We start from the raw sequence: 270,007 nt of genomic DNA on the forward strand, positions 1-270,007 counted from the left end.
GGGAGCGCCGCCCGCGAACTTCCGCAAGAAGGGAGCCTGCGGCAGCGCGACCCAAGGGGCATCGGCTGGCCCCACAGCCGAAGAGGAAACCTGAGCAGCCCTGAGGGGAGGGCGTGGCAAAGAAAGGGCGTGGCTTCAGTCCTGTCCTGAGAGGCGCAGGCCTACAGGCAAACTGTGTTCACCACGCCCCGGGACTACATTTCCCGGTAAGCTCCGCGGGCCGCAGTTGACCCACTTCCCGGCCCGTCGCGGGCTCGTTCTGCCCCCGCGCTCGGGCGGCTGCTCCCTGCTGACTGTGGTGTGGGCGGGGAGCAGCGGAGGGAGGAGGCAGAGCTGGTCGCCGCAGTTTGCCGCCGCCGCTGGGCGCCTAGGCAGAGCTCTCCCGGGTTCGTGCGGCCGCCATGGACGAGCAGGCGGGGCCCGGCGTCTTCTTCAGCAACAACCACCCGGGAGCTGGCGGTGCTAAGGGGCTCGGGCCTCTGGCGGAGGCTGCAGCAGCGGGAGACGGGGCGGCTGCGGCGGGGGCAGCCCGAGCTCAGTACAGCCTCCCCGGGATCTTGCACTTCCTGCAGCACGAATGGGCCCGCTTCGAGGTGGAGAGAGCCCAGTGGGAGGTGGAGCGGGCGGAGCTGCAGGTAAAGACCCTCCTGGCCTGGCGGTCTTCATCCCGCCTCTTCTCTCTCTTCTGCCCCGCCCCGGACCTTTCGCCCCCTCCCCCAGCCCGTTCTCGTCCCCTCCCCCTTGCCTTGCGCCCATCACTTCCAGAATCTCATCCCCCTTCCTTCAGGCACCTTTGACTTTTGCTGATCCCACTTCCTTGAGCCTGTTTTCCCACTCCTGGTCCATTTACCCTCCCGGCGCCTTTTAGTTGGCTGTTTCCCACTCAACTCCCGTGCTTATTTCCACTGTTTGCCATGCCACATCTTGGGTTGTCTGTCTCTTTCCGTTTACTGATTGGGTTGACAGTAGTTTTGAGAGAATCCTAGCAAATCATCCTGGCACGACGTGACAAACCCTAGGTCTAGAGACATTCCCCGCAAAAGGTTTTGGCAGTTGACTACTCACTCAAGGAAGGTGACCAGAGAACGCAACACAAGTTGTATCAGGGAGGCCTTGGCTTTCAGCGAGAAACTGACGTAGGGCTAGAGTGTCACTAGCAGTATCAGCTCCAGTTTTTGTCTGAAAATGTTTCCCTTTCTGCCCTTTCACCCCATCCGGCATTGGTGCCAATGAAGGACCTGCTCGATGGGAGTCAGAAAATGGACAGAGGTGGACAGACCTTTTCAGAGAATCTAAAACTTCAGAAGAGTTGATTTTCATGCTCAGTGCTTTGCAGACTTGACATGTAATTTAAAAGGAACTAAAGGGGCTTCAGTGCTACTTTGGTCCCTTGCATAACTTGCAAGATAAAGCATGTCTGTCTGAGAGGAGCTGTTGTGGTCCAGAGAAGAGTGAAAGGTTGATACTTACCTGGCCTTTCTGAGTCGGTAAGTAGGTTTTCTGTGACTGTTTATAAAACTTCCAGCACACACACTTATTTCCAGAGGAACTCAAAGAGCTGAGAATTGTTGTGCCTCTCTGTTTTATGGGCTAAGCCTATGTGCTTATGAAATTCGAGTACAGTTTTAGTTTGTTTGTGAAACACTTGAATCGTTCCTTCTTTGCCACCCCCCCCCCCCTTTGGCACAAAAAAAAAATGAAGAGAAAGAAACATACTGAAGAGACGTCTTTGCAGAAACCTACAGCTCTGGTAAGACTCATGTGGCCGCAAAAGGATCATACAGGCAAGAATCGGTCTGTGATGAAGGTCATGAGTGCATCGAGCTCTGTGACCTTGAGGAAAGCCTGTGACCTCTCTGGGCTTCAGTTTCATCTTTTACTTATTCATCACATGCTCTGGGCTCATTGAATGCCTGCCTTGTGTATCCAGACTCCGATGAACAAAACTGAAAAGGCCCTTCAAGGCGGTCAGTGGATATAGCTGTGTCAAGTAGTCTATAATTACCTCTCTGCGGAAAAATAAGAATACAGGAGTGTAGTCAACTCTTGGAGGTGGGTGTGGGAAATTGAATGAAGTAAGGTAGTATATGGTTTCTTCTGTTTCTACAGTTTCATGGTTTGTATTCTTGGTTGACTTCTTCATACCTACTGTTAGGTATAAGTCTATTTGATGTAGGTCTTCTAGTGATGACTGAGAGAGTATACAGAAAGTCTGATGCTTAGACACTTACCTTTGCTGGCACTGCATCCTGCAAATGAGCTTATGGAGTTCAGGTCCAAGGGACTATTGATTGAGGGCTAACTCTAATGCATGGTTGCTGGAAATGAGTTTTGTTTGTTTCTGCTTAAAGTTTAGCATATTTTATAGTTTAGGAGATGTAAAACAAAATGACACTAATCTGGTAAAACAAGCAATAAAACAATGCCTGCCTTCCTATGTGTCAGCGTGTGGGGATTTTCAGAGGAGCCTATGTTTGTTATTCTGTTCTCTGAGGCTTAAATTTTACAATTTATGTGTTTTACACACACACACATCCAAATTAACTTCAGGTAGGTTTCCTCTTCTTTATAGTAAGGATATTACTTAAATTTTTTATAGCATCTTTTGATTTATGTTCCAGAGAAAGTTAAAAAAATGTAGACTATGTTGTAAATATAATAAATATTATCTTTACTGCAGGATTTGTAATAATATATGGTTTCTGTGTCATTAACAGAATTAACATTCTTAAAAATCATGTACTTTAGATAAACATTAAATTTGATTATCTCTTTCTATGCCATTGGGCTTTTTGTAGAAAAAAAAATGAAGTAAAAGAGTTAAATGAGTTGTGACACATGCCTGTGCCCTTGTAATTTTTAAATCTCTTCAAAGCCTTTAGCAACAAAATCAACAGAAGTGCCTTTAAGGTTCAGTGTAGTTTGTCCCTGAAGGAACCTGTCAGTCCTGCTCCTTCAAGTTGTCAGGGCTGAGTTGTGAAAGGCAACCCAAGTTCTCATCTGTCTGGACAGCCCGAGTCACTTCCTCCCATCATATCAAAACATTTATTTCTTTTTTCCTCCTTTCCCAAGTTAGTTAATAGAGAATTGGTGGTTCACGAGGGAATAAAGAATATCAGGGTATTACTGAGTTTTATGTGCACCATGAGACATGGTGCCAGGGAGACACCAAAGAAGCTTGCATTCTAACCAGTAGGAAACCCAGACTCACTTGAGCGGGGAGATTGACATAGAACAGCCTGAGAAGATTCAACAGCAAATGTGAAAAGTTATGAAGTAATAAGAACTCAAGACTTAGTCATCCGAAAGTTACTTACAGGAAAGCAAACATGTAAATAAAATAAAGTAACCCTAAATTTTGATGATGATGGTGTATGTGTGTGTGTGTGTGTGTGTGTGTATTTGTGTGTGTGTTTGTGTGTGTGTGTATTTGTGTGTGTATTTGTGTGTGTGTGTAAGTGGAGGAGACTTTGGTTCTGTCTACGTGGGAGCGGTAGAATTGTTTAGATCAACTAGTAAAGGACATGTGGTAGAGAGACTCTGGGCTGGAGTGTTTATGAATCTAGATTTTGGCACCAATGATTTGTATCTCATTTAACAAATATTTTTCAAGTATATACTTCATGCCAGGTCCTGTTTTAGGCACAGAGAAGATACAAGATCTTATCTCATGAAATTTAAAGGATAGGGTCAGATAAACAGTGATAAATACCTGCTACATTGCAAAGTATTACATGCTCTACTAAAGTAAAGGGATAGGAAGTAAGTCATCACAGATGGAGAGTTATTGAGTAGTAACCTTCTAGAACCATACCTGAAGTCCAGAAAGAGTTAAAACAAGGCAGGAGAGGGGAGGGTGTTTAGAACATCACAGCAGTGGGGCAAGTGTGGCTTTAGTGGAGGAGTGGACTACATGATACAGGAGAAAGATACTGATCCTGCTTCCTGTAAAGACTTTGGATTTTGGCTGCATCTGGTGACACAGACCTAACCTCTGCTACTTAACAGACATGGGGAGAGAGACATCACAAGTTCAAGGCTGGTCTAGGTTACAGAGGGAATTCAAGGATAACATGGGCTATTAGTGGGTCTAACTTTAAATACAAAGTGAAAAGGGGACCGAGACCACAGCTCAGTGGTAGAAGGTTTGCCCAGAGTATGCAGGGCTCTAGGTTCAACCTCCAGTACCAAAAAAACAACCACCACTGGGCTTTACCTGGGAGGATTGTGCAACCATTGGAATGTATTGAAAAAAGCATCTATAAAATGAACCCTTGGCAGAAATTAAGAATATGCCCCAGGAGGTAGGTAGAAGAAGCAGGCAGACTGTATATGAGTCTGTTTTAATTAATTGACGCCTGAGTTGAGAATGAGAGGTAGTGGTGAGGTTTTCTACATATACATTTTGTTGACATCAAAATATAGTAGATTCTGAACACAGAAAGACAAGTAACTAGCCAGTGTGCCATATATGACTAGGATGTGAAGTGTGAAGAAAAGGGGACTAAAAGCAATTCACCTCGTTGCTCCTGAACACCTTTGGAGGATGCTGAGATCTACCAAGTATATACATGAAAAAATGTAAGCGCTTTTAAAAGTGATTGCTTTTTGTTAATTCCAGTCATTATTTCACATATCACAAAATGCAGCAATGACACAGACCTGATAATAAATCTGTACACTAAACTTACTATTATATTTCATGCCTATAGAACAAATTTGCCAAAAGTATGACCTCTCAGAGCCTTAAATTACCTTTTGAGAATTAAGTGAGATGATTTTCAAGTCTCTACTAGGTGCCTGGTATGTAAATTTAGTGCTAATGAATGGTAGCAAATACAGGATGTTACTCTTTCTCCTGTTTATTGCCTCTGAGAAAATGCTAATCTTCAATCATAAACTCATCTTAGAGCAGACCATGATGGTGCCTTCCTGAGACCATGCAGACATTCAGGGGCTGGTGCTGGCACTAAAGCTATTTATCAGGTAATTAAAAACAGGTTGTAGCAGGTAAACTTTAGTGAACACAATCACTTCCCTTTGCATTATATCCTGGATTGTGGACATTTGTAACCATTTTATAAAACTTAACTGATTTATCTTTTTCTTTAAACTACTTTTAAATTAGGAACAAATGAACCCTCATTACACCATGAGTTCTATTCATATCCTTGATAATTTCATAATCTTTAATTATATTTTTGGAAAGATTACAAGAGTTTTTACTCTTTTAAAACATATGCTTTTGTCATTTCAGTTCAGTGTTTCTTCACCTTAATGGCAATCTTAGAATAATCTGTTCCCTGGGCCTCATCCAGACCAGTTGAATCAGAATCATAGAAATTTTGGCCTTAGCATTAGCATTTTTTGAGCAATTTTTAAGCAGTTTTATTGGTTGTTCTAATATGTAACAAAGATTGAAGATAAATGCTTAGTTTTTTCTCCCCGCTTCCCTCTGTCTCTCTCTCTCTCTCTCTCTCTCTCTCTCTCTCTCTCTCTCTCTCTCTCTCTCTCTCTCTCTCACACACACACACACACACACACAAAGTTTGGCAGTTTTCATAATGTGTTGGCATTCAGTATATGGATGGCTTTTTATAGAACATGAGATATAACTCCTGCTAATTTCCATTGCTCTTTCTGATGATAGCTAGCACTTTATTTTAGGCTGTAGCCTATTATCATTTGAATCACCTCCTACTGACTGAAATCTATGACAGTAATCTTTGAAGTGGAATGAACCTTGGAAGTAACTCCAAACTTTTTAAGTAACAAGAGAGGTTAAATGACCAAGAATGAAGTAGTTTTGTATAAGCCCTGTCACTTCTGTCTCCAGATATTTTGACAGGCTTTTCTTTTTTTAAGTCTTTTCAGATTCTTTACCTCCTCTGCTACCTCTCCCTCCTCCTCTTTTGTCCTCTTCCTTCACATTCAACCCAAGGCTTGGTACATGCTAAGCACCTCTCTACCACTGAGCTGAACTCAGCCTCAGCCTTGGTGTCTCCATTAAGAATGTTATTGTCTTTTTTTTTTTTTTTTTTTTTTTTGAGCTGAGGAATGGACCCAGGGCTTGGTGCTACCTGAGCTAAATCCCCAACCCCAGAACCTGTTGAAGTAATCAGTCATATTGATACTTACTGTTTTTCTTTTGATCTAAAATATTTTTGAGACTTTAATGTATTTTTGTTGCTTTCTGGTTTGTTGGATACATTTACATTTTCTCTTTGTCATTGGTATTCATTTATTTTTAGGAGTATGGGTTTCTGTTTGCTTTGAATTTTGTTATGCTCTAAATCTCATTAGCTTACAGAATGTCTGGCTATAATTTCTTTAGATAGACCCTCGGCAGGACTTTTTTGCCCTTTTGGGTTTCTGAGTATGCGTGCATCTCAGGCCTTCCTTCTCTTCTCTTGCTTTTCAGTCTTTATATTTTCACCATTTTATTCTGGCTAATGGATTCTGATTTGTCTTTTAATCCATCATTTTCCTCTTCAGTTCAATTTAGCATGTTGTAGTTACACAGTGAGTTTTAGCTTGGGTCATTTGGCATTCATTTTGGTTCCTTTTGTAGACTAGTTCTTGTTTGTTCTTTGATGGTGTCTTGTTCTTTGCATATATTTCCAGGGTGACCTTTTTAACCCTGCTGTGTGTCACTTTTAACTTGGTGTCTGCAATTCTTTGGTTTGAGTAGGCTGGTCTGGTTGTTCGTTCCTTGCTCACAATGACTTATTCCTTTGCATTTTGCCTTATCTCAGTGTATGCTCACAGTCCTTGGAAGAATACAGATTATTCTCAGTTTACAAAGGTTCTGCGTTTATTTTTTATAGATTGGAGGCATTATTAATTAGTTCAGCACTCATTTAAACGAAAGTCATTGCTTGAGGCATTGGGACCACTCTTCTGATGAGAACTGGGTTGCAAATATATTTGAGAACAAATACACTCATTATCTTTGCCTGGTGATTATAATCCTGTTAATGTCTTATCTAAATGTGAAATATGTCACCTGTCATTTGTCCAGTCTGGATGTGTTGGGTTTTTGGTTTTTTGCCATTTGCTTTCTGTCAGCCTATTCAAGCTGACGTACAGATCTGTTTTACTGGGTCTGTACATGTAAACTCTTATTTCCTGACCTCACTGGGTTATGACTGTCTCTTTAATTTGGGCCAGATAATTTTTTTGCTACCTTGTCAATTTGATGTTACTTTAAAGAAAATTGCAATATTTCATTCAGAATTTTTAGCTGTTTTCAAGAAGAAAAATTTGCTGAATTCTCTGGTTTTAGTTTCAAAATCTAATAAGAATGTCCTTAGTATGTATCTTGGGGGAAAAAGTCACACTCAAAGCACTCCCTTACATCAAGAGATATGCTAGTTTAATCCTAAACTTTCTTGGTTTGTTGGTTTTTCTTTGCTACAAGGTCTTGCTCTGTGGCCCAGTCTGCTCCAGAGTGCCGCCTCTATTTCCTGAGCACTATGCCCCACCATACTTACGTTTTTCTCCTCACATAATCTTTGAATTCTAGTGGCAGGAAAGACCCACAGTTTTCTTCTAACGTAGTTGCCCTTTAGGCAGATTTTAAAACAAGAAACTCTTCACTTTGTGATCTTTGAGAAGTGTCTCAGAGACCAAATAACCTGGATAGATTTTCCTTTTCTACTTGATGCAGCTATGCTGTTTGGTTTATGAAATCTGCTAAACGAGTCCAAGTTTCGGTTTGGGGCAATTAAAAAGAAAACAAGCCTTGCCCTTGGAATCCTTGGAGATTCTTACCTGGGTTGCCTCTCAAATGATGACACAGTCTTTAACTATTATAACTTGGGAGTGCAAGATGTGGGTCTTAGAGCCAAACAGCCTCTCTCATTTAAGTTTAAACTCTGAGATTTTTAGGCTTCTCATTTACTTATAAATTGTTGCTGATGATACACAAATCATGCTGGGTAGTTAAAGGTTTAAGAAATAGGAAGTATGGGCCAGTGAGGTTGCTTACCTGTAAAGTTTGCTTCCAAGCCTGCCAACCAGAGTGTGATTTCTGGAACCATGTGGTGTAAAGGGAGAACCAACTGCTGTCTTCTAACTTCCACATTGGAGCATACTTCTGTGCATTTTCTCATGATAAAAATGAAGTATGTAATATTGTAGGTGTATACAGATTGTCAAGTTTGTTATTGCTACTTGACAGAGGTATCTCTGGACAGAATGCATTAGTTTATATTGTCTATTTAGCATGATTCAGAAGCCAGCAGCTTGAATGATTTGGTTTTCGTAGTAGCTCCTGTGCAATCTTTGCTCTGTTTGGTTTGAGAACTAGAAATGAGGTGCTGATGCTGATGGGCAGGCTAGAGATAACAGTAGTTGGTGGTGCTAAGCTTGTATGCACTGGGCATAGAGGAAAACAGGGCAACTGAGGAAGAACATGGAAAGGGGAAAGAGAAACCTGGTGCCCTGGCAGACAGGAGGAAAACTACACAGCTTTGTAGCTCTTCATAGAGGATGTTAGGATACTATTCTGAATGTTTTATTGAAGCATTTGTAATTGTAGAGTTCTAGAGCATCTTTCCCAACCCAGTCTTTCTACTTATTTTCTGCTCTGTTCTTTAAGAATATCTTGTCCTTTAAGGAAATTTAGAATGTAAGTAGTCTCATTTGGTATAGACTTAGTTTGAACTGAGTCTTAGTCCCTAATCCAGGGCCTGTTTGCTGTGCCAAAACCTCCTATTTTATTGATTTCTCTGTGTAGTTGCTTCTGGTTTCAACAAACCTGGTAAATCATAGGATTTACGATTATACATATTCTGAATGGCTATTGAAGTATAAAGTCTTATCACTTGAAAAAGTTTTTTCCTTCAAGTTGGAGAGTTAATGATATTTAGAATAAATTATATTGTTAGGGTCTCAAAATAAATATTAAACAATTTGTGTTCCTCAGAGGTATTTAAGTATGTTATTCAGTGCCCACTCTACCCAGTGTAGCTCAGGCTGATCTTACAGTGCAGAATGACCTTAAACTTTGATCCTCCTGCTTCCTCTCCTGTGTGCTGGGATTATAGCATACCTGGTTATATATGCAATGTTGGAGATGAAACTAGCAGTTTTACTTATTCATTTGTGTGTGTGTGTGTGTATGTGTGTAAAATCCTGAAATTAAACTTTTCAAATTTGGAGCCTTTGAATTTGTTCCAAGGCTAGTTTACTTAGGTGCATTAATTAGATTACATAACTACATATAGTATAGTATAGTTTGTATGTATCAATCAGACATTGAATTTTGTATAATGTTTTGCTTATTAGGTTTTTTCTTTGCCAGTTTTATGTGTGCTGCTTGAGGACAAAATGACAAATATGTCAACTGTGTATGTGCTCCTCTGTAGAAAGTTAAGGTTTAACTTTGACTATATAATGTTATTCGAACCAGATTATTGATAGTAGAAAATATTGATGTGCCTAGAAGGACATTTTATTTTATAGTAAGCTGAAGGCCGTATAAAAAGGAACACTTTGTTCAGGAGATGAAATGGGAAGGAAAGCAAGGGACTAGGTAGGAGCCAAGGAAGGTGATGCTTGGGAAATGTTGGGTGAGTTTAATGGAGTAGGTATTTGGGGTGTGGCAAATACGTTTTTGGCATAAACACACTGGCGAGATCACTTCCAAGGAAAGCCGGAGGAAATGTCTCACCACTGATCACACAGGCCCATTAGCACTTATCCATATATGATGGAAATTGGACCCAGTGCAGTGGATCTGCTTTGGAGAAGCAGGCCTGACGTCAGATTGCACGAGGTGATACCAGTTTCTCTTGATGGAAAAGTACTGCACTGGATGAATTGTTCTTTTTTTTTTTTTTTTTTTTTTTTTTTTTTTACTTGTTTTGCTTATGCTTCCTAAATGAGAAGGTTGTGCAGTGAGCAAAGGAGCTTAAATTATAGGCACAACCCAAACCTGCTCCTAAGGAATGTGGATTCTTATAAGGCTAAGGGGAGGAGCCTGGAGATCTGGGTCAGCACAGGTAATGAAGGAAGGCACTGTCCTCTCTTCGTCACCCTCTATAAGCAGTAAAGGTTTTGTCTATTGAGTACCATGTGTCAGATAATTCGCTCAGTACTTTACACTTTCCACTTATTTTAATCTTATAAAACTATGTGAAAGGTATTAATCATTCCCCAATAAGCAGGTAAAAAAAAGTTGAAAAAGGGTAAATGTTATGCCATAGAAAAATGATAATGTACTTCTTGGCACAGGAAGAAGGGGGAAATATTTTGATAATTTTCGTTTCTTTCATACTTCTTGGTTAGTGTATAGAAATGTTCTGCCTTCTAGATTCTGATCATCTTACTTACTTACTTTCTCTGGAAAACCTGTTTGGCTTCTACACACAGAGAGTAATGTGCACTTTGAAAATGTGCACACACCAGAAACATTTAATATGGCCCAGACTGGTGGATGATCATTTACTAGAAAAAGATGTTCAACACCTTAAAGTTTTAAGTTAAAATATGTTTGTATTGTTATTTGTCAGTGTAAGACCAGGTCTACTTATCCTTCACTAAATAATACCTAAAAATACCTAAAGGGGCGAGAAAGGCAGCTCAGTGGTTAAGAGCACTGGCTGTTCTTCTAGAGGACTATGGGTTCATTCCTAGCACCCACATAGTGGCTTACAGCCATCTGTAACTCTAGTCTCAGGAAGTCTTCTGGCTTCCAAGGGCACTGCATGCATGCATATAGACATATATGCAGGCAAAATATCATACATAAAAATAATAAATAAAATGTTAAAACATACCATTTACAGTTCTGTGTTGTCATTCCTGAATAAGCCACAAGTTATACTGTTTATGAATTTTGATTTTGGTTTTCCTTCAGTAAAGCTTGCTGAATGAAAACATCTTGGGGTTTTTGTGGCCCTTTCCCTGATGTTAACACAGATGCTTCTCCCACATCTGTTGCGATACCATTATTTTTGTGGCTCTTCCTTGCCTGCCTTCCCAGAATCCTCCTATCCATCCATCCACCCCTGCTTTCTTCCTGCCTTCCCTCCCCCTTCCTAAGTCATCCCGTTAAACACAGTTAAACCATAGCACATAAATATTTTTGACAGGAAAACCCGTTGACTTTTTTCTGTTGACCAGTCTGGCCTTGAACTCAAAGAGATCTGCCTGCCTCTGTCTCTGGTGTGCAAGGGTTAAAGGTGTACACCATCAGGCCCAGCCCAGTTGATTCTTGATAAGGGTGTGCAATTCTATCAAAGTATACGGAAGAACTATAAAGAATGTTCTTTATAAAGAAAGGCTCTTACTCTGGAGCACTGGTTTATCTAGAACCTTGGTTAACAGAGATTTGTGGTGAAACACCTACCATACTGTTTGTCTCATACTCTGCATAGTTGTTCCTTCACTAGACTTTGAGTTGCAGGGGTTTTTATTTTATCAAGGTCTGGCAGAGTGACTGACACATAATAGTTCCTCAATAAATTTTCCTCCTCTCTCTTCCTCCTCCTTCTTCTTTCTTCTCCTCCTCTTCTTTTCTGAAAGGCTTTTTAGTGGAAGTCACAAGGTAGAACTACTTAGGAATAAAAGGAACAGATAAGTATTTGCCCAATACAGTCACAGAAAACATAAATATCACAGATGTCTGAGGCACATGACCTGCTTTTAAGGATAAAAATTTGATGGGATCCAGAATAAACATATATGCACATGTTTGTGTTGATACATAGTCAATACTCCTGTAACCTAATATGAGATTCATCCTTAAAAATAATTTATTAGGGCTGGATGGTGGTGGCTCACACATTTAGTCTGCACTTGGGAGGCAGAAGCAGATGGATCTCTTGAGTTCAAGGTCAGCGTGGTCTACAGAGTGGGTTCTAGGATGGTTAGGACCACACACAGACACTGAACTAATGTACAGCATACACACTGTTATTAGGCAGATACTTCATCTGTGCCTTTTGCTCCTACGTAGTTCTACCTTGTGACTTCCACTAGAAAGAGCCATTTGAAGCAAGGCCTAGCTACATTCTTGTCATGCAGAGCCAGGGGCCCTGCCCTGCCAGATCATCTTGACAGGGTTCATTTCAGGAATTCCATTGGCTTCATAATTTCTTTGGATGCTACTGCAGTAAATGGCTGCACGTGGGTGGTTTTGTCAGTGGTAGTTGTGAATAAAGATTGTTTCTCACAGCTCTCTCTTACATATTGAACTCTGACCACCAGGAAATGCCTTTGGCATCACGTCCTAAAACATCCTTACGATCCACAGAGTCCTGTAACATTTTTCTATTCTCTTTTTTTAAAAGTTTACATCCTCAAATTTCCCATGCTTCTTACTCTTTCTAAATAGTTAGCTGCATTTTGTTTCTCGGTGGTCTGATTTTAAATAAAAGTATCTAAGGCTAGTGAGGAAGTTCATGCCTCGTAGGATTGAGGACGTTGATATAAGGAAGGTTCACTGTGCAAAGGAAAAACCAAAAGCCAGATTGCTCCTACACTCTCTAGAAAACAAACATCTAGGTATCTCTACTTTATACATACTTTTCTAATTTTTTAAATTTATTTCTTACTAATTTATTGCAATATTTAATCTTTTTTTGTACTCTGAGCCCTAACATTGGAATGAAACTTTTAGGTCTGAGCCTGCCATTTTTTATTAGACAAGTGCAGGCCAGCCAAGTCAATAAGAGTAATAAAGCACGGAGGACTAAGGAAAAGCCCAAGGTGCTGAAGCCTCTCAGAGTATGTGCCATCAGTCAGTCATGTAGTCTAGTTACAGGGGATGCTGAGGCATGAGGCTCTCTTGACTTCAGCATAACATAGTAAGACCCCACTTTCAAAAAGGAAATGTGGCACTGTAGAATTTTTAAAGTTCAAAAACATTTTGTAGCTTTATTTTTCTGCCTTTTAGGTTAAAATACCTTAACTTTCCCCCCTTAAAAACCTGCCAACCCGTAACAAAAGTGGAAACCCCTTTCTCAGCCCTAAAGCTGGTTGTTAGTGCCACCTTTGCCCCTGTTGTTTAAATTTCTCCCCAACAGACCACTTTTACTACTTTCAGGTATTTTTCTACTATTCTCTTGGTTTTTTCTCACTTCCTTTGGCATCTCTTTCAGGTTACTGTTTCTCAGTCCCTTGTGATTTTGTTTACATTTCTCTATGAAACTTGCTGAACACAGTATTATACACACTCCCCCAATCCCCCAATACACTAGTTTAAGAGTCGCTACTGTAAGGGATTCCTTTTCTTAGACTATCTCTATACCATTGCATCTGTAGCTTTGCTGATACTTTTCTTTAGTTAAAACTGATTTGCCCAGCTTTTGCAAATGTGGGGGATGACCTGTTAACTTGAATTTTGATCATCTATTTTAAAAATCATTTTTCCAAAGCTGGCTGACTCTCATTTTCTTACCCAGCTCCTTAACCTTGGTTCAGTTCATTCAATCTTTGGGTTTCTTGTAGTCTTTAAGTCATGCATTGGCATGTGAATGCTTTGTAGTTCTTAGAACATCTTCAATCATTTTATTTCCAGTATTCTTGCCCTTAGCAACTCACATCCTGTGGTTGAAGCAAGGGTCTTCCTAAGTTTTTGTTTTTAGCTTCCGTGATGCTTTGTATATGCTTGGCCCAGGAAGTGGCACTATTGGAAGGTGAGCTTGTTGGAGTAGATACGTCACTGTGGCTGTGGGCTTTAAGACCCTCACCCTAGCTGCCTGGAAGTCAGTATTCTGCTAGCAGCCTTCAGGTGAAGATGTAGAACTCCCAGCTCCTCCTGCACCGTACCTGCCTAGATGCTCCCATGTGCCTTGATGATACTGGACTGAACCTCTGAACCTGTAAGCCAGCCCCAATCAAATGTTGTGCTTTCTAAGAATTACCTTGGTCATGATGTCTGTTCACAGCAGTAAAACTCTTAACTAAGACGTGTTCTCTAGTGGACATGGTCTGTGCTCTCCTGCCTCCTAAGCAATAAAATACTAATTAAAAATTGATTTGCTTCAAATAATTCTTTCTCTTTTTTTTGTCTAGTACACATTTCAAATCTCTGTATAGTAAGTCTGTTACACTTCCTATTATTAGAGTACTATATTTACACTGGAGTAATGGGATCCTTTTCTTACATATATATAAGTCATATCTACTTGAAGTACTCATTTTGTCATTTGGCACTTAGTGTGCTACCTACCCTGTTTAATTGTTCTTCTAAAGCTGCTCAACCAATGTAGGTATCTGCTAAGCATCTGCTAATAATGCATGCAGGATGTACGACTTGGAATAGAGCAGTTGAGAGCAGGGTAATTCTCATCTCTTTAGGCTGTAGCAATTTCCTTTGTGCCTCAAAAAATTATCTCCAGTACTTACCATAGTATATGTAATGATGTTACTATACAGTGTATATAGCAAAATAGTCCATAAATATGTACAGTTTAAAAAGTGGGAATTAGCCAGGTGTAGTGGTGCACACCAGTCCAGCACAGGCAGGCAGAGGCAGGCAGATCTCGTCAAAGCCTAGGTTACATAGTGAATTCTAGGCCATCGAGGAAGGACTACAGAATGGGATCCTATTTTTAAAAAGCGGGGGTTCGAGGTGAGGGCAGAGATTACATAATAATATAAAAATAGTGGTATTGAAACAAAAGGGGGAGATTAGAAAGGCAGTTCTGTTTCTGACTAAAATACACTAGCTTGGAGAATGCAATCACTGTTTTAGAGGATGAAGAAATCTTTGGGCAATTGGCTGTTTTTGTCATCTTTGATGCAATAAAAATTACAATATTAGGCAAACTAATACTATATAAGTTTACTTGTATTTCACTAATCTTGTAAAGGACAGGAGCAGAATACAAAGAAATAGAATTAGTAAGAAAATGTACTCACTGTCCTGTAGTCAGTTCTTATCCAGCTGTTTCTTCCAGCTGTCTTTCAGCTCCATGGGACTAAGCCTTACTGTTTCTAGTGGAGATCAGGAAAGTTGAGCACTCTGTTGAGGCTGCATGGAAACCATAGTCATAATCTCAGACTCCTGCAGAACTGTTCTGTTTGTATCAGACAGTTCCAAAGTCATTTTCAACACCAAGTTTTCAAAAAAAAAAAAAAAAAAAAATGAGTTGAATTCTTCACAGGTTGTCTTGGAACTGAGTTAGGAATTTGTAGATTTTAAACATTAATATTCTTAGTGTTAAATTTGTCTCATACTTACATAGTGGTCTGGCTTCTTTTGTTTTGCTTTTGCTTTGTGGTCTCTTTTGTTGACTGAGTAACATTGATTGATAACATTTTACTTTGTGTCAGGCCTTAGAAGAGAATGAGTCTTGTGATCATTGAACTCAGGTAGTTATGGGTATGTTTGTTTTAACTATTCTGTAGTTTTAAAAGTCTTTATAAGTATGTTTTAATATTATAGAGAACATTGGAACATAAAGAACTTATTAAAAAGTCAATATTCTACAAAATAAAACCATTTTTAATTTACAATTCAAAGTTAAATTTAAATTTTTTTGAAAACTAAGATTTACATTTATAAGAAATTAAATAGTTAAAATAGGTATATTTATACACATATATTACATAATGTATACACACATATATCAATCAAGATGATAAAAATACAGAGATGTATAAAAATATATTAAAAACTTTAAATATTTCTCTCTAAACCATCTACAGATTTTTACAGGTAAATTTCACTTATAACTTTTTGAAAGCATTTCTAGATTTTAAGTATGCATTCCCATGAACACTCTTGATGTTTATCATGTTGACAGTTACCTTAGCGATAGCTGTTTTTGTTATGTTTCAAGTCTTCACAATTAATATTATCTTTCTTTAAGTAACTATCTTTTACTTAAAATATCTAGAAATTTACCTTAGTATTTGTAAGTTTTATTTCTGGTATGACTGGGGTCTTTTTCATTACATTCTGCCTTTTTTGGAGAAACTTTTTAATCCTTGCCATGTTTCATCCCTGTTGGGCTTCTGTTGTGGTAATATTAAAAAAAAAAAAAAAAAAAATGGTTGATGGTTACCAGTTCCCACTTCCACTGAGCTGGATCCGCACCTTGCTGCTTCTCTGTCACACTGCTTGAGCCACTCCGTCCACAAGCCACCCTCTCCCGGCTGTCTCTCTGTCCGCCAGGAATTTTGCTTACATTCTCCACAGCCGGTGAAATCATGACTCAGTAATCAATAATTTATCAGTCAGATTTATTTGCTGAATTCTCAATCCACAATCCATCCACACAATAAGCTCACAGTTGACAAATATATAAATCACCCACCTAGATAAGACAAATTGACCTATAGAAACCCTTAAAAATATTCATATCTACCTATTGCCAATTAAGACCACTTGGATCTAGATCCTCTTTCTCTCCATCTTGATTTCCTTCTTCCTCCTCTCTCCTGCCTTACAAAAACTTTGACCCCACCCCACCCTCTACAGTCCAATCATGTATTGCCTTGACATCAACCTATGGGTTTCTTTCTGTCTTCCTTGTTAAATTATATCCTGCTTAGGGGTTTGTCAATCTAATTCAAACTAGAGTCATTTGAGAATCAAGGACCTCAGCTGTGACAGTACCTGCAGCAGATCAGCCCATGGGCAAGGCTTTTCTTGGTTAAAGGTTGATGTGGAAGGGCCCAACTGATTGTGCCTGGTACCATCTCTGGGTAGCCATGCAGTGTGTCCTAACTACTGAGCTACAACACTTATAGCTTATGTTTTAGAATTTTCTACAAGTTTATAGTTTCTGTCCTTCATAAATTAATTTCATATGCCCACTTGTTATTTGTCACTATTATAAATAAAATACTGTGTCTACTGCTAAGAAATGATATACATGAAAAAGTTATAGAGGAATGTGGACAGGCCACATATGAGAAGAAGAATTACTTGGTGTGTATTTGATGAGGGTTCAGTGATTTTATTATTTTATCTTACATGCTTGGATTCTGGAGAATTATGCTTTATTAATCAGGCTTACAAGAAATTTTGTACTGATTTTAAAACTTATAAGAGTTTCATCATTCCAGTTACCAGAATCTTTGTAACTTCTATCCAAATACTTTTGGTAGAGAACCTGGGAAATTGATAAGCAAAAGTTGCTTTGGAGAACTTGGACTGCAGGCAAGTGAGCAAAAGCTTGAGTTGATCTTAGAAAGCTCAGCTAGATAACCCGCAGAGCTGCTCTGTAGAGCATAGCTCTCTGGTGATCCCAAATCATGGCTCTGAGAACATTCTTACAGTGACTTGTCATCTTTACACTCTCTCCTCAGAGTTCTATTGTTGCTTTGAAAGATTGGGTGGGCTAGTGGAGTGGCTTAGATATTTACTGGCCCAACACATGAGGATCTGAGTTGGATAGGACTTCATAAAAGCTGGGTGTGTTGATACAGATTTATAATCTCAGGGCTGGGGAAGCAGAGACAAGAGTATTTCTAAGACTTGCTGTGCAGCCAGTCTTCCGGAATCAGCAAGCTACAAGTTCAATAAGAGACCCTGACTCACAAAATGTAGTGTAAAAGTTATTGACCGAGCATAAACCTCTCCTCTTCCCACTTGTGTGCATGAAAATCAGATTGTAAAGTGAATTGGTTACATCATTGGCCTCAAGATTCAGAGCCACCTTACCTGAACTTACGTTTCCCAAGTTTTTCTAATTGACCTGCTTTTAGAATATATTTAGAATACAGAAGCACTAACAAAATACAAAGTAGTTTATGCTGATTTTTTGTTATTGCTCTTATTTTTGGAGGGTGATCTTTCTCCTCTGTAGAAAAAAAAGAAATAGTGTTTGCTTAATCTGTGGATGATTATCAGAATTTCCCTGTTTCTTTGGGTATGAAACATGTAATCATTCAATGTATAAGACATTTTTACGCTTTTTCTCTTGAATTATACATGTATATGGCTGTATAAATGTTTTTCTTTCTATATTAATGAAAGTGACAACAGTCATTTGGACCATCTTCAAGTATCTTCCCCAAGTGTTATCTGTTGTTTTAAAGGGGCGGCACCAGTCCATATCTGAAAGGCATAATCCTGACTGCTAGACATCCGAGATTGGAATGTGGAAAGATCAAAATCTCTAAACTTTAAAAACCCGAAAAGTGACAATCCCAAGAGGTGAAGGTTCTTAACATTGTAATTGTGGAAGTTGAAATCATAGAAACCACAATTCCTAAAGGAGATGAAGAGGTCATATAAGAAGGGTAGAGAGCAGGAACGTAGCTCAGAGGTAGAAAACTTGCCTATCACCTGTGAGACCCTACATTTGATCTAACACTGCTTTAAAAATGAGCTGTAACTATGGCTCAGGAGGTAAAGGGCTGCCACACAGGCTAAGGACCTGAGCTCCCTGGAGCCCACATGGTAAAGGAGAAAACTGGTTCTCACAGGTTGTCTTCTGGCCTCTACAAGCACACCTGCACACACCCACATTTGCTTAGATACCTGAATCCTTCAGGTGAATCAACTACTTAGAAACCAGGGGTAATATTATTGTTTTTTGAGTTTTCTCCATTGAAGGTTAGTGTGTGAGTTTGAGTGGACAATGTTCTTGTCAGTGTGTAATGAACCAGACTTTAAAAAGGAGCAGTACTACTTAGAAAACTAATGTGAATGGAACATGATGCCCATTTTCTAAAAAAAAAAGATGAATTATTGCACTGTGAAACTTCAAAATGTGGCTGATTGTTGTGGCGCTAGCTGAAGGATTACTACCTCCTGAAGTCGCCCATCATCCATACACTTTCTCATATGTCAAAGTCCGTCTTCCCTTTATGTTTTGGACATGAAGATATTGCTGCTTATCTAGACTGGCCTGGAACTTGAAATTTTATTGCTTCAACCTTAGGAGTGCTGGGATAACAGGCACAAGCCACCACATCCAGCTTTCAGAATTCTTTCCTTTGTGTGTTTGTGCACAGATGTGTCTACAAATACATGTATGTTTCCTCAGGTGCTGCTACTCTCCCCACCCCACACCAGTGTTTCTCACTAGCCTTGCCTCAAGCCCTTGTGCTTTGTCAGCTTAGGCTGGCTTGCTGACTGGTGAGCTCCAAGAATTTTCCACTCTCCTTATACTTTGTTCTTTTTTAATTACACACACACACACACACACACACCGTTTTTTTCTTTATATATTTTATTGACATCATATCTATAAACTAGTGGCATAAATTGTGCTAAATCTCAGTTCTAGTTCATTGTGTAGATTTGCCACAGACTCCAAAGCAGTTACATTATCAGCAGTTGACTGTGTAAACCTTGTGTATGTTTTTAAAATGTGAAACTTCGCTAGATATGGTGATGTCCCCTGTAATCCCAGCACTTTGGAGGCTGAGGCAAGAGGATCATGAATTTAAAAGTCCAGTCAGGCCTACCCACAAAGTAAGCGAAGAGATGTCTGCTTTGTGTATTTGCATTTCTGCACATAAGCTTAACAAGATCTCTAGTCTGAGTAGTGTTCTCTCATTTTTCACTTCAGAGATTTTAGTGTGTATTCATTGTACAGAATGATATTTCATTATGACATATGTGCATGTCATTCTGCCTTTGCTTTATATAACTTTTTCTCTCCTTTCTGTCTCCCATTATATAGTACTACTTGCATATATATCTCTTGTATATTTATATATGTAAATATAGATTTCTCATTTGAGAGAAATCATTTAATATTTGCCTTTATACCTGGCTTACTTTACTTAACATGATATTTTCACTCTTCACCTATATTCCTACAAATGACATTGCACACATACACACACACACACACACACACACACACACACACACTTTATCCATTCATCTGTAGACATCTAAACTGATTCTTTAATCTGACTACTGTGAATAGTATTGTAATAAATGTAGATATGCAGGGATTCTATTGTATGCTGATCTTGGTTGTGTGTGGTACAGTTGGGTCTTTTTATGGCTTTGATTTCCACAGTAGCTACATTGACTTCTGTTCTTGCCTGCAGCAGTATGAATGTTTCTCCTGTTTCTCCATAGCATTTTTCTCTTTTCTTGATGATGGCTATTCAGCTTGCGGTGGAATAAAACCTCAGTAGAGTCTTGGTTTCCTGATCCCTAAGGGTGGTGAAAATTTGTTTGTTTGTTGGCCATTTGTGCTTTTTTAGAGAAGTGTCTGTCTGACTCATCATTAATTATCTATTTATTCATCAGACTTTTATCACTTTTGGTGTTTGAGTTTCTTGAGTTTTCTATCTATCCTAGATATCAGTGATATCTGTCAGACCCCAGCTATCACAAATTCTTACTCCTGTGTCTTTTGTTCTGCAGCCTTTTAATTCCACACAGCCCATTAGTCAGTTCTGGATACTCTTTTCTTTCCTAAGTGTTTCCAGAATCTCCTCTGCTTGTTTGCTGAGTGTTTCCTCCTGAGCTTCAGATTTTACATAGGCCCTTTAATCCATTCTGAATTGAGTTTGCACAGGAGGGAAGGGATCTAGTTCCACTTGCTTACCTATGTTTTTGCAGCATGATTTGTTGAATGAACAGGTTTGATTTTTGGACATGACTTTTTTCTGGATGTTAACAGTGGGAATGTTTTCCTTTCTTCTTTCACAATGTGATCATCATTACTATGATAAAAACACCTACTCATGTCCGTGCTTTGTTTTACATCCAGCTACATAGCTGAAGGTATTGTCTCAGCACTGTTGGTAACATCGTTAGGCCCTTGCAGGATTTTTTTTTATTAAATCAAAACACTTAGAATGTCCAGTATGATATTGCAGATGATTGTAAAGCATCGGAGTGTATGTACCTACTTAATTACTTTCTTGGCTATTAGGCTGTTTCTGTGTGAATAGTTAATCTACTCATAACTCTTATGCCTTCCTGTCCACCTTATATTTACAAAAAAATGTACTGTTAAATTTATTAAGTAACATGTGAAACATTCTGATATGTTTTATGTATTTCTCAAACCCCCATATAAAAAGATAAGCATTTTTATAAGTAATTTAAGCTTTTCTCAAGAATCATATTTTTGGGCTGAACATTATGGCAAATGCCTTAATCCTAGGATTCAGGAGCCAGATCAGGAAGATATGTGTGAGTTTGATGCTAGCCTGATCTACACAGCCAGTTCCAGGCAAGCCAGATACATGATGAGACCTTGTCTCCAAAAAAAAAAAAAAAAAAAAAAAAAATTATAATTTTGAAATTTGGACCATCTGGGAATTTTTAAGATTTGGAATTATGGCATCTAGATTGTGTCTATTCAAGATTATGGGCCAAATTTTAGGACGTGAACAGATGAGCTAACACCGAGATGTTCTAGAATCATCAGTATACATTGTGTAGGGTTAGGTTTAGGTTTTAATAATAGTATTGTGAGTTTGGGGACATTAGCTCTGTTTTACTAATAAAAGTGAAAGTTTAACAAACAAATAATTTGGCACCACTAAGTAGCAGGACTAGATTTCAGAGGATGTGCTGGTGTGGTTGAATGTTTAGCATCTGTCTGGGTGGGCAGCCTTATATCAGTATGAAAATTAAGAAGATTATAAGGCAGTTACTTATATGACAAATACTTTGGAAAAGTCACTATGGAAAATATGGAAGTAAATTCTGTGATAATGGTTTTTCTTTTATTTAGGAAAATACAATGTTTTCAGATGTCTGTTGTAAGAGCAAATACAGTTCCAATCTGCCAGTTCTCCAGCAGTACCCTGTGAATCAGCTCTGGGCTGAGGAGAAAACTCAGCAGGCAGGTTCTTGACTTCAAGCCAAATGAAACCCAACTTCTCCATGCTGTCTTTAATGTCCACGGATTAAACAGAGGAGCACACATGCTTAGATGCATGCACACATACAAATGAAAAAAAATGTAATAAGTATTAAAATAGAGTCTCCAGAGATTGATAGTGTAATTAAATTGCTAAAACAGAAAAAAAGGAGGCACATAACTTGGTGCATGCTTGTAACTCTAGCACTTCAGAAGTGAAGGCAAAGAGATCAAGAATTTCAAGATAATCCTTACCTACATAAGTGAGTTTGAGGGCAGTTAGGGCTTCAGAAGACATTGGATTTTACATCAGAGGAAAACAGACTGGAGGCTGATATTATCTATGAAAGTAAATGCAAATGGAAAACATCGGATATACAGTAAGGTTCAGGCTAGGCCCGGCAGACTATACCGGAATGTTTTTAAGAAAGTTTCTTACAGTCTGCATTTCTCAATTACTGTTTTTATTAGTGTATATCCTTAATCTTCTAACGTTTATTACAGTAATATGTTTTTCTTCCTTTAGAAAAGTAGAAATCTTTTTTAAAATTTATCTTTTTAAAGATTTACTTTTGTTACTTTTAATTATGTGTAGGTGTCTGTGTGTGTGTGTGTGTGTGTGTGTGTGTGTGTGTGTGTGTGTCTGCGTGTTTCTGCGTGTGAGTTTGTCGTGGAAGGGGAGCAGGAGCCTGCACATGCCAGAGTCATCAGTGCTGGGTTTGTGGTCCGATATTGTGTGAATTTAGTTTTGTCTTGGAATATCTTGGTCTCTCCATATATGGTGATTGAGAATTTTGCTGGGTATAGCAGCTTGGGCTGATACTTGTGTTCTCTTAGGGTCTGTATGATGTCTGTCCAGGCTCTTTTAGCTTTCATAGTCTCTGTTGAGAAATCAGGTGTGATTCTGATTGGTCTGCCTTTATATGTTATATCACCTTTTTCCCTTACTGCTTTTAGTATTCTTTCTTTGCTTTGGGCACTTGGTGTTTTGACTATTATGTGTCGGGAGGAATTCTTTTCTGGTCCACTCTATTTGGAGTTCTGTAGGCTTCTTTTATGCTCATAGTCATTTCATTCTTAAGGGTAGGGAAATTTCCTTCTTCTATTTTGTTAAAGATATTTACTGTGCCTCTTAGTTGATATTCTTCGCCCTCTTCTATTCCGATTATCCTTAGGTTTGGTCTTCTCATTGTGTTCTGGATCTCCTGGTGGAAAACACAATACAAGGAGGGAAACTACATCCTAGTAAAAATAAGAAACACCTAAGCAAGAAAACCAAAAGAAGAAAGACACACAGGCACAATTCTACCTCCATAAGCAAAAATAGCAGGAAACAGCAACCACTATTCCGTAATATCTGTTAACATAAATGGACTCAATTTCCCAATAAAAAAGCATAGGCTATCAGACTAAATACATAAACAAAACCCAGTATTTTGTTGCATATAGGAAACTCATCTCAGAGACAAAGACACACACTATCTCAGAGTAAAAGGTTGGGAAAAGACCTTCCAAGCAAAGGGAGCCAAGAAGCAAGCAGGAGTGGCCATTCTAATATCAAGTAAAGTAGATTTTCAACCAAAACTTATCAAAAAAGATAAGGAAGGACACTTTTTACTCATTACAGGGGAAATTTGTCAGGAGGAATTCTCAATCCTTAACATATATGCTCCAAATACAAGAGAACCCATATTCATAAAAGAAACCCTACTAAAGCTCAAAAAATACATTGCACTTCACAATAATAGTGGGAGACCTTAACACCCCACTCTCACCAATGGACAGATCATGGAAACAAACTGAACAAGGACACAGTAAAACTAGCAGAGATTATGAACCAACTGGAATTAATAAATATCTATAGAATATATCATCCTAAAACAAAAGAATATACCTTCTTCTCAGCACCTCACAGCACCTTCTCCAAAATTGACCACATAATTGGTCACAAAACAAGCCTCAATAGATATAAGAAGATTGAAACGCTCCCATGCATCCTTTCAGATCACCATGATCTAAGGCAGGTATTTAATAACAACAAAGATAACATGAAGCCCAGATAAACATGGAAACTAAACAATGCTCTATTAAATGATAGCAGGGTCAAAGAAGAAATTAAGGATTTTCTAGAATTTAATGAAAATGAAAACACAACATACCCAAACCTATTGGCTGCACTGAAAGCAGTACTGAGAGGGAAACTCGTAGCTCTGATTGCTTCCAAAAAGAAACTGGAGTGAGCATACACTAGCAACCTGACAGCTCAGTTGAAACCTCTAGAACAAAAGAAAACAGATACACCCAAGAGGAGTAGAGGGTAAGAAATAATCAAACATAGGGTAGAAATAGACCAAATAGAAACAAAAAGAACCATTCAAAGAATCAACAAAACCAAGAGCTGGTTCTTTGAGAAAATTAACAAGATTGATAAACCCTTAGCCAGAATAACTAGAAGGCAAAGAGAGAGTATACAAATTAACAAAATCAGAAAGGATAGTGGAGACATAATAACTGAAACTGTGGAAATTCAAGAAATCATTAGATCCTACTACAAAAGCCTATACTCAACAAAGCTGGAAAATCTGGAGGAAATGAATGAATTCTTAGACAGATACAAGATACTAAAGTTAAACCAGGACCAGGTATACCATCTAAACAATACCATAACACCTAAAGAAATAGAAGCAGTTATCAAAAGCCTCCCAACCAAAAAGAGCCCAGGTCCAGATGGGTTCAGTGCAAAATTTTATCAGACATTTCTTGATGACCTAATACCAATACTCTCCAAACTATTCCACAAAATAGAATCTGATGGAATACTACCTAACTCACTTTTTGAGGCCACAATAACCCTCTTTCCTAAACCACACAAAGACGCTACAAGGAAAGAGAACTTCAGACCAATCTCACTTATGAACATTGATACAAAAATACTAAACAAAATTCTTGCAAACTGAATCCAAGAACACATCAAAACGATCATTCATCATGATCAAGTAGGCTTCATCCCTGGGATGCAGGGATGATTTAATATAAGGAAATCCATCAATGTAATCCACCATATAAACAAACTCAAAGAAAAAAACCACATGGTCATCTCACTAGATGCTGAGAAAGCATTTGACAAAATTCAACACCCCTTCATGTTAAAAGTCTTGGAAAGAACAGGAATCCAAGGCCATACCTAAACAAAATAAAAGTAATATACAGCAAACCAACAGCCAACATCAAACTTAACAGTGAGAAACTTGAAGCAGTCCCACTAAAATCAGGCTGCCCACTCTCCCCCTACCTATTCAACATAGTGCTAGAAGTCCTGGCCGGAGCAATTAGACAGCAACAGGAAATCAAAGGTATACAAATTGGAAAGGAAGAAGTAAAAGCATCACTGTTTGCAGATGACATGATAGTGTACTTAAGTGACCCCAAAAATTCCACCTGAGTACTCCTACAGCTGATAAACCTCACACCAGTCAGATTGGCTAAGATCAAAAATTCAGGTGACAGCAGATTCTGGCGAGGATGTGGAGAAAGGGTCACTTCTCCACTGTTGGCGGTGTTGTAAACTGATACAACCACTCTGGAAATCAGTCTGGCGATTCCTCAGAAAATTGGACATAGTACTACATGAAGACCCAGTTATTCCACTTCTGGGCATATACCCCAGAGAAGCTCCAACATACAACAAAGACACATGCACCACAATGTTCATAGCAGTCCTATTTATAATAGCTAGAAGCTGGAATGAGCCCAGACATCCTTCAGTCGATAAATGGATACAAAAATTGTGGTATATTTATACAATGGAGTACTACTCAGTTATCAGATACAATGACTTAACGAAATTCTTAAGAAAATGGATGTATCTAGAGAATATCATCCTGAGTGAGATAACCCAGTCACAAAAGAACAGACATAATATGCAGTCACTGATAATGGGATACTAAACCCAGAAAGCTCTGAATACCCCAGAAACAACTCAGACTATATGAAGTTCAAGAAAAGAAAAAAGAAAAAAAAATGAAAAATCATTATGCTTAATCTTTACACACCAAGAAAAATTTTACTAATTCCAGGTTACATCTTGTTTTATAGGTACTTTATGCTCATTGTAACTAGTAAGATCTTAATGCACACTATCAAACCTTTAAAAAACCAAGTACTGACAAAAATGTATTCATATACTTTTATGCAAAAATGCTCAAAATCTGTACATTTATCTTTGTTTTTTAAAATAAAGTTGTTCAATTAAAAAAAAACATAATGAATGTTCACAAATTACTTTGTAGGCTTGTTAAAATAACTTTATTTGCATACCAACCTGTTTACTAATTATTGGCCTAGCTTTCTTCTTTAACTGCCCACCCTGTCCTTCCCTCCTCCACTCTTTCCTCCACCTTTACTTCCTCCTTTTTTCCTTATGCCACTGATTTTCTGTGTTGAAACATTTGCTGGCAATGAAATTATTTTTTGAATAATTTATTTATTTTATGGTCAGAAGCACGCTGTAGTTGTCTTCCGACAGAGGTCGTCAGATCCCATTACAGATGGTTGTGAGCCATCATATGGTTGCTGGGGACTTGAACTCAGGACCTCTGGAAGAGCTGCTAGGGCTCTTAACCGCTGAGCCATCTCTCCGGCCCATAAAATTATATTCAAAAGTGTGTTTTGTATTCCTCTTGCTGACTGTTAGGGGATATCTTCTGACTAACCTGCTTGTCTGTTTTTTTTTTTTTTCAACTATCTCTCTAGGATGTATTCTTATTAACTTTTTAATTAAATATTGCGGTTTCTATTTAGCAAAACCTGCCTCCTTTTTCTTCTTTTTTGTTGTTTTGTTTTTAAAGCAGGTCTTACTGTCAAGCATTGATTGACCTTGTACTGTTGTGTCAGCCAGTTGGGCTTGAACTCATGGTAACTCTGCTGCCTCAGCCTCCTCATGCTGGAATTACAAGCATATACCACAGTTCCTGTCTCTCTCTTTTTTTTTAACTGACTTTTTTTAGTCTCCCCAATTTGTTCTGAATCTTACTGTCTTGATGTTTTGGTATATTGACCTGGAAAATTCTGCTATCTTAAATTGTGTTCTAAATCTACTTAAAAACTTAAATAATTTGTGATGGAGAATTATTAAATGTTGCCTAAAATATTGCTTGAAAAGTAAAAGGTATTATGTTTCATAAAGTACTAGGTGTATATTTATGTTTCGTTTTCAGGTAGGAAATAGTGTGTTTTGTGTTTCAAAGGAGATAGTAGTGTAAGCTGGGTCATTTCAGAGTGGAACGCTGGACTACTTTGAAAATCAAAGGAGGTTATGGAGCGGGAGACAGTGTGTAAAGGGAAGACACAGACTTGGGGAGTCTCTGAAGACAGAGCTTCAGCCTGGTCTACAATTAGAAAGGGGCAGGAACATTGTAGCCACCGAGGGTGAATGCTTTCAATCTTAAGCTCAGGCTCTGGAGAATGTTGCCTGAGATATAGTCCAAGGCAAGTAATTTTATTGGTTTAAAACATTTCTAACTCTTGGAGCTTTCTAATGATAAGTAACACCAACTGTTGCTGAGGCTTTGTTAGTAAGCAAACTTCATAAAATGTACAAGTTCTCCAGCAATGGAGGTGTGTTCCTCTTTCCCCACATTCTGGCCACATGCTGTCACACCTTTTTTTTTTTTTTTTTTTTTTTTTTTTTTTTTTTTTTGATCTTGGTCTTTCTGATTGGTGTAAGATGGAATCTCAGGGCTAGCTTTTGATTTGCATTTCCTTGATTTGCATTTTCCTGATGATTTAGGACTTTGAACATTTAAGTTCTTCTTGGCCATTCGAGATTCCTGATGTAAATTCTCTTTAGGTATGTATAAAACTGGCCCAGAAGTATTTCTGTGAGGAAAATTTTTACAGGCTCATTAGTTTCTCAAAAGAAAAAGCTCATTGTAGAATAAATACTGCATTAAAAATTCAATTTTTAGTGGAATATCAACTGTATACGTGTCTTCAAGGTAAACAGGCATCCTGCTGTATTTATTTGTGTTTACTTTTATAATCACTGCTTCTGTGAGTGTGTGTTTCTGGTTCTCTGCATGAATTATGTGCTACTTTTATGTATTTATATATAAAATACATACATGCCTATATATTTTACACAAATTTGCTTCTTCTGTGACTAAGTTACCTGGCTCACCCTGACCTCATTTCTCTCCTTCTTTTACTGATGAATTGCAGGCAGTTCTGCTGCATTATGCAGTACCATTAATTGTGTTGGACATCAAGTAAGGCTCAGTTAATATTGCTAAATGAGTAGCCAAGACTCTAACCCCATTAAAAGTGTGTTGTGAATGGGCTTTTTTTTTTTTTTTTTTTTTTTTTTTTTTGAGACAGACCCTTGATGTGTGGGCCAGATGTAGTCCAGGATGGTCTCAAATCCAGGATCCCCTTGCCTCAGCCTCCTGAGTGGTGGGACTAGAGGTATGTGCTACCATGCTAGCAGGAACATTCTAGTTTTTCTTTTCTATATTCTCCTTTACAACAGTTTAAACTGGTGGCCAGTAGATAATTTCTAAACATGCGATAGAACATGTCACTAGTTTTGATCTTTTTATCAGGAGGCTGCTATTGTTAGTCATAAGTAAGACATTTGGAGAAGATTTATTCAGAAATCTGGTCTTTGTAGGCCTGTTTGCAAATTTTTGGGGGAGAGAAGAGCTGGGCTCTGAGACAGACCTACCCCTTGCTCCATAGTATCCTGCTTATTTGATGTCTAACTGTCAGAACTACTCCAAATTCAGCCTCAGGTCTGCTCTACCATGGCCTTGTGGTATGTGGTAGAAGTACAGGTTCCCAGGCCCTACTCTAAGGTCAGAAACTTTAACTTCTTTAAACTTTAAAGGTCTCTCACTTTAACTTCAGACAGCAGTAGATTGTGACTGCCTTTGAGGATGAGCTGGTAGCCATGATGTGCTCAAGAGAACTACTTAGTGACCTAGATCAGAGAGCATAGGTATGCCCAGACCTCTCCAGGAAGTGTAGTTATAGGAAAGTCTTCTGTTGAGCATACACAACTTGAGACCAAACTTCATTATGTTTACTTCTCAGCATAAATAAACCATAGTGCTGACTTTAAGTTCTTCTCCTGTTGCTTGCATTTAGATTAGAAGTTGAGAGCCTTCAATTAGTCATGCTTTCTAGTGCATTTTTTAAGATTTTTATGAAGATGAACGGCCTTTATGTCTCACAAAAACTGACCAAACAAACAAACAGTTGGAAAGCCCTTTTCAAGACAGGGTTTAGGTTTCTCTGTGTAGCCATGGCTGTCATGGAAATCACTCTATAGACCAGGCTGACCTTGAACTCAGAGATCCTTCTACCTCTGCCTTCCAAGTGCTGGAATTAAAGGTGTGCAACACTATACTTTGCTTCATTTTTTAATTCTAGCCCTTTGAAGTTTAGAATGTTGAATGGTTTATTATAGTCTTAAAGTATGGGGCATATTTTCTATGTTTTAATTGTTTACTAATACTACAGTTAGAGATAAACCTGTTTAGGTATAGAAGATTTGTATCCCATGTCCAACCTTACCTAAAATACTTGGCCCATTTATGTTTATAGATATTTCAATTTTGGAAGATTTACATAGACCTTACTGGCTAAACATCCCTACTCTAAAAGACTGAAATCAGATGTATTTTGATGCTCATAAAGTTTCAGGCATAGGAGCAGTTTGGACTTCAGGTTTTCAGATACAGATGATATTCAACCTATATACATTCTTTATAACTAATTAAGCATGAAAATAATTTACAAATAAGCTTGGGCTGGGGATATAGCTCAGTGTATAGTACACAGTATGCAAATAGGAAGCTGGCCTAGCTTACCCAAGCCCTTAGGTTGGAGACATAACACCACCACAACAAACAGACTTAATCAACTTCTGGTTTGCCTTTTAGACTGTGGTCTAGTATTCATCCAGTATTGTTTTTATCTGTTTTGTTTACTTCTATAGATGAGAAAATGAAAGTTCTGCTTAGATATAATATGTCAAAAACAAAAACCTTAATATTAACATCATGGAATTTTACCTTTCTTAAATAATTTTTTTAGAATTTTACTATTTTTTAAATATTTTTAAGAATGTACATGTGCTTGATCAGAAAATGATTATAGGCTGAATTTTGAGGAGTTTTTTTTTAGCTATTTATAATATTTAAAGAATAGCTTTGTACCTTACCTTTTATCAAATTTAATTTCTCCAATTTTCACAAATTTTTTAAGAATTATTGCTTTCATTTTCCTAATTCTGGGAAGTCAGAAGACTAAGAATTCCAATGCTTTTAGTGCAGCAGATTTTTCTTTAAAATGTTGTTCACATGAAATTATGATAGTGGTGAAGTTTTTTTTATAGACATAAAACAGCTGAGCGCATCACCTCAGACCACTGGAGGTGAGTTCCTTTGCTCTCTGAGAGCTTCTGCCTTTTCTTTCCGACGAGCTCAAGTGCCAGGGCACATAGGCAGGGTTTTAAGACATCTCTGGATCTGCAGAAAACATCTCTGCAGTGTTTGTGCACGTGCACCCTGAGTGTTGTAGGTGGAGATTCGTTCACCTTAGTGATGCTGCTCCTTGGAATGCACACCACTTAATGTCATAGTGCACCTTTTTATTTTTCTCTTAAATGAATTCTGACATTCAAAAACACTCTACAAATAGGTGGCTTGGAATAGATTTGGTAGATGAGTGTGCTTGGCTGTATTAGCTTTTAATTGAAGTATTGTAAAAGCATATTGGCATGCTTAGGGGACAGCCTTTACGAGGTATAGAAAGAATTTAAGGTTAATTTAAATTCTTGGTCTTCTGTCTCCCAATCATGTTATACCTGGAGAAGCATTTATAGTTATTACATACTTGAATTATTCTAGAGAGGCATAGCTATGACTTTACATTTTTTTTTAAAAAAAGCCAAATGTCTGCAATTCACTCTTACCCCCCTCCTTCCCCCTTTCCTTTTGCTCTGTCTTGTATATAGTTCTCTGCCAATGTATTTAGAACTGTCCTTGCCAATAGCCACTTAGTATTCCTTGATAGATGTTTTCACTTTTCCCCACTTGCCCCTTCTTTTCTTATTAGTCCTTTCTTCCTTCTATGTCCACTCTGTCCCTTTTCAGTTAAATAATCCAATTCGGACAATAGTGTGGAATGTTGACAGTCTTTCCCTGTAAGTTACATTTAAAAAATTCACTTGTAATTTTATATTTTAGAAACAATAATAGATGTATACCAGTTGTGCTTTAGGCTTGTGCTTTTTATAAAAGGGAGTGGTTTCCATGAGTAGCAGCATATGTTTTAGAACTGTTTTCCCGATGAAGTTAACAAGATTGACATTACTCTGACAGGACCATCTCTGTTCTCAGACGCCTTGTGTGAGACACTTAATCTCTAGGCCTTGTAATTCTTTGTACCTTGTACATATAATCTTGCCTGGTTTTTAATTTGCCATTTTACAGCGTGCCAATATATTTGAAAGATACCACTCTAAAATGACTGGTTTAAAGAACATGTGTATTTGCATACTAATAGATGTCACCTACTAGAGGGGGAAGCTGATTCATATCGCTGCATTATGTAAGTAAATGCCTATTTCCAGTCGTTTATTATTACTGATGTTGTTTTTGTTAGTTTGAGTCCAGACTTTGTTATTTCCCCAGGCTGATCTTGAATTTGTATACTCTAGGCTACTAGAGAATTAGGGACTAAGTCACAATTAAAGAAAAGTGCAATGGGATTTTGCATTAAAAAACTAATTGATGTGTATCTACTTGAGATAGTGTCTTATTATTTAGCTCAGGCTAGTCTCCAGTTCTGAATCCTCCTTCCTTAGCCTCCTTCATGCTGGGATGACAGGCATGTACCACTGTGACTAGATTATATTATGTAGTGGTTTGAATATGCTTGGCCCATGGGAAGTGCACTATTAGGAGGTATGGCCTTGTTGGAGGAAGTGTGTCACTGTGGGTGGGCTTTGAGGTTCCATGCTCATGCTCTGCCTAGTGTGGAAGGGACACTTCTCCTGGCTACCTGCAGAAGACAGTTTCCTCCTGGCTGCCTTTGGATCAAGATACAAAACTCTGAGCTCCTTCTCCAGTAATATGTCTGACTGCACACTGCCATGCTTCCCATCATGATGGTAGTGGACTGAACTTCTAAAACTGTGAGCCAGCTCCAGTTAACGCTGTCCTTTCTGAGAGTTGCCTGATCATGGAGCCTTCTCAGCAGTGAGACCCTAAACACAGTACCTTGACTTTTTTCATACTTGTTTCTTTGGAACATCATTTTCGAATTTTTGAGTCTTTTAGATTTCCTTCTGTCTGCATATTCTTTGTTTTTCTGTTTAGTTCTTAATATTCTACTGATTTGTAGGTATTCTGTGTATTAAAGAAAAAATTTTTTTTGTGATTTGTACTAACCATAGTTTTGTTTTGATGTCTTTAAGGAAGTATCTTTTTTTCCAAAATAGTTCTTCAGCAACTTTTTAAATACTGTTTAACACATTTAGGGGACATTCCTTAGTCATTTATGGCCTCAGGATGTGCCTTAGGAACAACAGCCAATGTTATCCACTGGTCTGTACAGTCATGTGCAAGTGCTCACCAGCACACGTGCATATACATGAATATAAATGCGGAGAGCAGTGCTTTAGCCCAAGGACTGTACCTTGCATGTGCTTAGCCTGTGCTCTACCTTTGCTGTTGACCTTTAGACACTTCTCAGTTTTAAATAATCTATATTTGAGTTTGGTTAGGTTGTGTGTGACTTTTGAAGTGACTGTAGAACTGTAATGTGTTTTAAATATTTAGAGCTTTTGGGAAGGAGGGTGGCTCAGCAGTTAAGAACACTTACTGTTTTCCGCAGAGGACTTGGGCTTGATTTCCAGCACTCACAGTAACTCAGTTGTCTGTAACTCCAGTAGCAGGGGATCCATTGTCTTCTGGCTTCCACAGGCACCAGCCATGCATGTCATGCACATATATGCACACATGCAAACACTCATACACTTTAAAAATTAAACAGCCATAAAAATTTAAAACATTTTAGTGCTTTTAAGTAATTTTGCTTCCTTGCTTTTATTTCTTTGTAAACTTTAGAATTCCTATGTGTGACATTTTAAATATTTCATTAGATTTTCTGGTGGCTTACAAATTACTTAAATATTAACTTAGAAAGAAATAAAGTCTTATAATATTGATTTTATTTAAGAACATGAAAGTTTCTTATAAGTTCATATCATTTTTTGCTACCGCCTAAGAGTATTTATAATGTAAAAAAAAAAAACAACACAAATGTTTTTAATGTCTGTTTTCTTTGAGTTTTATAGTGATTTGCAAATATTTTCTCTATTTTTATATTTTTCTCAGTATCTAAGCACATTGATGATAATGTTGAAATGGATATTTTTGTTTTGCTTTTTAGTTTCAGTACTCTTAGATTTCTCTGTATGTGTTATTGGCTTTTGGATTGAGATGGAATCTTTTATTTTCAAGGTTTGTATCTTATATCAAATTTTCATTAAAAAGCCAACAAGAGAAATCGTAAGCTGAAAGAAAAGTTGAGAGAACCATTTAAAGAATTTGTTTTTTCCCTGAACTGGTAAGGGCTAGTTGCCAGCTAACCTGATAGTCTGTTGGCTCCTACTGAACACTTGGGTGTTGTTTCCTATGAACAGTGCAATCCTATGAGATATTCAATATCAACATCAGGAAGCTAAGACTCATCTATTCTTTTCAGGTTTCATTCTTGTTTTATCGTCGGTCTTACTAATGTCTCTGCATAATTCATTACAGTTCAAAATCATGCCTTGTATTTGGTTTCTGGTCTCTTTAGTTCTTCAACCTGAAACAGTTTTTCTGTGGTTTTATGAATTAACACATTTGAAGATCACAAGAAAATTGATGTGAGAGGACTCACATGTTGAGTTTCCTCAATGTCTCCTTCATCCTTTATAAAAATGTCTCATACTGTGAGTTGTAAAAGTAACTTTTATTCACCCGGTGTAATTGTCATCTTGAAGACTTACTGCTGAATAAGCTCCCTGTTCTAGTTCTTTCTGGACTTTGGCTGGCAGGTTCAACTCAGCTGTTCTGTCATAAATTCCTCTCCAAGCTGACTGGTTCAATCTGGCCTCTCTTGACTTCTCACTGAATATCTCTGATTGGCCTCAAACTAACCCTGGCAGTTGGTTCTAATCATCTGGCTTCTCGTTCTCTGGCTGCAACTGCACAGACTGAGTGGAGCTGACTGACTGTGCTCAGCTCCACAGCAGCACTGACTGCACGGACCCACACTGACTCTCTCTGCTGCTCTGTCCTGTTTCTGACTCATTGTGTCAAATCTTTCTCAAATTCGTCACTTTATCTGCCTCAACTAAATCTTCCTTCTACAGGACTGCTTCCTTCTACAAACTAATTTTACCTTAAAGGTAAGGGTGTGTTTGTATTACAGCTAGAGGGATTAAGGGTAGGTATATGGTGTGTCTGCATTCCAGCTAGATCGCACAGACCTAGGTCTTTGAATGTGAAACTTTGCCAGAGCAGCTATGTTGATGGGTTAAAATTTCTCTCTGTTTTCCCTCTTTCTGTTTAAACTAATACACAGTTTCAGCATAACAGAAAGAATCATCAGTTCCATCGATGTAACAGTTCAAATGCCTTAGGAAGATCTGTTAATGAGATGACCCTTGTCTTATAAGTACAGTCCTGATCATCTGTCCTTCTGCAAGTGTCCAGTTCAGCATCAAGGTTTTCAGTCTGCCAGTCTGAATGACCTGTCCTTCCTTGGCTAGTTTGTTAAACTACCTATCAGCTTTCTACATCTTCTGAGTTGCTGTCTGTCTGCTTCTCTTCTGAGTTGTGCCTTTCATGTGGAAGCTTCTCTTACTTGGATGGATCTTTATCAATTTTGATGGAACCTATAGTCTTTCATCACCTGTGGAAATGTTGACAAAACCTTCCCCAATTTAACACATTCCTGACTTCCTTTCTGATAAATGTTAAAACATCTTTACACAAATTGATATCATTTAGTAGTTTTTGTCTACAACCCAGTGTCTTTCAGCAGCTCTTGTTCTTGCCTCAGTTGAATTAAGACTTTAATGTTAATAAGGCACTATTCAGTCTATTTCTGAATTGATAGAGCAGGGAAACAAGCTGTAGAGAGGCAGGCAAGTTAGCAGTGGGTTGGGGACTCGGTTGCAGTATAGACCATGTTATAGGTTAAACTGTAGGATCATCCAAGATCAATGACAGAAATAGCCAAAGAGGGCTGGAGAAATGTCTCAGTGGTTAGAGCACTGATTGCTATTCCAGAGTTCCTGAGTTCAAATCCCAACAACCACATGGTGGCTCACAACCATCTGTAATAGATTCTGATGCCCTCTTCTGGTGTGTCTAAAGGTAGCTACAGTGTACTCATATAAATAAATCTTCAGAGAGAGAGAGGTGGGGGGAGGGGAGAGGAAGGGAGGGGAGGAGAGGAGTGTATATAATTTTCTGTCAGTGCAGTTGGTTTCTTCGACTGACACTTTCTTGCGATGAGCTTTCACTTTTATCTCTTTTTTTAATTTTGTTACTTATATAACTTTTAATATATGTAACATAATATTGCTAATATCTAGTATATTCTCTATATATTATATATTTCATTGTTATTATTATAAAACAATGTAGGTTCATTATTAAACAGTACTGTAATTTAGTTATAACAGTAGAAACATAACCAAGTTACTTTTTTTATTATATATGATATATATTTTCTTTTATACAATGTAATCTGATAACAGCTTTCTTTTTTTTAAACGACTTTATTTTACAAAACAAAGATAAATGTACAAATTTTAAACATTTTTTGCTTAAAATTATACATTTTTGTCAGTACTGTTTTTTCAGACATTAAAATAAATTTTACATAAAACCATGTGAATATATTTTTTTAGTCAGTACTTGATTTTTTTCAAGGGCTTGACAGTATGCATTGAAAACCTAATAGTTACAATAATCGTAGAGTACATGCAGAACAAAACGCAACATGGAAATAGTCAAAGTCTTCTTGTTTTGTAAATATATGTATATTTTTTTGTTTTCTTTATTTCTTGGACTTCATACAGTCTGTGAGTTGTTTCTGGGGGAGTGTAAGCCTCTGGGGTTAGCATCCCACTATCAGTGACTGCATATTATGTCTGTTCTTTTGTGACTGGGTTATCTCACTCAGGATGATATTCTCTAGATGCTGCCATTTTCTTAAGAATTTGGTTAAGTCATTGTTTCTGGTGGCTGAGTAGTATTCCATTGTGTATATGTACCACAATTTTTGTATCCATTCATCTTCTGAAGGACATCTGGGTTCCTTCCAGCTTCTGGCTATTATAAATAGAGCCGCTATGAACATTGTGGTGCATATATCTTTGTTGTGTGTTAAAGTGTCTCTGGGGTATATGCCCAGAAGTGGAATAGCTGGGTCTTCAGGTAGTACTATATCCAATTTTCTGAGGTATCGCCAGACAGATTTCCAGAGTGGTTGTATTAACTTGCAACCCCACCAACAGTGGAAAAGTGTTCCTCTTTCTCCACAGCCTCGCCAGCATCTGCTGTCATCTGAGTTTTGGATCTTATAACCAAGTTAAATAGTGCTTGAAATTTTCTAGAACATATAAATCACTTAGGTTCAGGGATAACACGTTAGCATTATAGATAATTTCAGAGTTTTCAGACTTATGATTTAAATATACTTTTAATAGTATATTTATTATACTATTATACACTCATGATATTCATAGATAAGCATCTTGCTTAAAGAGTAAAATACATGGAATTAGCAACAGTGTCAGGGTTTGGTGCCTGCACTTGGGATGGATCCCAAGTTGGGGAAGTGTTTAGATGGTCTTTTCTTCAGTCTCTTCTCAATTTTTTGTCCCTGTACATCCTTTACACAGAAACAAATCTGGCTCAAAGATTATAAGACAGGTGGGTGGCCCCATCCCTCAACCGTGGGCCATGTTTACCTCCTAGCGTCTCTTCAGGTTCCATCTCTCCACTATTGGATATTTTAGTTAAGATATTTAGTTAAGCCAACAGGTCCTGAGAGCCTGTTACATCTATGTTGTCTGAGACTTCCTAGAGGTTCCCCTCCCCCTCCCAGACCCAAATACACACTGCTGCCTATTTCTATTCCTAATCTTGGCCCTCTGGGCTTCTTTCTTATCTTGCTCCATACCTGATTCTACCTTCATTTCCCTTTTCCCTCCCCTCTCCTACCCAGGTCCCTCCCTTCTTCTGCCTCTCACAATTATTTTGTTCACCCTTCAAATCTAATGGAATCGAAGCATACACACTTGGACCTTTCTTCTTGTTAAGTGCCATGAGTTGAAGCATGGGTTTTCTCAACGTTTTGGCTAATATCCCCTTATCAGTGAGTACATGCTATATATATCTTTTGGGTCTGGGTTTCTTCACTCAGGATGATATTTTCTAGTTCTATCCATTTGCCTGCAAAATTCATGATGTTCTCATTTTAGTAGTTAAGTAGTATTTTGTTATGTAAAGAAACAATATTGTCTGTATTCTATTGAGAGACATTTGGGTTGTTTCCAATTTCTGGCTATTATAAACAAGGCTGTTATGAACATAGTGGAGCAGGTGTCCTTATGGTTTGGTGGAGTATCTTTGGGGTATATGCCCAAAAGTGGTAGAGCTGGGTCTTCAGGTAGAACTGTTTCCAGTTTTTGAGAAACCTCCCAGCTGATTTCCAGAGTGGTTGGTTGTACCAGTCTGCAATCCCACTAGCAATGGAGGAGTGTTCTGCTCTCTTACATCTTCCTTGTCTCTTGAGTTGGGTTGTTATGTCAGTTGTGTCAGTCTAGTCACTGGTAGGCCGTTCCTTCATTCTCTGCTCCATTTTTGTCTGGGTCTAGCTGGTCCTTGGGAAGCTCCATGTTGCTCATTTTTATCTCTTGAAGTGCATGTATCATCATTCTAGTTATGTCATTTTAGAATATATATCACATATATGCACATATGTATGTCTACACATATGTATGCATTCACTTAAAGCATTTGAGGACCTTTGAGAAGTGAACAGAGTCTATGGACATTCAGTACCTTTTCCTCTGTCTATCTAAATGTGAAGGCTTGTTTATATACAGTTGAATTGTTGTCAGCCTTCTAATTATTTAATAAGGAAAGTGCCTTTAAATTGAAGTACAAATTTAAGAGATTTTTGAAATAAAAATAAACACATCATATTACCTATTTATAATTTGAAGGTTACAAGAAGACTGGCAAATTGGATTTTATATTAATTATGGTACTAAATAAGTAGAATTGAGTCTTTAAATTAAATAGAACTAAGTTTATTTGCTAAACCATAGTTGAACAATCCTCAGAGTTCTTTAGGGATATTTAAAGTCATTTTTTTAATAGAAAGTGGTGCACATATGCAAATAACATTGCCCTCTATCTCTGTCGGTTGGCGTGGTAGAAATGGTGAGAGGAACGAGGGCAAAGAGTAAATCAGTGGTTATCTTAGACACATCTTGGCTAGAGCTCCTTCCTGCCTTACAGAGATTTCAGATTGCTTGGATAAGCTGACATCCCGACACATGTAGTTCTTTGAGTACAGGTAATATTTCTACCCTCAGTGTCTTAGCTCCTGAAAAGATGCTCTTTCTGGTCCCTTTTCTACTGAAGCTGAAGTTGCTTGTTGCTTGTAGCATGAAGAAATTTACATTCAATGTGCTGAGGATCTGGCATCTCATTTTCTTTTTTCATTTTCTCTCACATACTGCATTTCCTTAAAGGAGATGAGAAAAGAGAGCTATTTATTGTTTGTAAGATTTGTAGGATTAAGTTAAGGACTCTCTTGTAACACCCTTCCTTCAGCTTCCCCATCACCCTAGTCTTCCTCAATATGTCTCCTATCCTCCTCTTGACTTCATGTCTTTTTAAAAATAACATACAGAATCCAATTAGTGCTGCCATAGGCTGACATCTATTCATCCAACGAAGCCCAGGTCATCTGCCAGTGTTCTCTGCACTCCCCAAGATGGGCACAGTCGTCCTCCTCACCACCCATCAGATGCTTTTGTCTTCTCCTTGAAGGGTGGGCATGGAGCCCTCCTCCCTTCCATGCTAAGTGTTCAGCTCTCTTGATCTTGATAACGAAACTCTTAATTTGGAAGAATGCGTAAGAATTTTTTAATCATTTTACTTTCCTGTTTTTATTCTTTATAAAAACTAAAGTTCTTCCAAGGTATAAAATACCTGATACCTTACACAAACTGCTTGTCTGCTTTGAGCCCTGTTAGTGTTTTCTGGGTTCTTAGGGAAGATGGGTACCACATGCTGTCATGCCCCCTCATCTGAAGAAGACTGCACATAAGTCTCCTGTGAACAGTTTTTCAAATCAAGATTTTCCCCGTTAGTTTGAATTGTGACACATTTGAAAAGGAATTCTATTGATTGCCTGATACTCTAAAAGCTCTTTTAAAATGTAGTTGTTCTGAACTGAGTTTTGCCTTTCTCTCCTTCTCAGGCTCAGATTGCTTTCCTTCAGGGGGAGAGGAAAGGCCAAGAAAATTTGAAGAAAGATCTTGTGAGGAGGATCAAGATGTTGGAATATGCGCTGAAGCAGGAAAGGTAATTCACTGAAATCTCATGTTTGCTGTTGTTACTCTTAAGTTCCTAAACTAGAACCATACTATAATACCATGTACTCTTGAACCTAGAGTGTCCAGTGGGCATCCTTATCTAATTTTGATGTTAATCTTATATGAAGAATAGTAACTTCACTCAGTAAGGCGGGTTACATGGTGTGGAATATTTTACACACAGTTCTTCACACTCAACTTCTCATATGAAGCTGTGCTTTTCCTCGATTTAGACTGATGCCCATTCCTCTCTGTTCCACTTTCTACTATTTATTCATTTAGGTTTGTTTGTTTGTTTGTTTGTTTGTTTGCTTGTTTTGAGCACGGGTTTCATGCAGCCTAGGCTCTAACCCAGCTTCAGTCTTCCTAACCTCTGCTCAAACTCTCATGTGCCTCTTGATTCTCAAGTAACCAGTCTTAATGGGTGACTCAGCTCATCTGTTCTTTGTTTTGTTTGGTTGTTTTCTTTGAATATAGTTTTTGTTGGTTCGTTTATTTTTCTTTTCATTGCTTTTAGGATTGAACCCAGGGTCATGTGCATGCTGTGCAAGTTTTCTGCAATTGAGCTATGTACCTAGGACTCAACCATTTATTTATAGAGTAATACTCTATTTTAATTTGTAAAGAAAATTCTATAATGTCTGCCTTTTTTATAATGCAATAGTTTATTTAAAATTGTTCTGATAGTATCTTTTCATAAACTGTTGTTTTGTATTTTATTTTTGTGTCCCTCTGTGAGATGTCTTTATCTCTACAGGATGAAAGCCTTCCTATTTTGGTAGCATTACATTTGGGTCATAAGTAAAGGAAAATAGGTCAGGTGTGAGAGTTTTGAAAATTGTCACGTGAATTAAGTTTCTTCAGTGGCTAGTTTTAGGGTTTTTCTTTGTCAGTAGTCTGAAGTGGTTCATTATTTTCAGTAATCTGAACATTTGATAACCTGAAATCAGAATGCCCTGCTTTGGTAACTTTTTGTCTTATTTTTTAATAGTTACTTGCTTTTCTTTTGTTTTTTGAAGTTGGCATATGGACTGCTTGTAAAACCACCATAAAATAATATAACATAAAATAATTTTAAATGTTGAGAAATTGATACACAAGAGAAATTGATACACGTTGATTTTCCCACGCTTTAAGAAGTTGAGTAAAAGCTACATTAGGAAGATGGAAAGAATAAAAAGCTTAAAAATAGGTAATAGGCCACTTGCTTAAGACCACAGACTGTCTTCACTACAGGCTTTCCCAGACATGAGGAGATATGGACGGTGACAGACGTCCTTTTGCAAGAAGCTACCACGTGTGTCCTACCTTACCTTCTGTTGCTGTAACAACCAACCAAAGCTAACTTGTGAGAGTAGGTTTTATTTCATGTTAGAACTCTCAGGTCACAACCCATCACTGAAGTACATCAGGGCAAGACATCATGGTAGGGACTGAAGCAGAGACCACTGGGGAATTCTGCTTACTGGCTTGTTCCATTTGCTTGCATTTTCTTCTTTTTTTTAAATAATTTACTTATTTTATGTACATGGTTATTTTTCATGCATGAGTGTTTGTATATTACAGGTGTATGTAGAGGCCAGTAGAGGGTTTTGGGTCCCCAGGATCTGGAGTTACATACAGTTGGAGTTTTCATGTGGGTGCTGGGAATTGAACCCAGAGCCTCGAAGAGCAGCAAGCACTCTTAACTGAGCCATCTTTCTATTCTCATCATTTACTTTACGATACAACTCTGCTCAGGGGTAGCAGTGTCCACAGTGGGCTGAGCCTTCCAACATTAATCTTCAACCAAAAAAATGTCCTCAGACATACCCATAGGCCATTCTGATGGAGGCAATACCTTAGTTTTGGTTTCCTCTTCCCAAGATAACTGGAGTTGTGTCAACAAAAACAAACTAGCACAGTGTCCAGACCTAGAGTCTTAGAACTAATGACAGTGTCTTTTGCCTTATAGAAGTTTTGCAATTTTATGAGATCCCATTTGTTGATTCTTGATCTTAGAGCATAAGCCATTGGTGTTCTGTTCGAGAAATTTTCCCCAGTGCCCGTGTGTTTGAGGCACTTACCCACTTTCTCTTCTATTGTTTTGATTTATCTGGTCCTTGATCCACTTGGACTTGAGCTTTGTATAAGAAGATAAGAATGGACCAATTTGCATTCTTCTACATGCTGATTGCCAGTTGGACCAGCACCATTTGTTGAAGATGCTGTTTTTTTCCCACTGGCTGGTTTTAGCTCCTTTGTCAAAGATCAAGTGAACAGAGGTGTGTGGGTTCATTTCTGGGTCTTCAATTCTAGTCCATTGATTTACCTTCCTGTCTCTGAACCAATATCATACATTTTTTAAAAATCACTATTGATCTGTAATACAGCTTGAGGTGAGAAATGGTGATTCCCCCAGAAGTTCTTTTATTGTTGAAAATAGTTTTTGATATCCTGGGCTTTCTGTTATTCCAAATTAATTTGCAAATTGCTCTTTCTAACTCTATGAAGAATTGAGTTGGAATTTTGATGGGAATTGCATTGAATTTGTAGATTGCTTTGCCAATCCATGAGCATGGGAGATCTTTACATCTTCTGAGTTTTTTATTACTTTCCTTCTTGGGGAACTTGAGGCTCTTATCATACAGATCTTTCACTTGCTTGTTTAGAGTCACACCAAAGTATTTTATATTATTTGTGACTCTGGTGAAGGGTGACATTTCCCTAATTTCTTTCTCAGCCTGTTTATCCTTTGAGTAGAGGAAGATTACTGATTTGAGTTAATATTAGAACCAGCCACTTTGTTGAAGTTGTTTATCAGCTGTAGGAGTTCTCTGGTGGAATTTTTGGGGTCACTTAAGTATACTATCATGTCATTTGCAAATAGTGATATCTTGACTTCTTCCTTTCTAATTTGTATTTCTTTGACCTCCTTTTGTTGTCTAATTGCTCTGGATAGGACTTCTATTACTGTATTGAATAGTTAGGGAGAGAGTGGGCATTCTTGTCTAGTTCCTGATTTTAGTGGGATTGCTTCAAGTTTCTCACCATTTAGTTTGATGTTGGCTACTGGTTTGCTCTATATTGCTGTGTTTATGTTTGGGCCTTGAATTTCTGATTTTTCCAAGACTTTTAGCATGAAGGAGTATTGAATTTTTCAAATACTGTCTCTGCATCTAATGAGAGATCACATGTTTTTCTTTTCTTTAAGTGCGTTTATATAGTGGATTAATTGATGAGTTTCCTTATATTGAACCATCCCTCATCCCTGAAGCCTATCTGATCATGATGGATGATTGTTTTGATATGTTTTTAGATTTGGTTTGTGAGAATTTTATTGAGTATTTTTGCATCAATGTTTATGAGAAACTTTGGTCTGAAGTTCTCTTACTTTGTGTGATTTAGGGATAAGTGTAATTGTGGCTTTGAAGAATGAACTGGGTACTGTTCCTTCTGTTCCTATTTTGTGGGATAGTTTGGAGAGTATTGGTATTGGGTCTTCTATGAAGATCTGATAGAATTTTGCACTAAATCTATCTGGTCTTGGGCTCTATTTGGTTGAGAGACTTTTAATGACTGCTGCTATTTTTCTAGGGGTGATAGGATTGTTTAGATGGTTTATCTGATCCTGATTTAACTTTGATATCTGTACCTGCTTAGAAAATGCTCCATTTCAACAAGATTTTCCAGTTTTGTTGAGTATAGGCTTTTGTAGTAGGATCTGATCATTTTTTGAATTTTATTAGTTTCTGTTGTTATGACTCCCTTTTCATTTCTGATTTTGTTAATTTGAATATCGTCTCTGTGCCTTATAGTTAGTCTGACTAAGGGTTTATCTATCTTGTTGGTTTTTGTCAAAGAACCAGCTCCTGGTTTTGTTGATTCTTTGTATATAGTTTTTTGTTTGTTTGTTTGTTTCTACTTGGTTGATTTCAGCCCTGAGTTTGATTATTTTCTGCCATCTACTCATCTTGGGTGCATTTGCTTCTTTTTGTTCTAGAGCTTTTAGGTGAACAGTCAAGCTACTCGTGTATGCTCTCTCCATTATCTTCTTGGAGACCCTCAGCGATATAAGTTTTCCTTTTAGCACTGCTTTCATTGTGTCCCATAAGTTTGGGTATGTTGTGCCTTCATTTTCATTAAATTCTAAAAAGTCTTTTCTTCCTTTCTTTCTTCCTGCCTTTCTTTCTCTTTCTTTTTTCCTTGACCAAGGTATCTCTTAGTAGAGCATTGTTCAGCTTCCATATTTATGTGGGCTTTTTGTTGTTATTGAAGATCAGCCTTAGTCTATGATGATATGATAGGATGCATGGGATTATTTTGATCTTATTGTATATGTTGAGGCCTGTTTTGTGATCGAATATATGGTCAGTTTTGAAGAAGGTATCGTGAGATGCTGAGAAGAAGGCATATTCCTTTTTTTAGGATGAACTGTTCTATAGATGTCTGTTAAATCCATTCGGTTCATAACTTCTGTTAGTTTCACTGTGTCTCTGTTCAGTTTCTGTTCCCATGATCTGTCTATTGATGAGAGTAGGGTGTTGAAGTCTCCCATTATTATTGTGTGTGGTGGAATATATTCTTTGAGCTATAGTAGAGTTTCTTTTATGAATGTGGGTGCCCTTGCATTTGGAGCATAGGTGTTCAGGATTGAGAGTTCATCTTGATAGATTTTTTTTCTTTGATGTGTATAAAGTGTCCTTCCCTTATCTTTTTTTTTTTTTTTTTTTTTTTTTTTTTGATAACTATTGGTGAAAATCAATTTTATTTGATATTAGAATGGCTACTCAAGCTTGTTTCTTAGGATCATTTGCTTTGAAATTCTCTTTTCCGAGCCTTTTACTCTGAAATATTGTCTGTCTTTGTCACTGAGATGAGTTTCCTATATGCAGCAAAATGCTGGGTCCTGTTTACGTATCTAGTTTGTTAGTCTATGTTTTTTTATTAGGGAATTGAGTCCATTGATGTTAAGAGATATTAAGGAATAGTGATTGTTGTTTTTTGTTATTTTTGTTCTTAGAGGTAGAATTATGTTTTTGTAGGTATCTTCTTTTGTGTTTTTAGCAAGAAGAATACTTTCTTGCTTTTCCTAGTGTGTAGTTTCTCTCCTTATGTTGAAGTTTTTCATCTATTATCCTTTGTAGGGCTGGATTTGTGGAAAGATACTTTGTAAATTTGGTTTTGTTATAAAAATATCTTGGTTTCTTCATATATGTTAATTGAGAGTTTTGCTGGATATAGTAGGCTGGGGTGGCATTTGTGTTCTCATAGGGTTTGTATAACATCTGTCCAGGATTTTCTAGCTTTCATAGTCTCTGCTGAGAAGTCTGGTGTTATTCTTATAGTTCTGCCTTTATATGTTATTTGACCTTTTTCCCTTACTTCTTTTAAAATTCTTTCTTTGTTTTGTGCATTTGGTGTTTTGACTATTATGTGACTGGAGGAATTTCATTTCTGGTTTAATCTATTTGAAGTTCTGTGGGCTTGTATGTTCATGGAAATTTCTTTCTTTAGGTTAGGGAAATTTTCTTCTGTAATTTTGTTGAAGATATTTACTGGGGTTTTAAGTTGAAAATCTTAGCTCTCTTCTACACCTGTTATTCTTAGGTTTGGTCTTCTCATTGTGTTCTGGATTTCTTGGACATTTTGGGTTAGTAGCTTTTTGTGTTTTGCATTTTCTTTTGACTATTGTGTCAATGTTTTCTATGGTATCTTCTTCCCCAGAGATTCGCTCTTTCATCTCTTATATTCTGTTGTTGATGCTTGCATCTAGGACTCCTGATTTCTTTCTTAGGTTTTCTATCTCCAGGGTTGTCTTCTTTTGTGACTTCTTTATTGTTTCTATTTCCATTTTTTAGATCCTGGATGGATAAGTCAATTTCTTCACCTGTTTGGTTATGTTTTTCTGTAGCTCTTTAAGAGATTTTTGTGTTTTTCTCTTTAAGGGCTTCTACTTGTTTACCTATGTTCTCCTGTATTTCTTTAAGAGAATTATTCATGTCTGTCCTAAAACCCTTTATCATCATCAGGTATGATTTTTAATCTAAATCTTGTTTTTCTGTTGTGTTTGAATATTCATTACTTGCTGTGGTGGGAGAACTGAGTTCTGATGTTGCCAGGTTGTTTTGGTTTTTGTTGTTTAGGCTCTTTTGCTTGCCTCTTACCATTTTGTTATCTGTGATGTTAGTTGGTCTTGCTGTCCCTGACTGGAGCTTGTCTTTTCTGTGGGCCAGTGAATCTGTGGGCCTTAGGCGTGAGGGTGCTCCTGGGTGCTCAGCTCTCTCTGGGCAGACTGTGGGTCCAGTTGGCAATGGACGGACGGCCCTAGTTCTGGGCACAGATGGAGACCGGAAGTGTCTAATCTCAGGCAGCCCAGCAATTTCTGTGCCCTCCTTAATTAATTTTAAATTTTTTTCTTCCTGTTTTTTTTTTAACCATTTGCCTAGATCTGAGATAGTTAAAGTATATGACTAGTACAGTTTACTGAAAATAATAATAGTTTGCTAACTTTAAAAAAAAAATTAGACCTAGTCACGTTTTTCTGATTAAAGACAAAGTATATTTTGATTAAGGTAAATATTTAATCATTACTGCTAGAATATCTCAGCAACATAGATGATTTTCTCTGGGCTTTTGTTGTTCTTTCATAATACAATATAAGAATATTTGAATTATGATTACCAGTTAGGACCTATAGCATTATAGGTAATGTTTCCTCTTAGGATAAGTTCAAATATTGAAAAGTTTAATGTAACAAAATAAATTGTTAGACCTCTTTTATTCATTGATTGTAAACTTCAGCTGATAGTCATCAAAATAATTTGAACACAACAGAAATTAGAATTTATATGGTTTCTTATAGGTACAAAATGGAGATTTGTAATTTCTAGTGTTCTTTAATTTCACTATAATGATAGTTGGTGATTCAACAATAAACAAGGCAAGTATTTGACACCATGGAAATCTTGGGGCCTTTAAAAATTCTGGCCATGCTCAGTCAGGACTGCTGCACATTCATTTCTTCTTAAAGCTTATGTAAATGTGTTTTAACATGACTTGTATTTTCTCATTTCTTTGTTAGAGCCAAATACCACAAGTTGAAATATGGGACAGAACTGAATCAGGGAGACATGAAGCCTCCAAGCTATGATTCTGGTAAGCTAGTGGTAAAGCAAGTTTTAAGTAAATGTCTGGTATTTTGTAGAAACACTGAAACTATAAGTTACTATCTGTTTGCAGCTATTTTTGCTGTCTTGTTTTGGGATTCTAATCATTTAGTGTCATGAGACCATTTTGTACCACTTTTTTTGTTTTTGTTTTCTTCATCTGCATCCCTTTTTAGTTCACATTTTTCTGCCTGCCTTCTACAATCAATAGAAGGTTCAGGTATAGTGGGGTAGCATGGACTAGCCTCACTTCCTGTGTTCTACAATCAGGAGAAGGTCCTTAAAATTTTCTGAAATCCTTGGATATCTGTTGTAATCTCTCTGTTGACCTCTAGTGTTATTAATTTGGGTTTCCAATGTCTTTTAATTCAGTTCAGACTTTAATTCTACTTAACTTTTAAAATATTAACTCATTCATTCTTTTAATTTTTCCACTTCATTTATTTCTGCTCTAGTTTTGATAATTTTCTTTCTTTTTATTTCTCATTTTTTTATTAGATACACTGTATTTACATTTGAAATGTTATCCCTTACCCCTGCCCTACTCCTACGCCCCTGATAATTTCTTTCTACCTATTGCCTTTGGGTTTGATTTGTTCTTGTTTTTTCACACCATGGAAGTACATCTTAAAGTTATTTTTCTGAGATCTTACTCTTTTTTACCTTTTCATTTTTAAGTTGTCTGCATATATCTATGTAGATGCTCATGTGCACATGAGACAGGTTTCTGGGGCTCAGAAGAGGGCAATTGTTAAGTCCCTGGAGCTCGAGGGACAGACTCAGGATCCTCTGCAAAAACAATCCACACTCTCCACTGCTGAGCCACCACTCCATCCCCTTTCTGCTTCCTTGTTTTTGTGTGTGTTTACTTAGAGTTGTAAGTTCCCATTCTAGGTTTACTTTCATTTATTCCATAGGTTTTTGTATGTGTGCTTTTATTTCAGTTAATTCCATGAATGTCTTTCTTACTTTGTTGATTCCTTCAGTGATCTATTTATTACCCAGCACTGTCTTATCCTATCTTGTTTTGTACAGTCTTGTTCAGTCAGTCGCAGTTTGTAGCCTAACAGGCCTGAAATGTTTTCTGTAGACCAGACAGGTCTCATGCACAAACATCTAACTGCTTCTGGGACTTGAGGCCTCTGCCAGTACACCAATCTCAATACTTCCTGTGCTTTCAATCTCTATTACTTTGTGTGTTTTTTCTATACTGTCCTTTGTTGTTAATCTCGAGCTTTATTCCATTGTGGTCAGAAAGAATACTAGTGGTATTTCAATTTTTCTGTTTGTTGAGATTTGTTTTGAGTCCCTGTACATGTCTATTTTAGAGGGATTTCTATGGCCTATTAAGAACATTTATTCTATAGTGTTTGGGTAGAATATTCTGTGGATAACTGTTAAGTCCATTGGTACTTGGTGACATTTTTAATGTTTCTCTTAATTTCTTTTTTGTTTGTTTTTTGGTCTGGATGACCTATCTGTAAAACTAGACAATTGAAGTACCCTACTGTTACTTTATTAGGGTTAATCTGTGGAGCTTCTTTCCATCTATTCACTCAAAGTTGTATCTACCCTTGAGAGTGACTTGTGCTTCTCGTAGACCACAGAAAGATGGGTCCGGTTTCCTAGTTCAATTGGTTTTAATACAGTTGTATCCTTTGACTGAGGATTTGAGGCCATTAACATGTGGATGTATTCGTGGAAGATGGGTACTAATTGCTGACATTTTATTGATTTTTTTTTTTTTTTTTTTTTTTTTTTTTTTTTGGTGTATGTTGTGTCTGGTAATCTTACTTTGCATACCTGTCAACCTATCATTCCTTATAGCCTTGGCTGTACTTATTCTTCTGTTTATCCTAGAGTAGTCCCTTAAATTCTCAGTAGGGCCGGTTGATATCACAAAGTTCCCACCAAGTAAGCTTTATTCTCATGGGCCTGCTCTTTATGTATAACTTGAGCCATATCTTTCATCATTAAATACTCCCTCTTGTCTTAGTTAGGGTTTCATTGCTGTGAAGAAACACCATTCAATTGGGGTTGGATTACAGTTTCAGAGGTTTGGTCCATGATCATCATGGTAAAAAGCATGGAAATATGCAGGTAGATTTGATGCTGGAGAAGGAGCTGAGAGTTCTACATCTTAATCCTTAGGCAACGGAAGGAGACTGTGTCACCCTGGGTGTAGATTGAACAAATAAGACCTCAAAACTTGCCCTACAGTGACATATTTCCTTTAACAAGGGCACACACACTCCACAAGGCCACAGCTCCTAATAGCACAGCTCCCTATGGCCAAGCATTCAAACACATGAGTCTGTAGGAGCCATATTTATTCAAACTCCCACACTCTTTCTTCCCCCTGACCCCTTGTATACTTAGTGTTTTATCTGTGACTTGTGTAGGGAATTCTTCTCTCTACCTGTTTTTGCTCTTTGTACTCCTTGTACCAGAATGGGCATCTCTTTGCTGGGATTTTACGGAAGATGTATTACATGCATCTTGAGTTCGTTTTTTTTTTTTTTTTTTTTTTTTTTTTTTTTTGTTTTTTTTGTTTTCTGTCCACAATTCATAGATTTGGACTTATTCTGGTGTTCAGCATATTCATTTATTCATTCGTTCTTCTTCTTTTTTTAATACCATTGTCCTTGATTGGAAGAGTCTAAGAGGGCAGAGCCCAGGTGAGCTAGTCTCAGAGCTAGTGTGAGCAGGAAGGACCTGAAAACAGATGGTGGTCTGAGGGGCTTGGAAGTTGTAGGCATGCACAGTATCTGGTTATAGGTGTACCCACCATGCCTGGTTTCCCGCAGTGCTGGTTTTTAGCGTGCCAGACAAGCAGTCTGCCAACTGCATCATGTCTCCAGCTGAGATAATTTCTTTACATATATGTATCAGATTGCTTGGGGTTTCTGGGGTTTTGTTTGTTTGTTTTGTTTTGTATTTTAACTACCATTTCTAGGTTTTATAATATTTCCATGTGGATCTCACTCTGGAGCTTGATTTGATCAGTTTTTTAGGAAAGTTCTCAGACTAGTGAAAATGGAAGGAAAGCTGTAATCTTAGTGCTGTACTCTAAAGAGAGACTTAATCATACAGAGTTTTGTCATCAACATTGTCAAAAAACAGTTCATACTGCCCTGAAACATTCCTTTTAAAAGTTGCATTTTTCTGTTCTTAGCATTATAAGTGTTTATTGAACACATTGTTTATGAACTGGGTTGTCCAAACATGTAAAATTAGTCAATTTCATTGTGATTTAATATTCACCAGATGAAGGTAATGAAACAGAGGTGCAACCACAGCAAAATAGCCAGTTAATGTGGAAACAAGGCCGGCAGCTACTCCGACAGTAAGTACCCGGATTACATGTTACCTGTTGAAAGTAAGAACAGTTTTTTTCGTGCTTCTCTCTTGTGTTTTTAACTCGTGTTTCTCTTGTATTACTACTGTGAGTAGCAGATAAGTATAGTAAGGTAGCTAAACAAACCAAAAACCTTAATTGATTTACTATTCATTTTTCATACTAAGCATTTCTTCCCTCTTTTGGAGATTAGTAAAGAGTGCTGTGTCTGCCCCACTATGCTCATAGCAGCCTTATTTATAATAGCCAGAAGCTGGAAAAAATAGATAGATGTCCTTTAACAAAGGGATGGATACAGAAAATGTGGTACATTTACACAATGGAGTACTACTTGGCTATTAAAAACATTGAGTTCATGAGTGAAGTAACCCAATCACCAAAAAAAAAAAAAAAAAAACCACATAGTATGCACTCACTGATAAGTGGATGTTAGCCCCAAAGCTCAGAATACCCAAGATATGATTCACAGACCACATGAAGCTCAAGAAGAAGGAAGATCAAAGAGCAGATGCTTCAGTGTGTCTTAGAAGGAGAAACAACAGTTCCACAGGAGGAAATATGGAGACAAAGTTTGAAGCAGATACTGAAGCAAAGGCCATCCAGAGACTGCCCCACGTAGACTGGAACCCAGGCAGATCAGGAAGCAGGAGCTGATGCAGAGGCCATGGAGGGGTATTGCTTTCTGGCTTGCTTAAGATTCAGTCCTGACTTCCTTTGGTGATCAACTGCGATGTGGAAGTGTGAGCTGAATAAACCCTTTTCTTCCCAACTTGCTTCTTGGTCATGATGTTTGTGCAGGAACAGAAACCCTGACTGAGTCAGCATGTCATTACAGTATCATAATATCGATGTGATTTCCTTTGTTCTTCTCCTATTGCTACCACTCTTGGTGTATTCAGTCATTATCAGCGTTTAACACTGGGGATCATGGGTATAGAGTGCGTTCTTTATATCATGGATGATATTAGGTCTCCTTCATGAGAATAAAAACAAGTTTAAGAGAAACTTGCATATCAAGTAAGTGGCAGGTTTGGGCTTGAGCTGTGGATATAACTAAATGTGTGCTCTGTGCTCTTTTTCTGTACCTCTGACTCTTGAATTACACAAAACATGAGTTTGTGTACCTCATGTCCCACAATTTGTTTATTTTTGTTTTGGAATTTCTCAGGACAGGAACGTCTCTTCTTAAAGTGACTTATGAAAAAAAAAGTTAACTTTTTCTGTGTCATGGAAAGAAACCATTTACACTACAACCTTTCTCTGTAGATTTTACTTAATGAAACTTCACATAAGAAATGTTAAAGCAACTGGAGTCATTATTCTAAAATAGCAGTGGTGGAGTTTGGGAGGAGAGTGTGCCATTCTTCCTAAAGCAAACGTGTGCTCTGAAATACATTGAAGAACTGTTTCTTCTTAGGATAAATGAATAGTGTTATTGTATAGTGCTTTGGTTTTTCTCTGTGACTGTAGAGGCTGGTACTGCGGGAGACAACTCCATCTGCAGCTGGAATATTATTAACAAGTCTTATGACAGGGTACTGTTCTGTTAAACCTTATATAGTCAGTGATTTGAAGAAATACTTTTATTTATATTTCAAATTTTACAATGCTAAATTCTATGTGACTGAATTGTAAGGATCCTCTTTGTGCAGGTACCTCCAGGAGGTCGGCTACACAGATACCATTTTAGATGTGAAATCCAAGCGTGTGCGGGCATTGTTGGGCTTTTCAAGTGATGTCACTGACAGGGAGGATGACAAAAACCAGGACTCGGTGATAAATGGGACAGAAGCTGAAGTTAAAGAGACAGCAATGATTGGGTAAGTACTTTGTCTGAAAATTGTTTTAGCTGTAACTTCAGTTCTTACTGAATATTTTTGGTATAGAGGATATTGAGCTTTTAAGTGATGACTTGGTAATTTAATTTTAGTTAAGTGTTACAACTTAAAAGTTTTATTTAGTTAGAAGGTCTTAAGATTGTTTTAATTCAAGAATATAATTTTTATTTAAGGTATTTTTATTTGCTTTAAATTTAAGGATTCAACATAGATTTTTAATGTCTTGAAGTTCTATCAAGCACTGTTAGAATCTCATAAAACATGTTGTTGAAATTAAATACAAATCTATAAAAATGATATATCATTGATGAACCAGACATTATCTTTTTTAATCATATTAAGAAAATTAATATTAAATAATAAATAAAATAATAATTTTAAAAAGTAAATCTTTCCTTAATCATATCTTTTATATTATAATGTTGTTCCTCATTTTTTCTTTGATATAAAATATCTATAAGTATATATACACACAGACATACTGAATTATTAGACTAAGTATGACAACTTAGAAGTTATTTGAACTACTCGAGTTTTGTTTCCAACTACATATCATGTTTACTTTTTTAAACTCACATTTAGGCTAAAAGAATCGTTTCAGTTTCTTTGAGAAAACAGTTTCAGTTATTTAAATATAAATATATAGAATTAGATAAAGGATCTTTTTAAAAGGTAATATAATTCTCATTATTATAGTGTGTGCATGCTGTGAATAGTTGTATTTTTCCCTTGTAAGTCAGGACATTAGATCTGTTACAGAGTTGTGGAGGCTTACATGAGAGAGCCAAGGAGGAGCTGTAGAGAAGAAACAATAGAGAAATGAGATAGAGCTACTTAAAATAATATTTTATCAAAGGAACACAGGTCAGTCTGTGTAAAGAATCAGAAGGGGACTCTTTCTGTCCATTAGAGATAGAGGGCTTAAGCCTTTTTCAGTTAATGCGCAGAACTGTAGTAGATGGAATCAAGTGTAGGTCACGGGGTAGTTTAGGAGATCATATAATATGATCATGTTGTAATACAAACATAAGGTGCTGAAACCTCAATAGTTTATTTTATTTTTTGATGATCTTTTAAAAGATTACAAGTATTATTGTATATATTTTAAACCAGAAAATCTGAGTTAACGGATTCTGCCTCCGTGCTGGACAATTTCAAATTCCTTGAAAATGCAGCTGCAGATTTCAGTGATGAAGACGAGGACGAGGACGTTGACGGAAGAGAGAAAAGTGTCATCGATACTTCCACAGTGAGTTGGAGAACTCATTTCAGTGTTTTTAGATGCCATATGCATGTGTTAGAAGTCTGTGTCCTTAACATCTTGAGCCCTTAAATCTCTTTCATTTTTATTACTGATTTTAATCTCAGTCATATTTACGTTTAGCGTTTTCTCCACAGTCCGTGGAACTGCAGAACCTGCTGAGCACTGCATGTTCTAACAGTGTCCTGGCGTGGTCTGTGGTGACTGCACAACTGTCAGGCGCAGGATGGTGCCTGCTGGTGGCTAGCATCAGCTCTGAGACGGCTGTTGTCTCTCCCGGAAGAGCTGCAGTGCATGCGCTCTAAAGTTCCAGACCTCTCCATCACCTTCACTTGTTTAGAAGTTAAACCATTTAGTCAGCCTGTAAGTGTACTGACTTTCCCATACATTTCCTACAAGTTAGTATTTCTTCTTTCTCTAGTCTTTCCCCCTCCTTTCTTCTTTCCTTAATTTCCTTTTCTCCTTTTCCTGCTTCCTTTTTCTTCTTTTAGAAATAAGAGATGAGGACATGCTTTACTTTTGTTCAGCAAAGTCTGTGCATTTTGTCTTTTATTTAAGAATAGAAAGAAAATGTGAAGAAGGATCCAGCATCAGAGGCCATAGTTAAGGCTTATATCTTCATCATATTCTTTTCTTTTTCTTTTCTACAGGGATGGGGGTTGAGAAAAGGTCTCATCATGTAGCTCTGACGCTCTGGCCTGGAACTCACAAAGATCCACCTGCCTCTGCCTCCTCCCGAGTGCTGGGATGGAACTTGCCTGGCTTTAGTTTTCTTTTTCTCAATATGTCTGGCAGAATTTTATTAATTTGTAAAATAAAGATTATAATAAGTACCTCATTTAATCCACAGAAGACTCTATGATAAATAAGAAACAGTATATGAAAATAATGTTTTGCTATAATGTGCTTTCTTAATATAACCTGTTTTTTATGCTTTGTCCTTTCTGGGCTTAATCAGAGACTCTCATTTCTGCCACATTATTGTTTGTATAATCACTAATCATTTATACTGCTGATCTTAACCCTATCAGAGATAGTTTTGAATATCAAGTAGTCATCCAAATTATTCTTAGCAACATAAGTTATAATAGTATGTTCTGACCTAAAAATATCTGGTTCTTTGCTTTTCCCTAATCATCTAAAGATATATAGTTCCTTATGGACTTCTGTGTGACAGTGCTTTGAGGTACTATTTTCCTAACAGGATACTTTATTCATAACCCAGTGACAGATAACTCTTATTCATTTTTGGTGGTAATTATTTCAGTTTAAATATTTTAAAATCAATAAATTGATTATTAAAACTATGTTAAATGATAAGGTTGGAAAATCTTAACCATTTGGTTTTTTAGTGTTTAACCATTTAATTTCTTTTTTGTAATTAAATTCATAGTATTGATAGCATTCCAGAGGATGGAGTATGCTTGAAGGCCTATCCACTGTAAACACACTCACCTGTTACCTACATTTAAATACTGGGGTCTGCAAGCTTTTCTACTCTTTTCTTTACCACATGCTAGGTATTGAATCTAAGTCTTTTGTTTAATAGACAAATGCAACACCCCAGCCTGAGAAAAAAATTGCATTTAAATGAATGGGATTTTTTTTCTTAATGGTTTTCTTAAGTTTTACCTTGTATCACATTAATCTTCACACACAGCTGTAGCCTGATCAGATTTTTAAAAGTTTTAAGTGAACAGAATGGTAAGCGTGACTTGTAAAATGTATTACAATCTACACAGAGAAAATGATTAAAATTTGTCTTGTTAAAGATGCTTCATAGAGCAAATAGGTTGTTTAAAACATTGTTTTAAGACTGGGGTTGCTGGTATATACCTTTAATCTCAGCACTTGGGAGACATAGGCTGGAGGATATCGGTGGGATTGGGGCCATCATGGTTTGCACAGTGAGCTCTAGAACAGCCAAGACTACACAGAAAGACTTTGTCTCAAAAAAAAAAAAAAAAAAGGTATTTTTGTTGGTGTTGTTTTTAAATAAAAAAGTTAATAGATCCAAACTAAGAGAACATGGCTACTGTTGTTTACATTTAGGCTGTTACATGCATGGTTTCTCGGTAGGCACACCCTGTCTTTTCTTCTGACCTCAAGGTTTGCTTGTTCCTTCTTTTGCTATTTAGAGCAGTGGTTCTCAAGCTGTGGATGGTGACCCTTTCACAGAGGTTACACAAATTCTGTATATCAAACATTCACATCGCAATTTGTAAATGTTGCAAACTACAGTTATGAAGTATCAGCGAAATATTTTTATGGTTGGGAGTCAGCACAGCATGAGGAACTGTATCATAAGGTTGCAGCATTCAGATGGTTGCCCTCCACTGTGGTCTAGAGCATCTCTGCCTTTTGTTCATCCTCTTCCCTTACTGTTACCGTCAACAGATCGTCCTCATACCTCATGTAGTTAAGATCTGAAATTATAAATGCATAAAATATTATCTAATTCCTGCAGAATCATTTGCCTTATTCAAGAACTTATGAGGAAAAAATGGAATTAAGAGCTTTTAGGTTAGGTATGTTTTTAGTAACAAAGTACCCTAAGTCCTTTGAACTAGCTTTTTTTTTTTTTTTTTTTTTTTTTGAGTAATTTTCAAAGTTGTTTTTTTCTAACCCACTTGAAACTCCCTTGCCTATAACTCATACTTCTTTTTAAAATCCTTTTAAATGTTTTTAGTTGAGAAATGAATATATCCCTTTTCCCTTCCCTTTCCTCCCTCCAGCCCTTTCTAGCTACCCACCCTCAAAACCCTCCCATGTTCTCGCCGCACTCTTTAGATGATTGCCTCCTTTTAAAAATTGTTACATGCATGTATGTTTGTGTGTATGTGTGTGCGTGTATACACATACATATAATCACAACCCACTGAATCTCTTTCACTTGTGTGTATATGGTTTCAGGGCTGACTACTCTTGCACTGAGCAGCCAGTAAGAGGCTCACCTCCCCCAGTAGGAACTAGTCGCCGCAGCTCTTTATCTGGGAGTGGAACTCTGCAGAATTGCTCCCTCCATGTTAACATGTTTATTGGCATTGCTATTGTTCCAGTCTTGATTGCAGCCATTTCTAGGATAGACTGGCTCACGTGCTTTACAGTGGGCTTTCTGAGTCACTAGGATCCTACTTGCATATACTTCCCTACAATCCCACTCCTGCGGCCATATTCCCTGAGCCGTAGATGCAGGAACTATGATACAGGTGGATCAGTTGGGGCTGGGCTGCCCTCCATCTCTTGATCTCTGTTGTGTCTAGTTGGAGTTTTCTGTGATGATCTCCATTTGCTGTTCTTTTCTCCTTAACTTCTTAAGTAGAAAATCTCCTGTATGGGGAAGGAAATTTTACCCCTTTCTACTTACTGATAGTATATTTCTTTTTCAACCATAGCACTTTTCTCTTTGGTGCCTAAGCATAAGAAAATACAGGGGTTTGGTTTTTGACAGGCATGGCTATAATGATGGCAGTGGGCCCAATGGCTGGCTCAGTTTGTTTAAGGTTACCTAGACATGTGTCTGCTCATGGAGTTACTTTTGTTACTTAATACCATGTTTAGTAATAACTAAAGCCCAAAATACTCTGAGACATTTAATTTGAGGTTCCTTGTACTGTTTCTGGATTTCCCCTGTCCTTTTTGTCTGGCAGTGAGGACACACTTTCCATCTTGATGACTAGTGGTGGCCCCTCTGACGTCAGCTAGATCCCGATCTTAGGAGTATGTGGTACATTTACCTGTGGAACTGTGAGGATAGGGCGGCCTGTGGAGGCTTTGCCTGTTTGTGCACCAGGTGTTTGCCTAGTGTCGATGAGGCCAGAAGAGAGCATTAGGTCCCCTGCGTCTGGAGGTACAGACAGCTGTGAGCTGTGATGTGGGCTCTGGGAATAGAACTCAGGTCCTCTGGAAAAGCAGCTCAAGCTATTCACCACTGAGCCATCATCTCTCTGGCCCTGGTGCCAATCTTCGGAGACATTGTTTTATACCTGAGTTTTGTTGCTCAGTCAAAACTAGAACAGGTTATCAGGAAATGGCTTGTGAGTAGAGAAAAGAAACCATTTACTATGGGTGTTCTGCTCAGAACTGTCCATGGTTGTCTTATGAATTTGCTAGATGTAAGCTAAGAAGTACTGTAAGCATAACAGTGTTTCTTATTTTAGGGTAATACTCTAAGTAAACAGAATTATAGCATCATTAAATAACCATATTTTCTGTTTAGTTTTTACTTGCATAATAAAAACAGCCTAGGCATGTTGGGCTCAGTACTCACTATCTCAAGAATTGTTTCCAGCGGTATTTTTAAATATATAGGTGAGTCATAACAACATTTATTAGTTAACTCACTCTACAGTATCAACATTTTAGGGAGGGAAACTGAGTCTGTAGGAGCTATTGACCTAGATACATGGTGCATGTCTGTCATCCCAGCATTCTGGAGTCAGGAACAGCTCAGCCTCAAAACTGGCAAGGGCTACATAGTAAGACAGGACATAAAAATGGAGTTGTTAAGGCAAGTGGAGATAATATAGGAGCCCTACAGTCTCTCTTGATTCTTGAAGCATTCATTTCTGAGTTGGTAGTTGTGGCTGGCTTTGAGGATGCAACATGGTTATATCAAGGTAAGATGCCTCTACTCGTGAAACACTTCACTGTTTACAGAATGTATTCTGTTTGAATTAGATCAGAGTCTGCAGACACTGCATCTAGGGAATGTAAGATTTAATTGTTCTTGTAACCAGTGCAACCTGTCTATAATTTAAGTACAAACCTTCCTTATTCAGCAATATATAGCTTTCTTTTAGTTTAAGAAATTGTACCTTTGAACAAAGTTTCGATTACGACTTTAAGTTGTACACTGCTTGTTTTTATGAACACAATGTGTCTGGCTGAGTTAGGTGTTGCAGTTCTTTAATGCAGCCAGTACACACAAATGGTTTCTTTGCTTACTCAATTACAAAGGATCCAGTTTCTCTATTTAAATTACATGCATAGTATTTGCTTTTATTTTAGTTTGATGTTTTCCCTTCCCCATTAGATTGTTAGGAAAAAAGCACTGCCTGATAACAGTGAAGATCGAGACACAAAAGAAGCTCTGAAGGAGTTTGACTTCCTTGTCACGTCAGAGGAAGGAGATGACGAGTCTAGAAGTGCAGGCGATGGAACAGACTGGGGTAAGGGAGCACACTGTATCCAGTCAGAGGTCTGAATTGGTATAGGAGGGCAGTGCCTGGGAAACGTGTGAAACTTGTCTGCTCTTACCTCCTGTCTAGGCTGTGTAAGTGCCAGTCAGGAAGCTTGTGCGGCTGTTTATTCCTCTTTTAGTGTGTGAGGAGTGCAGTGTGAAACAAAACTGAATTAACTTGTATGACCGATTATCCTAGTACTTAAAGAATTATAAATCATGAAAGGTGATCAGTTTTGTTAGGTGTGTGCATATGTATGTAAAAGAGAAAGAAACAGAGAAGGGACTAACATTTGCTCACTCAGTTATTTCCTGAGAGACTAATGCTGTTGTTGCTGTACTATTACTTAAAGTGTACCTCTGTAAAGCTTCTTCTTAGTGTTCTTAAAGGATGAGCCAATGATTTCATGCTTGAAATGCCAAGTATTTTGTTCATAAAGATCAAGGTTGCAATACATGGCACAAATATTATTTTATAGAATTGTTCCCTGTCATTTAGATGTAGGTGAACTTTTCACTGGCTTTTGTTCAGGCAGCTACTTGAAGGATTGATCTAGCAGATTCGAGAGCTGGAACCAAGACTACAGTTCTACAATATGGGACTACTTACATTCAGCCAAATCTTATTTTAAACTTTTAGCTACAGACATTAGACCAGTAGCACAGGTCTGCCAGAGGCAGGTGCTCTGGCATTCTTCCTATTCAGGGCAAACGCCCATCCCTCACCTACTCAAACTATCATGTTGGAGGTGCTCGTGGATGCTCATGACAAGTCACTAGTCACTACTATTTATTTGTTCATCTGAGCTCTGCTGTCTGTATACCTCTGGATTCAGGGGGAAATGCTTTTGAATGCTCGCCAGCAGGGCGTTGCCCTGCAGTAAATAGTAATATCGTAATGTAGTAATAATTTATTAGTTTTTTTTCTTAATTTCATTAAATCACAACTTTTCTACTTTTAAGACCTTACCTTCAGGGACTGTTGCTGTTTCCTGCCCCCCTCCTTTTTAAAAGCAAGACCTAGAACTGTGTCAGATAACTGCAATAAGAAACACAACAGGGATCTAAAGAGTTTGGTTTTCTGAGTGAGCTTGTTTCTCCAGTTACTTAGGTATTTTAGATAACAGTTTCCCAGGGGCAGTAGTTGGTTAGTATTGCACTGTGCCATGGTGAGCTCTTTCGCTGAGAGATTCCATGCTGCTGAAGATGAGACTGTCTTTCATGGCTAATCTCATTGTAGGCATAGTTAGCCATTAGCTTTTCTGCAAAGGCAGCTAGATTCTGCCTGCCTTGTGTAACTTTGTTCTCTAAACAAAGCCACAGCTCAGTGCCACATGGTGTATACCAGTGTATGTGGGTTCAGTGTTCCACGGAATAGATGGTGGGTGTACGCCAGATCTGTCAATGACTATGAATGCATGGAAGCTCTCGGGAGGTGTTCGCCAGGACCTTGGCCTTGAATTTTATTTAGACTTTTATCTTTAGATTTATTTTATTTTACCAGTAGGAGTGTCTTGCCTGCATGCATGTCTGTGTACCATATGCATGCCTGGTGCTTGAGGAGGTGAGAGGAGGGGTCAGGTCCTGGGGACTGGAGCTATGGATTGTTATGATGTGCCCATGTGACGCTTATAGTTAAACTCAGGTCCTCCTCAAGAGCATTGTGTTCTTAACCCCTCTGAGCTATCATGCCAGCCCCTGCTCTTCTTTTATTTATTTTGTTTTTAAATGATTTTATAATTGCCAGGTGTGGTGTTGCACAACTTTAATCCTAGAGTTTGGTAGGCAGAAGCCGGTGGATTTCTTTTAGTTTGAGGCCAGACTGCTATGTAGTGAGTTCTAGGACAGCTTAGACTATATAGTAAGACCCTGTCTCAAAAATAAACTTTTAAAAATTTTATAATTAAAATTCAAAGCACAGAATTCTGAGTAAGTTTTTGTGAGAGAAAGATCGGTTGATGGTTGTCTGGTTGGTTGTACTTAAGTCAAGAGCCTACGAGCTTTGGGGAGGTGCGTTTATATTGTCTGTGACCTACCATTGCTGTTGCTGGTACCAGTGCCTAGAGACTGGAATTACAAGTCTTTAAGGCTACCAGGATAGCTCAGCAGGGAAGAGTTTTGGAACCTACATAATAAAAGATGAGAACCTACTCCAGCAAATGTCTGACCACATGAATGCTGTGGCTGTGTGCATGTATGCTCTTTCATTCTCTTCCTCCCTCTCCCTCCCTCTCTCTGAATAAATAAAATTAAAAAAAAAATTTAAAGCACTTGGTAAAAATTAACATAAAATGAGCACCACATGCCGAAAGCATAAGCCTCCCCCTTTTTTTTTCTTTTGATAATTACCTTTTTTTTAAAAAGGTCTTTTTAAATAATAAAATATAATAATGTTAAACAGAAACTAACGCAGCTGAATTGGACAAGACAAATAAACAAAAGGAAAAGAGCTCAAGAGAAGGCAGAATAATCAGACCCTCTCATTTGCACACTCAGGAATCTCATAGGAATATGGAAATCATTGTATGTACTGTGGACCTGGTGCAGACCCCATACAGGCCCTGTGCTCGCTGCCTGAGTCTGTTCTGTGTGTTGTTCACTTGAGCTTTGACCATGTTGATCTAAAGGAGTTTTGTTCTCTTGCCATCCTCCATCTCCTCTGGCTTTTGAACACTTTCTGTCTCCTCTGGTGGGTTCCTTGAGCCCTAAGGGGAGGGATTGGATGGAGGCCTCACTTTTAAGGCTGAATGTTCCAAGGTCTCTAGCTCTGTAAGTTGTCTGGCTGTGAGTCTTTGTTTAGTCCCCGTTTGCTGCAGAAGGACACTTCTCTGATGATGACCGAACTGAACTAGGCACTGAACTGCCTGGCTAGAGGGGCCTGTCTTAAAACTCGGAAAGGCCATTTAAGATGATTTTGTGTCTTTTAATAATAATCTTCTATCACTGTATATGTAGGATATGAAATACACTGGCAATGATGTAACATGCTTGGAGTTAATGAAATATCTAGATTTATTTTTCTGTCTTTTTCAATTGAAATGCTTCGTTAATTAGGAAGTTGAATTGATCTTTGTTAAGTGTACTTTTGTATGTCATATATATGACTGTAGGAATGGCTTGTTTTGGTGAGTGATATCATGAAGAAAATCATTATGTCTTTCAGACATTGGCTTAGTGTTTGATACTTTATTGAAGAAAGACTGTTTGTCTCACTCTGTTTAGAAAAGGAAGATCAGTGTCTGACGCCTGAAGCCTGGAATGTGGACCAGGGAGTAATTACCAAACTGAAGGAGCAGTACAAAAAGGAGAGAAAAGGGAAGAAGGGGGTGAAGAGTAAGTGGAAGCATTGTACCTATAAACGTAACCTCTGCTTCTCCCCGTGTCCTGTCTGTTAGCCATTGCTGTCCTAAGACTACTTTCTCTGCTTCATTTCTGCTCCTGACCTCTTTCCTTTGCACCATCTCTCAGGGGTTGAAATTAAAGGACAGTTGTTTGACTGTGAACTTAAACAAAAATCATATATGAATATTAAATTTTAACAAACATGTAAAGGTTTGAGAATGTTCTGTGCATCTGAACAGTAATGAGCTGGCTTTCAGAGACCTATGTGCTCACTCACAAGGATGTTTATTTCTAGTGGCAATTCATAAATCTTATTTAACTCAGGTTGCTAGCAGTCCACCAAGGTGATTACTTATACTTTCAGATCTTAAGACAAAAAGAAGTTAATTTCTACCCCTGAATAGTCTTGTGTGTTTACAACATGCAGTTCATTTGCTTTTGTCTGTATATGCTATACAGGGCACACAGTCAAACATATAATTTAAAAGAGTCTGTTTTCTAATGTAAATGCTTTGGCTAGTTTAATTTATAGCAGTATTACCAAGTACCCTTTTCCTCATTCCAGTAAAATGTATGCCACATCAGAAACAGAAGCCAAAATGAAATTATAGCCCTGTGGATCATATAATTCATTATGCAAATGAAAAGTTTGTCAGTAGATCTAGTATATATGCAAGGAAATGCAAATCCTATTAAAACCTTGATGAAAATAGTATTAAACAGCTTCGTAGGGACTGGGAATGTAGATCAGATGGTAAAGGGTTTTCCTAGTATGCATGCCCTGGGCTCATCCTGGAGCTGCGGGGAGTGGGTATGGTGGCTCATGTCTATAATCTGTGCACTCTGGAGGGAGAGGCCGAAGGACCAGAACGTCAGGGTCATAGTTAGCTATATGAGGAATTAAAGACCGTCCCAGGATATATGAGACCTTGTCTTAAAAAACAAAGCCCATCGTTTTGGGAGAGTCAGATTAAATCACCTTCTGTGCTTCTACTCATTGACATAGTAAATAATGAGTCTTCTTTTTCATGGCAATAGGAATTTTGTTTTTTGAGATACAAAACTAGTACAAAATGAGATTAAAATCTAAACTTAGTGTGAAATGTACTTATAAATTGCAAGACAGGAAGGATATGCTTTATTCCCTCCTTGCTTTTTAATTATGGTGAAAAGCAGAAATTCCTGCAGACATTGTGTTACAATCTGGTAGTTATTTTTAAGCACTTAAATATTAAAATCTTAGAATTTATAAATTCTGAGTTCAATGAAGTTCATGCCCATCAGTGATAGCACAGGTTTAAGAATCACTGAAGATAAGATCGTTACTGTCACCTCAGACTAGATCAAATCAGTGAAAAGGTGACATTGCCACAGACCTGTTTCATTCCTGTACTCAGATACGCTAAACGTAAGAACTAGATTGAGACATGGACTGCTATGGCTTTTTAGAAGTCTGAGCCAGCTAAACTAAAATGTTGAGGAAAACTTGTGTATTGCACTTTAGAAACATTTCCAGACTATATTTATTTGGGTCTTACATGAGTATCTTGGAACATAAAGATCTTTTCATTAAAGGTAGTCAAGACTTGTGTGACTCATCTACTCTACATTGTAGTTGGAATTTAGCCCATGAGATCTAAGACTGCACCATTTGACTGGAACAATATTCCTGTTAATAAAAGCAATTGGAGGCCCTGCCCTGGGCATTAAGATGCATATTAAATCTATAGCACATGGGCTTTATGTGAAGCAGTGTCCAGCTCTGGGGAGAGTGTGAGCGCTTTGCACTGAGGATCAGGAGTGAAGACAGGGCAGCACAGCTTGGCTGTCGTTCTCACTTGCTCCTGTGGAAAGCAGCGTGAGGACAAGCGCAGATCTACAATGAGGGGAAATGAACTGAAGCTTTGAATTGGTCACAAAACTAATTTATAAGCCACGAAAGGACACCTTTCAATTGAGCTGTTACCCACTGCAAACTTTTTGATGTCCTTAATTGGTCTAGTGTAAGTATATCCAGTCAAATTGTGTACTCCAGTCATACATACTAGCTTAAATTTTTCTAGGTATTAGTTAAAATTGTATAGAAGTAGTTGTATTCTTTGATGGTATAGGAAGTACCATAACAGACTATGGGTAAGATTTTCCCATTCTTAATTAAACTTGTAACAGGAAAAACTACCGAAGATCTGTTTCAGCCTCTATCCTATATAAAACAGTCAAAACAGGGATGTGGGAGAATGAAGAATCAAAGCCCAGGTAAGTAATCAACAGGGCATGAGACTTCACTCTGGGTTCCATAGCTTCAGGATGTAGGCAATGAATGTAACTTAATTTAAATAAGCAGGGGTGTTACTGTTCATCTGAGTTCACATTTGGTTCATGATGTTTGATTGTCTTCATTTAGTCATTGGCTTCATTGTAGATCAGTGTGACTTTTAATGATACATATTGGACATGACATTCTTTCCCATGTACTGATTCCAGTAACTTAATTTATAAAATATATATTTAAATGTAAAATTTGAAAACTTGAAAAATAATTACTCCTTATTGATCAATCTAGTAGGATTTTTTAAAAAGGTAACTGTTTACAGATGTGAAAATATTTATTGTGCAGTATTTATGAAATGAGTGATTCTGTTTTCTCTTTTTCCTCCTCTATCCCCACCCCCTACCTTATTTTGACTAGGGCCCAATAGGTCAAAACTACAAGACATGCTTGCTAATTTGAGAGACGTTGATGAACTTCCCTCCTTGCAGCCATCTGTTGGCTCCCCTTCCAGACCTAGCAGCTCCAGGCTTCCTGAACAGGAGATCAACAGGGCAGATGAAGGTGAGCACATGGATCTAGAGCTGAACTGAGCCACCCCAGAGAACACACAGTCTGTACACATCCACTTTCTTAAGGCAATGGGAATTGAGTTTACATTGGTCTGTAAATTGGAGGGAAGGGCATAAATTTAAGAATCAACTCTTAGTTTCTGGTTTTGAATATTCCCTAGCTCCTCTGGCAACTCAGTGTTAACAGACATACTCCATGCCAGTATTGAGGAAATTGAGTTCAGAAGTTGGTACTAAGTGTTCAATTTGTAAGACGGCATCAATACATTTTTTTAAAATGCAGAGACACTGAACGTGATAACATATGCTTTAATCTTAGCACTCAGAGGCAGAGGAAACTGGTTCTCTGTGAGTTTGAGGCCAGCCTGCTCTACATAACAAGTTCCAGACCAGCCAAGGGAACATAGGAGACCTGTCTCACAGTGACAACAAACAGAAGGAAAGCCACCTGTTGTCATATCTTCTGCTTCCCATGTTTCCTTGGTCCTTTTTAAAAGTTCTTATCCATTGGCATATACTTTTTAAAAACATAGTTACAGCCATCACATAGTTCTGTTTTGTTTTACGTTTAGCATATAATCACATTGGTGATTTCCAAGCTCAGCATTATTATATATATATATATATTATACTTTGGATTTGAAATAAAAATTTTTAAACTATTTTGGTTGCTTCTAGTTTTCACAGTGCAGTTCTGTATAATAGCAATGCAAAAAGTTTAGGGTTGGAAGTGTATGTCTAAACTGGTGATGTGACGTTTGCCTCACTCAGAGCTCAGTTCATCCTCAACATTGGGTAAAGGACTAAGTGGAGAAGAAATGAAGACAGACATGAGAGAGGTGGGGTGGAGGAAAGGAAAGGAAGACTGTGACTTTACATTTAATCACCTACTACAGAGTCTTCACCCAGCATTCAGCAAAAGCTTCCAGAGTCTCCATGTAGTGTTTGAGCCCCTATTAGTTTTCTATAAGCTAATTAAGGGCAGCAGTGTTTAGCTACCCAAAGCACTGTAACCTGTTTCTTTACTTCTGAGGATTCAGAACAAGATCCCACCCACAAAGAGGTGTGATGTCTCTATTGCTTTTTCTTCTGACTGCTGGCTAGATCTTCCTAGAGCATTAGCTACTACTAAGCCATGCTGTACCCAGTTCCAGAATTATTTGCAAGACAAGGCCATTTTTATTTCACGTATAAAAATATTAGAAATAAAAAATAGGACAAACAAAAGTCACCTGCTGAACACCTGGTCTTCTAGGTGCACTTTAGTTTTTATTTGAAATTTTGGCCTGAAAATTCCATTTGAAACTTCCGCTCTACAGACTCTCGGGTTATTTGACCCCTTCTCAGGACAGGGAGCGTTCCAGGGAAAGCTCACTTTTATCGGTGCTACTCTCATGTGCATGTGACTTGACAGTGGTTTAATATGAATTTCTATTCTATTTTATTCTGATCGATATTCTGTTTTCAGACAGATTGTGAGTTTCTGTCACTAGTACTGGTTTTTGTCACTATCTTTGGCTGGTCTGAGTTCATTATGTAGACCAGGCTGGCCTTGAGGTCCATCTCCCTGGGCCTCCTGAGTGCTGGGATTAAAGTTGTGGACACCCAGATGCCACTACTGGTTTTAAAGGAAATAACCATTATTTAATGTGCTCGTCAAGTACCTGTTATTAAACACAACTTCAGCACTGCAAATAGCCTTTGGATCTGCAGTGCACTCAGGTCACTTGTTTCTTTTTTCTTTTTCTTTTTTAAGATAAATTCTCTTTAGCAAATTCTTTGAACTGTTAAATTTGTCTGAAATGTTTCTAACCAGTGGAGTATCTTCTTCTGGAAAGGCAAGCCCTGGTGCCTGGTGGAATAGTTTTCTTTCATAAGGTCTTAGTTGCGTTTTGCTCTTCACTGGTTCTTCAGTGGTACTTGTTGAATGGTTGAACTGCTGTGTTCAGAGGTACCAAGTAAGAATATTCAACTTGATTACACAGTAATGCTCCTTCTTGAAGCACAGTTGACAGCTATTAAAGTTCTAAAAAGGACTTTAAAGCATATGTAAAGGAAATAAATCATGTACAAATGGGCACAGCTTGTAGAATCGTCACAGGTCAGAAGTAGCCACTGACTGTCACTAAGGTAGAAATGCTCTACATTACTAATGTAGCGCCCTCTGTGGCCCTTTAACCACCAGTCACTTGTCTCACTTTCAAGAGATAATTCTGGCTTCTAGCACTGTTTATTAATAGGCACATTGTACAGTTTTCACTTTGAAATGTCTACAATATTCCGGGTTATAGAATTGATTGGTTTTATTTTAAATAAGATCAACAGTGTCCAATGTACAGCAAGAACCAACTGTTTTTTAACTAATGAGAAAGATGTGTTAGTTTATTTTTACATAAATAATTAACTATTCACTGCGGATCATACAGAATTTTCATTGTTTCCAGAGTTATCAATATGTTGACTTTATAACAACATTACACATAAATACACAGTACAAAATGGAATAAGTATATTTTTTAAACTTTTTTTAAAAAACAAAGATAAATATACAAATTTTTAAGCATTTTTTTGAATAAAAGTATACGAATACATTTTTTAAGGTGGTAATTAAGTATTTGTGGGTACATATACATACACATATGTATATATGTAACAATAATATAGGAAAAGAGGTTATTAATTTGAGGGGATAAGAGAGAAACTGTGAGGGGCTGTAGAAAGGAAAGGGGGATGTGATACAGTTCTATTTTAATTAAAATATATTCTTTTTTTTTTCTTTTTTTCTTGAACTTCACACAGTCTGTGAGTTGTTTCTGGGGTGTTCAGAGCTTTCTGGGGTTAGTATCCCATTATCAGTGACTGCATATTATGTCTGTTCTTTTGTGACTGGGTTATCTCACTCAGGATGATATTCTCTAGATTTTCTTAAGAATTTCATAAAGTCATTGTTTCTGATAGCTGAGTAGTATTCCATTGTGTATGTACCAACTGTTAATATACTTAGTGGTAGATGTTATTTGAGTAATTATGAAATATCAAATAGAGAGAAAACTTACTTTTAGACTTAATATTTTTATAATGATTAAGGAAAGGACAGTATATTACTCAGTCTGTTTCTCTTTTACTATTCTGCTATTAGCTGGATAATATATGAAAAGGCAGTCTTTAAGTTTTTTTTTTTTTTTTTTTTTTTTTTTTTTTTTGGCTTGTGGCATTTCACTGTTTACAGAATTTCTTAACAGTAATATATAATCTCTCAGGCCTATAATTCCAGCACTTAGGAGGTTAAGGCAAGAGAATTGCCTTTGTTCTGAGCCAGCCTAGGCTCAAAAAGCAAATAGACAAACAAACCAAAAAATAGTTGAAATGTACACATTCGCTGAGCAGAAGTGTGATACAGTCGAGACTTGCTGTGAACTGTTTAGATGTGACTCGGACTTTGTCTCCCTCAGTGGAAGCCCTGACGTTTCCTCCTTCGTCTGGGAAGTCATTTATCATGGGAGCAGATGAAGCTCTTGAAAGTGAGCTGGGGCTTGGAGAATTAGCAGGCCTTACAGTGGCCAATGAAGCAGACTCACTAGCTTATGATGTAAGTAGCAGTGTTGTTTTTTACACCATTAATCTGTTTGAAAATTTAGTAGTTGAGTTTATAGAAGAAGATGGCAGAGGTAAAATTTTTCACAAGCATGGATCTTGGTTTAGTTTTAATCTCAAACTTTGCAAAGATGATATAAAAATAAGCTAACATTTTCTAAATAACCTGGCAATTGCTGCCTTTATCTGTGGTCACTTTAAAAGGTACATTGCTTTTAGGGCAGGCTCCTGTGATGAGCTGATGTTTCTCTTGCCTGCAGCCCCTGTCCTCCCCCTCAGTACCTGTCCAGTGTGTGCTTCCTGCTCGGCCCGGCACCTCTTCCTTGCTCCATGCTCACTGCTTGCGGTCCTCCTAATTACCGTGTCCATAATGGCTAGAGGCTGCGTTTCCCACTGCCCACTCCTCCTGTGTTCCCACCTAAACCATGAAGACTTTACCCAGTAGCTAATGGAACTTCTCTCTAATGCAAGCTCATACTTTTCCTTCTCAGGAACAATTGATATTATGTGTTTACCCTATTTGTTTTATTAAATATGCCAATAATCTATTGCTAATCTAATCATTTTTAAAAGTACAAAATGAACTCTAGCATTTTTGGAAGTTCTTTGTCTCATATTCCTTTGTCATATTTCTTTTTTAACCTTGTAATTTCTTTGGATATATATTACAGTTTCCAGTTCTTCTGTGTGTGATCTGTATGTCTCTTGTGTTCGTGTGTGTTTCTTGTACATTTTCTTTGGTTCTTTTTTCTTTTCTTGTCCCATTTCAATTGTTTTTTTTTTTATGTTATTATTCTTCAGGTGTGTATTTTCTTATGAGAAACAGAAAGGGAGAGGATGGGGATCAGATAAGAGGAGCAAGTGGGGAGGCCTTGGAGGAATTGGTAAAGTGAAACTGTAGTCAGACTGTATTATGAAAAAAATCACTTTTTAATAAAAGAGTTTTAAAGGCATCGTCTTCTAATCTCTCTGCACCCAGAGTCTGGGTGCAGTTCTGGCTGCAGGTCTTACGTAGCTGTAGTCAGGATGTTGCCATTCTGTGTTCTCTCTTAAAGACTGAACTTGGAGAAGACCAGGCTCTGTCCCAGTGTTTTACCACAGTGCCCTGCATGCTGGCTTCACATGACATCTCGTGTCCACACTTGAGTGCATGTGAAAAGCTGAAATGCAACATGTCTGCAGCTTAGTGATGACCCTGGGTTCTAAAGCTTCCTCCTCAGCTGTGGGAGCTGAAGTTGCAGGAGTGTGACTTCATTCTAAGCCATTCTAATATTTTCTATGTCCAGTTTATAAATTTTGTTTCCATCTTGGTGAAGAAAGTATTGAGTCTCAAAAGCTTTGATTTTAGCTGAAATTAACAAGCTATCTTAGCTTGGCTGCATTGCTGATATGGAACACCACAACCAAAAGCAACTTGGGTAGGAAAGGGTTTATTCTACTTAGAGCTGCACATCACAGTCCGATACTGAAGGCAGTCAGTGTAGGAACCAGCAGAGGCTGTGGAGCACTGGCTTGCTCACCTGCTTTCTTAAAGCACGCAGCACCACCAGTCTAGAATGGCACTTCCCACGGTGAGCTGTCATCGATCAAGAACATGCCTTACACTTGCCACAGGCCAAGCTGGTGGGAGCATTTCTCTACTGAGGTTTCCTCTTCTAAAACAACTCTAATTATTGATACAGCTGACATAAAACTAGCCAGGACTCAGGCATAAAGAGAAAAAAACCTGGTTTTTCCTATCCCAGTTATACTTTCTATTTTATGGTTTGAATTGAGTTAATTCTACTAATTATTCAGTACTTGTTAGGAAGTCTTACTTGAGTTTCAGTTCATGTTTGGTTGGAACTGTAGTAAGGCTGTCAGAAGAAGCTACTTGCTTTATGTTAGGGGAGCAGAGAAAGGAGGTGGAGGGTTCTCTCCTACTGTCTTGTCTAGGCTCCATTTACTAAAGCCTCTCCCCTCTGGGAAGGCCAGAGGCTACTGACCAAGCCTTCATCACCTGGGCCTTGGAAGACATTCAGGATCCAAATTCCCAATAGTAGAGAACTGTTTGGAATTATTATTTACCTGCATTTTAGATTGAATTACGAAACTGCTTCACACATTGCTAATTTTTCTAATTGGTTTGGTTGTTTACTTGAAAAGTGTATTATTTTGAGAATTGTACCATGTAGTAGTTTAGTAGCAAATCAGCAATCTCAGCCTGATCTTCTGTTTCCTTAATAGATAGGAAATAACAAAGATGCCTTGAGAAAGACGTGGAACCCTAAGTTTACATTAAGGAGTCACTTTGATGGCATCCGAGCCCTTGCTTTTCATCCCATTGAGCCTGTGTTAATAACAGCGTCAGAGGACCATACGCTGAAAATGTGGAATCTGCAGAAGACAGCCCCAGCCAAAAAGTGAGAATATTCTACTCGCACTTGTTATTTCCCAAATATCTCTTCTTGTTCTTTATACTTTACCATTTATAGGTAAATCCTTCAGACAGCCTAATGTTAGGTCTGATATTTAGGAAGAGTTTTTACCTGACGGCTCCCAAGGGTTTGAAACTGCTGATTACAGGCCTTAAGACCATCAGTGTTTTGTGTGTCCTGATTTGTCTGTAACCAAGATTACTGTTAACGTAAAGAGACATAAGTAGGAACACTTAGAGTTCTCAAACCTTTGACCTCAGTCTGGCCCATTATTTTTAAAGTTTGGATTTACAAAATGAAGAAGTGCTTAGGTACTTTTCTATGCTGATGATTTTTCTACACTAACCATTTTATATGATCCAAAGGACATTGCTCTGTAGCTTAGGTTTTTGTTCTTGGCTTGGTGCTGTCTGAATAACAGGCATGACTTCCTTTAAAGTGTTTCATTAGCCCCTAAGCTAGACCAGATCTACTTGGCTAGGTCCTTCTGAAGCTCACCCTTCATTGGTCCATCATCAAGAACCAGCATCTGCCAGCAGGGGTCCTTTTTCTAAGATAGGCACAAGAGTACAATACATGGTAACACATGACATCACAGAAGTTCTACTGCATTAGAAGAAATCTGCTGCTCACTTTAAAAGGCACCGGTAGCATTGGTGCTGTACGTCATGCAGGACAGTGATGGATGCAGCCTGAGCAGAGTGTGGGTGAGGTCAACAGAGGACTCCTTCCCTTCCTGTGCTGTGCCTTTGTCTTTCTGATTCTCTGTCCACTGTAAGCCAGTTCTGCTGCAGCCCAGCCACACAAAGCTAAATGTAAATGTCTGATTTAGGAAAAGAACAAAACAAATTAGCAAAAATATCTGCATATGAAAGTAACAGTAACCTAGTTACCTTTACATTTCTGAGTGACTGAGGAGAGATAAGGCATACCTACATATCCCTGTAACATGATGTAGTGAGTTCTTGCCTGTAACCAGTGTCTGTGATGAGTCCTTGATTGTTAAGTTATATAATATACTCAGAGTCCAGTTCTTAGTAATGAATGAACATTGGATCTTTGACTTGGGCATTGTCTACAGAATCAGGTATAGGTATATCAACCTTCATGAAAACACAGGGAAGGTAAAAGTACCATTTGCCATGTGCATAGTTCTGGTCAACTATTATTTATATTTAGATTCTCATTTTTCAATGTTGAATCGCTGATACTATCTAGACTTCCTGCTTTACTTTAAATGTAGTATAATCGGTAGTTTTGAGATAATAAAAACTCCCCTGAGTTACTTAATTAATGATATAACTGGAAATCACATTTTGAAATGACCTTAACAGCCCATGTTCTCTTGTGGGAGTGATGCTGTTCCACTACTGGGTGAGTTGTAACAATGTGAGAGGCTGTGCTCTGAGATGTTGTACTAAGATGCTCGTTCGTTGATGCCACTAAGGTGTAATTGGCATTAGGTGAGTCTGTATCCTGAGGCTGAGATCTTACTACCATAGAATCAGTTTCTGGCCATGGTATTGTGACATAGTCATGTCATGTTATTCACTTCTGAAATGTGAAGCACTTAAACCTGTCTTCTTTCTTCAATTTAGGAGTACTTCTTTAGATGTGGAACCTATCTATACATTCAGGGCTCACAAGTAAGTTTGTGGGGTTTTGGTTTTGGTTTATTTTTGTCCTAAGCCAACATCTTCATGACACACTTTTAATTAGAATATCATACATTCTTTCACTTATGTAATTTAATATGTTTTTCTATTAGTTTTGGGCTTTTTTGCAAATGTCAAAGAACCTGGCAGATAAGATAAATACCAGTAGGGATCCTGGTATATATGTACATTATAAACTGAGATCAAAGTGATTAGGTGTGTTAGAAATGCTAGCATTGGGTCTAAGCAGTGTTTCAGTGGGTAAGGGTGCTTGCTGCTGCTCAGAATACTTAAGTTTGGTTCCTAGTACCCATGTAAAGGGTTCATAATAGCTTGTAATTCCAGTTCCTGGTGATCTTCAGGCTTCTGGGCATCCATGCAGAGATCACACTTACATATACACACAGACACACACACACACACACACACACACACACAATTAAAAAGAAAGATAATTTTTAAAAAGAGTTCTCACATTTTTTTTCTCTTAACATAGTGTACATAGAAATTACTGAAGTCTGGGGATGTATCAGGCTGGCCCATTGGGCATAAGACCTAGGTATCCTCCTGAGGAATACATACACACATGCTGCTTAGGTTTTTGACCAAGAGTTTTTCTATAGCATGTCTTCACTTGATGTGTCATGCAAATAGATATCTTTTTATAGAAAGGGTGGGAAAGTAAGTATATTTCAGGTTTAGCAAGCTGTATACTGTCTGTTGAACTTTCTTTTGGCTTTTGCTTTGGTTTGTTTTTTACTGCGGATTGAACCAAGGGCATATTCTTAGTTTTGTTGTGTATGCTGTTATTTTAAATTTAAAAGAATAAAAGCATTCTTAGCTTAAGGACTATACTAGGCCTCGTAGGTGATTTTAGACTCAAGGCCATAGTTTACTAACCTCCAGTATAGCAAAGAAAGAAAAATGAATAGTGTGTCAGTAGTATTTTTATTCATTGTTACAAGTTGGAGAGTAGAGAGGCATTTTCTTAAGTAAGCCTTCTAAGTGTTTGTAGGCTATAGTGTGGTTTTCATGTTGGCGAATGCTTTGTGACCTCGCACGGGTGTGTTTGGTGTCACAGAGGTCCGGTGCTGTGTGTGGTGATGAGCAGCAATGGCGAGCAGTGCTACAGTGGCGGAACTGATGGCCTGATCCAGAGCTGGAGGACCGCCAACCCCAACGTCGACCCCTACGATTCTTACGGTACATGACTCACCGGAGTTCCCAGATGAAGCTTCTATATTAAAGCTAAAATTATAAATCTCAAAATTAGTAAAGAGAAGCATGTCTTTAATTTATCCCAAAGAACTCCTGTAAATGCAGGAATCAGTTAGGTAAAGAATGATAAAAGTAAAAACATGCTGTTCTTGAGAAAATTTACCTCTGCAGCCTTACTATTTTGGTTGACGCTTGCTTTCTTCATGGTAGATATCTGTCTTGTACTTAAAACACTGTAATTTATCTGTAATCTTATTACATTACTGTTTTTGACAAACAGCGCTGAATACTGGCATTATTTTCTTGGTGGTTGTTAGAGGAAAATAAAAGAAGCTAATTAGTTTTAAAGTCCACACCTCCAAAAATATTTATTGTAAAGGATTTAAAAGGTTAAGGAATGACCTTTTGGCTAAGTTTGGAGGTGTAGGCCTGAAATTCCTTCAAGATGGGGTGAAGCAGAAGTGCCATGAATTTAGACTAACCTGGTCTATTGAGTTCTAGGCCAGGCTGCGTTCTGTCTTTCCTTCCTCTCCTCTCAACCACATACTTGTGCAGATGCATGGATGCATGGGTTTGCATGGACCCTTTGCTTTTAAGAGCAGTGTTATTATGCCATGAATCCATGTGATACTGACTCTAGATATTATCATAAATTCTCTTGCAAAATTCTCTAGAAGTTGGCTGCTTTAGTTTTAATAACAGATTTTAACGTGTCATGTTTGTAATTAAAAATATTATAATTTCACTACCAAAGAGAAGTAAACATAAAATCAGCAAACAAAATTCTCTTCTTACATTTATTTAAGAGGCATTAAAACAGAGCTTTTATTTCAAGCAGAGTATGCTTCTTAATTCTAATTTGGATTTTCAAACTCTATATTTGTATACTTCCAAAATTGTAATTATGACAGCATTTTAGAAGAATAATGTTAAGAAGGAAGATGGTATTATACTGTTTTCTGGTGCTCTGTTTTATGTTTTACATTGTAGCCTAAATGCCTTTACAGTCTTTCTTTCTTCCTGGTTTTGCACTTTCTTGTTTTACATAGATCCTTCAGTTCTAAGAGGCCCTCTGCTGGGCCACACGGACGCCGTGTGGGGACTTGCCTACAGTGCAGCGCACCAGCGCTTGCTGTCCTGTTCAGCAGATGGCACTCTCCGCTTATGGAATACAACTGAGGTTGCTCCAGCACTAAGTGTATTTAATGATAACCAAGGTATGCACCTTCAAGATGAAAACTTCCAGATCTTGAACATCCTACTCTAAAAAAGCAAGCAAATAACTCCTGATTGTATAAGTTTCTAAGGTTTTGTTTGTTTGATTTTTGTTTGAAATTTCAATGTATATATATTTCTTAAGAACATACCATTTGATGAGAAAATGAGGTTAAAAAATTTAATATTGAACTATAACTTATTTTCAGTGAAAATATGTAAAGCATTTGTTCTGATGCTGAACACATATAGCTGACACAAGTCTGGAGCTGGACCATTTCTTCCCTTGGTAGATTGTTCCAGTAAGGGTTTCTTAGGAATTATTTATTATGAACATTCATAACTTTTCACTGTGGGTAGTAGAGACCTTTAGAATTGCTAGGTTTGAGGTAGGAGTTTGATATTGACTGATGTGCAATAACTAATGTTTTCCCAAGTGCTTGTGGTGCGTGGCAGCCTGGGCTGCAGCGTATGTGAGGTCATTTGCTCTGATGTTTTCCTGCCTCCTGTTAGTCTGCTGACGGCATGTAGTAAAGTTTCACCTGTGTTTTAGTGTTGGGTTCTGGGACAGCTCCTTTATCAGTACTGTTTGCTGCTTTTTACTATCGTCTAGTTTCTAGATCCTCTGCTACAGATTTTGAATTATTACCTTGCTTTAGTTAGGTGTTGAAACAGATTTGTTTATTATGCTTATTCTATTTATCTGTTTTCTTGCTGTATAGCCAGGTTCACCTTGAATTTATTGTGTAGTCCAGGCTGACCTCGGTTCAGTATCCTTAGCCTCAGCATTCCAAGTGCTTGGATTTAAAGCATATGTTACCATACTGGCTTTATTACTATGTTTTTGCTATACTTGAGTTTCGGGTTTGGTCCTTGATAATACTTTTTTATATTTGTGTGGTGATTTGCATGCTAGGCAAATATTCTAGCACTGTCTTTCACTCCTAGCCACAGAGTACCTTTATTCTTCAGTACATGATATATACATATCTTGAGCTGTTGTAACTTAGATTTAGTCTTTGAAGACTTAACTACATGCTAGGCAAGTGTGGTTCTCTTGAGCTGCACCTCAGCCCAAGATGCATTTGTTGTTTTCTTTCCTTCAAGATGGATTTTTAAAGTACAAAGTTCCTACTGTGCTATTCTATGCCTTCCTGAAGTAGAAATGGAAGCTCTAGAACTTATGGTCTATATGTTTTTATTTTCATTATAAGTAAGTTTGCATTCCATGAGTATATTCACACAATAATGTGTAGAAAACATTCAGCAGATAAGGATAATGACATAGACTAAAGCCACAAGGTAGAAAGAAATACTCTTTACTGAAAGGTTATAAAATAATGTTTGTTACGCTTTATTTACTTAAATAGGTCATACTTTGGTTTGTTTTGCTGCATTTTGAGTACTTTGTCAAGTAGACCTTTAAATTGCCATTCTCTTTGAATATTTCTGACTCTTAGAACTGGGAATCCCTGCTTCTGTGGATCTGGTGAGCAGTGACCCAAGCCATATGGTGGCATCATTCAGCAAGGGATATACAAGCATCTTTAACATGGAAACACAACAGCGAATTCTCACGTTAGAATCCAATGTCGATTCAAGTATGTATACCAGTTTTTAAAAGTCTCTGTATTAGGTTTTAAACTTAATCTAAAGTATAACCACCATAGTCACTATAAAGAATGCTTGAATTAGAAAGTGGTGTAGTGCCCAAGCCTCAAAACACTTTAAAACAGTTGCTGTTGTTTTTGTATATGGAAATAACAAACAGGGTATAGTAATTAATCTCTTCGAAAACTCTTAAAAGGTACACAACAATTGTCAGTATACTACTTAAAAATTCAAAATCTGATGGGTTTGCAAGATGATGGATTTTTTTCTGTTAAGAAGGAATGATGGTATCTTTATTTTGATCACAACCATATGAGCTCTGTGTGTAGAGGGAACTGAGGTTTAACAAGATTACTTGTGTTCAAATGATGATAGAACTTTTTGGTTGATATGTTTGCTTTTGTTTTGAAACAAGGCCCCACTTTGAATTACTGACTAGCCCGGAACTCTCTGTGTAGATGAGTCAGGCTTCTCTTGCACTTGGAGAGATCCTCCTGCCTCTGTGTCACCATGCCTAGATATTAGAACTTTATTAAGGTAGCAAATGTTATCCATGTCTCTAGTCCAAGTGTAAGATGGTGTCAGTGTGCAGCAGGGTGGAAAAGGAACGTCTGCCTTCTTTACCTGTGGCTGTGGAGTGTGATTTAGCTCAGGTGACTCATTCTACAACACTGAGTGGAGACAGAATTGGAGGGTTATTGACCCCAGCCAGACTAGAACTGTTTATTGTTTTTTCTGCCTTTGTATGAAAAAAAATCATTTTGACTAATTTGTGTTGATTTTCAATTTTTTCTTTTTAGCAGCTAGTTCTTCCTGCCAGATAAACAGAGTCATCAGTCACCCTACCCTCCCGATCAGCATCACTGCACACGAAGACAGGCACATCAAATTCTATGATAACAATACAGGTGAGAACTTACTGAGACTGAGTCATGCTGAAATAAAACCCACAATAGCAGCAATAAGCACCTACTAAAAGTGAGCTACTTGTGGGTGTCTAAGGGTAGCTTTATAGTCAAGGAGTAGCCACGGAAACGCTCTGCAGCCATCTCTGTTCATTTCATCCATACTTCCTAAGACTGTATTAAACACTATGGATTGGCTTTTAGTTTGTTTAATAGTAAGCAGAGAGCGTATCCTAAAGTCAGAAATAGTCTGTGACAGTTCACAGAGACATGTGGAAGCAGAGGCTGGTGATTGCATTAAGTTAAGTTGTTCAGTTATTGAACAGCCGTGTTCAGTGTTAAATAGCTTGATTTAGTGCTGTATATGAAAACCCTCCAGTCATTTGTTCTGTGTGTGTTTCCACGAGCTGATCTTTTCTGTGTTGTACTAAATGTGAGTTCTAACTGAGCTGGGGCACAGGCTTTCCCAGTTTTCAGTGGACTGCGTTTCAGCAGTCTACAGAAATGCACGAAGAACTAGAGTGGAAGTACCTTGTGTGCACAGCCGTGTTTCTTTGGTGGTCTGCCTTTTTAATATAGCCAATTGTGGTTACGTTTAGTTGCTAGTAATTTAATCTCCATATTCTTTTCTGTGTTATTCCACCAAAACTGTGGCTGTGTCTTCTTTCTTCTCTTTAGTCCCTTAGAACTTGAACTCTGTCCTCATGTGCTCATGGAGTTTGTAACTGAAGAGTGCACAAGATTAGTAATGACTGGTGAACATGCAAAACCCAATGGATTTATTGTGGCTTAAAGACAGAGTCTCTGAAATTTAACCTGTTTTTATTTCTTGTTATCAGCATGAGCCAAGGCAAGACGGGAAGATGTCTTGCTGTTTGAACTGGGAAAAGGGTTGATCCAAGAAGTACACAGACAGGGATGACTGGGAAACCAGGGTAGTATGGAAGTCGGCATATGGTTAAACCGAAGAAAGTTATCAATACAGAGTAACAATTTCTTTTTCTAAAGGCAAACTGATCCACTCCATGGTGGCCCACCTGGAAGCTGTTACAAGTTTGGCAGTTGATCCAAATGGCCTGTACTTGATGTCTGGCAGTAAGTGCATTAGCTCTGGATTATGAATTTGTCCTTACCATCTTCATGATTGAGTAATTGTTCCTTTTACCCTCCTTTCTATTTTTGCAATAGGTCATGACTGTTCAATACGCTTGTGGAATTTAGAAAGTAAGACGTGTATCCAAGAGTTCACAGCTCATCGGAAAAAATTTGAAGAATCAATCCATGATGTAGCATTCCACCCTTCTAAATGCTATATAGCCAGCGCTGGAGCTGACGCCCTGGCTAAGGTTTTTGTATGATGTGGTGCATCAGCTTCACCTTGTAGCTCTTTACAAAAGTCAGCTGCACAACAGAGATACGGAAGACCAGGGCAAGCATCAGCTGGCCCTGCCCTTCTGTTCTGCTGAGGGAGCACAGAGAACTCTGTTAAAGTATAGTTTTGCAATTCGTATACTGTTTTCTAAAATTAAGGTTTGTTCAGGTTGCTGCAAGCTCAGCCGAACCTGTGAGCCTGAAACTTTCAGATTTCCCCCAGAGAGGCACTTTTATTTCTGAAGTTGTTCTCGTTCGCTAGGCAGGCCTGAGCGGAACAGGTGTAGCCTCTCCTTTTGAGTAACCAGGGCATGCTGTAAAGGATACTTAGAGTTGAATGCTGGGAATGAGTAGAGCGGGACACATCTGCTAACCACACTAGGTAGGAAGCTCCACAGCGCTGTCTGCTCTACTAACCCCATTGTATAGTGACCAGTCAGTGTTCAGATGAGTTTCTCCACAGCTGTCCTTTCAGCTGTTCTCAGAAAGCACATGACAGAGCATTTCACCTGTTAGGAAGAAAAGATGCAATAATATGTTAATTATATAATTATTCAGAAATGCTAAACAAATGCTTCATTTGCAAGCAGATTTCTTTATTGTATTACAATTTTGAAAGTATATGTGGAACCATCCTAAAGTTTAGCCAAGAAGCACTCGCAGTCAAAAATGGTTAATAGAGTCTGCTTTTACTAAAGGTTCTAACGAAACCAGGTTTGAGATCCTGTTTATTTTTAAGGGCAAACAGGGCATATTTCTATAATTTGTCTAAAAATTGACCTCATTAATGTGGCATTTATAGTACTAAAGTGATTGTTTCATATTGATAAATTTACTTCTAGTGACTCTCTAAAGAAGGGAACTATTAGCATCCATTTCCCAACACCCGTGTAACTGGTTCAAGTGATCCTCACTGTCCCTGTCTTTCATCTTCATGCTGTCCAATGCTTACCATCAACCATTTATAATTATTATGTCAATCATGTGGTCACCTCAGGCAACAGCTTTTGCAACCGTGCTTAATAAAGCACTGCACCCCAGCAAGTCCTCAGTACTGTCTCAAAAAAGAACTCTGTACAGATCTAGATGGAGACATTAGTGCCTGTGATGTTTACAAGGGTCTTTCTCCCCCCACCATTGTTTAATTGGAACACACATTTTAATGAACAGTTGATCAATACTGTATCTAGAGAAAACTATGTCCTAAAATGCCAGCTCTCACATTTATCTGTGAGCCATGTGTGGTCAGCTTCTGGGAGTCTCAGAATCTGCTGACTCACATAAGGGCAGCCTCAGACCCTTCACACACTCTCTGCTTTTGTCCTAAATGATAGAGACCACTATAAATAGTAAATTCAAATTAATCTCCACCTTTTTACTAAAATGTATGCACCATAGGTCCTCTGTCTGAGAAATATACCCATAAATATTATGACCCGATACAATAAAGCCATTGCCTTACTCTGGCTTTTCTGGTGACCTGTTCTTAAGTATTTTTATGGTAATGTGACTAATAATTGACTTCTTAAAAATTTCTGCTCATCTGTTTTTAGAATTCTCCATTGCAGGCAAACTTTTATTGTAACATTTTAAGACTCCTGTTGCATTTCCCTGATTATTATGTAGACATGCTGTAGTGTTTAACTCAACTGCAGTTTATCTTTGTGCTTGGTTAACAAGCAGGCTTGAGAGATTGATTGGTATATGCAAGTGAATTGAGTTACACATAACTACCAGGTAATGCTCACATTTTTATGTAGATAGAGTTTTACATTGTGACAGGTAAATTCTTCCATCCTTTGTAAAATGGACAAAAGGATTTGTTAACATTTGTAGAATATTAGAAGATTCCAGTCAGAAGTGGCATATTTATGATGGCCGACCACAGTTACTTTCCACAGTCTTCAGTGTGTCTTACTCTTGTCACCAACCCTCCAGAACCCAGGAGAATCTGCTCTGTTTGTTCTGTGCCTCGTGATTGAAGTTTTCCTGTCAATGGGTGGGATCTTCCTAAGATAGGCAAAGTGAAGTACAGAGGGCAGAACCATTGGAAGTGTTTTAAGAAGTGTGCTCTGTGCCATTAAAGACTGCACATAGGAAGAGATTCTTCTAAACTAGCCCTGATTGCTGTCATCCTAGAAATGAGCCAAAGCTGTCTTCCAACTGGATGGTAGCCTGCACATATGTTTGACTTTCCCCATCCTACTGAAAATTCACAAGATGAACAATTTCAAATCCTTGAAATACTTTCATGAATATTTACCAGGTTCTAAATGTTTTGGGTGAGCTGTTTTGGAATAAAATGAAACTCAGCAGGTAGGTTAGGTCCCTGCCTTATTTTCATGTGCTATGGATGTGTCTCCAGGAGCTTTCAGTACTTCTCAAAATGCAGCTGACATTTGGAGCTCATTTGCTACTCAAACCATAGACAAATATGTGATGTAATGACCTTCAGTATTTTTCTATTGAACAAAGTTATCAATTTTTGCCATTAAACAGATAATTAGTTATACAAAGTATTTAGCTTTTGTAATCATTTAGTTGTAACTAAAAGGGGGAAATTGAACTGTGTCACTGATAATGAACTTTGTGAGAAATTATTTGTTTATCTGACATCATTCCTTCAGTATTGCTATAAATTTCTTTTGGAGATAATAATTCTTTATTTGAAAGATGTCTAAAATGTATGTATATTTTATAAATATATATTATATATATTACAGGGATATATATAATATATGGACTATATATATCTATCTAAACCATGGGTGCATTTTACTGTTGGTGTCTTCACTTTGGGAGGTAGTAAGCTCATAAGTTGATGAGTCTGCTGAATGTTGTGCTGTTTGCTTTTACAGTATAATATATAGTTCCAAGTGTTTAAATACTGTATATACTATATTCATTATAGGTGAGCATGCTTGTTTTAAAGACTGTCATTCTAGTTTATTAAAATCTGAATGTAAGAAAACTTGGCTATTCAAATGTGAATTGAAAAAAATTCCATTCTCAGAACTGAACTATTTCCATTGAACATTCAAGCTTTTTGGCAAAATGTGTCATCGAGAAGGCAATAGCTAGAAAGTGAGAGGTGCCTTTAAAAACCTACAAATGCAGCCTTACAGGGGTGGGAGGGGGAAGAGAGCTCGAGAGATTGTGTGTGTGTGTGTGTGTGTGTGTGTGTGTGTGTGTGTGTGTGTGTGTATGTGTGTGTGTGTGTGTATGTGTGTGTGTGTGTTGGCCAATCTGTAAAGATCCTGATTCGTGATTGTCAGTGTTGTTTAGTGTATCTATTCAACTTCCAGGACTTGAGGGGCATCTCTGCATAGTCGCTGTGCTCCTCAGAGCACTTTCTATGCTTTCCAAAAGTTTTGAATGTGAACTCCTAGAAAATTCAGTAAAGAATAAGTAGCTATTTTTTTTTAATTAAAATCAATTTCAGATAATAAATCATTGGTTTCCCAGAATTATGGGACTCTTGTTGATATTGTATGTTTGTAAAGCTTGACTTTTTAGTGCTTCATGTGTTTCTCCTGTTCTCAAGAGTGTGGCATAAAATTGTTAGATGATGAGGATTGAACTAGTAAAACCTGCTTTTAGATGAAACACTTGAACCAACTCAACTCCACCTAACAGTTGTCTTGACGAACTGAGACGGCCTCTCATATCTACCTCACGGTCATTGCTGCCATTCTAAGTAGAACAGCCGTCTGTGTTAAAGATGGCGGTTGATGCGACTTAAACATCTGTCGGTGCTTTTCTCAGGCTTTGTCATCTCACCTGTGTGTCACAAAGCAGCCTGTAACATTTAGGGTGAGTCTTAGGTTTTTACTTATTTACTTCTTTGCTCTGTTTCCTGAAGATGTCTTTAAAATACCATCAGTGTTCTTTGTTGGAGGGAGTTGGTTCCTGGTTGTTATGTTTTTAACCAAGAACGAAATTGTTACTGATTTTACCTGAAACTCCAGCCATGACACACTCTATGTAATCCTACCACTTGAGAGGTGAAGGCAAGAAAATCACAAGTTCAAGATCATCCTGAACAGTATAAGGAGTTCGAGGACAGCCTGGGCTCCCCAATCCCTTGTTTTAATACAACAAAAAGTTCACCTGGAAAGAAAAGTATAATTTTATTTGGATTACTTTATTGTTTGAAAGGTATTTCAACACTCTTAGATATATAATTATTCACTTTATTGACTTAGCAATCATCTCTGTAAGCATGCTGCTGCTTTGTTTATATTGCAGTACTTAGAATGTTTGACACTGGGATTCTGGTTACACAAAAGTAGTATCTAATGAAGTGTGTGTGTCTTTGTGTGTGTGTGTGTGTGTGTGTGAGAGAGAGAGAGAGAGAGAGAGAGAGAGAGAGAGAGAGAGAGAGAGAGAAGAGTGTGTGTGAAAGAGAGAGATTGAGAGTGAGAGAAGTGTGTGTGTGTAAGGGGGGGGAGACAGAAAGAGAAGAGTGTGTGTGAGAGAGGGGGAGTGTATGTGTGTGTGAGAGAGAGAAGTGTGTGTGTGTGTGTGAGAGAGAGAGGGTAGAGGGTGTGTGTGTGAGAGAGAGAGAGTGAGAGAAGTGTGTGTGAGAGAGAAAGGGAGGGAAGACAGAGAAAGAAGAGTTGTGTGTGTGAGAGAGAGAGGTTTGTGTGTGTGAGAGAGAGAAAGGGGAGTGTGTGTGTGTGTGTGTGTGTGTGTGTAATGTATTATTTCTTAAAGTCTATTTTAGTGGAAGGTCAGAAAATGAGTGTATCTCTGAGGCTGGTAAACTTTGAATCAGTTTTGCATTTGTCTCTGAGAGCTTTGTCATTGTCCATATCAGGCATGTCAGATCTCTGTGTCCATGGAAGGGATTCCACATTGACCGAGTGTTTAACAGAACTTTTCATCAGTTTTATTGTTATATGTTTAATTTTGAAAAGGGTATGTTAGACTAGATCCCACTTTTCATTCTAACAATTTCTGAAGTGGTGCTGAGGACTCCACACCCACCAGATCTTGGCTAGTCAAGCTTTAAATTTTATTTAACTGGGACCACATGCTCATCATCCCTCTGGTGCAAATTAGAAAGTTGATGTTAATTTAGATTAACTTTAATGTCTGCCTGGGTTTTTAACCAGGCTGTGAACCGTGAGTGCCTTGTTAGTGTAAAATGGTTTCACCCATTGTCTGTTAGTCAGGTCTCTCTGAGAGTTTCAGAGACTGAGCTGTGAGTTGGCTGTAGTGAGCTGCTCAGAGTTGTAGTACAGTTAGGAAGTCTTTGGTCTGCTGTGTCCACTCTCCCCTGCTTTCTCATCATTGTTTGGCTGGTGTTGGCCCCTTGTGAGAAAACGGATAGAACCCCCTTCACACTTTTTTTTATTCCCAAATAAGGAGTGTCCCCCAGTCCCACCCCAGCTCTCTGATCAAATGCCTGTTTTAGGAAGAACCACTTCTTTGTAATAGTAAAACCTACCACTTATTTTATGTCTTCTCAATATCAGTTTACGGGAGCGGATCTCAGGGTATCATCAGTTCAGATTCCTAAATAACCCTTTCTCTTCAACCTAGACCCCAGCTGGTGAGCCCTGAGCCAGAATGTTTGATATTCAGGTATCTTAAACTTTAGTTATAATATCAATTAATGTAAATCCAAATGCGAAATTGTGTGGTGCAAGAAGTTTCTTTTGTAAATTCAGGGTATGGATAAGCTAATAATGATATCCAGTTTTGGTGGCTCTAAGTGTGTTATTTGTTTTTAAATAAAGTGTACAAATATAGTCCATGTGCTCATAGGTGTGTCATGAATTGGACGGTGCGAACTTGGGGATCCAGCACAACTTTGCAGTGAGTCCGTTGAATACATTAACATCTGAGGCTTTTGTCAGAGGGCCTATAGAAGGACACAGACTGAAGAGAATTGGACAAAGTAGGCACGTGTGCAAAGCAAAGAGACGGTCATCACTATGAACATTCCGGACCTGCCTCCTGAGATTAATTCACATGAGTGAATTAATGTTAATTCACGCAGTGGCATGTGTGCTTACCTAGTGCTTCATATTTTCAAGTGTTCAGATAATTATTTAAATTGCAGACACGTGTAAATTTAATGTTCTTTCCCATTTGTTGGGCCGCTCATCAACCAAGAATCATTTTTACTCTCTGATCCACCAGGCAACATTAGTTTTCAAGGGCTCTGCCTGTCCAGAACTCGAGTTGTCTTCCATACAATCTAAATTCACAATACAATATGGAATTGAAAAGAGGCCTCTTCCAGCACCAATGAGTCTGTTTTCTTATATATCAGTATAGTGATGAGAAATATATCTCTGCTGTGTACATATCAATCCCATTTGTCTTTTTAAATAGGAACATGATTTGCTGGAATCATTTTGGAATAATCTACATTGGAAGGTCAAGAGAGTGAACTCAAGAATTATGGGGGAATTGCTGGACACTCTGGGGTCAGTCTGGGGTCAGAGTAATAGTATGACCTGTACTGAGTTTCCAAGAAAAAAAAAAAAAAAATACACCCAGGAGAGTCTGGTGTCCCTTGAGTGCCAATGCTATAATCATGGAGCATTCTCTGCTTATAAACATGCAGTTTATGTGCTAGGACACTCAGTTTGGTAAAGCAATGCTGCATGAGGCTCTGAAAATTTTGAAGCCTTATTTTTCTGGGACAGCTTTTTTTTTTTTTTTTTTTTTTTTTTTTTGAGTATGGTGGTGGTGGTGTTATATATATTCAGTTCTAGGCTTTAAACCCAAACCAGTGTTTCATGTGTACTAGTTCAGCACTGTCAACTAACTGTATCTTTAAGACTTCGAAGCCTTAATACAACTCCACTAAACGAGAACAATTTAGAAGCCCACAAAGTCCTAAGGCTGCTGTTGTCTTCCATTGATTCTAGATTAATTGAAGGTCAGGGTGCCTGTAGTTAGGCCTGAATAAAGATCTGGTGGTGTTAGTGAGGACAGCCTGTAGTTTCCTCATAGGAAAGACCTGTTTCTTTCCTCCTCACAGTTTGCTTTTCCTCAGTTGGCTTTAGTCATGCAGCTTCCATAGAAAGCGGTCCAGATGCTCACTCGACCTTCTCCTATCCAGAAAGCTAGTCAGTCCAGTGATGGAAAGAGCTCACAGCAAGATGTCTGCTGCACAGTTCTTAGAATGCTCTCCGTGCGCCATAGCGTTTGTTTCAGGTTCCCAATCTCAGGTCAGATACATAAGACAAGAGGCTGTCAGATATGTACATAACAGCATTATCAGGTTTTCTCATATATAAACAAATGTGAATTAGAGGTAAAGCACTTTCAGTACCAGTTTGCTTGCAGAGTAACTTGGATGATAACAGGAAGAAAAAACCTGCCACACCAGGAAAGAAAAAAAATCTCAAAAAAAATCAAGGCTCTGATTGGTTCTATTTAGTTGTTTTTTTTTTTTTTAAAAATTACACCAACTAAGACCTTCTGGCTGGTAAAGTATAAAAGATATGTATTAAAATGAACATGAAGCTTCATGTATAATAGGAGTACTCTCATTAGCAGGGTACTCTTAGGAGACTAACAGAACTAAAGTTATGTCTGCCAGCGCTATTTACAAAGAACACATGTTCAACTGACAGAAGAGAGCATTAGATCTCTGGAACTAGAGTTACAGGCAGTTGTAAGCTGCCGTGTGGGTGCTGGGAATCAAACCTGGGTGCTGTGGAAGAGCAGCAAGTCCTCTTAACATTGAGTGGTCTTCCAAGCTCCCTCCTTTCCAATTTAATTTGTACCTATTTATGAAGCTCAATGTGGTGTTTTGATTCATGTATACTTCCAGTAGTTCACAACTCAGGGTAATTACATACATAAGGTAATTGTACACCTTAAACTTAATTCTATATGTTGAATACATCTGAAGTCTCCTTTGAAATACATTGTGGTTAGTTCTCCCTGCTGTTCTTTAGAATACAGTAATTTCTTACTACTCCTATCAGTGTCTGATAACAACACTGAGGTCTTCAATTGAGGTACTTCCATTGCTTTTTCTGCATAGGTAAGATACTGCAGTGTCTGGGTTTATACCATTTCTTCAGACATGGCCTTTGTCCATGCTGTTGCAGATGGCAGGATTTCATGCCTTTTAGTGATTGGATGCAGTCCTGTTGTGCTGGCAAGTATGTGGAGAAAGAAGTGAATGAGATTTAGTACTATTGGTGGGATTATTGTACAGTCCTGGAGCATTAATTAAAACAGAACAAAAGGCAAAACCAACTTCCACCAATCCTAGTACTGGGTAAACAGCCAAAGGAAATGGAATCTATGTGTTGAAGAGACACCCACACTCCAGTGGTAAGCATTTTAAACACAGCTGTGCACTCTCCTATTTCTGAATACTGTTTAGGAATTTACACCTGATTACAGGTGTTTAGTTTTATATTTGGGTTTGATTATGGTGCCAAGAAGTGTTGTGCTCTGAGCATGTAGTTTATATACACTTTGTCTCTGCTGATGACCACATTACAATTTTTATTTTTATTCTGTGTATTTTAAAATTTACTTTGAAAGTACAAAGATTAACAAGGAATTGGTGATGAAATTTATTCATTGTCTTCAGGAAGCATTCAGAACTTTCAGCAGCACTGTAAGTAAGTACTTGTTATGAAAGTTGTTTAGTACAATGTCTTGGTTCTCCTTTGTCCTCAGCTCACGTCTTGGGTGTCACCAGCTGCTCATTTGTAACCTAACAAGACAAAACAAGGACTTGCTTCTATCTCTGTAAACTCCTTAAAGCGTGGGCCATATTTGTTTCCCCTGTATTTCCCCTTCCCACTTTGCTTAGTGACATATTATCTAGAAAGGATTCAGGTACTTGTTGGCTAGATAAGTAAAGAACCTGTTTAAAAATTCCAGATCTGTGTTAATCATCAAAACCCTGAGAAAGCTCAGAAGAACACTCAGCACTCCTGCAGAGAACACCAGTGTGGTTCTCAGCACCCATGTTACCCACTCAAAACCACCTGTCCAGCTCAAGGACAGTCTGATGCCTCTGGCCACATAAAGACCCACACACTTAATTTCAAAACAAGGGGTGGGAGATGGGGTAGCTGGGAAAATGGCTAATCCTATACGGTGCTTACCTAGCAAACCTGGAGACCTGAATTCCATCCCCAAACCCACATACTAAATTTCAGGATTCAATTCTGGGGAGGAAAAGACTGATTGATGGAGGGCTGGAGTGGGGGACATGCTGGTAGCCATTTTTTAAAAGTTGACAAGCTCTACCTCAATGAGAAACCCTGTTTCATCATAGCTCCTCCGGAGCAGCAGCTGGGTTGGCCTCCACACATATATGGGCATAGACTCATACCCTTCCAGTCATGTGATAATGCACAAATGTATGTGTGTGGGTGTGACCTTGAGATTGAGGTCTGTGCCCTGACTTGGGGAAAGAATGTGGATCTTAACTCTCAAGTAACAACAGACAACTCAAGGCAGCTCCCTTTCTATACCTTTTTTCTCATCCTGTCCATCTTCGGCTGAACCATATGGGAGAGGAGTTTAAGCCTGTCAAGGACATTCCTTCATTCCATACTTCCCTGTACTTGAGTGCCTAAGGTGTGCCATTCTGGGAACCTGACACCATGCATTCCTTTCAGAGACACAAATGATCAGTAAAATACATGGAATGTGGAGCTGGAGAGGCGGCTCAGGTTGAGAGCATTGACTGTTCTTCCAGAGGTCCTCGGTTCAACTCCCAGCAGCCACATAGTGGCTCACAACCATCTATAATGAGATCTGACGCCCTTGTATGGCATGCAGGCATATATGCAGGCAGAACACTACATAATAAATCTTTTTTAAAAAATACATGGAATATTACAGGTAAGTGCTGGAGGAAAGAAAGTCACGTTTCATATATCTCTGATTAAATGTGACACAAATAATCCATATAATTAACACAAGCTTTTAAATGGATGTTTGTTTAAATATGTGCAGTCAAAATTAGTCCTCTCTCTGCTGCTATGCTCCTTCACTCCTGCCTTCCTGATCCTGACAGGGCTCCAGCAGTTCATCCAGATGTGTGCGCATCAGTGCACGCATTGACTTAACCTGTATGTTTCTCTGCACTTAGCTTTTTGTAACTTCGTGTTCATAATAATTACCTTAAAGTCTGTACATACATGGATTACTTCTAAATTTTTGTTATTTGCTTAATTAATTTTTTTGCTTCTTTTAAAGACAGGTTCTCAATAGTAGTAATGTCTGTCCTGGAACTCACTGTGTAAACCAGGCTAATGCCAAATTCACGGGGCTGCTCCTGCCTCTGTTTCCCAAATGCTGGGATTAAAGGTGTGTGCTATTTTGCCCACCCCTAAATCTCTTCACGTGCATGTGTAGCCTTTTATAAGTAAAAATGAAAAGATCTTTTGGTAAGTCAGTATGTTTTCAGTAAATGAAATCAAGTATTTTATGCATCTCACTTTTCTTTAAGTCCAATAACAGGTGGGAATCCTTTTACACCCCACAGTTTTTCATCTTTTTAATGAGCGCCTTGTTCTATGGTGTTGACATCTTTTATTAACCTTGTTCCTGTACTGGTGAATAATCACCTTGTTATATTTACTGCTATAATAAACATTCCTATGTGTGTATTTGTGATCTTGATGGCTTTATTTTTATAAATAGGTTCCCAGAAGTGCATTGATGTACAGAAGGATGTATGTACTTAATTGATTTATTCATGTTGACAGATTGTTCCTAAAAGAGGCTGGAATAACTTACATTTCTATCAGTAAATGTGTAGAAACACTTTCTTCTTTATGCCCACTGGCAAGAGAGGCCGGGAGGGGGGAGGGAAGCATGCGAATCACTATTCATATGAGGCAGATCAAATCATCAGCCAAATCAAGGAATGATGTCTAGAGATATAGATGTCAGTTAGCTGGAAATTAACCAATTACTACTTCTACTAGGTGCTCTGTCTCTGCCTCTCTCACCCTCCCTCTGTTTAGGCTGGGAGAAAAACGTAGAAATGAAGAAATATTTACATAATATGAAAGGAGAACTTAAAATTTTAATGAGATGTAAGAAACAAGACCAACATCTTTTGTTCATAAATTAAATTACTGAAAAAATGGAGATCTGAGATGTGACTTTGAAAGTGCAACAGAGCTTGAAGTGAAATCCAAATGGCTAAGTTTCCTAAGAAAAGGGTCCTGTATCTGATCAAGAGGCCAGGGGATTAGAGAAGTATATTCCAACCATGGGAAACATTAGAAAATACTTAAAATTAGCTTTTATAAATAAGTTAAATAAATGGACCATCAGAGCAGAAACTTGTTTAAGAATAAAAAGGAAAAATAGCTTTATTTTTGTTGATATTTATACCCTTTTGCCATTCAAAACTTTATACTCGGATATTAATATATATGTATATTCATATATATGCTTTCAAAACAGGATTCCATTGGCTGTCCTAGAATTTGCTATGTAGAACAGGGTGGCCTGATTATGAGTGCTGAGATTAAAAGCATGTACCAGTACTGCCCTGCAGGATATGAGTATGTTATTTTATAAAATATAAATATTTGGGGAAAGAGTCTGTAAAAAAATAAAACTACTTATTTATTCAGTTCTTTACTGATGTGTACAAGTCTCAGCATTTCTGTGGAGATCAGGTTATAACTTGTAGGAATTCATTCTCTATTACCCTTTGTGTTCTGGGTATTAAATTTGAGTCAAGCACCTTCACCCACTGAGCCATCTTCTCACCAGTTCCACACTTGTAAAAAGTTTGTTTGTATACGTAAGGCCACCATCTCCTGTTCCATCCAAAGAATACCCTCTATTTTGGGGAGTTGGGTTGATGACTTTTCTTCTACATTTCATTATTTAAATATTTAAATTTTATTTTAAATCGAATGTATGTTGTGGGAGAGGTGAGATCCCTGTCAGTGTCCTTGCTTATGGTCAGAAATGTCTGGTCTACCCATGGCTGGAATTACAGTGTGAGCTTCCCAGTATGGGTGATAGGAACCAAACTCTGGTGGCCACCCCCCAAAATAGTTCACACTGAGCCATCCCTCCAGTTTTCTACACTGAGTTGTGAACTTCATTTAAACTTTAGAAGTTTATCCATACGTTTTTATAAGTAGTTTATCCATTTTCCCAAGTTGTGGATCCAGTACCCTCTTATTAAATAAGGTTATCTCAAAGAATTCAAATGCCAGCTCGGTGAAGTTTTTATATATTTCTCCGAGCATTTCTCCATATGCTATTATTTTTACTTTTATTTCTCTATAGATTGCAGCAAGTGGATGTAATTACGATAGCTTTATATTTACTTATAGTGGTTTATGCTATACAGCACAGCACAGTTTACCCTACATTTTACACCCCTGTTCTTTTTTGGTATGTTTTTGCCTATTCTTAGAAATTTGAAATTGTTTCTTTACTCCAATTTTATCCTATTAGCGGTTGGAAGTAATTTGGATATGTTGTCATAATATACCATTTTTTCAGCTAAGAAAAATACTTTGTTTCTATATTATTAATAACTTTAACAAGATTTAAGTTTTTAAAATGACTACGATGCTTTTATTAGTCACTATGATGAATGCACTTCCCTGTTTCTATTTGCAAGGTTTCATAACAAAACAATTGTTTCTACATAAATACGTATTGTTTACAATAAACATGTATTAAATTTTATTCCAGTAGTTTATTCCCTAGAGTACCTTTGGAGTTTAGAAATAATACTTGATAAAAAAATAATCTATCTTTTGATGTTTGACTGTTTTCTTTACTGAAATCTTCATGGCCTGGGACTCTGGTAATATGTAGTGATCATAGGCGGCCCCACCTACTCTAACCCTAGTGCAGATGTGTCAGAGGCACTGGGAGTGCTCATGCAAGCTCGCCAAGCAGTCATCTACAGTACTCATGGAGACAGCTCTAATTTTATTCAGAACAGCTGCTGAATCTTATCAGATGCCCTCTTAGCACCTTCTGATATGACCACAGGTTACTTTCCTGCAAAAGTGGCAGCCTGGGGCTGAAGTGGTGGCTCAGGATGCCCTTGCAGAAGATCCAAGTTTGGTTCACAGCATGTGACTGGCTGCTCACAATTGCCTTTAACTCCAGGGAATCTGCTACCTCTTGAGGCCCATGCATACACGTGCTTACACCTACACACAAACACACATAATTAAAGTAAAAATCTTAAAGGTTGTTGGCCAGCTGGATTGTGTATGTGTAAATTTCTGACATCACAGTACCCCCTGGAATAAAGCCCACTTGAGCACAGTGTGTTTTACATATATGAGTGTTTTGCCTTCATGTACAGCAAGCACATATCTGGCCTGTGGTCAGAAGAAAGCATCAGATCCCAGGAATGGGAGCCAAGGATAACTGTAAGCGTACATGTGGGTGCTGGGAACCGAACACTGATCTACAAGAGCAACAAGTTCTGTTAACCTCAGAGCCAGCTCTCCAGTCCCTTGGGTTTTAATATCCATGTTCATGAGTCATGTTAGCTTGCCATTTTCTGAGGACTGAGGATTTAGGCAGTGCCAGTATGTGTAATACTCACAAAGTCCTGGTTCTGTTCTGAGATTGTCTGTGTGTCTCTCTCTCCTTCCCCCTCCCTCCTTCCCTCCACACCCCCCCCCCAATTTAATCCAATGTAATAGGAGTAACCAGAGGGTTCAAACACAGAAAACCATTTGGCATAATCAACTAAAGCTTCCATAGTCACACATGGGATCTAGAAAATCTGCTTCTGGTGTACAACCATAAAAAGCTTACATACATGTATTTACTAGGAGAGATGTTCTGGAATGGCACCAGTCTTAGCTGAAGCCAAAGACTGCTCGCATGTTCATCTGTAGAATGGACAATAACACCTCTGTCTGTTCAGCATGAAATACCCAGCAGCAAGAATGAACACTTCCTATTTATATGAACAGTGGTGCATCTCATAATCTACATCAAGCAGAAGACGAAACATACTGGATGTTTCTGATTCCAAAAGGACTAAAGTGGACAAGATGTGCTGTTGCACTGTTGAGTCTTGAGGTGTGCTCTGGCAGCTTCAGCAACTGGGGAGGAGGTGGCTGAGGTGAGAACAAAGCCTCCTACTGGAAGAACCTAGGGCTGATGAAAAATGCCTTGGCCTTCCTTAGGTGCTGAGAGCAGTCTGCTTCCAGAACCAAAGAAAATCAAATGTTCTTCAGTGTGGAAAGAACTCCAGGGCTTCTGGCTCCTTTCAGGAAAGTTCCTTTTAATTAGTGTTTTGGTAATATTTTGTAATATACTTTGAAATGTTTTATATTTTCTACCCTTCAAAGCTAACTAGGTAAGGCCCCTCTTAGGCTCATTTCACTCTCTGCCAATCAGAATGTATAAATTAGCACCCAGAACATTGTATCATTTTGTTTCATAACTTTGTAGCTTATTTAGTAAAGGAAGGAGAACATTAGACATTTTTTTAAGATTGGTAAATAACTTTTATTGTATTTACTCATTTGGTCTGAGGAAATGTCCACATGTGAATTCTTGGAGTCTGCATCTCACTTTTCTACCTAGTGTCTGATCTCACTGTTGCTCAGAAGTTTCTGTGACTCAGTTCTGGCTCACAAGGCCATGTGATTCTCAAATTGTACTTCATTCAATTAAACTTTGCTATGTTTGTCTGTCTTATTTTCACAGTACTTAAATAATTCCTGAGATGGATTTGGTTTTGAATCTAACATTTAAAAAATGTGTGTCCCTGGGATAAACTATGTAACCTTTCAAAGTCCCTATTTTCTATTACTGTGGGGATCATCAGTCTGGGAATTAATTGGGATTATAAATTCTAATGGCTCCCAGACATCTGAAAATCCCCAGGAGGGGCCAACCCCCTGAAGGCCAGGATAGTTGTTAACAGGGGCTGGCCCTGGGTGAGAAACTTCACTGAGGAGCCTTATTGACCATCTGACTGAAAGCTACACTTACAAAGACACCTTAGTTCAGAAACACCCATAACCTGGCTGTCTCCAGGTGATTTATTTAGACACTTCCCTGGAAAAAAAAAATCAAACCAAAGGCAAAATAACTTTTTCCATCCCTAGTATTTTTTCCAGAAAACAAAGGTTTGTGGACATTGCCACATTCAGGAAAAGCTAAGAAAGCGTCTTTTAATCCCTGCGCACACTTTTTTAATCCACTACCTGTATATAAAAACATAGAAATGGGTAAACATGCCTTGTGGAGCACTTCATGTCTCTTCTCAGAGTGAGCTGTGTCCTCAGAATCTCTAACACTTTGATCTCCTAGAGTAAAATTTTGCTATTGTCAGTCCCAGACCAAGGTGTGTGTGAGAGGGCTCCCCTAATATGAGGAAGTGAGTGCAGTTGGCAAGTAGCTGGGTTGAAGGGGAGATTAAAATGTACAGCCCCACTCAGTGGCTGGTCACCTGTTGTTGAAGTAGGTGAAACACTATGGGATTGGAAACCTTCAGAAACTTAGAGACTGTGTGGCTGCCAGTACTTCCTAGGGCAACTGAAACCAGTGGCTGACATGTGGCCAAGCTGTCCCTGGGTGGTTTGCCACACTGCTGTAGGTAGGTGCACCCAAGGGCCCTCTGATAGTTTCTTCCCTTCGTAGTAAACAGCTCCATGTCTCTTAGGACAGCACTTATACCAAAGGAGCTGGCTGATAGGCATAGGAGTGGTGGGTCATCAGTTGCAGAGGGCTAGAATCTATCTGTAAGCCCAAAGCCATCTGCTGAAAAGCCATAGAGAAGTCCCAGGTGTTATGGAAACCGGGGAGACTGAAGGTAAGGTGCTTGGTGGGATCTCTGTGAGGCAGAAGGGACTATGGGACTGCTCCTGAAGGACTTCCTCCCCTGCTGAGCTCCTCCCCTGCTGTGCTCCTCCCCTGCTGTGCTCCTCCCCTGCTTGCTTCTCAGATCATCTCTGCTGCCCCCTCAAGGCTAGGTCAGAGGGCAGCTGCTCCTGTCGTCTTTGTGGAGGTATTTCCGGCTTCTGAAGCAGAACCATTTCCCCTTGTGCTCTATGGAGGGAGCTGGGTATGGGAAAAGTCTCTGTGAGTCCCGGCAGTGTTACACTGAAGGAAATAACCATGTCTTATACCAAAGGAAACTAGCCAAAGACCCTGTTAAGAGTTAATGTCGATTAAAAACAATTCTCAGAGCCACCTGTTTCTAATATGCCTTGTTCTTGCAAATGTTGAGTCCCTTAAAATGTAAAAACATTTATTCAGCAATGAGATATGTCTTTAAAGTGATGAGAGGCCCTCTGAGTAAGGACTCATGATTTTCCTGTTGACTCTTCAGCTGTTCAGAGTGCACACACTGCCAGTTATTCTGTGAGCAACTTTAAAAGACTCTGAGGAGACACATGGAGATGTGTGTGTGTGTGTGTGTGTGTGTGTGTGTGTGTGTGTAGCTGAGGAGAGGTGGGGAGGGAGACAGAAACAGCTGCAGTGGGCAGGGCACTGTAATCAGGCAGCACTAAATTTTTTCTTCCTACTTCTGTGAGCTCAGGCAACTCCCTCTCCGTGTCTCCCTGTCCTCTTTGGAAGGCAAGGAGTACTCATTGAAGATATAAGGAGCTATGAAAATGTACTTGTCCCATGGTAGATTCCTATCTGTAATTAATGTTAAGGTCTAGGTAAAACATTAAGTACTTGATGGAATGTTAAGGCCTAGTTGATTGTTACCTGTCAAGCCTGCTATTTTGTGCTGTTACTAATATTATAAGGAAGCTTTCTCATATATATATATATTGCTGTTACTAGAAAACTTTCTCATGCCCACGTTGATTACACATTGTTAGATTCTATGCCCTTGGAAACCAATCACTATAGAAGTCAGTAAAACTGCTTTGTAGAATTAGCCACAGTAAAATTGGACCTGAACCAACCATCCAGTAGCACTTCCTGAACCTTTATATAAGCTTTTATGGTATTGGCTTTTATAAGCTATCCCTGGGATGGACCCCAACATAAGAGAGACACCTGCCCCAATGCAAGAAACTATTTGAAGTTAGACTTTTATTTTGAATGTGGATTCAGTAAAGTTTAAGTTCCTAAGATCTCCCTGGGAACTGACATCCTGGTTGGCAAGTTAAGACATGAATGTTAGACAAGTCCCCTGACACAGTTTAATATCCCAACCAATGGGGACAGGATAAGTGTACAACAAAGACATGTTCCAAAGGAAGTCCCCTATCTCTAAAACCCGATGGGTGGAATAACTTTGTACAGATGTTTGTAGATCTCAGGCTTTAAAAGCCCTATAGGGTCTTGAGAATGTCAAGTCAGCTCCTTGGTCTGACCTGTGGCCCTGATTGATTCGTTTTGGGGTGTGACATTCAATAAAGCATCCCTATTTTGACTGAGATAAGTATCTGATGTTTGTGTGGCCATTTCTGGACCCCAACAGTTGGTAGACAAACAGGATTCATCTCTTCTAGAAAAAACTTGGAAGAAGGTTTTGAAAAGATTTCTTCAGCAGCATGGTCCAAAAACATGCTGAGGATAAAGCCACTTGATTGGCCTGCAGCTAAGCTTTATAAGCGATGCGAATTATCCGATGCCCTTGTCACCAAAATGACTCTAGGCCTCTCCATCCTGTTGATGTGAAGTCACATAACCGGTAACCACTCAGTGGTATTGGCTTGCCACTAGTACACTGCAGAATCCAGGTATTCTCCAGATCTGCTTGTGGACAACCCAGTTGACCCAGCCATGGCAGGCTTGGCTGCTTTCTACATGGGCACCTTCCCCAGAAACTGACACTGCACACCAGTATTTTGTTGGTAGTGCTCTTTGCTGACTTCTGAGGTCTTCAAGAGGACAGGCAGCTTTTTCATGGCAGGAAAGTGCCCCACTCCAAAACACACAAAATAAAAATATGGATGTTCCCTTGGGCCACAGGGCTGGGAAGCCACCCTCAAGAATTCCACGTTGCAATTGTCCTCTAGGATCAAAGGTGTCGGTTTTGTTTTTGTTTTTTAAGACGAAAACGAATCACCCTAGTACTTTGCTCTGTATTTTGCCTGGTGCACATCTTACCTCAGTTTGAAACCTTTTTTTTTTTTTTTTTTTTTTGGCTTCTTCCTTCTTTGATTTAAAAACTGGCACAACTCTCCTATTGAGATGGGAAAGAAACTCTTTTTCATTAGCTCCAAAGGGAACAAACGCAATGAATAAAAATCAATAGGGTAATGTCAGGATACAGGTTTACAGATGCCAGAGGATGTCAGCGGGACCACAATTAAAGTGATCTCAGGTCTTGTTAGAGGATCTGTGTGGTTTCTGTGGCTTTTAGCCCCTATGGGTATGGGCCCAGCACAGTCTTTATAGGGAATCCAGGTTCCAGTTTGCCATTAACCTGAATACATGGCACTCCAGGCAAGTGTGAGGCTGAGGGGTCACAGAAAGGAGCTATTCAGCAGGGATGTATTTGTTAGTAGAGTCTTGGCTGCCAAACTAAGTACAGTATTTGCTTGCTTGTGCAGCTTCTGCTGACAGGCCCTGTTTGTGTCAGAGGGAGAGCAGGAAGAAATCTCAGCTCAGTATTTTTCAGTTAGAATACAGACAGACAGACAGGAATGAAGGAATAAAAGAAGGAAGGGAATTTTGCCTTGAAATTGTGATCTTTTGACTGTGTGTGTGTGTGTGTGTGTGCGTGCGCACGCGCGCACGCAAGCACACGCACGAGATGGTGGCTTAATAACTTTCCTTATTGGGGTCCTCCAAGAGAAAGAGAAGTGGATTTTAGAACCATGATGTCTGCCTCCCTGGTCATATGAAGAACACTTTTTAATAAACAAGAATATGCTACAAGCAGGAGTTTGTCATCGTGGGGGCTAAAGGTAGTAACACAGTTTTAGATAGTCATTGGCTTTTCTTGGTTAATGTACAAGACAGAACAAGACTCAGCCTGCTTTTAGATGTTGAACATACTCACATTCAGCCTGATGGTTCATTGCCTCCCAAGCTCATTAGTTAAGTTGTGCCTGCTACTACATGCCTGTAGGCTTAGCACTTGGAAGGCTGAACCATACATTTGAAGCCGACCTGGACAATATAATGAGACCGTGTCAAAGTGAATAAAATAGACTTATTAAATTACAGTGGTTACTGGGTATGGTTGCTTTGCTTTTGTTTAATCCCAGCACCTGGAAGACAGGCAGGCAGATCTCTGTGAATTCAAGGCTAGTGTGGTTTCCATAGGCATTCTAGATCAGCCAGACATGCATTGGGAGACCCTATCTTAAGTGAATAAATACAAAAGTATCGTTATAAAAATGAGCAGCCCCTGGGAAAGCTGGGTGGTACTGTTGGGGTCTTGAATCTTGAGGTTGGTCCCTCAGTAGAAGGAAGTTTTCCTGTTGTCCCTTAGCAGAGCTGTGAGTCTATTTCCAGACATTGTGGAGACAAGAAAGTGACCTGTCTCCTGTCTTACTTCTACCCCTCATCCTAGTTCTGACACCCTTCTGTCTCTGGCTTTGGAGATGATGAGTTACTCCAGTTTCAGACTCCCACACCTCTAACTTAAGCTACTGTGCACTGAGTTTCTGTTCTATGCATCAGAAAGACACCCCTAGTCCTCACAGCCCCATTTTTCTCTCGAGTCTCATTCAGCACCCTTGCCTCAGTTCACACTGCCTCACAGCTCACACAGTCTCCTCTTCGTTCCTGTCACCTCCTTCCTTGGATACCTTTTCCATTTTTCCATCACTTGAATGCAATAGGGTCTTTCTATAAAGAAATCTCAGCCCAGAAATTTTCTCCATATTTTCGAGCCTCCTGTCACATTAGCAAACACATGTCTATCTGTGTGTCTGAGCATCTCTTCCATGACCCTGTAAGCTCCTGTGACAATGACTTGATCTCATTCTTCTTTTTATCCAACGTTTATCCTTTAGCATGGCATGGAATGGGTGCTTCGTGATGTCTATTAAATGAAAGTTAAATATGAACACACAGGAAAGGATTTTCATCCTCAGGGATGAAAAGAGAAGCACCAATGGAGCCCTGAGATAGAGCCCTACAAAGGACTTTGGTCCAAGAAATACAGTGAGTGTGCCGTGCAGTAAGGGACCTGAGAAGGACATGCGGACAATGCAGGAAAGCAAATATGGTAGAATTAGACTTTCTCATCCATACTGTTTCTTCTAGAAATATCTGTCTCTCATTCTACATGTGCCATCATCAGATATCTCTTTCAGGTGACTTAAATGCAAATATTTCATTTCCCGGATTCTGTGTCCATGGTAATGTGTGTATCTATGATGAGTCTGTGGAGATTAGGCAGGTCAGGAGAGAGCCTTTGTCTTTCTCAGCAAGTCAGAGGAAGCTTCAAAGGGGAGTCGGCATTTGGACTGACACTTGAAGGATGGGTAAGAGTTTTATCAACCCTGCATCCTCAGGAACTTCATAGGACTGTGGGCAACAGATTAGTGTGGTCCACCTGAAGTGAGAGCAGGGGGGCTGGTCAGAGAACCAGGGGTAGTGATGGAGAAAGTGGCCTTTGTATCAGACATTCTACATTCTTGTAATAGTGTACTTGATGGTGTTGTAGGTACGTCTTGAGTTTCCAAGCTTACTGGAGAATGTCTGATGCTACCACTTCTGTCTTCTTAAGTCACTGACATTAGAAGCATGGTGGGCTACGTGATGTTCTTTGTTTCCTAATTTCAGAGACTTCGGCTAACAGCCATCTCTCCTGTCTTTGGGCTGTGCTGCGGCTGAACATCGTGACACAAGAGTATGGTAGAGCAAAGTATCATGGAGCCTGGGAAGCAAAGAGACAGAGAGAGTCTGGGAACAAAACATCCTCTCAAGGCATACCCTATGACCTACTTCTACCAGTTAGGGCCCACTTCCCAACAATGACATCAGATTATAACTCCATCATCAGATTGGCCTACTGATCAGTTCAGAGCCCTTGTAAGCCAGTCATCTCTTCTTGACTGGAGGCATGAGCTGGGGACCAAGCTTCTCACACAGGAGTCCTTGGTGGGGATTGTCCATACCCAAGCCATATTATTGTGTACTGAGTCCATGGCTTTGGACATCACCACACCTTAAAGCAGTGGTTCTCAACCTGTGGGTCGAGATCCCTTTGGGGGGCACATATCAGATATCCTACAAGTCAGATACTTATATTATGATTCATAACAGTAGCACAATGACAGTTATGAAATAAGCAATTAAAAACGATTTTATTGTTGGGGGGAGGTCAGCACAACATGAGGTTGCAGCACATGGAACTTTGAGAGCTACTGCCTTAGAGGAATGGTCTTTGAAGTCCAAATAAGATTTCTCCAGCAAATGATACAGGCTAGTTCATATGTGCAGCCTTGACACATGCTTCATTCATGACTTTCACAATTGGCATAACCACAATTTTATTCCTAATAAGATTCTTTGTGATGGCTAGGCATACATTCAAGGCATAACCCCATAATAGTAATTATGGATTTTTAATTCATTTGTCTGTGCCTACCACTGAACTACAAATTTTCCCAAAGACACTGGCTAAATAAATGCCTTTTTCCAAAGCAATTTAATTCGTCCTTTCAAGAATATTTCCTTCTTATGAGTGTATAATGAGGGACCTCCTTAGACTTTGACTGGAAAATAACATTATTTGAAAAAAAAAGCGCACCCCTACAGTGACACACTTCCTCCAACAAGGCCACAATTCCTAATAGTGCCTCTCCCTGGGCCAAGCATCTTTAAACCAGGACAAGAATCATCTAACTTCTAATCTTCAGTAATTTTTTTTCTGCATGAAAGAATGCACCAAAATAATTCAAATTACCTCATTTTTTAAAATGTTTGCTTACGGTGACATTTTTTTTATTAAGACCTCCTAGAAAATAATTGGCTTTTTTGTATCTATGGATTCAACCAATCCTGGATACAGATATTTAAAAAAAAATTCTGTCAGCACTGAGTATTTGCAAAACTTGTTATTTTCTCTAACAACACAACAATATGTAGTTTAAAAATTTGTTTTGTGCATACGTATTCGCATGTGTAGGATATATGTGCAGGGGGGTGCATGCATATGTGTGTACATAGGGACTAGAGGCTGATGTAGAATGTCTTCCTTAATTTCATAACACCCTATCCATTGAGATTTGTACTCATGTCAACCTAGAACTCGCGGGCTCAGCTCGAGTAGCTTACATTTGGTAAGCTTAATGTTGAAGTGGCAGTTGGTTAATCAACTCTAAACTCCCCAGTGGGCATGCCCAAATGTTTTGGATTCATGAATAAAAGACACGTACAGGCGTATGCACACACACACATACAGTGAGAGAAAGGGGCGGTGCTATTTTTAATATGCCCTAAGTAGCTCAACAGTTGGGCCAATCCCAAACTTCCATGTTGCTAACGCCTCCCCTCTGATATTCCTGAATTATTACTAAAATTTATATTTCATCTATACTACCCTAGATCCAAACAGCGGTGACCCCTAGGGCTTTTCCCCGATTCTTATGTGGTTGAATGCTTTCTCTCCTGCAGCTCTCAGAATTCTTAGCCCAGTACTCAGGTAATTTGGGAACCCAATTAGCATAATATAAACAATAAACCAAATCTACAACATAGCGTAAGTTCTGCTCACTGGATAACAGCCTCATTTTATAAAACAAAAACATCACACACCAAAATTAATCAGACTCAATGTCTGATGTGATGTTTTTATTTATTTGCAAGATTTCTTAAAGTTTATAAAACTTTCAAAATTAAAAAATATTAATGTAAATATTTGGCCCAGGTATTGACATGGGAATTGTTTTCTTGCATTTAGTCAGAGTATCAAATTATTTTTAAAAATATTCATTTATTTTTATTTTAGATGTCCAAGTATTTTGCCTGCATATATGTCTGTTCACCACATGCAGGTCTGATACCCTGGGAGGTCAGAGAGGACAATGGATCCACTTGGGGACTGGAGTTACAGATGGTTGTGAGCTGCCTTAGAGGTGCTGGCAAGGGAACCCAGGTCATAAAAGAGTGCCTAATGCTCATAATGGCTGAGCCATCTCTCCAGCCCACTACATGTTTTCATAAAACAAAATTAAACTTTAATAGATATCTTTTTTAGGTCTCTTTTGAGTATTTTTAAAGTTCTGGGGTTGAAAGCAAGCGCCTTCTGCATGTTAGTCGAGTATTCTACCACTGAGCCACACCCTACTCTTTTCATATGTGTGTTCATTCTGTATTTTGAGACAGAGTCTCATTAAGTTGACTAGTCAGGCCTTGAACTTGTGATCCTGTGCCAGCCTGGAGTAGCCGGGATTCTAGGACACACTCAGCTGTCCATCTCTGAATCCTCCTGTGTGTGTGCTGCATGTGTGTTTTACATGATCATGATGTGTCCTTAGGTGAGGACATGAGGCTCAATCAGGTGCCTCTCACTTCACTTTAGTATACACCCAGATTTAGTAGTGGTTTTTGTTTTGTTATGTTTTGTTTTGCAAGAAAAGGAATAGTAAAGTATGACCTCCTGACCAACGTAGAGAGACTTCTCATCACACGATTAGAAACTGTCCACATAATTCTTTGAAACATTTATTTAAGCAATTCCTACATTCTTATGACAAAAAGGGAAAAAAAAAGGAAGAAAACAATAAAAAAACTTATGGACAATTACAGACTTCTAATGAGAAACATAAACAAAGTTCTTATAAATTCTCAATTCTTTCCTGTCATGAGAGCTGTACTCTCCTCTGGATATGTATTTTGAAAATAACTATCAAAATGTGGATTCTTTAGAACACATGATGTGATGCAGAATTTGAACCCAACCAAAGAGCTGACAGTCACCTTTTTAACTGGGATGTTCTGAAGCATTTACACCACAAATGGCAAAGAACAGTAACACCACGAGAATTTTCCCAAGCTCTATCAGAGCCCCACCCCCACCCCTACCACCAAATAGGGACAATGCTGAGGATAGTCTGAAGGATCAGTAAGGCAGAGTCAGCCATCCTCTTTCTGCTCCCAACTCAGTTTCGAGGCTGTGAGTTGAACTCTGTACAGATATTCTGGATGATCCTGGGGATGAATTTGTAGAGGTTGTCAAACTCATCCACAAAGAAGGAATGGTCCTTGGCAGGGTGAGTGGCAATTACCTCCAGCTCATCCTGAGCAGCCCATGCGATGCCTATTGCGTATGTGATTACCCCTGTGGAAACAAAGATGGGATGAAGCAAATGCCCTCAAGAAAAGGTGATGACAATGAATATTTCCTTCTGGGTTCCCCAAATCAGAATGTGCCAAGGAAAACAAATGAGAGAACCCCAGGGAGTCCTCTGGTCTCTAGAAATGAGTAGTGTGGCTAGTTATTCAACAAACACTTTGAATATCCACACTATAGCAACAGCAACAAAACTAACATAACTGTTGTCCTAAGAGTTTATAGTCTTTTGGCCTTATTTTGACCAAGGGTCTTTTATAGCCATAATGAAGAAATGGGTGACAACAGAGCCATCCTGGAGTTGAATGGACTCCTAAGTCACCACTGTGTCTTCAGAAACTCAAGAGAGGCCAAGTGTCTCTGTCTTTTCCTGCTGCTTGTGGATCAAGATGTAGAACTCTCATGTCTGCCTACATGTCGCCATGCTTCCCTCCATGATGATAATGGACTGAACTGAAACTGTAAGCCAGCCCCAGTTAAATTTTGTCCTTTATAAGCATTGCCATGGTTGTGGTATCTGCTTACAGTCTATTGCTGTGAAGAGACACCCTAACTAAGACAGAAGTTACTGACAAAAATAGTATTTTTCATCTAAGTATAGTGGCACATACTTATAATCCCCGCACTTGGGAGGCTGAGGCAGGAGGATTTTATGTTTGAGGCACACCTGAGTCATATAGAAAAAAGCTTCCTGAAAAAAACAAAATCAAAAACAACAATCAAGACAAAAATGAACATTTGCTTTCAATATTACATTTTTGAAAGCACTCTGTAAAAGTTACAAATAAAATGTGGGGTCAATAAGGCTGGAGTTTTGACATCTTTCATGCAATGAATCTGCTTCCCCCTGCTGTTTTCTTCCCAATGGAAGGAGCTTTGGTGTACAGTGTGTAAAAGAAAGGGTTGCTGTTCCGTCACTTGCAGGCTCCGGATCCTTGAGGAATACTTGAGGAACCACTAAGCAGACTCTTTGATTCTGTGTCCTCTTCTCAGAGACCTTCTATGCTGTTTCTCCCTATCACTCTCACTGTAGCTATGAACATTTAAGGAAGGAAGGAAGGAAGGAAGGAAGGAAGGAAGGAAGGAAGGAAGGAAGGAAGGGAGGGAGGGAGGGAGGGAGGGAGGGAGGGAGGGAGGGAGGGAGGGGGGAGGGAGGGAGGGAGGGAGGAAAGGAAAGGAAAGATCTGTTTATATGTATGAGTATTTTGTCTATACGTGCATATATGGATGGAAGGTGCACAGAGACCAGAAGAGGACGCCGAATCTCCTAGAACTGAAGTTTCAAATGGTTGTGAGTCACCATATGGTCCTGGGAATGGAAACTAGGTTCTCTGCAAGAACGGCAAGAGTTTCTAACCAGTGAACTACCCCTCCAGTTTCCTGTGGATATTGTCTTAAGTCACAGGTGAAACAATACACAAACGGGCAGTTACTTCCTGTGCACCAAGGACACCGGTCCTCCCTCTCCCCTTTCCAGACATGTTTCTGGGCCCGTGCTTAAAGGAGTGCTCACCTTTCTGGTAGGCAGCCATGGCTGGGATCCGCACATCATCGTAAGACCTGCCGTCAGTGATAAGGATCATTACCTTCCTCTTGTTCGGTTTGGACTTCTTGAAGAGTTGTTCAAGGGCATACTGGATGGCAGCGCCTGTGCTGGTGCCTCCGCTCCAGTACCCCACCCTCCTGATGGCACTGAGGACGTCAGTTTTGCTGCTATACTTGTCGAACCCAAATTCCAGCCGCTGTTCATACGTGTACTGCACGGCCCCGATGCGGGTGTCTGTGTCTGAAATCTCAAATTCCTTGGTGAGGTTGACCACAAACTGCAGGACTGTGCGGAAGTTGCTTGTCCCCACGCTGCTCGAACCATCAATGACAAAGCCTATGTCAGCAGAGTTTAAACAGGTCTTGCTGCAGGCTAGGCGGTCGAGGTCACAGACTCGCTTCACCAGAGGCTGCACGGACTTGTGAAGGCTGAGCCAGCTCTGAACATTGAAGGAGTAGAAGCCGTTTGTTCTGCACACTGCCTGGAAGAGAGAAAGGGAGGATCTAGTCCAAGATTAGAAGTCAAGTCCTTCAGCCTTCCACCAATACCCTTCACCACCAGGCAGGCTTTTTAAGAGTCCTACTTCCTGTGTTAGATTTCAGAGCACACCTTTTCTAGTTCAGTTTCCTGGCTGGGTACCACTGAGGTCAAGACCCCTCCAGTAACATCTGGATTCACTCCTCTCCTCCCCTCACGTGGGTCCCTGTCTCAGTGGATAAAGGTCCAATGAACACATTCAGAGGGAGAAGTGAAATGTTGGCTTTAGCTTTATACCTCTACTGGCTTCTCAACTCATTTGTGCTGGAAACTAGCTGTATTGTAGCTTTGTGGGTACCAACCAATCAACCAACCAAACAAACAAAAAACCCAAATGAAATAACAAATAACCCCTGAGCAAGTTGGTTAGATGTTCTTAGAAGTGATTAGGCTAGTGTTCCAAAAGTGGGTCATCACTCCCCCATCTTCCTAATCTCTGGGGATTTGGCAGGGTCACACTTGGTGGCTACAAATGAACTTGTATAATGACAAAGTCATTTTAAGCAACGAGTATCTTAAGTTTTTCCTAGAAAATATTTGTTTATTGATTTAAAACACCTAAATGGGGTTCATAAAACTTTCCACAGCCTAGGTAGATGAATGCTGGGGCAGAGCTGAAGTCTGGCTAGTGGGCAGAGAGAAGGAGTCCCACAGGTAACCTGTGTAAAGCCACAGCAGGAGGCAATGATGGTGCTGACTGTGTGTGCATTGGACACGGGTTGGTCAGAATACAGTATATATGTGGAGATCACAGCAAGCTGACCAGAAAGTGAGGTTGGTTCTCATTGCAGGGTGCCTCAGCTGTAACAGGTAATGGTGAAGAATTTGGATCAAGGACCCCAAAGGACTGGCAGAATGCTTCAGAGTAAACTGGGGAAACCCGAAAGAGGACCAGGCCAATGACATGGTGCTATCTTAGGCCACAGGGTGGTTTAAGCTTGGGTAATAGCAGTGGATGAGAGTAATTCTGGAATGCCACTGTCCTCGGGATATAGCTGAGGAGTATGACCATTCTGATCTGGGAGTGTAAAAATTCCTTGTTTTGTTTTTTAAATAGATTGGATTCATTTGTAGTGTATAGGTGTGTGTGTGTGTGTGTGTGTGTGTGTGTGTGTGTGTGTGTATGTGTGTGTGTGTGTGTGTGTGAAGTCTGCCTGGCTGTTTAGGGTCCACTGATGCTGTGAGAGGATCAAGGGGAGGTTTAAGTGACACCTTGGGGACACTGCTCTTTCCCTCTGCTTGCAAGCTGCTGGCTCTGCAGAGAGAATAAAGTTTGACTTTGAAAGGACAAATTCAGGTTCCCCAGGGGAGTTCCCACTACATGTTTATGAGTTTCTCGAACATTTCAAGGCCCTAGAAAGCAGCTCTGAGGTCCCGAGAACGTTTCAGAGTACAGCAGCTCCACGGACACTCCCCATAACTCGATGGTTATGTACCTTGCTGGCAAAGTTGGGCTCCAGCACACGCTGCTTCTCCCTTTCAGCAGCCCCTTCAACGGTGATGAAGAAGACATTGATCCCCGACTCTCTTGCAACTCGTGACACCTCTTCCACTCTGTCTGTGGGCCATCCATCCACCATGACCACTGCCACATTGGGAGCACCACCCCTGTTTCCGTTTACTTTGGAAAAGAAGTTCTTGGTTACAAAGGATATGGCACGGCCTGAAAGAAGAAGAAAATTTGTGCTTGAAATAGTGGTGGTAACATGAATATAAGAACAGATCACGGCAGCACAAAGATGTCCAGGAAAGCATACTCATTCAGCCCCAAGTTGTTTATATCTCTATCATCTATATCTATACCTATATCTATACATATATATCAATTTAACTATTTTTAAAGGTATGTAACACAGCAGCAGTAATATATTCACAATGTTGTAGAGACGTCACAGTCTGTCCTCGGCTTGTTTTTCAAACCCAGAACTTCTAATTGTCTCTTGTTTAGAAAGAGAAAGTTTTAGGGTCCAGCAAGCAGAGGAGAAAGACTTCCATGAGATCAAAAGAGTCCCTTTTCTGCGGGGGTATTAGACTCTTATCAGGCCCCCCAAAAAGCCCATGCTGTGTCTGAGAACAAGGATGGGAGGGGCTGATTTAGAGTGACATTAGCCACATCCTGGCCTTTCACCCTCAGGTGGGCCCAGTGCTTTAGCTGTGAAGTGAGGGGCTGTTTTTCATGACTAGTGATGTCCCTTCTCCAGTCCCAGAGCAAGGACACAGGTCTGGCTGGTCATGTACCTCCTAGGAAGGAACATGCTGGGTTCAAGCCCTAGTTGTGACAGGTTAGCTCTGTATGTCACTCACAGTCCTAGGGCCTAGAGCTCCAGACCAACAGTTTTCTCCACCCAAGTCTGGGTGCCACAGTCATGAGAATGACAGAGTTTCAGACACTTTTTTCTCGTGTGTGTATTTCACACTGTGTAAGGGTCTCAGGACAACAGGTCAAACCTATTGCCCCAGTTTCGAAGAACTTTCCTAGTTTCATTGTTGAATGTCCCAGGTCTGCTTCAGCATACTGAGATAACATGGCTGCATAGCCCATGGCTCTTAACTGAGAGTCTATGGCTTCTAGTGTGTATGAGGTGTGTGCGTGTGTGTGTGTTCTGACGGTGTCTTTGTTGTTGTTGTTTGTTATTTGCTTTTTAATGAGAATGGGTAGCATAGGGCATGGTCCTGGAGCTGTGAGCTGGCATCATAGCAACACTCAGGATGGAGCAGGTTCAGGAAAAGACCTTGGTGATAGAATTAGAAAACTGGTTTTCTTGTTTTGGAAGAGGTAACAGTGCACTGCTGTCCCTTGTTCAGCGTAACGCCTAGAGAAGTCATTTTGAATGCTCCAGCTACATTTGCTTCCTTAGTCCTTTCTATGTTCCTTCAAAAACCAAATCCCCATGTGCCTCAGTTACAGAGACTATGTCCACTGAACTCCTGCATTAAGCAGAAGCAGAATGAGAACAACTCACTCTCTAAAAATGTATACCAACAGGGGAGCTGAGTGTCTTGCCAGTTCTCACTGAAATTTTGCTTGTGTGATAAATCAGACACAATTATGCAGTCCCCTATATCATGCTTATGATGCAGGTAACATGGGTTTACAGACTTAGATAGTGGCTATTTAGCATTGCACTACGGGGAAGGATTCCGAATTTGCCAAATACTAATTAATGTTTTGGTCACTTACAGAGATAAGGAGAGGAAGGGAACTAATTATTCAGACTCTCTATAACTCTGTGGAATTTAGTTCTGCTCATTGTTTTACTCCACACAAACTACTGTAACGTGCACTTGAATTTCTTTGGCCTTAAAGAGTTGGATGTTCCATAGAGCACAACCAACTTTTCTTCCAGTCTTTGGGCATGGCTGGTGTGGAAACATTCCCTCTTGTGCAGCTTCCTCTAGGTAAACAGGTAAAATGGAACTTCTGGAGCTGTCCGACTGAGGACTAGATTTTTAACTTCTAGTGGTATCCACCCCTCCTAAAGTTCAGACACTGCAGGAGACTCATTTTTCAAACACAGGACTCACCTTTCTGCAAGACACCACTACAACAACTTTGATGAGAACAAGACACCCCTAAAGGACCTCATGAGTAGAACTGGTGACAAAATTTAGTACTAACTGGTTGGCAGCTTATAGGCCTCCCATGAAGCAGTCACAACGGCTGTCCTTCTAGTCCTATGTTATGTGTCTGCAACCAAAGAACCAGATGGGTAGGAAATCTGAGGTACAAGAGTTTTGACTATTTTGTACCTGAATCTGTGGTAATGCATTAGGAAAGATACAGAGGCTGTGTGTCATTTCTTGATGGGTTATTTTTTTCTACCTCCTCCAATATAGAATATTATAAGACAGCCACATAGAAGGGACACCATGGTAACAAGGAAGAATTACTTGAATCTGGGTCACATACCTACATTGGAAAGGCCTCCTCTCTGGGTAATTTTCTCTATAGCTGTCTTCAGATCTTGAGAATTCATGTGAGTTTTGAGATTAAACTGGGTGGCAGGGTTGTCTCTAAAGAGAAAAAATGAAAGTTAGCTGAAAAGTTATTCCTTCTGGAGAAAGGCAGATATCATGGTGGATTCCTTCGTGTACAAACAAAATGGATACTGGATACTGTGACAACACCTGACACTGTCCATGAAGTACTCCACAGAGAACAAGGTGATGAGACAAGGGAGCCTGGGGTCCTTCACAGGGAAGGTAGGGACAGCAAGCTGCTGGGGACAGGCTTGGAAAGGTTGAGTTCTACTTTTGCCTGTTCCATGTCAAGGTTTTGAAATCTTTTTGTTCCTCTAGCCTCTTTTATCTTCCTCCCATACCCATCACTGCCACCCACATCCAAGTTAAACCTTTACTGCTCCATTTCCCAGATTAACAACTTTCGGTTGGTTTTGTGATCCATTCGGCTTAGTCAGGGCCACTGTGTGCACACTAGATTGATGGGGTCATTGGAGAGTATGAGTGATGATAATGATTTCTCCATTTACAGAATCTCTTAGTCTAGCTGTGTAATCCTGAAAGCCATTTAAGTCTTTAGGTTCTGTCAGGAGCCATAACAGAACAAGTTAATAACTAGCAGGTGATCATCCTGAGATGACCAGCCTTGGATTATTATGTAATCTGCGACTGGTTTACCCTTATTCAGCAAGGCTGTAAGGGATTCATTTTAGGAATGATACCTGCTGTTATTAAACATATATAACAATCATTATATATGTTTGATCCTATAATCCCTTAATAATGATCCTATAAGAATTCCTAAACTTATAACTGATTATTAAGCTCTTTTATACTGAGACTGCCATTAGGTCATTTCTGATAGCCAAACTGCAATGAGAACTTGCCAGTCTCCCAAGTGACAGCAGTTAATTACTCTTAGATAGTAACCAGACTTTTTCCTACTAAGAGCACATTTCAAGAGATTGTAAAACAATTAACCAAAGGTTATAAAAAAGGAAATAATGATTTATTATAGGTGCTAGGACAGAGGATAAAATATTGATTGGGTTTTTCTATACAAAACTTCACTAATAACTTAGTTATGGTTTGAAACCTTCAGTGAACCTGTGGAGCTGAGACAGGTGATAGATGTTTAACCAGATAATTACTCTTAATGGATATGCACGTAAACATTCTCTGTTGTATACTTCTATTTCAATTTATGATTTGACTTTTGGTATGAACTTGTGACGAACTTTGTAACATGTGATCATGTATTCTGAAAGTAGTATAAGTACTAAGGATAAAGAGAGGGAGGAGATTCCATTCCTATCCAGGACTCTTTTCCATTTCCCATTCCCTTTCCATTCCATTCCACTCCACTCCATCCCTTTTTCCCTTAGAAGAACTGTTTCCCTTAGAAACATTTTTTCCCCTATCTCCACTTGGGATCCTTCAGCTTTCCCTTTAAATAGCTTTAATGGGACACTTTTAAACTACTTATTAATAAACATTATAATCACTTTTCTAAGTGTCCCTTTTTCTTCTGGTGACTTTCGGCTAGCAGGCTAAAAGTTAGAGCTGGGCAGTTTCAGCTGAGATAGTACAAAGGCTATTTACTGAATTCCCTGCTGTCTTAGGAAGAGGTGCTAAGTGACAGAGACTGCAGTCTCTGGCCTCAGAAGATCACAGAAGGCAGGTCAGCTACAGTAGCACAGTAACTTAGATAGTAAACTTTTGCTGACACTCTTACCATTCCGTTGCCTCAAGAAGAACCGACAAGAAAGAAGAATCCTCACACTGGGGCTAATCCCCATCCAGGTTCCAGTTTCTTTACAGAGATAAAAAACATCATCAAAACAGTCACATTCAGTACACGTTCAGTGAGATTCTATCATAGGAAGGGGAGGAGCGCGTTCTCAGTGTCTCTTGATTATACCTTCTGCAGGAAGGGACTCAGCTGTTAGCCATGCCCTGGGTGCCCCTAGCACTTAAACTGATTATGCATAGTGGTACCAAGAAGACCACCGTACCCATCTCATCTTGTTAGTAAAATATCACCGGAAGGTCAATGTCATCTCTCTGAAGGCTGAAAAGAGACAGCTGAAACAGATCTGGAGTGATCTCACTGGTGAGACAGAATAAGGACCCTTCCCTAGAGAGTATGCATGCGTTGGAGAGGAGTTTCAAGAATAGGCTTGAAACTGTCAAGCAGAGGGTGTGGAACAGTATCAGAGGGGTGAAGTTTGTGCCAGGTGTGTGTGCACCCCAGTTATGGTGAGCAAGAATATGTCTCTGGAGCCACTGACACCCAACCATAGACAGAGCAGTTCCCCTTGGTGCACATCCTGTGCAGCCACACAGGGCTGCATGCTTCCAAAGAACCTTTGCTTGGTTTAAACGTGCTGTCATCTTGAAACTCCTAGCTTCTCAACCAGGGAGCCTGCACACTGCAGAGGCAGTGCAGGCTGTGGGAAGTCTTTTGAAAGATTTTCCAGCACTGAGCAGCTACCTAGACAGTTTGGGGGTGAAGACTCTAAGGTGTGTCCTTAGCATGATCTTCAGACTGCAGTGTGGTCCACAGGGACTAATTAGTCCTCAGGACTTGAGACAAATAAGGCCTTCTCTGACTCCTTTCCATCTCTCTTCCTTTCCTATTTCCAGCCGTCTTCACTGTCTCAAGCTGATGCCCAGAAGGTGTGCTTACCCAAGTGGCAGCTGTTAGCAATCTGAAGGGTCCGATCCCTTTAGATCAGTCAGTAAGTGCTGTTTTTGCCTCCAGCACTTTTTTCATAATGCTCCACGTCCCCATCCATCCCATCCCAGCTGTTCTGCCTGCCTTAACTTTTAATTCTGATTCTATTATGGGATTCTATTAGCTGTGGCAATGCTGGGAGTAGCATCTGCCAGAGGACTTTTCCTTCTGTTCTAACTCTGCCCGTGGGACTGCTCTGCTCAGAAACCATCAGCGACTCTGGATGTAGAACAGTGGTAGAGAATGAGCTTTGCAAGTGCAAAGCTCAGGGTTGATGCACAGCATCAAAGTCAGCTCATGCCTGATTAGCTTGCGTTAGGCTCTGACTTCAGTCGCCAGAATCAAGAATGAATGAGTGAGTGAGTGAGTGAGTGAGTGAGTGAGTGAGTGAGTGAGTGAATGAACAAAGTTCCTTGCTGCAGTTTGAATATTGTTTAGGGTTTACATCTTGGGAGGTTAGTTCCTAAGGTGGCTGTAGGAAGCCATTGATCGTGAGACCTTGGTGAATGCAGGTCTGGTTAGATGTGCTGAGGTCACTTGGGGAACAGCAGTTGGAAGGAATTGTGGTGACCATGGTGGGAGCCTTGAACTTCTGTGGGTCAACCCAAGAGTGAGGTTGAACTTTGAATTGCTCTCTGGCTTTACTGATTGGCCCATTGGTGTGTACTCTTGCTATCTTCTGAGAGATCCTACCACACCTGAGTTGATGCTGCTGTCCGTGCCCTTGAACCCCAGAACTATAAGATATTTCCTTCAGAGATTAGTTGTTTCATGCTAAGAAAAAATGTACTCCTATTGTTAAACTTCATATTTTGGTTTTCAAAGCAGTCATGATTTAATTACAACTTACCCATTAACTCTTCTTTTTCTTTCTTATTCATTCATTCATCCATTTTAGGATTTCCTATACTGTAGCGAAATACTAAGTAGTCTTTCTGTTTCCTATTTTTGCTTCTTTTATTCTTCTTTAACCCCTAACCCCAGTGAACTCAACTCTCTCCAATTCATAGCCTATCACATAGTACATGGCACATAAAGGTCCCAATGATCAGTACCAAATAAATATTTCTTGTCCCATTTCTGATTATCTCTCCTCTGGGTTCCCTGAGTGCTCTCCATCACGGACACCTTCTCAACTTGTCCATAGTGGTCAGTACACACTGCCAAGTTTCTTCTTTTGAACCTCAGGCATACATGCAATGGCTCCCATGTACTTCCATTGGAAGGTACTCAGGTTTGGTAGTTCACAAACTGAAGGCATTTCTCCTTCCAATCTGTTCTGCTCAACTCTAATCCACTTCTGTATTCCTTGCTTCACTGAGCCAGCCAGTACTTAGCATTCTCCTCACCAAGTGCCACATTCAGCAAGACCTACCTCTTATCCGTCTCTCATAGCTGTTCCATTTTTCCTAGTCTCAGTTCCAGACTTTGGTCTCCTGACTGAACGATTAAGGTTCTAGCTGGATCTGGACTGTCTCTCAAAGGTTCATGTATTGAGACTGGCATCATTAGGAGGTAGTAAAACCCTGAGGCAGTGGGAGGATTGAGGTCACTGGGAGCATGCCTTTGAAGGGAATACAATAAATAAAACAGTAGCTAAAAATGTTGAGCATTTCCTCATGGGTACTCAATGTGATTTAAACTTCTATGACTTTGAGCCTCACAGCAATGCAGTCCACAAGTCTGTTTTCTTTCATGTTGGACTCAGCCTGTACGAATACACTGTGATAACATTAATTGTTGACTTGATACAACCTAGGAGAACCTGGGAAGAGAGTCTCAGTGAAGGTTGTCCACATCGGGCCGGCCTGCGTGTATGTCTATGTGCGATAATCTTGATCACCTTAACTGTTGTGGAAAGGCCCAGTCTAAAAGTGAAGGGCAACATACTCTAATTTAGGGAAGGTTAGCCAAGTACTGGGCCTGCTTTCATTGTTGTCTCAACTGCTCTTGGCTGTGCTGAGCTGTCCTGAACTCTTGCCTTGCCTTTTATTCAGTAAGGTACTCTAAACAGGAATTATGGGCTGAAATAAATCCTTTATATCCTAAGTTGCTTTTTGTCAAAGTAGAACAAGTGCCTCCCACTGAATCACAGTCCATCTCCTTGCTTTGTTCTTTGTTTTGTTTTTGGATAGCACCTCACATCATGTAGCCCAAGCTATCCTGAAACTTTCTCTATGTAGACCAGACTGGCCTTGAGCTCACTGGGATTCACCTTTGTGATTTGAGGTGTGCACCACTGCACCTAGCCTATCTGTATGCTTTTTAATCAGCTCTGATCTCAGAAGTCTGTGAATTCAGGCTTGTTCCTATTTCACACCTTTACTATACTTGTAGATGTTTCTTCAGCGCTGTCTGGAGTATAATCGCCTTCAGACTAGCACATTTTCTCCCTTTTTCCAAAGGACCAAACTACTGACACATGAACATTGAGTCTACAACCAACATCACTGTTACTTTTGCCCATTTGTGGTACCTGCATGTAACTTATGCCCACATGTGAGCCACATGTTAGCTTTCTCTTTACTTTTAAAATAGCAATCTCAAAGCAAAGTGTGTGCATACACACACTCACACATACCACACACAGAGCTGTAAACTAACTATTAAAATGACTCTAGGAAAAAGCTGAGACAGTAATGCCATCCGTTACCTCATTCAACTGTCTAGTCAGGTAACTAAATATTTTCCACCACCTCGCTAGAAATGATTCTAACATGGCTTTAAAATGAATGTGCATCTTAGTGAGCCAGCCAATTTACAGATAAGTAGATACACAAATCCTGAGGTCCAGTTGTAACCCAACAGCAGGTGATAATTCTGACTTTGAATCCCTAGTGCTTAGCACACAGGAAGGACTACATGTTGCGGAATGCACCCATAGGAGAAGGAAGGGTCCAGCTGTCTTTTTCTATGGCTCATTGTCTGTGTAGTAGAACACTCTGCATCAGAGCTCCACTTCAGTCTCCACCTTCCTGCATCACATCATGGATTTACACATCATGCACAGATTGGTCCTTAGAAGCACAAAGTCCTCTATTAGCTATTCATATACTTGATGAAAGGTGCTTTTCATTTTATTTAATGTCAATTTACTGGCTGATTTTGTGTCAACTTGACACAAGCTGGAGTTATCACAGAGAAAGGAGCCTCAGTTGAGAAAATGCCTCCATGAGATCCAGCTGTAAGGCATTTTCTCAACTAGTAATCAAGGGGGGGAGGGCCCAGCCCATTGTTGGTGGTGCCATCCCTGGGCTGGTGGTCCTGTGTTCTGTAATAAAGCAAGCTGAGCAAGCCAGGAGAAACAAGCCAGTAAGCAACATCCCTCCATGGCCTCTACATCAGCTCCTGCTTCCTGACCTGCTTGAGTTCCAGTCCTGACTTCCTTTGGTGATAAACTGTAATGTGGAAGTGTAAGCTGAACAAACCCTTTCCTCCCCAAGTTGCTTCTTGGTCATGATGTTTATGTAGGAATGGAAACCCTGACTAGGACAGTAATTTCTTTAAAAAATATTGCCTCCTCAAATAGACCATTGAGTTCTAAAGAGAATAAGCTATCATATATATTAAATGTCTTAGTGGATTCAAAGGTTGGACATGGGACCATTGAAACCCTTCCCAATGGTTGATTATGGGCAAAGCCATGGAACTGGTCCACTAAGGGTCTTTCTGGAACATCAAACCACTTAGATAAATCTTATACCATTATTTATTTTTAATGGCACAGGGCAGAATATCTTAGTACATGGTAAACAACAATGCTTACCAAATTTCATTCTGATTAAATTAAGGGAATAAATGGATTGTTAATCAGTGAGCTTATGACATCTCTTAGAATAGAGCATAGGAATACATAGGTGTATTGTGGATTACCCTGGTGATATTTGTATTTTGATGCTAATCCCACTTTGCAAAAAGGGCTGCCTAGAACGAGGAATGAATCATGTACTCAGGTGACTTCATCAGAACCTTCTCCCATTTTAACTTGTAAAATAAAGGCTAGAGCCAGTGATTGGGCAGGAGAAGGGAAGGTGGAGCTGAAAATTTTGAGGGAGAAGATGGGAGAAGAGAGAAGGAGACAATGGAGGAAGAGAAGGTGGAGGGAAGATGGAGCTGAAGCATGTGGCCTGGAGAAACCACAAGTTATAAGGGATCTCACAGCTGGGGAATAGAGTAGTGTAGTGGTAGATCTGTCTAATCTAGGCACAGCTTGTATTCATATTAATTGAGTTGTGCTTTCTTTGCACAGGCTTATTTGGGTTGGAGAGGTTATCACTATATGGGTGTGTTTGTTCTTTTCAAGAATGGATAGGTTGACTGCCTGACATTGTCACCTGGTCATTCTTCAGATAGGGCTGCTATGGTTTAGATACTACTTCTCCTGAACAGTTCAGGTGTTGGGTGCTTGATCTTCAGAGTCATGTTGTTGACATGGTAGAATCTCTGAGATAGGTAGGTGTCAGATGTGACCCTAGCAGAGGGTATCTATGTACTGAGCAAACCATCTTTGGAAAGAATTAATGCAGAACTTTAGGGACTGGATTGGGTTGTTATGAGGAACCTGGCACCACCCCACAGTTCTTTTTCAGAATGTGTCTCATGTGTACCTCTGCCCCTTGTTAACGCCTACCAAGAGCTCCTCACCAGAGTTAGACAAAAGTTGGTGACACACTCAAACTTCTGGAAACGTAAGATAAATAAAGTTATCTTCCTTATAAATTAAAAAACCATCAGGCATTTTGTTATAAAAATAGAAAACAGCAAAAAATAACATTTAAAAGATTATGCCCATAGTATTTTTGTATACACAATCTTTGAATTTTTAATTTTATTACAAGTTCTCTTGAAATGAAACCATATTTTTTTGCCTCAGTAGGATCAGAGATATACTTTGAAAACAAGAGAAAAAAATAAAGAGCTTACAGTTTAAGGACAAAATATAAAATTGTTCTATATTTGGAATAAGAACTAGGCTTGATGCAAAGAAAATAATACAGAGCTAAAATGTTTTCTGTGTATAGAAAGAGCTATTTTGCATACTAGCAAATGGCTGTTGGGAGCAGGTTTTGGAATCAAGGACACCTGTTAAAGGTAAGTACCGACAGGTTGATATCCTAGAGTCTACAGGTCTACCTCTGAACACTGTCAACAAATGGATAAACTTCTCAAAATAATTTGTTTTGCCTGTAGAGAAATATTAGCTAATTGTATTTTGTCCATCAAGGACCTTTTAAAACTGTTCCCTCTAAATAGGCAGTACCTTCAGATTATTATAAAATAATTTATATTTAGCCATCTAATTTTCATTGTGGAATGAAATAGGGGAGTTTGAATTTGGTCAATGAAATTAAGCATGCCTGTGAGATCAGGAAGAGGTTCTGGGGAACATGCATATGAGTGCAGGGAAGGGGACAGACTTACCACTAGAGGGCTTATATTGAAAACAGAGAAGATGCAAAAAACAAAAAGCTCCTAACCCAAAATGTCCAGGAAATCCAGGACACAATGAGAAGACCGAACCTAAGGATAATAGGAATAGAAGAGGGAGAAGAGTATCAACTAAGAGGCACAGTAAATATCTTCAACAAAATCGTAGAAGAAAACTTCCCTACCCTCAAGAATGAGATGACCACGAGCATAAAAGAAGCCTTCAGAACTCCAAATAGGTTGGACCAGAAAAGAAATACCTCCCAAAACATAATAGTAAAAACACCAAGTGCCCAAGGCAAAGAAATAATACTAAAAGCAGTAAGAGAAAAAGGTCAGGTAACATATAAAGGCAGGCCGATCAGAATCACACCCGATTTCTCAACAGAGACTATGAAAGCTAGAAGAGCCTGGACAGACATCATGCACACACTAAGAGAGCACAAGTGCCAGCCCAAGCTGCTATACCCAGCAAAACTATCAATCATCATAGATGGAGAGATGAAGATATTTCAAGACAAATCAAAATTTACACAATATCTGACCACAAATCCAGCACTACAATGAATTGGAAAACCCAATACAATGAGGGAAAATACAGCCTTGTAAAACAAGAAAACTCCTAAACAAGAAAACTAAAAGAAGAAAAAGACACAGACACAATTCAACCCACAAAAGCAATAATGGCAGGAAACAGAAACCACTATTCCTTGATATCTATTAACAGAAATGGACTCAACTCCCCAATAAAGAGACATAGGCTATCAGACTGGATGCATAAACAAAATCCAGCCTTTTGCTGCATACAGGAAACTCATCTCAGAGACAGAGACAGACACTATCTCAGAGTAAAAGGGTGGGAAAAATACTTCCAAGCAAACAGCCTCAAGAAGCAAGCTGGAGTTGATATTCTAATATTGAATAAAGTAAATTTCCAACCAAAAGTTATCAAAAAAGATAAGGAAGGACACTTTTTACTCATTACCGGGGAAATCTGTCAGGAGGAACTCTCAATCCTTAACATATATGCTCCAAATAAAAAAGCACCCACATTCATAAAAGAAACCCTACTAAAGCTAAAAAAATATATTTCACCCCACACAATAATAGTGGGACACTTTAATACCCCACTCTCACCAATGGAAAGATCATGGAAACAGAAACTGAACAAGGACACTGCAAAACTAGCAGAGACTTTGAACCAACTAGATTTAATAGATATATACAGAACATATCATCTTAAAGTAAAAGAATACACCTTCTTCTCAGCACCCGATGGCACCTTCTCAAAAACTGACCACATAATTGGACGCAGAACAAGCCTCAATTGATATAAGAAGATTGAAACACTCCCATGCATCCTCTCAGATCACCATGGTCTAAGGCTGGTCATTAACAACAACAAAGACAACAAAAAGCCCACATACAAATGGAAACTAAACAACGGTCTGTTAAATGATAGAAGGGTCAAAGAAGAAATAAAGAAAGAAATTAAGGATTTTCTAGAAGTCAACAAAAACGAAAACACAACATACCCAAACCTATGGGATGCAATAAAAGCAGTGCAGAGAGGAAAACTCATAGCCCTAAGTGCTTCCAAAAAGAAACTGGAGAGAGCTTACATCAGCAACCTGACAGCACAGCTAAAAGCCCTAGAACAAAAGGAAGCAGATATACCCAAGAAGAGTAGACGGCAAGAAATAATCAAAATTAGGGCAGAAATAGACCAAATAGAAACAAAAAGAACCATTGAAAAAATCAACAAAACCAAGAGGTGGTTCTTTAAGAAAATCAACAAGATTGATAAACCCCTAGCCAGACTAACTTAGAGGGCAAATAGAGAGTATACAAATTAACAAAATCAGAAAGGAAAGTGGAGACATAACAACTGAAACTGAGGAAATTCAAGAAATCATCAGATCCTACTACAAAAACTTATACTCCACAAAATTGGAAAATCTGGAAATGGATGAATTCTTAGACAGATACAAGATCCCAAAGTAAAACCAGGACCAAGTAAACCATCTAAATAACCCTATAACACCTAAAGAAATAGAAGAAGTCATCAAAAGCCTCCCAACCAAAAAAAGCCCAGGTCCAGACGGGTTCAGTGCAGAATTTTATCAGACATTTATTGCGGATATAACACCCATACTCTCCAAACTATTCCAAAAGATAGAATCAGATGGAATACTACCTACCTCATTTTTTGAGGCTACAATAACCCTCGTACCTAAACCACACAAAGACCCTACAAGGAAAGAGAACTTCAGACCAATCTAACTTATGAACATTGATGCAAAAATACTCAACAAAATCCTTGCAAACCAAATCCAAGAACACATCAGAACGATCATTCATCATGACCAAGTAGGCTTCATCCCTGGGATGCAGGGATGGTTTAATATAAGGAAATCCATCAATGTAATCCACCATATAAACAAAATCAAAGAACAAAATCACATGGTCATCTCACTAGATGCTGAGAAAGCATTTGACAAAATTCAACACCCCTTCATGTTAAAAGTCCTGGAAAGAACAGGAATCCAAGGTCCATACTTAAACATAATAAAAGCAATATACAGGAAACCAACAGCTAACATCAAACTTAAGGGGGGGAAACTTGAAGCAATCTCACTAAAATCAGGGACTCGACAAGACTGCCCACTCTCCCCCTACCTATTCAACATAGTACTGGAAGTCCTGGCTGGAGCAATTAGACAGCAAAAGGAGATCAAGGGGATACAAATCGGAAAGGAAGAAGTAAAAACATCACTCTTTGCCGATGACATGATAGTGTACTTATGTGACCCCAAAAATTCCACCAAAGAACTCCTACAGCTGATAAACAAGTTCAGCAAAGTGGCTGGGTACAAAATCAACTCAAACAAATCAGTAGCCTTCCTATACTCAAAGGAAAAACATGTGGAGAAAGAAATTAGGGAAAAGGTACCCTTCACAATCGCCACAAAAACTATAAAATACCTTGGTGTGACTCTAACTAAGCAAGTGAAGGACCTGTACGACAAGAACTTCAAACCTCTAAAGAAGGAAATTGAGGAGGATCTCAGAAAATGGAAAGATCTCCCTTGCTCATGGATGGGAAAGATCAACATTTTAAAAATGGCCATCCTACCAAAAGCAATCTACAGATTCAATACAATCCCCATCAAAATTCCAACACAGTTCTTCATGGAATTGGAAAGATCAATGTGCAATTTCATATGGAACAACAAAAGACCTAGAATAGCGAAATCCATACTCAACAACAAGAAAACATCTGCGGGAATCACTATCCCTGACCTCAAGCTATATTACAAGGCAATTGTGCTGAAAACTGCATGGTACTGGTACAGAAATAGGCATGTGGATCAATGGAATAGAATAGAAGATCCAGAAATGAGCCCTCATGTATATGGTCACCTGATATTTGACAAAGGAGCCGTAAACATTCCATGGAAAAAGGACAGCCTATTCAACAAATGGTGCTGGTCCAACTGGCAATCAGCATGCAAAAGAATGAAAATAGACCCTTTCTTATCTCCTTGTACAAAGCTCAAGTGTAAGTGGATCAAAGATCTCCACATTAAACCAGATACACTGAAACTATTAGATGAGAAAGCAGGGAAAACTTTAGCACATATAGGCACAAGAGAAAATTTTCTGAACAAAACACCAATGGCTCAAGCTCTAAGGTCAAAGTTTAACAAATGGGACTTAATGAGATTGCAAAGTTTCTGTAAGGCTAAGGACATCGTCAAGAAAACAAAATGGCAGCCAACAGAATGGGAAAAGATCTTTATCAACTCCACATCAGATAGAGGCCTAATATCTAAGGTATACAAAGAACTCAAAAAGCTAGACACCAGAGAATCAAATAACCCTATTAAAAAATGGGGTACAGAGCTAAACAAAACGTTCTCAGTTGAGGAATATTGAATGGTTGAGAAATATCTGAGGAAGAGCTTGACATCCTTAGCCATCAGGGAAATGCAAATCAAAACAACCCTGAGATTCCAGCAGTCAGATTGGCCAAGATCCAAAACTCAGATGACAACAGATGCTGGCGAGGTTGCGGAGAAAGAGGAACACTTCTCCACTGTTGGTGGGGTTGCAAACTAATACAACCACTCTGGAAATCAGTCTGGCGATACCTCAGAAAATTGGAAATACTACTACCCGAAGACCCAGCTATTCCACTTCTGGGCATATACCCCAGAGACACCTTAGTACACAACAAAGATATATGCACCACGATGTTCATAGCAGCTCTATTTATAATAGCCAGAAGCTGGAAAGAACCCAGATGTCCTTCAGAAGATGAATGGATACAAAAATTGTACATTTACACAATGGAATACTACTCAGCCACCAGAAACAATGACTTGACCAAATTCTTAAGAAAATGGCTGCATCTAGAGAATATCATTCTGAGTGAGATAACCCAGTCACAAAAGTACAGACATAATATGCAGTCACTGATAGTGGGATGCTAACCCCAGAGGCTTGCACTGCCCCAGAAACAACTCACAGACTGTATGAAGTCCAAGAAATAAAGAAAACAAAACAAAACAAAAAAATTTTTACACAACAAGAAAACTTTGACTATTTCCATGTTACATTTTGTTTTACATGTAATTTATGCTCAGTGTAACTATTAAGTTTTCAATGCATACTATCAAACCTTTAAAAAAATCAAGTACTGACTAAAAAAATATATTCATATTGTTTTATGTAAAAATTATTTTAAAATCTGAAAAAAAAGTACTGACAAAAATGTATTGTATAATTTTACGCAATAAATGCTTAAAATCTGTACATTTATCTTTGTTTTGTAAAATAAAGTTGTTTTTTTTTTTTTTTTTTTTTTTTTTAAAAAAAAGAAAACTATTCTGGTTCCAACAATGATTCTGAGCTTCACTAGAAAAGCTACTAGCCTTAGTGCATTTGGCCTGTGCCAACCAATTGGCTGAGGGACTTTGTACAACAATGAACATTGGCCTTATGATTTCCTAGCAGCAGAAAGGGTGAGATAGAGTCTTTCAGAATTGAGTTTTTATGTAATTAATATAAATAGTATTCAAACGGAAGAAAATAAACCCATTTGCTATAGGGTAAGGAAACCCTGCTGCTAAGGTCCAAGTCTGACGTCACTGAGCAGCCCTGAGCTTGGTGCAAAATGGCAGACTCCCTTTGTCAGCAGGGGCAAGAGTGTGTTTCTCTTTCTCTGGAGAATCCTGGACCCCACCTGAGGAATGTAACATAGTCCTGCACTTGAGATTACTGGAATGCCTCCCAATGCTAATGAGGCATCTCAGTACCATAAACTCAGCCAAATGACCTTTGTCCACCATGGATACGGTCAGCCACTTCCCCAAAACTATATAACAATGTTCACCCCAAATAAAGTGTATGCGTGTAAGGCCACCCCAAATAAAGGTATACACAAAAGCTAAGATCGTGTCAAAGAGCTATTTCATTGAAGACTGGCATGCACACACCAGGATCCTGCCTGTTCCAGACTGTGCTTCATCTTTCTAGCCCAGTGTGCAGTTGCATCTGGACACCGCGAGAGGGAGATATAGGAGGACATGGAACCACATTGGAGGCCTCCCCAGGTGAGCAGTGGAATGTCTAGGCAGCATAGCTTTCCAAACTCACACGGTTCTCATCACCTTGGGTCATGTTAGGATGTAGGTTTGCATCTGGAGAAGCAGCATGAAGTCCGAGGTTGTGTCTGTGTTGATCACTAAGTAGCTGAGTCTTAGAGAAGGTTTTAAAAATCCAGACCATAAGTAACGAGGTTGGCAGTGATGAGGAAGGGAGAAGGATAAATAGAAGTCTAGAGAAGGGAAGCTGGAGATGTGTCTCAATGATGGAGAGGGTGTGTTGTGCTTGCAGAGGACTGGAGTTCAGTTCCCAGGGCTCATATCTAGAAATTCACACCTATAACTCTGGCTCTGATGCCCTCTTCTGGCTTCCATGAAAAACTATACACACACTCACATAGCCCCACATAAATACATGCATACACATAACTAAAAGCTAAGTCTTACAAGAAAGAAATCTAGAAAGGGAAGAGAAAGACAGAGAGGAATGGGATGAAGGTACACAGGCCTGTGATTGGTCACCTAGGAGGAGACATGTGGTCAGTAACAGGATTCACACAGCCTATGATGGCAGCATAGGCTTCAGGAATAATCATGCTTTCCCCTCTGGTTGTATGAATTATTACTTGAAAAGCTAGTGGTGCTTTGGCTCTACATGTAGAAATTATGATTTCATAGAACTATTGCTTAGCATGAGCATCAGAAAATTTAATGACCCCTAAATGGAGGACCGAGATGGCTATCCACTTTTTAAGAATGGAGGGTGGTCTCAGAAGATCCTGCACAAGTCCAACCAACGTGTAATAGGAGCTCACAGGAACCACTGGTAAAGCCAAGTGTGGTTGTTTTGTATGTGCCTCAGAGAACTGTATAGGAGGGTATATTAGAGTTATCTAAAGAAACAACTAAATAGAATGAATATATTATATGTAATATAGTATATAATATGTAGTATATAATATATATATAGTATATGTGTACTATATGAGGTGGTCTAGTAAATTCCCTTCCAATATATTATACATAATATATTTTATACAATATATTATATCTTTATATAGTAGATACAATATATTTCTAGCAAATATATTAGTAGTATATATCATATTATATATACTATATACTACACATACAACATGATACACACATATGTAAATATATAAATACAACACAAATACACACACACATATATATGAGAGTTATTAGGCTGGCTAATGGGATGTGGTCCAGGTAGTCTACAAAGGTTGTCTGAAAATGGAAAGGCTGAGAATCTAGGAACTGTTCAATCCATGAAGCTAAATGTTTTAGTAGCCTTAATATGGAGTCAGAATTCTGGAGCTTCATGGAGAACATCTAGTCCTCACTCTACATTGACATCTGAAGAATATGGTTAACCCTAGTTACAGCAACAGGATAGATGAACTTGCCAGCATGAATTAGGGCAAGTAGGCAAAGCACAAAGCTTCCTTCTTCCATGTCCTTTTATTTGCGGTTGTCATCAGAAGGTGTGGCTCAGGTTTAAGATGAGTCTTCTTGCTTCTAATAATCTTACTAAGAAAATGCCTCGGACTGAAGAGATAGCTCAGTGGTTAAGAGCACTGAATGCTCTTCTGGAGGTCCTGAGTTCAAATCCCAACAACCACATGGTGGCTCACAACCATGTGTAATAAGATCTGATGCCCTCTTATAGTGTGTCTGAAGACAGCTACAGTCTTTTATTTATTATTTATATAATAAATTTATTTTTAATTTAAAATAAATTTATTATTTATTAAATAAATAGATAAATACATAAATACATAAATAAATAAATAAGAAAATACCTCATCAGATCACCCAGTAGCTTGGATCCCAGTTAATTTCTGATGTAGGCAAGTTGACAAGATTAGAGCTCACAGAGAGAGAAGAAAAAGCCTAAGTTTCTTTTTAAAAATTCCCTCTCTCTTATCATGTATGTATGTATGTATGTATGTATGTATGTATGTATGTACGTGTGTGGTATATGATTTATGAATATGGGATATGTCTATACATGTGTGTAAGTATGGGTTAGCATGTACCAAGGAACATGTGTAGAGGTCAGTCTTTGCCTTCTACCGTGTTTTGAGACACAGAGTAATGTTTGCCCTGCACATGCCAGGCTCCAGCTGGCCCAGAACTTTCCTGCATTGCCTTTTCTGTTTCCTTTCTCCCTGTAGACTCACTACCATTACAGATGCATGCTGCACCATCTAGATTTGTACATGAATTGATTACAGATGCACACTACAGTGTCTAGATTTTTACATGGGTTCTGGGGATAGGAACTATGGTTCTCATTTTTCTGTGACAACACTTTTACTCTTTTTAACCATTCCCCAACCCCCAATATTCCTTTGGGTGTAGTGTTTTCAGGTTGCTGAGCTTGAAAATTCTGCCTTTTTAAGGACAAGAGCTTACTCAGCTTGTTTGCCTGTCTCTCTGAGAGAAGCAAGCATCCAGGTGGGGTCTTTTCAAGAGGCACAGAGTCAGCTTAGGGAGGTGACAGGCAGTTGGCTGTGTTAAGGTCCTGTTAGTTCCTGGAAGCTTGCGTGCTTCAGTGCTTCAATACTGTACTTGGGAAAGGCAGCACTTTCCACCCCAACCTTGGGGCATCAATGTTTCTTACACTGGCCACAGACCAAGTTCACAGGAACAGGAAGTTAGAGAATCCATTTCAAGTCCTTGGCTCTCACCTGATTCTGTTCCGTATATTTGAACCATACCTATCACAGCTTGGGAGGAAGTGAGGAACTTCTCTTCGAAGCAGTCTAAGTGATGCTAATGTGAAGTTAGAGCCCAGGCTGCCCCTTCTCACTCAGGAAGGTACACATGTGCATGGCATTTGTGTGCTTACATGTGTGTGTTGTGATTCACATCTGCCAGCTGCAACACTGCTAGACTGCATGTCAAGTCCCTCCCACTCCTCGCTTTGGCACAGACACAGACCATGTGGCAGGGTGAGTACATTACCAGCTGTATTTGTTTCTTATGGCTGCAGTTGCAAATGCATGACCTAAACAATACACATCAGGTTCACAGTTCCCAAGGTCTGGAGCCCAGAGCTTAAGGTTCTGCCAGGGGTGCATATCTTCAGAAGAATGCTCATGCACCTTGCTTATGACCTCCTCTGTCCTCAAAGCCTGCAATAAGCATCTCTCTAGTCTTCCAGTGTGCGTCCAAAAAATTCAAATCATTGATTGATTGGTCAGGGTATCAATCAAACACTGGGCAACAAAAGATGTCCATAAGCCTTGGCAATCAGAATCAGGCCATTTCCAACGACATATCTGGAAGTTAGCTGCAGCTCTCTATGAAGTTACATTGGCTATAGACAAAATTGGGACAGGATCTGGATTTCAATCAAGTATTAGTGCACGTGTTAAGCCTAATCTCTTATTAATTGGTCGTGTTAAAATTACTTTTGTTCTTCTGTGGTATTTAATGTGAGTTGTGTTGATTGCACACTTTCCAATTGTGTTAGTGTTTTGAAATCTGGCATGTCTGTAATGGTCGTTTATCAACCAGCCTTTATTCTTTAGCCTGTGAGTATTACAGGGCCTTGGTATTCTGAAAAAGACTTGCAAAACAGCTAGGAAAGGTCCTCTTCCCTCCACTCTGTCTGCGGATAGGGGGCACCACTGATCCACAGAAGACTTCGCTATGCCTACTGTTCCACTGTATGTGACTACAAGTCTTCAGTTCAAGGCTGAAAGTCATAGGGATGAAAAAGCAAAAAAAAAAAAATATATATATATAGGTGGTGTAGCACAAGTCCCAGCCTTACAAAGTCATTGTAAACCCCAGGCCAAAGGAATATTTATCTATAAATGAAGAAAACGAGCACTTTGCTGGTTTGCAAAATTAGAAAATCAATTTTCTTATTTTGATGTCCTGAAGTTGGCAATGAAGTCCAAGAGAAAATGCATAATTCTCTTCCATTTATAGGACTGAAATGGAAAAAAAAAAAAACTGAAGTTTAGGGGGCAGTTAGCATCTCTGGATGTTCTGGGGGGAGTTAACATCTGTGCATGTTCTGGGGGCAGTTAGACCTGTGGATGTTCTGGGGGGCAGTTAGCATCTCTGGATGTTCTGGGGGGGCGGCAGTTAACATCTGTGGATGTTCTAGGGGGCAGTTAACATCTGTGGATGTTCTGGGGGGCAGTTAGCATCTGTGGATGTTCTAGGGGGCAGTTAGACCTGTGGATGTTCTGGGAGGCAGTTAACATCTGTGGATGTTCTGGGGGGGAAGTTAACATCTGTGGATGTTCTTGGGACAGTTAGACCTGTGAATGTTCTGGGGGCAGTTAGACCTGTGGATGTTCTGGGGGCAGTTAGACCTGTGGATGTTCTGGGGCAGTTAGACCTGTGGATGTTCTGGGACAGTTATACCTCTGGATGTTCTGGGGGGCAGTTAGACCTGTGGATGTTCTGGGGGCAGTTAGACCTGTGGATGTTCTGGGGCAGTTAGACCTGTGGATGTTCTGGGGGCAGTTAGACCTGTGGATGTGGCTGAGCTACAAGATAAGATGCATGCTAGTTGCAGGCACCCTGCCTGTTAGCGTTTACCAAATAACAACAGTTCTGGCTGTGTTTTCCTCTGTTTGTGTACCTCTTCATTTTAAGAGCAATTACATACCTGTTGGTTATATAATTTTAACTTTAGAATGCATGAACAAGATGGGGCCTTGATCCTTGACCTTGGGTTCCAGAACTGCCTTTGGATTGGTGGGAAGCATCAACTGTAAACCGCTTTTCTAGGGCATGAGCAACAGTCTGCCTTTGATTCAGTTTGACATTTGAAGGATTTTAACTGTCTGATAATTGCCTTCTTCTCATGGTTGAGCATTTAGTAGGTGTTCTCAGGAAAGCTGCATGGTGCTTCTGAATCTGCACCAAATGTCACCTGTTCTATTAAAGGCATGTTCTGACTGTGGAAGGCAGCCACAGTTGCTTACAGGATGTCATGATTTTGGGTTATGAGCTGTGCAGACAGGGAAGAGGGGAGAGAGACCTGGTAGAGGATGCTGATCTCTAAAAGGAGAATTGAATGGATGATCAAAGAGCCCATGAGACACTCAGAGAGTGACCAGTGACTCCTCAATCTTATGAACACACCTAGACATACAGATCACTTCACTAGGCTACCTCTGAGCCTGTTTTTTGTCTCCGTAGGATCTTCCAGTTCGGGCTCCTGAAGAATCCAACATGTTGCATTTCATAACTTAATACATCTTGGGCTTTTCTTATTTCCTGCTACTACCTGGCACAGGACTTTGAAGTTCTTAATTTAATTCTTGTAGTCTAAACTTCAAAGTATGAATTCTGAGTCAGCTTGTCCCGAGGAGCTCCTTGGGGAAGCTGTGTGGGGAAGGAACAGTGGAAATGAAGGTGGGCACCTGTGAGGTGAAGATGATTTGTCACCGGGTCTCCTCGGGTCCTTCTCAACCTCCGCTCCCTCCTCCGTGGCTGTTCTTGATGGGGTAGGCATCTCTTAGCAGAGCCTGGAGACCTCACTACAGCAAGGTAAAACTAGAAGTCTTTAGGCTCCATAATTCTAAGGTAAAGGGTTGATTTATTTTCATGTGGGAGTGCAGATACCTAGCAATATGCTTTGTATATTGTCCAGGTACAGACAGTGTATCCAGATAATTTTGGTAAGTGGGTATAAAGGGACTGAGGAAGAGCTACCCAGAGAGTGTATGTTACTGTTGCTGTTGGACAGTTTGAGAGTTGGGAGGGAATAGAAAAGCAGATAAATGTTGGCACAATTCCTGGATATGTAAAGGTGCTTGCCATGCGAGTCTGGCAACCAGGATTTGGTCCTTAGGGCCAACATTTTATTAGGCAGAAAAATTGAGGACCAGCTCTTGTAAAGTTGTCTTTTTACTTCCACACAAGTATGTGGCATGTGTGTGACTACACATTCTCTCTCTCTCTCTCTCTCTCTCTCTCTCTCTCTCTCTCTCTCTCTCTCTCACACACACACACACACACACACACACACAAATAATAAATAAACAATAAATAAACATTTAAAGCAGAGGAGGGGCTGGAGCCTGCATCATTGTGAGCTGTGAGTGTTACTATGCTGCCTGTGGACAGCAGCTTCCTCGGTGTGTGCTGTGGACTTGAACCACAGTTCTCCAGGAGGCAAGCATTTGGCCTCAGACGAAGCCTCAAACTATCATTGTTTTCTCTTATTCTGAGGCTGCAACTTTCTGGTCCGGTCAGATAGCTTCTGTAGGACTATCCAGGCTCTAACTCTGTAAGTCAATCAAATAAACCCATTTAGATAATCATATTTCCTATTTGGTTCTGTTCCTCTGGAGAACCCTGACTCACACAGAAAGCAATTGGATCTGGTGAGAACCCCAAGGCTGTGAGTGGAGACAGATTCTCATCTGACAAAGCTTTTCCCTACTCAGCTCCACAGATCTGGGCCCAGCAGTACCTTGTCCAGTCTCCCTCCCACTTTCCTCCTCTTCTGGAGCTCATACCATTTAGCGAGGAAAAGGCTGAAGAGAGATAGGTGGCGGGACCACTGTACACCTTCAATAAGGAGCAATTTCAGCTGGAAAGCGTGACAAATTTTGGCCTTATCAGGCCACTCTTCAATTTGGGGCTGCAAGCAAGAGGAAGCAGCTTGCTGGCCTGTTAGTCCAACATCCATTTATTGGCTTTCTTCTGAGCCAGCCATTGAATTATACAATGCCAGAGCTGGTAGAGCCCTAATAAATCATCAGTTGACCCCATATTTTACAGGTGTCAGCACTTATACGCAGAGGTTAAGTGATTGTATAAGATCCTGGGTGGGGGGCTAAGGTCAGAATTCAGGTCTTCTGTCAGCAATGCTTTTCTTCCCACCCTGCTACAGGCAAGGCGAAGATGACAGATTAGGTTATATGAGCATAAAATGAAGGGACAGATGCACATTTGGCCTAAATGCCTTAAATTAAATTAATACAGTTGGAGAAAAGGCAGACACTAAAGCATGTTTAGAAAGTGAGACTGGAAAGCAAGGGTGTTAAAGCTTTCTTCCAAATGGCGATCATTTGCAGGAAAACTGGAGAGAACTGGGGGAGGGGCTGTGCTCAGGATGCTACAGGTGGAGTATCTTACTAGGAAAATTGATTTTAGTTCCTATGTTTCTGGAGGTTGAAGACGCCATTCTAGGAAGTGTTTACTGATATGCATCCCATGGTGGCAGGTTCAAGACAGCCAAGGCAAGAAGAGCCAAAGCTGTCTTCATAACAAATTCACCTTCTTGATAGCTAAGCTGGACCCTTGATTATTGCACAAGTCTATTGATAACCCTGGCCATCCCCAGTGCTTCTATTGCTAAGTACCCCTGGCTGTCACCACTTCACATCACCGTTGCTCTGAGAGCTAAGTTACTGGTAGATAAACTCAGAGGCCACACTCGAACCGCCATGGTGTAGAGGGACTGTCTATTGCTTTTGCTTCCCTGCCACATTTACTAGTTACCCCTCATTTTTGTTAGCACACAATGTTTCTTCAGCCATTCTTCTTTCCCTTGACATAGCCATCACCTTGTTTTCCTACCACACCAAAAGCCCAGGTCCATACAAGCTTTTAAATCAGCTATTTTTGATGTGAGATAACACAGCAAGTTTTGAATCCTCCAATAAAATCGACAAGGATATCTGGCACTAAATACTTGTATGTGCTCTTTATAGGAAGGTTTGTTCTGCATTTGCTATCTTAAAAAATACCAGAGGAATGAAAATGGGCTGACATTTGGAGAACAAGAAAACAAGAACCCCATAAAACCCCACCTTTTTCTATTTTCTACCAGATTTCAAGTCATACCACACAATAGGTCATAAACACTGGTTGGTGGCATTTGCAAGGTTTGGTTATTTATAATTGTCTCTTAATTATTTATAATTGTCAGTTAGCTAAGCTACTACTTTTTCTTGACAGAAATAGAAGAGAGGAACAAATGCATTCAAATTTAATTCTGGAAATATACATATTATGAGTTATTTGACAAATAAAGTGTTTTCACATAGGCTGGAGAGATGGCTCAGAGGCTACAAGCAGTGACTACTCTTCCAAACGTCCTGAGTTCAAATTCCAGCAACCACATGGTGGCTCTGATGCTCTCTTCTGGTGTGTCTGAAGACAGCAACAGTGTACTTATATATAATAAATAAGTTTAACAAATAAAAAAGGAAGTTTTTTCACTTATTTTTCTCATAACTCAAAGTAGAGTAACTAGCTTGTTTCTACCAACTCAAACACCTGCTGAGGTCTTCGTACCACACCTGTAACTAATCTGCTCTGGGCAGCCCTCGGAGTGCTTGCCAGCTGGGAGATGTACGGAAGGGCTGGAGTGTTGGGGTGCTTATTTTTATTCAGAAGCAATGGCCATGCCATCACTAAAGCTTTGGAGTAAGAGCACTGAGCTCTGTCTTGATTTCCAATTCCAAGGGCTAAACTACAGGTATGTGAGGAAGAAAAGCATCATGGGTAACCAAATCCCTCCTGTGGCTAGCATATATAGCTGTTTGAAATGCTCTTACAGCTGCAGATATATGCGTGTTTTGTTCTTTTGGCTGTGATCTGCCATATCTGGGTTCTGTTGTAGGGAGAAACATATCCATATCTAAACTAATCTTGATTTATGATTTCAAATTAGAGAAAAGAATCTTGAGTTTGGAATGTTGCTATGGCCCCTTAACCCCTACCCTTAATAAAATAACCAGATGGATTCAGGGCCACTGTCTCAGTGCTGAGCCAGCTGGTGGAACCCCCTCTCTGTGCCCTGGGGCTTTCCCGTCACCTGGTGGACTTTATCAATATACTTAAGAAAACCCAAAGTTGTTTTGAGGAAAGAGAATGTTCAACCTAAAGCACTGTGGCTGTTGGGCATTATCTTTCTTTGTCTAGAGATAAAGAAACTGGTGATAGCCGAACCAATTCATTCATGGATTGCACCTAGTGCTCTTAATCCCTACAAATGAATGTCTGCATCAATCATGAGAGTGCAAATGAGTACAAATGGCATTTACTCACATGCATGTGTTATTAACCTTTTTTTCCCTTTGGGAAGGCTCACATTTCTTCACATTTCTCCAATGGCAGCTGGATTGCTTCCTTTTTTTTTTTTTTTTTTTTTTTTTTTTAACACATTCGAGTTAGAGAAGGGAATGAATCAGTGCTTCAGGACACATTGTGTCTTGAAGTTAGGTGTGCAGGGATAGCCAGGCTCAGCAGGAGCTGCACTTACCCATACTGAACAACACCCATGAGAGGACCAGCAGGGCCGATGTCCAGAGCCTGGATAACATCCACTAGGAATTGCTTCTGGATCTGGAAGCGGCGTTTGCCGATGCTGGTGCTCCCATCAATTATGAATGACAAGTCAATTTTGCAGTCTGAGGGATAGAAAAGGATGCTATGATTCTGATTGGCTCTGAGTGCTCCTACCTAGGCATCTAGTTGCTCAGTGTTCCCACCCAGGAAGATATATAGAAAAATAAATTAAATGTTATAACTTAGTTGTTTTCACAGATACACACATACATATATAGAGATACTATTTATATATAATATACATTCACTGATATGAATTAAACTATATATGTAGGAATGTATATTATATAAGTTATAATTTAATATAAATATAATTTAATTTACAAGTTAAACAAACTAACAGACTAGCAACAATTAATAACAAAGCAGAATAATTATAACAATATACTAAAATAAAAATGAGTAAAATTTTGGGGGTTATTTATTTCTAGAATTTTCCATTTACTACTTTAGATCACAGTTGATGGGTGAGCAAAACTATGGAAAAGAAAAACTAGGAAGGGGTAAGGTGGATCTGCCCTGCAGGAGGACAGTGAGGGGTGTGAGAGGGATGGCAAGGGCCGAAGGTTAGCTTTAGCCTTTCAATGAATGCTACATGGCTAGCAAGTTAGAGTTTGATATCCTCCTCTGCAATGGTACTGACTCAGTATGATAAAACTGACTGTTCATTGTTGAGCTGAAGCCCTTGGAGTTCATATAGCCTTAAGACTAATTTTAAAAAATGAAATATGATTGACAAATTAATGCTTTTGGGAGACAACAGTATTTCAGAACTATTTTCAAGATGAGACAGGAGAATAAAGCATTTTGATCTACAGCATCCAAGAACACCCAATGGCCAGCATCCCATGTGGGTGGGGGAGAAACTGCACACGTTCCTAAACTCTGCATGGCTTCCTTGGGCCTGGCATTGCCTGTCTCCATTAACAAATGTGGTATAGGCAAGGGAAGGCTGTTGAAAGTATTAAATGCTTCTGACAAAGTTTGAGGCAAAATTGATTAGAAGTAATTATTGATGAATAATGGATACAGATTCCTGGATGGAGGAAAAAGTTGAATCTAAGAATGTACTAAAATGGCTACTAAAACCAGAGGAGGTTTTGAGGAGACCCCAGGGCTTTCTGTCTGCCTCTGCTCCATGTATTTTGTGTCTTAGCTCTTCATATTTTAGCCCCAAGTCTACAAGTCCCTTCTAGCCTTCCCTGTCCATTGTCTTTCTCCCATGATGCCTACATCCAAGAATAACCCCTGAGATGAAGATTTTAGGAAACAAACAAAATCCAAATGTGGTTTAAAGATTCTACTAAAGACAGAGATGAAGCAGAAGACAGGGAGAACTGACATATAAAGCCTCTCTCTAATGGTCAACGCGCTAGGCCTTGCTTTGCAATGTGAATTATAGCCAGCAGGTGGCAGTAATGTTCTTCAGGGCCCTTGGTTCTGCAACACCAGCAGTTATGTGGGAAATAGAGACTCCTGGGATCCACTCAAATATAGGGAATCAGATTTGCCTTTAAATATGACCCCTAAGTTTGAGAAGCACTTCTGAACAAAAATTTTTCTTCCAGACGCCAGCAGATTACTTCGATATTGCTTTTTAAGATAGAGGAAAATCAATTCTAGGAGGGATAACAGGGTTCCCCCTTTCATTTATTTTCAGCAATAACAGAACAAGGATTTGGTAGTATCCGTTTGGGTTCCTCAAGGACATTTTGCTCATTTTTTCTTACATCATGAACTATGTTCAGGATGAATGTGTTCAGTTCTGAACCAAGCAATTTATCCACTTAGTTCTCTTGGCTCTCTGGCCTGATTGCTGAGGGCTGACACAGACATCTCCTTTGTCACCTTCCCAGGATTTTTTTTTCATCGCTGGAACCAAACACAATGTCTTGTTGGACTTCCTAGGCAACTAGGCAAACATTCCATTACTGAGCAAAAGCCCCTGCCTCAAAACTTAATGACTACGCTTCTATCTCGTGGCAGATACAGGTTAGGATCCAGAGGCTTTCTTCTGTGGACTGAGTTGGCTGGTGTGAAATTGACATCAGTATTAATGGGTAGGATTGTGCCAGATAGTGTTCAGAATTGCTGTCTTATTTATGGCCACAGGAAAGGTTCTGGATGAGAACAAAAGGTCAGATGTGGTATCTCAAGGCATAAATGCACCAGTTTTCTTAATTCTGTGATACAGTTCTTCATAGCACAATTCTATAGATGAACTCAAGCTTTGGGCTATATAACACATCAGGCCCATGTTCTGTAACTTTGGATGATACCTATCAGAGGCACGCAGAGGTCACAAGTCTTATGAAGTTCCCACAAAATAACCCGTGAGCCACTCTGAAGGACCACTGGTAACTTAGGTTGTAGAATTGGTCAGTGGGTCTGGGATGGAGGCTCTGTCCCTGCCTTTGTTTCAGAGTCTCAGGTGACTTGCTGATGCTGTTGTTCCTCTGATCATATGGAAAGAAGCAAGGTGGAGTAAGAGTCTGACACAATGGGTATGAGGTAAGAGACAGGCATCTTTAGTCTAAAAAACATCTTTAGGTGTTTCTTACATGCTGTAGAGGTGAGACAGTCCAATGGTGGCTGGCAGCAGCCTGGGGAGCATTTGCAAGTACTTTCTTTTGGTACGTCGGAAGGGAATACACTTCTCTGTGTTCCTTTTCTCTCCAGTCCCTCTTTTGTGATACTCCCAGATGTTTTCTCCCCTGCCTATTGAGACTCGTCATTTGTCATTTGTGGGCACTGTTTTCAACCTTATCTATGTCCCATTTAATAGCTATGTAATAGAGTCTCTGCTTTGAACCATAGTTCATCTTGCAACTCTAAATGTTTTTGGGGCATTTTAATACCCATTTAACGTTTTTATCTCTTTAATTTGATGGAGAATGACAGGCTATGTATATTCACTGTCATCTTTTTCTCTTGACTCTGAATTTCTAACTGAACCGTTCCATTTCAGCCAAGTATTAGATCTTGCTATTGGACTGAATTTTTATCTAATGGCAAATGACAGACATAGACAGTCTTCCTGTCCCCAACCTGCTACATTCTGTTTTCCTCACCACAGTGACATTTATTCAGTTTCACAAGCCATTTTTTTACAATATAAATTAGATCTACGTGTTTACTGAGGATGTGTGGGAGAGCATACATATGCCACAGCACAGTGTGTAGCTCACAGGGTGACTTGTGGGGGCAGCTTCTCTCCACCATGAAAAGAACCCAGGTCATCGAGTCATCTCCAGAGTTCTGCAGATGTCATTTTTAACTGTCTTGTCTCTTGCCCCACTCCAGCCCTAAAGATTCTTCCCTTTCTATATTTCTTGACTTTACCAATTCCTCTAATTTCTGGTTAACTCCAAGGCCCAGCTTCTATTACTTCTGAGGTACCCCACCCCTTCGGATCAGCCTGTCAATTCTTTTCATCCACTCTTGCCCTGCCCACTCCATCCCTTCCCATTCTTTGCCTTGATGCCATAGTAACTAAAAGAAAGAAAGAAAGAAAGAAAGAAAGAAAGAAAGAAAGAAAGAAAGAAAGAAAACCTCAATCCTCTTCCCCTCAAGCACATACTTCATACTTTAAATTCTTCAAAAGCTCTGCATTCTCCTTAGAACAAGTATCAGAAGATGGAAGCTAAATAGATCTGTGGTAGGAGAGAGGTGCATCTGACCGGAAGTCAGTATGCAGAAGAGAGAGATGTTAAAACCACCCAGGTTCCCAGCTGTCCAGGTAACTCACTCGGATCTCCCTGTGACACTGGCTCTGAAGACTGTGTGCTGAGTTCTTCCTTTGGCAAAAATCCTGGAAAGAGAAGTAAAAGCTGTTGTGATTTCCAAGCACTGGAAGCACCCGGCCTTACTGCAGAGAACAGAACAGAGCAGATATTCACACCCAGCTCTGAGACTCTGGCTTATGGCTGCCTCTCCTCTACACCAGTTCATCCTGAGAAAAATAAGTATGGATAGCCTGCCCAAGGGTGCTCTGTTGGGTATTCAGGGGGCCTGTTCTGCTCTCATCTTAACTAGTTCTATCTGAGTCCTGCCTTATTTATGTGAAATCATTTTTTGGCATGTCCATATAAATTATCATTCTCTAAAATTCTGAAAACCTTGAGGTCAGGAAATGAGTTTGGCTCAAACCTTTCCTATGCTCAGTACTCATGGGTTCTTGGCCAAACTTTGATGATGTGGGCACTGAACAAAGACGAGTTAGACATATGCAGAGCAAGCTGGAAGACACTGTGTGTCTACCAGAGAGGAACACAGTTCAAATAAAAGGGCAGAGAAGACAGCCTCTCGCCCCCAGCACTTAAAGGCTAGAGGCAGAGATACACAAGGTTCATGTTTGGAGAGGTGGTATGAGGGTGGGGTGCAGCTAGGTAGGGGTGGCCACAGAGTGACAGTGAGCATGGATCTGTCAGGACAGCTGTGACCAGCGGGTTTCACAGACGCAGCAAACGTGCAGGAAACAGGTCTCCCAGTTTTCTGGATGCCTAGTCCTAGAAGTTTTCAGCAGTGGAGGCAGGTGTGGAGGTCTGTCTCTGATCTCTTTTTCTCTCCTCCCGCTGTGGGCAAAGCCCACGATTTCATTTCCCGTTAAAGGTCAGCCAGCTCTACTCAGCCCCTTACATCATGTGAAAATACTGTTTTGGGTGTTCAACAGTATTTCTCGGCCAGATGCTTTACAGGGACTTGTCTCCATGCTCTACATTGTGTGTGTGTGTGTGTGTGTGTGTGTGTGTGTGTGTGTGTGTGTGTGGTAAGTTCAAAAGTTGGGCCTTTGTATCTTTGTCTTACCTTGCCAGTAAAATCTTGCTTCTTACCAAGAACTGGAAGGCTTTGTTAGAGGGTCAAATATTTAATATGGTATTCAGTGAATCACACACACACACACACACACACACACACACACACACACACACACTCACACTGATGAAAATGAAAAACCTCGTACCATTTTCTTTTCTTTCTTTTTTTTTAAATTTTAATTTAATTTAATTTTTTTAAGACAAGGTCTTGCTACATAGGTTGGTCTGGATCTCACTATGTAGAGCAGTCTGGCCCCAAACTCACAGAAATTCACCTGCATCAGCCACCTGAGTCCTGGGATATAGGCATGCACAACCACCAGGCAGCCCTCCTGAATACCATAGATGCAGACTGAAATAAAAGAAGTCCAGTGTGTGATGGCAGAAGTGAGGGTCTAAGCCACTCTTGCAGTGAACTCACTCCAGCCTTTGTCTTCATGCCTTCTCTCTCCCTTGTGGAAAACAAATATTGCCCAGACATTCCTAGGAAAGTTTGAATGACCCCATCCCTGGACCTGAAAATCTCAGGAGACTTCCTTTAGAAAGGCCACTCTGGCTGGAGCACCTGAGCCACCCGCTGAGCTGTTAGGCCCTTCTGGTCCTTCAGGGCTGTGTGACTGTTCTGATTGGTGTTAAGAGGTCAGCTAGATGCTTACCTGAATCTAAAAGGACCGGTCCAGGCTTCAACTCATCCATCTCTTCTGAATTTCAATGAAAAGAGACACACTTACTAAAACCAAACCAGCATAAGTTCCCAAGCGAACTGTTAGAATGTGGCTTCCCAGCCCAGGCAGAAGTAGAAATGGTGAAAGATGGGACTATGATTTTAAAGGAAGTAGTGTGAAATTCTTGAGATGTTTCTTCCACATGGAGATCTTAACACCAAAGGTATGGACTTCATCCCCATTGTACCAAGAGGCATGACTAAAAGAAATCCTAGGATTCCCAAAAGGCTCATTTAGTCCAACGTACCTAGCATATAGTCATATAGTGTCATACCACTACTATGTTAGTGGCTGGCTGGAACTTATTACTTCTACAGATCAGGAGTCACCACCTCTTCAAACCAATCAGAGTATGCTAACCTTGTCTTAGGTTACTGAGAACCTGGAATTATTTTCCTTGTAGCCAACTGAAGTATTCTGAGCTAATGTTTTACCCACTGATCCAGTCATCTACCTATTTTCCCACCCACCCACTCATCCTTACTAACCATTAATCACGTGACCAATGCCATTATAATTACACTGTTCTGCTTGTTTGGATTTTTTTCCAAAGCTGACCCCTTTCATCAGTTTCTGAGTTTTTCTTTCATTGTGTGCCTCAATTCACTGTGCTGACTGGCCTATGTCCACGTGACACAAGCTAGTGTTATCTAAAAGGAGGGAAACCTCCTTTGTGAAAATGCCTTTGTAAGATCTGACTGTAAAGCATTTTCTTAATTAGTGATTGATAGGGGAGGGGCCACCCTTTGTTTGTGAATGGTGGACCTGGATTCTATAAGGAAGAAGCCACAAGGAGCCAGCCTGTAAGCAGCACTCCTCCATGGCCTCTGCATCAGCTCCTGTCTCCAGGTTCCTCCCCTGCTTGAGTTCCTATCCTGATTTTCTTTGGTGATGAACAGCAAAGTGGAAGTGTAAGCTGAATAAACTCTCTCCTCCCCAAGTTGCTTTGGTCATGGTATTTCATTGCAGTGATAGCACCCTGAACCAGGACACAGAGTAAAGCATGGCAGTTGGGCTCTAATGCTCTAAGAGGCCGTGAGGTGGAAAGGGTGATAGAGTAGGGGGATATCTGTCCAATAGTTCCTGCTCTTATTTAGAAAATCTATAAGGTTAGGAGGGTCTCAGAGGCTGTGCAAACATATTGGGAAACCTCACAACACAAAGATGACTTTTTTTTTTTTCTATCTTTACCTGTGCCCAGAAACTCAAAGGCATGAACAGCTTTGGGCTCCTAAAGGCCACTTGTGCTGCTGGGGTTGAAACTACTAAATCACTCAAAATGAAAGACCCCTGGCAGCCATACGAGAAAACTTGGCTGATGCAAATCCAGTCGTTACAGAAGGCTGAGTGAGATAATCAGGTGGGGCCTCAGCATTCTGCCACAGAGGATATCTGTAGTCAGCGAGATGGACCAAATAGGGTAACTGAAAAGGAACAAGAAGTATCAGGGACTATCCAGAGTGCTGACCCAGGGCTGTATCTGATTTCTTGGAAACCCATTATGACGAACAGCCATGTCCTCGCTCTAAACCCTAGCATAATTTGAATTAACTAATCAAGACCCTATAACCACGCATCTGCTTCTGTAAGCACGCTTTCTGCTTCCCAGCCCCTATAAAAGAAATGCTCTTCTCAAGTGCCAGGCGCGCCCAGTCCCCCGAAAGACTGGTGCTGAAGAGTAAAAGGTTGTCAAAGGACACTGATTCCTTGCCCTAGGGATTTCCTCTGCCGCTCCCAGGAAATCCCACTTTCTTGAGATTTGAGTTCCCAAAATACCACAGAAGGTCCGGATGACCTCTGTGGAATGTTCCAACGCCCTAGGTGTGCCTGGGGGTGTACTGATAAAAAATGTATGATTCTTCCCCTTATGAATTTCCTCATTCCCCCTGTCCTCCCCCTCCTTTGTGATTTTTGCCTTTATAAGCCTGTTACAAGTTCAGGCCGGGGTCGAACTCCTCTACCCCTGCGTGGTGTATGAGTCTCGACCCCAGCATGCTGGCCTGAGATCTCACTCTTTCACTTTCAATAAACTTCCTCATGCGATTGCAGCAAGTCTGGTCTCGGTGCCTCGCTGGGTGCGCGCCTCTCCTGAGATTTGAGTGAGGGTCTCCCTTCGGAGGTCTTTCAGTGCATCCGCAGGTCCTGTGTTACATAAACTGCCTCTTGCTGTTGCATCTCTTGGTCTCGGGTTTGGTGTTTCTCCGTCGCCAAGACTCTCCTAGAGACCCTACCCTGGAGGGGGGCTCTCTTTCAAAAAGAAGCCGTATTTTTTTTTCCTCTATGCAGAGGCTAGGGAAGTTTAAAAAGGTTAACACACCCTTGTATGTCCAATGTTGGATGTTAAGCCCAACACCCATCTGCTAAGGGTTAGCTGAACTGTCTGCTTGCATTCCTTGACTTTGGGAAAACAACACACCTCCCTTTGTAATACTAATGTCCAGTCACAAGCCTACTCCACACCTGTTCCTGTAATTGCTTTTGGCTACCTGGGGTTAAAGACTTCACCTCAGGGGGTGACCCCTCCACCCTGCAGCTAGGGAATTTGCATACTGCCTTTGTAACTGCTTTTATAAGTGTGGAGTTGGAGCTGGAGCCAGTTGTAGTCATTTGGAGTTGGAGGTGGAGTAAAGCATTTCTGGTCACATGAATAATTGAGTCGTGTCTTTTTTTCAAACCCTCAGGCCTTCTCCCGATTCACAGTGGCTGTTTGTGGTGTGGGCGGGCACCACAGTCCAGGTTTAGGGTTAAGACCTGGATTTATCCTGCTTAAGGCAAGCTTTAGCTACGTTGGGTGAGATAGTCTCCTGCCATGGGTCCTGCCTAAGGATCTTTAAACACTTTACTGCCACCTGCTGGTAAAAATCAGCACTGTGTTATTTCCCCTTTAAAAAGATGCTGGTGGCATGTCTGGATTTTGCCCAAAGTTCTTAAAATGTTATTTTATTTTGAGTATTTTAAAATTTTATCAGCATGAAGACTAGAATGCTGACCACATTATTATTACTTTGGTGACTCCAGCTTCTTACTTTTGGCCCTAAAGCCTGTCCATCAGTGCTTCTTTCATCCCGCTTAGTGACAAACCTGAACGAATTCACATTCGTTTAATAGCCAGTCCTGAAAAATATTTGGACAGCTGAGATTCTGTGTTTTTTGGACTTTTTGGCAATGAGAAGTAAATGTGTAAAAGGACCTTTGTGTCTGAGTGTCAAGGAGGGTCAGGGCGGTATGGGAAGAAGTGAGTCAGAAGACGATCCTGAGGCTGCCAAAATAAGCAAGGTATGCCTACCCACCTAAGCTACAGTTCACCTGTGTTCTTTTCCTATTCCCTGACTCACACAGCAGAGGCTTGGAGGAGGGAAATGTGCACACAATCACCCTAAAAATGTCACTTAAAAAAAAAAAGGAATTGTTTTGGTGACAATGTTTGTGGCCATTCCACAGTCAAATTAGATCTAAAGTATTGTGTTTGGGGTGATATCCAATGCAATGAACATTCAGGAATCACCCAGAACCACCTTGAATGCAGCAAGTCACACTGAATTTACCTGAATTAGGTAAAGCTATGACACCATTTTGTACTTGGGGACACTGGGACACAAACATTTGCTCTTGTTGTAATTTAAGCACAGGTCAGCAGGGTTCAGAGATGGAGTGTGATCTTCATTCATTCATCCATCCATTCATTCACCCATCCAATTATCCATCAATCTATTTATCTATCCTCTATTAATCTCTTTCTTACACACACACACACACACACACACACACACACACACACACACACACACACGGATCACTGTTGTTCCAGCACCTCAGGGTACTTGATTATACCACAGAAAAGCTTGGCCTGCACCAGCACCTGTAACTCCCACTAACGTGGTTAAGTCTTCAAAAGGACCTAAGATGATGGTCCCTGCCCCTCTGACACATCAAATGTGATACTGAGGCAGGTCTCAGTTCTCTCTGTTTCCCTGCACATCTGGAAATCATTAGCATGGGACCCAAGAGGGAGCTGCAACTCATAGCCATTGGAACTATAAAGTTTTATGGGCCTGAAGCCCAGGTGGCTTGACAGGCCCCAAGTTCCTCCCCAGAGAGTCCCTGGGGTATAGTTCGGTGGAGAACGTGTAAGTTTGATGGTGTAGTGGGCCTGTAGAGCTAGGGGATACTAGTAGCTTCCTGCTACCTTTCCTGGTTGTGTGTCCCTATGTTAGGAGGGCAGCACATTCCCTCAGACTTCCTCTTGCTATACCCACACAGGAACTGCTAAGAGAACACAGGCCCAAAGCATTGGTATGCCAGTCTCCTGTTGCACAGGCACTTTTTTAGAGACCACAAGGGACATTTTCTATCCTTGGGTGTGAGTTCATGCCAGAGAAGCATCAATGGCCCCAGGTTTACAAATGGGATGTCCTCCAATACACACAGTGAGATATTTATTTGGGACCTGGAAAACATTTTTCATGGAAACACTAATTCCATGCTTAGATTTCCAGGCCAGAGATGCTTATTTGACTCAAACAGAGCCTATGCTTGATATCCTGACCTGGGTACACATATTCAAGTATTCACAGACAGGACTCAGGTGGCCTGAAGCAGCAGAACAGAATGATTCCAGGGACATGAGTAGTTGCAGTCACGATAGGAGAGGAGCCAATTGTGAGGCAGAGATTGCCCAGTTGGAGCCAGCATTGTTTTCAAAGGAGCAGTAATTCTCAGACACGATTTTGTGTTCTGTTGGGTGCCCAGGTGGCTCTGCCACACATTGCAAGTCACAGAAGGATCCACAGGAAGAACTGGAGGAATTTACTCTAGAAACAATGAGACGTTAAGGTTCATAGATTTGAAATTGTCTCTTGATTTGAAAGCCACTTAGGGTTGCAGACTTTCTGAAAGTCCAGGATGATTTGGTTACTGAAGACCTCAAAAAGGTTTTGTTCTTGTGGGTATTTGTTGTGACCTGCCATTGGAACCTGGCCTTATTTTCCCTTCCTCTACTTGTTTTGCTGAAGAACTCCTTCCTTGTATCCATTGTGGTTCTTAACCACACCCTAGAATGATCCATCCGAGCTACATCCTGTTTTGTACACTCGTGACTGCACCTGGCCTCCCCAGGCTTTGTTGTTCACCCCATAAAAAAAGGAGTCCCGAGTAAAGCCTGGTTGGCATTCACCGATAATTGAGTGACCCATATGTGTGTCTGTGTGTGTTTCTTTTTCAGTCCCCCAGGCCTCTGTCCAAGGCTCCGTGACAGTGGTGGCATTGGCGTCGTCATCGATTAATTTTTTTTTTTTTTTGGTACAAAGTTAGCCCAGATTCATTTTATAGACTTCTTTGTAATTCCAGAATCTTACAGTTTTATAGTTGAGCAACTTGTATGACATGTATGGCATGTGTGGCATGTGTGACATGTATAACTTGTGTGATATATATGGTGTGTGGTATGTATGACATGTATGGCATATGTAAGATGTGTGACATGCATGGCATGCGTGCCATGTGTAATATGTGACATGTATGGCACACATGATACATGACACACATGACACATGTGACATGTACGGCATATGTCGTGTATGTGATATATGTGACATATATGCCATGCTTGACATGTGTGCCATGTATGACATGCATGACATGTATGACATCATAAGCGCTTCCTGGAGACCTAACAGCCCCAGATGTACTTTGTAGGAAGCCGTTGGCGCCAATAGATGGTGCCAGCTTCCCGCCCATTGTTCAGCCTACAAAAACCTTTCTCCTCGTGTTGCTTGGCAACCACATAAGTCACAGTCCACTCTCGGGGCACGTGATTGAGCTACAGGAGGATGCACCAATCAGGTAGCAACACAAGTCTCTTAGGCATATATAGCAGTGCATTTCTCCTCCAGGTGGAGAGGGAGATAGTAGAGAGATTGCGGGAGACACCACGTGGAGAGAGACCCGATAGGAGAGATTGTGGGAGATCCCACGTGGAGAGAGACTCGGTAAAAGAGATTGCGGGAGATCCCGCGTGGAGAGAGACTGGGCAGAGAGATCACGTGGGAGACTGCACGTGAGAGGTCGCGTATACAGCAGACCCCGATAGGGAGTCCCCGGCTCAGAGAGAAGTTTCCTGCTCAAGAAGTCCCCTGCTCAAAGTGCTGTACAATAAAGGTTATCCGCAGAAGAATCTGTTTGTTTGTTGCACGCCTGTTCCTACCAGCGGGAAGCGTGGGCGCGTGACAGTACTTATCTGCCTTTACTCAGAGTGTATAGACAGTTACTCTCCTCTGCAGAAACCTTTGTGAGATTCCAAGGTATCCATTTCTGCACATCGTTGGGCTGGCAGACTGACCCCAGGCAAGAACATGCTGAGAATTATGGGAGGGTCTGAGTGGTTCAGGGCAGTGGTATGGATGATGGAATTCTAGTTTCCTTTTTGTTGCCATCATAGAGAAAAAGCAACTCTTGCAGGAAAGGGACCTGTTTTTTTAATACTTTCAAGTTATTGTCTGTCATGGAGAAAGTCAGGGAAGGAATTCAGATAGGAACTCAGAACCATGGAGGAATGGTGGTTGCTGGCTTACTTCCAGGCTCAGGTTTAGCTAGCATTCTTACAGCCCAGGACTACAGGACTAGGGAATGGTGCTGCCCATGATGGACAAGAACCTCCTACATCAATTAAAAATCAAGATGACTTCTCACAGACAAGCTCACAGGCTATTCTGATCTGATTTCCCTTCTTCCATAGTCTCAGGTGAGTCTAGGCTGGGTAAAATTGATGGTTAAGCCTAATTAGGATAATTTAGTGAGATGGGACAGAGCTGTAGAAATGAACAAGATTTGCATAAAAGGAAGCTAAGAACATTTTTGTAGGTCTAAGTATTAGAAAATGGAAGGAGACTGAAGAGGAAGCACAGACTCACCGAACAAAATAATTGGAGGATGATTTGTTTAGAAAAAACAATGAACACAAACACATTCAATAGAAGAAAACCATGAATCAACCCAAAGGTGGTCAGGCCACAAACAAAAGGGAGCTGGAGACTGGGAGCAAATTCGGCCTGGTTCCCATCCACCCTAGTGCATGTCTGATTCACATGGTGAGCTTGGTATGTGCACTTTAGAAGTCAGCCTGGAGATTTCCTAGGTGGGAGATTTCTGGAGGGGACGTAAGGTAATATAAACCTGTAGGCCTCTGACTTGATTGAGGCCTTCTCTTTGTCTTACTGAGAGCAGACAAACCAAAGATGTTTCCTGAAAACTAAAATGACTTGGCATTCCCTGAAACTCTGTTGACCTGGAGTTGACCTGGAGAAACCAAGGCCACAATGGAAGTACATTTCTAGGATACAAGACTAGAAGGGACAAGAGGTTTTCCTAGGATGACACCTGCTCCTCTAGACTTCTGTAAGAAGCCTCTGGAACCTGGCCTTTGGATACCTGTGGGGATTCTATAGGCTCAGCAGATATACATACAACCAGTGACTACTTATTTTGTTCCCAGCTAAGAGTGGCTCTGGTCCAGAAAGCGTTTGGAGTCAGGTGAGTTATCTGTGGTTGATACCACCATTAGGGGCTGCAGCGAAAGCAGACATCTTGCTCAGGGGAACAAGATGATCAGATGGCTCATGGCTTGGACAGTTCTGGTTCTGAAGCCAAAGTGACATTGGCAGAAGTGTTGTGCAGCTTATGGAAACCCTGTTAATCCTGACTGGGGAAGTGGAAGGGGACGGGGGATGGATCTTATTCTCTTCCTGTATGTCAAACAAAATAGAAGCTGTGGGGCTGGAGAGGTGGCTTAACGATTAAGAGCACTTGATCCTGCAAAGGATGAGGGGTGTCATAGCTTAGATTCCCAGCATCCACATGGTGGCCCACAACCATCCTCAACTCCAGTTACAGCAGATGCAATGGCCGCTTCTGCCTTTTGCAGGCACCAGGCACACATATGGATAAAACACGACACACATACAATTAAGCAAAGCATAAACAGCAGTGGGTGTATATAAACACCTTTTCATGGCCGTCCTGGCCTCTATTCCTCATCCCCTATGGCTCAATGAGAATAGCATAGTTTTAGCAAGTAGGTCTGGCGAGAACTTGTGAAAAGCACCTGTCCTGCGCTGCACCTTTTTGCTCTCTGTGAGCTTTAGTAGAGCTGCAGAGCCCTGCTGCAGCCTCTGTTGCAGCACCAAGTCATTAAAGGCTGCATAGAAGTGAAGAGAGGCGAGCCCCATGTGTTGCAACTCATAGGCATGCTCCTGGGAGAGAACGTGTTTCTTTCCCTGAAGCATCTAACAGATGTCCCCAAGGAAGATGTGCACTGCGCCTTCTTGGGAGATGATAAAAATTTCCTTTGGTCTTTTAAGTGCGCTTTCCCAAGCATGAGCTCCAGAAAGCATCTTTTTTCAGGCTTCTAAGAGCCTGGTTACTTAATCCTTAGGAATTGCCATCACAACCCGTACAAAATCCCCTCTAGGGAAGGGAAATCAGGAAAATGGCTGGCTTACTTAATGTCTTCTTTACTTTACTTACAGGGTTCCTCACAGGTCTGAACCCAAGGGCAGAGCATTCTGTTTGCCCAACTAGTTTAAGAGTCTATTAGCCAAGAATCAAATGGTGAGGATTTGGGTTGTTGGAAACATTCGGGGCAGCAGTGAGGAAGACAGCTCTCACCTGGACTGGCACCAGGACTGCTTGGGCTGCTCCTGTAGGAGGTGGGGAACCACAGACCTGGAAGCAGTTGGACTGGTCAGAGCATGAATGTGAATCTAGCTAGTTCTCATTCTTTATATGAGCCAACCTAACAAGTATGAACTAGGGTCAGAATCAAGGCAAAGCCTTTGGAAAGTTTGAAACTGCCCTGGAGGAGGCATTGAAATGGAAAAGAAACACATACATACATACAGAAGACTGAATTTAGAACAGTGACTAGGTAGTCCAGGTACTAAATATCCTTGTATTTTTTGACTGGCAAAATAAACCTCTTATTTATAAGGGACATATTTCGTTTCCTTGTTCTCAAAAACAATTCTCCCTCAGCTGTGCCACTTGTGGAGAGGTTAAAGCAACCCCACAACAGAAATGTCGCCTAACATTTAGCAATTTGCTTTAGCTGCATAAACAGAGTTGATACAAATTATTAGCTTTCAGTCGGTTTTTAGAAGCAACAGATGATTTAGCATTGATTACTCCAGGAGAGATTCAACCGCATTTTATTGCTTCCTGGGCAGGTTCTCTGAAGGAAAGTTTTACAAGGAGACAGGAGATAGAGGAGTTTGCAAAGAAAAACACAGAGCCCCTTGGGGGAAGAAGCCAACTGAGAGAAAGACCCTTCTTATGGGGGAGGGGGAAGAGGGAAAGGTAACAAGAAGATTCTAATTTCTTTTAGGGCTACCTGTGGTGAATATTTTTTTCTCCCTTTGACTTCACTTCAGCCATGTGACATGAATTCTAAGTGGCTTTATTGTCTGTATAAATCATAAAAATGACATAGGCTCACTGTAAAGAAGTGCACTTCACATACTATGCATAGCCAGGAGCCGTCCTTGGTTGCCACCCAGCAGCGGCTGCCTTCTGATTTTAGTATAAAGCCATACATCCCTTGCTCTGTGCATAACGTACAAGAGCAGGACCAGGCCGGAAGCCTGTGCTGTACCTCACTTCTTTGGCCAGCAACCTACCACAGGCCAGTCTTTTGCCAGGCAGTGCCCATGAAAACCAGCTTTTTAGTTATTTATTTTTTATTAATTTTAAAGGTTAGCATTGGCAGTCATTGGTTTAGTTATGGCATATATATATATGTATATACATATATATGTGTATTATTATTATTATTATTATTATTATTATTATTATTACTCTTACTCATTTCATCCCCACCACTGTTCCTTATGTTCCTTTCTTCTTGAGGTCTCTTTCATTAGTTTTAGCCTCTGATAATCTGCCCATCCTGATGTCACACATATCCTGTTACTCTCTCACCTTGGTTCTTGTCTACCTTCCTCCTTTCAGACTTTTCTTCTCTGAGTCCATTTTCTGCTGGTGTTTCTCTCTGTCTCTTCTGCATCCCCAATCTAGAGTCCATATATGGGAGAACTTGCAGGATATTTTTCTTTCAGACTCTGCCTTATTTTTGCTGAAAGTGATGATTCCTACTCTGCCCACCCTGCCCTCCATTTTTCTTGAACAATGCCATAGCTGCACTTTCCTTTGTTGTGGGATAGCATTTTGCCAAATACATGTAGCTCATTTTCTTCTACATTTCACTCCAGCAGCTGTATGGTAACTTTATTTGTAGGTCTAATGATGGGCGAGAAATTCATTTCCCTTCCCATGAACACGTGCCATGCTCATTCTTCTCACCCTTTCTTAGAAGTGTGAATTCTGTCATTTCTCCACAAGCATGCCGAAACTGTGTATTTCAATTTGCAGTATGCATTCTCTGTCTTTCTACCTCTTTGTTTCTTTACTGCTCTCTCTTTACCTCTGTCTCTGTCTTTCTATCTCTGTCTCTCTCTGTCTCTCCAACTTTCTGCCTCTCTATCTCTGTCTCTCTGTCTACCTCTCTGCCTCTCCATCTCTGTCTCTTTCTCTCTCTCTCTGTGTGTGTGTCTGTGTGATATTTTTCTGTTTAAATGTCATGTATTTGATTTCTGATACAGTTGTATTTTTTTTTTAAAGAATATATTTATTGGCCATTTCTAGTTCTGGTGTAGCTTGCCTGGTCATGGTCTTTCTTTAGGAATGCTTGTCTTATAAAACATTGGGTTTTAAGAAAAACATTCTCCAGACACCATATGGAAGAAAAACTTTCACAGGTGGCAGACATATCAGTGAGGAGGGCGATTTCCAGAAGTTTGCTAATGGATACTGGGCTCCTCCCACCCCTGTCCTTCTCTTCCTTATCTCGGCAGGGTTGGAGGGTAAATAATTGGCCCTGCCATTTCTGTGACTTGTCACTAGGAGGCGCTCTTTACCCCATGGTCTATTTGTATCGTGTGCATACTTTTTTAATGCTAATTGAAAGTGGCCAACAAAGTGCATCCTAAAGTGAACCTGACTGGAAAACAATACCACAAGCAACCACTCCTCTGCATTATAAATCTGAGCGATCCCAGCTGACTCAACAGCTGGGCCTGCAGATTGTCTCTTTGCAGACAGTTTATCTAACTACTGCGGTGGATCTGGTTCTCTGGGTGGCTCTCTTTGGGTTTGGGTGCTCCTGGGGGCCCTGGAACCATCTTCAGCCTCTCCCATGAAGACAGCCTTATTCCTGTCCTGTGAGATGTCTCTGTTCATTTGGCTCTTGGCTTAGTACTCCTGCCCTTGACTTGTACATTCATGGGTCAGTGAAAGGATCATAGTGCCCAGCTTCCTCTTCCTGGGAGTCCTCCCACACCTGAGCTTTCTTTCACATGCTGAGAGAGCTCCTGTCTCTCCAAAGTATTTGCTATTTCTGTTAACCGCCCTCTAAGGCAAAGGTTCTCAATCTACGGATCACGACCCCCAGATAGTATATATCTGATCCGATGTCCTGCATACCATATATTTATATTAAAGTGTCCCTGTTTCAGCTACACACATGTCAGGTGTCCAAAGCTGAAGGGATTAGCGATGGATCTTAGTGTGTTGAGTTGGAGTGTCCGCTGATAAAGCCTAAGGTCCTAGAATGTTTTTTGATGCGTAATAGACATTCAGATTAGTTCTTAAATGAATTAGGCTCTGCTTGAGCATCTGAGTTACATTTACTTCTAGAACCTTTTTGTTTCAGTCACATGTATAAAAGGGAAAAATACAGTAACAACTGACTTATCAGTTGACACTATAAGGAGTGTTTCCAGCTATTTCAGCTTTTTAGAATTTAAGAGGTAGTTATTTACCCACTAAATATTATTTTGTGTAGTTGGGTTAATATATCTCAACAAGTATGCATAGCTTTCCTTCAACCAAGCTATCTGTAATGTTGCAAATGGACCCTGGGCCCCTTTGAGTTATATCATCTGTCCTAACATTAAGTATGTATTATATTTTATAAAAGGACAGAAGGCCACTTCAATTAACTTTAATGACCAAGCTTATAGACCATCTTCCTGAAGGTACTACTGAACAATGCCATACAGTAGGAGGGTAGGTTGCCACCATTTGATGATGGACCAGGATGTGGGACCCACAAAATTCACATTGAACACTACAGACTCAACGTACAAAGTAAAATTCTCATGATCAAGTAAGCTTTTCTTTTAAAAGAGTCAGTCATAAAAGTAGATAGATGTTTAATCTCTGATGGTGGACCTTAACCTTTTTAATGCTGTGGCCCTTTAAGACATTTCCTCATGCTGTGGTGACCCCCAACCATAATTGTACTCACACTGAAACTGCAGAACTGTACTTTTGCTACTGTTATAAATTGTCATGCAAACGCAAATATTTCTATTTTCTAATGGTCTCAGGTGACCCCTATGAAAGAGTCATTGGGCTGCACCCAGGTGTTAAGGACTGCTGATACAGGACAAGGGGGCGGTGCCTCAGTTTCACATTCACAGGAGTCGGGTTTCTTTGGGAATGATGAAACTGTTCTAGATCTGATTGTAGTGATGTGACTATGAATACAACCCTCTGCATAAGAACTTTAAGCTGGCCAATTATAGCAGATGAAAGCAGGGTCTCAATACAACTGTTCCTTTAAATGGACAAATGCATTTGGACATCTGCTCGGGCTCCTGTCTTACCAGCTGTGGTGCCTGCTGCATGGAGTCCTCTCTCTTTCTCTCTCCAAGGACTTGCCCAACAGTGTGTGGGTCTCAGAGAAGTGGGCACTCTGTGAGCATGAACAAAGAACACTGGGCTGGGAGGCTGCTGTCCAAGCCCCTGTCCCAAAGCCAGGAGTAACAAAGATCTGCCAGGTTGGGAGTCACTACTTCAGGTTTTCTGAGGGGTTTTCAGCCAAATTGGCATTAAGACTTCCACGCTGCCAAGAAAACAAGCCTTGCACTCACTGTGTTATTGCATAAGACACCCCCTGGGAGAGACAACTAGTGATTCAGACACGCAGTGTATTTGAAAGAATGGAGGATTCAAACACTGAGCCCTTGGGCTTTAATAAAGAAAAAGCTCTGGTTCCAGGGGCTCCCGTGAGCCCTGGCTACCCGGTACCCCAGAATTAATAACTTGTGTTAATATTAGTGTAATAATAATAACAAGAATAGGGTGAGGTGGGGACCATGTTTGATGTGCTTCAAAACTTTACAAATTTCTTTTTTTATGATTTTCTGATTTGGGACCTTTAGATCACAACTTTTATGAGGCAGCTATGAAAAAGAATGTTTACGGTGGAATCACTGGTAAGAATATGATGGAGTGTGTCCTACACCTGGCCTATGGACTGCACACGTGGTGTGCATCCTCACAGTTACTATTAATTGCTAAATTAAGTTAAATTAAGTTGGTGAAGCCCAGCAGCTTCCAATCTTGCCCCTTTGTCCTCAATGGCTCCAATTGTATTGATGTATTTGCGGATGGCAGAGATTCCAAATGCTGGAGTTGGGATTCCTGCTCTGCTTGTTCACCTGTGTGACCTAAGGTACTTTCCCTACCACCTTCGTTCTCAGTTTAGTCACCATAGCAATGAATTTGTTTAAGTTAGAAGTCATATATGTCTGCTCTGTGAAGTTGTTACTACCTGGTAAGCTAATATGTGAGAGTTACTCAGAAAAATGCCCAGTGTGTTGAACGTGTGACTTCTGTAGAAAATAAAGGGGTAGGTAGTCAGATGCCTAGGCTCTGCCTGGGAAGAGGGGGGTCAGGCTGCGGGGCAGTGATGACAGAAAACTGGATCAGGCTGACAAAAGTAAGTCCTGGGAACTTCCTCTCAGAAGGAGAACAGGTAATCAGACAGGAACTACTCAGATAAACCTTCTAAGATAATGGCGAGGCCATAGTACCACACCTCCCTGTCTCCTCCTGGCTCCCCTGCCAGAAAACTATTTGAACTGTCACAGATGCTTTTTATCTCTGGGTGGTGAAGCCTGTGAATGTGATAAGCAGATGCGGCCAATCTGACCTCCTAAAGGGAGTCTTTTGGTTTTATTCTGAACATCTAAAGACTTCTGGGTGTGGGTGGTTTATTATTTAAGGGAAGAAAATCCAAAGCAAAACAATGGTCAGTGAGAAGCCTACAGTCTTTTTCAATTGAGCTTTTGGAAAAATGGTGATGTTTGTAAAGTGCATGCTGTCTGACCTTCTCCAGTATGGCAGTGGTAACTGTGTTTTGAACCTGGGAGACAGAACCTGCTGTCTCTTACCCTGGCGAAGGTCTCACACACTCTGGAGTCACTAAAGGGGAAAGTAAGAGTTGGCACTGCATACCCAGAACCCCCACCAGCCGTTCCTCTAAGGATATACCATTCCTCTTTTGTGCTACACAGTGATGCATGGCTTGTCTACTCACCCATCTCCTGACTCCTGTAGCCCACAGGTTGTGGTTTGGGGCTGCCTGTGACAAATGCTGCAAATGGCTTTGAAGTGGCCTTGTGGGTGGCCTCAGCTTCTGGGGTAGTTAGAGCCTGTGTCAGGGTGACAGGTTGTATGGTTGTCCCTGGAATGGAGGGCTTTTCATAGGCTTTTGTGGTCTCACCTATAAGAAAACAGAATTGCATTGGTGCCACAAAACAGACTGTGCGAGTTATAGGACCAGAAGTCAAACGTTCACTGAACACCACTGGCTTTTAGCAGAGACTTGTGCTAATTACAACGGAGGGTAAATATATATATATATATATATATATATATATATATATATATATATATATATATATATGTGTGTGTGTGTGTGTGTGTGTGTGTATGTGTGTGTGTGTGTGTGTATACACACACAGCCTGTACAATTTCAGAGCAATACGCCAATTAACAAAGATTAAACAACACATTTAGGTTACAGTTCAAAGCCATAGCAACATAGAAAAAAGAGGAACCTGATTAGTTGCCAGAGTCCTTTGCCAGGCCCCATGAGCAACGGTTTGTTTTCCTTTCTAACATCTATTCCTTTCTCTCTCCCTTTCTATAACTTTGCTATCTCAGTTGTAATTGGCCTAGGAATGCACAGTACTTCCAGCATCCCCATTATGGCTAACTCCGTTCATGAGCAGTCAGCTGACTTCTGGCCTCAGATGTCTTGCCAATTATTGGGATAATGGAACTAACTCAATGGCAGGAGCCGCCTAGGCTCTCCTAAAGTATGAAGGCTGAGCTTGTGTCTGGCCATCATGCTTTTATAGCCTTACACGTGTGCATACTGACTTTGGGACATTTCATTTCCTGTCATTTTCTCTCCTCATTTCCTTGTCCTGGAACCCTTATCCCCAACAAGTCACCTCCTGCTTTGATGTCCTATATTTGAGTCACTGGGTTTGTCTTTGACTGCTTGCATAAGTATGAGTGGGAGACTATTTGAAGATTTATTTTAATTCTTAATTATGTGTATGTGCAGGCTTATGCATTTGAGGGTAGTGTCAGTTTCGGCCTCAAGAGGGAGTCAGATCCCATACCTTGGAGCTGACATTATGGGTGGTTGTGAGTTGTCCTATAATGAACCCGATCCTCTGCAAGAATAGCAAACTCTTTAAACCACTGAGCCATCTATGAGTCTGAGTGGGCGGTCATTTCCCGGAGTGTGGGGAGCTGAGCCAAGGCTCTAGTTGCAAAGCAAGTCTGAATTGGTTAGTGCTCCAGTTGCTCAGAGAGTCTCTCCAAGATTTACCTCATGAATGCAGGAGACTATATTGGAGACCTTGGACTAGGGCCATAAAGAGACATAATGGTCTCCCTCATGATCAGCCCCCTCAGCTCTGGGTCGTCTATTGCCAGTAGCTATTGGGCACCAAGTGGAGTATGTCACCTTCTATAACTGGGAATCTGGTCTCTTGGTGTTGCTGTAATACACTACCCTAAATGTGGAGGCTTAAAAGCTACAGGGTTCCATTTTTTCTTATGGTTCTGGGCTTGAGATTCGAAAATAAGGACCACTGGGCCAAGCTAGATGCATCAGCCACACCGAGGTTCCTCAAGGAAGCCGGAGGATAAAATGTGTTTCTGCATCAGCCGAGTTCATCTGGATTGGTTTTTGGCTGCTTTTAAGTTAGCATTCTCCATCCTACTGTAATATAATCTCCTCTTTGCAGGGTGTGAAGGAATTTCTTTCTACTTTCCTTTTATGGAGATGTATGTGTTAGGGCCTACCCAGATAATCCAGAAAAAATATCTAATGTCAAGACCCTTAATCATACTAGCAATTTGCTCCTCTCCATACAAGGGGACACTCAGGTCTCCTCCCCATTTCAGTATCTTTTGGAGGGGACTTTCTCGGTTCACTGTGGCATCCTGATTCTACTCATTAATCCTTGTGTTTGAAGTTGATGCATTTTAGACATGTGGAAAAGCAGGCCAAGGGAATAGTGTCTGCGGTGGACAGATGCCTTTTTCCCATCCTATTTGCTCTGTGATGTCATATGACACTATATATGACACAGGATCCTAGAAGAGTGTCAGAGATATAGCCCTGTAGACAAAGTGGGGTGCCCAGAACTGGTACTTGCTCTTTTCCACACCCTGATATTGTCACCTCCTAGAGGTGAAATCACAGCACTAATTTGGAATAGCAGGTCAGATGAAAAAAAAAAAAAAAAGCAAACCCAGGATTGGGGTTCAATTCAACTGTTCCAACTGCTCTTGTAGCTGGAAAGCAGGTTTCCCATTTTCATTTATCCTCTTGCATGCCAACAGTTGGCAATCTTTAAGTCAGTCAGAAGACTAGGCCAGACAATCATTAAAGAGCTGTGGAGGGCTTCTTGGCTTTAGTCGGCTTGCCACCATCTTGGGGTAGAGCCAAGCCTGCCTGATGTATGACATTTCTTACTTTAAATGATAGTCGTTCATAATAAGACCTAGAGGAGTATTTAATTTCTCAGGAGGGAGCCTCTGCCTTATGCTAATTTGAGAAGGCCTTATCACCTCTTGAGAGAGATGAGGGCCTGCATTTTTGATGCTTCATCTAGAGAGGGGGTACCATGTAGAACTGCTTGTAGATTTCAACAGACAGAATCAGAATCCAAGTATTCATTTTTAAAAGCAGATATAAACTATCAGGCAAGTATAGTTTTACTTTCAAATCATTAATTCATCCACAATGCATCAAAGTAAAGCTTTTACTAGAACTATCATAAATTCATTATGGTTTGAAAATCACAATTTTCTTTTTCTTACTCTGTTGGCCAGACCCTACTAGGCACCTGAGTATCCCAGTCACCTCTGGAGAGCCAGAGATTAACTATCATGAGAGTAGTCATTGATCCTGGAAACAGCTGCTTCAAAATGCTTTATCGATTTACTCAAGAGTCATGTCTCTGTCTACGGTTTTGTTCATTCTGTCACTAATTAGAACCATCTTTATTGTGGAGGAAAAGAATGTTACTGTTTCAGTGATAATTCTCCCAGTTCCTTACTGAATATCTCAGTATGGGTTCATTGTGAACAATCTAACATAATACCTCACCAAATGATTTCTGCAGGTGGTATCAGACATATGGAAGTTTTTCTCCTTTCAAAAGCTCTCACAGAAAACTCTCACTCAATGCATTGCTCAACTGGGCATGGCCAAGAACAGTTTCCCCAGTACCTACTTCTCCCTGGCAGCAGAGGGCCCCAGGCCTCCCTATACCTGACAGTTCCATGGAGTTGAGCTCAGGGGGTTACAAATGCAGCCACCAATAATTTCTCCCTGAGAATCTGTCTCAGATGGGCCATGGAGTTTTTGATATAAAAACTGCACACCAGACCAGTCTGAGATCCTAGCCCTACCCTTGCCAGACTTGTTTCTAAAGCTAACTGAACCTGTCTTTTATGAATGGGGACAGCTATGCCTTCTTGGCAGGACTGTTGCCATAATCTGGGCGTCAAAGTCCTCCAAACTGCATTGCACATGTAGAAATCCAATGAATGGTAGGAGTTGACATCTGACATCACGGTATGCAATCCTCCCCCAATCTATAGTAAACAGCAGTGTGCCTTGTAGTTGTGACCACACCAGAACCAAGATGCCCATAGGTCTGAATGTTGGTTCATCTCACCACTACCACGTTCTGAACCTTAGGGCTGTACACTAGGGCAGCTGGTCTAAGATTCACTGCCCACTACTGTATTTTTCCACTTTGGAGAGTTTTTAAGTAAACATTCTTGATGAAGATTGTCACAGTCTTTCCTGGAAGTGGACACAAATAGTATTATGTTAAGTTAAGAGACAGAATTTTCAAGAGGCCAAGAAGCATCCCCACTTACAAGGATGAACAGAAGTAGAGACAAGGTTTGAACTCAAGGGTGATTGACTCCAAACGCACACTCACTGTCCACAAAAAGGGAAGAAAGTAAAAGATGGACCTTAGTCACTTGAGAATTCCTGACAATCTCACCAAAGCTTACTGTCAGAGGTGGTGACAGCATGTGTGTGTGTGTGTGTGTGTTGTGGTAGATATGGACAGTCAGGGTAAGAGATGCCTGGGAGGTGAAACTTACTGGTGATTTCACAATCAGCCTTACCTGCTCCAGGGCAAGGCTTAGCCAACAGCCAAGGGGTGGCAGGAAGGTGCTTTCCTGACATTCTCTGTGTAGCAGATTTCTTCAGCCTTCTGAGATACCAGGAATGTGCCTCCCTGTTTTCTTCCTGCATTTATACAACTTAACCCTTAGCTGTTTTTATTTCCCTCGGAGAAAATGGAGGCAGTAGCCAAAGAGCAGCTTCCTGCTTAATGGTTGCTAACTGCCTGGGAGACACAGCCCTTACATTTCAGGTAATCTGTCCCCAGAGTGAGCCCTGCTAGGCAAATCAGGTACTTTCCAGGGTTCACATGAGATAATTTGCCATTGAAGACCTTGGCTATGCTTTTGGGGGTCAACCTAACCTGATTTACCCATTAACTTATGGTCTGAGGACCTAGTAAGCATTTTATGCAGTGCGCTGAGACCTGAGTCATAGTTGGCCTTGAATCTACCTCTTTTCTCTTTTGCCCACTAAAGGAGTTTTGTTGTTGTTGTTGTTTTTGTTTTTGTTTTTTTTTAAACTTATCAATGAGGCCACTCTTTTATAGTTCTCACTGGAATATTTTATTTAAATTTGTAAGAACTCATCCTGTGTGGGCACAACCATTTAAGTACAGAATGAGACCCCAAGTACCCCTTTGATATTGCCACAGATATTCATTTAGCTTGGGTCTGACACACAGAAGGTACTCAGTACATGTGAGAGAATGGACTCATGAAGAAGAAATATGCTCCTTGAGATACTGACAAGTGTGAATGGTCTAGAAATGAGGAGCAGACAATAATATCTGGTGATATGCCACAGGAGGTTGAGGTGATATGGGAATGGAGACAGGGAACAAAAGCGATAGCTGTGTTCTTAACACTGTGACTTTTGCATACTTTATAGATTTAAATAGAAGTGGGAGGGGCAAAAGCCTCGAGACTCACCACGATTCTTCAAAGATGCTGCCTAGGCATATAGACAAGGGTTTGGTGTGTGGAAACACTTTAGCTTGGCCAAGGCTAGTGCAGAGAAGGGGACCTTTGGACAGGTCTCTACTACTGGGGCTTTGAAATCAAATGGATTCCAAAAGCCAAGGCAGCATCTCCTACCTGTACTGGTTTCCTGCTCTCTCTTCACAACTGTCACCTGCTTTAGGTGCCACAGCTCAACAGTTTCTAAGGAACCAGTTCGGATCAATCCCACCCTCGTGCAAATTGCTAAACTCTTCTTTGATCAGCTTCTTCATCTGAAACAGGGAAGATACTGCCTTTCTCTGCCTAAGGCGCTGGTAGTTCAGGTGTCTGGCCACAAAGAGGATTTAGAGCTGTGGTCACCAGACATTGTGGGGCCCTTCCCCCTTCTCAGGTTTGGATTGAGGGTTGAAGGCCTGAACATTACTTTCTAGACCAGGAAATTTGTCCCTGGGCTTTCCATGCTTGTGACCATTCCAGGTTAATCTGCACAGTCACCAGACGCAAGTATCCCCAAGCAATGAGCAGAAGAAAAGAAAAAAAAGAAGAAAAACTAGGGCGGAGGCAGGAGCCATACTGTTGTGCGGGTGTTAAGGTGAGAGTGTTCTTCCTTCCTTTCTGCTGTCTTTCCAAGTTTAAAGAACTGGTAAAATTGGCTGACCAATTTCCTGCCAGTCGTTCTGAGGTAGAACAGTCACAGGCACACCCTGGAACACTTGGAGAGGATTTTGCAGAGGCACTAGGGGGAGTGTGCTAGAAGGCTAGAAGCACTCTTCTCTCAGAGTAAAAAGGGAGAGGGTCTTGACATCTGAAGTGAGGGACTTACCTGGCTATGACAACTCTCTCTACACTTGAGATCTCTGAGGTTATCAGTGCCATTAGCACATCCCTGGCCAAAGACCCTCAACAGTTACTGGTAGAGTGAGAAAGAGGGTAACCTCATTTCAAAACAGCCCAGGCCTCAGGGCAGTCCAGAGAGAAAGAAGCCCAGGGTTGTGAGTGCAGGGACTGCTGGTTCCTGGAATGGTATGCCAGGAAAGGCAGAACAGGGTGGGGACAAGATGAAAGTAGATTCCATAAAGCAGAGACCAGTTATCTACACAATTCAGAAATCACTAAAAAAGCAGAGGTGGTAAACTTGGACAAAACAGAAACTATCAGGAAGCTTTGTCACTCCTTCCTTGTGTCTTCACCCAAAGAAGACAGGGCTTATCTCAGATCTGGTTCTTAAGGTATCATTCCACTGTGAGGAATGGGAAAAGCTATGTGCTTGCAACTCAATAAATATGTCATGATCACATCTGTTATAAAAATGTCACTGAGGTATAGTTGAGGCAGTGACAAGCCGAGAGACTGTCAACCTCCATATGCTTGTGAAGGCTCATCGGAGGTAGTTTGTGACTGACCAAGAGAGTGCTGTTTGGAGCCACACTGCATTTGATGTTTTTTTTTTTTTCTAATTAGATAATCTTTGTATTTACATTTCAAATGTTATTCCCCCACCACAACCTGTATGTGCCTTGAATTCCAAGACTTGTAACCTGAAGGGGTGTTGAATTTTGTCAAATGCTTTCTCAGCATCTAGTGAGATGATTATGTGACTTTTTTTCTTTGAGTGTGTTTATATAGTGGATTACATTGATGGATTTTTGTATATTGAACCATCCCTGCATCTCTGGGATGAAGCCTACTTGATCATGGTGGATGATCATTTTGATGTGTTCTTGGATTTGGTTTGCAAGAATTTTATTGAGTATTTTTTGTATAGATGTTTATAATGGAAATTGGTCTGAAGTTCTCTTTGTTTGTAGGGTCATTGTATGGTTTAGGGATGAGTGTGATTGTGACTTCAAAGAATGAGATGGGTAGTGTTCCTTCTGTTTCTATTTTGTAAAATAGTTTGGATAGTATTAGTATTAGGTCTTCTATGATAGTCTGATAGAATTCTGTACTGAACCCATCTGGTCTTGGGCTTCTTTTGCTTGGGAGGCTTTTGATTTCTGCTTCTATTTTTTAAGGTGTTAGGAGACTATTTAGATGGTTTATCTGATTCTGATTTAACTTTGATACCTAGTATCTGTCTAAAAATTTGTCCATTTCATTCAGATTTTCCAGTTTTGTTAAGTATAGGCTTCTCTAGTAGATGATATCTTAAATTTCTTCAGTTTCAGTTGCTTTGTCTCCACTTTCATTTCTGACTGTTAATTTGGATACTCTCTCTGTGCCCTCTAGTTTGTCTGGGTAAGGGTTTATTGATCTTGTTGATTTTTTCAAAGAACCAGCTCCTGGTTTTGTTGATTCTTTGTATAGTTCTTCTTGTTTCTACTTGGTTGATTTCTGCTGAGTTTAATTATTTTCTATTCTCTACTCTTCTTGGGTATATCTGCTTCTTTTTGTTCTAGAGCTTTCAGGTGTGCAAGTTTCTTTTTGGAGGCACTCAGAGCTATGAGTTTTTCTCTTAGTACTGTTTTTATTGCATCCCATAAGTTTGGGTATGCTGTGCTTTCATTTTCATTAAATTCTAGAAAATTCTTAATTTCTTTCTTGACCATGTTATCATTGAGTAGAGCATTGTTAAGTTTCCATGTGTATGTGGGATTTTTATTGTTTTTGTTGTTGTTAAAGACAAGCCTTAGTCCATGGTGATCTGATAGGATGCATAGGAGTATTTTCATCTTCTTATATCTGTTGAGGCCTGTTTTGTGACTGACTATATGGTCAATTTTGGAGAAGGTATTGTGAGGTGCTGAGAAGAAGATATATTCTTTTGTTTTAGGATGACATGTCCTACAGATGTCTGCTAAATCTATTTGGTTCATAACTTCTGTTAGCTTCACTGTGTCTCTGTTAAGTTTCTGCTTCCATGATCTGTCCATGATAAGAGTGGGGTGTTGAAGTTTCCCACAATTATTGTGTGTGGTGCAATATATGCTTTGAGCTTTAGTAGAGCTTCTTTTATGAATGTGGCTCCCCTTGTATTTGGGGCATAGATGTTCAGAATTGAAAATTCATCTTCATAGATGTTTTCCTGTGATGAGTAAGAAGTGTTCTTCCTTATTGTTTTTGATAATGGCTACTCCAGCTTGTTTCTTGGGACCATTTGCTTGGAAGATTTTTTTCTGGCCTTTTATTCTGAAGTAGTATCTGTCATTGTCTCTGAGATGAGTTTCCTGTATGCAGCAAAATGTTAAATCCTGTTTATGTATCCAGTCTGATTGTCTATGTCTTTTTATTGGGTAATTGAGTTTATTGATGTTAAAAGACATTAAGAAATAGTGATTTTGTTTCCTATTACTTTTGTTGTTAGAGGTAGAATTATGTGTGTGCTTTTCTTCTTTTGGTTTTCTTGCATGATTATTTTCTTGCTTTTTCTAGGTTGTAGTTTCCCTCTTTGTGTTGGATTTTTTCCATCTATTATGCTTTGTAGGGCTGAATTTGTGGACAGTTATTGTGTAAATTTGGTTTTGTCCTGGAATATCTTGGATTCTCTATCTATGGTAACTGAGAGTTTTGCTGGATATAGTAACCTGGGTTGGCAATTGTGTTCTCTTAGGGTCTGTATGATGTCTGTCCAGGATCTTCTAGCTTTTCATATTCTCTGTTGAGAAGTCTGGTGTAATTCTGATCATCTGCCTTTATATGTTACTTGCTTTTTTTTTCCTTTACTGCTTTTAGTATTCTTTCTTTGTTTTGAACATTCAGTGTTTTGACTATTATGTGTCGGAAGAAGTTTCTTTTCTGGTCCAACCTATCCGAACATATACTTAAATGTTCATAGTCATCTCATTCTTAAGATTAGGGAAGTTTTCCTCTATGACTTTGTTGAAGATATATACTGGCCCTTTTAGTTGAGAGTATTCAACCTCTTCTACACCCATTATCCTTGAGCTTGGTCTTCTCATTGTGTCCTGAATATCATGGATGTTTTGGGTTAGAAGCTTTTTTATTTTTGCATTTTCTCTGACTGTTGTGTCAATGTTTTCTATGGTGTCTTCTGCCCCTGAGATCCTCTCTTCCATCTCTTATATTATGTTGGTGATGCTTGCATCTATGACTCCTGATTTCTTTCCTACGTTTTCTATCTCCAGGGTTTCTCTTTTTGTGATTTCTTTATTGTTTCTATTTCCATTTTCAATTCCTTCACCTGTTTGGTTGTGTTTTCCTATAGCTCTTTGAGTGATTTTTATGTTTCTTCTTTAAGAGTTTCTATTTGTTTACGTGTGTTCATCTGGTTCTCCTTGTAATTGATTAAGGGAGTTATTCATTTGCTTCTCAAGGACCTCCATCATTGAATAAAGTATGATTTTAAATTCATATCTTCTTTTTCTGGTGTGCTGGGAAATCCACTACTTGCTGTGGTGGGAGAACAGAGTTCTGATTTTGCCAGGTTGTCTTGGTTTCCATTGATTAAGTTCTTGTACTTCTCTCTTGCCATCTTGTTATCTGTGATGGTAGGTGATCTTGTTTCTGACTGGAACTTGTCTCTCCTGTGGGTCTGTGGGCTCAGGAGAGAGATTGCTTTTGAGTGTTCGGCTCTTTGCAGGCAGCAGTGAGTTCTGGTGGCCGTGACTAGGCTCTGTCTCTGGGCTGAAACTGACCTGTTCCCAGAGAGCACCAGGCTACCTGGGCCTGAAAGTTCCCAGCTGTCCCTCCGCAGATAGCCAGTGTGTGTGTGTGGGGGGGCGGGGAGTGGAAGGCTCACAGTGTGCTCAGGTGGGAGAGCAATTGTGAGGTTCTTCCTTGTGGTGGTGACCTTGCTCTCTCACTGTGCATTTGACTCTTTGCTACTTCCTTGCTGTTTGTCACCAGAAATTTACACAACTTCTCTGAACTGTGTTTTCTGCAAAACTGTGCCTTAGGGCTTAGAACGGGGCATATTGGTGGTAATTTGGGCTGACTAAAAATGACCTGGGTCTGATCTTGTCACAGTGCCTCACAACAGCAAATATTCAAGAAACACCAGCTCCTGAAATTTCAGAGCCATGTCCAGCCTACAACCATGGGCAGAACATGAACCAAATTTGCTCACCACCATGTTTCTGAAATTCCAAGTTCTATGAAAAAGAAACTGTGAAAAATCAAAGCACCTCTCAAGAGAACATTGTGGAGGTACTGTTCTGGATGTAGTATGGAAACTCTGGAAGAGAAATTTCTTAGTCTCTGCCTTCCTGAGGAGGCTGACTTGGCTAAGCCCCAGAGACATGTGTTGTGCACTGATTTGAATTTATTGCTTTGATTGCTTGCTGTTAGTGGATAAAGCCCACCATTCTCTCCCCTTTCTGTCCTTTGCTTTATGGCTGAGTAGAGGCAGCCTATTCTCTTTCAGTTGCCAGGAAATGAACCTAGGCATAAGGTCTGATCACTGTCTAAAGTAACAATACAATAAAATTCAAGGCCACAGTCATTCTGAATGGAAATGACACAGATACAGACACAATATTGAATCACGAGAACAACAACAAAAACATTCCAGTCTCAAGCCACAGCTGTCTGATTGCATTGATTTGTGTGCCAGGTTCCTGGCATTGATTCAAGCGTCATGGTCAGCTGAGCTTGACTGTGTAAGATGTTAATTTCCATATCATCTTCTAGTTTGCAACCTTGTATATTTATGTACTCAACTCAGATAAAATAACACATGAACACTTGCCTTCTTTAGCAGCTGCAGTTTTGGATGATGAGTATGTAAGAGTTGATGGGTAGGTTACACCCTTTTGGGGCTTACTTTCTGCAAAAGAAAAAAAGAAAGAAATTTATTTAAGGGGTGAGTTTTCAAATTTCTCAGTGGTGATAAAGTCAATTCTGTCTGACTTATCTCTCTTGAGTTCTGTAATATCTGTCACCCTTGCATGGAGTTGTCAATTATAATAAGAAAGTCAAGGGGCATTTTGGTTTTTCTGTGGAGTGTTTTTATTAATAATAGAATGGAAGCAATAAAATCCCCATGACTCAGAGTTGCTTAACATTCACAGTTTCTTATTTTGCTCCTGAAGAGGTGACATGTAAGCTAAGTGGTTTTTACCCACAAGCTTTGAATGTTTAATTATAATAGTAGATGGATGGGAAACATTATACTTATTATTCTTTTATGTCTTGGACTGGCTGTCTGTGGGTGGATAGCTCCCTCTCCCTTCCGTAAATTTGTGGGACCCATTTGAAATCCAGGGCATCAGAAAATCTTGAGAATAGTTGTGTATAGATCCACCTTGAAAATAACCATTGGTGGGCACTTGGGGAGAGATGTTAGATGCAAGGCAAGGAAAGAGAGCAGTCTTGTCTATCAAGGACACATCAATGATCTGGCAGAGTAGTAAGTAGTCATTAGTACTGGGATGACTAAAATTTCTCTGGAAGGCTATTTTCTATGAAACCATCCAAGAAATTCTGACACTGGACTTTGTTTTACAATTGCATTGAAAGTGCCAGTGAAATGCAGATAGTCTCCTTGACCCACAACAAGTTTATTTGTATGTGCATAGCTGTTAAGATCCCAGGGTCACTAGCAGTGTCTCATGTAGTTATGACACAAGGAAATATCTTTAAAGATCTCTCTCTCTCTCTCTCTCTCTCTCTCTCTCTCTCTCTCTCTCTCTCTCTCTGTGTGTGTGTGTGTGTGTGTGTGTGTATATGTAGAGGCTAGAAGGTTTTGGATCATCTGGAGCTAAAGTCACAGGCATTAACAAGTCCTTTAATGGCATGCTAGGAACCCAAACACCAGTCCTTTGCAAGAGCATCAGTGCTCTTAACCACTGGATTCATCTCTCTAGCCCCACAAGGGAGATATCTCAGTGCTTAGCTACAATCCCCATGCTCTAGTTGTGGGATGGTGGTAGCATTACTTGCTGTCATTTAGATAAAAGCATTAAACTTTCAACACTACCAAGTATTGGGAGAAAATGGTAAGGGGTGGTGTCATGAGGAGAATGGAATGAAGGGGACAGAGGACAACCCAGGAATGTGCCAGTCATCCTAAGGCACAAGGACTGTGAGATATCGGGAAGCCTAAGAAAAACTGTGGTTTTATTTATTTATTTATTTATTGATGGTCCCAGGAAGCAAACTTATGGCTGTGTGCATGCTGGGAGACTGCTAGCTATATCACTGAACTACATCCCAGCCCTTATTGTTACTTTCAATTAGCTGCTATAATCTTCAAGACTCTTTTTTTTAGGATATCTAGGGACACAGGCCTGGTGAGACAGTGCTCCGAGTAGCCGGGGAGCAGAGAGGACTGGGTCGAGCACCCGGAAAGCGCCCCTCACCCCGATTGGTTCAAGGGAGCAGGAACTCTGCCTTATGGACTTAATTTCCACCCGGAGGGCCTGTGCATGCAGAACAGGCACTCTGGCCATCTGCCACCAGGAACAGCGGAGATTTGGGGACACAGGCCAGGTACACAGGAGAGACGAGAACCAATCACTGACAACATGACCACATATAATTATAGAAAACAAGATGGCAAGAAAAGCATAAAAACATACCCCAGGGAAAACAAGACAACCTGGCAACACCAGAACCCAGCTCTCCCATCACAGCAAACAGCAGAATGCCAAACACTCCACAAAAAGAAGACTCAGACCCAAAATCATACCTCAAGATCATTATAGAGATCCTTAAAAAAAGGGGGAAAAAGCATTAAAAATTGAAGCTTTTAAAGAGGAAACAAAAAAAACACTCAAAGAAATCAAAGAAGTAGAGGAAAACAGAACTAAAGAAATGAAGGAATGGAAGAAGGAATTTAAGATGGAAATGGAAACAATAAAGAAAACACTAAAAGAGACAAACATAGAGGTAGAAAACCTAAAAAAGAAATCAGGAGTCACAGATGCAAGCATCTCCAACAGACTACAAGAGATGGAAGAGAGAATCTTGGGAGCCAAAGACAACATTAAAAACACAGACAAAACAGTCAAAGAAGATGCAAAAACCAAAAAGCTTCTAACCCAAAATGTCCAGGAGATCCAGGACACAATGAGAAGTCCAAACCTAAGGATAATAAGAATAGAAGAGGGTGAAGAATATCAACTAAGAGGAACAGTAAATATCTTTAACAAAATCATAGATGAAAACTTTTCTACCCTTAAGAATGAGATGACCATGAGCATAAAAGAAGCCTACAGAACTCCAAATAGAGTGCACCCAAAAGAAATTTCTCCCAACACATAATAGTCAAAATGCCAAATGCCCAAAGCAAAGAAAGAATACTAAAAGCAGTAAGGGGAAAAGGTCATGTAACCTATAAAGGCAGACCAATCAGAATCACACCGACTTCTCAACAGAGACTATGAAAGCTAGAAGGCCCTGGACAGACATCATGCAGACCCTAAGAGAAGAGAAGTGTCAGCCAAGCTGCTATACCCAGCAAAACTTTCAATAACCATAGATGGAGAGACCAAGATATTCCAAGACAAAACTAAATTTACAGAGTATCTGACCACGAACCCAGCACTACAACAAATTATAGGTGGATATTCCCAATACAAGGAGGGAAACTACATCCTAGTAAAAACAAGAAAATGCCTAAGCAAGAAAACCAAAAGAAGAAAGACACACAGGCACAATTCTACCTCCAAAAGAAAAAATAGCAGGAAACAGCAACCACTATTCCTTAATATCTGTTAACATAAATGGACTCAATTCCCCAATGAAAAGATATAGGCTATCAGACTGAATACAGAAACAAACCCAGCATTTTGCTGCAAACAGGAAAATCATCTAGGAGGCAGAGACAGACACTATCTCAGAGTAAAAGGTTGGGAAAAAAAATCTTCCAATCAAACAGCACCAAGAAGCAAGCTAGAGTGACCATTCTAATATCGAATAAAGTAGATTTTCAACCAAAAGTTATCAAAAAAGATAAGGAAGAACACTTTTTACTCATTACAGGGAAAATTTGTCAGGAGGAACTCTCAATCCTTAACATATATGCTCCAAATACAAGAGCAGCTATATTCATAAAAGAAACTCTACTAAAGCTCAAAAAATACATTGCACCTCACACCCCACTCTCACCAATGGACAGATCATGGAACCAGAAACTGTACAAGGACACAGTAAAGCTAGCAGAGGTTATGAACCAATTGAAATTAATAGATATATATATATATAGAATATATTATCCTAAAACAAAAGAATACACCTTCTCTCAACACCTCACAGAACCTTCTACAGAATTGACCATATAATCTGTCACAAAAAAAGACTCAATAGATATAAGAAGATTGAAATACTCCCATGCATGCTTTCAGATCAAGATGGTCTAAGACTGGTCTTTAATAAGAACAAAGACAACAAGAAGCCTATATACACATGGAAACTAAAGAATGCTCTATTAAATGATAGCAGGGTCAAAGAAGAAATAAAGAAAGAAATTAAGAATTTTCTAGAATTTAATGAAAATGATAACACAACATACCCAAAACCTATGGGATGCAATGAAAGCAGTACTGAGAGAAAAAGTCATAGCTCTGAGTGCTTCCAAAAAGAAACTGGAGAAAGCATACACTAGCAACTTGACAGAACAGTTGAAAGCTCTAGAACAAAAGGAAGCATACACACCCAAGAAGAGTAGACAGTAAGAAAAAATCAAACTTAGGGCAGAAATAGACAAAATAGGAACAAAAAGAACCATTCAAAGAATCAACAAAACCAAGAGCTGGTTCTTTGAGAAAATTAACAAGATTGATAAACCCTTAGCCAGACTAACTATAGGGCAAAGGGAGTGTATCCAAATTAACAAAATCAGAAATGAAAGTGGAGACATAATAATGGAAACTGAGGAAATTCAAAAAATTATCAGATTCTACTAAAAAAGCCTATACTCAAAAAATCTGGAAAATCTGAAGCAAATGGTTAAATTCCTAGACAGATACCAGATACTAAAGTTAAACAAGGACCAGGTAAACCATCTAAAGAATCCCATAACACCTAAAGAAATAAAAGCAGTCATCAAAAGCCTCCCTACCAAAAAAAGCCCAGGTCCAGATGGATTCAGTGCAGAATTTAATCAGACATTTGACAACCTAATACCAATACTCTCCAAACTATTTCACAAAATAGAATTACATTGAACACTACCTAACTCATTTTTGAGGCCACAATAACCCTTGTTCCTAAACCACACAAAGACCCTACAAGGAAAGAGAACTTCAGACCAATCTCACTTATGAACATTGATGCAAAAATACTCAACAAAATCCTTTCAAACCAAATCCAAGAACACATCAAAACGATCATTCACCATGATCAAGTAGGCTTCATCACTGGGATGCAGGGATGGTTTAATATAAGGAAATCTATCAATGCAATCCACCATATAAACAAACTCAAAGAAAAAAACCACATGGTCATCTCATTACATGCTGAGAAAGCATTTGACAAAATTCAACAACCCTTCATCTTAAAAATCTTGGAAAGAACAGGAATCTAAGGCCCATACCCAAACATAATAAAAGCAATATACAGCAAACCATCAGCCAACATCCAACTTAACAGTGGGAAACATGAAGCAATCCCATTAAAATCAGGGACTCGACAAGGCTGCCCACTCTCCCACTACCTATTCAACATAGTACTGGAAGTCCTGGATGGAGCAATTACACAGCAAAAGGAAATCAAAGGGATACAAATTGGAAAGGAAGAAGTAAAAACATCACTGTTTGCAGATAACGTGATAGTGTACTTAAGTGATCCCAAAAATTCCACCAGAGAACTCCTACAGCTGATAAACAAGTTCAGCAAAGTGGCTGGATATAAAATTAACTCAAACAAATCAGTAGCCTTCCTCTCTTCAAAGGACAAACATGCGGAGAAAGAAATTAGGGAAAAGATGCCCTTCACAATAGTAGTAAACAATATGAAATACCTTGGTGTGACTCTAACTAAGCAAGTGAAGGATCTGTATGACAAGAACTTCAAACCTCTCGAGAAGGAAATCGAGGAAGATCTCAGAAAATGGAAAGATCTCCCATGCTCATGGATTGGAAGGATCAACATTGTAAAAATGGCCATCTCACCAAAAGCAATCTACAGATTCAATACAATCCCCATCAAAATTCCAACCCAATTCTTCATTGATTTGGAAAGAGCAATGTGCAATTTCATATAGAATAACAAAAGACCTAGAATATTAAAATCTATCCTGAACAACAAGAAAACACCTGCAGGAATCACTATCCCTGACTTCCAGCTATATTACAAGGCAATTGTGCTAAAAACTGCATGGTACTGGTACAGAGATAGGCATGTGGATCAATGGATTAGAGTAGAAGATCCAGAAATGAGCCCTTACGTATATGGTCACCTGATTTTTGACAAAGGAGCTGTAAACATTCCATGGAAAAAGGACAGCCTATTCAACAAGTGGTGTTGGTCCAACTGGCACTCAGCATGAAGAAGAATGAAAATAGACCCTTTCTTATCTCCTTGTAAAGCTCAAGTGTAAGTGGATCAAAGATCTCCACATTAAACCAGGCACACTGAAATTATTAGAAGAGAAAGTATGGAAACCTTAGAACACATTGGCACAGGAGAAAATTTCTTGAATAGAATACTATTGGCTTGTGCTCTAAGGTCAAATATCAACAAATGTGACTTAATGAGATTGCAAAGTTTCTGTAAGGCTAAGTACACTGTCAAGAAAACAACATGGCAGCCAACAGAGTGGGGGAAGATCTTTACCAGCCCCACATCAGATAGAGGCCTAATATCCAAGGTAAACAAAGAACTCAAGAAGCTAGACACGAGAGAATCAAACAACCCTATTAAAAAATGGGGTACAGAGCTAAAGAAAAATTCTCAATTGAGGAATATGGAATGGCTGAGAAGCATCTAAGGAAGTGCTCAACATCCTTAGCCATCAGGGAAATGCAAATCAAAACAACCCTGAGATTCCACCTCACACCAGTCAGATTGGCCAAGATCCAAAACTCAGATGATAGCAGATGCTGGCAAGGTTGTGGAGAAAGAAGAACACTTCTCCACTGTTGGTGGGCTTGTAAACTGGTACAACCACTCTCAAATCAGTCTGATGATTCCTCAGAAAATTGGACATAGTACTACCTGAAGATCCAGCTATTCCACTTCTGGGCATATACCCCAGAGACACTCCAATATAAAACAAAGATGCATGCACCACAATGTTCATAGCAGCCCTATTTATAATAGCTAGAAGCTGGAAAGAACCCAGATGTCCTTCAGTAGATGAATGGATGCAAAAATTTGGTATATTTACACAAGGGAGGACTACACAGCTATCAGAAACAGTGACTTTATGAAATTTTTAATAATATGGATGCATCTAGAGAATATCATCCTGAGTGAGATAACCCAGTCACAAAAGCACAGACATAATATGCAGTCACTGATAATTTGATACTAACCCCAGAAAGCTCAGAACACCCCGGAAACAACTCACAGACTATATGAAGTCCAAGAAAAAACAAAGGCCAAAAAAGAAAAAAGAAAAGAAAAGAAAATGAAAAATCATTATGTTTAATCTTTACACACCAAGAAATCTTTGACTAATTCCAGGTTACATCTTGTTTTACAGGTACTTTATGCTCATTGTAACTCGTAAGATCTTAATGCACACTATCAAACCTTTAAAACATCAAGTACTGACAAAAATGTATTCATATACTTTTATGCAAAAATGCTTGAAAATTGTACATTTATCTTTGTTTTTGAAAATAAAGTTTTTCAATTAAATAAAGAAAAATATATTAAAAACAAAACAAAAAAGCTAACTAAAAGTAAAAGAATCAAAAGCAACTAAAAAATGTGGAGATAAGCAGAAAGTCTTCCTCAGGGAGAGAACACAGAGTGGCTATTATCCACTATCTATCTCCATCTATATATCTATATCATCTATATCTATCTATATCTCTAATATATATATGTATATATATGTATATATGATCATATATGTGAATATGTATATGTATATATAAGATTGTATATATATAAGTGTGTATGTATGTATGTATATATACAATTAAAAAGAAAAGAGAGGTAAAGTAATTATTCTGAAAATTTTGCTGATAATGGAATGAAGAGAAATGGGGAAAATATGTCTGGAATAGAATTACAAGTAGAGAAAGGAAAGTTTATCTCAGAATGTAAGGGGATTCAAGACAATGTTCTTGTATGCCATGTAAAATATTGAGCCTTACTATGTATTATATGGGAAGTCATTGGAAGTTTTGAGCAGGTGATTTTACTCTAATTCGGGCATCAGCAAATTGTCTCTTTTCTAAACATCATTTTAAGTTGAAAAATGATATATTTTCTTCCAGAAAAAAAGATTCTTTTTTTATTGAGAAAACATAAATAAAACTAAAAAGTTACAGAGATGTAATAAAGCATGAAATTAAAATGTATTTGGAGCTGCATATGCCCACAAAGATGCATAACTTTATTCAGACTTTACCTGTATTCCACTCAAAGGCAAAACTAAGCAAACCCTCTGCTTACCGGGGCCTCTTACACCACTGCATTCACCTCACCTGGGAGCTGAATGGGTCATTTTCACGTCTTCACCTATGTTGGGGACTGCTTCAACATTCAAAGGTTGAGGCTTTTTGGACCCCATGAAGGCCTCCTGGCTGTGGGCCACACCGAGTGCACAGAGAGGGAGGCAGAGGTATCCCTCCACCATTTTACTATTCTTATGACTAAAATTAGGTAGTTCTTTGTGTTTCTTTTCAGAAGGCAAATGAGCATAGGCTGAGCTGTGTGAAATGTGAATCAAAATACAGTGGCGAGTTATTAGGGTGCTGTGACCCCTCACAAGCCTACACTGTCCCAGGATGATGCAGACCAGAACCACACCCATCATCTCTCTTTGACAGCTCCAAGATCCCCAAAGTAGATTAATTAATGAAGCATAGTGACATATACAAATTAGAAATAAGACCCCAGAGAAAGGTCACATTGGCACCTGAGCCTTCTGAGGACAGTTCTGACCCAATCTAGTTATGTTTGTTGACGGTGCACTTCTGAATCACAGGGTGTCCTTGGCTACACCCTTACACAGATACTTCCCTCTCTACATCTATTTGGAAGAGGTCTCCTACTTTCTGTGCAAGCACAAAATGCTTATTATCTTTGGCCACAATCCTTTTCTGTTAAATGTCACAGGGTAGAATGAGAGGCAGAGGAAGTTGAGATTTATAGAGAATCAACCTATTAAGCTGATTTTATTGCAAAAACAAAAAGCAAATGACAACATCAACCCCCCCCCAGCACTCATTGTCTCTCACTTCTAGGGATAAAGTCTTTCTTTAAAGTCCTAGTGCAATGCCTGGATTGCAGGCTGAGTTGTATGTTTGGAATCTCTGGCTTCGGCAGGAGTTGCTCAGCACACTCCTATGTGGAGGTTCACTTTCTCTCTGCTCAGCCAAACACTGCCATTGTCCTTTAGTCTCTGCCCAGGAAAATTATTTGTTACAAGGCTTTGGTACAACTTACTCTGTGGTTGTTGCCTTCCTTGATCTGATAAAGAAACCAAGCTCATTTGTGGGATGTAATGGGCTCAGAGATTACCCAATTGGAGAAAAACTCTAAAAGGTCTGTTTCTACTTTTGTCTATTTTGATGGGTGGAGGAAATATAGGTTTGGAGCCTGAGATGCCGAATGGAGGTCAGAAAATCTGCCAGTTTGGAAAAGCCAGGGTATATGGAGACCTTTCTCTTTACATGGGATGGTTGCTGGGGAGTTCCTCCTTATAATAATCCCATCAAATTCAATCTTTCTGGGAAGTCAGAGAAAATAGGAGACTGGGGTCTTGAGCAACAATAGGGTCAGGTGAGCATAGGACATTATCTTGTGCTACAAATCAATGTGACACAATGTACAGCTTGCTCTGGCCAATCTCCGGAGACATGAAATAAAAAAGTTAATGATTTGTGATTTGTCGGCGGTGGTAGATAATAACATACTATATTTAAAAGAAAAAACTCTGAATGAGTCTAACATTAAAAACAACATTGTGTGTGGGTGTTGGGGAAGAGACGGTAGCCACTAATATGGAAGGAATGACATAATTAGGAAAATTATAATTTCGCAGTTAATTTTGCTCTGTTTCTGTAGTATCCAAGTTTGTGTTCAACTAATCTGCAATTAAAACACTTGGAAACAATTTGTAGCTGCATCGAGCTTGCCTGTGACTATTTTCTTGTCATTATTGCCTGAACAGTAGAATGGAATAGCTACTTGCACAGCATCTACAGTGTTAGGAACTGAATGAATCCAGAGACAACATGCTTAGGGAGGATGTACAGAGATTATGCAGACAAGGACCACTGGACCCAAGACACTTGTACAAACTGCAGATTACTTCTGAAGTAATGTAACCAAGTAATAAGTCACCCAAGTATCCCTTGGCTTGCTAATTAAATATATGTATCTTGGTTCTGTAGAAGTATATTATACTAGCCAAGAAATCAAATTTGCTATCAGCAACAATTAAAGAAACTGGCAGTATAACCATTTGGCAAGGCTATTGTATCATGATTCCAGGGAGATTTAGTCATTTAATCTATCCTGAAAATATTCAAGTTGAAGCCCTGGAATCACGCCTTAGCAGGCTGGAGCAGACCTGAGGTGGGTTCCCAGTGGCCACATGATGGCTCACAACTGTCCACAACTCCAGTTCCTGTGGTTCTGTTATCCTCTGCTGGCCTCCTGGGGTACTAGGTGTACATACATACATGCAAGCAAAATATTTATATACCCACTGTAAGTAGTAAGTTAATTAATTAACAAAACATTTAAATAATCTAAAATGGAGCTGAGGCTCAGTGTCCCTCCAAACCTCTGCTTTCATCTATCCATATCCTAGACAGTTCAAGAGAAAATATTCTAGGCATGGGGTACATTTGTCTCTCCTGAAGAACTAGTGTTTCAAAAACCCAACTTTTTAGTTGTAATTCACTTTACTCCAAGTTTGCTTGGACATGCAGACAGCTGAGATGCAGTTAGCATGACCAACTGGTGTGTTTAGTATTTCCTGATTTCACTTGGTAATAATATCCAATTAATTATTATCTGCTTCATAATTCTAGTTTTTAGAAGAATGCTTGATGTATTTCTGAAATGAGTAGACCTTAAGCAAAAAGGAACAGCAACTGAAAGGTCACATTTTGTCCTGGTATGACCTTGAATGCCTGTATCCAGCAGTGACCTCAGGGTGTGACATACCTGAAATGATGAAGGATTCTCTCCATCTGGGTAAGGATAAAGACTGAACCCCGTTCGAGTAGCTTCCTTTGTAACCAGACTGCCCAGCAACTTTCTGAACAAGGATTCTCCCTCCTGAATTATCCAGCACACCACTATGAAAAGAAAACAAACAAAGAACAATGACAAAACAAAACAAAATTCCATAGAAAACTTAGATGGAAGGAAGAACATGCCAACCAGTCTCCTTACTCAGACACTCCTCTGGATATCTCTATTTTATGGCATATAAAAAAAATTACAAGGACTTGTTGCCATCAACACGAACCCTTCCCTCCAGGGGTGAGGCTGCCATTTCTTTGCCCTCTCAACTCCACAGTGACTCAACAACTTTCAACACTTAGATTCCTGATGGCCTCAGACAAAGTGATGATAGTGTTTGACGTGCAAAAACACTTAATGGCTCACCTCACTCAGGTCTCACTGTGCCCTCCTAGCAAGCCTCAGAGTTAACAGATGGGGTGGAGGGAATGTTGTTATTCCCTGCTCCAAGAGTGAGTCACCCAAGGTATTGTAACTAGTGCTTTGCAGAATGTAGGAAGCTCTCACTGATCTCAAACCATAGGTTGGGCCCTGATGGTTGTAGTACTTTCTTAGGGTTCACAAGCACAAATACCTCTCCTTCCAATTTCTTGGCAATCTCTGTAGCCTTCCCTGCTCCACCATGGGGCCTGGCTAGCCTTTGGTGTTGACTGCATCCACATGGCTTACACTGTGTCTCTGTCTTCTCTGGGCCCCTCTAGAGCCATGTCCCTCCTCACAGAGAGGCTGCCATCTTGCTTCTGCAGCTCTTAGACGTTTGCTCTCATAAAATGCTTGGTGGTTTATTGTCTTGTACTACTGCTAAAGATTCCCAGAATTAATTTCATTTCTTAAATAAATTTTTAAAAATTAATTATTTTTATGCGCATAGGTACTTTGCCTGTATGCATATATGTGCACATGCATGCCTGGTGTTCACAGAGGCCAGACGGCATCTGATCCCCTGGAACTGGTGTTACAGATGTTTCTAAACCCTTGTGTAGGTGCTGGAAACCAAACATGGGTCTTTTGGAAGAGAAACCAGTGAGCCATCTCTACAGCTACTAGAAGAATCCCTCCGGAAAAGATAACATTTTATTTTATTTTATTTTTTATTTTTTTTTTAAATGTACAAACTTCTTTTAATTACCTCCTAAACAATGCTTTCTTCGAAATAATGTGCAGAATAATTGGTGCTTTCTAATAATAATGAATAACTAAAAATTATCAATATCAAACAGCAATATTATTTAAAGTCAATTGGTCACAATCAAAACAAAAGCATAAAAACAGGGAATAGATTTGTTGAGAAAATTTTCTTATATTAGGCAAGACAGATGGCACAAGGTAGTAAGAGGAAAAATATTAAAATTCATTAAAACATTCATAAGAAATAATATAGAAATATTTAAAAGGATCTCAATTAATTAAATGTTTTCCAAAAATGCTAAAGATACAACTTATAATATTCAAATACTTTACAAATTTTCATTAATGTATTTTTGTATTCTTACTAAATGTATTTTTTAAATACTATTTTTTTTTTGCTTAAAATTATACATTTTTGTCAGTACTGTTTTTTCAGACATTAAAATAAATTTTACATAAAACCATGTGAATATGTTTTTTAGTCGGTACTTGATTTTTTTCAAGGGCTTGACAGTATGCATTGAAAACGTACTAGTTGCAATAAGCGTAAAGTACATGCAAAACAAAACGCAACATGGAAATAGTCAAAGTCTTCTTGTTTTGTGAATATATGTATAGTACATTTTATTTTTCTGTATAAGAAAACTTATCAGTGGGTTGGGGCAGGGAGTTCTTATACCAGCTTTAGGAGACAGTTGTTAACCTTTAAGGATTTTACAACCCAGCTGACTTGACGTTGAGGGTTTGAGGTCAGTCATCTTAAGAGTGTCTATATGTAGAAATACACTAACGAGACCTGTCTCCTCTCTGTTGTCTTTGGGGAGAATGTATCACTAGACGCTGCACAGAAATGTTCACGGCCTTGAAATTCATCTCCTTCCTGACCCTGGTGTCTGGGGTCAGAGATAAACTTAGGGCCAGTTTCCCAGCTGCGAGGAGGAGAGTAAGCCACTGAGCCGATTGAATGGCAGCTGTACAAAGGTTAGGCAAACCCTTAGAAATCTTCAGGAAGAGGGCCTTGTCTCTTTATTGATCCATCTTGGGAAGATCTCTCTCTTTCTCTCTCTCTAACAAAGTGCTTGCCTCTCTGCTTTTACATATTTGGTTTAAGAACTGCTAGATTGCTTAGTGTGTAAAAGTGCTTGTCGACTGTGAAGAACCTTTTCTTTTTTTCCTTCCTTCCTTCCTTCCTTCCTTCCTTCCTTCCTTCCTTCCTTCCTTCCTTCCTCCCTCCCTTCCTTCCTTCCTTCCTAGGTAGTTACCTCAGAAAGCACTCATGTTTCATGAGCATTTCCTGAGCCCTTTGCATGGATTAACAAATCATGCCAGACTACAGAGTCAAGCTTCACGGATGTGACAGGATTCAGTCACAAGACATGTCAGGAATAAAATACTGGAACCATGTTGGCTCCAGTATGTAACTAGCCTAGTTTGGGTTCCAGTTACACCCTCTTTACCAAAAGAGCAGCCTTGCTTTGTTTGTGTGTTTCTTTGGTGCTGACCTTGTTTTTGACACTGACCAAGGAAAAGCTGTGTGAAGTGGCATGCAGTTGTGATGAGGACTCCTACTGAGAAATGGTAGGAGGCAGAGACTGTAGAGGGACCTTCAAAGTATTTTATGAATCAGCTAGCCAGAAACATGCAGAATGGCACAACCAAGAAAGACCCTGTCTCAATAAGGTGAAAAGACAGAATTCCCTAAAATTGTCTTCTGAGCCCCACACACAGGACATGGTGTGTGAGTATCTCCACAATGAATGAATGGTTAGTTTAAGATGAGACTGAACCCAGATATGAGGTCTCAGTATGACAAATATTCCTTTGTTTTGATGAGAAAACATCTGTACATGATATGATATGTGAATATTAACTTCCTTAATTAACTTGAGTTTTTGAGCCCAGTCTGCTCTTGCCTATCTCCCATTCTGACTGTGGGAGACTCTGGCAGGTTAGAGACTGATGTCCGCAGTGCATCTCCTCATGGCAGCTCCCAATTTCCTTCTCCTGAAAAACAGATTCTCTCTAATAAATAATAAAAATAAAACTAATAGCTTCTCAAATCTCCACTTGTCCCTTAAGACCTCTATTCATTCTCCAGATGAATAGTGAGACCTCTTTCTGAAAAGCCTGGACTCTCTCAGACACTTCCAAGGAAGCCTTCAGTTGCTCAGAACCATCAGTGAGTCTTGTTTCTGCCTCATCCGTATTCTTTTCACTGACTTACCCCCACTCTGTACACGGGCTTGCTGAGCCCTGTTCCTCTGAACAATCTTCTAGATTTTTCTCTTTAGGCATGTGTCCATTCTTCTTAAAGCCATTTCTGGCCAAGACTCCACACACTGAGTAGTGCTGAGCCTCTCTAGTTTTTATGTAAATCTGTGACCTGGAGCTCTGGGCTAAAAGTCAGGGACAAAGAAGAGCTCTGATCTTAATTTTTTTTGTTTTTTCTTCCTTCCTTCCTCCGTTTCTTTGTTTATTCCTTCATTTCTTTCCTCCCTCCCTGCTTCCCTCTCTCCCTCCCTCCTTTCCTTGCTTTCCCTTCCTCCCTCCCTCCTTCCTTCCCTCCTTTCCCTCCCTCCTTCCCTCCCTTTTCCCTCCCTCCCTCCCTCCCTCCATCCATCCCTCCATCCCTCCATCCCTCCCTTCCATCCTTCCTTCCTTCCTTCCCAGGTAGTTATCCCAGCAAGGACTCATATTTCATGAACCTCCCTGTCCCCTTTGCATGGGGGCAATCATGCTAGATTCCTTTTCTGACAAAGGGAAACATTAGCAGTAGTGTTGAAATGAAGGATTAAAATGAAGCTGGAAGGAAAAAAAAAACAGAGTGTCAAAAGGTTACTTGCTGTCATTTGGATGGCATAGGTCTTATGGGGAGGTCAAATTTACTCTTGTGGTCTGTTCCACTTAAGACAAACAACAGATGAGCTATTCCCTCTATTGTAGCCAAAGGAGAGGGCATGTCTAATACAGTCTATTGGTAATTCTTAAGCTACAGCTTATGCACAATGTTTCCTTGATGTCTTTGTTTTCTGTCTGCTTTTTCTGTTCTCCAAATTTCAGACTGTACTAACTAGCTACCTTTAAAGGGGGTTTTATACCATCTCCTCTCATTCAACAGAACAGCCATTAACTTTTGTGCAAAGAAAAGGAAAAAGATGCAAGAAGTCAGAATAATTCAATTCAGACTTTATCTAGCTTTCAGACCCCATATCCATGGCTGTGCTGGCAGTAGTTTGAGCAATCATTTGTAGCTAGATCTGGGTTGCAACACCTCACTCTGATAATGCTTGATAATGTAGCTTTAGAAGAGCTATGCAGACTATATTCATGGGCTATCTTACTCTGTGTGTGTTTATTTTTGAAGACAGGGTCTCAAGTAGCTCAGGCAGGCCTTGGAGTCTATGCAATAGAAGATAGCCTAGCACTCCAGATACTCCCGACTTCTAAATGCTGGATTACAGGTTTTCACAACCTCAGTTGATCATGTCTTTATGTTGAAGATGTCTAATAGCAATAGATACTTCAAAGGGGAATTGTGAGCGAGTATGGTAGCAGGGAAAGTGCCATACACTAGTTAACTTGATCACCAAAGCTATTAAACGAGCACCCATTTCCCTGTGTTTGGCTCTCTACCTGAGGAAGAGGGGTCTGAGGGTCCTCTAAAGGTGACTTTGCTGTTTTTCATTTGAGCTGTAGCATGCCATGGCTCTTGTAGGCCCCCTTCAATCCCAAAGTGGCAGCTGGACGAGCTGGGCTACCTGCCACCTCTTTCTATCTCTGGCCCTCCTCCAACCTCTTGGTTATTCCTAACATTTTCTTACAGCATATAGGAAAAAAAAAAAAGTGTTATAAAGGGATCAAGAACTTTATTTTCTTTGCCATGATTGTGAAAAACTACAGTTCCTCCTTCCTTACCAAAGGGAAGGGGAAGAATGTTCATTTTCCACGACTCATGTTTATTATCTGCATTCGATTCTTCCTCAAACTCTAATATTTAGCCTTTGTTGTTTTCTTCTTTACATATTATGCCAGACCCATGTGTCCAGATATTATTGGCTGGATTCAGAATATGAGGCTTCATGTTGGGTGGAGGACTATGTGGATGTATTCAATAGTGAAAGTACAGAATTCGGCATGAAGCTTCACGGCTTGCACTCTAAATAACTGTTCTTACAGTACAGATGCTTACACACTGTAAAGTTTCAGGATCTGGTTAATTCTGGTATGTGATTTTGTTCTTTTATTTGCAATTTTTAAAAAAAATAAAATTTAAAAAAGGTGGAGGTATATAAGTCAGTCAGTTTGTGTAAGAGTGTTAGAAAGGGGACACAGATCACAAATGACTTCTGGGACAAATGGAATGCAGTAGGCTCAACTAGCTCAACTAGGTTTGTACACTTTTTTTTTTTTTTTTTTTTTTTTGCTTGCTAATTACAGCAACTCGACACCAGAAGTTCCCAAAAGTGTTTTGATCACTGGGTGCTGAATAGGTCATAGCCACCCACCTGTGAACCGCCGCGCCACACACGCTGGAGTAAGATGCGTAGACACCAGTGCCGTAAACATGGTATTTGGGGTCTTGGCAACCCCCTGGACATTTCACCATGAACTCAGGATTGATGATCTTTCCAGCCTTGACATCACAGCTGATCTGAGGCACAGCTGGGGATACAGAATGAGGTCAAAATTACCCCTGCTTTGTTAGCTTACATCTGAGTGACACCACCAGGTCGTAAGTATCCATTTACTTAATCCGTAAAATCTGAATCTGAACTGCCTTGTTTCCCTTCCATTTAATGAGGGTAAAGACATAGCAATGACATTCCTCAGGCCAAGTGAATGATGGTATCCATTGCATTTAATATGCTAAAAGGGAATATATACCTATCTATATCTATATCTATCTATCTACATATTAATATGTAAATTTGCTTCCCTATTTTATAAATGATACTTATATGAATACCAAAGAATGGACCTAAGATAATTTTTATGAATATTAGTAAATATATTGTTTATATATCTATTTTATACATCTGTATACTCAAGTGACATGAAAATTTCTTACCCAGATGGTTTGTGAGTGGGAGTTTAAGAAACTCTCCCCAAAGGTGTGTTGTGTTGGCCCACTCCCTTAGTCAGGAGGCAGAGGCAAGTGGGTCCTTATGACCACCTTGTTCTGCATAACAAGTTCCAGGCCACCCAAGGCTATGTAGTGAGTCTCTGTCACAAATAAGCAACATACAAGCCTGTCTCAGTGACTCTGTAGCTAGGAATGTGCTCAGTTCTGGGACCAGCTCTTTAGAAAGATTCCAAACAAGATTCTAAAACATAAACACAGTTCATCAGGGGCATGTTCACATGAATGCTGGAAAACACTGAATGAGAGTTAGGATCATCAGGGAAGGAAGGGAAAACTCAGAGGCAAGGGGTCCTTTGTCTCCACAAGCAGCAGTGTCCTGAGACACGGAGGGCTGAACCAGAAGGGTAAACTTTCTATAGAGGTAAATTTGCCAAGAACTTTCTAGGAATTGATGATTCTCTGTTAGAAATTGGCTGTTCACAGGAAGCGATGAACAGGCCTTTGGTGGAAGTGTGCAAACGGAACAGTTGTAAGGGGTTTCTGTCCTGGGTGAAAAGTGGAAATTAAACCCCTCCCAAGGCTAGGAGTTGGTGATTACACTCAGAGATCCAGGAGCTTTGCCAGGGCACCCACCCTCTGATTTCGGAGATGCTCATGGAGTTGTTAATGGTTTCCAGCTGTATCTGAAAGTCCGAGATCCCTCGGCCCTCCCCTTAACCCTAATGTTACTGACTAAGCAGTTACATTTCATTCATGTTAGAGAGAGAATGGAAGTTGAACCCCTGCCTTTTCCCCACACACCCTGCCCATAAGCTTTGCCACTCAGGGCTAGGCCAGCATGGCTCTCCTCCTGGGAGCCAGGGCTGAGTTTGATCACAGGCTTGAGCAATTTGTGGTCTATGTTAAGAACGGGGAGCTCTGTACTTAAAACTTTTAGTTTCATCCTCCCCACCAAAGCTACTTCTTTTTAACCCTTTGTTCTTTACACTCTGATACCCAAGGCTGCACTTGCTAATTTGAGTCTTAGAGTGTACAATTTTTTAAAAGGCAATTTGGAGACAGACGATCCCAATTTAGTCTTTTCTCAGACTAGCGAGTTGCTGGGTCCCTGAGTATAAATGGGGTGTTCAATTTCCATGCCCTCCACAGATCACAGATCATTCCCAAATGCATCTCCTCCCTTAGACTTGAAGAAAAGAGTAGACTTCTTAGATACTTGAAATAGGAAATAGCAGACCCTGTGGGTTAGGATTACATTTTGATAACACTTCGATACTCTAAGATTTTGGATCTTCCGGAAAGGAATAAGTGAAGCCAAATCTAGAAGGCTGTTGGGTGAATATTCAGGGCGCACACAGTACATACTGCAGAGACTTTTAAGAATTCTGTAGCTCAGAACACAAACGGAAATACCCCATGGGGATATTTTGTATCCTGCTAATCGAGTTTTTCTTTCAGGGACATTTGGTGCCCCATCCCCCGCACCTCTAGCATAGGAACTATTTCAAACACAGTGTCTTGTCTGTAGAGATCCTGATTAGCAAGTCAGTGGCTGAAGTCGTTTTGTCCCAGAGGAAGAAACAAATGAGATGCAGATGCTCACATGCTGCTCAGAAACCAGGAGAAATGGCAAAGTGTGGCTAAAGGTGAAATAGATGTTAAATTTTTACAGAAAATTAAGCCAGAGAAAGTGAGCTAATTAAATTTTGCCAGGAGAAATTGCAAAGATTATTGGAAAGTGTAGTCAGTGTCCAGCCAGGAAAAAGCAAGTCATTTTGTAATTTTCTGACAGTGATTCTTTGAGTATTTGCATGTCATTTTTTTTTCTCCATTTCTTCATAGTATTCCTCCAGCTGCTTGTTTGTGCAGAGATCTGTTTTTTTTGTAATCATCAGTGAATCCTCCCTTTCTGTACTTGGGGACTGTCACAGTACATTGGTTTTAGACTTTTTTTTTCTCACCTCTGGTGTTTATTCACAAAACACATGACATAGACTTCTTTAATGGTAAAAAATTGTATGAGGCAAACCCAGCAGCCTCCTGCTCAGGTGTGAGGAAGGCGTGAGGAAGCATAAGTCATTGAAGGCAAGGCTGCTCTGCAGTTAACCCCATGCATTTACTTAAAGGTTCTAGAAAGGATTCTTCCCAAGAACATTAAAAAAAGGCAAGACAAAAGCCTTTTCCTTTCTGCTGGTGGGGGAAGCAAGGCTGCCGATGTCCGGAGATGCATCCAGAGATGCACCGTGGTCTTGAGGCGGCCTGGCCATACACTCTACTTCTGTGTTTTTTCCCCAGCTCCTTCTGATGGGTCCTCCTGGCTATCCATAGCCACCATCACTTCCATACCACAGTATCAGAGGCCCTAAGAATTAGACATAGGGGAAAGAGGACCCTGTCCAAACTGAGTGGGTGTTGCTGTTAGGTTCCTTTCCATCAGTGAGTCTCAACCTACCTACTGCTTCAACCCTTTAATGCAGTTCCTCATGTTGTGACCCCTACCATAAAATAGTTTTATTGCTTCTTCATAATTGTAATTGTGCTATTGTTATGAATCATAATATAACATTTGATATATATGAACGCCCAAGGAATTGTAATCCACAGGTTGAGACCCATTGATTTACACAGTTTATGAGGCCTGTATGTCACCAGTATTATCACAGATGTCCTATTCAGAACAGAAAACTGACAGTCTGAGTCAGTAGCTTAATGTGAGATTTCTACCTTAGTGGAGGAAACCTGGGAGGCCAGCCTAAAGTACACAGGTAGGCTCTGTCTCAAAAGCAAAACAAAACAATAATCTCTAGAGACATAGCTGAAAATGTTCATGCTGTGTATGGGCCTCCTGTCTGCGCTGATAGTGGTAAGCTTTGACAGGTGAGGCGCCCAGGGAGCCAGGTGTGTGGCAGGGCCAAACCATATGTCCATAAGCTTCTTATTCAACATTCTTTTTTTTTCTCCCTGTGATCCCGGAAAAAACACGCTACTGCCTGGATAAAATTCCTTATTAATTAGGGAAAACCTCTGTAAGCTTGGTTCGTGGCTGCTAATGAGGAAGGATTACTACAACATAAAAGAACTTATGCTTAAAATATTTTAATATCAGGCTTCACTTTATTGGACTGTGCTATTCAACTAGCTTACAAATGTACTTTAAAGAAAATTACACAAAATTTATTAGTTTAATGAAATAAAAAGGACATCAAGTTGAAGACAAACCTGTACTTCTTGGTCCTGAACCCCAGTAACAGGTCATGCACATTACTTTTCTTTGGGGAAGACTTCTTTTGAATATTATTCTTTTAATTTTCTTAAGCAGTTTTTGATTATGTTGAGTCTGCCCAAAAACTATCAGTAATTTCTTTTTATTGCCTTTAAGCAGAGGTTGAAGATCACAGAGGCTTTTTTACAATCTCTTCTTACAATTGGCCTGGGCTGGCCAATGCTGTTCTTTTCTTTTCTAATGTGAGCCATCTTGAAACACAGCTCAAATCACTGCCCACACCTGAACTCCACCCATCTGTCTAACCACTACCACAATTTTCAAGGTTTTAGTTCCACCTAAATTTTCATTAATCTAGAACATAAAATTCAAGAGGGCAGGGATTTTTTTTCCTTTATTTTGTTCATTGTTGTATAGTGGGATATTGAATGAATAAAGCAACACATTTGAAATACTGTTCTTTTTTTCCTTCTTTCTGATTCTGATATTTCTCGTTTTAACAATCTTGGTTCAAGATGCATTTCATGTCTGGACTGCTAACTTAATTGCTTACTGTTCTTTCATTTTCTGTGCTAGCCACAACCTTTATCCCAATTCTTTCTTCGAGAACAGCATAATGAGACCTTAAAAAAATATGTATTCAGATTTTATCATTTTTCTGTTCAACACTCCTCAGTGGCTTCCTCCCAACCTCAGACTAGTGTCCAGACTCCTGAGCTGCAAGGGACTGAGGGATTTAACCCCTGCCCTCTTCTTAACCTTTTACCATGGTTATATGGCTGGTTGGGGAGGCTCCAGTCAGGGGAACAAAACTAAGGTTAAGACTTTGATGTAGAAATGGTCTCCATGGTTTGGAGGACATAAAAACGCCTGGGGGCCTGGAGCAAGATGAGGGAAGAGATGCCAGAGGGGACCAAAGTGCTAGTGCACAGCCTCGTCATGGTCAATGCAACACCTGAGTCTTGACCAGAGGTCTTTCTAGGGCTGCATAATACTCTTTTTTAGAGGAAAAAAGGTCTTGACAAGCCTATTGAATCCTGAAGAGCTTGTGGAAGGGGGATGTATTGTTCTGACAGGGAAGAAGAAGGGAATACTGTGGAGAGGCATGCACTATGGGTATCCAAGAATAGAACATGAGAGAGACAGAAGGGCAGGAGGCTTGAGGTTTTGGAAGATCTTTCTTCATAAAGAGGAGCCTTGCAAATCTATAGTAATGGGTCAGGATATGACAGCGTGTCAGTTACAGGAGACAACTATTATAGGCAAGAGCAGAACCGAGTTGAATTGGGGAACAGAACTAGAGGACCATAGGAACACAAGCAGGGCTGAATAGAGACAACATGAGGATATAAGCCTCAGATTCTGCAGAAACCAGGGGAAGAGTTCCAGACTGTTAAAGAGAGGGGGATGGGGTACAACATATCTGAGGAATAAGAGACCCAGCTCATGTCTGATGACATTCTAAATTTAAAAATTACAGCTGGTCATAAAGATATGCTCAAGCTTTAACCCTTTAAAGAGTGGTTAAGTTGTTCTCATCATTGCTTCCTGCCAGGTTGAGAAAATGCCTCCATCCTCATGGAAGAACAAATGGCAGGACAATGGCCAAGGGGTGACAGGGTATCCAGAATTTACCCATGGCAATATAGCTTTGGGGCGGCTGTCACTATTTATGACTAAACATATCCTACTTGAGTTGACAAGGGGCCCTTTTACATTATTCTTAGCAGATCATGAAAGACGTCATCTTCATTTTCCCAAAAAGCAAGCTGACTGCACAGGCTTACAAGCAGGGCCAGAGTCAAGATCCAGCCCCTCCAACTATAAAGCCAAGGTTCTATTGGTTTCGCCTGGTTGCCTCTTGTATAACTGAAGTTAAATAAACCACCACTTCTCTAATGTAACCTTCCAGGGCCTTTCTGAATTCAAACGTTATTAACAGCTACTACTGGGTGAATACAGAATATGTACAGTATGTTGTATGTATCAGTGTGTGTGCATGCATGGACGCACACCTGCTTCTGTATGTTCACCCCAAACACCTGCAAGGCAACTCACTAGTGCAATTTTTCTTATGTTGTTTTATGTTATTTCTAAGAACCAGCCATGGTAGAGTTTATTTCACTGAAAGTCTGCCACAGAGAGTGTCAGCTTTCTTTCTTATCCACCCATCTCAAAGAAGTCTAGAAATGTAATTTGTCTTTCTCAGGATTTGAGAAAAGGTACACAGGACAATTTGTGGTGTAGAGAATGACCAGAGTTGGCATCAGGTACTTCAGATAGGGGCAAATATTAAAGATTAATTATAAGTTTCTATATGTGAATCTGCCCAAGAACCTTTATGCCTCTTCTACTAAATCCTTCACCCAAAGACCTGTGCTTTTCCTTATCCATGTCCAAGGCACTCAGCAACCAAGTCCCAGAACAATGACTTCTTCATGCTCAAAGCAGAGTGTCTGGAAAGCTGTCCTCAAAAGGTAGATTGCTAAAGTCTTCCCATACCTCATGTACAAGGTGTTAGGATTAACTGATTGGAGTGGATGCATAAATTAAAGTTGTACATTTCACCCCAAGTTAAGCCTATGTCAACAGAGTCCAGCGTAATGGAACTATTTCAGAATGAGGTTTCTGCATGCCAGTAGAGAGCATTTTCTTCCCTTTGCTGACTGTTGTCTCCATTGGGTAAATTTCCTGTTCAGGAACCCCTCAGGAGTATCTGTCCTTCAGATACTTCTTGAAACAGTACCTGCTCCATGGGCTCTGACCCACTTTCCTCTTGAACCTCCAAAACTCACCTACTCCTAGAGCCTGCCCTGCCTTCCCATCGTCTCCTGACCTCACTCCACATGTATTCTCCATTAAATCAGCTCAGTGGAGTTAAATAGCTTCCTGACCTACCTCTCCCTATAAAATTCTTGTTTTTTCATGTTTTGTTTTGGATCATATTTTGTGAAACCATTATGAATTCTATTGCAGACTCCTGGTTTATTGTTCTCAATGTAGCCTTTACCACATTTTATTTTATGGTGGTTTCTGGTTTTTGTCTGTGTACCTTATCTGACAATTACCTAATGAAGTGCTAATTAGATATTCTTGGTACTTTTGGCCTCTTTGTGAAGGCAGACTATATTAAAATTCTTAAAATGATATGTGGTAAGATTCAGAGGGTTTATGACACACACAGGATGAATCTAGCCTAATTTTAAGTATGTGCTGGAGCAAGGCATTGGGACCAGGGACGCTTTTCTCATACTCTTTTGGGGAGGGGAGAGAAGGGCATATTTTTATTTTGCCTAGTGTTAGATTGGATGCTTGCTGAAGTCTGAGCATTCTAAATGGACAGCCAGTGTTATGCTGTGTTTTGTCAACCAGAGTGGCCACTGCCTTAAAATGCTGTCTGACTTGACTCTGCTCTCCCTAAGCTTAGCATTTCTGAAGATCTGCTGGAGCTCCTTCATGTGTGGAAAAATCTTTTGATGAGAATTTACAACTTAAAAAAGCCATTATGCCCTCAGCAGAGACACTCTACCAGGTATAAATTATTTTAGAGCCATTCGTAGCCATAATTTATGCGGAAACATAAAATGGGTTTATTATAGTAGGACTGAAATGCTTACATGTTAAAAAGCAGGCTTATTTCATGTGCATAACCTACACATAAATGAAGTTAGTCTCACAATCCACAACCACTCTGTCATTATTTGGAGCCTTCAAAAATCTAGAGAAATGGAGCTGCATTTGGGCGATTTCTTAGAGGCTGATTCAGCAGGGTCATGCTGACTGAATCTACCATGAACGTGGCTCTGGCTAGGGTTTCAAAATGTACCCTGAAAATGAGAGCCTTGAAAAAAAGTCACCTCTAAGAATAGAGTAAAATTCTCACTAGTACAGCAAGGCAAACTTTACCTTGGAATACATACAGAAAGTTAATTAAGTCCACAACATGCTGATTCTCTGTATGTATAACTTTTTCATCCCAGTATTGTCTGACAGTGGCCAGACTTTTGTACACTCTAACCTCCCAAGTTCAAGGTGGCAGCACAGGACTCAGAGTGGCCCAAAGACAACACTCCCTCTGTTGGGAATTACTATTTCCAAATTCTTCTCATTTGAAGGATTTTGCTTCTTTCTGCTTAAAGGTGATGGAGAGGAAACAAAGCAAGAACCAAAAACAGTGCTCCAGGGCTGGGTGCACAGGAGTGGGTCGGTAGGTTTCCTGGGAGGAAATGATCCTATTCCTTAGTAGCTTTGAGGGGAGCACTGTCTCAGATCAGTACCTCGTATGGTATCTCCTAGGGAGAAAAGTTTCCCCAATTCTGCCAAGATCTCATGTTCAGGAAACAGTGAAGCTGCCCACCTTCCACTAAAGACAGACTTGGGCTCTAAGCCACCTGTACAATCTCCCTAATGTTATAGGGGCTGCAGCAGTCGGGTGGGAAGGGCACTGTAAATATAGGGTTTGAATCCCAAGCCCTCTCTTGAACTCCATGACTGCCAGATTGGAGTGTGACTTGATTTGATTTAGAAAATCAAGTAATAGGCTAAACTCCTTGGGATAAAAATTCTATCAAATGCAGCTATTTATATGAAAGCAAAGTACAGGCTTGGAATGAATGCTTACTTATGAGCCTGAGAAAGCTCTGTGAGACTCTATTGCTTATTCTATCTCTGTTCCCTTTCTGAGGAGCCTTCCTATCAGATTGTCTTCAGCACATGCTCAGTACTGGAGTCTAGATCCAAAGGGTCTCCAGTGAAGCACAGGAAGATCTGTGAGGACAACTGGAAACCATGGGTCAACCAAAGATGTGGAAAAAAAAATTAAAAACAAGAAAAAAAAAAGAAAAATCAGAACTGGTAGGAAAGAGAGAGGAGTGCTCCTTTCCAAAGCAGTGTCAGGCCTATGAGTCGGCAGAAGATATACGCTGGTATGCCAGTACTTGCAGCCCAAACCAAAGGAAGCTACACAGGCTCTCCTCTACATCTCTTCTTGTTATTCTACTTCCCAATCGGTCAGCTCTTGCTCCTCTATCCCCCTACCTGTTGCTGACTAACAGCTTCCCTCTGTCCCCCTGCTCCCTGCCATTTGTCAGTCCAACTACCAAGAGTTTAAAATCTGGCTTTGACAACTAGTAGAGGTCCTGAGCACTTGAACCTCAGGAATCTAAGATAATATTTGGTGTTTTGGAAGGACCAGAAGATGGCTGGGTGAACAACACTAGCAAATAACCTCCTTATTGAAATTCCATGGGTTGTGAAGATTTTTGGTCTTAACCCAATCACTGGTGAAACACAAAAGCTACCAGAAGAGAGGAGGACAGAGAGAGCTATAGAGGACCTATCTAGATGGCTTCCCATTCATATCTCCAAGCAGCACTGGCCTTGTTTCAGCCTCTCACCTACTTACTCTCAATAGTATGAATCCTGCCAGAATCCCCATGCACATCAGACCAGGGATGATCAGAGTTCTGCTGGAGTTTCTGACTCAGCAGGACTGGAGTTGGTAGGACAAAAGGGCTTAGTTGATGCTGATATTGCTGGTATTGTAATTTTGAGAACTTCATCTCTCAAAAAGGCCTCTCCCCTTTTACTATTATTTGCATTTAAAATCCAAGCACCTCCTGTAAGATAGGCTCTGAGTTCTCAACCATAAGTGTAAGATGTTCAGGATTTCTTTGTCTAGTGACAAGGAAGATGGTCTCTACTCTGTTCTTTTTGAGAGTCTGCCTTCTTGAATGTATTATATGTCAGTAAAGTAGATCATTGTAGGTCAACTCTTGGTCTATATTTCAGCCAAGGGGAAAGGTTAACATTCCAACTTCATGTTTTAGTGCCTTCTTAGGCATTGGGATCCTTTGACACCTATACAACAAGCTCCATGTAGAAGCACACAGAAGACAACAAGCACAGTTGTATTTAATAATCTCTCCACTACATATGGAAACATGGTTCTATCTTCCACTTGACTATCTGCTGTCCAGATATGTGTAAACACGTCCATGTTGTCTACCCATGTACATGTGGATATGTCATGTCTACTCACTAGCTGGCTGTGTTCTGTCTTCCCCCTTCAAATTCTAGTATTCAACATTACAGTGGCTGGCAGGGCTATTTCATCTTCCTAGTGCAGACTTGCTCACTCTTGTCTCCTTTGAGAATGACACTGCCAGATGGGGTCAGATCTCAGCCAGCTTAGCTGGATGTAATTCAATGCTCTCTCTCAGAATGGGACCAGAAAAGAGATTAAGGGAGGTGTGGTGGGGGAAGAGGTAGGGGGGAGATGCAGATGTAGAGAGACAGGCAGAGGTATTGGCTCTTTGATTTGGTTCTTGTGGCCTTTTCATCTGGGAACCAGTCCCAGGCAACAGCTATGCTTCCTGCTTTGGTTTCTGTAAATCACTCCAGGTCCTGTCCAAATCCTTTTTTTCTACTTAAACAAATTGGGCTTAGATTTCAGCTAATTGCAAAAAAAAAAAAAAAAAAAAAAAAAAAAAAAAAAAAAAAAAAAAACCCAAAACAAAAACAAACAAACAAAAAACCCAAACCAAACAAAACAAAACAAAACAAAAAACAACAACAAAAACAAAAAAAAAACCTGTGCTGAGATACTACTTCCCATTGCCTCATGATGAAATCCAGATTTCCACACAGTAGTGAAACCCTTTGCCATTCACTATAGCTAATTTTCCACCATCCACCTGAACACCTTCAATTCACTCTGAATTTTCAGCTAAATTGAATGTTTTCTTTTAAAAACATTGGAGGACTGGGATGGAGTATTGTTATGTAGTCCTGATTAGCCTTGAACTCAAGATCCTTCTACCTCAGTTTCTAAAGGGCTAGGAATATAAGCATGCACTGCTACATTTGGCTAACTTTTAGTTCTTTTGAATCTTGAGTGACCCTCACCCAGTTGTTTGTAATACCACACCCTCTTGGCCTTTATCAGACGAAGCCAACATTCCTCCATAGTCTCCTAGTACTATTATGTGTGATAGACTTGCCTATCACTTATCTTCCTGCTTAGTTTGTGAACTCTTCGGAGGTAAAGAGTGTGTCTTGATTCTAGTTGTCTCTGGGCATCTAACACCAGGCTTGGTGCTTAGCTGGCCCCTTGTAATTCCTTGATGAATGCTTGAATGCTGAGCCTTCCCTGCCATAAGTTTCCTAGTCCAGCTGCAGACAACAATTGGAAAAATAAAAATTACTCTGGCCTCAAGCTATAAACTATAATTTGCAAATAATCCTGAGGTCAAGAATCAGATATGTCCCTGGCTTGAAAATATTCTATTACATTCATTGAATATTTCCCTCCCTTATTTAATGATTGTGCTAGAGTTTCTAATTAGAGAAAATACTTCAGGCATTTATTGATTCAAATGTGATGCATCTCACGGGAGATTTTGAGAACAAAACTAGTATTTGTCATATCAGAAATTCAATTCATCTGAGATCTCCCTAGGGGCTTTGCCCTTGGGTCAACTAGCTCAGATTTTCATAATCACTAAGAACTGTTGTCATGGCGATCATGGAACCTTTCATGATTTTTGTCTGTGTTAATGAAGATACTGGAAATAGCCCAAAGGAATCCACACTTGGGCGTGCATTTTTCTCCATATTAACCCAAACATTGTTTTGAACACACTTTTATCCCAGCACTATTCCTCTTGGCTCTTGGTCCTGACAAGGATAAATAAATGACCAATTCCCTTTTAATATTTCTACCTAAGAATCTGTGGATAGAAGCTCTTTTAGTCTCATTTCAGCCGGAAATCCCACATGGTAGATTCTGATAAAGTCTAGAGAGGGGTGGTTGTGTGAAACAAATTTCTTTCTTTCGTTTCAAATTATAAATGTTGATTTCAATGTACTTAAATTTAATGCCTGTAAAGAAAGCCTTTGCTGTGGAAAGCACAGAACACTGACTTTGTCTAAAGCCTTTATTTTATGGTCTCCTATAAACATCCATCATTCCATCATTTCTTCACTTCTGGACCCAGAAATCCCAGAGCCTCACTGTGTACCAGTTCCTATCTGTGTCCTGCTCTGCAAGCTAATTCCCAACATCCACTCTGTTCTTCCTTCCCAGGAAGAGAATCCTTTGCTTTCAGTAATGAGTGTGTATGCTGCCAATTAAGACATTTCTTTTGTCCCTTACTGACCCCAATGGTACATAAGTAGAGGTTTTATATTTAACTTTCTGGATAAAGTGTGTGTGTGTGTGTGAGAGGGGGGGGGGGAGAGAAGGGGAGAGAGAACTAGTATGTGCTTTCTTCATTCATTGTTGATTGGAATTCAATGAAGGCAAGGCAGCCATTTTGAACCATGAGGACCCATGTCAAAAATGGCAAACATATGATCTAAAAGTCTGGAGCTTCCACCAAATTACAGCTTGATTTTACTAGAGGGAGAGAGAGATTCAATCTCATGTAAATGGTAATTGTTCTGGAATTTTTTTTTCAGCTGATCCTAATTGATATGTTCAAAATGAAATTTATTTTTTCTTTTCATTGTGAATGTGATATCCTCCAGGCATTTCTATGATTTACCTCCTAAACCCAGAGCTGCAGTGGGGAATGCCCCAGTGCTGCTGCCTGTACAGCCTCCTGAGTATTTTCTAGGGACTTCCACTCCAATACAGCCAAATCTTGATTTTCACCATAGAAAAGAGCTTCAGAAGGAGTCAGTATGAAACAAAGTAAGGGTTTATTAAGAAGACAGTGCACATTCAAGAGGTCTTTAAGTCCCATTTAACTACCTTAACAGTAGTTTGTATGCTATCTGTAGTTACAATCTTACTTCTTTTGAAGTTAGATTGTTTAAAATGTATTTGATAAATAAGTTCAAAAATTAAGCAAAGCCTAAATATTAAGTAAAAAACCATGAATTTGTTTACTTACTCTCTTACCATCAAGAATTCCCTTACATAAATGAAACTGTAAATTTTTTTGTGGGGGTTGATGCTCATCATTCAGGTTTATGGATGAGAGGAAGGTGCTTATAGGATTAAACTCAAAGGTCCTGTAGGTTTTAGCTTTAAGCCCTGTTCATTAGCTGTTTATTTTATTTTATTTTTTTAATTTTTAATTCTTTTTTCTTTTTTTACTTTATTTTAAAAAGCAAAGATAAATGTACAAATTTTCAGCATTTTTGCATAAAAGTATACATTTTTTAAGGTTGTAATTAAGTATTTGTGGGTACATATACATACACATATGTATATATGTAACAATAATATAGGAAAAGAGGCTATTCATTTGAGGGGATAGGAGAGAGACTAGGAGGGGCTGTAGGTCTTCCTTGTTGCTCTCTTGGTGTAAACTGGGTAAGAACATTGAGCAGTAATCCTGATACCACCTGAATACTGTCTTGTCCTGAAATTTCTTCTGCCCAAACAAATGGATTCATCACTTCCAAATTTGGCTCTTACTCAAGTTCTTAGAATGAGTAAATGGCCTCCATCTCTGCTCTTCATTGAGTATCTTACTCCTCTGTGGAAGGTTTAACTCTACTATGCATATTTTCTCAGCATTTGGATCTTACACACTCCCACATGAAAGGCCTGTTAAGTTATGCTTACAGCACAAAAGTACTGCTCTGGTTCACGGCTTCCAATTCTTCAACATACCTTCTACAAACCAGCTCTAAATACTTACAAACCACATGATCGGTTTATCAAATTGAGGCCAGTGGGTGTAAGGTGGACGGATGGCCACACAGCATCCACACACAGACATTGGAGTTCTGCATGCAATCAATCACACAGTGATTTGCTTTCAACTGCTGAAACTGCAGCCAGAGAGAAATGTAGACCAGATCCATGTTGGGTGCAAGGATAAGGGACTCTTCATTCTTCCTTTTTCTTTATTTTTTCTGGTCTTTATGTCTCTCCCACAAGCATGCTGGGAAACAGAAAGCACCGATGGGCTTTTGCACTTGCCATACTGAATCCTCTAACTTGGGGAATTGAGACACCAGCCATAGCAAGTCAGTTGCCTGGTTCTATGTGTAAAATTTGAGTTTTCCTGTTGCAGTGGAACCACATTTCTTTTACTTTGAAATCAGGGTTCATATCAAATGGTTTTTGGGATGAGGTAGGTCATACATAAGATACATTATCATTTAAATTTAAAGCAACTGGCATAGAAGCAGAAACCCTGGCCAAGCTCTAGCACCACCATCCATATCCTCTAACACAAGTGAGACCGCTCTCCACGTGGGGTTATAGCCTTGTGCCAGAAAGGGATTTAGATTTTACTTACTGAGTTTAGGCCGTTTAATCTTCTTTGCCTGTTCTTTATTTGAATCTATTCCAGTTATCAGCAAAACTAGATGAGGAAAAGAAAAAAACAGATTTAGTCACGTTAATATCATTTTCCATATTGAGTGCTTTCTTTATAACTTCATTCATATTCACAATGGTTGTGCAGAAGGTATTTTCACTGATGAAGGGAATCTTTTTTATTTCACAAATAGGTTTATTAAAAGAGAGAATCACGTGATTGTTCAAATACATGCAGAAATATCAGTTGGATGAAAATTCAATGTTCTTTTATGATGACCATCATGTAGCTGTTACAGACAGAAACAACATACCTCAGTGCAATAAAGACATATATGATAATCCTAAAATTAATATCAAACTAAATGAATAAAAATGCTCAATACATTTGGAAAATGATATAAAAAAGACAGGATATCCATATTTTCAGTTTCTATTTTTTACTTTATTTTAAAAAACAAAGATAAATGTACAAATTTTCAGCATTTTTGCATAAAAGTATACAAATACATTTTTAAGGTTGTAATTAAGTATTTGTGGGTACATATACATACACATATGTACATATGTAACAACAATATAGGAAAAGAGGCTATTCATTTGAGGGGATAGGAGAGAGACTGGGAGGGGCTGTAGGGATGAAAGGGGGATGTGATACAGTTCTATTTTAATTAGAATATATTCTTTTTTTTTGTTGAACTTCACACAGGCTGTGAGTTGTTTCTGGGGTGTTCAGAGCATATATGTTAAGGATTGAGAGTTCCTCCTGACAGATTTCCCCGGTAATGAGTAAAAAGTGTCCTTACTTATCTTTTTTGATAACTTTTGGTTGGAAATTTACTTTATTTGATATTAGAATAGCCACTCCAGCTTGCTTCTTGGGGCTGTTTGCTTGGAAGTTTTTTTTTCCAACCTTTTACTCTGAGATAGTTTGTGTCTTTGTCTTTGAGATTAGTTTCCTGTATGCAGTAAAATGCTGGATTTTGTTTATGTATCCAGTCTGATAGCCTATGTCTTTTTATTGGGGAGTTTAGTCCATTTATGTTAATAGATATCAAGGAATAGTGTTTGCTGTTTCCTGCTATTATTGCTTTTGTAGGTTGAATTGTGTCTGTGTCTCTTTCTTCCTTTGGTTTTCTTGTTTAAGAGTTTTCTTGTTTTTTTACTAGGATGTAGTTCCCCTCATTGTATTGGTTTTCCACGATAATTTGTTGTAGTGCTGGGTTTGTGGTCAGATATTGTGTAAATTTAGATTTGTCTTGGAATATCTTCATCTCTCCATCTATGGTGATTGATAGTTTTGCTGGGTATAACAGCTTGGGCTGGCACTTGTGCTCTCTTAGTGTCTGCATGATGTCTGTCCAGGCTCTTCTAGCTTTCATAGTCTCTGTTGAAAAATTGGGTGTGATTCTGATTGGCCTGCCTTTATATGTTATCTGACCTTTTTCCCTTACTGCTTTTAGTATTCTTTCTTTGCTTTGGGCACTTGGTGTTTTGATTATTATGTGTCGGGAGAAATTTCTTATTTGGTCCAATCTATTTGGAGTTCTGAAGGCTACTTTTATGCTCGTGGTCATCTCATTCTTAAGGGTAGGGAAGTTTTCTTCTACAATTTTGTTGAAGATATTTACTGTGCCTCTTAGTTGATATTCTTCACCCTCTTCTATTCCTATTATCCTTAGGTTTGGTCTTCTCATTGTGTCCTGCATCTCCTGGACATTTTGGGTTAGGCGCTTTATGGTTTTTGCATCTTCTCTGACTGTTTTGTCTATGTTTTCAATGTTGTCTTTGGCTCCCGAGATTCTCTCTTCCATCTCTTGTAGTCTGTTGGAAATGCTTGCATCTGTGACTCCTGATTTCTTTTTTAGGATTTCTACTTCTAGGGTTGTGTCTTTTAGTGTTTTCTTTATTGTGTCCGTTTCTGTTTTAAATTCCTTCTTCCATTCCTACATCTCTTTGGTTCTGTTTTTTTCTAGTTCTTTGAGTTCTTTGAGTGTTTTTCTTGTTTCTTCTTTAAAAGCTTCTAATTCTTTATTCTTTTCTTCCTGTTCTTATTTAAAAATCTCTATCACCATATGATGTAGGATTTCATGTCTGAGTCTTCCTTTTCTGGAGTGTTTTGCATTCTGCTGTTTGCTGTGATGGGAGAACTGGGTTCTAGTGTTGACAGGTTGTCTTGGTTTTCTTGGGTTATGCTCTTTCGCTTTCCTCTTACCATCTTGTTGTCAGTGATATGTTCTTGCTTTTCCATTGTACCTGGCCTGTGTCCCTGGATCTCCGCTGGTCCAGGTGGCAGATGGTCGGAGCCCTGTTCTGTGCCCCAAAGCTGCTGGCTGGGAACAGAGGTCTTAATGCTGGGTTCCTGCTCCCTGGATCTGGCAGGGGAGGGGCACGCTTTCTGTTCAGGCTTCGAAGAGATCTCTCTTCCCCCTGGCTAGTGGGATCATTTTCTCATCAGGCTTTTCCCTCTGGGACTCTGCTGGTCCAGGTGGCGGATGGTCCAAGCCCTGTTCTGTGCCCCAAAGCCGCAGGGTGGGAACAGAGGTCCCAATGCTGGGTTACTGGTCCCTGGATCAGGGAGGGCAGGAGCACACTTTCCATGAGCGTTAGGCAGAGATCTCTCTTCCACCTGGCTAGTCGGAACCCACTCTCACCAGGCCTTTCTCTCTCGGAATCTTTTCTTATATTGAGGAAAATGAGAGGTCCAGTCTGTAAAGTGTTTTAGTCTCTGCTAATAGGTCTTCTCAGAAAACCACCTTGGTACCTTCCATGTCTGTTACCTTCTCATTTCAACACACCATGTCTGCTGCTCCTTTCCCAAAGGAGGGAGTGTGGGCCTGGTCCCAGAAACAAAATGTGCATGTAGGATGAATATTCCTGCCTTGCTTGTGACAGTTTACAAATCAGTTTCTCATTGAGCTTCCAAGTGTCCAATTAGCCATTGCCCATAGAAACATGCACACCCATGTGTGCACACGCACGCACACACACACATGCAGATGTACACTCACATGAGCATGCAAGCATGTGTAAGAATGATTGTAAGGAAAACTGAATGGAAGGGATCTGTAAACAACCTCCACAGAAGCTGTATTGGAAAGAAAGACATGGGGGAATGCACTGGGGAGAAGAGAAAAATTTCATAGTCTGAGGATGGACCCTTGGTGCTGCACTTGCTTCAGAAACAGAGTCAGGGCCTCACATAGCAGGATTTAAACACAGCCTGCCTTCACGGATTCAGTAACCAGTGGATCTGTGGGCTGAATAATGTAAAGCCAAATTTCCTGGCTCCTGTTCAAGTATATAGAATAATCCCGAGCCTTGTGCTTTAAAAAATAACATTGGCTTTTTTCTTATTGCAAAAGTGATGCAGGATTCTTCTATAAAAGGTAAAAAGCAATATAGGAGATATGGATGAATGTGAAAGTGTGTTTTCTATATGTATATTTATGTGCATTTATATAGGTACTTTAAATATTTGATCATGTTAATACCATCCATAGTGCTTTATAATGTATTTCAACACACACATATATATCCACACACATATTTATATATGCACACACATATGACCACATACATATACATATATTTTCTTGTCCTTAAATGTTTCCCTACTATTATTTTAATGGCTTGCAAAGTAATACATTATAAGCATGTAACTGATCAATTTGCATTAAATGATCAATCTAACTGATCCTCCATTTAATGCAAATAGCTTCATTTTGCACAGATCTGTCATTATTTCCTTAAAATAAATTTCTTAAAATAATTTTTTTGTTTAGAATTTTTATCTACTTAAAATTGTGGTATATACCACAACACTTTTATTGTAAATTCTTATTAGTGATGTATAGACATTCTCTTTTTCATTCCTGCACTAATTGCACTTGTAACCAGAAGGGTAGTTCCATTGTTCTCAAAATCCCAGTCTCCTTTCTTACCACACTAGGGAGGCATGTCTTCCTGAACTATGTTTAGGAACAACTTGCTTTCTGGATAGAGTTGGAGTTCTGAAGGTGGGCATGGAAAAACACAGCAATCTAAACCCAGGTGTCGGGAGCCATAACAGAACAAGCTAATAACTAGTAGGTGATCATTCTGAGATGGCCAGCTTTGGATTATTATAAAGTCTGTGACCGGTTCATCCTTATTAAACAGGGCTGTAAGGGATTCATTCTAGGAAAGATCCTTGCTATTAATATGCTTTTTCCATTATTATGAAACACATATAACAATTATTAAGTTATAACACATCCCTTTAGAGCAGATCTCTGCAGATCTACGAAGATGTACTGTCTTGTAGTGATGCTATATAGACAAATAGATGACTTAAGTCTTAAGGATGATCCAGTAAGAATTCCTCAATTTATAACTTAGTATTAAGCTCTTTTATACTGAGACTGCCATTAGGTCATTTCTGATAGCCAAAACTGCAATAGAACTCTGCCAGTCTCCCAAGTAACACCAGTTAATTGCTCTTAGATAGTAACCAGACTTTCTCCTACTCAGAGCACATTCCAAGAGTTTGTAAAACAATTAACCAAAGGACGTAAAAAGGAAACCAGCGATTTATTAAAGGTGCTAGGACAGAGGATAAAATATTTCAATTTATGATTTGACTTTTGGTGTGAACTTGCGATGAACTTTGTAACATGTGATCATGTATTCTGAAAGATGTGTGAGTATGGAGGATAAAGAGAGAAGTTATTCATTATGTCTATCTATCTCTTTCTCTCTATCACTCTCCCCCTGCCCCCGCCCCCGGCCTCTCTCTTTCTTCCCCACTTAGGATCTTTCTGCTTTCCCTTTAGATAGCTTTTATAGGACACTTTTGCTACTTAGCAATAAACATTATAATCACTTTTCTAAGTGTCCCTTTTCTTCCTGCAACTTCCTACTAGCAGACTAAAAGTTAGAGCCCAGCAGTTTCAGCTGAGATAGTACAAAGTATTCTTACTTAATCCCTTGCTGTTTTAGGAAGAGGTGCTAAGACTGCAGTCTCTGACTTCAGAAGATCATAGAAGGCAGGTCTTCTACAATAGCATAGTAACTTAGACTTAGACAGTAAACTTTTATCATACAGCAACCCTAAATATCTTGTAAGACTTGGTCTTACCCCTGAATCTTGTAAGACCAAGTCTTAACCTCCACCGACGCTCTTCCTCCTCTGCTGCCTCAAGAAGAAAGAAGAACCCCCACACCGGGGCTGGCTCCAGGCACCCAGGCACTTAAACCCACACTGGGGACAAACACTTGTAGTGTTTGCACTTAGGAAGCCAAGGTAAGACGGTTATAAGTTTAAGGCTACACAGTGAACCTCTGTCTAAAAAACACAAGGCAATTGATTTCTCTCCTCCCTGAACAGAATATATATACACACATATATGTATAATCAATTTAGGTACAAGTGGGCTTATAAATTGGCATCTAGTTTTGAAGGAAGAGGCAGTAATGTCAGCAAGTATTTGAGAAAATTATAAGGCCACTGTTACAGAAATTCCTTAAAACTGGTATGTTGAAACCTTAATTCTTAATGGGATGGCATTAGAAGAGGAGTCTTCTAATGCTAGTGGATGAACATGGAGGTAGCATTGTTATGAGAAAAGCTAAAGGAACTGCTGTGATGGTTCCATGGATAAAACCATTAAGTTCTTGTGCCCAGGGCCCAAGCAAAGTTAGACAGAGCAACTTAACCCTGTAGTCCCATGTCCCATTACTCCCGTGGTGAGATGGGAAAAACAGGACACTGACCCAGAAGGTCAAAGTCTACTTATCCTGGGCAAGCAACAAAAAACCTCTGTCTCAAACAACGTGGAAGGCAAAGACCTATCTCTAAAGTTGTCCTTAACCCCTACATGTGCACTGTGTCATGCCCAAACTCTCCCACACACAAGTCCACACACATATACACAACATGTATCACACACATAAATAAAAAAATTAAATAAATGGCATTAGGGCCTTTGTAAAAGAGGTCTCAGAGTGTTGTTTTGTTCTTTCTATCCTATCAGGGGATGTCAACTGTTGGTGTCTTTATCTTGGTCTTTCCACACTCCAGGTCAGCAGATTAGGTTCTTATCATAGTTGGCTACCACATTGCAAACACACTAAGAACCAGGTAACCTGTGTCAATGGTACAACTACCCTGTTAGCACCTTCTTCAGCTCTTGACACTAGCTGAGGTGAGGACACTTGCCGGCTTAGCCATGAAAGAACAGAAACATGGAAAACTGGGTGAGAGCAGAAACTGTAGCCAAGGAATGTGAAGGCTGACTTTCTAAGGTGTTATTTATCTCTGGGGTTTGGGTGTTTTTTAATAGTAGTTTCTGTGGCACTTAATTCTACATAAAGACCACACTTTCATCTTCTATGTAGAAATAAATAGCCAGAATCTAGAAATACTTTGAAAAGATGTACTAAGATCATTTCAAATAAGTGAATAAGCAAATAAAAGTTAACTTTGAAAGCATAAAGTGAAATCAATTCGAGTGTCAGTTTCTGGGAACGAGAAATATTAGCCATATGGGCCTGAGGGTCGTTGGGAAGTCTTTCCAAGTCTTCCTGTCATTAGAACCATGGCTATTTCAGTAAGGCCACCTCAATACTTGTTTAGTCACCAAAGGCCGTCCAGGATGAGTGAGCACATGCATGCCGTCTCAGTGTACTAACACAGAATAACAAGGTGGTTATTGTTCCACACCCACAAGCCCCCCTTCCCACCCCTGCCTGCTTTCCTCACGAAGTTCCTCATAATACTTCCCATAAAGTATCATGGACTTGCTAATTAAAGCACCCTCTAATTCTGTCCTCCAGAGGACGGCTATTTAGCACAGTCTGCACACATGGTGGTACCCGGGGCAAGTTTATCTTTCCCATTTGCAAGGTATTCCTTGCTACACTGAATGTAATACATACACGACGAGACCAGCAAGCTAGCTCAGGGCTAATTTGCCAGCTGCACAAAGCCTGGCGACCCGAGTTTGGATCTTGAGCGTCCAAGTAAAAGTTCTAACAACCAGCACTCTGGTTGGAGGTAGAGACCAAAAGATCTCTGGAGTTCATTGGCCGACCAGCCTAGCCAATCACTGAGCTCCGGGTTCTGTGAGAGAGTCTCAAAATTAAAGTGTTGGCCACAGCATTGGCCCACACACCTGCATAAGCACAATCGCAAACACGCATCGTTCCTTGCACTCATGAACAAAAGGAAAGTAGTAGATGTTGAACTTGGAAAGGAGGAACATCAATCTTGCATTCATTTTCCGGGCAACTTGGCAGAGCTCTAAGAGGCAGGCCCCATGCCTCTGTAAAGCAGCAGACCGCTCTGCAAGGAAAGTCTTTTCTTATGGTACTTTCAATTACCTACCCACTGTGTCCACAAATCTGGAGAAAATTGTGGCAAGAAGGCAAAGCTCCAAGGCAAGCAGGAAGCAGTGCCTCCTCAGTGTTCCACTTTCAACATCTTTAACCATTCCATCTTTCTTTTTAGTAGCTCTTGAAATTTCAAGAATATTAAATATTAAAATTATGTTTTCTAATTTTAAAACTTCGGCTACTTACCAATCTCTCCTCCTCTCTGGTGCAATAGCAAACTAACCATGGTTAAGGTACCTGAGGTGAAATGGCTTTTGAGTTCAATTAAAAATAAAAGCAAAAAGCTGCCCATATAGATATTTCATAAATAAAACACAACAATATTGAATCGAATTAATGATTCAAAGTACAAACTAAAAGATGAGAGACTGTTTTTCTGTGTTATGTCCCTGTGTATAGAACAGAAGATTACACTTGATCCTGGTGGGGAACTGGGGCTAATAAATTTCTCTGCTCTGTTGGCTCAGGTGGAGCCATACAGGAAAGTAATTTGATAATAGGTTTCAAGAGCCTTGAAAATGATCTTCTCTGACACAGAAACTACCCTCTTAGGAATGCATACGAAGTTAAAATCTTTGGTATAGACAGAGACTTATGTAAATATTTTCATTAGAGTATTTCTAATGGCAACCTGGAAAAAATGTTGGAAATGTCCCAACAATTGGGTAGGCATAAGCATTTATTACAAATGATGTGTAGAAGGTGACTAAAACCCTAACCTTAACAATTATTTCACAGCTAATATAGAGACAGAAAAAAAGAAACCCCTGGAACAATATAGCAAAATGTTAATAATAAGGAGACCATGATTTATAAAATCTATGTTGTGAATTTATCCCTACTGTATCATCATATTGATTATATGAAAACATATATTTCTTAGGGTATATGTTTTTTTACAATTAAAAATAGGCTTTATCATTAAATTATTTTTTAATTTGGTCTTATTAAAGCCATATGGACGTATGAAGAGTATATTCTAAAGTTATTGGCATGATTAATCTGTGCTCGTATTTTGTAGTAAGTAATGAATTATAATCTAATTCCAAGATAAGACATGAAATGTCCAGAGAGCACGTAAATAATCAAGTCAGTAAGCATTTAGGTGCCTGGAATGTTCAGAAATTCCTCCTTCTTGCCCAGATATTCCTTGGTAAGTCTTTTAGACGTCCAACCCACTAGCATAGTAGTGCTCACAACACCTTGAAAGATGATTCTACAAAGCTCCCTAATGCTTTAGCTTGTGATGAATGTGCTAATTAGGTCCGTGTACATCAAGATCAGTTTCACAGTAAATACAGGACTTTATTATCTATAATTCCGTAGAATATCCGTGTAGGCTTCAAATCATAGAATATTAAACCTAGGGGCAGCTTTGGAATTTATCATTTGCTCTTTGTTTCAGGAAAAGAAAACCCAGGTCAAAGCTAACAGCTTGACTATGTCTGAAGCTGGAACCAAAAAGCAGGTTTGGTAGCAAGAGTCTTAGCCTTTTTTATTTCACTTCTTCCTCTGGGTAGAAATGTTGACTACACTTTGGACCCCTAAGACAACAAGAAGTATAACTTTCTGCAGTATGCTTGGGGATATCTCAAAGGTACATGTTGGTCTGGAGAGATGGCTCAGTGATTAGAGCACATTCTGCTCTTCCTGAGACCCTGAGTGCATTCCCAGCAGCCACATCAGGCAGCTTACAATATCCTGGCTCCAGGGGATTCGATACCTCAGTGGGCACTTGCATTTGTATGCATATGTCCCCACAGAGACTAGTTCCTCTCCTGGTTCTATTAAACTATGACCAATAAAACACTTCAAATCTACTTTTCTGAAAAGTTCTAAGCAAACAACACAGTGCCATGAACTAGTTAGTCAAATGTTGTGCATTAAAATCCCAGAACTTACTGACCTTACAATGAAGGACACCTCCTCATTGTTGTTCCCCTAGACTGTCCTCTACTCCTGTGCTTTGACTTTTTTCTATCTAAGTTCATATCATTTTCTGTCTCTCTGTCTCTGTTTCTGTCTCTATCTCTGCCCCATTTGTCTGTCTCAGTCTCTGACTGTCTCTCTCTGTGTGTTTATGTATATGTGTGCATGAGGATGCATATGTATATGTGCATAATCAGGTGTGTGTATGTGTGTATATGTGTATGAAGACCAGAAGCTGATGTTAGGGGTTTCCCTTCATTGTTCTCCATTTTAGTACTCTCTCTCTCTCTCTCTCTCTCTCTCTCTCTCTCTCTCTCTCTCTCTCTCTCTCACACACACACACACACACACATACATATTTGTGTTAGTGGAGTCTCTCTTTCTAGCATGTGGTTCCTGGGGATTGAGTATTGGTCATTGCAAAAAGAAGCTGCTCTGACAAAGATTGAGAGAAGCTCAGGTCTATGATTATAAACATAAATAGTTGGGAAGCAGTTTGACAACATAATCATTTAACAAACTAAAGTTCTATTCTAGGGCTTATGACCTCTTCAGTCATGTATTTCTGACTAGGTTTACAGTATCACCAATGAATGCCTACCTATGGAACAGGGCACAAGTCAAATCAGAAAAAAGTTGATTACCCCATAACAGTTGTAAATATCTTGCCTTGCAGGTTGGTGTTGAGTTTGCAGCATACAATGCTGGGTAAGGCCACTGACATCTTTTCTACCCCAGAAGTTTGCAGAATACCTTCTGGCACTATAAAAGCTGATTAGCAAAGAGTAAGTTTTCTAGTTGGCTAGAGACTAATTTTTCTATGTCTACAACCAAATTATAGTGTGTGGAGACATTACCTAACTAAAATTAGCGAAATGTAGAAAGACAACTGGGCTGGGAAGATGTCTTAATGCCAAAACTCTTGTCACATAAGTACTGGGACTGGAGTTCAGATCTTCAGAACCCACTAAAAGCTGGGCAAATACGGCACTACATGTCACCCCTGTCACTAAGGAGAGAGCAACAGAGGATCATCTGGATGAACTGGCCACCCAGACTAGCTGAATCAGGGAACTCTGTGCTCAGCAAAAGACTCTGCCTGACTGAAAAAAAAGTAGAGATGACTCAGTGAGTAAGGGAGAGCCCACTGCCAAACCTGTGATGGAATTTGGCTGGTTTAACTTTGTTTAGGTCCTGTGCAGGTAACCAGAGCTGCTGTGAGTATCTGAGTCTATCAACCATGTCATGTCCAGAAAACTGCATCCTATAGCCCTCCTTCCCATCACCTGGCTCTTACTTTCTTTCTGCCTGTTCTTTTTTCACATTCCTATTCTATGTCAATGGAGACTCGGAGTGGAAGTGCAAATACCTTTGAATGCATGGATTCTCTTTCTTTGGGGTATGTATCTGGAAGGAAGACTGTAAGATGACAGGCTAGTTTTATTTTCTTCCAGATACTTCTTAACTCTTGACACCCTGTTCATTCGACGAAAGCCATTCTAATGGACATAAAGTGGTATTTTATGCTGGTTTTGGTTTGCATTTTCCTGATAACAAACAGTGTTGAACTTTTATGAAGTACATATATTTGCTAACTACTTTAATATATATCTTTCTAAAAAACATCTATTCTAGCTTATTTTTACACTAGTTGGATTTTTTGAGACCTCCTATTATATCGGTATTAACCTGTCACCAGATATATGGGTTTGCAAATACTCTTTCACCTCATAGGTTGCCTCTGTTCCCAGTTGATTTTCCCTGTGCTGTGCATGATTTGTTTTAGGTGAGATCATTTGTAATTATCCTTCTGTTGTCTGGGATTTTAGAGTCATGTCCAACAAGTCTTTGCCTAGACCAATCTCAAGGTGAATTTCCCAGGCTTTTCCCCCAAGTATCTCTTCAGTTTCAAGTCTTATGTTTAGGACTTTTCTATTTTTGGTTGAGTTTAAGAATTTAATCACAGCTAAGCATCTAATTCCATTCTTCTGCATATGAGCATCATATTTATTCAGTGCCATGTATTTAGGAAATTATCCTTTTCCTGCTGTCTTCTTAAAAGTTTATTTGACTACAAATTTATTTCTAGGACATCTTTACTTCCCCATCATTTTTATTCTAGTACCATGCTGTTTTGATTACTACATCTGCTGTGGTTTGAATGTAGGCTGATGTTTTTACATGGCTCCTAGTTGGTGGTGTTGTATTAAAAGGTTGTAGAACCTTTAGGTGAGGGAGGTTCACTGGAAGAAGTGCATAACTAGGATGTTTTGCCCTCCAGGCTCACTCTCTGTCTACCCTCTGCTTTCTGACTGAGATCACCCTATAATCAGCACCCTCAAACTCTTGTTACCATAACTTCCCCATTATGAAGGAGTATATCTCTTGACCTAAAGCCAAAGTGAACCCTGTTTCCATTAAGTTGCTTCATTTCAGGTACTTGGTTGTAGTACCAAGAAAATAAGTTAATAATAAAATCAGTATCTTTGAAAAGTATGTTGGAACAATATATCAAAATGCTTTGGTTGGTTTTTCTCAAGAAAGGAAAAGTAGAAAACATGTTTAGAGGCCAAAAAGATAGTTCCTTTAAAGTTAGAAAGCAATAATAATTGTTAAAGAATTGAGGATTTTCATGGGTCTAGCCTCCATGGCAGTCAGAGGTCACTGAAACCATAGTCCAAGATGTCCCAGCTGCTGCTTGAGCTAACCCCAGAATTTTATCATTCATGATCTGTGTTTTCTGGGAGTTTCAGGGTCATGGAACATTCCACCAAGATTTTTGAGAAAAGCCTGGGAGGTCAGGCAGTATGTAGATAGGTTTGGATATTCTGCAGGGTTCTTAGTAAGTGATACCTGAAACTGTAGCTTCAAGCAAGTCCCTAATATTTTGGAACTGCCAAAAAACATGAGATATCTGCTAAGGAAAGTGGCAGGGCAAAGTGATTAAAAAAAAAAAAAATGAGGTCATGTCAGCTATGAATATCAAGGCCATAGCTGCAGTGATGTCCAAGCCTGTCAGAGCCTGGCTACCATGTAAACTAGAGCTGCTTAGTTTCCCGTTTTTCTTCAGTCCCACCCTTTCTCCCTGTACTCCATCTATCCATTCTGTAATGGAAACAGCTCCTCTCTATCATGTGCTTTGAGCCTCAAAAAAGACCTTGGTCCTTGGGCTTAAGAACAGGGTTGAGACTGGGTAGAGCATAATATATTTTTAATCTGAACATAGGCTCTCTCTCTTTTTAATAATTGTTCCCCAGTTGATGACATTATAAAGGAGGATGGGGAACTTTTAAGGGCCAGACTTTTAGCTGGTGGAATTAGGTCACAAAGGTTGACTTTTGGAGGTTGTGTCTGGCCTTTTGTCCTGTTGCTCTGTCTGATAACTGGTTTGCCAGGAACTGCAGGGCCTCTCCTACAGTTCTTCAGAGAATAGAGTAGCCCTGCCCACCAAGCTTTCCCTAACATCATGCTCTGAATCACAGCACAGCCCAAATCAAATTTTTCCTTTGCTTTTGTTGTTATGTCAACTAGAGTTGGCCATAGTGATATAGAGGTTACAAAATTCTGTAGATTTACCAAATCTGCTTACTAGTTTTAAGGGTTTGTTAGTGTAGATTTTTGACATATCATATCACCTGTTATGGTAGATGATTTTAAAGTTTTTCCAAATATAAATAGTATTTTCCAATTAAACTATTAATTTTAAGTGTGTGTATGTGTGTGTGTGTGTGTGTGTGTGTGTGTGTGTGTGTGTGTTGGGAGTGGTTGTAGATAGGAATATTGGGTGCAGGTATCTCTGTAATCTAGAATGTATCAAGAATGAGGGTCCTCTAGAGGTGCAGTTACATTCGTTGTGAGTGATGTATGCCTGGTCATCTGTAAGAGCAATATTATTACTGAGATGCCAGCCAAGTGTTTTTAATTTGTTTTCAACTTTTTCCTTGAATAATTCATCTGGTTATAATTTCAGAGCAAGAATAGACATAGTTATGCGGCTCATCATCACAGCAGAAGGGCACCTTTTGCTCTCAGTCCCAGGCAGACTCTGAGTAGGCTTAGACATTCATACTCTGTAATAGGTTAAATTTTGCCCCTTTCCCATGAGATTTATGCACTAAAGTCTGAATCCCTAGTGACTCAGAATATGACCAGATCTAGAAATAAGTGGCACAGATAATTGGCTGAGTTGGGATGAAGTCATGCTGAAGTTCTTGATCCAGTAAAACTGATGTCATTACAGAAGGGGAACGCTAGAGATGGACATGCACATAGAGGGTGCTATGTGAAGATGCTTAGGATGAGGGCATTGTACTCATAAACAAAGAACACCATACATTTCCAGAAAGTATCCAGAGGTTAGGGTAGAGGCAGGGACAGACTTCACCCTCAATAACATCTGAAGGAGCCATCCCACTGACACATTGACTTTAGATTTCAAGTCTCCAGATCTGGAAGATAGCTGGGAGATAACTTATTTTTTTGTGTTGTTCTTGGCTCTCCAGCTTGTGGAACAGCCCATCGAGATAATATAGACTGTCTACAGCTTCACTATGACATACAGGAATATGCTAGCTGGCAAACCTCACACAGTGGGTACTAATAACAGAATGTTACCCCTGGGCTTAGCCCTAAACTCACCAGCAGTGTCTGTATTCCAGCTGGCCTGCTGTCACTCACAGACATGTCCAAATTGTGTTCTTTGGAGATAAATGAAGATTCAAATATTTCGTCTCCAAAGCATGAAGTTATGGCAGGAGTAAACCATTGTTATGATAAAAAAATTTTCTTTTCTTTTTATTGAAAAATTAAGAGACAGGAGAATCTCAACTTCAGAATCTATAAACATGCTATACCTGAAGTATTAGTTACTGGAAAATACAAAGATATGTGTGTATAGTATTTGTAACATGTAAACATTATACATGATATAAATATAGGCTTTATATGCACAAACACAGCCTAAGGCATTTTGAATTTGATCTATACCTAACATTTCCTTCCTTGTCCATATCAAGGAGTATCCAATATACACATATAAAAGTACTTACCAAGCAACACTTCAATGGCAGATACCTTCATAGTGAAAGCAGCAATTTGCATAAATAATCAAAATGGCACCCTGGAGAAGAAGAAAAAATTATTAAGTTTCAGCTAGGCGTTCTGAACTGGATGCATGAAGCATGTGCGGACATTCTGCATCATTTTTCATTTCCTCATGGAACCAGGATTTGAACCTTTGGCTTTCTACAGGAAGACACGTAGAAGGAACTGGATAGCTACACCAATACCTAGAAAATCCGTCCTCAGTTAGAAAGCCCGTTCTAGTTGTCTGCCTCTCATTTTTTATAGATTTCATCTTAGAACTGACAAAGGCTTCAGGATTTTGATACTATGTCCCAATAGTCCTCAGATTTGGGCAGTAGATGTATTTATGGTGTGAAGAGAATGCTTTAAGATTAAAAGTAAACCATTCCAAAAAAAAATTTCTTCAGTAAATATAAAATTTCTATAATATGATTACTTTGTATAGAAGAAGGTGTTTTAATTAACACTGAATTAAAAGCCGTGGCTCTTAAAAAGTCATAGCTGAACAGAGGTAGAAAAATGTGTGTGTGTGTGTGTGTGTGTGTGTGTGTGTGTGTGTGTGTGTAAACATAAGCAATTGTAGCACCAGAGGGCAGGGGAGAATCTCAGAAAGTTTCATATAAAAGTGGGAGGGGACATTTACAGAGCATGTCTCTCACATCACTGCACATTGGTATCATGAGGAATTTTCACAACACTGATGTCCAGGCTGTGCTCAGATCAGCAGAGTCAGAAGCAGTTGGAGACAGAGTCTTAGTATTAACATTAAAACTTCTCTGATAATTTAACAGGCAATATAAATTTAATAAGCAGTAGTCAGAATGGGACTTCTCCCCAAAATACATACAAATCCCCTGGGTGTCTTGTCAAAAGTGCAGAATTTTGCACAGTAAGTCTGGATGAAACAACAGGGATGGTAAAGGAAGAAAGGAGAGTCTACAGCCATACCACCCTGAATGTGCCCAATCTTAGCTGATCTAGGAAGCTAAGCAAGGCCTGGCCTGTTTAGTAATTGAATGGGAGAAAGAAAGGGGATTATGTTATCTGTGAGCATAAGGAAAGGCTTCATGGAGCTGGGAGCCACTAGCCCACCTGGCTGGAATCAACAGTTTGAAAACAGAAAAGAAAGGGAGTTAGGTGGGTGACATCTGCCTATGGTTCATGCAATAGGAAAGAGTGTGGTGGAGAATCCAGACATAAAATTGGCTTGCATTTTATTAGCATTTTTACCTTAAAAGTTTAAACAATATCAATGATAACCAAATACTCTTTCCCTCTGGGCAAGTGACATCACACTGCTGGGTAGTCTGAAGCTGGCAGTCACTGCCCTGTACCTTCTGTGGACCAGGAGATTTTGTAAATCTACTTTCTGGGAAGGAAAAGGCCCTAAGTTTTATGCTATGCCAACTTCTATGATACAAATTCTCACAAAATCTCATTTTTAAGCCACAAAAGTGATGCTACTAAATATGAAATGTATTAGCATATTTAATACTTAGAGATTTATGAAGAGTTAACACAAAGTGCATATCAGTTATGATTGAAACACCAATACAAATACCAATTGTGATGGTTTGTATATGCTCAGCCCAGGGAGTGGCACTATTAGAAAGTGTGGCCTTGTTGGAGTAGGTGTGTCACTGTGGGTGTGGGCTTTAAGACCCTCACCCTAGCTGCCTGGAAGTCAGTATTCTGCTAGCAGCCTTCAGATAAGTACAGTGGGTCTCCACCATAGAAAAAGAAAACCCAAAGTCTACTAGTGGCTCAAGGTCCTACTGGATTTATCCAACTTTTATCCCCATAATCTAATTTTACATTATTCTTTGTACTGTGGGCCCATGGATATATCTAGAACATGTCTTTCACCTCAGGGTTTTACTTTTGCATTTACTGTATCATTAATTGTTTGCTCTGACTCAGCATACTTCACAGAAGCACATGATTGTTGACACATTTTATTTTTCCCGATCTTCACGAATGTTGCCTTCTTCTGGAACATTCTGCAATCAGCCTATTTAAAGTCACAATACTCTTTCTGTCCACCACCATGGCTATACCTTATTCTTGCCTTGCTATATATTTTTTCCTTGTTACTTATTACTTTTGATATACTCTACAATTTACTTATTTAATTTTATTTGTCCACTGTTGGGCCCCAAAAAGAATGCTAACACTACAAGAGTAGAAATTTTTATTTGAGATTATGGATGCTCAGCAAATGCATGTTAGGTGAGTATGTGAGTACCAAGAGCTGTCTCCTTTCTCTAGAAAAGAAAAACATAGAAACAAACAAAAGCAAGACAATCAGGAAATACACCAGAATTAATCAAATCACACATTTTCAATGCACTATTTTATAATCTGTGAACAATATATAATAAAATTACATTAGCCATTATTTAACAAGTAATTATTGATAGTCTACACACAAAACCAAGGGGTTTAAAACCCAGGGGCAGAGAGGAACACTCTCAGATCTTAGAAGTCATGAAGAGCACATATGACCTTCACATAGTGTGCTTCATGGATAGCCAGCAATCAGTTCCAAGAAACAATTGTTCTAATCCTGGTGAAGATATTACCCATGTATGACTCATCAGCAATAGAACCAACCAGAAGCACTTTGTGCTTTTGGAAGCAGAGCATATTGAAGGTTCTTCCTCACACCTGTGCTTTCCTTCCTTGCTTGGTCTGGCTTTTTTCATACTCTTAAATGTTAATGTAATTTTTGAAATGAGAGGGAAAACATTGAAACCCCCTCTCTCTCTGACACCCCAGAGGTCAGGGCTGAAGACTGCTGAAGTTCTGCTAAGCAATTTCTGCAGAGGGGAAGGTGGTCAACATCATGAAGTTATGGGGTGTTCATCAGCTAGGGAGCTTTAATTCCTCCTGAGCTCCTAGAAGTGCTGACAAAAATTGAACAAGAGCTTTCAAAAGAATATTATTTGTGCATGAATTATGGATTGTGCTGTAAGCTGTAATGTTAAAATTCCCCAATCTGGAGTTTTGGTGAGGCAGATAAAGTCCAGTTGTGAAAGAAAAATACACTTTAGTGTAAGGAGATCAGCATAGCCAATTCAATTAGATATCACTGCCTGAAGTTAGAAGAGGAAAAATTTGTAATAAATAACAATAATAGCATCTTGTTCTAACTTCATCTCTCTTGCTGTAATAAGGCATTTGACCAAAAAAACAACTTAGGGGAACAAATTGTTGATTTCATCTTACAGGTCACACCTGTTCGTCATGGGAAATCAGGGCAGAAACTGAAGTAGAAACCAAATAGGAATACTGCTTTCTGGATCAACTGCAGCTCAGGACACAATCCCTTGCTCAGGGAACTGTGCTGCCCACAGTGAGCTGATATCCCTTACATCAATTAACAATGAAGGTAATGTCCCACAGACATGCCCAAGGCCAATATAAACTGAGCAACATTCTGAGAATCTCTTCTCAAAGCTATGTTAAGTTGACACCAAAGCTAACTAGGGTATACCATATATATTCTTCGTTGTCTTTTTAAAAATTAGTTAATTATTTATATCTCAAATGCTGCCTCCCCCTTCCAGTCTCCCCTCAAAGAATTCATACCCCCATCACTCCTCTCCTTTGCCTCTGAAACAGCAGTGGTCCCCTGTATCCCCCCACATTGCTGCATAAATCTGTGCAGGATTAGGCATATCCTCTCCCACTGAAAACAGATATGGCAGCCCTTTGCTATATATGCGCCGGGGATCTTGAACCAGACCATTTGGTTGGTGGCTCTGTCTCTGGGAGCTCCTAGGAGTCCAGGTTAGTTGACACTGTTGGTCTTCCTGTGGGGTTGCCATCTCCTTGAAGGCCTTCATTTCTTCCCCTTAGTTTTTCATGAGGGTCCCAACCTCTGTCTAGTGTTTGTCTGTGGGTGTGTGCATCTGCTTCAGTCTTTAAAGAAACTTCCCACGTGTTTCTAAAATGGGAGCTCCTCTGTTATTGTTATTGTAGACACTGTCTTTTCTCCTCCTCTTCATCCTCTTCCTTCTTTTCTTCCTCCTCTTCCTCCTCTTCTGATTCACTATATAGCTAAAAATGGCCTTGAATTATATATCACCACAAAAAGTTTCTGCAATGCAGGGATGAAAACCAGGGTTCTGTGAGTGTGTCTGAAACCAGCTCGAACTCCCAAGAGGTCCACCCTAACTGGAGCAAGGATTGAAAGAAAAAGACAAGGCCAAAACCTTGTGGCCGAAGTGAAGCTTTTTAAAAAATTTGTCCCCTCTTTTAAAATGTTTTAATTACATGCAAAAATGGTAACAACTGTTCAGAGCCAGGGATCAAAAGAGTTAACAATCTTGGAGGTTAGGTGAAAGGGTCAGAGACAAAAAAAAAAAAAAAAGATACTGCTGTGCCTACAGTCCAAAATCCACCCTGCATTTCTAAGGATACTGCCTGGAGCATCAAATACGAATATACTTCCCTATACATACCACTTTCTAAAAGGCCCTGCCCGGAACTTCAGAAGTAGATGTACTTCCTTATTCTTATTCTTAAAACCTGCCTAGATCTACAGATGTAAGTGTACTTCCTTAAAGCCTTATTCTTAGAATTTGCCTAGGGCTACAGATGCAGATGTGCTCAATAATAGCCCTTGCAGGGCGAAGCACAGAGGCCAGATTCCTGCCTTGGCCAGCCCCAAAATGTCCTGGGATAATATTAATATTACTCCACCATCAACTGTTCAGAGGTGCCAAAACAGTCTCCACATGTGTGTTGTGCAAGCACTTTACAAACTGAAAGGTGCTTCCTCCATCTTTTTTGAAAACTTGGTTCCAAAGCCCTGGCACATTGCTTGGCAATAAGGCCCATACTCTGTGCTTGTTGAGAAAATAAGTAAGACTTGTTCTTACAGTGACCTTGTTCATGAAGTGGAGGTTTACCTCTTAGTTTCCTTTTTTGCTTGTTTTTTGAGATAGGGTTTCTCTCTGTGGCCTTGGATCTCCTGGAACTCACTTTGTTGATCAGGTTGTCCTCCAACTCAGAGATCTACCTGCTTCTGTCTCCTTAGTGCTGGGATTAAAAGTGTGAGGCAACACTGCCTGGCTCTTGGTTTCCATTTTAAAAAGAATGAAACCAAAGTCTCCAGTGAGTGAATGACTCCTCTAAGGTCACATACTCAGCTCACATACCCAGCTTTATGATTCTTGCTTCAGGACAGTTTTTACTCTTCAACATGTATAAAAGCAAAACTGACTTTTCTTGAGATCTATTTGTTAGCACACTTAATGCTCACAGACAATGAAGGCAAGCTATGTAAGTTAAAGAAAGTCATGGAAGAATAGTGTTTGGTAAAGGTGGAAGGAAGCTGAGAGAGTAAAATAGAGAGAAAATGACTTGTGCAGCCCATGAGAAATGCATTGTTTTCAACTGCTTAAAACTTGTCCTGTGTGGAGAAGCTGACAAGCCAGACATTTATAAGGCAGATAGAGATAAAATAATGATCAAATTCTTTAATTGGGGAGGAACATTTAGGGACTGTCTTATCATTTCTCTCTCTCTCTCTCTCTCTCTCTCTCTCTCTCTCTCTCTCTCTCTCTCTCTCTCTCTCTGTGTGTGTGTGTGTGTGTGTGTGTGGTGTGATGCATGTACCTGTATCACTAACATGTTTACTGCCAGATTTTATAGTTACACAATAAACAGAAACCTACCTGAAGGTTGTCATAAGCTGAGACCAGCGGAGAAGAGTTACCACTACACATGATGACAATGACTCAGCATCAAATGAGGATCAGCCACAGCCTCTGACCTCTGACCTCCTTGCCTATTGCTCGCCTTGCCTTCCAATTTGAAAGGGCCAGTTTCCTAAAGCACAGGACTGAATGAACATTCACCTGTCAAAATCTCAGCTCACTCATTCTCTAAACAACAAAGCCTAAATTTCTTGGGGAATCATTAGAGACTCTGAAAATATAGCCCAGGTGACCCTTCAACACCGTTAATCTGAAATTCTCCTTCATAATTCTCTCTTCTGGCCTCAGCACCCATGGGATTCTGATCTTTATTTCTGCACATTAGTACTGTGGCTCTCACTCATGGTACTCTCTCTCTGAAGAACCTCACCACCTTTACCTGCCTCTCACAAGCCCACCTCTTTTTATGCAATTCTTCCTGGTTTCCTAAAGCTGAAACCCATCTTCATTCATAAACAAGATGATTCAAAAATAAAGAAAAAGGAAAGAAAGGAAAAGGGAAAGGTTATGTGTGCTCTACATGCTAAACAGAAAAAAAAAAAAAAAAAAAAAAAAAAAAAAAAACCAAAACAGAATGCATATCCCAGTATCAAGTTGCTGCAGGTCTTTCAGAGGGAGACTGACATGTGTTTGGTCATAGCTAATGTTTATGACATATATGCTAAGTGTAGATGTTATATTACTTCACTAATCTTTATAGCAGTTTGGCAAACTATTGACTATTTTTTGACTTAATTTAGAGGTGAGGTATTGGAAACACACAGAAGTCAGATACTTTTTGAAAAGTGACATTGTTGGAAGAGGCTCAGAACTGCCCAGGCTAGAGGCCCCGTCTTCTTCCCTGCCACGGTTACCAAAGCACCTCCCGACAAGACAGCAATGCCCATGGGTCAGTAAAGGGCACTATAGCTAGACTTCTGGTTACTTTGTGGGTTTCTATTTCTACCACCCTTCTCCACCCTTATCTCTTCCAACCCCCAAATGCTAGATAGGAGAGAAAGAAGGCTAGAGGGGGAAAGGGGGCATTGATACAGTTAGACTACTTCCTGATTAGAGGTGTTGAGTTCATTGGGGCAATTTTGGTCTTTTTCATCAGAATATCTCCAACCAGCAAGCAATAAGCAGCAAGCAGCAGGGGAAACAGCAGCTGCCTCATTCCCTCTTGGGGCTCTTGCATGTATGTACCCTCTCAAGAATCACCCAGAATTCTAAACATCATACACTTGCAAAAACTATCTACAGCTGGCAAAATCATGCCCCTGCCAGAGTACAAGGTAAATCACACTCTGTTGCTGTGAACAATCTGAAGCAGCCTCATATACCATACTTGGATTTAAAACAAAAACATTGTGCCCATAACATTTTTATGTTTTTAAAGAAACCAAAATCCTCACTACAGGTCACAGAGATATACCATTCCAGAGCTGGTTTCAGGAAACAGTATCTGCTTTATTGCACACGAGACACCACTTAGAGAGTGAGAACCTATGGACTACTATTGGTTAGCATATTACCTCGGATTGAATAGTGAGGGCTCATACAGCAGGGTGTCTATGGGGAAGAAGTTACATAATGAGTGCAGAATCATCCAGAATGCCAGCTGCATGCTGTGCGTGGACTTCAGAACTCAGTGTATCAGAAGCAGAGTCTGTTAAGTAGGCTAGCCACCAGCTCACGCCTGTATGTTCTCCTACAATCCACCGGCCATGGCTGGCTCATGGCAAGTAGGTGCCTTTAGCAACCTGACTCAGTTGGTCTAAGCTGCTCTCATACTGTTTAAATGATCTCTAATGGATTCCACTCACTCTGCAGCCAGTATCGAACCCACTTGTTATTTATTTATTTATATATATCCCAAATGCTGATCCTATCCTGGTCCCACCTCACAAAGTCCCTCCCCTATTTGTCTGAGAGAGTAGAGGTTCATTACGTATCTCCCCACCCTGGTGTTTTCTGATGTAGGTGTGGCACAGGGTAGCACCCAGCCATGCTCCATCCATGAGGTGAAGACAGCCAGCTTCCAGCTGGAAACAGTTAGCAGTTATGAAGTATTTAGGCTGTTATTTCCAACATGCTGAAATCTCTGGGGACAGATGTCTCCATGTGACCACACTGCAGTCTTGTTTTCTCTATTCCTGCTTGCCTGTCAGTCCTTAGCCACATTGTGTTGGATGTGGGATGATCAGAGTAGAGAGAGAAAGGAGGTTGGAATTGGCGGTGGGGGGGGGGGAGATGTCTTTGTAAGGTGTATGTGTATGAACAGTAACTTTGACGTAGATTATAGTTCTGGGGCTAGGTCTCAATGACTTCATTTGCTATTGCCTTCCTACCAGCAGGCACCAGGAGGTGGATAAGAGAGTCTTCAAAAATTTGAAGGGGGTCGGGGCACATAATAGTTCACTTTTGAGTTCTTCCTATTTCTACTCTCCCTTTCTGTCTTTAGGAAATAGTAGCAGAAAACTGTGTTGAGTCAAATGGGTATAGCAGACAGAAGCTATCTTACTTATTCTTTGTATGTATTGCACTAGGTATGTACAAGGCAACCCACAGATGTGATGTCAGGTCACATGGTCAAGACTGAGAACAGCCTTCTAGGCTTCTAACAGCCTTCTGAAACACAGTGATTCCAAGTTAGCAACTGAAACAGCTGCAGCTTGAGATATTTAGGGAAATATCTTGGACCAGTCAGCAATGAGCCTTGTTCAGGTATTCTTCCAAACTGAGCATCGACATGCTCCGATATCTGCACCATTTTGTGAATTAAAATGGCACTGTGGCTAGAAAACTCCACATCATGAAATTTCATCTCATGCTCCTTGTTTTTTCAGACATGGCCTCTTACTTGGCCTGGATCTCATTGTGTAAATAAGGTCGAGTCCCATTACCCTCATGGATCGTCCTTCTTCTGCCTTCCCAGTGCTGGGATTACCGGAGTGTGCGACCATGCTCAGCTTTAAAAAGCAGGCTCTGGGGCTGGGCATGAGGCCTTCATGCCTATATATCAAGCACTCTGCTGATACGGCAGTTCTCTGGTTTAGTGCATGTATTAATCACATCGAACTTCCCACTCAGCCACTGCGTCACACCTCAAACAATGCTGCAACTCATCAGCTAATCATTATGAAGTGAAATCCCCACACTTATCTGTGGTGCACTGCTCACTTTCAAAGCCCACCGGCATCTCTAACTTCAGTCTGCAGGACCACCAGGAGCTCAAACATAGTCACCCAGAACACACTTGAGTTGAGGTGACTCAGCTGGTCAAGGCCTGTAATCTTGCAAGAAACAATACCTTAGACCAGCAGGGATCTCCCCTGGGCCTTGAGAGTTGAGACTTTGAGAATCATAAAGTATGTGACTGCTGAACTGCAGGCCTGTGGGGCCCTGCATGAGAGGGAGGTTGCAGGGGAGGGGAGTGCGTGTGTGACAGTGGGCACAGTGTGGGAGGAAGCAGGGAGGGGTGCCTTCATTTCTGGCCATATCCCAGGTCCCACTTCCAGTCTGAGGGAGTTCCAGCAGGACCTGGCTCTTGTGCATGACGAAAGTATTCCTGGGTGCTTTTTCTCCAGCCAGTTTGAATTAATTTCCATTCCTGGCAGCTCGGATTAAAATCCCTTTCCATGTGTATTGTTCAAGTTAGGTCTCATTTTTCCTGAAAAGATGGTTGATGGAATGAAAACTCTTTAGAGGAGGAGAATACATGCAGATCTCGTCTGATAGCATCTGAGTAGAGGCTTTGTAGAGGGGCTGCACGGAGCCTGGAAGCCAAGCTCTGGAAGGAAGCATGGCAGATGGACACAATGGGTGCTGAAGATGGGAGACCTCAGAGTGAAGCTGCGAGTACAGTGCTGGGGGTTCCCGATTATAAGTTACCAGCGCAGACATGTGACAGCTCATGGCTAGAGGGCAGTAGCTAAGACATTTCACAACGAACAAGCCAGCATTTCAAATAAGGAGTCAACGAAGTCTAATTTGTGTGAATGATTATTTTTCAAGTTGTTTACGAAAATGTGGCATCATCTGATATTACCACCCAGGAATTTCCCTTAAATCTCACATATACAAAGGTAAATTAGGTGTGATGGATTTATGGATACATTCCTTTCTTGGGGACTGTGTTTCAAAAACAATTATGTGTGGAGGAGGTTGCCCCTAAATGGGGTGTCCTCTGATAACTACTGGATCTGGAGTTACAGGGGGTTGTGAGGTGTCTGGCCAGGGACCTGGGATCTGAACTCGAGTGCTCTGGAAGTGTAGCATGAGTTTTTAACCACAGAGCCATGTCCCAGCCTGGGGATTTATTTTGATCACTGAGAAAATCCCACAGCAGAGGTATTCATCTGTGGCCACCAGTTGAATAACACTAAACAGCTCATGTATGTGTCATGACACACACATGTACATGCATATGTCACTCATCCATGTGGTATCTTTCACATTTCAGAAACCCTGCATGGGAAAACCCTTTTTGGTATGTGTTAGAAACCATCATTTTGTACCTCGTTAAGAACCTGCCATATGGTAATGCTTACCACATCCACAATCACTTCCACCAATAGTGACTTCCAGGGACACTGCAGATAGCAATTACGTTTCTGAAGTAGTAGTTTAGACCTTGGAACGCCAGTGGTGGGGGTGGAGTGAGGAATGCACTGGTTTGCAGGCATGTATGAATGAGCTGTACAGAACTCCTCCCAAGAGCCATCCATCCTGAGTAATGGAAAGGGTATCAGGAATGGAACATCTGGAGAAGTAAACAAGGCCCTCTGAGATGAGGTGGGGCACCAGGGCACCACCAGTTATCCTGGAAACCAAGAAAAGCTTAAAAAGAATCTCATGCCACTCGCTGTTAAACACGGGTTGCTTTCATCAAAAATAACTTTGACTAATGTGTTTGACACTGCTTTAGCTCTGCCTCCTCTTTGTGAGCTCTCCCCTTGGGATTTTGTGGTTAGTGACTGCCAAGGGCTATCTACAGTAAGTGTGGAAATGGGTGTCTGTTTCAGTTCAACTGGAAATCCCTAGAGCCTTCACTGGTGTGAACATTCTGTGCTTTGTTGCTCAGTCTTCACTTCTGTGGCACAGAAAATCATGTCCAGCTGCGGGCCAGCCTTCCAACTGAGACAGGACTAGGAGGGCTTGTTTGTGGGACCTGGGCTTTCCTACTGCCTCTTGATAAAGATGGGCTAATGTCAGATGGCAGGCCTTCAGCTTTCCCAGAGCAGAGTCAAGGGGCATTCTTGAGTTTGGTCTAGTAGAGGCTAGTGTAGTGGTAAATGGAGGGTGTAGAGGAGTGTAGAGGAGTGGCTGTGTCTGTGGCTAGAGAATTAAGGGCTGTGGAGGATTAAACTCTGGAAATTACCAGGGACAAACAGAAACAGTAATTTAGATGAAAGATGCTAAACTCTAAAGGAAGCCTCCTAGCCTCATACTCCAGAGCTCTGAGAGCAGTCATAGCCGGAAAAGAGCCTTTAGCTTCACATGCATACCTCTCCTGATAATTTTTGGCATGCCAGGACAAATTTGTTCCTTCCTTTCTCTTCACAGAATTATTTATTTATTCATTTATTTATTTTTATTGAGATAAGGTCTTACTATGTTGTCCAGGAGAGCCTCAAACCCTGAGCTGAAGTGCTCCTCCTACTTTAGACTCCTTCATCATCTAGAACTATAAGCACGCAACAGTGGGTCTAGTTTCTTTTGCAGAAATTTCTAAAAGTTTCAAGCATACACAATAAGAGCCATAATTTCAGAATGCTCACTAAATGCTACACAGCACATTCACAAGAACTTATGGACTTCTTATAGTCATGTCTTAGGAGAGGACTATTATGTCCATTTGCTTTCCAAAACAGAGAAAGGAGACATGGACATGTTAGCAAATCACTCAAGGTTGTAAAGGATGTGCAGGTATCCTAGAATGTAAGACTTGGAATTCTTCATGCCTTCAGCATCTCATGTCCCCATGGATCAAAGGCATTTAAAATATTCACCTGACAGGAGTTAAATTTCAGGCTGTAAAGCATACACATTGGATAATAAAAGTTGCGATGATTATAAAGAAAAATTCCAGGATCTGAGCTCACAGTGTTCTCTTCCTCACTAATATTAAAATGATGCACAGGCATCATTTTTAGGTTTAATCTGTCATGTCACTCTCAATATAAAAAGATACTTGAGAATATTACAGTTGACTGTGTGGTGGGGTATGAAAATGACAGACTGTCGGATGACTTAGGACTTGGTGATGACATCTTACTGTTCTCATGGCCTAAGGTGGCCTAGTCAAAGTTCCTCTCAGTTTTCCAACATGGGGTGAAGAGAGGAGCTGTCAGGAAGGAAGCAATATGCCAATACACTTTCCCAAAGAAATTCTAGGTTTTAGCCTCTGGGCATTTCTCTTGGCTTCCATGTCCCTTTGCACAGTCTGGAGGAGGGAGAAAGCTATGGTTCCAGTTTTTGTGCCTCTGTGGAATCCCATCTTGGGTTCCCTGGGATGTCAGTGGAAGCCACTGAGTAGTAGTACCTCAGGACTGAGACACAGTGAACCTGATTTTGACTTATGACTTAGTTATACCAATTTAGGGAAGAATATGCACTAGCAAGATTCCCTGTGTAGCTGGGCATCTTAACATATGCCTACAATCTTAGCATACAGAAGGGAGAGGCAGGAGGCTCATTGCCAACTTAAAGCCAGCTTGGTCTACATAACAAGTTCCAGGCCAGTTAGGTCTGCATAGTAAGATACTGTGTTAAAATTCAACCAACCAAACCAACAACCAAACAAAATCATAAATCAAATCAAGCAAACAGACTCCCTGTATGAGACAGTTTTCTTGGGGTAAGTGAGAGTTGGATCCTGCAGAATCTGGAGCATAGAAGGCAGAAGGGACTGCACAGAAAGCAAGTGAGCACCAATCAGAGGCAGAGGGAGAATCTGTAAACCCCAAGCCAGAGTACCTACAACCAGGTGGCTGCAGTTAAAGGATCCCCAGTAAAGTGAGGGCATCTCCAAAGTACCCACAGCTGTGTCTTTTTGGAACCTGAAATCGATGTAACTCCTTCTTTCATAGCCTAGGGAATCTGATGCCAGCTCCTAACAGTGGCAACCTTATCAGGCATTTCTTTCACATTTACTATACCTCTCTGAGCTTCCATTCTAGACACAAAGCAGTCATTATTGTTGGCCAATGGGAGCATAAGACAGATGAAGAGATAGAAGAGATAATTCACTCATCACCCACAAAGAGGCAGGCTGTGATATAAATTCGAATGCCATCTTTCAATCTTGCCTAGTATCATAAACATGATGATGAGACAGATACAACTGAGTTAAAATATATGATCAAGGTCATTAAAAACCTTGGGGCTTGAAATACTAAAGGACCTAATCACATTTTATTCAGAGCAAAGGCAATAACTATTCCAATATGAGGTCGCAGTGCAGGTATTTGGGGACTATGGAAGGGTAGGTATGAGGAGGTCACCCTCTGAGTCCCTGAATCACAATACATTGGTGATTTTTCTTGTCCTCACTCTGTTTCAAATGCCACTCTGGCCTCCCAGACATGAATCCACTCACCCACTCAGGACCTCTGTCATGACCCATATGCTGGTCTTCTCTCATGAGATGCTCTTCTCCAGGGACTTTACAGTACTTCTCAGATCCAATCATGAAATGAAAATTATTCCCCTATCTCAGTGCTCCTATATATCCATCATGCTGCTTGCTTGTGTTCTTTACAGCTACCTCACCACCAACTACCCCAACTACCCCAACTATACACACACACACACACACACACACACACACAACACACAACACACACACACACACACACACACACACACACACACACATTTTTGCAATTCAGAGAACCGTGAATGTACGTGGAGGCAGCTCACTAAATAGTAGCAGATATTGTTGTCATCGAATGCTTCTATCTCAGTTTCTTGAGAGACTTATTTCTATTTGAGTACAAGTTTCCTCACAGTATTGCATAAGCAGAGGCAGTTTGGGGAAGCCAGCTTGCTGCACCTTTATGTCTAAAGCATGTTTTTGGTGCTGGAACACAAAGAACCCCAGAGGGAATTCACTCAGTATTAAGATACCAGTGACCTGATCCTCTGGAAACTACACATACTTCCTCCCTTAAGGAATAGAATTTCTACTCCTCACTCTTAAAAACTGAGAAAAGAAGTAAACTGGAACAGGATTTCTTCTTGTGACAGGTGAGGGGTGATTTCTCACCAAGTTTTGGTGTATGTTCACACAAAACTTTAGCTTTCTTCCAACTGAGAGAAATAACCAGAGATATCTTTCCTGGAGTCATTTCAATGTTAAGAGTGGGCTATTTTGGTTTTTTGTCTGTTTGTTTGTTTTGTTTAGGTTTTGGTTTCAGTCTGTGCTGAAGGAATTAGGATTCCTTCTATAACAAACTGTCAACTTCACCTGGTGAAGATAAAGAAAATCTTTTGGAGACACTACCAGCTACCAGATTTCTCCCTGAAACTTGGAAAGAAATTCCTTCTTATTTATTTATTTAATTTTTTTTGAGACAGGTTTCCTATGTACGCCTGGTTGTCCTGGAATTTTCTCTGTATACAAGGCTAGTGTCAGACTCAGAGATCCACCTGCCTCTGCCTCCTGAATGCTGAAATTAAAGGTTTGCACCACCACCACAAGGCTGGAAAGTGAGTCTTACATTGGTCAAGGAACCACACCCCCAACAATCACTTTCTGAGAGTCTCTTTTCTTTCCTTTTATTATAGAGAGAGCTGTAGTCAAGATAGAAAAACTTTCTCAGAAGTTTGGCTCCAAAATTATGTGTTCAGAATATCAAAGATTTATCAACAGTAATAAAACAAAACAGACAAAAAACCAAAACAGGACCCTTGGTACCTTCTGTGTATAGAATGAAAGCCTCTTTGTCATTCCACTTCTTAGATTTCAACCGGAGACCTTCTTATCTAGGACTTTAGACTTTACGAACTTCTCAGTGTCTTTTCTGTAAGAAGATAACAATAACTCTGGTCTGTTTGGTGTGGGTGTTTAATGAGTTATCGTAAGAACGGGTATTAATAGTATTGTCATCACCAGGTGATAATTAATTGTTCTGTCCATGAAGTCATTATCATTATACCACATCTTCTAGTTTGTAAGATATGGACCACCTAGACAGCAGGTGAGAATCTAACAGAGCAAGCAATTGAATCCCTCAGTAGGACAATGCTTCCTAGGGTAAGCCATGGCTTGATTCTTACACATCCTGGTGAAGAAAACTGGTATAGTCTGAATGATATCCCACGGCTCACATAAATTCTTACCTAAAAGGCAGTGGTTTTTGGAGTAGGGGGCCTTTGGGAATAACCAAGTCAGTGACCTCAGGAGGAGGAGGAACAATCTCATCAAAAGATACACAAAGGGCTGGAGAGATGACTTCATAATAGCTCTGGCTGAGTAAACATGAGGACCCAACTTCAAATCCCTAATGTCTGTGTAAAATGTGGAGCATGGTCATGCTCATGCCTATTACTCTGGTGCTGTGAGAGGTAGAGATGAGAGGACCCCTGGGCATATTCAGGGGAAACCCTACCTTGAATGAAGTGATAGACCATCTCCCAACTTTTCCTTTCACTGCACCCCACCCCATGTGCAGATATAGTGAGAAGATGCTCTGTATAAAACAGAAAATTGGATCTCACCAGACATAGTATTTGTGGGTACCTCAATCTTGGACTTTTCAGCCTTCAGAACTCAAAAATTTCTATTTGTAGGTTGCTCCATCTCTGGTATTCCTTACAGAAGCGGTTGGGAATCCTATTACCCACTGTATTGGGATTTGAAAGTGAAATCTTGGGTGGTAAGGAGCCTGAATGAGATCAGTGTATTATCACACAGACTCAGTCTCTTGCTCTCCGACATCGGATGACTTGATGAGAAGATGGCTGTGCAAAAAACCGAAAGTCATTTCTGTATCACATTTCAGCTTTTGAGCAGTTTATTTCTGTATTGTCACCCCAGGGAAGTAATGTTTGTGTTTAGGACAGCTAGGCTACGGTGTCTAACAGCAGTGACTGGCCCAAATATTCAAAAAGGGAGCAATTCTGTGTTTTTGTTCTTTTTTCCTCTGTTCAGAAGTTTGTAAGGATTCCCTGACAATTCTTTTGAAAATCTTCAAGAAGGTTGTATTATTTGGCCAATCAAGTGGCCAGGATATCACACCTGTTATTTAATTCTCAGAGAGGAATTTTAAAAATTTAATGAAAAAATATGAACTAGAAATGGGGCTAAATGTTTTATATAAATTCTAAGATCAGGAAAAAATACAGCAAAAAAGATTCTTTTTTTTAAAACTTTATTTTAAAAAGCAAAGATAAATGTACAAATTTTTAAGCATTTTTGCATAAAAGTATACAAATACATTTTTAAGGTTGTAATTAAGTATTTGTGGGTACATATACATATACATATGTATATATGTAACAATAATGTAGGAAAAGAGGTTATTGATTTGAGGGGATAGGAGAGAAACTAGGAATTCTTTTTGTCCACTAAGAAGCTCAGTAGTGTTTCTGAGTTTCAAGATTCTGGCAGCAGCTTTGACTCTGGACGGGATGTGGGTGACCCTTACTGCACTTCATCCCTTCCCCTCGACCTAGAGCAAAGTTGGGGATGTTACCAAGTCACATCTGTTCTATGTGGATTTGCCATTTTCAGGTTGCCATGTAACATCATTTTTATGGTTGGTTCCATCAAACACCATATGGTGCCTGCTTTGGATACTTCCCAAACAGCCTGAACGTTTCTACTCATCCCTAAGGACCTCAGGAAGGCTTTCAGAAAAGTTTCTAGCTGATTAAAAACAAGCTCTACAGCCAGTATCCACAAGTGTTTGTTTTATGGATGAGGTAACCATGGAAAATGCAATAAACACAACAGAAATAGTCCTTGCTCTGTTGTGAACATGTGACTTCAGGCATGCTGCTATGTGGGGGTTTTTGTTCTTACAGCTAGGTGATTTCAGGCTGAAGTGCATGTGTGTGCATGTGTATGTGTGCATGTGTGTATATGTGTATATGTGTATGTGCATGTGTGTATATGTATGTATTTAATGAAGACCCTAACAATCAGTACAATCAAAAAGTAACTTCTATCCTCTGTAGTGATTGCCTGATCCCCCTCTTGATGCATTTTCTGTAAGAAAGCCATATGCTGCCCTTGCCCAAGTTCTGCCCACACTGTGTGAAGCATCACTTTCACTGTGGAGTTTTCCCACTCCTGTCCTCATTGTATTTTCAAGGTCAGGAGTTTTCTTATCTTCTGGCCACCACAGGGAGACACATTTTGATGCAGGGGCAGAAAGCTTTCTCGGCCACCACACAAATTGCCTCTTCAATTTATCCTTAGCTGTGTGAGGGACCAGTTAAACTCTCTGAGAGAAGAAACAACTGATTTCTAACACATACAAGAACCTCACAGAAATCCACAAATCATTTACTTATCCTACTCAAAGCAGTAATGTTTTAAAGGTCTAAGGTACCAAAGAGTATGCATGGATGGCTCAATGGCTCCAGATACATATATAGCAGAGGATTGCTTTATCTGGCATCAATGGGAGGGGAGGCCCTTGATCCTGTGGAGACTTGTCTCAGCTTAAAGAGATGATTGAGGGGTGAGGCAGAAATGGGTGGTGGGTTGAAGAGCACCCATGTAGAGGCAAAGAGGAAGGGGAATGGGATGGGGGTTCGTGGAGGGGACACAAAGAAGGGAGACAACATTTGAAATGTAAATTAAAAAAATAGCCAATTAATAATAAAAAGGCCAAAAATAATTACAGATGGCGCAGTTGAAGCTAGGGTTTCTTGTTATAGTTATTAATGCAATGAAAATATTTGCTACCATTTGGGTTTTGACATAGTTACTTTTGGTGTTTTGGGCTCTGACTGAAGGCTTCTGGCCAAAGCTGTAGGTGGTAGAGACTAATTCAAGGTCTCCTTCATAGATGAGAACACTAGGACCCATAGCTTTTCAGTCACTTACCAAAATTTGAAGAAGTGGCAGAGCCTACTGACTATACAACCCCAAAGAGCCCCAAAGCATTGCAAGGCCAGTTAGCCTCAGTGGTGAGCCTTGGCCTCACATGACAGCTTTAAACTCAGACATCTGACATTATCTTCACATGAAGATATGCAGATAGCCACAGAATATACCAAATGGAATTAAATTGGCCATACATCCTGGATCACCCTGTCCTAGGTATGCTGTGGATGGACACACACACACACACACACACACACACCATACTATTTTTATCAAACACAAATATTTAAAATACAGTTTTTGTAACCATATTTTGCCACTGCATTGTTTTAATGTATGGAGAGCTGCACAATAAAATGGACCGTCTTGTCCCTCTTATTCATATTATATGTCACGTGAGGAAATAGAGGTACAAGTATTAGCTTCCTGAGGTCACTTGATGACCTTTTACTGACAGGTCACTCTCTTCTGCTTTGCACTCACTACTGTAACCCCTGGCTCACCTCGGGGAGAAGAAGCTGCACATGTGGGCAAATGCTAACAGGACCTCCCTGGAGGATAACAAGCATTTATCATAAGACCACTCTTCCCACTAGAATATTTTTCTGATGTATAAAATATATTCCTATAAAAAACATGTCACCTTTCAAATCTCCATTGGGGCTGCCAATCAATCATTGGGGCTGCCTGGTAAGGAAGAAATGCAGGCACTGCTCTCTGTTTTTCAAAAGTGGGGTGGAAAAGTCAAAAATTTCCCCATGTCTTTCCCAAGGTAGCACATGGAGGTAGTAGCAGGGATGCTCTTGTTAGTCAAGATTCCTGGCTCAGCAAGTGGGTCAGACCACACAGCTTTTCTGTGTTCCATGTGTCTTACAGAAATCACAGTGGAGGATAGCACAAGCATGTCTGCTTTCACGGCACTATTCAAACTATCTGCTGTACTTTCTTTGAAAGGAGCTATTCTTTATTCGATAGGCAACTTGCTGGAGAGATAATTAGATCTGCTGAAGGGCAGCCACAAACACGATTTAAGCTGAGATATGGGGCATTCCCAGCATTCCTAAGGCATTTCCTGTTCAGCCTTTTCAGTGGTGAGGTATAAGGTATATCTAAATGAAGTCTAGCCTGGTAAATTAGCATATTGCAATAAAAATGCATTCCTCATAGTCTTAAAAGTCCCTGTCTAATGTCTATTTTCAATATAAGAAGATATTTAAGTTTAACAAAGACAAATTCTTCCAGCTTTTTACCAGTAGACATGTACACACACAGAGACACTCAGAGAGAGAGAAAGAGAGAAAGAGAGAGAGAGAGAGAGAGAGAGAGAGAGAGAGAGAGAGAGAGAGAGAGAGAGAGAAGACAGGGTGACAGACAGAAGCAAAAAACAAAACAAAAAACACCCCCCTCCCCAAACCACAGTGTTTGAGCCTGTCTTGCTTCAGGACATTTTGTCCTTCAAGAAACCAGGGGAAAAATAACCTCATAACTTTGCCACCAAAACTTCCAAATTTATTGCAACACAACATGATAACAAAATATTATTTTCTTAGCAGAAACACAAGAAGAAGAAGAAGAAGAAGAAGAAGAAGAAGAAGAAGAAGAAGAAGAAGAAGAAGAAGAAGAAGAAGAAGAAGAAGAAGAAGAAGAAGAAGAAGCCAACCACCATGGCCAAGAATGCTGGTTTTTGTTTTTACAATAAACTCCAAGAAAACCTTGAATTTCACTCCTGATTTGAGGATGGCTAGAGATGCTATGGCTTGCTTAGAAGAAAAGATCCTATTTAATTGTTCAATTCGATCCTTTATTTAACCTGTACCTCGGGCATTTATTTCATGTTTGTACTGATTCCCCACAATCATGCTTAAAAGAGATTGTGCAACCATTCTTCTTGTGCAAAGCTGAGCTGCAGTGGCCAGACTAACAATGCCCACCCCTTCTTGGTCTTATCAATAACAGAAGCATTCAGCCTAAGAAAACATTGCTATTGTAAACTGCCTACAACTTGCACATCTCCACACATTCCCCGGGTAACTGCCTCAATAAAGAGTTGTGAAAATCAACTCCAAATATTTCTCTTTTAGCATCACTGTGTGTCCATTCCTAGTATGGGTTTTCATACATTAGGCAGTTGCTATATTATTACTGTATTCCTTATAGAAAACAAATTGAACTTAAAAAGAAAGATGTAAATTGCTTAAAGGTGCCATACAAACACCACATTTTCTAACTTAAACCATAATGAAGTTGCTTTAGTGGCACAGCAAAAAGTTTGTTCTAATATTAATACCTTAGCATTATAACACACACATATGGTTATTTACAACCATGCAAGCCTGCACCCACTTCTATTGCAACTCTCTGTAAATTGAAATGTATTGGCTGGCTTAGGCATTTATTCTTGTTTTTCAATAAAAAGAACTTTTAAATATTTTTATAGGATTGAACAGAAAGCAGATATATATGTAACTCTTTAGCAATTTGTCAGACATACCTTGTTTGAAGAAAGCAGTGTTTTTCCCCCCTAAAATTTCCACCACAATGAATGGTTATCCTTTTTTCTTTAAGCTTTTCTGCATCACAAATTCCATCCAAATTATTCTAAAGAAGAAGCAAGAGGAGGTCGAGGAATCTTTTCTCTTCTCAGGAGAGCTAAGCAAACATGCCCATCCCATCCACCACTCAGCCCTTTGAAAAGCGCCTTTTGTAACACACACACACAAACACACACACACACACACACACACACACACACACACACACACACTCTTCTCATACTGGGCTTAGTGCTGAATTAGGCAGTCCTCTTCCAAATTTCCACTCCCACTTGCTTTTTTGGGGGAAGGATTTCTAAATATTCTTTTCTAACCCAAAGCACACATTCAGTAAGCAAGTTCTACAATTAGATATTCTGAGTCTCAGAGTGGAGTTGTTAAACAGAAACTTTTATTTCTTTAAAACTTTGCTTTAAAACCTATCCAAGAAGGGGCAGCTGGGCTTTTTTTTTTCTTTCCTTTTCTTTCCTTTTCTTTTCTTTTTTCTTTTTTCTTTTTTTGAGCACCAATGGACAGAGCTGTACAATGACACACACACACACACACACACACACACACACACACACACACACACACACTGCAAAGCTTATGTTACCGGACTCACCCTTTGCACTGGAACACATATTTTTTCTGGTTGTGGATGCTGCTGCTTTGTTTTGCTTTGTTTCCATCCTTGCTGCTTGGGCAAACTCCAGGAAATAATTGACGTGCAAGCTGCCAGTAACAGGACACACGATAATAATAGTGGGAAGCAGACTCTGACTCATGGTTCACAGAAAACTCACCTCTTTCGTATCTCCCACCATCGGGGGAAAATGCCCATTTTAGTTACTTATACATTAGTGACATCAACTAAGCCAAAGAGATTTTGGCCCAAAACATACAAAGAGTATGTCAGCATGAAAAAAAAATCTGACCACAAAGTAAAATAAAATAAAAGCCCATCTGACAGTACTCCAGGCTGTGTTGATTGTCCATGTGGCAGGGCATCCTTTTCTCCAGATGGGCAAAGAGTAGCAAAGAGCCATTCCCCCTCCTGCTGGGGAATGTGCATTCATGCAGCTGGCGAGGAGAGCTTTCTTCTGCTTTGACTTTTCGATGTCCTTATGGGCTGGCACTGGGATGGCTCTTTTTACCTAAGACTCCTGTGGTCCTGCTATTTAGCCCTTCTTCTTCCTTTCTAGATGTGCACAGAAATTACTTTTGAATCTTGTTTCTTCTCCCAACAAGTCCTGGTGCTAGGTCCACAGTAGACAGACAGGATGATGACCCTGCTCAGAAGATCTGCCGTCCTGCTGCTCGTGTTTGGGCGGTTTTGTCTGAACGGAATGGAGCTAATGAGAAGACTGGACCTGCAACTTTTGGACACTTCTTGGGAGCAATGCTTATTATGTCACATGTTACTTAATACTTAGGAGACTCTACAGGGGTTGATTCTGTTGTTTTCATTTTATAATAAGGGAACTCAGCCTAGGAGAGTGTTAAACTTTTCCCAAGACCCTTAAAGAATATGAACAGGACCTCAGGTCGCTATTTAAGGTTCCCGACTGCAAATCAAAGGGACTGTTTTAGTACTGACTATTGCTTCTTTTGCTACTTTAATTTAAATTTAAATTCTTATGGTGAATAAAGGACAAATAAAATAACAGAAAAGCATACAAAGAACTGTTCAAAGAAAATGCAAAGCCGTGATGTTTGGGGTGAGATTTTAGGAACTGAAAGTGACGCTACCCAGTATTATGGATGTGACCTGAAGATGATGAAAGTTTTGTAATAGCAAAATGTGTCTCATATAGTTTTACTGGATAAAAATCATTCACCAAAAGGAAGTAATTCCTTTAAAAAGCAATGAAACATTGTTTGGTTTTTAATAATAATGGTGAAAAAATAGGAATCTAGAGTCCATGGCAGACATGCAGTGGCCCTGTTGGGCTGCTAGTGCAGGTAAATGTGGATACTCCAGACTGGGATCCAGAGGCACGTGATTGAATACATGGACATCTTACCACCCACGAAGCTCCTCTGGTGCACAGTCCAGTGACCTGTCCTCACAAAGAACTCTTGAGCCAATGGTGAGAGACACACAGGGTGGAACACACAACAGTCTAAGCAAAGACTTAGAATATAAGCAAAGAGTTGCACCAAGGGTTTCACAGTTGGGATCTTTCTCTGCCTCTCACCCTCACTTTCTTTCTACCTTTCCTCAAATGCCAGCTGAGTGAGGCTCGTCCTATCTGCCCTACTAAAAACATCACCCCGCCCTGAACATTTCCTTTTCCTCTCCTCTGCTTTATGTTTTAAAAATAGCATCTAATAGCCTTTAACAATAATTCCTCTTGATTTTATTTCTTTTGAATATGTACAAAGGCACTGAATACCTAAGATAAACATAGGCTCTGGAATAAAGGTTTTATCTGTTTTATTCACCTACATGTTCACAACCAGGAACAGAGAATGGACTTCATTCCCAGAACTGCTAGGACCTTTCAAGTATCCAGGAGTGATTGACAAGTACCATAGAACCCTGGGGGAAACTATGACACAATTTTGTTTTCTGCCCCCACTTCTCTGAACAGAAGAGCCAGGGTTCCATCCCCAGCCCACAGAAGCTGGGCACGGTGGCAGCTTCCCGAGGTTCTGTACTGCTTGTCAACTACCCCTGGTTGCTTAAAAGCACTTGTTCTTTCCTGAATCGTTTGTCACTACACACAGCTTCGTGCCCTACACTTACACTGTATCTAGCATGCACGCATACACACACACATGCACAACCTTCCAATCTCTTTTAGAACATTCTCTATTCAAACTTTTTATTATTGTCACAAGCAGTGAACTTGATGGTTCTTTAAAACACTGCCTCATTTTTCCTGTTTTTGCTCCATAGCGTGTGAGACGATCAGTGCAATTGTCACATTACACATCCATTTTTATGTGACTTTGAAAAATGCAGGCTGGCAATTTAAGAGTCTATGTAATGAGGCAGCATTTTCTGATACACCAGATACTTTTACTGTGTGCAGGTATGAAACACGAGAGTTTTATCTTCATAACCAAATGCACTGTAATATCTCAGGCTTTAGTGTGTTTTGATGCTACATCAATTTTTCATAGAAATGTGATTTGCCTTGAGCTCTTGTGTAACAGCTTCAAGACTCTCCCTTTGGTGGCTGGAGCTCACGTTGGGGATCTGACACTCGTTCAGCATCCTAGAGGCTGTTGAACAGTGCTGAGCATACACCTTTGTGGCACCAATGCAAATGGAAAATCCACCAACCCAATTAGCTTTTGTGTGATATATATCACCACTGTTGTCAGAAGCAAAGGGTTATTGTGAGAAAAATAGACCTTTCTAAGAGCAGAAGGAGCCAAATGAGGAGCAGGGGCAACTTACAGGCAGGGAGAAAACAGATGAGCAGAGGAGAATTTTTGCCAAGCAATGTGAAATATAAGAAAGAGGATGCATGTGTGCTGAAGGAAAAACTGATGAAATACTGACCATGAGCCACTAATTAGCAAAAGGCAAACCCAGGGAAGGAAAGATGATGATGATTGGGTGCTTAAATTCATCATCTTCCTTGGATCATTAATGCTAGCCACAAAAATGAATGTTGAAAAGGTTACTACTCTCAAGTAACTGCCCAGAAGCCAATGAGTTGGAGCAACTGTAAATACTGGTCAATACTCAAAATAATCTAGGACAAACAGACAAAAATAAATCAATCAATCCATATAATTCACTGTGACTACCCTGGCATGAATGAACTTGAAAGGCCTACTGGCTGATTCCAGGGATCAGAGAGATGCCTGTGCATCCCAGCCCTGTGCAGCACTGCTTACTATGCAGGTTTGCAAACCATAAAAAAGCACCTTGTGCAAAATCAGGGCTCACAATAGTGAGCCTCCCCATTTTGTCCAGTGAGCACATTGGGTCTAGAATAAAAGACTGGCTCACAGAACATGGCCAGCCAGAGCTCTGCTGACATAAGCTGTGTCATACTCTGTCCCGTCCCACGGGACCCAGTTATTTGTGGGATCGAGGGGGAACCTACCCTGGGTAGAAATGGGTGAGAAAGAAGAGTGAGACCAAGCAGAACCTTGTCAAGGTCTGTTTTAATTGTCACAGGTTCATTCTTTTATACAAGGGGATGGAATGCAGAGTGAGCACACAGACGGAGATCTCTTGTCAGTTGTTAGCTAGGAGATTTAGGGCTTAACTGCCTTCTTGGGCACCTGGGCACCATCGATTGTGGAGCTCCAGAATTCACAGTCTTTGGCGGAGTTGTGACTTATCTTGTGTAAGCACCAAGGGCCCGGGACTGAGGAACTCCGGAGTATAGTTAATTCTTGTGTAGATACCAGGACTGTGGGAAAAGTCCATGCTCTCAAGTAGGAAGAATGGAGTGAGGAGGTCATTGTGTGGGGCTCGGACTCCTGACACCTTGCACTCACACATGGGGAATGGGGGAATGACAATATTGTGTGGCATAGTGTGGACTTCGGCTCCCAACACTACTCTGCTGTGTATCTTGTCTCTGTAGGCCTTGGACCACCTGGGGAATGTCTGCTATATAGTCTCCTCTATACTACGGGGACAGCATATACCAGAGAATTTCTTCTCATAGCAGGGAGAGTGCTGAAAGTAGTAGGTGTAAGGAAAAGATGACGGGGCACCAGTGTTGTGAAAAGATGACTCCCGGGTTTCAGCACCAATGTTAGGGGAAGGATGAAGAGTAGGGGGCATATGGCCCATGGAGGTGTGGCCTGGCCTGGGGGTAAGGGGGATGCCTCTGGGGGGGTCCATGTTGGGAAGCCCTTCCCCCTGAGGGACCAGCCACACAATGGTATAGTACAGAGTAGAGTTTATTCAGGTCATGGGAGAGTTAAGAGGGTGGTAGAGGCAGGGAGGTGGGGGGGAGAAGTAGATAGAGGAGTAGAGGCCGGCCATGAGCACATGGGGAGAGAAGAGGGGAGGGAAGGGGAAGGGGAGGGGTAGGAGTGGGAGAGCAAGGCTGCAAGAGCAAGAGAGAGAGGAGGGATCAAGCAATTCCATTTATAGTGTCAGGTCACTGGGGCGGAGCATACCTGGCCACTGCTGGGTAATTGAGGGGTGGGGTTTACCTGGCTGTTGCTAGGTTACTGAGGGGTGGGGTTTACAGAATCCCAACAGTAGGTACAGAATGAAGTTTCTTAGAACTGATGGACCTGGCCCATTCTTTCAGCTAAATAAAAGTCCATCATGAGAACAAATGAAAAAGGCTAGGGGCTGCTGCTCAGTGTTAAGACATTTAAGTAGTTTCTTCTAGGTCCTGGGTTCTATCCCAGCACTGGTAGTGGGGGGAGGGGGCCTTGGCAAAAGTGCAAATGAGTGTTGAAGAGAGGGAAGAACCAGGATCAGTGATCTCACTGTTTAAACCATTCACTTCTAGCATCTCTTCTTCCTCATGCTCACCAGATACCTTGTCAACAGTGTTCAGTGTAGATGGCATTTTTGGCACCTTTGGACAGTTGTTGGTGGGAAATCTTACTTTGTCTGGACAATCTGAAGCTGGCCAAGGCAGGAACCTAGCTTTAGTGCTATACCCAGGAAAGGCCCTAATTAAGTACATTTGCATCTGAAATTCAGGGTAGAACACTTAGGATTGAAGCCCAGGGAAATACATTTGCATTTGAAGCTCAGGTCCATACCCTTAGAAATATAGCTCAGGACAGGGCAAATTCAGCAGGTGTAGGTGCTGCAGTCTCTTTGATCCCGTTTTGTCCCTGATCTTCACACCTGGCCTCCAGAAAGACATTTATAGTATCTTTGATTGTTAAATTGCTTGTCCTGTGACTCAGAACTGATGTTAGCTTTCTGCATGTAATTAAAGTGGTTTAAAAGAGGACTAAATAGATTGTCCGAAGTCATGTTACAAATTTGACTGTTTCCTTTTTCTTTCAATCCTCGCTCCTGCCCTGGGAAACGTGTTGTTTGATCGAGCTAGTCTTAGACAGTTCAGTAAGAATTTTTATGTCTAGGTTATCTTGGCATTAAAAAAATTAATTTATATTTATTGTGATTACTGACATGGTTGGTGTTGTTTATGTACCTTCCTTGTGTCTTCTATTTACTTTCTTTCTTTGTTGGTTAATTTTCTGTCTTCAGTTAGATTAATGACATTTCTATGTTTCTCAATTCTGCCCTGTTGTTTTGGAGTTGCATGTTACGCTTCTGAAATGCTAGGATTTTCCTCTAAATTTAATATTGTATCTGTAGCTATATTAGGTTATCTTGTTATTGTTCAACTTACTCCCTAATTTATTCCTCTTTTCCTTGATAAGACTCTCAGACCCCTTTATGTCCTCTACGTCCCATCATTTATTTTTAATAATTTTAATGTTACTCTTTAAAAATACTAAATTAGGTTGCTTTATAAGGTCATGGACATCTTTAATTTTAACAGTTGAGAGAGAGGAATGCAGATTTCTGTGAGTTTTCAGCCAGCCTGTCAACAAAGCATTAATTAATTAGCTAATTAGTTAATTAAAAAGATGACTACAGGTTTACAATATCTATAGTCACAATTATGTCTTTCTTCTCATTACTTTTGAATTTAGAATTTTTTCTTGCTGACAAAGACATCATTGAAGATAAAAATTGACAGGTAATAATCCACCCACAAAATTTGTCCTGCCTACAAGATGTGCAGGAACAAAGATGAAGCAGAAACTGAGAGAATGGTCAACTGAGGGAATGGTTGGGTTAGACCCATTCCATGTGAGAGAATCAACCCCTGACAGTATAAATGATACTCCTGTTATGTCTGCATCAAGAGTCTAGTGTAACTTTCTCCCAAGTGGTTCCATCCAGCATTGGATGAAAATAGATTCAGAAACCCATAGCCAACTATCTGGTGGAGTTTGGGGAGTTCTGTGGAAGAGTGGGGGAAGAATTGAACAAGCTGGAGGGGTGGAGGACACCATAAGAAGACCCATGGGAGCTTACAGAGACTGAACCACCAACCGAAGAGCATGCAGTGACTAGACCTAGGCCTTCTGCACATGTGTACTGCTCTGCCTTCACGTGGGTCCCCTAACATTGGAGGGAGGGCTGTCTCAGACTCTGCCTTCTGCCACTGAATCCCCTTCCCCTATCTGGACTGCCTGAGTAAGCTTCAGGTGGAGAGGATATGCTTAGTCGTGCTAGAACTAGATGTCTTGGGGTGGGGTGGCACACAAGGGGAACTTCCCCTTCTTTGAGGAGAAGGGAAGGGAGTAATGGATAGAGGGATTTTTAAGGGTGAGACTGAAAGAAGAGGAGGGAGGGAAAATTTTGATCAGAAATTAAAGTTAATTAAAAAATAATTATTGAGAAAACAAAACCATAAATTAAGAATTGACAGGTAATTTTAACATAGGACAGTATAGATACCTTGGTTGGAAATTCTATCATCTTAATGAGGAAATGCTAACCTAGAGACTTCCCCACTGAGATCAGAAACCCAGCAAAGATGCTTCACTGTGTCTACTTCCATTCACTACTTACTGAAAATATGAGCCAATGCAACCCAACAAGAGGAATCATTCAGTAAACCAGTTAAACACTATTTTCATATATAGACACAGTACTAGCCACAGACATACACACACACACACACACACACACACACACACACACACACACACACATCTCTGCTGTGTTTGTATTAAAAACCTACCAGCCACAAAACCCCACTGTCACACGCCCCATGTCCTGACATGCGACAACAGGATTCTTCTGCGAACAACCTTTATTGTACTGTACTCTTGATCAGGAGACCACGTGGAAGAAAAATTCACTGCTTATATATGCCCAGGAGACTCGTGTTGCTACCTGATTGGTGCACCCTCCAGTATCTCATTAGTGTGCTCCGAGAGCAGGCTGTGACGTGTGTGGTAAATGCTCACTACGTCTCTAGGGCTGGGCAACGGCTCTGTTTGCCGAGTCATTGGCGAGAAGCCGGCACCATCTTTGGGTGCGGCACAAACGGCTCCCAACATCTCCCCATTCTTTCTTAAATAAAACATGGCCGATCTACCATCAGGCTCTTGTTGTACCTTTAGGGTTTAAGACCATGATCAGCAATAATTTTGGGTAAGGCACAATCCTGCGTGCAAAGGGAACAAGCCCTGCAGGGTGCAAAGGCTGCCTATGTGTAGGATACCCATTCCTGGTGCAAAGTCTCAAAGGCTCAGTGTGCAGGGGCTATCCAGACACAGACCCAACACTTTTCCTTAAGCATACTAAGCCAAACAGAGGGAGAGGTGCCCATTTCGAGTGCAGCAAGAGCTTGCGCTATGACCACTTTGTCACGTTGTGGTTGAGTACGGACTTTGCACTCCATCTAGAGAAGAAACACAGTCTCTCTGCACAAAAGCATGCCAAAAACTACCTAATAAGGCAAAAGTTCTATAATCCCCTAATCCTGCTATCTCAGTGTCTAGGGGCAAGTACGGTACATCAAAGGTTTTATAGGTGCCAAACAAAGGAGGAAATAGTTTTGCATTAAGGCAAATGGGCATCAGTTTTGGAAACACTGACAGAATCTCCCAACTCGGTTCCGTTTGAATTGTCATGCAGGACAGGCTCATCAGAAGCATGTGGAACAGCATCTTATTCTGGTAAAAATCAACGTGTTAGACATTCTGGGATCCAAATCGGGCTTTCTTCTCCCTGTGGAAACACACAAATAGCTCCCCTGGATAGTATTAAAATAGGATCCTGGCCTTTTCAATCACCAGTGAGGACAGCTTTCCATTTTACTAACTCTTTAGGTGGAACAGGCCATTGTCCATGCCACTCAGCAGCTGAATGGCCATGAGCATCCAAATTTTAAAAATTTAAAGTAAGAAGCATAGTAGAAATGGCCATTTTGGGTGTTGGGGGCACCTCTTCAATTCCCCCTTTTTGTTTGTTTAAATAAACCTTTAGGGTGCGATGAGCGTGTTCAATGATGCTTTGACCCTGAGGATTATAAGGCATTCCTGTCAGGAGTGAAACTCCTATGTGATGGCAAAATTGCCTGAATTTTGCTGAAGTATAGGCAGGACCATTATCTGTTTTTAACACTTTAGGTATGCCCCATGCACTCCACGTTTCAAGACAATGAGTAATAACATGAGAAGCCTTTTCTCCCGACAAAGGAGAAGCAAAAATGACTCTTGAACAGGTATCAATGGACACATGTAAAAGATACTGAGATAATTGTTTAGAATAATTTGCAGATTTAGTAAAATTTTTATACTGAATACTGGTCACACATAATCTTGAGAACTTCCATTGGCAGCCCAGCTGGGCAACCTGCCACAATATATCTATCTGTTTTTGAACCAGATCAATTCTGTAAGGTATTATTATAAACAGTTTCTATATTAGGAGAAAAGTTAAAGAGGCCCTTAACTGCCCAACGTACTCCCCGAGATTGACAGCCAGTCCAAGGAGGCAGGGCTGAATATCTTTTTCCTGTACAGAAAGGTGACCACTTAGGTTGGGCTGGAATAAACAAATTACCCTTTGGCTGGGAAATAGGCCAGCGACCGGCAATCCAGGTGGCATCAGCCTCCCCAGGTTTTTTGTATAATTAGCAGTGACTCTGCCAACTCTTTAACTTGCTTATGTTCAAGGCAGTGATCATCCTCGAACAAGGGAAACATTTGCCTGAGGGCATGGCATGTCTCCGGTCAACAAAAGAACTCGCACTTCCTCTCTGGATAGAGCGGAAGAGCAGAGACAGCAGCTGCTTTAAGAGCTTCTGGTTGTGCTACAGGAGTCTTCCGCCCGGGCTGAAACCGCTCCACCTCACATTCCGCTGCCTCCTCTGCTAAATCTTCCTCTTCTGCCAGCTCTAAAGCTTGGCGGTCCTTCCACCTTTCTGTTTTCTTTCACTTTCATTTTGATTGAATTTTGCTCCATTTCTGACTTATTTTGAACATGCCTCTCAGTGCCTACCTGTTTTACTTTTTGTTCCTTGCATGCTCCCTATTTCATTCCGCTCCGTTTCTGACCCGCCCTCTTGGTGCTGTGTGATAACTTTCTGTCTAGCTAACTTCCACAACAGTATTGTTACAACAGTTACCACAAATGCAAGCAATAACTCTTCTACTGCCAGAGGGAATCCAAGAAGTGACATGCCTCCATTTTTGGCACACTCTCTTGGTACCCTGTAAAATCCAAAGAGGGACATGTCTCTCGAAGCTTACCTATTTACCTTTTCGCAGTTCTGAATCCACTTCAGTGGACTGAAGGGTCCCCTTGGTACCAGCGGTGTTCCAGGCTTCCCGGGATTTTCGGCACCACTTGTCAAGCACCACAAGTCCAGCCAGCAGGAACGACATGCGACAACAGGATTCTTCTGCGAACAACCTTTATTGTACTGTACTCTTGATCAGGGGACCACGTGGAAGAAAAATGCACTGCTTATATATGCCCAGGAGACTTGTGTTGCTACCTGATTGGTGCGCCCTCCAGTATCTCATTAGTATGCCCCGAGAGCTGGCTGTGACGTGTGTGGTACTTGCGCACTACGTCTCTCGGGCTGGGTAACTGCTCTGTTTGCTGAATCATCGGCCAGAAGCCGGAACCATCTTTGGGTGCAGCAAAAACAGGTCCCAACACCCACTACAGTAGCATGTGTGGAACCAAATATTTGCCTTCTAGATGTTCAGTAAGCAAATTAGAGTTCCTTGGAAAATGGATAACCCTAGGAAGTGGATAGGAGAACATGAGATGTGAGATGTATCTGAAACATGTATTTGAAAATAAGAAAAACGCAAAAAATAATAAAGATATTGATGTGCTGAAAGAACATAGAATCCATCTTAAAGGAATACTCACAGACAAATATATCAAAAATGATACATGATATTAATGAACTAAATCAACTTACAGGTATATTCTGGTGTAAATATCAAGCAGATATCTAAATGGATAAAAGAATGTTCTTTGTAATGGAATCCATATTCATGAATGAAGAAGAGTAGCCAAACCAGAAAGAAATTGCTTTTTTTTTTTTTTTTTTTTTTGAGATAGGGTTTTTTTTGTATAGTTCTGGCTGTCCAGGAAATCATGCTGTAGACCAGGCTGGCTTTGAACTCAGATTCTGTCTGCCTCTGATTCTGAGATTAAAGTTGTGTGCCACCACTATCTGGCTTGAAAGCTATTGTTTATCAATGTAGGAATGAACAAAAAGATGAGGAACTGGAAATCTATTACATTTATTACTTAAGTAGAGAAAATACTATCACTATAGGGGAGAAGTCCGGAGGAACCCTGTTAACCTGGTGATCACAGTTAGCAACTCGAGTAACTGGAGTACCTCACATAGGCATAGAGAACAGAACATTTCCTCTTTCACATAAGTGTTTAAATGGTTTCACTTTGGAGGAAATAGAAAAATTCAAACAAAGAAGCCATGCTCTAAGTCTCAAACTGTCAGAGCTATGAAATATTAGAATCAGTTAGAAAAACTGAGTGCACCTGGACCCAACACAATATCAAATTCAATCCTGGAGCAGGAGTTGATTAACAGCAAGATTTAGGAAGGCCTTGCATCCAAGGTCATTTTCCATTCTGATAATATTACAGCCAGGTGACGTATTTGAGGGAGCCAGATGAATAGCACAAAAATTCTCTGAGCTGTGCTTTCAAGATTTTTTTCATAAATCTTAAATGATTTCAATATAAAAACATATACTAAAAAGATAACATTGTGAATGGAAATTTGGATGAGAAACAGAAAATAACCAAGAATAGCGCTCGTTTTGCTTTAAGAGATCTGTGTTCATGACTTTTGGCTCTTGAACTCTCAGCTTCTTTAGTTATAAAATGAAAAAATAAAAATTGCCCTTTTGAATGTCAGATGGGATAAAATTGGCCCAAACCCCCACTATAATCAGGAAATACTGTGCAAATGATTATTACTAATTACAATTTCATATGCCATTTTTTGAGAAGTTCAGATCTTTCAGAGATCTTTTTTTTTCTTAATATTTCCTAATATGGTGGAGGTGGAGTTTATGGTGACTCCTGGGGTTTTCTAATGGTACCAACCTAGTTCAGCTCCTAAGTCTATGATGGGAAGCAACAGGAGCTGGGCCCAGTGGGATGGTGGAATATGCATATCTGGAGGCAAACAAATTATCTGCCACTAGCACAGATTAAGGGCTCCAAGTGGCTTTTAAAGGACACAAAAGAGGGTCCAGGTCTATTTGTAGAAGGGATTCAACGAAGCCTGCATAAATTCCAGTCACACGCATCAACATTTTTCTCATGATGTTTTAATGTAAGTGTTGAAAAAAAAAAAAGAAATTGTTTGAGAAGAAGCTTACAATAGAGGACATCTGTGTCTGGGTGAAGGTGGCCAGGGTTTCAGCGACACCATGGAGACTGGCCTCAGAATTCCCATTGGAGTACTATGAATAAGATTTCTGTTTGGAAGGGCAGAACCTGAAAGGGGACATGACTGAAATTGCATACAAGCCAGGAAGAGACCACAAAAGAAAAGTGCAATGGGCTTAACAACATTAACATTAAGCCACAGTGTGCTCCAAAAAAGGAAATATGCATATATACTATGGAGAAATTAAAAAGAGGATGGCCAAATGACAGAAAATGTTTGCAATAAATATAATAAAGGGCAAACACACACACACACACACACACACACACACACACACACACACACAAGAATTAGTGAGAAAAACCTCAAAAGAGCTATTGAAAGGAAAAAGGCTAATTGCATATGTACAGCATGAACACACACCCAGACAATAAACGTGGGGAAAAACATTACAGCCTATGAGAACATTATAGAAATACAAGTTAAAAATGATATCGAAGCACCATTTTTAGCCTGCCTCTTCAGCGCATTCATTCAGTCATTTTTACATAACATATTTATACAATACCAGAAAGTTAAAGACCAGTGTCCCTGGTCTATACATTCTTACAGCCAGTAATAAAATTATTGGGTCCTTTCACAAAGTGATTGGGCAAGTAGAATCATGAAACTACCATCAAAACCACCACCAACATAACCCAGAACCCAAAAGACCAAAGCAAGTTTTAATCTTTGACCCATCTGGAAATTATGAATGGCTTTGTGTTGTAACAGAATACTACAAACTGCATAATCTACAATGTAAGGGGATTTCACACAGGTCCATAGGTCAAGGAGTGGAATAACAAGCCTCTAGACCGGGTCTTCATAGTATGTCTTCCTACAATGGAAGATAGAAAGCTGAGGGAGGGTAAGAGAAAGCAAAATATCAAACTGAGCCTCAAGTCTATATCATTTTATTTTGTTCCATGTGATTTTTCCTGAGACAAGTCTTACTAATGTTGCAAGACTACCCAGAAAGTCCTAGGCTCAATAGACCTTCCTGCCTCCACTTCTGGAATAGCTGAGTGTACCCCTATATGCCAGTGCACACTCCTCAAGCCCCTTTCAGTGAATACTAATCCTTTCTAATAAATCCCTATGGTCTAATCACTTTTCAAGCTTCTTTCTTCTGAGCACTATTGTATTGGGGGTTTCTGGGGAGCCGAATGCGGATGCCATTACAAGATGGCGCTGGCTTTCTCACGGTTTGAGGTAAACAACTCCATATATAGTAATGCTCTTGTCAGCTAAGGCACTGCACCCTGCTCATGCGCAGTACATGACCTATCTCCGGCCAATCCCCAGGCCTCTGGTGTCGGCAGACTGGTGACAACCAATCATGGCAAGCCCGTATGCGCTTCTACCTATATAAGCGGACAGCTAGGGTAGTTCGGGCCCCTCACTTCCTGCTCTCCCCTTCAATCAAGAGGCTCCCACAATAAAGCATGATCGAAGAAGAATCCTCTGGTGGTGGTCGTCTTTCCTCGCTGGTCGAGGAGCGCGCCGCAACTGGTGCCGGAACCCGGGACCGTGCGAGGGCGCGAAGAGGATCCAGAACTCAACACGCAAGAGCGGCGATGTCAGTAAGTTTTCTCAGGTATGTTGCTTGAGGGTCCCGACCCCCTGGGTCTCTGTGCTGTGTTTGTGATTTGGGTGATTGTTGTCCTTGCCTGCTGCTTTTGGTTGAGGTGTAGGGAAGGACGCAAAGCCTTAACCAGGATAGTTTGTCAGAGACCTCAAAAGCTAAATTAAAAGGGGAAAACTTGGGTAGGCCTAAGAAAAAAGGAAAAAAGGAAAACAAAGACAAAAGCTTAAAAGTAGTGCCTGCAAGTAAAAAAAGAAAACCAAAAGGCAGAAAGACTGCCGGGAGAAGAGACAATTGTGCCCCAGGAAAGGAAGTACAAGTTTCCTGGAGAGGATACTTTGTATCCGCTAAAAGAGCAAAAAGCTTTAGAGCTGGCAGAAGAGGAAGATTTAGAGGAGGCGGCGGGGTTTCATCCCGGGCGGAAGACTCCTGTAGCACAACCAGAAGCTCTAAAGCAGCCACCGCCTCTGCTCTTCCGCTCTATCCAGAGAGGAAGTGCGAGGTCTTTTGTCCACCGGAGACACGCCATGTCCTCAGGCAAATGTTTCCCTTGTTCGAGGATGATCACTGCCTTGAACATAAGCAAGTTAAAGAGTTGGCAGAGTCACTGCTAATTATACAAAAAACCTGGGGAGGCTGATGCCACCTGGATTGCCGGGTCGCTGGCCTATTTCCCAGCCAAAGGGTAATTTGTTTATTCCAGCCCAACCTAAGTGGTCACCTTTCTGTACAGGAAAAAGATATTCAGCCCTGCCTCCATGGACTGGCTGTCAATCTCGGGGAGTACGTTGGGCAGTTAAGGGCCTCTTTAACTTTTCTCCTAATATAGAAACTGTTTATAATAATACCTTACAGAATTGATCTGGTTCAAAAACAGATAGATATATTGTGGCAGGTTGCCCAGCTGGGCTGCCAATGGAAGTTCTCAAGATTATGTGTGACCAGTATTCAGTATAAAAATTTTACTAAATCTGCAAATTATTCTAAACAATTATCTCAGTATCTTTTACATGTGTCCATTGATACCTGTTCAAGAGTCATTTTTTGCTTCTCCTTTGTCGGGAGAAAAGGCTTCTCATGTTATTACTCATTGTCTTGAAGTGTGGAGTGCATGGGGCATACCTAAAGTGTTAAAAACAGATAATGGTCCTGCCTATACTTCAGCAAAATTCAAGCAATTTTGCTATCACATGGGAGTTTCACTCCTGACAGGATTGCCCTATAATCCTCATGGCCAAGGCATTGTTGAAAGGGCCAATAGAAATCTTAAAGAGTGTTTACAAAAACAAAAAGGGGGTATAGCAGAAGAACCTACACCCCCCCCCCCCAGAAAGAGTCTCTCTTGCACTCTTTACCCTTAATTTTTTGCATCTAAATGATGATGGAAAATCAGCCGCAGATAGGCATGCCTCTGAGAGACCACCGGATGAGGAGAGGCTAGTTATGTGAAAAGATGTGCTGGATAATAAATGGTATGGACCGGATCCGAGATCCAGGGGAGCTGTTTGTGTTTTCCCCCAGGGAAAGGAAACACCTCATTGAGTCCCAGCCTGGCTGACGTGCCCTGTCAAGAATGAGTTGACCTTGGTAGAAGATGTCCCTGCTGCTCCTGTCACTGACAGCAATGGCGACCAAGACAGCAGTGGACCTGAGATGGGGAATATTATCAGCGTTCCCCAAGTCCATATTGGTCTAAAAATTTCAATGCCAACCTTGATGAACTAAGAAGAGCAGTGACTGCCATTAATGCTACTTGCGTAGATCCTAGATTTGCTGAGGGACTTACCTCTTTGCTCTCCTCTACTGTGTCCTATTTTAAAGAATAGGTGAGGATGGGGTTGTTTACAGCTTGCTGTCTGGGAGGTTGCATACTTTGTCTATGGTTGGTGTGCCGGCTGCGCGCCCAGAGTCAGCGAGATAAGGTTGCTATTACCCAGGCATTTGCTGCATTGGAGGATAGTGCCTCACCCCAAATTTGACTCTCAGCCTTAAAGAGCACTTAAGTTGGGTTGCACATGCGGCCTTTGCACCCCCACGAGACCACATTGTCTCATTGCACTGGGGAAGGCGCATGTAAAACCCAGTCTTTGGCGTAGCCTTTGCACCTCCCTGGGCTAGTTGCCATTGTATGGGAGAAGGTGAGCCTTGGACACGGCCTCCTTCGAGCAGTCCACACATCATGAGGTGGGGACTTGTACGGGAGTAAGTCCGATGTTGCTTGTGCTCAAGTTAAAACAGAAGGGGGAACTGTGGGGAGCCGAATGTGGATGCCATTACAAGATGGCGCTGGCTCCCTCACGGTTTGAGGTAAACAACTCCATATATAGTAATGCTCTTGTCAGCTAAGGCACTGCACCCTGCTCATGCGCAGTACATGACCTATCTCCGGCCAATCCCCAGGCCTCTGGTGTCAGCAGACTGGTGACAACCAATCATGGCAAGCCCGTATGCGCTTCTCCCTATATAAGCGGACAGCTAAGGTAGTTTGGGGCCCCTTCGCTTCCTGCTCTCCTCTTCAACCAAGAAGCTCCCACAATAAAGCATGATCTGAGAAGAATCCTCTGGTGGTGGTCGTCTTTCCTCGCTGGTCGAGGAGCACACCACAGGGGTTAGGATTCCAACACAGGGTTTTTGAGTTTTTTTGTTTGACACAGTCTTATCTTCCTGGCCCTAGTGTAAATGGACAGCAAAGAGTATGTAGGCAAAGTCTCTGGGCTGGAAGTCAGCTGGACAAGAGAACTGTAACCCTGGAAACTTCAAGACTGGCAAAGGAGACTTTTCCATCACTTATGTCATGATGTAACCATTGCTGTTCTCCTAGTCACCTTCACAAAGCTGCTATGCTATGTGCCACAGCCCTGGTTGTGTTTGGCATGACCACAGAGCAGAGATTGCCAATTTCAGCAGTCCAAATGCTACAGAAACTTCCTTGAGCAGCTTTGACTTGCTGTGTTTCTTGTTTTGGCAGCAATGTGACTTCAATTTACACTCATTTGCCAACTACAGTCCCAGGCATACTTCCTGTATAATAAATTGATCTAATCCTCAAGCAACTCCTAAAGGTGCCAATAATACTACAAATGAGAAAACACAAAATAATATGTTAAAGCATCAGCCAGAAAGAAAAAGTTTGAATTCGAGTAGTGTCTTCTGAGCTGCTGAGGGCACACTAGGGGACAGGCAGGGTCACAGCTGGTGAAATATACCAACATGTGTTTTAGATTTATGAAACAGGATGTCTGTCTGAGAACATTCCTCAATGGGTAAAGGACTGGGTTCAAGTCCCAGGACAGAAAACAATAAAGTACAATTAAAAAAAATAAAGATGTCACACAAGACCTCAGTCAATTGAATGAAAACTAACAAATGGTGTAACACACAGCATCTACCTTGGCAAAGTTTGAGGTTGCAGCATAAATCTCCACTCAAGAAATAATAATTAGGTACAAAACCAAAATATTGTTCTTTTAGAAGCAGTCATCAAGTTTCCCAATCAAAAATGCCCAGGACCAGATTTTAATGGAGAATTCTATCAGGCCGTCATAGAAGACCTAATACCAATACTCTCCAAACTATTCCACAAAATAGAAACAGAAGGAACATTATCCAACTTATTCTTCAAAGCCACAATTGGCTCATACCTAAACCACACAAAGACCCTGCAAAGAAAGAGAATTTCAGACCAATTTCCTTCATGAATATCTATACAAACATACTCAATAAAATTCTTGCAAACTAAATCCAAGAACACATTAAAATTATCATTCACCATGATCAAGTAGGCTTCATCCCAGAGATGCAGGAAGGTTCAATACACAGAAATTCATCAAATTAACCCACTATATAAATAAACTCAAAAACAACAACAACAAAAAAAAAAAAAAAAAACAAAAAAAAAAAAAGATCTCATTAGATGATGAAAAAGCATTTGACAAAATTCAACACCTCTTCATGTTAAAAGTCTTAGAAAGATCAGGAATTCAAGAGTCATACTTAAACACTGTACAAGTAATATACAGCAACCAGTAGCCAACATCAAACTAAATGGTGAGAAACTTGAAACAATCTCATTAAAATCAGGGCCTAGACAAGGCTGCCACCGTCCCCCTACTTATTCAATACTTATTCAATATAGTACTGGAAGTCCAACCCAGAGCTATTAGACAAAAAAAAAAAAAAAAAAAAAAAGTCAAAGGAGTACAATTTGGAAAGGAAAAAGTCAAAATATCACAATTTGCAGATGATATGATAGTGTTAGATTTAGATTTCGTTAGAGTTAGGCTTAGGGCTCGGGTTCAGGTTCTTGTTAGTGTTAGTGCTAGGGGATCAGGTTTAGGTTAGGGGTTCAGTTTCAGGTTAGGGGTTCAGGTTTGGGTTTGGGTTTGGTTTCAGGTTTGGGTTAGGGTTAGGGTTTTGGGGGTTAGAGTTAGGGTTAGGGTTTGGGTTCAGGTTAGGATTAGGGTTAGGTTCAGGGTCAGGGTTTGGGTCAAATTGAGGGTCAGAGTTAGATTTAGGTTTAGGGTTTTAGATTTAGGGTTAAGGTTAGGGTAAGGGCTAGGGTTAGGGTTAAGGTTAGAATTTTATGATTAGTGCTAGGGGTTTTAGGGCTACATTAGGTTTAGGGTTAGGGTTAGGGTGTAAGGGTTAGCGTTAGGGGCTTATAGTTAGGTTTAGGTTTAGGGTTTGGGTTTAGGGTTAGGATTTTAGGGTTAGGGTTAGACTTAGGGTTACAAATTTATGGTTAGGTTAGGGTTAGGGTTTTAAGGTTTGGTTAGAGTTACGGGTAGGTTTAGGTTTATGGTTAGTGTTAGGAATAGAGTTTTGGGTTAGGGTTACTGTTAGTGTTAGTTTTAGGGTTAGTGTTCGTGTTGATTTTAGGGTTAGGGTTTTAGGTTTATTGTTAGGGTTAGGGTTTTATAGTTTTAGGGTTAGTGTTCGTGTTAGTTTTAGGGTTAAGGTTTTAGGTTTACTGTTAGGGTTAGGAATTTAGGGTTAGGTAGTTCATGTTAGGGTAAAGAGTTTAGGGTTATCATTAGAAATTTTTGGTTTGGGTTAGAGTTTGGGTTTCAGGATTGGTGTTTGTGTTAGGGTTTTATTGTTCCTTTAGGTTTAAAGGTAGGATTAGATTTAAGGTTAGGGTTATGCTTAGGGTTAAGTTTAGATTTAGGGTTTTCGGGTTATGTTAGGTTTTGGGGGTAGGATTAAGGTTAGCATTAGTGTTAGGGTTTTAGGGTTAGAGTTAGTGTTAGGGTTGGGGTTTTAGGGTTAGGTTAGGGTTAGTGTTATTGTTTTAGCTTAAGGTTAGGGTTAAAGTTAGAGTTAAGGTTTTAGGTTTAGGGTTAGGGTTAAGGTTAGGTTTAGAGGGTTAGGTTCAGAGTTATGGTTAGGTTTAGCATTAGAATTAAGGTTAGGGTTAGGGTTAAGATAGTGTTAGTGTTAGGGTTTTAAGTTTGGGATTGAGTTTAGGGTTAGGTTTAGAGTAAGGGTTATGTTTAGATTTAGGGTTAGGTGTAGCATTTGGTTTAGGGTTAGGGTTAAGGTTAAAATTAGGTTTAGTGTTTCATGGTTAGACTAGTGTTAGTGCTAGGTTTAGGGGTTTAAATTTGGCATTAGTTTTAGGTTTAGTTTTAGAGTTAGGGATAGGACTAGGGTTAGGGTTAAAGGTTAGAATTAGGGTTAGTGATAATGTTTGAGTTAGGGTTAGGTTAGGTTCAGGGTCAGAGTCGAGGTTTAGGGTTTACTGTTAGAGTTAGGGTTAGGGTTACGTTCATGGTCAGAATCTAGGTTGAGTGTTTATGGTTTGAGTTAGGGTTAGGGTTTAGGTTAGGGTTAGTGTTAGTTTTAGGGTTAGGTTTAGTGTTTATTTAGGGTTTTAATGTTAGGGTAAGGCTTAGAGATAGGGTTTTAGTATTAGGGTTAGACTTTTGGGTAAGTTTAGAATTAGGGTTAGGGTTAGGGATTTATGGTTAGGTTAGGTTTAAGGTATGGTTATGGTTAGGATTTGTGATGGGTTTTAGGGTTAGTTTTAGTGTTAAGGTTAGGGTTTAGGGTTTGGTTAGGCTTTGGTTAGTGGTAGGCTTAGGTTTAGGGTTAGGGTTTGTTAGGGTTAATGTTAAGTTTTGTTTTAAGTTTAGGGATAAGGGTTTAGGGTTAGGTTTAGAGTTAGGGTTAAGATTTCATTCAGTGTTTAATGGTTATTTTTATTGTTATGGTAATGATAATGGTTATGGTTAGGTTTAGTGTTAGGTTCAGGGTAAGGGTCAGGGTTTTGAGTTTAGCGTTATAGTTATGCTTAGGTTTGGAGTTAGGAGTAGGGTTAGAGTTTTATAGATAGAGTTAGGGTTTTGACTAGCGTTTTAGGGTTAGAATTTAGAGTTAAGGTTTTAGGGTTAAGGTTAGAATTAGGGCTAGGTTTAGGGTTAGGGTTTTAGTGTTTTGGTTATGGTTAAGGTTAGGGTTAGTTTAAGGAATTTAGGGTTAGTATTAAGGTTTGGGGTATCCTTAGGGTTATGTTAATGTCAGGGTTATGGTTTTAGGCATAGGGTTAAGGTTAGGGTTATGGTTAGGGTTACATTCAGGGTCTTAAGGTTAGTGTTAGGGTTAGATTTATGATTAGGGTTATGTTTAGGGTTAGGTTTAGTGTTAGGTTCTGGGTTTTAAGATTAGGGTTAGGGTTAGAGTTAGCGTTAGGCTTTTAAGGTTAGTGTTAGAGTTATAGGTAGAGTTAGAATTAGGTTTATCGTTATGAATTTAGAGTTTGGTTAGGGTTAACTTTAAGGTTATGATTAGGGTTTGGGTTAGTGTTATGTTTTCAGAGTTAGGGTTAGTGTTAATGTTAATGTTAGGGTTTTAGGGTTTGGTTAGGTTTAGGTTTAGGTTTAGGGTTTGGTTTAAGTATCATTTTAAGTTTAGGGATAGAGTTTTAGGGTTAGGGTAAGAGTTATGGTTAATGTTACATTCAGTGTTTAATGGTCATTGTTATGGTTATGGTTATGGTTAGGGTTATTCTTAGGTTCACAGTGAGGGTCAGGGTTTAGGGTTAAGGTTAGAGTTAGGCTTAGGTTTAGAATTTCGGATAGAGTTTTATAGATAGAATTATGGTTAGGATTATGACTAGGATTTTAGGATTAGAATTTAGGTATAAGGTTTTAAGGTTAGGGTTAAAATTAGGGTTAGGATTAGGGTTAGAGTTAGGGTTTTTGCGTTTTGGTTATGGTTAGTGTTATGTTTAAGTTTAGGGTTTTAGGGTTAGGATTAAGGTTAGGGGTAAGCTTACAGTTACATTAGGTTCATGATTAGGGTTTTAGGGTTAGGGTTAGTATTAGAGTTATGGTTAGGGTTACATTCAAAGTTTTAAGGTTAGTGTTAAGGCTACAGTTAGGATTAGGGTTTTAAAGATAGGGTTATGGTTAGAGTAAGGGGTATGTTTAGGGTTATGTTTAGGGTTAGGTTTAGTGTTAGGTTTGGGGTTTTAAGGTTATAGTTAGGGTTAGAGTTCGGGTTTCACTTTTAGGGTTAGGGTTAGAGTTATGGGTAAAGTTTGAATTAGGGTTTCTGTTAGGGATTTAGGCTTAGGTTAGGAAAGAGAATGATTCATTGCAGCTGAACAAAACATACTTAATCTAAGTCACCACTAGGAACAGAGTTCAATCAGCATAGCCCTGCATTGGTCTCTGTGCCCCTAAGCAGTAGCACATTTCTTTGGTTTCTAATTTGTATAATTAGCTTTAAACAATTCAGCTGATAAGTATGCGTTTTGTTATGTGGCAAACAAAATATTTGGCTCACAACCGTTATCTTTGCAACTCATTTGATGAGTTTTCTTCGAAAATGCATTACTTTACTAGGACTCAATGGATGTCATTAGTTTTTCATATTGGCTTAACATACATTTAATGAAAACACAACCATTCATTGTAGCCAAATGAGACCTAATTTATCTAAGTTGCCAAGAGAAACAGAGGGCAATAGGCATGGCCCTGCATTGTACTTAGTAACTGTAAGCAGCAGCATGTTTCTTTGGTTTCTAATCAGGATAATTAGATTTTAAAAACTCAGCCAGTAGTATGTGTTTTTTTATGAAGCAAACAATACATTTGGCTCACGAATGTTGTATTTGCAATGTATCCAATGAGTTTTGTTCGCAACTGTTACTTTACTTAGGGAATCAATGAATGTGATTAGTTTTTCATATTTGCTTAACATACAGTTCATGGATACAGAACCATTTTTTGTAGACTAAACGTAGTTTAACTAATTTTCCACTCAAAACACAGTACAAGGTACATGCTAGTGAATTTCACTTTGTATCATTGTTTCAAAGTAAATATATTTCTCTGAAATGATATGATCTTCAAAATGTGTGAATCTAGTTGTATTTGCAACTGATTTACTTTACTTGGGAAAAATGGATTTTATTAGTTTTTGTATGTTGATTAATATACATTTCACAAAAACAGAAAATTTATTGTATTCGGACTAAACGTACTTTGACAAATTTACCACTCAAAACACAGTATAAGGTACATTCCAGTGAGTTTCTCCTCTGTTGCATTTTACAAAATAAACATAACATATCTCTGAACAGACATAATAGTCACAATGGATGAATTTTTTTGTGTTTGCAACTGATTTGTTTTACTTGGGGAACAATGGTTTTCATAACTTTACCATATTGGCTAATATACATTTCACAAAAACAGGAAAATTTGTTGTATCTGAACTAAACGTATTTTGACTAATTTGCCACTGAAAATAGAGTACAAGGTACATATGAGTGAGTTCTACTGTAAGGCATTGTTCAAAGTAAACATAACATTTCTTTGAACAGACATGATCTTCAGAACATATGAAACTAGTTGTGTTTGCAAATGATATACTTTACTTAGGAAACAATACATTTCATTAGATTTTCAGGTTGACTAATATACTTATTATGTAAACAGAAAAATTTGTTGTATCCAAACTACACATGCTTTGACTAATATGCCATTCAAAAGACTCTACAAGGTACATGATAGTGAGTTCCACTCCGTGGCATTGTAAGAAATTAAACGTAATATTTCTTTAAACAGACATGAACTTCACAACACATGAAACTAGTTGTACTTGCAACTGATTTACTTTACTTGGGGGACAATGGATTTAGTTTTTCATATTGGCTAATATACATGTCACAAAACAGAAAAAAAATTGTTCTATCTGGACTAAACATACTTTGAATAATTTGTCCCTCAAAACTCAGTGCAAGGTACATGCTAGTAAGTTCTACTCAGTGGCATTTTACAAAATAAATGTATCATTTATCTGAACATCTGTGATATTCACAATATATGAAACTGTTTGTCTTTGCAACTGATTTACTTTACTCGGGAAACAATGATTTTTATTAATTTTCCATATTGGCTAATATACATTTCACGAAAACAGAAAAATTAGTTGTATACAGACTAAACATCCTTTGACTAATTTTCCCCTGAAAACACAGTACTAGGTACTATCCTGTGAGATCCACTCTGTGCCATTGTTACAAAGTTAACATAACATTTCTCTGAACAACTCATGAAACTAGGTGTGTTTGCAACTGATTTACTTTCCTTTGAGAACAATGGATTTCATTAGTTTTTCATGTTGGTTAATATACCTTTCACAAAAATAGGAATTTTTTTTTATATATGAACTAAACCTACTTTGACTAATTTGCCTCTCAAAATACAGTAAAATGTTCAATCCTGTGAGTTCCACTCTGTGGCATTGTTCTGAAGTAAACAACATAATATATATTTGAACAGACATGATTTTCACTACGCATGAAACTTGTGTTTGCAAGTGATTTATTTTACTTGGGGAACACGAGATTTCATTAGTTTTATTTTTGTTTTTAATTTTGGCTAATAAACATTTCACAAAAACTGAACAATTTATTTTATCCAGACTAAACATACGTTGACTAATATGCCATTCAAAATGCAGTTCAAGGTACATGTTAGTGATTTCCACTTAGTGGCATTGTTTCAAAGTAAATATAATGTTACTCTGAACAGATGTGATCTTCACAACTCATGAAACATGTTGTTTGGAACTGATTTACTTTACTAGATGAACAATGAATTTCATTAGTTTTTCATATTGGCTAATGTACAAATCACAAAAACAGAAAAATTTGTTGTATCCAGACTAAAAGTACTTTGACAAATTTGCCACTCAAAACACAGTACAAGGTACATGCCAATGATTTCCACTCTGCCGCATTGTTACAATGTAAATGTAACATTTCTCTGAACAGACATGATCTTCATAAAACATGAAACTTGTTGTTTTTGATACTAATTAATTTTACTTGGGGAACAATGGATTTCAATAATTTTTATATTAACTAATATATATGTCATAAAACAGATTCATTGTATCCAAAGTAAATGTACTTTGACTAATTTGCCACTCAGAACACAGTACAAGATACATGCCAGTTAATTCAACTTTGTGGCTTGTTACAAAGGAAAAGTAACATTTCTCTGAACAGTCATGATCTTCACAACCCATAAAACTAGTTTTTTTTTTCCACAGATTTTCTTTACTTGGAAAAAAATGGATTTCATGAAATTTTCATATTGGCTAATATACATTTCACAAAAACAGAAAAAATATTTATATCTAGATTAAATGTACTTTGACTAATTTGCCACTCAAAACACAGTACAAGGTACACATCAATGAGTTCCACTCTGCAGAAGTGTTAAAAAGTAAATGTAGCATTTTCTTTGAAAAGACATGATCTTCACAATACATGAAACTTTTTGTGCTTGTAACTGATTTACTTTACATAGGGAATAATGGATTTCATATATTTTTCATATTGGCTAATAACCATTTCATGAAATGAGAAAAATTCAGTGTACCTTTATAAATGTACTTTGACTAATTTGCCCCTAAAATCACAGTACTAGGTACTAACCTTTGAGTTCCACACTGTGGCATTGTTACAAAGTAAATGTAATAAGTGTCTGAAAAGATGTGATCTTCAAGATGCATGGAACTTGTCTTTGTAACTGATTAACTTGTTCTCGAACAATGGATCTAATTAGTTTTTAATATTGGCTAACATAAGTTTCACAAAAACAGAAAAATCCATTGTGTCCCGACTAAACTTACTTTGAATATGCCACTCAATGCTCTGTACAAGGCACATGCCAGTGAGTTCAACTAGGTGGCAGTTTTCCAAAGTAAACATAAAGTTTCTCTGAACAGAGGTGATCTTCACAACATATGAAACTTTGTGTGTGCAAATAAGAAACTTTACTTGGGGAACAATAGATTCCAATAATTTTTTATATTGGCTAATATACATTTTACAGAAACAAAAGAATTCATTGTATCTGGACTAAATGTATTTTGACTAATATGCCACTCAAAAAATAGTAAAAGTACATGCTGGTGAATTCCACTCTGTAGCATTGTTACAAGTCAACATAACATTTCTCTGAATGGATCTGATCTTTACAATGCATGAAACTTTTTGTGTTTGGAACTTATTAACTTTACTTGGGGAACAATGAGTTTCATTTGTTTTCAAGCAAATACATCAGTTGAATAATATGCCCCTCAAAACACAGTACAAGGCACATGCCACATGGTTGCATTGTTAAAAAGTAAATGTCACATTTCTTTAAACAGACATGATCTTCACAGCACATGAAACTAGTTTGTTTGCAATTGATTTAGTTTACTCTGAGATCAGTGGATTTTATTGTTTTTTATATTTGCTAATATACCTTTCATGAAAACAGAAAAATTCATTGAATCCACAATAAACTTACTTTGAATACTTGGCCACTCAAAACACAGTGCAAGGTACTCGCCACTGAGTTCCACTCTATGACATTGTAACACAGTAAACGTAACTTTTTTTGAACAGGCATGATCTTCAAAACCATAAAACTAGTTGTATTTAACACTGATAAACTTTACTTCCGGAACAATTGTTACAAAGTAAAAGTTACTTTGCACTGAAGAGACTTGATTTTCATAAGACATGAAAGTTGTTATGTTTGCAACAGACTTATTTTACTTGGGTACAACAGATTTCATTATTTTTTCATATTGTATAATATACATTTCACAAAACAGAAATATTCATTGTATTTGGACTAAACATACACAGAATAATTTGCCACCTAAAACACAGTACAAGGTGGCAGTGTTACAAGGTAAATGTAAAATTTTACTGAACAGATGTGGTCTTCACAATGCATGAAACTAGTTGTGTTTGCAACTGGTTTCCTTTAATTGGGGAACAATACATTTAATTATTTCATATTGCCTAATATACATTTCACAAAACAGAACAATTTGTTGAATCTGAACTAAACGTACTTTGACTTATTTCCCACTTAAAACAATTACAAGTAACATGCCAGTGAGTTCCACTCTATGGCATTGTTACAAAGTAAAAGTTACATTTCTCTGAACAGACCTGGTCTTTAGATCACAAAAATGTATTTATGTTTGCAACTGATAAACTTTACTTAGGGGAACAATTGACTTCATTGGTTTTTCATATTGGCTAATATACATTTCACAAAAACAGGAAAACTCATTGTATCCGGACTTAATGTAATATTACTAATTTTATACAAAACACAGTACCAGGTACATGCCAATGAGCTAAAGTAAGGGGCATTGTTACAAAGTAAACGTAACATTTTTCTGAACAAAGGTGATCTTGACAACCCATAAAACTAGTTGTTTGCAACTGATTTAGTTTCCTGGGAGAATGTGGATTTCATTAGTTTTTTTCATATTGGATAATATTTATTTCACAAACAGAAAATTTTGTTGTATCTGGACTAAAGTACTTTGAATACTTTGTTACTGAAAGCACCATACAAGGTACATGCCACTGAGTTTCACTCAGTGGCATTGTTACAAGGTACACATTACATTTCTCTGAACAGACTTGATGTTCACACACATGAAATGAGTTGTATTAGCAACTAATTTATTTTTCTTGAAAAGCAATAGATTTCATAAGTTTCATGTTGGCTAATATAAGTTTCATAAAAAAATTTGTTATATCCGGAGTAAACATACTTTGACTAATTTGCCTTAAAAAAATGCCAGTGAGAGACACATATTCTTCCAAAGTAAATGTAACATTTCTCTGAACAGACTTGATCTTTACAACACATGATACTAGTTGTGTTTGCAATTGGTTTACTTTTCAATTTGGGTACTATAAATTTCACGAAAACAGAAAAATTCGTTGCATGTGGACTAAGAGTACTTTGACTAATTTGACATTCAAAACACAGTACAAGGTACAAGTTTGTGAATTCCAAACTGTAGCATTGTCACAAAGTAAAAGTACCATATCTTTGAAAATATGTGATGTTCATAATGCACAAAACTTGTAGTGTTTGCAACTGATTTACTTTACTTGGGGTAAAATGAGTTTTATTAGATTTTCTTATTGGGTAATGTACAAACCACAAAAACATAATAATTAGTTTTACCTGACGTAAATGTACTTTGACTAATTTGCCACTCAAAACAAGTACAAGGTACATGCCAGTGAGTTCTACCTGGTGGCCTCATTCCAACATCAACATAACATTTCTCTGAACAGAAGTAATCTTAACAACACATGAAACTTGTTGTATTTCCAACTGATTTACTTTACTTGGGGAACAAAAGATTTCATTAGTTCTTCATATTAGCAAATACACATTTCAGGAAAACAGAAATATACTTATTTCTGGACCAGCATACTTTGACTAATTTGCCACTCAAACAAAGTATAAGGTACAAGACAGTAAATTCTACTTGGTGGCACTGTTAGAAAGTAAACGTAACAATTCTCAAACAGACAAGATCTTCACAATATATAAGACCTGTTGTGTTTGCAACTTATTTACATTAATTGAGAAACAATAGTTTTTATTAGTATTGGCTATTATACATTTCATGAAAAAAGAAAAATTTTTTGTATCAGGACTAAACATACTTTGAGTAATTTGCCAGTCAAAACACAGTAAATGGTACATGACAGTGATTTCCACTTTTGGCACTGTTACAAATTAAACATCACGTTTTTCTGAACAGCTGTAATCTTCAAAATGCATGAAATTTTTTTTTTTGTTTTCAACTGATTTACTTTAATTGGAGAACAATGGATTTCATTAGTTTTAAATATTGGCTAAAATACATTGTATGAAATCAGAATAATTTTTGTATCAGGACTAAAATTTGAATAATGTGCCACTCAAAACATAGTACAAAGTTCATGCCAGTAAGTTCCAATCTGTAGCATTGTTACAAAGTAAGAGTAATATTTCTTTGAACAGATGTGATCTCCACAACTCATGAAATTCATTATGTTTGCTAATTATTTACTTTCCTTGGGAAACAATGGATTTCATTAGTTTTTCATATTGGCTAATATACATTTCGTGAAATCAGAAAAATTCATTGTATCTGAACTAAACATACTTTGCCTAATTTGCCACTGAAAACACAACAGGAGGCACATGCCAGTTACTTCACTCTCTGGCATTGTTAGAAAGTAAATATAACATTTTTCTTAACAGACATGATATTCTCTATGCAGAAAAAATTTTGAGTTTGCAATCTATTTACTTTACTTGGAGGACAATGGATTTTATTAGTTTTTCACATTGGTTAATATATATTTTACGAAAAAAGAAAAATTTGATGTATCTGGCCAAAACTTACTTTGAGTAAATTGCCACTCAAAACACAGAACAAAGTACATGCTAGTGAGTTCTGCTCTGTACTATTGTTACAAAATAAATGTAACAATTCTGTCAAAAGACATGATCTTCACAAGCCATGAAAGTTGTTGTGTTTGCACCTGATTTACTATACTTTGGGAACAATGGATTTCATTAGTTTTTCATGTTGGCTAATATACATTTTACAAAAACAGGAAAATTTGTTGTATTTGTACAAATGCATTGTACAAAACGTACTTTGACTAATTTGCCACCAAAAAACACCGTACAAGGTACATGCCAGTGAGTTCCACACTGTGGCATTGTTACAATGTAGATGTAACATTTCTCGGAACAGACATGATCTTCACATCACATGAAACTTTGTGTCTGCAACTGATTTACATTATTTTGCAAAAAAAGGATTTTATTAGTTTTTTATATTGGCTAATAAATATTACATGAAAACAGAAAAATTCATTGTATGTGAACTAAACATACTTTAACTAATTTGCCACTTAAAACAGAGTACAAGTTATATGCCAGTGATTTACACTCAAAGGCATTGTACAAAGTTAATTTAATATTTCTCTGAACAGACATGATCTTCACTACTTATGAAACTAGTTGTATTTGAAAGTGATTTACTTTACTTGGAGAACAATCGATTTCATTAATTTTTCATATTGTCTAATATACATTTCAGAATATCAGAAAATTTTGTTCTTTCTAAACTCAACATACATTGCCTAATTTGCCACTCAAAATACAGTGTAATTGACATGTCCTATGTCATCTCCTATGTCTGTCTGTGTGCGTCTCCCACTCTCCATGACACCCCCCCCCCCATCTATCTCTCACCATTCTTTAGGGGTCCTCCACTTGTCTGCTACCTCAGCAAGCTAAGGACACCTCATGTCTGTTGGGTCTTAGCTACACATTGCAATCCAGGAAAAGACCTTTGTAAGTCGTCTGCCTCTCTCCACCATGCCTACTCCTCCATGCTGGTTAGAGGACAACACTGGAGCTAGAGACAAAAAGGAGTGTAGAGAAGAAGCTAAAAGTATCCATTGATAGATCTGCAATTCTGCTGCAGTGCAGCCAAACTGCAACTTCTTCACCACAGTGGGCGCTCTGGAGCCTATGCTGCAGCTTGTGGCGACCTCTTTGCCTAGAACTGCAACTGCTAGTAACTAGGACTTGTCCCCCAACCAAGTTCTGCTGGGCTATCAGCAGTATGAGCTGAAATCAGATGTTAATTTCTACTCACCAGGCAAATGTGCCAAGACTTGCGACACCGCCCCCCCCTGCCCTGCCCAACCCCCAGAAAAGGACGACCTCAGTGTAAATACAAATCTCCATAGCAGCCCTTTGGGTTCGCTTAAGGTTTTCAGGTTCCTCTCCCAGCGCCCATTCCGGGTCCTTACAGACCCACTTTGAGTTCTCTGGGTATCAGTTCCTTGTTGGTTTCTACTTGTCCCTGAACCATACAATGCTCAGTGAACTATGGGTAAATCCGGCCTTTATTTCAAACCGCTTACAGATTTTGTTCCTTGGTGCCTTCCTTTTGTTTCCAGAACCAGGCTCCAGTGGGCAGGCTTCAAATATTTTTCCGATTTCTTTCGTTCACTGATTTTATTCAGAGGTTCGTCCAGCAAATGAACACTTCCAGTTAGAAAAATTTCCAAATTCATCCGACCCCACCCTCTTTCGAAGGGAAGAAAGAAACCCATGCCTGGAGCTGCAGAAGGGTGATGCACTGGTTGCTCTCTTCAGGAGACAAGTGGTGCTGGAGGGATGGAGACAACTCTGGTTCATGCAAGTGAAGGACGCCTGAAATTCCACCCTTGTAGTGCAAGAGGCCCAACCTCCTCTGCTCCTGGCTCTCTCCTCTGTCTCTGTCTCTCTCTGTGTCTCTCTGTCTCCCCCCAACCCCACCCTCCCTCTCTTTTACCATCCTTTAGGGGTCCTCCACTTGTCTGCTACCTCATCAGGCACTTGTCAGTTTGCCAAGAGGATGAAAAAACCTGTCTGGAGACTTCTCCCATCCACTGGGCCTTAGCTACACATTGTAATCAAAAGAAAAATTCTGCTGCTTATTGGCATAGAATGCAACACAGGGGCAAACATTCTGTACTCAGAATTGTGTGGCAACATAGTTGAACTACGTTTTATTCAGCTACATCGAATTGTTCTGCTTTTGTAAAATGTATATAGGCATATATAAAAAACTAATAAAATCTATTGTTCCCCAAATATAGTGAAGCAGTTGAAAACACAACTAGTTTAATGTATTCTGAATATCACGTCTATTGAGAGAAATGTTTTCTTTGCTTCTTAAGAATGCACATTTACTGGCTGTGCTGTTTAAACCTAATTCTACACTTTGGAAACCAAAGAAACATTCTGCTGCTTATTGGCACTATATAGTGCTATACAGGGCAAGCACGGTGCACCCAGTTTAGTATGGCTACTTAGTTGAACTACATTTCATTTCTTGTAAATATCATGTCTGTTGAGAGAAATGTTCCACTTACTTCTTAAAAATGCACATTTACCTGCTGAGTTCTTTAAAATTAATTCTATACATTGAAAACAAAATAAAAATTTTGCTGCTTAAATTAAATCAGTTTCAAACACAACTAGTTTAATGAGTTATGAAGATCACTTCTGTTGAGAGAAATGTTTCATTTACTTTGTAACAATGAATATTTACCAAATGACTTATTTAAACCTCATTCTACACATTGGAAAAAATAAACATTGTGCTGCTTATTGGCACAGAGTGCAACACACAGGTATGCACATTGTGCTGTGTTTTGAGTGGCAAATTATTCAAAGTATGTTTAGTTTGGATATCACTAACTGTTCTGTTTTAGCAAAATGTATATTAACTGATACAAAAAATTAATAAAATCCATTATTCCCCAAGTAAAGTAAATCAGCTGCAAACACAGCTAGTTTATGGGTTTTGAAGATAGTGTTCATTGAGAAAAATGTTCAGTCTCACTGAAAAATGTTCATTCTCACTGCAGCTTTTTTCCTGAAGCTCATAACGTATTCATTTTTCTAACACATCGTGCATGTAATACTGCTTGTCTGGATAAACTGCTTCTTCCTCATCTCTGAACTAGATGCTAAATCTTATGTATTGAAGACTTTAACCATTCACAAGTCTCTGCTTTTCACATTTACCTGTTGAAAGTGACATTTCTTAGATTCTCTGCTTCAAGAATTTCCAAAGCTCTCACTATCCCTACAGAATTTTTGTGCAATAATGACTTGGTACAGTCCTACAACCTAGGGAACTAAGCAACTGCAGGCATACAGATAAAAACTGATCCACTAAACATCTCTAATAAGCTTTTTGGCAATGAGATTTGACTGTATATCTTTTCAGATAATTCCTCTTAAAAGTTCAACAGTAAGTATTAATCATCATTAAAATTCTTTGTCAATAGAGTAATGAATTCTCTCTCTGACATTGGATTTACTTTTCTTGTGGAGTATTCACTTCATATTCTGGATAAATCTTGCATACCAAATAGCAAGGCAGTGGTTAACAGGAAATAGGTTTGTGTCTACCTTGGTCCATGGCAAGTCATTCTGCATGTTTTAGAAGCATGGATCTTCAAAGGTAGTACTACTTTTTTTCCTGCTTCTTTAACAGCTAACTGACCAAGAGAAACTTATTTGCTGATAACTCTGAGAAACAGATAAACCACATAATGTTCACCTTTATTTTCTCAACTGAAACTCAGGGCTTCATGGTGAATAATTCGCATGGTCCTCAGACTCAGTCTTTTACAAAAAACATCAGGAAGTGTTGATTGTTCTGAAAACTAAAATTTAACATTTATTTTGACTTTTTTTGCCATCTGAGGGTCATGTCCAAACCTTTCAACTACAGGGGCAAGACTGAGGGCAATTTCAGGCTATGGCCCCTAAAGGTCATATTTGCTGCAACTTCCTAGTTGTTGTTCTGGCAAATAATGCACGAGATTCCAATATAGCTTAGCTTTACATTCCCCTAGATCTGATCAGAATACATGGTGCCCCAGGAGAATCAATCTCTTTGTGCTGGATATAGGTCACCACTCTGCCTCTGGATAATTTTTGACTATATCTTCTATACACATGCTTTTTAGCTGTTTTCACATTATTTGAAAAAAAAAAAAAACCTCCATGTAGCTCATGAGCATCATAACATCAGAAGATCTCAAGTGATTGTTAGTTACTAATAACAGTGGCCTTATCATTAGGTGGTGGTTCCGATATCATTTTTTGTGGTTATAAAGGATGGTGCATTATCAACTGTGTTCAGGGGACAGGAACTCAAACTAGGAAACAATATTGAGGCCCTTTGGGGAGCCTGCAAACAAGGCATTGAAAACTTTGTTTAGTCCTACAGTGCAAGAACCTGGCTTTTTTCTACTTGGGAATCAAAAATCTGCTATACCCACAGAAGCCATCTCACAGGAAGTCCATGAGTACAACAGTGATACTATAATCAGCAAGAGTGTGATGCATGCAAAACTTCCCCAGAGACAGGTACTAAGCTCTAAAAGTAATGCTCATGGAGAAAAAAAAACAATTATCCTGCTAGTATTTGGGTTACTCTAGGATTATTTGTAGGGAGACAATTCTCTCAGATCACAGCAAAGGTCTCAGAATGGATGGAGGAGTACATAATCTCCCAAACCACAAAGGATCATAGATATTTTTCATGAACAGAAGTTCATGTTAACTGGACCAGAAGTATCTCAGAGGTGTATTTTAGCTGACTGAGGCTGAGAGTCATAGATAGCCGGACACCCACAAGGGCGAGATTCACTTGACACCTCTCATCTTAGGCTCCTACATCATCTCAAAGACATAAAAATGATGATGCATTTTTTTTTCTGCCAAGGTTTTTTTGTGTCACGGTTGGGTGAGAAGTTCTTTCGGCTTCAGTGTTTCCTGAAGCCTTCCCTTTAGTTATTTTTGGTCCTGATAATTATACAATTTTATTTTCAATGGAGACATGCATACATGTGGGAGCACACACACACAAACACACAAACACACACAGACTCCCCAATACACACAACTTCATTTGTGCACACATGCATTCATAGAACATTGCAGTAATATGGTTAGATTCCAGGACAACACTGATATAAGGGATCCCCCAGGAGACTATGGAACTGTAAGTTAACTTTTCTTGGATGGATAGGGGACATAGCCTGCACAGATTATAGACAGCTCAGTCAAAAAGTGCGTTCTCATAATAAATATATGTTGGAAACATGGGATCTTGGACTGTTAGCCAAGACTGCTTAGCAAATTACCAAAGCTTTGCAAAGTAGACTTGTTTCTCAGCACAGGATTACTGCAACATGGGAAAGCAGTCACTTTCTTTTTTTGTAGAATTTTAGAGTTGCCCTAAATTGAGAAGCTTCGTTCAAAATAGCTTTTTGTTTTTACCAGAGAATGCCAGAATTAGGGCCCAAAGCTATGAGCCCAAATAACTAGGAAATCTTCATAACAAGGAGCCAAAGTTAAACTTTATCCCTGTAGGGAGATTGTGTCAAGAATTTTTTGAGTAACAGAAGGCCAACTAGCCAAAGTCCAAATGTTTTTATGTCTGATATTACTCTTAGAAATAATCCACTGAGAGGCTGGACCACATTGTACATTGTTACTTCTTGACTGATGGACATCTGGATTATTTTTTCTTCTGGGATGCTCTGAGATGTTCCACTCCAACACTGATGTGCAGTACTTTCTCTGTAGAAACCTATTTCTTGTTCTGAAATTGCTGGGTCTATGGGAACTGCAGTTCAAATTTCTGTACATGGCTACTGACAGGGCTATCTCATTTGACATCACCATCAATTTATGAGAGTCCTTATTTCTCCCAAACCTCCTTGAGTCTGATTTTGAATAACTGCAATTACAGTGTTACAGACAGAACACAGGGTAAGTGCTTTTGATTATTATGAGCCTAAGGGTCTGTGGCATAAATAGTAAAAATTAAATCATTGACTAAGAATGAATAATAGGCCATACAGAGCACAGGCTTAACATTCTAGATACAGAGCAATTAGCTAGAGAGGATTATCAAACAAAATAACAGGTATACTAACAACTATTGAATAAACATTCTGAGTGCTGGGATAAGGGCATGTATCAACTCTGACCCCATTATAGCTATATCCAATGAAAAACAAACAAACAAAGAGCAATCCTATTATATGTCCAGCACCTGTAGCAGAGAAAGCTGTGAGATATTGTGTGCTGCTACCTTTTACCAGATACTCCAAGGCCTCAGGATTGTACCAGGTAAGCAGGAGTTAATTGCAGCTTAGTTGACCTTCTTGCTGCCATGCCAGATTCTGCAGCAACCATTTCCTTTATAATAGGAGCCTATATGCAGTAGGTCATTTGGTGGAACAGCAAAGATTCTTCAGACCTGGAAACAACCAAGTCACCATTACTTTAAGAGGAAAGAAAAAAAACCATATTGAAAAAATATCTGCCGTAATTGGAAATAAAGGCCCACAACTTCTAAGGCATCAACAATCGCCCCCTCCCTCTTTCTTGAACTCTGCATAGTGATATTGTTCTATTGTTCAACTTCGGGTGGTAGTCAAAGGCAGAGTTCTTTCTAGAAAGAGCATACATGATTTTTCACTCTTACATCTCTGAGATTAGGTGGCATTATAGCACAGATTTAGCCCACCCAATGTAAGAATGCCACAGATGACAATGCCAAACGGACTTCCTCCTGAACTTATGGACCCATTAAAATTTAAGTTAAACATAAGCTCAGGCCATTCAACTTCATTTCCATTTTTCTAATTCTTATGTTTCTTATGAGTAGAGTATCATGGAACAACTCCAACATCTGCATGCCTGGACACGTGATTTCATGAAGACAGATACTAGAAAAGTGATGGCTATTTTGCTACAACATATTAATGCACGGTGAGGTTGACCTTTGTTCACTGGTGCCCAATTTAATTATCTGTATATATTCAAGAACAGGAAGATGTCCAAGTTAATATTTGAAAGAACAGAAGAAGTGTACAATTTTATTTTTGCTTTGTAGTTGATTCCCAGTATTCCCAGGAGAAAAAGATTTTCCATTTTAAGAAACAAGATTATTAAACATAGATTTTGTGAAACACATGGATTCATATATGGAAACAATGCCAGTTATCAGAAAATGTACAGTAAGTAAATGTTATCTAGGTTTTATACAGTTATAAGTATAGGACAAAGATATTGTCTTTTTGGAAATAGGGAACTGCTGGGGTATTGGAATGTATGTCACATGCATTGTGTCAGGTTATAAATTTATTTTTTTAGGAAATCTCTCTCATTCAAGGTCATCAGATATTTGAGTGCTAACAAAAATCTGTTACCTATGTCAAGGTCATAACCAATTCTCCCTATCCAAACCCTGAAACCCACACATGATCTGGGTTCATCCAAACAGGTGAAGCCACTTATTCAGCTCTGCCCTCTGTAGCACTCAGACCACAGGTCGATCCACATCACTGATGCAGCTGTTCTTGGTGATCATCCCATGGTACTGGCATTTACAATACACTGGGGTCTTCCACAGCAACTAGACTTCACCAGTCCTCTCTTATAGGCTTTCTTCATGGTGCCAGATTCCAAATCCTTTGCATGACCTGTTAAGTCTTGGTCCATCAATTACAATGATGCTGCACCTTCACTAATGGCATTTCTCTGCCTCTCACAGTGTCAAGCATCAGTGGCTCTTTATGCCCGCTTTATGCCTTTAAAGCCATTAGTACCTGGGTGACTCTTACACATTACCAATTTCAGCTGCAGCACTAATTACAACACTGGATATTTCTAGAACACTGCTTTTTTGTGCTTTCAAAAAACACTTCCAAGAACACATCACACCCGTGATAGTGGTTCCTTCTTCTTCGTCGTCTTCTTCTTCTTCTTCTTCTTCTACTTCTTCTACTTCTTCTTCTTCTTCTTCTTCTTCTTCTTCTTCTTCTTCTTCTTCTTCTTCTTCTTCTTCTTCTTCTTCTTCTTCTTCTTCTTCTTCTTCTTCTTCTTCTTCTAACTTTATTTTAAAAAAACAAAGATAAAAGAAAAAAGTTTAAATATTTTTGTATAAATGTATACAAATACATTTTTGTCAGTGCTTGGCTTTTTTCCCCTTTTTTTAAAGGATTGATACTCTGCATTAAGGTCTTACTAGTTACACTGAGCAAAAAGTACATGTAAAACAGGATGTAACCCCGAATTAGTCAACATTTTCTTGGTGTGTAAGGACTGAGCATAATGTTTTTTTTTTGTTTTGTTTTGTTTTCTTTTTTTTTCTTAAACTTCACACAGTCTGTGAGTTGTTTCTGGGGCAGTCTGAGCCTCTGGGGTTAGTATCCCACTATCATATTATGACTGCATATTATGTCTGTTCTTTTGTGACTGGGTTATCTCACCCAGGATGATATTCTCTAGATGCAACCATTTTCTTGAGAATTTGGTTAAGTCATTGTTTCTGATGGCTGAGTAGTACTCCATTGTATAAATGTACCACAATTTTTGTATACATTCATCTACTGAAGGACATCTGGGTTCTTTCAAGCTTCTGGCTATTATAAATAGAGCTGCTATGAACATTGTGGTGCACACGCCTTTGTTATATATTGGAGTGTCTCTGGGGTATATGCCCAGAAGTGGAATAGCTGGATCTTCAGGTAGTACTATGTCCAATTTTCTGAGGAATCGCCAGACTGATATCCAGAGTGGTTGTATCAGTTTACAACCCCACCAACAGTGGAGAAGTGTTCCTCTTTCTCCACAACCTCCACAACATCTGTTGTCATCTGAGTTTTGGATCTTGGCCAATCTGACTGGTGTGAGGTGGAATCTCAGGGTTGTTCTGATTTGCATTTCCCTGATGGCTAAGAATGTTGTGCACTTCCTTAGAAGTTTTTCAGCCATTCCATGTTCCTCAATTGAGAACGTTTTGTTTAGCTCTGTACCCAATTTTTAATAGGGTTGTTTGATTGTCTGGTGTCTAGCTTTTTGCATTCTTTGTATACCTTGGATATTAGGCCTCTGTCTGATGTGGAGTTGGTAAAGAACTTTTCCCATTCTTTTGGCTGCCATTTTGTTTTCTTGACAATGTCCTTAGCCTTACAGAAACTTTGCAATCTCATTAAGTCCCATTTGTTAATCATTGACCTTAGAGCTTGAGCCATTGGTGTTTTGTTCAGAAAATTTTCTCCTGTGCCAATGTGTTCTAAGGTTTTCCCTACTTTCTCTTTTCATAGTTTCAGTGTATATGGTTTAATGTGGAGATCTTTGATCCATTTACACTTGAGCTTTGTACAAGGAGATAAGAAAGGGTGCATTTTCATTCTTCTGCATGCTGAGTGTCAGTTGGACCAACACCATTTGTTGAATAGGCTGTCCTTTTTCCATTGAATATTTACAGCTTCTTTGTCAAAAATCAGGGGACCATATACATGAGGGCTCATTTCTGGATCTTCTATTCTATTCCATTGATACACGTGCCTATTTATGTACCAGTACCATGCAGTTTTCAGCACAATTGCCTTGTAATATAGCTTGAGGTCAGGGATAGTGATTCCCGCAGATTTTTTCTTGTTGTTGAGGATGGATTTCGCTATTCTAGGTCTTTTGTTCTTCCATATGAAATTGCACATTGATCTTTCCAACTCAATGAAGAACTGGGTTGGAATTTTGATGGGGATTGCATTGAATGTGTAGATTGCTTTTGGTAAGATGGCCATTTTTAAAATGTTGATCATTCCAATCCATGAGCATGGGAGATCTTTCAATTTTCTGAGATCTTCCTCGATTTCCTTCTTTAGAGGTTTGAAGTTCTTGTCTTACAGGTCCTTCACTTACTTACTTAGAGTCACATCAAGGTATTTCATAGTTTTTGTGACTATTGTGGAGGGTATCTTTTCCCTAATTTCTTTCTCTACATGTTTGTCCTTTGAATATAGGAAGGCTACTGATTTGTTTGAGTTAATTTTATATCCAGCCACTTTGCTGAACTTGTATATCAGCTGTAGGAGTTCTCTGGTGGAATTTGTGGGGTCACTTAAGTACACTATCATCTGCAATGAGTGATGTTTTTACCTCTTTCTTTCCAATTTGTATCCCTTTGATTTCCTTTTGCTGTCTAATTGCTCCAGCCAGGACTTTCAGTACTATGTTGAATAGGTAGTAGGAGAGTGGGCAACCTTGTTGAGTCCCTGATTTTAGTGGGATTGCTTCAACTTTCCCACAATTAAGTTTGATGTTGGCTGTTGGTTTGCTGTATATTGCTTTTATTCTGTTTAGGTATGGACCTTGGATTCCTGTTCTTTCCAGGACTTTTAATATGAAGGGGTGTTGAATTTTGTTAAATGCTTTCTCAGCATCTAGTGAAATGACCATGTGATTTTGTTCTTTGAGTTTGTTTATATGGTGGATTACATTGTTGGATTTCTTTATATTAAACCATCCCTTCATCCCAGGGATGAAGCCTACTTAGTCATGGTGAATGATTGTTTAAATGTGTTCTTGGATTCGGTTTGCAAGGATTTTTTTGAGTATTTTTGCATCAATGTTAATAAGTGAGATTGGTATGAAGTTCTCTTTCCTTGTAGGGTCGTTGTGTGGTTTAGGAACGAGCGTTATTGTAGCCTTAAAAAATGAGTTAGGTAGTATTCCATTTTGTTCTATCTTTTGGAATAGTTTGGAGAGTATTGGTGTTATGTCTGCAATAAATGTCTGATAAAATTCTGGACTGAACCTGGGCATTTTTTGGTTGGGAGGCTTTTGATGACTTTTTCTATTTCTTTAGGTGTTGTGGGATTATTTAGATGGTTTACCTGGTCTTGGTTTAACTTTAGGATCTTGTATCTGTCTGAGAATTCATTCATTTTCTCCATATTTTCAAACTTTGTGGAGTATAGACTTTTGTAGTAGGATCTGATGATTTCTTGAATTTCCCCAGTTTCAGGTGTTATGTCTCCACTTTCCTTTCTGATTGTGTTAATTTGGATCCTTTCTCTTTGCCCTGTAGTTAGTCTGGCTAGGGTTTATCAATCTTGTTGATTTTCTCAAAGAACCAGCTCTTGGTTTTGTTGATTCTTTCGATGGTTCTTTTTGTTTCTATTTGTTCTATTTCTGCCCTAAGTTTGAGTATTTTTTGATGTCTAATCCTCTTGGGTATTTCTGCTTCTTTTTGTTCTAGAGCTTTTAGCTGTGCTGTCAAGTTGCTGATGTATGCTCTCTCCAGTTTCTTTTTGGAAGCGCTCAGAGCTATAAGTTTTCCTCTCAGTACTGATTTCATTGCTTCCCATAGGTTTTGGTATGTTGTGTTTTTGTTTTTATTGAATTCTAGAAAATCTTTAATTTCTTTCTTTATTTCTTCTTTGACCTTGCTATCGTTTAACAGAGCGTTGTTTAGTTTCCATGTGTATGTAGGCTTTTTGTTGTCTTTGTTGTTGTTAAAGACCAGCCTTAGACCATGGTGATCTGAGAGGATGCATGGGGGTATTTCAATCTTCTTATATGGATTGAGGCTGGTTCTGTGTCCAATTATGTGGTCAATTTTCAAGAAGGTGCCATGTGGTGCTGAGAAGAAGCTGTATTCTTGTACTTTAGGGTGATATGTATCTATTAATTCCAGTTGGTTCATAGTCTCTGCTAGTTTTACAGTGTTTTCGTTCAGTTTCTGTTTCCATTATCTGTCCATTGGTGAGAGTGGGGTATTGAGGTCTCCCACTATTATTGTGTGGGGTGAAATGTATTTTTTAAGCTTTAGTAGGGTTTCTTTTATGAGTGTGAGTGCTTTCGTTTTTTGAGCATATATGTTACGGATTGAGAGTTTCTCCTGACAGATTTCCCCTCTAATGAGTAAAAAGTGTCTTTACTTATATTTTTTGATATCTTTTGATTGGAAATTTACTTTATTTGATATTAGAATAACCATTACAGCTTGCTTCTTGGGGCCGGTTGCTTGGCAGTTTTTTTCCCAACCTTTTACTCTGAGGTAGTCTCTTTGTCTCTGAGATGGGTTTCCTGTATGCAGCAAAATGCTGGATTTTGTTTATGTACCCAGTCTGATAGCCTATGTCTCTTTATTGGGGAGTTGAGTCCATTTATGTAAATAGATATCAAGGAATAGTGATTGCTGTTTCCTTCTATTATTGCTTTTGTAGGTTGAGTTGTGTCTGTGTGTCTTTCTTCTTTTGGTTTTCTTGCTTAGGAGATTTCTTGTTTTTACTAGGATGTAGTTCCCCTCGTTGTATTGGGTTTCCCACCTATAATTTGTTGTAGTGCTGGGTTTGTGGTCAGATATTGTGTAAATTTAGATTTGTTTTGAAATATCTTCATCTCTCCATCTTTGGTGATTGATAGTTTGCTGGGCATAGCAGCTTGGGCTGGCACTTGTGCTCTCTTAGTGTCTGCATGATGTCTGTCCAGGCTCTTCTAGCTTTCGTAGTCTCTGTTGAAAAATCGGGTGTGATTCTGATTGGTCTGCCTTTATATGTTACCTGACCTTTTTCCCTTTCTGCTTTTCGTATTCTTTTTTGCTTTGGGCACTTGGTGTTTTGACTATTATGTGTCGGGAGGAATTTCTTTTGTGGTCCAACCTATTTGGAGTTCTGAAGGCTTCTTTTATGCTCCTGGTCATCTCATTCTTGAGGGTAGGGAAGTTTTTTTCTACAATTTTGTTGAAGATATTTACTGTGCCTCTTAGTTGATATTCTTCTCCCTCTTCTATTCCTATTATCCTTAGGTTTGGTCTTCTCATTGTGTCCTGGATCTCCTGGACATTTTGGGTTAGAAGCTTTTTGGTTTTTTCATCTTCTCTAACTGTTTTGTCTATGTTTACAATGTTGTCTTCGGCCCCCGAGATTCTCTCTTCCATCTCTTGTAGTCTATTGGAAATGCTTGCATCTGTGACTCCTGATTTCTTTTTTAGGTGTTCTACCTCTAGGGTTATCTCTTTTAATGTTTTCTTTATTGTGTAAATTTCCGTTTAAAATTTTTTCTTCCATTCCTTCATCTCCTTGGTTCTGTGTTCCTATAGTTCTTTGTGTTCTTTGAGTGTTTTTCTTGTTTCCTCTTTAAACGCTTCTGATTATTTTTTTGCTTTTCCTCATGTTCTTGTTTAAGGATCTCTATCATCGTCTTGAGGTATGATTTTAGGTCTGTGTCTTCTTTTTCTGGAGTGTTTGGCATTTTGCTGTTTGCTGTGATGGGAGAGCTGGGTACTGGGGTTGCCAGGTTGTCTTGGTTTCCTTGGGATATGTTCTTTTGCTTTCCTCTTGCCATCTTGTCAGTGATATGTTCTTGCCTTTCCCTTGGTCGTGGTCTGTGTTTCTGGATCTCCTCCGCTGGTCCAGGTGGCGGATGGTCCGAACCTTGTTCTATGCTCCAAAGCCGCCGGGTGGGAACAGAGGTTCTAATGCTGGGTTTCTGGTCCCTGGATCAGGCAGGGCAGGGTTGTGCTTTCCGTGCACCCTTGGCAGAGATCTCACTGCCCCCTGGCTACTCGGATCAGCTTCTCACCAGGCCTGTACCTTTGGGAACTGCTGGTCCAGGTGGCAGATGAGTAGAGCCCTGTCCTGCGCTCCAAAGCTGCCGGGTGGGGACAGAGGTCCCAATGCTGGGTTCATGGTCCCTGGATCAGGCAGGGCAGGGCCGTGCTTTCCGTGCACACTCGGCAGAGATCTGTCTGCCTGCTGGCTACTCAGATCAAC

At 39.8% G+C, this 270,007-nt stretch overlaps 2 protein-coding genes across 2 annotated transcripts; one reads left to right on the plus strand and one right to left on the minus strand.

The window, feature by feature from the left end:
- Nucleotides 1–401: 401 nt before the first annotated feature.
- STRN (striatin) lies at nucleotides 402–80,910 on the plus strand (the record flags this gene model as incomplete). Its single annotated transcript, XM_080913994.1, has 18 exons — nucleotides 402–635; nucleotides 39,321–39,424; nucleotides 46,499–46,572; nucleotides 49,851–49,929; nucleotides 51,594–51,761; nucleotides 52,893–53,028; nucleotides 58,076–58,211; nucleotides 61,445–61,555; nucleotides 64,254–64,397; nucleotides 67,858–67,994; nucleotides 70,226–70,401; nucleotides 72,015–72,062; nucleotides 73,153–73,274; nucleotides 74,339–74,506; nucleotides 75,965–76,105; nucleotides 76,916–77,023; nucleotides 78,029–78,115; nucleotides 78,209–80,910. 18 exons carry the CDS (start codon nucleotides 402–404, stop codon nucleotides 78,376–78,378), a joined length of 2,343 nt encoding a protein of 780 aa, XP_080770120.1. The 3' UTR covers nucleotides 78,379–80,910.
- Nucleotides 80,911–102,337: 21,427 nt separating this feature from the next.
- On the minus strand, nucleotides 102,338–227,554 carry VIT (vitrin). Its single transcript, XM_080914868.1, has 13 exons — nucleotides 227,472–227,554; nucleotides 207,175–207,245; nucleotides 192,804–192,869; nucleotides 178,744–178,900; nucleotides 173,030–173,163; nucleotides 162,480–162,557; nucleotides 151,734–151,919; nucleotides 135,506–135,568; nucleotides 131,672–131,819; nucleotides 108,575–108,678; nucleotides 106,101–106,327; nucleotides 104,095–104,608; nucleotides 102,338–102,569 (listed from the first exon to the last, which is right to left on the minus strand). The coding sequence occupies exons 2-13, from the start codon at nucleotides 207,224–207,226 to the stop codon at nucleotides 102,391–102,393; spliced, it is 1,908 nt and encodes a 635-aa protein (XP_080770994.1). The 5' UTR covers nucleotides 207,227–207,245; nucleotides 227,472–227,554; the 3' UTR covers nucleotides 102,338–102,390.
- Nucleotides 227,555–270,007: the final 42,453 nt, after the last annotated feature.

This window comes from Micromys minutus (genome assembly GCF_963924665.1).
Source record: "Micromys minutus genome assembly, chromosome: 3".
Taxonomy (NCBI): Eukaryota; Metazoa; Chordata; class Mammalia; order Rodentia; family Muridae; genus Micromys; species Micromys minutus.

Bases quoted from the DNA above. Each gene is read 5' to 3' on its own strand.
- VIT (XM_080914868.1), bottom strand. From the start codon at position 207,226: ATGCAAATTGCTGCTTTCACTATGAAGGTATCTGCCATTGAAGTGTTG. The intron at 173,164-178,743 runs GTGGGTGGCTAT...TTCTTTTCATAG, and splicing joins TGTGGCGCGGCGGTTCACAG to TGGTGTGCTGGATAATTCAG. The intron at 108,679-131,671 runs GTAAGTGCAGCT...TTTTCTCTTTAG, and splicing joins ATGGGTGTTGTTCAGTATGG to AGACAACCCTGCCACCCAGT.